Source organism: Cervus elaphus, chromosome 1 (genome assembly GCF_910594005.1).
Source record: "Cervus elaphus chromosome 1, mCerEla1.1, whole genome shotgun sequence".
NCBI lineage: Eukaryota > Metazoa > Chordata > Mammalia > Artiodactyla > Cervidae > Cervus > Cervus elaphus.
This window is the reverse complement of record NC_057815.1, coordinates 61,260,423-61,539,945: the sequence shown is the minus strand read 5'-3', so window position 1 is coordinate 61,539,945 and position 279,523 is coordinate 61,260,423. Positions and strand designations below refer to the sequence as shown.

Here is a 279,523-nt window from a genome sequence, read left to right as displayed (position 1 = left end):
GGGGCTTGAGCAGGAGAATTCTGCAGGGAATAGAAGCAGAGCATGACAGAGTTCCAGCTTTAGTTGACTGAAGTCCCAAGGGTCAGAAAAAGTCAGCAGGAGCATCCTTTAGGTTCCAGTTCATCTAGGAATTGGGTACTCACTCAGAGAAAGGGTTTAAATTCTAAAAAACAGCTCAAGAAAGTGCTTCAGGCTAACATTTACCATTGAAACAGAACTGGAAGTCTTTACAACTGATTTATTACCCTTGCTTTGGTTACTTCTCTTGCTTGAAGTCTGGTGTTTTTTTTTCCCTTAAGATCTTTATTGGAGACTTCCCAGGTGGCTCGGCAGGTAAAGAATCCACCTGTCAATGCAGGAGACATGCAGTCAATCCCTGGGTCAAGAAGATCCCCTGGAGAAGGAAATGGCAAGCCACTCCAGTGTTCTTGCCTGGAGAATCTCTATGGACAGAGGAGCCTGGTGGACTACAGTCCATGGGGTCACAAACAGTTGCACACAACTTAGCACACAGCACAAGCCCTGTTCAGGGGCAGACATTGTGTGAGACTAGAGCAGAAAATGGCTTAGGCCTAAAATGGCTTCTCTTACGTCTAAAAGCTACATCTGATTCTTTCCTTCTGGGGACCCCCTTCCCTACCTGCTTACAAAATGTCTCAGATTGCCATTTATACTTATGACCAACCAGCTGTGAATTCTAGGATTCTATGACCCTCTACTCAGGTTTGATAATTTGCTAGAACAGTTTCCAGAACTCAGCAAAATACCTTCTTACATGTTCTGATTAATACTGAGGGTACAATGGAGGAGTGGCCAAATGAAAGAGACGCACAGGGCAAAGCATGTGAGGGGGACCGCCACAGAACTTCCGTGCCCTCTGCAGGTATACCATCCTCTCAACACCTCGATGTTCACCAACCCAGAAGCGCTCTGAGAGTTTTTATAGAGCTCAACCCCCAGCCCTCTTCCCCAACCTGGAGACTGAGAGTGAGACCAAAACATCTCACTCTGATCACTAGTTCGTCCCAGTGATCAGCCCCATCCTGAGGCTAATTAGGGGCCCCACCTTAATTCACCTATTAACATAAATTCAGGTGTGATTGAAAAGGGCTTGTAAAAATAACAAAAGAGACTCCTATCAGAAAATTCAAAAAGTTTCAGGAGCTCTGTGCCAGAAACTGGACACAAGACCAAATATATTTCCTACTATAATTACTCTATCTGATATGATGCTCATAGAACTTGGGGGTAAGGGTCACTTGGAAAAAAATTCTCAAGACTTCACTGGTGGTACAGTAGATAGGAATCCACCTGCTAATGCAGGGGACACGTGTTCAATCTCTGGTCCAGAAGGATTCCACATGCAGCAGAGCAACTGGGCTAAAGGGCCACAACTACCAAACCTACTCTCTAGAGTCCATGAGCCAAAACTACCGAATCTGTGTGCTGCAACTGCTGAAGCCAGTGGGCCTAGAGCCTGAGCACCACATCAAAGAGTAGCCCCAACTTGCCACAACTAAATAAAGCCCAGCACAACCAAAAATAAAAATAAATGATTTTTTTTTTAAAGAAAAATTTCTCAAAGGCAAGAACTGACAGGAACTCGATAGTTCTGTGGATCTGGAGAAGCACTGAGATACAGTTCAGGTTTTAATCACTATTCTGCCACTTAACTACCCCGTGCCTCAGTTTCCCCATCTGTAAAATGGAGATAATAACAGTATTATACTAACTTTTTACAGTTGTTGCTAGAACTGAGGATTAATCATTATAAAATGCCTGTTTCAGTGCCTGGGACATCCTATAGCACTCGGTAAATGATAGCTTTCACCATGAAGGATACAGGAAGGTGGAAGACCCAAGTTCTAATTCATGTTCCTGGGTGTGTGGTCTTTAATCTGTTCTTAGCCACAGATTGTCGTGTCTTTCTGAGCTACTTCATTTAGTATAATAATCTCTAAATGCATCCATGTTACTGAAAATGAGTCGGACACGACTGAGCGACTGAACTCAACTCAACTCAACTAGCCACTTTACCATCTCTGAGCCTGCGTTTCCTCAAACATATAATGAAGGCATGGGTAAGCCTAGGGTCCCTTCCACTTAGAGAAGTCTGAGATAGGGCGACTAAAGACAGGGCGACTCACGGGTGCAGGGACTAGTGGCAGAACACAGGAAATTGAGGATTGGCACCTTCTGGGCAGAGGGATAACAGACACAGTGTAAGCATCCCTGCCTCACTGTGCTCCCCGCCACCAACACCAGCTCTTGCCCTCTCCGCTTCGAGTTTAAAGCCCGGTGGGCCTGGCAGTTAGCTATTCCAGGAATTTGAGTGAGAGGAGTTGCCTAAGGGGCCTCGGAGGAGCCTCTCAGCATCCACACTAGATGGGCTCCTTCAACGGCTGGGTGGCGACAGCGGCCTCCCGCCGCAGACCGGGCCGGGGTGGGATCGCAGGCGGGAGCCTGGGCAGGTCCCAGGCGCGCCCCGCCCACTCCGCGTCTACTCCGCCTCCCTAGCTGCGCCCTGGCTTCCAGCCACCGCGATCAGCTGCTGCGGAACCCAGAAAGAGGAAGGGGTGGAGCTGCTTTGTGGCTCTTCTCCGAGCAGTCAGCCGACTGCGCGGGGGGGTAATCGGTGTCCCTGGCACCGCCTGGGATCCCGAGAGCCTACTGGGGCCTACCCTAGCCGGGGCCGGGCAGGCGAACCAGCCTGATCTAAGAAGCCGGGCGATGCCCCGCCCTGGAGTGTCTCCCGGCCAGGGCCGCCCCAAGTCGGGCCGGGAGCGGGCATCGGACAGGTCCTTGGGGGCCCCCTGCCTGAGTTTCCTGTGGTTGGCCTTGGCGCTGGCGCTGGCGCTGCCCGACTCCCTGGTCCTCTGGTCCCCTGTGGAGGCCCACCCTCTTCCTGCCCAAGGCCATCCCGCCAAGTTCATTCGCATAGCGCCCCAGCTCCGGGAGGCCTTTGGCTGGTGGAACCTCACCTGCCCAACCTGCAAAGGACTGTTCACCGCCATCGACTTCGGGCTGAGGGTGAGCGCTACAGGGGCTGCTGGGAGACAGGCCAGAAAGGCGTAGCTGGGGGTTAGGGGCTGGGGCTAAGGCCGGTGCTCTGGGGTTTCCAAGAGCACCCCTGACGGAGAGGCTGTCTTCCACAAGACTTTGCTGAATTTACGCTTTGGCTGCACACCACCGCCTCCACCTCCACTGTGACCTTGTGAAGTAAGGAAACAGTGCAAGTTTAATGCTGGGCACTGTGCTAGCCCTTTTATACAGGTTAAATGTCGCCTGCTAGGTGGTTTCATTACTGTTCTCTCTGCTTTACAAATGAATAGAGGCCCCAGAGCTGAAGTCACTTGTAGGAGGGCCAGCAGCTGGTAAGGGCGGGCCTCCCAGTTTGGTGTGCCTGACTGAATCCCTTCCACCTTACACCTAGCACCACCATGCCTAGGGCTAGCTATTACCCAAAAGGGAACCTGAATAAAGGAGTATCCAGAGATGTGGGACTGGTTGGGTCTGGGCTGCCTTGACTGTCCCTCATAGGGTTATGATGAGCGCTGGTTGGTGGGGGGGAGGGGGGGGAGTTTTCCTTGGGAAATCAAGGTCCTATCCTCACATGTGTCCCCAAATCCTAGTCAGTCTGTCATTCTGTCCAGTCCAAATTTCAGGGCCCTCAGCAGACAGTGTCTGAGAAAGTCAGCCGGGCAAGCAAAGGCCTGAACTGCCACTGAGCTTAAAAGGAAGTGCTGGCCTGGTGCTGCTTGAGTCACAGGGCAATGTCTGTGGGAGATAGGTGTGAACTGCTATCTCTTCACCATGGTGGAGTCTGTTCCAGCCCCACCATGGGCATGGAAGCCCAAAGGGTCTTTCATATCCAGGGTTGGCCTGTTCCCTCAACTCTGTCTCTGACTCCTCACCACTGGTTTTCCCATGGCAGACTCAGGGCAGTGTGGCCTGGGTGGGCTCCGTGGCCATCAAGCTGTGCATACTGCTGAAGATCGCGCCACCTGCCGTGTGCCAGTCAGCTGTCCATCTCTTCGAGGACGACATGGTGGAGGTGTGGACACACTCAGTGCTGAGCCCGTCGGAGGCCTGTGGTCTGCTGCTGGGCTCTTCCTGCGGGCACTGGGACATCTTCTCCTCTTGGAACATCTCTCTGCCGGCCGTGCCAAAGCCGCCCCCCCAGCCACCCAAGCCCCCAGCCCCAGGCACCCCTGTCAGCCGCGTCCTCTTCCTCACTGACCTGCACTGGGATCACGACTACCTGGAGGGCACAGACCCCAACTGTGAGAACCCACTGTGTTGCCGCCAGGATTCTGGCCCACCGCCTGCCTCCCAGCCCGGTGCTGGGTACTGGGGCGAGTACAGCAAGTGTGACCTGCCCCTGCGAACCCTGGAGAGCCTGTTGGCTGGGCTGGGCCCCGCCGGCCCTTTTGATATGGTGTACTGGACAGGCGACATCCCTGCTCACAACGTCTGGCAGCAGTCTCGTCAGGACCAGCTGCGGGCGCTGACCACCATCACAGCCCTTGTGAAGAAGTTCCTGGGGCCTGTGCCGGTGTACCCTGCTGTGGGCAACCATGAGAGCACACCCGTCAACGGCTTCCCTCCCCCCTTCATAAAGGGCAACCAGTCTTCCCAATGGCTCTATGAGGCAATGGCCAAGGCGTGGGAGCCCTGGCTGCCGGCTGAAGCCCTTTACACCCTCAGGTATTTGAGACCCACGGAAACCCAGGGAGGGAGGAGAAAGATGCATGAAAGCGAAGGGAGTGGGGAACTGGCATTATGCGTGAGTGCTCTGCCTGAGCCCTCAGCTTGCTTCACTCCCCTCCCAGTCTGACCCCACTTTCCATTTCCACCCTTATCTCTAGGCACCCTCCTTCACAGGGCTAGCAGCTCCCCTTCTGCATGGCAGTCTATGTGTTTGCTCATGTTGGCCCTCTCTAAGATGCCTTCCCCCTTTAACATCCCAATTTTTCCAGCTCACCTAGGTAGGTCTGGGCCCTCTTCTCTCTGGACGACCTTTACTTCCTGTTCTAGCCCACTTTCTGTCTCCTCTGAGCTCCTAGAGCCTCTAGTCCTCTGAGCCACTCTCCGGTCTCACGGGCCCTCTAGTCAGTGCTGTCTGACCTTCAGCCAGAATGTGAGCATGAGAGTAGGGATCATCCTGGGTGCCTCTTTCCTTCACCCAGGTTCCTTGCACAGGACTAGGCACATAGGGCCATATGAATGCATGCTGACCCGTATTCACTTTGTTTCAGAATTGGAGGGTTCTATGCCCTTTCCCCACGCCCTGGCCTCCGCCTCATCTCTCTCAACATGAATTTTTGTTCCCGTGAGAACTTCTGGCTCTTGATCAACTCCACAGATCCTGCTGGACAGCTCCAGTGGCTGGTGGGGGAGCTTCAGGCCGCTGAGGACCGGGGAGACAAAGTGAGAGGGTGGTGGGAACCCAGCAGGTGGGCAGGTGCCGGGGGTGGGAGGGAAGAGCAGGCCCTTCCCAAGCAGACTCCTGTCTGGTGCTGGAGTACTAGCAGGCAGAGAAGCTCTGTTTTTCTGGCACTCACAACAACAGTGGTCCCTGGGGATTCAGCTCAACTGTCACCCTTAGAAAGTCCTTTCACTTGCTCCCCCTCTCTCTGGCCAGGAATGCCAGCCCTTGTTGGAGACATGAACACCTGCTATCCTAGCTAGAGCTGCCTGGACCCCTCTTCTCCTGAAAACCTTCCTTAACCCTCCCCACAGGTGCACATAATTGGCCACATTCCCCCAGGGCACTGCCTGAAGAGCTGGAGCTGGAATTATTACAGAATTGTGGAGAGGTAGGAGGGAGGTGTGTTACAGGCAGGAGTGGTTTTCAAGAGTCTAAAGGTCAGAAATTCCCTCGGGCATCTCACCATCCCCCACTGCCCCATGGGGTGGGGAGGCTACATCCTTGAACTGGATGGACAAAGAAAGCACCCTCTCCTGTCAGATCCTCTTCTCCCCCTCACTAGAATCTTGTGAATGTGATTCGTGTCTTCTGGCCAGGTATGAGAACACCTTGGCTGGTCAGTTCTTCGGTCACACCCACGTGGATGAGTTTGAGGTCTTCTATGACGAAGAGACCCTCAGCCGGCCGCTGTCTGTAGCCTTCCTGGCGCCCAGTGCCACCACCTACATAGGCCTGAATCCTGGTGAGTGAGGCGGAAGCAAACTGTTGGGATGAAAGAGGTGGTTGGGAGAGAGGAAGGCGAGCTGGAGCCAGGGCCCCCCGGGGGACAGGCTGCGCCTCCCTGCTGGAGTGGCCTTGCCGTCTCCGTGTCCAGTCAGCCCTCCCTCCTTGCAGGGTACCGCGTCTACCAAATAGACGGCAACTACTCCGGGAGTTCTCACGTGGTCCTGGACCACGAGACCTACATCCTGAACCTGACGGAGGCCAACGAGCCCGGAGCCACGCCGCACTGGCACCTCCTCTATCGGGCTCGGGAAACCTACGGGCTGCCCAACGCGCTGCCCACCGCCTGGCACGACCTGGTGTACCGCATGCGGAGGGACACACAGCTCTTCCAGACCTTCTGGTTTCTCTACCATAAGGGCCACCCGCCCTCGGAGCCCTGCGGCACGCCCTGCCGCCTCGCCACCCTGTGCGCGCAGCTCTCCGCCCGCGCAGACAGCCCTGCCCTGTGTCGCCACCTGGTGCCGGATGCGAGCCTCCCCGATGTCCAGGGCCTGTGGTCCAGGCCCCTGCTGTGCTAACACCCCGCCTGGGGCCCAGAAGCGGGAGAGTGCTTGTGGAAGGAAAGAAGTGAAAACCCCAGGGGACCACTGCGAGGAGAAGAACGTCTGGTGGAAGGGCCCACCTCTGGGCCCAAGCACACCTCGAAAACAAGACCTCCTTTCCTGGAGCTGGTCAGCAAAATACGGGAGGGGGGTTGGCTGCTCTGAGGCTGCTGTCCTTCTGCGGCCAGGGAGCAGGGGTCTAAGCTGGCACTGACCTGGGCAGAGCGGACAGAAGCTGTCGCTCCAGGCCTGTGCTGGTCAGCCGGGAACCCTGTACTGCTGCTGCTGCCTGGCTGCCAGGCTGTTAAAATAAATACCAGGGACTTGGACTCGAGACCCTGCTGTGACTGTCCCAGTTTCTTTTTTTGAGGTGGGGAGGGCAAGGGAGCCCCAGGAACAAGATCCTAACGGAAGGAGGAGGGTTCTTGGAGTGATGGTGTGTTGCGGGCACAAAAAAGCACACAGCTCAGCAGGGCAGACTTTATTAGTGATATCAGTACAGCAGAGGTGCCCACAGGGCAGAGGGGAGAGGACCCATGCCTGGACCAACCCCCCTCCCTTCTGCCCCAGCAGGATCCTATGAAGATGGGGCCTGGCCTCAACCAGTTCCTCCTGCTCCACCTGAAACGTGGGGATGGAGAGCTGGGGCTGGCCTTGCTTCCTCTTCCTGCTCCTCTTCTCTCAATCCAATATTGTCACTTGCAGAATTAGATCTCCCTTCCCAGCCCCCAGGTGAGGAACCCCAGCTACTGGGGAGGGCAGCTCTTGGGTGGGGGACCTGAAGTCCAATAATAGCCTGCAGGGCCCCTCCCCACCCCACACCCTTGAGTTCCCTGGGGCCCAATGCAAGCAGGTGGAGGGAGCATGGACGGCTTCAGGGGGTGTGGGCCCCCAGCCGTTTAGGCTTGAGGGAGCCCCACAGCGACTGAACGCCCCGGCGGACAGTCCACCCCACACGCCGGGCAACGGACTCGGCTGGGGGCGCTGGGAGGCAGGAGGTGGAGGCTTGGGAGCGGGCGTCCAGACACTTCTGGTAGCGGAGCTGCAGAGGCAGGAGGCGCAGTCACGCCGCAGCCTGCCCCAAGTGGGCTGGGCGCCACCGCTCCACCACCCTCCCCACTTACCATGCACGCAGCCTGCACGGCCTCCGAGAGGCTGGCAGCATTGGGCTCGCACCAGAACATGTGGCAGCAGAAGGAGGCTGGGCCGGCAGCCATGATGAATGCAAACGTGTGGACGTCTCTGCCCACGGCCAGGAAGGACAGGAAGCGCACCCGGCACTCCCCCAGCACTGCCTCCGTCTGCGGGGAGGGGCACCAGTTAGAAAGGGATGGCCGGACCCTCTTCCACTGGGTGCGTCCATCTTCCTGGCGGCCCTTCCCCTCATTGCCGGCCTTCCCCTCCATGGCAGGGCCCTGCCATACCTGCTCCACCCACATCTTTACCTGCTGGTGCAAGATGGTGAGGGTGGCAGGGGCCACGCTGACGTGACTTGGGGTCCACTGCTCACGGCTACTGGAGGACAGGACGGATTCCAGGGCCCCATTTATCACGTCTACCCCTGAAAGATAAGGACATGAACATGGCACTACTAGTGGTGGACAGAGGACACCCCAGCTCTACGCTAGACTGTCCAGCTCTGCCCAGCCAAGCCCGGGGTCTCTGCCCCATCCCCTACTTCACCTGCCCACAGCCCTGGACTAGGTGGCACAGATACCCTTCTTTGGTGCACTCCTCCACGGTTTCAGTGACCTGGCACATTTCTAGTCTTTTCCATCTTGAATCCTAAGCTTGCTTTGCTTCACTGACTCTGTCTCTTCCTCCAGCCTTCTAAGCAGACTGGCCCCCAAAGCTCTATCCTCCCTATACCTTGCTCTCCACATTCACACATTGCAGTGCTTTATACGACTCCTAAATCAGCTCCTATAGGCCAGTTCTCGCCAGTCCTTAAGACCCCAAGATGCAAGCTTTGCTTTTGGCTTTGTTTTATTTTTTTTTTTAAGATTTCCATTTGAGCAATGTTGTCTCAGGTGTTACACCATGTTATGACATTAGTGTGCCCTGTCATACACAATCTCACAACAGATCCCTTTATCACCATTTTACAGCCAAGGAAACTGAAGCTTATATTGAGAAATCAGATAATTGACCTTAGGTCACAACTGAGAAATGAGGATCTGAAGACAGGCAGTCTGATTCCAGAGCCTGGGTTCTTAGCCAGGCCTTTCCCCTGCCCCTTGTCTACAGTCCTAGTCTCAGAACCAGAGGGACTGTCAAAATCTTTCCCCACTCAGTAATTTCTATGATTTATGCAAAAGCCAAGGAATCCAAGGTTCCTGGCTTTTAGATCAATCAACTTGCCCTTGTAACAATGTTTCCGTTACCTCCCAATGTTAACTTCCACTAAACACTTCCACCTATAACATTTCCACCCATGCATCCACACATCCCACTGACGCTGGTACTCAGCAGAGAACCAGGGCAGGAGCACACGGCATGGGGCACAGGTTCTGCTCCCTGCACTGTTCATGAGCTGGCTGTGTCATCTGTGTATGGTTGCAGTGAAGACATTGGAGTGACTGATGCCAATGCAGAAGCACACACGGTGGTCCGCTCTCAGGCCCGCTTGCCTCGTCAGTGCCTCTGGGCTCTCACCAGGAACAGAACACGTGGACCCTTTGAGGGCAGAAAACATGCCTTCCCCCAAAGTCCTCCCTCACCTTGGCCTTGTTCATCTTACCTCTGACTGGATCAAAGCCAAACTTCTCTCCTAGGCATGAAGTCCTCCAAAAACTGGCCTCATCTGACCTGTCAAGCTTCATATTTTACTGCCCCCTGAGCGTCAAATGATTTATGTAGCATTATTAACATCTAATCTTGGCTAATGCCCAGCTAGGCAGATGGGAAATACAAAGTAAAAGAAGAGAATGCCCTCGAGGGACAGACTGTAACTGAGGGAAAGCCTCCCTCCAGAGGGCTCCTCCCCTCTTGACTGTCTGCAAAACTCCCAGTTCTCATGCATCAGGGTTCACGTAGGCCCTCCTGTCTGGGAAGCCTTCCCTGCTGCAGGCAGACAGGGAGCTGCTGAGACAACTCTTGGCACATCTTGTAACTGCTAGGAACTTCTTTACACCAGGCTATGGCCATCTCAAAGACAGAAATCAAGCTTCATTGTTTGTGTCCCCAGTCCTAGCACAGGCCTTATCGACTGAAGGAATTCCAGATGTCTGAGAAAGGCAAATGGGCAAATGTACCCAAACTGGTATAATAACCCAGCAACCCGGAAGCTGTAGAGGGTGATGACACAAGAAGGAGTGGGTGGGTGAGGGCAGCCCGCAGAGGGTTCAGATGTGAATGACACTGATGCCAGTCATATGGAGACCAGACATCAAAGTCAGACTGCCTAATAAGCAGATGGAGCTGTTGGGGTGGCACCTGGCCCCAGAGTAGGGAGGATCACCATGGAGGCAGGGCCAACAGTGGAACTAGGTGACCTGGAAAGAGTCTGTAGTATTTGGTAACAGCTCAGGACTGAAACCTACACCCTGATCCCAGCCCCAAACTCCCAAGCCCCGTTATCCTTGTTCAGTTGCTAAGTCCTTCACTATCTCCCGGAGTTTGCTCAAATTGATGTCCATTGAGTTGGTGATGCTATCCAACCATCTCATCCTCTGTTGCCTCCTTCTCCTGCTGCCCTCAATCTTTCCCAGCATCATGGTCTTTTCTGATGAGTAGGCTCTTTGCTTCATATCTCAACTGTAGCCTTCCAACATACTATATAATTTACTTATTGCCCATCTATTCTGAATAGAATGTCAGCTACTTAAAGGCAGGAATCTTGGTTTAAAAGCAGTTTTGTTCATTAACATATACCAAGAACCTAGACCAGTGCCTGGCACAAATCAAGCACTGGGTAGTCATTTATTGATGGATGGATGATTAACGAGTGAATATTGCAGCTTCAGGAGGGGTCAATGTTAAACTTGCACAGGTTAAAAATGGAGCATAAATAAAGCATGATAAAGTGAGTTTAGGGACTACCGTGTGAAACTCTTGGTTTCTACAGAGCAGACTTACTAAGCTGATGGACAGCAGAGGATCCATCAGGGGCTGCAGACAGTTTCTTTACCGTACTGAGAGGCTACGTGAATGGCAGGTAGATAGGGGAGTGATGCAATAACTGGAAGAGTCATGAACTTGAGGGTGAAAGGGAGGAGGAAGCAGCACAAAGGGGAGGGCGGAGTCACAAGGCCTTCCTGCTCTCCCACGCGCATCTTCTCACCTCCAGCTCCACAGCTGTGGCAGTGCCTCTGAATCCAGTCTACTCCTCTCTGCAAATCCAGGCCTTCCTTCCACCCCAGCTCAATACCCACCCTAAGAAGGGTTCCCTCACTGAATGTAATGGTGCTGATCATCGGTCAGCATGGTGTAAGGGGAAGAGCAGAGAACTGAAGATGACCAGGGTTAGCGTCCTCAGTCCAGCATCTCTTGGGCTCTCACCTGAGCATTCTTTCGTTTGTGTGTTTGTTTATACTTTCACCAAATACTGTTGAGTTCTTCCCGAGTGTCTTTTGGCAGGATACCTGACCATTTCTTGAAGCCATCTCTTTTCCCCTGACCTCACACCTGCTCCTCCCCTGTCCACTAAATGTTGGAGGCACTCACAGCCAGGCCTAGCCTAATATCCCTTCTCACAGTGGCTGCCTGTGTTCCAGGGTCAATCTTCAGACTCATGGCTTTGATTACCTCTCTAACCCAACGATGCCCACATTTGTATCTCTAGCCCAGTCCTCTTCTCTATGAATCCAGCTGCCAATTTGAGTTTGCTACGCACCTTCCCAAAGACACACCAAACTGAGCATGCCTAAAATTGAATTCAAATCTCCAAACCAAAACTGGCCTCTTCCAGTACCTACTACCTTTAGAGAATGGCACCACTATCCAGTTAGTGCCAAAAGCCAGGAAGCCAGGGGTCAACCTTAAGGCCTCTGTCCCTCACCCCACATCCAACCAAGGCATGTTGACTTCAATCATCTAATAACCTTTTGAATCCACACACTCCTCTTCAGCCCCAGTACAGTGCAAGATACTCTCAACACCAGCCACAGCTACTGCAAGGTCCTCCTGAGGCCCCCACATCCGCCTCCACCTGCTGAACATCCTTCTCCATGGTGTCACCAAGGTGCGTGCATGTGTGCTTAGTTGTATCCAACTCTATGACCCCAGGGACTGTAGCCACCAGGCTCCTCAACCCATGGAATTTTCCAGGCCAGAATACTGGAGTGGGTTGCCATTTCCTTCTCCAGGGGATCTTCCCAACCTAGGGATCAAACCTATATCTCCAGCATCTCCCGCCTTGGCTGGAGAGTTCTTTGCCAGCTGAGCCACCAGGGAAGCCCTTACAAAATTAAAATGACTATTCCAAGTGCACTCCAGAAAACTCTCTGATAGCTTCTTAACACTTGAGGATGAAGAACAAATCATAAACATGGCCTATGGGGTCCTGCAGGGTCTGACCGCTGCCGAGCTCCTGGCCTCACCTGGCATCGCTTTTCTCAATGCCTTTGAAACACTAACGTGTCTTTCATGATGGATCTTCACACCCAATCTTCACTCTGCCTGGAATGATCTTTCCCCACTTTATTCCTGTCTCCATCCCATTTGGGCACATTAGATCTTATTTACTTTTTGATCTCAGTTCAAATGTAACTTTCTCAAATCTTTTCTGACTTCCCAGACTAAAGGAAGCTCCTCTGTTACATAGTTCCACAGCATCTTGCTACTTTCTTTCAGCAAAATGACTCAAATTGTAATTATACATTTATTTGTGTGACTGTTTGATTCAATCCTCTTTTTTTCTACCGTAATCTCCTCTAACCTCCATGAAAGCAGGGCTGGGGCCATTGTTCTCTCAGGTAGATGGTAGGCCTCATAGTTATTTGCTAAGTGGATGAACAAGTAAATAACAGGTACTGTGAAAGTACTAGAAATATCAGAGTGAACCTAACAGTCTCTACCCTCAGTTTCCTTAACTATAAAATGGCTATCATCATAATCCAAAACTCAGGACCCTCAAGAACTAAATGACATGTAAGGCAGTACTTTACCAACACAAAGCATGTTGATAAATATGCTCACTGCTTCCTTTCTAGATGATCACAGTCCATAGTTGGTGCTGCAGTACCAAACACAGCTCCTGGCTGCTCCGGCGTTTTAGTCACTGAAGACCTACTTCCCAACCTAACCAAAGCTTTACCAGGGGATTCAAGAATGGGTCTCCCTATATGCCTGGTTCACTGGTTCACACTCAGGGAAGCCAGGACACAGCGTGAAGCTGGGACAGAGGCACAGAAGGTGGGATGCGCTCTGAAGAGCAGGGTGACATCAAGCACGAGGAAGGTCTGGTAAGAGGTACTGGGAGGCGGAGGGTGGGAAGGGCTTTGAGATCAAGGTGGTGGCCCCTGGGTGACAAAGCACACACATACCAACAGGTTTAGCAACAGGCACGTTCCCCAGGTAATAGACTTGGAACTTTTGTACCAATTCATTCTTAGGTGCTGGGAATTCCACTGCAGGAGGAAAGAAGAGGATCAATCACAGGGACAGATCTTGCTTCTCCCAGTCCCCACCACCAGGACATAAGCTGAACACTGACCCAGCCAAGGCCCTACCTCCACCCCTCCCCTGCCTCCCTTTAACCAAAGTCCCTCCACTTATTTGACTCCAAGAATTGAATCTCCACTTTTCTTTTTTCTTTTGGCCACTCTGCATGGCATGAGGGATCTTAGTTCCCTGACCAGGGGTCTCATTCACACCCCCCTCATTACAAGTATTAAGTCTTAACCCCTGGACCACCAGGTTAAGTGCTGAGTCTCCATTTTACTATGGAGACTCTGCCCAGGAACTATTTTTACTCTGCCCAGGAACTTGTGCCTCTTCTTGTGTCCCCCCAACTTTGCCAACAAAACTGAGACAGACGTGGCGGGGTTGTGACACTGACCTTGGAAAGGGACGTCCACAAGTTTCGAGTGGTCCAGGGAGAGTCCGTTTACCAAGCAGCGGGCATTGCGCCTTTCGGCCATGATCTGAGGAAGGGAGGGGATGGGGGAAGGGGGAGGGCGGGTCAGTCAGGGCTTCGTAGCCCCGGAGCCCACCCTCTCCCCACTCAAAGACCCCACCCACGTCCTTGTAGAGCAAAGGTGGCAGCTACTCCAGGGTGCGAAGGGGGCCGTGCCTTAGAGCAGATCTCATGCAGGCTGGTGGCGATGTTCTTGGCGGGTGCCTCACAGCGAAACACGTGGCACTTGAGCATCTGGGTCAGCTTATCGCGAGCTACGTAGGCAAAGTCCCTGTTGGGGTAGGGGCGCCTCAGTGTCTCCCAGTGACTTTCAGTCCAGAGCCTCACTCCCGCCCACCCACGCCCTCTGCATCCATGTGCCCTCGGGTCGCTGTCCTGCGGGCACTGCCCTCTGGCCGGAGGATAGACAAGCGAGCATGCCGAGGTCGGGGAGGGTGGGCGAGCACAGCACGCAGGGAAGGGCGGGGCGGACTAGGGAGACTTGGGCGCTTTGCTGCATCTGGCCCAGGGGTGGGGAGAGGAACAGTCAGGGTAAATTAGGCATAGTACCTCTCTCTGGGTCCGGCAGCACAAGAGAGTCAAACAACAGAGTTAGGGAGGAGAGCCTCGCTCTGACTGCTGGCTGAGCCCCCACCCCGGAGCCCCGGCCCTGCTCCCACCTTCCGCTGTCCCGCCCGACGCCCCACACGCGGATGCTGACGATGGGCTGGGCGTGCAGCAGGGCCTGACTGTGCGGCTCCACCAGCTTCAGCGTCTCATCCTCCAGCTGCAGCAGCAGGTCCTTTCCCTGAAGGCCCAGGAAGCAGATGCTTAGCGGTGCCCCAGCCGGGAAGCTGGCTGATCTTTGCCACTTCCAGCTCGAGGCAGGTGAGCCACTGGTCTGGGGCCCTCGCTTTGGTGTCGGACCAGCTACCCTGCAGGCTTCACTCTAACAAAGCTCACATCTCTCATGTCCAACGTGACTCCTTTTATCAACCCCATCGCTGTTAGATAACCATCTCCCAATCAAGAGTCACACTTCCATCTCACAGACTGTTGCCTGGTGAGTCTACACCTCCCTCCCCAGCCCTGGCAGAGGGGCAGCTTGGTTCTCCCAGCTCTCCCAGTTTCTGCACTTCACCGCCGCCCTGCCACCCTGCCAGCTCACCTCCCCCCAGCCCCCAGACATGGGGTCGTGCAGATTATTTTTGTGGTAGGAGAGCTGACGGATGCAATTGTTGACTGCCACGCTGCTGCGGCCAGGGGCCAGCTCCTCCTCGGTCATCTCCACCCAGCCTAGGGAGCGCACGGCGAAACACTGCCAGACACAAAAGAGGGGTGGGAGATAAAGGGTCTGGTCTAAACCCAGAAGAGCCCCCAGCCAGGACACAGGGCACTCTGCTGAGACCAGAGGAGTTCCCAACTCAGAGCACAGCAGGTGGGAGGACATTAGAGGCTCTACAAACAGGACAGAATGGCAGGAGGGCTGATGGTCTCAGAGGAGACCCCTAGGCAGGAGGCACCTGAGCCCAGCCAGGAAGGACCCCCTGCCAAGCCACAGGGCTGCCTGAGTTATAAACTGAAGTGCCTCCTACTCAGACACAAGGGTCTGTGCTGACACAAGAGCTCAGGGCCTGGGGAGCTGTAAGACCAGAGAGACCCCAGAACCTGACCCGAGGGCTCTCCTGTTCACGGGGGCCCAACTTGGGAAGAGGCATTGCCTTGAACACACCTTGATCCCTGGGTTGGCATTCCGTGGGGGCAGCTTCTCCTCCTCTTGGGGCAATGGCTCCGGGCTGCAGGCAGATGGTAACACTTGGTACAGGCCCCCGAAGAGGGAGCTGTCCCAAGCCCCCTTCCAAGCAGACCCATCCCACTGCCAGCCCACTCACCTGAGGCTCTGAGCTGGGAAAGGCAACATCCCCTCCTCGGGGTCCTTCAGCCCCAAATCCATCGGGGCCTCCTCACTGGGCTCGTCCTGAGGAAGGGGAGAGAGAAATCAGGACCCAAACGATGACCCGTCTCCAGCTCCCCCATCATGAAGGAGGTCCCCTCACTCACTTTCCAAAATTCTCCATCCTCAAAGCGTTCTCCGTGAGTGAAGCCGGTCCAGGTGAGCTAGGAACAGGGATGGGAGCAAGGAGTGGCTGGCTCATCTTGCTCCAGCAGCACCCCCCTCCACCCCAGGTCAGAACCATCAGGCCTGTGGGCTTCACCTGGGACTCCTCTCGGGGGCTGCTCCCCTGTGATGGTGAGGCCCGGCCCGGGGGCTCCCACTGAGTGGTCCCCGTTGGGATGTGCCAGTAGTAGGTCCCTGAGGTGTCCTGGACCCTCATCCATCCAGCCGGCAGGTCGGAATCCGTCTCGAAGGCGTTGGGGTTCCAAAAGGAATCTGCCGGATGGGGGGGGGGGTCTTGGTGAGGGTCTGCCTACCTAACAAGAAAATCGTGGGTGCTATGCCCAGTCCCCTCCTGAGACCCAGTGGTGGAGAAGGGGTGAGGGAAGGGCTCCAGTGCAAGATTCCTGCTTCCACCTAGAGCCTGAAGTCTGGAGTCACAGCATGGGGGGGCCACCAGCAGGGGATGTGACTCAGGTCTCCTCCTGGGCCCTGCTCCTGGCTAATGTGGCCATACAGAGGGAAGGAGGGAGGCGGAGAGAGGGCAAGGAGGTTGAGTGACCCCAAATGACCTGTCATACATATCCATATCTCAAGTGCACACACTTACCAGCGCCTGCACACACATGCACACAGACACACAACATATACAAGCTCTGCTACACACCTGTGTAGCCCCCACAAACACAAGGGTGTGCACACACAGGAGACACCCACACAGATGGCCGGGATTGCGTTCAGGTGCACACACATGTGCAGGGACACACACACACACACACACACACGCCAACTCCATCCACCCACTAATGCAGCCACCATCCACAAAGGCGTGCGCACACACAGATGTATATTCCAGCCCCTGCCACACACGTGTGCAAAGACCACATCCAAGATGCCCCCCAAAACATATGTGGGTACCACACCCACAGTGAATGCACGTTCAGACACGCAACATATGTCAACCTCTGCCACATGTGTGCAGATACCACAGACACCTTGACCCTTGCCACACACACGTGCAGACATTTCATGCACACGTGTACACCACACACCTGTGACATACCCTCCCTGCCCCAAGCAGAGCCACACCATTCCAGCCCCGCAGCCCAGCTCCCGCCTCCACCACGTCCGTGCTCCCGGTCAGCCCCGCCCCACATGGTGCTGTCCCTCACCTGGGCTACTGTCCTGCAGGAGGATTGCCAGGAAAAAGTCCTGGGAGAACATGGCGCTCCTTCCCAGCCCCTCCTGCTCCACCCTGCCTCCTCACAGCCCCTCCAGTCCAGCCAGCTGGGCTCACAGCCTGGTGCTGGGCTGCAGAGAGCAGCTCATCCCGCCCACTTCTCACCAGGGCAGAGCGCCTGCCAGGCAGGATCCTCCCCCACCTGGAGCTCTCCATGGAGGGGCCGGGACCACAAGGGGAGGGAATCCCCTTGGAGTGGGGATGGAGGGTGCGGCTCGTGAGACCCCAGCTGTCCCTGCTCACACCTCTTCTTTCTGATCCTAGATCCCCTCCCCCAATCCTGAATCTCCATCCCACCCCCCCGCAGCAGTCACCTCAGCGCCACAGTCAAGCCCGGCCTTAGGGATGACAGGAGGCTCAACCTCGTGGGAACACCCCGGCCACCTGGGGCCCTGCAAAGCCTAGAGCTCTCTGTGCGAACAGGGTGTGGCTTCCAGGCTCCCAGGGATCCCGCCCCTGCCCAGAATCTGCCAAGCAGTTCAAGTGGGAGAGTGGGCTTCAGGGGCTGGGCCCCAGCAAGCTTGAGGCTGGGCTTGGGGTTTCCCAGAACCAACCCCCCTCACCTGCCAGGGCCCAGCTAGGCTGCAGCGTCTCCTCGGCAACCGCAGCACCAGGACCGGCTGGGAGCGCCCAGACTGCTGACGTGCTTCCCGTTACCAGGGAAACCAGGAATCCTGACTGGTCCAAGAGGCAGCACTGAGGGACAGGCAGTCAGTCCCCAGACCCAGGCTGCTGGGCAACCAGGCGAGGAGGGCTGGAAGTGGGCGTGGCCACACCAAGGTGACTGCGTACCTGATGGGAGAGTCACTCTGGCAAGGCGCCTCACCGCCCTCAGCTTCCAATGAAGTGGCCTCACAGAGGAGGGGCTCTTCTTGCCCATGCAGCCTCCAGGTACCCGTTACTGCCTCCCTCCCCCCAGCCTCCTCTCCCCTCAGGCCCTAGGGAATTAGAATGCCCGCTTTTCCCTGGAGACCCTCCACCATCTTCAGGGCTTTCCCGCCAAACCTTCCAGGAACACCACACCCAGGGCAACTGTGTCCCCCAGAGCCACACCCTTCTTCCTGAAGGGTCTTATACCCCTGAATCTGAGGACCAGGTCACCATCTCCTGACTGAGTCACACACACACCAATCCATCTGCCATCCCTGTCAGTCGGCACCTTCCTGCCTCAAAGAGCTTCATCCTTCCGATCTGTCCTGGAGGGGCCGCTCTCCCCCCGGACCATCTGGGAGGCCCTTCTGGAGCTTGGCACATCTCCCTCTGAGCACAGCCCCACCCCGGTCCTTGCTTCCACAAACACACATTTATTTAGAAATGCACACTTTCACTCCTGCACCAGTTCATTCAGGCGCTCCCCCCACGCACTCAAAGGTTCATGTATCATTCACTCACCCACACAGGCCTCCTTGGCTAAGCCAGATGTAGTCACCTGCTCTCCCTTTCCCCACCCCTACTCACTCCCGAAGTCCAGCTAGGTCACTGCAACAGCCTCCCAAGTTGGCCTCCCTCTTCCTATTTAGCCCTTTCCAATGCACTGAAATGCAGTGGTCATGTATGGATGTGAGAGTTGGACTGTGAAGAAAGCTGAGCGCCGAAAAATTGATGCTTTTGAAATGTGGTGTTGGAGAAGACTCTTGAGAGTCCCTTGGATTGCAAGGAGATCCAACCAGTCCATCCTGAAGGAGATAAGTCCTGGGTGTTCATTGGAAGGACTGATGCTGAAGCTGAAGCTCCAATACTTTGGCCACCTCATGCGAAGAGTTGACTCACCGGAAAAAACCCTGATGCTGGGAGGGATTGTGGGCAGGAGGAGAAGGGGATGACAGAGGATGAGATGGCTGGATGGCATCACCGACTCGATGGGCATGAGTTTGAGTAAACTCTGGGAGTTTGTGATGGACAGGGAGGCCTGGCGTGGTGCGATTCATGGGGTTGCAAAGAGTCGGACACGACTGAGAGACTGAACTGAACTAAACTGAATCTGAACTGCATGCTACAGCCCAAATGATTGTTCCAAAATGCTAACAACCTTCTCCAGTTGAATACTCTAATTGTTTTCTCTTTGCCCCCAGGACAGAACCCAATTCCTCCACCAAGTTTGTAGGACTTTATGAGCCCCTATTTGCCTGCCTCAGCCTTACCTCTGACCACTCCCCACACCCTGGTCTCTCCCCCTGCCTGGGACATGCCCCTTATCCTCTCTGATCCCAGCCTCCATTCCCTCAAACTTCATCTGGCACCACCTACTGGGCATCAGTGTAAAGGTCCCTTCTTAAAACTGACCCACCTCCTGTCTATTACCATGCTCTTCCTGTACCTCCCCAACCCCAGGGCTCAAACTACCTATTTACTTCTGTCAAAATACTAGACTGAGTGCTATGAGGGCAGGAATATCTGTCTTGTAGTATGTATTCTCAGCATTTAGGACAAGACCTGGCACTGAGTATGAACCCAACGCAGGTAGGAAAGTTCATTCATTCATCATTCCCTCATCATTCATCCATCCATCCATTCATTCATATACTTCAGCATTCAATTAACAACCTTGTGGAGATTCTAGGGTGGGAAAGAGAAAATAATGTTTGCTCAGTTCTACCACATTCCTACAGGAGACCAGACTTCCTCTGTGGTCTTCCTGGTCATAGCAACAGTCATAAGAAGAGTAGGCAGTGACGCAGCCTATTCTTAGATTCTCGATCTCCACTGCCTCCAACAGACCTTGATCCTTGCCCATCCTCTCCCACACCAGCTCCCTTGCTGAGGTCACTGCCCACACCCAGCACACTCTTCCCAGCCCTTGAGTAGTTCTGTCCTCCCACTCTCAGAAGGCTCATAGGAGCAACCACCATAGTGACCATCCAGGGACCCCAGAGCAACCAGGATCTCCATTGTTTGGCCCCTGATTGACACCCCCTAAGGCAGAGATTGCAAACAAGCTGCGTGCAGACTGGTGTAAGCCTCAGATAGATTTTGTTTGGCCTGTGTGGTACTTTTTTAAAAAACAAACTTGGTTGCTAACATTTAGAAATTGGGATGTTTCACATCAATATCTAGTTTTCAGTTTCCCTTGAAGAACTGGCTCCACTGAGACGACATTTCCCCACACCTAACCCTATGAGTAACCAGCTGGAGTGGAGTAGCAGCAGTTCCCTATAAAGGGTATCTGGGCAAAGATCACTGACGGTCGCTAACATCCCTCCAAAGACAGGCAATTAGATTTTGTCTTTGGTAGAAGTACTCAATACCACCTGTGAAGTGTCCTTTCAAACAAAATACAAACACAAACAAAAACTCTGAATTTGATGAAGGCTCCAGAACTCACTGCCAGTTTATGGGAAATCCAGGGGAAGTGGAACTTGTTCAAATCCAGAACAGGGAAAACCCAGGGCAACACAACACAGTGGCTTCAATTGAAACAACAAAACTTCGAGCAAAAATAGAAATGGAGGGATAAGGTACAGATCAAAAGAAACTGTGAGACATACCAACCATCAAAAGGTCTGTTCCTATTTGGATACTGATGAAATGAATCAAATTTTAAAAGGGCAGGGAGCACATTCATTAGACAACTGGGAAATGTCAACACTGACTAGATATTCAGTGATATTGAGGAAGTACTGTTAAATTTCTGTGCGCGTGATTTTAGTAGTTTGGATTTTTTTTGACGGGGGTGGGGCGGCGGGCAGGAGCATGCATGTAGGATCTTAGTTCCCAACTAGGGATGGAAACTGTGCCCCCCTGGAATGGAAACACAGAGCCTTAACCACTGCACCACCAGAAGTCCCTGGATTTTTAAAAAGTGTTTCATATTTTAGACATGCACGAGTTGGGAGACTTCTCTGGTGGTCCAGTGGTTAAGAATCCGCCAGCCACTGCAGGGGACACGGGTTCGATCCCTGGTCTGAGAAGATTCCACACACCACAGGGCAACTAGGCCCATGTGCCACAACTACTAAAGCCCGAGCGTCCAAGAGCCCGTGTTCCACAACAAAAGAGGCCACAGCAATGAGAAGACGGAGCACCGTAACAAGACAGTAGCCCCCACTTGCCTCAACTAGAGAACGCCCACCGCAGCAGCTAGGACCAAGTGCAGCCAAAAATCAATCAATCAAGATTTTTTTTTTTTTTTAAAGAAATGCATGAGTGAACATTTACAGATCTATTTGCTTCAAAATAGCCTAGGTTGGGGCCCAGGAGTAGTAGGTGGGGGTATGGATGCAACAAGGGTAGCCATGTGTTGATAATTGTTGAAACCGGGTCATGAGTAATAAGTCAGGTTCATTATTCTGTTATTTTCGTATATGTCTGAAAATGTCCATAGTAAGTTTTTTGAAAGGGGATGGCATGCTGCCCTTCGCTCATCTGAACTGCCTGCTCCCTGCCAAGGTTCTCCAGTCTGGGGTAAGGTGCCTGCTGCCTGGAGTGGGAAGAGTCTTTCCTTACACTACCATCCAGCACAGGCTTGTGGCTGCAGCCCATTATCTCTGCCCTTTGCTCCTCAGCTCTATCTGCATCTCCATGTGACACTAGCAAATGCAGAGACTCAACTTCTTTAAATGGGACCCACTGAAGGATCAATCCTTGGAGTCCTAATATCTATCCCCCCATCCCAACAAAGCATTCTCTTATTCTTCGTTTCCTTTTAGTCAATATCCTCTTCCTGACAAAACATTACTCTTGCAACATCCAGTGTGGTGCTCTGTACATAACACTCCAATCCTTCCAAATAGACCTCTGTGGGGAGCTGCCGCTGTTGAAAACTGCCTGGAGGGCACCTAGGTTTGTCAGGCTGTAGACATCGGTGACAGCATAAGGGCCAAGAGTTCGGGTCTGCACTTAGACCTGGTTTCGATCCCAGTTCTACTGTGACCTCAGACTGTGGGTGACCTTGAAAGTGGAAGTCGCTCGGTCGTGTCCGTCGCTTTGCAACCCATGGACTGTAGCCTGCCAGGCTCCTCTGTCTATGGAATTCTCCAGGCCGTAATACTGGAGTGGGTAGCCATTCCCTTCTCCAGGGAATCTTCCCAACCCAGGGATGGAACCCAGGTCTTCCGCATTGCAGGAGGATTCTTTACCATCTGAACCACCAGGGAAGCCCATGTGTGACCTTGGGAGAGGACTAAATCTCTCCAGGCCCATTTTTTGTCACCTGTACTATGGGCATACTAATGATATCTACCTCCTGTTGGCGTGCAGATTTAATACCATAATACTGAGCAGAGAGCCAGTACTTGGTAAGTGCCTCATAAACAGACCAGTCCATCATTCATCGGGGGTGTGTGACGGAAAGGTCTATCCACTTGTTCAAGCACTCTCAGTATGTAGGGACATTTCTTGCCGGAAAAGCAGGGCATGGCCTGCTGAGGACTGAGGACACGGGCTCGGTGACCCCCACCCAGGCGGACCCCGGCCTCTGTACGGAGGGACCCACCCTCTGCCCTCTCCCCCTCCCACGTTCCCCACGTCAAGCTGCACAAGATACCTGTGTCCTCCGGAGAGCCATAAGAGGGGCTGCCCTGGGATAAGGTGGCCCAGCTCGAGTCCTCGTCGCTGGCTGCGCTGTTCCGCATGCCAAACAGGAGGCTGGCACTCTTGCTGTGCTCTCGGGGGCCGTCTGCCAGGGCCTGGGGCCCAGGGGGCACCTCCGCACTCTCCAGGGGCTCTGGCAGCCCTGGGGGAGAAGATAAGTCCTCCTCCTCTTCCTCCTCCTCTTCCTCATCATCCTCCTCGGCCTCCCCCGCCGCCTTCTCCTCTCCCTCGTCCGGGCCCTGCTCTTGGGTGCTGATGATCAGGCCGGGTCCTCGCGGCCCTCTGTTGGCCGCATTTTGGGCGGAGAGCTCCAGCTCAGAGTACAGGTGCATCAGGCCTTTGGGGCCCAGGGGTGCCATCTCGGGTTCCTGGCTGGCCTCCTCAGCCAGGGTCAAGGTCACATTGCGGTTCTGGTCGCGGTGGGCTGTGGCGGCCCGCCGGAGCTGGTTCTGGCCCTCCTTTAGCCACTTGGCATTGGCGGGGCCCGGCTCAGGCCCACCACCCTCCCCCATGGCGCTGCGCAGATCCTTGGGTCCCACGGCCGTGGCCTGCAGCTTGGCGTTGAGCAGCTGGTTGTGGGCAGCGTGCAGGGGCAGGGGCAGGCTCAGTGCGGGGCCTCCGTGGCTGTTGGCATTAATGGCCGACTGGCTCAGGGATGATGGAACAGACATGGCCTCAGCAGATCCTGCAAGTGGGAAGAGGAGACCACGCTGAGCCTCCAGGTCAGCAGAGCAACACCCCTGCTTCAGCCCCAGGCCTGTGCCCTGCACCTCCTCACCTCCCTGCCCTCAGCAGGCCAGCACATACCACTGTGTCCTGTGAGCTGTCATCCCAGGAGAGTAACTGGGCTCCACCTTGTCCGTCATCCCCACCACACCCACTCCACCACCACCTGCAGCAGCCAGGCCCAGGCCAGGTCCACCCCCTCCCTAAACCCCCAGCCCCGAGCTTCCAGGGCTAGCACAGCCAGCCCCTGCTTTGCCCTCGCTCCCAATGGCAGAGACTCCATAACAATGGCTCTCTGTGCATCCCCACCCCCAACTCATCCAACTGGGGCTTATTGTACCAGGAGTGCGGCTGGTGAGGAGCTAGCTCCTGTGTTCTAGACACTAGACACTGCCTGCTCCCTGCCTCCTGCCACACCGCTACCCACAGCCCCAACACTGTGAGCTCCCCGGGCTCCGTTGCTCTCATCATAAATCACTGGGCCCAAATGGGCCCCAAGTCCACCCCGTACGAGGGACTGGGAAGACAAGAGAGAACGAACTGCAGACCAAGACCCCAAGGGCAAGGTCCTGAGCCCTCAGGTCACAAAACAAGGGCCTCGAGCTCCAATTCATGGCTCCTTCGACCCGTTGAAGCTGCATTTTGGGGACTGTTTCTATAACGTATCTCACCTCGGGTACCAGTTCCTCTGCCAGCACCTATAGTGCTTCTGGGTCACTGCAAGAGCCTTTGATCTGGACCATCAGCCCCTTAGGTCTTTGCCTAAATGTCACCTTTTCAGGGAGGCCTTCCCTGAATACCCTAAAACTGTAGGCCACCATGCCCCCTCCCAGCCGTCCCCAAACTCCCCAGCACCAGTACTGTCTAACAAGCTAATTTATTATTTACTTGGTTTAATGACTGTCTTCTCATGACTCTAATTTGAGTTCCATGGTGGTGAGGAATTTGCCTTTTTTTATTCAATGCAGTATGCCTACAGCTTAGCTCAGTGCTGACACAAAGCAAGAACTCAATAAATACTTGTTGAATCAATGTATGAATCTGCCCTCCCATCTCCTCTGGCCCCATTGAGCATCCCCTCTGCCAGTTTCAGAAAACACACAGTGGTCACGTTACCATGTGTCAGCCACTGCCCACGGTGCCACAACCAAACTCCACTGGCCCTTCTGGTGAGGGGCTCACCTGTTCCTCAGTGACAGTCCACCCCTCCTGGCCCCCTGAACCCCCTCCTGCATCCTCAGAAGCCCTTTGTGGATCACCTTCTCCACCTATCAGGCTTCCCACCCCATCACCCTAATGATTGATCCCACCCTCAGAGCCCCATTCCACCCTCCCTATCTCCCTGACCTTCCACTCGAGGCTTCTCCCTTGCTCTGACCCCCACTATAATGTGCTCACTCCCTGGATGCCCCCCTCACAATTTGTCCTCCCTCACCAAACTACTCAATTTTCTCGCATCCTGACCCTCTTAGATGGCCCCATCACACTCTCCCCCCCTCCCTGATAGCCTCACTCAGAGTTCTCTCTTCCTACCTGACCTCCCCCAACAGGCAGCTGACCCCACTGTTTGCCCCCAATGCATGCCTTCCTCTGTGATTCTCACTGCACAGTTCTTTCTCCTCAATTTCTCACCTGAGAGTTCTCAGCTCCCTGTTCACCCTGAGCTCTTTGTCTCCCTGAACCCACGGCCTCAGTTCTTCCTGCCTCCTTGGCAGAGCCCTCAACCCTGAGCACTGACTGTAGGGGGGTGTTTAGGCTGCCTGGCAAGGCTTGGTCATCTCCTGGGTGCAGTGCCCCGCTTGTGAGGCGGGTGCCATAGCTCACCTCTCCATCATTTCTAGCTCCTCAGACCCTAGCATGATGCCATGCACACATCTGTGAAAGAAATGAGAAATGGTTCCTGTCCACGTGTCTGCCTCCCACTTAACTGACTGCTGGTCTGCTCAGTATGGCTTCCCCTGGGCGATGAAAAATTTCATGGCCACTGGCACCAATGAGAAAAATAAACGGCTCTGCCTCTATCCAGAACTACAGTAATCTTCCAAAAATGGAAACCAGATTGTGTCACCCTCCAGCTCAAAAAATTAGATGGCTCACTGCTGCCTTTAGGATAAAGTCTGCGCTCGTTAGCAGATCACCAAGAGCCTCCTTGAGCCAATCCTTGGGACCCCTCAAACCCCCTCCCCATCCTGCCTCCTCCTCAGCTTATGCCCCAGCCACAGGAAGAATGGTGGACTCTAGAACGTGTCACACCCACCGAACCCGGGCTCTGTTTACACTGATCCCTCGGCTTGGAATCCTGTCTCCCTTTGTGAGGACCTCTGATCAGGTTTCAAAACTGGCTTAGCCAACGCAGCTCCTAAGCAGTAAGTCTTTCCTGGTTGGTCCCCTCTCCCCTCCTCACGTGCCCATTCCCTCCTCTGCATCTCACCATGCCCAGCACCACCGCATTCCAATGGAACATCTGAGACTGTGTCTTACTCAACTTCACACTCCATGACCAAAGAGTGTGTGTCGGGCATCTGCAGGGTGGGCCCCTGGTCAGGATGGAGGGGTAAGAGGAACAAAGAACTAGGTAGCTCAGAACTAACTGGGAATAGATACTGAGACAGGCTTGTGTGGTCACATGGGCCGGGGAAGGAGAATCAGGGAGGGTGCTGGAGAATGCTGAAGGGTCCCTGAGAAGGAAGTAGTATGGGGTCCCAGGCAAGCAAGGTCTGAGATCTAGGGAAAAAGGGGGGAGGTTGGCTTAAACTGACATCCTGGCTCAAAGGCTGTTCCTCTGAGTTTCAGGAGATGAAAGACCCCATGACTGCGCCACGCTCGGAGCATCACAGGGATGACGGGCCCTCCTCTAAAGCAGGAGTGTGTGGAGCCGGGTTTCTCAGCACTCGGCACCGACCTCCTTGGCATCTGGAGGTGTGGTCTAAGAAGGGCACGTGTCCTGTGAGGCTGGGACTCCGAGGAGTCAGGGTGACTTCAGGACAGCCCTGCCCATCTGCTCACGGGGGCAGAAAGCACTGGGGGAGGGAAGCGGGTGTTCTGCTGTGACGGCTGAAGCCTGAGTGCCTGTCCCAAGAAAGCGCCATCACCTTCACTTCATTTCTTAAGGTCAAAGAATGACCAGTTGCTCAGTATCTTCAAGAGGGGGCACAACCCAACCTCTTCCCTCCTACTGGTGCTACTCACACCTGGGACCTCTCCAAGGATGGAAGGAGCCACATGGATTCTGGCTCAAGGCAGGGAGCAGGCAGGCTCCTCAGGGGAGGAAATAAGAGTGGCCACTAAACCTGAACGGGCTGACAGGAGACCACGGGGGTAGGGGGTGAATCCTGCTCAAGGTCAATGGTTTTTTAGCCTGACTGCTTATTGTATGGGTACTACAGGATGCCAAGGTTTACTTTAGCCAAGACATCAGTGAAGACCTGCCTGAGACAAGAACACAGCTCTCCTTGGACCAACCCCTTCACCACCCCTCCCTCTCAGAGGATAACGCCGCCCTCCCCCACTCCTAATTCATTGAGGAAATGGGAGCCATCAGCCAGAGAACATCCTCAGACCCAAAAACGTACTGACTCAGCATCTATTCATTTCTCTCCTTTTCTCCAAAACCAATTGCTTCACCTGTCATTTAAATTCCTTTCATGCCTTTCTAGGAATCTTTTTTTAACCACTGTTGATCCATTTTTTCTTCCATGTAGTCAGTGGTTCCTCAATGAGATCCACTCTCTCCCAACTTAAACACAGAATCTTTCCTGACCTGACACCATGAACTTCGTGAAAGAGCCGTCTTTTCTCACAGTTGCCATTTCCTCACCTGGGTCTCACTCTTCAACTCTTTCCAGTCCTGCTTCCACTCCCAACACACCTCAGTAACAGCTCCTTCCAAGGTCAACATGACCCCAGTGTCATTTACTCCAACAGACACTTGGAGTCCTCATCCTGGTTGTACTTTCAGCAGCATCTGACACCGTGGCCTCTCATCCAGCTTTTGGCCAAGGCTTCCACACACCATATCTCCTGGTTTTCTTCCTACACTCTTGATACTGTCTGATGGTTTCTTACACTCCTTTGCTGGCTCATCTTCCTCTGCTGGAGTTTCTCATGGCTTATTCTCATGCTGTTTTCTCATTCTCACCCAATATTCAATACAAGTATTCATTCATGCCCATAACTTCAGTTGCCCCCTACAAACTGATGATTTCCAAAAGTATACCTCCATTTCGGAACATTCATCTGAGCTCCAGACAGATACATTCAACTTTCTACTCAATATTTCTAGCTGGATGTCTCAAAGGCCTCTCAAACCAACATACTCACTCATGTTTCTCTCCCACACCCTAACTGGTCCTCTTTCAGGATCCTGGCTCATGGAATAACATGACCATCCAACCTGTTCTATAAACCAGAAGTAGGAATTCCATCCTTGACACCACCTTCTCCATCTCTCCCCATATTCAATCTATCCCCAAGTACCGACGATCTTTTATCCAAGAAAAATTTTTGGATTTGATTGACGTTCTACATCTACTATCATCAATAGTCCACACCAAGGACAAAGGCTTTATGATCAAAATTCTTAACATGCCCTAAATTATCCATCTCAGCCTGGCCTCCACCTTCCTTCCACGTTTGGCACTTTGCCATCCAGCATCACTGGTCTTCTTTTGATTCCTTGAAGACATCATGCTCTCTCCTTCCATAAGGTATTTACACACGATTCCCCATCTGCCCAGAACTCCCTTTCCCTACCCTCCCAGCTTAACTCCTACTCACCCTTTACCGCTTAGTTCAAATGTCATGCTCTTAGCCTTCCTCAGTCCTCTCTCGCTACCCTCCAGTACAGTTTAGCTTGTGCTCCTGTGTGTTCTCAAGACACCATTCACCTTTCCCTTCGTGGTATTTATTATATCTGTAATTTTATTCTTATCTGACTTTCCCCTTAGACCATCAGCTCCATGGGAACAAGGGCATAGTGTATTTTGCTCATCATTAATCTTCAGTGCCTAACAATACCTGGTATATACTAGGTGCTCAAAGCACACTTGCTGAATAAATAAATGATTGGATAGATTTTCTTTTAGTAAAGAAAAATTATGTTAGAGTATTAAGGGGAAGTAAGCAAGAGGGTATGTTATCAAGGCAATCAAGGAAAAAAGGGGGTGTGTGGCCTAGATTAAGTTTGGCAGCAGTGGGTGAGATGGAGTGAAATGAATGAATTTGAAAAATACTTAGGTAGGGGATGTGGCAGAACTTGTTGACATAAGATATAGGGTGAGAGACAGAGATTAATCTAGAATGTTGCCCAGGATTCCAGCTTGGGTAGCTGATTGGAAAGTATCCATTTCTGAGAGTTGAAATTTGGAGACTTGAGAGTGAATAAAATATGAGAAGGAAGTGCAGAATGAGAGGAGACAGTCTAGGAAAGAACCAAGAGCGTCACCAGCAACTAAAGAAAGGGGAGGAGGTAGCAAACGAGACTGAGAAGGAGCAGACAAGGCTGCAGGAGAGAAACCCAGAAAATGTTTCAGGAAGAGTCGACCCACACCACTGACACCAAGAAATGGCAAGGAGGTGCAGGAAAAGTGGCCATTAGATTTGGCCACATGGACATCTCCAGTGACCTTGGCTTGAGCAGTTTCCATAGATGCCAGAGACAGAAGATGGAGTGAAGTGGTTTTAAGAATGAATGGGAAGCGAGGAAATAAAGATACCAAAGCGTAGAGGAGGTTCTGGCTTTAAGGAGTGTAGCCAGCTGGGGCTCCGAGGGGCTGGGAAAGCAAGAAACACACAGGCAGGTTCAAAATAGATTGGAAATATCCTCTGAATCGACAATGGGAAAACTGCTTCTAATGAGTGCTCCAGCCAGCGCTAGGCCTCCAGGCTGAGCTGGGGCCAGCCGGCCCCAGGGCACACCCCTCGGTCGCCGAGGGCAACAGAATGCGGCTTGACAGATTTCAGGCCTGGGTCCCTGCAGGAATTCATGCGGCCTGCTGGCCCACCTCGCCCCAGTCCCCTTCCCAGTCCTCGACCACCCCTCCCCCATCCCCTAATTCCCCTCCCCCATCCCCCACCGCCCCCAGCTGTCCGTTCCTTTTTATCGCTCCCTATTCATTCCGGAGGGGCAGCAGGTAAAGGTCGGGGAGGGAACGGCGTGAGGACCTTAGCAGAGTCGGACCTTGGAAGGAGGGGACAGGAGGGCGGTCGGAATACGCGGTGGGAGGGCCGCCCGCAGGGATGGGGCCTGGCCGGGGGGACGCAGGCCGCCGCGAGGTTCGGGCGGCAGGATCCGCGGGCCGCGGGGGACAGGGATCCGACAGCCCAGGTTGGGCGCCGTCAGGGGCAGCTCCTACCTGCGCGGGGAGGCCCCAGGCCCAGGTGGCGGAGGTGGCTCAGGCTGCGGGGCTCGGGCTCGGCGGCAGCTTCTCCATCACAACATCCCCCGCCCAGGAGCGCGCGGGCCGCGGGGCCGCGCCCGGAGCGGCGGAGGCGCGCGCGGGGCAGGGGTGGGGGAGGGGCGCCATCTTGGGCCCCTCGGCGGCCGAGCAGAGGATCCCTCCCTACTGCGCCCTGTGGCCTCGGGGAGCCCCGCGCCCCCAGCCCCCTCGCCGGCCGCCGTCCCTGCGCCCGGGTGGGTCCCCAGGTCCCAGAGGGCGGCCCCAGCATCGGCCGACCCCCGCCCAGCCCGGCACCGCCCTCCGCCAGGGGACCCCGGACTCACCCTGCGCGCCCCGCAGGGCCCTGGCCCCGCACCGCCGCCGGGCGACGCTCAGACGAGGTTGGAGCGGGAGCGGCGGTGGCGGTGCCCGGGCCGCGGCCGCGTGGGGAGGGGCTGGAGGAGGCCGCCTGCTCGGCTCTTGCGGCAACACTCCCTGACGTCCTGGTGGTAAGCGATGAGGACACAGCGTTGGTGATAATAATAGCTCGTATTTATTGACCGCTTTCACGGTGCCAGGCTCTGTGTTAAACCCTTTGTACGCATTCGTGCTCACACCAGCCCTGTGAAGTCGCCGCTCTGATTATCCTCAGTTTGCAGACAAGATGCTGAGGTTCAGAAAGGTAAAGCGACTTGTCTGCGGTCACAGGTAAGTGGGGGAAACAAACTGGAGCCCGGATGTTTCTTCACACCCTACCCCTGCGGCTGGACGTGAGACTGTGACTCCAAGGCCTTGCAGACGTGAAGAACGAATAGCTCCCTGGCAGAAATTCCCAGGAGGGCCAGAAGAAGGGGAGAATGCACATGAGAAGTGTGAAGGAAGGAATGGTGGAGCTCAACACTGCAGACTCCCTGGATAGTGGGGTAGTCCCACTGGTCAGGTCAGTGGCCCAGAGGCCATCAAAGCCAGTGAGAGGGAGTGTCACCATGCAGAAACCCACCCCTGACTCATTCCTCTAAGGCAGAGGTTTAATTTATTGTACCTGCGAACTACTGAGCAACTGACTGAAGATGCCTTTGGGGTGCCTAAAACTAAAAATGTCAAAATCTAAACTCATTGTCTCACCCCCCCCCCCCTTTATTTTTTTGCCTTTTAAGAAGTTTCACTGGGATGAAAAAGAATTCTTTCCAGTACATGTATCTGAGAACACACACACACACACACACACACACACACACGACTAGACGCAGCCCCACTTCATCCATCCCAGTGAGTGGCATCACCATCTACTGCTTGCCTAAGCCAGAAGTCTCAAGATCATATTTGACTACACTTTCACTTGACTTGAGGTGAATATAAATGTTTTTAACGTTTTGTTATGGAGATTTTCAAATATATACAGAAAGATAACAGAATAGTATAATGAACTCTCATATACCCATCATTTGACTTCGGAAATTATCAACTCCTGGCCAAGAGTTTATTATGATTTGACAAACTTCTATATACCAACCACGTACCAAGCCTCAGGCTAGGTCCTAGGGTCCCAAAGATGAATCAGATTTGACTGTCACCCAACTTGGAGGGTATAACATATGACTTTTATCTTTGAAAGATGAGTAAGAGTTACTCAAAAGAAGAAAGATGTCCTCATTCATTTGATAATTCTCTCTCAATAAATAATTATAGTGTGGGAGGCACTGTCCTTGGTGCTAGGAACTTGTCAAGAGACAAGATTCAGTCCCTGCCCTCATGAAGCTTGAATAACAAAGGAAAGTGATACTAAATATATGATTAGAATTGTGATGAGTGTTTTGAAGGAAATCTACAGAATACTATGTGAGTGGACTAAATTTTACCTGGGGACATTTGGAAAGACTTTAACAAGGAAGTGGCACTTAGGTGAGGGGAAAGGGTGAAAAAGAGAGAGGTCATCCAGGAGAAGAGAAAATGATTCTAAGTCAAAGGAGAAGTACAAGAAGGCCAGGATGGGTGTGATAATGTAGAAGAATGGCATGAGGTGAGCTGGAAAGGTAGACAGGTGCCAAATCAAGGAGAACCATGGTGTTAGGCTTAGGGTTTGGGACTTTAATTTAGGACAGTGGGAAATCATCAAAAGGTTTGGGGCAGGGGAGGGACATGTTCATTCACCTTTGCATTTTTTTTTTTTTTTACATCGTTGTCATTGTTCAGGCACTCAGTTGTATCCGATTCTCTGCAACCCCATGGACTGCAGCACACCAGGCTTCCCTGTCCTTCACTATCTCCTGGAGTTTGCTCACATTCATGTCCATTGAGTTGGTGATGCTGTCTAACCATCTCATCCTTTTGCTGCCCGCTTCTTTTGCCTTCAATCTTTCCCAGCCTCAGGTGGCAGAAGTATTGGAGCTTCAGCTTCAGCGTCAATCCTCTTTTTTTAAGAGGTAAATTTTTTAATAGATTTTTTTGATGTGAACCATTTTTAAAGTCTTTATTAAATTTGTTACAATAGTGCTTCTGTTTTATATATATATATATATATGTATATAAGCTGTGAGGCATGTGGGATCTTAACTCCCCAACCAGGGATCAAACCTGCACCCCCTGCATTGGAAGGCAAAGTTGTAACCACTGAACTGCTAGGGAAGTTCCACCCTTGCATTTCAGAAGATCACTTCTGGCTGCTAAGTAGAGAATAGATAGGAAGAGAGCAAAATTGGCAGGATGAGGACCAGCTAGAAAGCAATTGATGTAGTCTAGGAGATGACTATAGTGGTGGGATTAGGGATGGAGAGGATTGCATAATAAATATTCAGGAGAAAGAACTCAACAATTAGTGATTAATTGATTGATTGGCTAAGGTGGAATGAAGGAAAGGATGACTTCCAAATTTCTGCTTGAGCAAATGAAAAAGACCAGAAATAGCACCCATTTACAGACAGCCCACTAGAATACTTGTCTTGCCAATCCCAGTAAGCAGGATGGCTGTAATATCCAGGGATGTCTCTTCAGGTAGTCACAGGTAGATGGTGAAGATGGGGAGAGGCATCTAATTAGTTAAGATGCAAACATACAGTGCAGTTAAGATGTACATATGGGCCTCTCCTTTGGGATCTCCACCCTCTTCACCCTCACACCTAGGAGGTGTACTATCCTTTGTTTATTGAATAAAACTTTGAGCTGTAACCAAGCTGTTAAAAAAAAAAAAAAAAAGATATACATACAGTGCAGTTTGATCCACACACAGTTTTCCTGAAACCCTACTCTTCTACTTCTGCAAAGCCTCCTGATTGGTGGGGAGTCAACCTGTACCCTTCATCCATCCTTTCTATGTTGTATCTCATCCCCCTTCTGATGGTTTCCAGAACAACCAGTAGCTTATGAGCCATCTCAGATACTCTGTGTGCTTTTGACCAATGTTGGTCCCTCTGAGGCAGCAAATTTTTCAAATTATTACCTTGAACTTACCAGGAAAAACTAATTAGAAGCAAATCCACCCAGACTCATTTACCAGGAGTACTGACTTTATGCTGTTTGGTTAAATAGATCAGCCTGGTGAACATCTGTATCACCTATAGGCGACTTGGCAACCAAGTCACCTATAGGGAAGAATAGAGCTTGCAACCCTATTAGCAGCAAAGACACTTTTGGAGCAAAGATGACCTTTTCTACTAATACATGTAAATATTGCTTTGATATTGTAATTTTTCTTGTAGTTGATACAATAAACCCTCTTTCTTCAGATTGGTTGTTATCATTTGGGAAATCCATGAATAAAATCTTACTACATATTATATGCAGTGGATCTCAAAAGTCAATTGCTAGGTCTAGAAAGGACTTCCTCAACACCATTCTTCGACAGGACTGTTCTAGTACATTCCTAGGAAGACCAAGTAGAGAATGAGAAAAGGATGGAGGACTGAACTCTGGGAATGCTAGTATTTGGAAGCCAGCAGAGGAAAAGAAGGCTCGAGGAAAGCGGAGAAGAAACAGAGAATAAGAGAAGATTAGGAGAGATGGGCAGAGGAGCCTGGTGGGCTGCCGTCCATGGGGTTGCGAAGAGTCGGACATGACTGAGTGACTTCACTTTTTCTTTTCACTTTCATGCATTGGAGAAGGAAATGGCAACCCACTCTGGTATTCTTGCCTGAAGAATCCCAGGGACAGAGGAGCCTAGTGGGCTGCCGTCTGTGGGGTCGCACAGAGTCGGACATGACTGAAGCGACTTAGCAGCAGCAATATCATGGAAGAAATCCAAGGGAGGAAAGATTTTCAAGGAGGAAGACGTGATCAACAGCATCAAATGCAGCAAAGATTTCCAGCAGGTCAAGGTCAAAAAATGCATACTTTGAATTTGGCAATATGGAGGTCATGGATCCCTGTATGATCTATATTAGCAGAAAATAGACGCAGAAGCCACAATGCCACAATAGTACTTAAGCAAGTGAAAATGAGGAAGTAGGATAAGTAAGTGCAGACCCCTCTTTAAGAAAGTTGGAAGAAAGAATAGACAGTAGCTGAAAAGTGGTACAAAGTTGAAGATTCTGGTTTTATCTTTTTTTTTCCCTTAAAGATGACAGAGACTTGAATATGGTCTGTGTGCCTGCATATATACTAAGTCGCTTCAGTCGTGTCCAACTCTTTGTGACCCTATGTATTATAGCCTGCCAGGCTCCTCTGTGCATGGGATTCTCCAGGCAAGAATGCTGGAGTGGGTTACCATGCCCTTTTCCAGAGGATCTTCCCAACCCAGGGATCAAGCCTGCATCTCTTATATTTCCTACATTGGCAGCGTTCTTTACCACTAGTGCCACCTAGGTATAAACTACAGAAGGATACCAAGGAGAGAAGATAGATCTGAAAGGAAAGGAAAAAAAATAAAAGATAGATTGAGATCCTGGAGGTGATGAGAGGAGGTGGGATCAAGGGCTCAGATAGAATTGGACACCTGAGCTTTATAGGCTGAAGGGTTGGGGTGAGGATAGAGGGTAGATAGGATAATTAATAAGGTGGGAGCCAGGCAAGAGATTAAGGCATTTCACACCTAGTGATATCAATATTTCTGAAGTCTCTAGCTGAGGAAGGGAAGGAGGATTGGATGGAGAATATGGAAAACCTTATAAGTATTATCCTGTCACAAACGAGTTATTGTTGCCTTTGTTGTTACCAGTGCAGCATCTTTTCCTCCTCTAATTGGTAACAGCACATCAGTTTTCTTTGAGGACCCATCTCCTCCCCAGTCTTAATCTGTGGGGTTCAGATGGGAATCATTTGAACTTGACAACCCATTTCAGTGCTGGGCTGTTATCCAGGATCAAGTCAAAATGATCAATTCAGAGATAGGCACATGACTAATCTGAACCAGTTAAACTCAGTTCCAGGAATTTTCCTTCAACTTTTGGGCTAGCGGTGCTGGTAGAATATAAGCCTGGTCCTTGTCTTGCCACCAAAAGGGATAAGCCTGCCTGAGAATGAAGCCAATGTAAAAAAAACCGAGCTAAAGGATGGAGAGAGACAGATGCTTGATAACTTCCATTTAACACCTTTGTTTACCTTTTCCTGAAGTCACATAAGTTGATCAATATTTTTTGTTTACACCACTTTGAGCCAGGTTTTATAGCTTGCAACCAAGAGTTATGACACATATATGAGGTCAATATTGCCTATTGGTACTCAGCCCTACATCCATTGTTCTGTAATCTCCCTTGTACCAACAAGGCTGGAGATCTGAAAACCACATTTCTCAGGTTCCTTTGTCACTTTGTTCCAGTTAGATTGTGCCAGTGGGAACCCTCGCTTGAAGAAGGTGGGAGGAAGGAAAGAGTCACTCTGCTTTTGGCAGGGCCTCTTCAGGAGGAAATTCAGGAGCAGTGGCTCCACCCTAGCAAACAGGGAGGCTGTTAACAGCAGCATCAGCAATACAGACTCTAGCTGCATTAGCACCCAGTGCAGATTTGTGGGTTCCACCTCCTTGTTCTTTGGGCAATACCTTTTCTGCCTTTTGTTCCTTTAAGTCAAGACCAGTGGTAGTTTCCTGGTCTCTGGGTAACTCTGTTTTCCTTTTTATGCTTCTTCAGACCTCCCTCACAATTTTGTTACAAATTTCTTGCTGTTAAATCCTCCTCTAAGGTTGATGTGTGGCAGAAACCAGCACAACATTGTAAAACAATTATCCTCCAATTAAAAATAAGTAATTTTTTAAATGCAAAAAAAAAAGAATCCTCTTCTACTTGAATATCTAGAGTGCTCTCTCTATCCTTATGAAACAGTGATTGATACATATTTTCCTATTTTGCATACACATATACACCACACACAAGGCTCAGAAAGGCTGAGTTTCTCAAATCTACAGAGTTAGGAAGTGGGCCAACTGGGACTGGAGTTCAAACATGTTTGACTCAAGCTCACACTCTTTCTCTGCCCTAAAGTTGGCTTTTGTTGTTGTTGTTGTTGTTTTCTTTTCCATGGTTAGATTAAATAGAAGTTAAACAGAGAAATAAAGCCATTGTTAAGAAAATTGTTCAGTTGGTCAACCTTGATGTTCAATTTGGATGGGAAAAAAGTCAGAGAGCAGTGGGAGAGAATGAAGAAGGATAAAGGTAGGAGGGCGCTGGAATTTAAGGAATTTCTTCACAGGTGGAGCAGTTGTGAATGAGGACTAGGGTCTGAGTTTGGGTGACTGAAGTAGGGTCTTCAGTAAGTGAGGACATAGTCAGGAGGTTAGTAGATGAGAGCCATAAGGATACTATGGCTCATTTGCTTGATGCCAAAGAAAAGAATTTAACATGCATAGAAAGAGGAAGAAAATAGCATAGGTGTGTATGGGAGTCTTGCCAATCCTGAGCTGCTTCCCTTCCACTGGGACAGCTCCAGGGGAAGGAAGAAGTCCCTGGGGCAGAGCTCGATCTCTTTGTTGGAGAGAAAGAGAGAAGCATATTAACCACGGAGTGTGTAAAGAATATAGAGAAGCTTATTGACCATGGAGTGTGCATTTGAGAGGGCACCGTGGAAAGTTTGGGAAGAAGAGGCACAATGATGAGCAGGAAAAGGGGCCCTGGAGGAGTTTGGCAGTGAAATTCTCACTCTGTCACCCTCCTATCCTGTCTATCAGCAAGTCCTACAGAATGTCTTCTTTTTAATTAAGTAATTTATTTGGCTGCACCAGGTGTTAGTTGGACTTAGTTGCATGCGAACTCTTAGTTGTAGCATGTGGAATCTACCTCCCTGACCAGGGATCGAACTCAGTCCCCCTGCCTTGGGAATGTGGAGTCTCAGCCAGTGGTCCATCAGGGAAATCCCCTAAATGGTTTTTAATCTGCCTGCTTCTCTTCGTCTCCATTGCACCAGTGTCTGGGCCTCCATGATTTATACCTGGACCTCAGCACTGACCTCCTCAGTGACTTTCTCACAGCCACAGCGATCTCCTTTCACCTAGAATCCACTCTGCAACAGTCAGAGTCATCTTTCTAAAATGTAAATCTCATCAAGTATGGGGACTCCTTGGTCTAAAATCCCTCAGTAGGTCTCCATTGCCCCAAAGATAGACAAAATCCAAGCTTCCTAGCCTGACAGGCAAGCCCCCTATGAGCTGAGAAGCCCCTGGCTCCTTCTCCAGCCTCCTCACCTCCAACTAGTCTCTCACTCATCCCCTGTACTCAGCCCTGCTGAGTAGTTGTGGTTCCCACTCCTGGCTCTTCTTTGCTTGTGTTGCCTCTTCTGTCTGTAATGCACCAGGCATGGTAGTGCATAGCAGGCAGTGAATATATATTTGCCAGATGGTGACTGCAGCCATGAAATTAAAAGACGCTTACTCCTTGGAAGGAAAGTTATGACCAACCTAGATAGCATATTAAAAAGCAGAGACATTTCTTTGCCAACAAAGGTCCATCTAGTCAAGGCTATGGTTTTTCCAGTGGTCATGTATGGATGTGAGAGTTGGATTATAAAGAGAGTTGAGCACTGAAGAATTGACACTTTTGAACTGTGGTGTTGGAGAAGACTCTTGAGAGTCCCTTGGACTACAAGGAGATCCAACCAGTGCATCCTAAAGGAGATCAGTCCTGGGTGTTCATTGGAAGGACTGATGCTGAAGCTGAAACTCCAATACTTTGGCCACCTCATGCGAAGAGTTGACTCGTTGGAAAAGACCCTGACGCTGGGAGGGATTGGGGCAGGAGGAGAAGGGGACGACAGAGGATGAGATGGCTGGATGGCATCACCGACTCGATGGGCATGAGTCTGAGTAAACTCCGGGAGTTTGTGATGGACAGGGAGGTCTGGCGTGCTGCGATTCATGGAGTCACAGAGTCAGACACGACTGAGCGACTGAACTAAACTGAACTGAAAGGACTGCATACGTTCTACTCATCTTTTAAAATTCAGCTATAAAGGCTTTCCTAACTTGCTCCCCATCCAGGTATTGCTGGCTCTTATTTCATTGTCATATATTGTCTTCCATCTTAATTTCTGTCTCACTCTATTGCATTTATCTGATGCCTTGTCTGTGTTCCCCCTCAACCTCCCCCACCTGCCCCAACTGTGTAGAGTGGCAGACCTTGGGAGCAGGAACTGTCCATCCCATCTTTTTTTCTACTGCCTGACACAATGCCCTGAGCATAGGAGGTGCCAAGAGGGTGGATGGAAGAATCATGAGTTGACCTTTTCTGAAAGTTCCTTGGACACAAGCTTAGAGGCTTCCCTTCAACAAAGCAGATGGGAGAAGAGAAGAAAGAGGAGACTTAGTCCTCCTTTTTCAGTAGAGGAGGAAGTTAGCCTCCAATACCAGAGTTGCTGGATAACTGTTTATAACACCTCTAGGCATCCTGGCATGATGCAGTGTTGGCCCCAGATGTGGCACATGGACTGGATGAGACCCAGAACTAAGACTCTGGCCTTGTCTTCACCCCTCAGGCTGAAGGAGAAGAAGCCAACCCCATGAGGAGAACCATCCAGACATCTTCAAGGATCAAAGGGAAAACTCAAGACACTTCTTGGAAGTGGATCCTGCCGCCCTGGTGCCTGGCCCCTATCTCTGTTTCCAGTCCTAGCCAAACTCAAGTCCTGGATGGACCATGATCTAATGGGCCTGGGTTCATCACCTGCTTCTCTTCCCAGCCACTGAGCCTGGGAAAGGAACCTGAGGCAGTTCTCCTGAACAACAAGGGCCTGGTGCCTGTTGGGAACCACGCTATGGCCTGGCCTCCCAGTGCCAGGTTTGTCTGTCTTCTCTTCTTAGACTCCAAATCCCCACAGAGGATGGGGCCACCAGGTCAGGAGGGACCATGGACCAGAGTGTGGTTGTCCTTCCAAGGATCCTCTGGAGTGAATCCAAGAGGTGGATTTGAGTCCATACTCATTGTCACAGGGAAGTGTCTAGTATTGTGCCCATTTAATGGAAGAGGTCACTGAGGCTAGCATATGGAAGCTCAGAGTGAGGTCCCCTTGCTAGAGTCTGAGGCTATTTTTGGGGGGCCTAAAACAAGTTTTCAACCTCAGGTGACTTGGAAAGGTAGAGGAAGAAAATGGTCTCACCTCGAGACCCTATAGTCCAGGCCAATCCCCAATCAAATGGTTGTCAGTAAGTTTGGACCCTAAAGTCTTGGTCAGCTTATGACCAGAAAAGAACAAACCACTGTAACCTCCACCCAGATGACACTGCTGGCCTAGATGGTGCAAACACCCAGGGGACTGATAGGTAGCCAACAGGATGCCCATGAGGCTGTGTGACATTCTGAAAATGTGTTCCATAGTGCCAGGTCCCGGAGTCAGTCCTTCTTGCATTTTCCCAGCTTGCTTCAGGCAGGTGAAAACATTCATTTTTCATTCCATTTGTTGTGCCTGACTCACAGCAACCAAGCCTCATCTTCTACTGTGATGCTGCCTGAATCCCCTGGATCTACAGTTTGAGGACTCACAGCCCTTCACGGCAGCGCTGGGCCAGCCCACTTAGTGCAAGCGTAGCCACTTCCAGCCCTATTTTCCTGATGTCATTGGGGCCAAGGTGTGGTCCGTTATTAGCAGGGCAGAGTCCCTGCTCTGCTTCTTACTTGCTGTGCAAACACAGGGGTTCCTTTCTCTACATTTTTTCTCTGTTCCCCTCTCTTTTTTTTCTAATATTGTTTTTCAATTGGAGGATAATTGCTTTACAATGTTGTGTTTTCTGCTGTGCAACAACATGAATCAGTCATAATGATATATATATACCTGTATATATCCCCTCCCTCTGACATCTCCCTCCCCTCTGTTCCCCTGTCTGTGATGATAGTCTGGAGCCAGTTTATGACTGGGATTCAGGAATCACCTGTAAAGAAATGAGGTTTGTCCTTCAGCCCTCCCCTCCCTTACCTCCTGTAGCTTTAAGAGCCTCAAAAAGAGAGGTTAAAAGCTTCTCAACTCAAAGAAGTGAGATTGTTCCACAACCAGGGCCCTTTGATTCAAGTGAAGAAGCACTGTGGCTTTACTGTGAGGAGATGGGGAGGAGGAGCCGGGCCAGACTCGCATCAGGAGTGCTGGGGGGGAGCGCAGCCCAGGAGGCTGTTCATCCTCTGGGCCTGGGGAAGGTCCTTGGTCTTGCTCAGTTCCTCCACGTCTTTGTAGCAGTACAGATTGGGGCCTTGGACAAGGTACAAGCCCAGACCATTGGCGGAACACGAGTGGGGGCCCAGAGACTTCTCCGTACACAGGGCCCCATCGACCTTCGTATGGGGCCAAGGAAGCTCTGTCCATGTGGCTTGAGCTCCTAAATTCAGATCCAACCACCACAGCTTCTGGCCTGGGAAGAGAAACCGGATGTAACATGGCTTCCACGTCACAGGGATCTGCACCTGGCCTTTCTCACGCCCTGATGGAGAAGCACAGAACCAACCACCCCTCAGCACCCGACGCCCCTCACCTGCCATGATGTGGAGCCGAGAAGATCCAGGACAGGTAAAGGCTGCATCCACGGAATGAAGGCTGACCCCGTGAGGGCTCCCGAATTCCTTCTCCAGCTTCTTTGGATAATCTTGTACGAGAGTGTAGCCTGCCCTTGTCAGGAAGATATATACCTGGGTACCCTGGAGGACAAAGGACATTAATCAACACAGAGCAGGGTATTCTCCCCAGTCTCCACCTCAGGCCTCTCTCCCATCACACACCTGGATCAGATAGAGCTTATTATCCCAGAGAAAGGCAGCATCCACTGTTGAGGGACCTTGGGGCCACAGATGCTCAATGAGCCAGCTATGCCACCCGTCCCGGCTGCTGTCCAGACGCCAGTAGTGGTTCTCTGTGGGGTAGCAGAGGGAGCTCTAGTGCTGGTGATAAAAGGTCAGGCCATGCAGAGGCAAGTGACAGATGCAGGGGTGAGTCCCAAGAGGGAGGAGAGAGTGCATCCAGAGGCCAAGAGGGAAGAGGCTAGGTGAGAAAGTAGAGCAAACAAGTGGTTGGAAAAGTTAAGCATTGTGACCTGATGAAACTGGAGGCAGCAGGGGCCTGATGGAAGGGCAAGCTTGGAGAAGAGTGGCCAGGTTGCTAGATCAGGCCAACATTATGAGGTTTGGTGGGGGCTCCTTATGCATCTCAGATGTCCATGTGAGGAGGTGCTACAGTGAGACGGTGGCCAGAAATTAAAAGGGAAGCAGCGTGTGTGACCATCCCAGACTCATTAACTGTCCCTTCCCCCTGGCAACCATAAGTCCATTTTCTATGTCCGTGAGTCTCTTTCTGTTTTGTAAGTAAGTTCATTTGAGTCATTTCTTTTTAGAAATGCTGTATTTAAAATGGATAACCAACAAGGACCTATAACCTAAAACACTGCTATATTTAAAGTAGATAACCAACAAGGACCTATTGTATAGCACATGGAACTCTGCTCAATGTTATGTGGCAGCCTGGATGGGAGGGGAGGTTTGGGGGAGAATGGATACATGGATATGTATGGCTGAGTCCCTTCACTGTTCACCTGAATCTATCACAACATAGAATCTAAACCCCAATACAAAATAAAAAGTTTGAAAAAAAAGGGGAAGACCCCAGCAAGCTCCCCCTGGGTGTTCTCACACGGGCTCTGTTCTCTAATCCCTGGAGATGGCCGGAGACAGAGGGAGTAGCCAGACCAGCCCCCTAATTTTCCTCTCCCCTTTTCATAACAACTTCCTAAAGAAATTGTCTAAACTTTTATTTACCTTTCCTTCCTCAGTCCACTTCACTTACATTCCTGTTTCCCTCTGCCATATTTCTCTCTTCAGGGTTAAGTATCCTCCAACTTGCCAAATCTAATGTCTTCTTCTTACTCTACCTCTTAGCAGCATTTGACTGCTCACAGCTCCCTCCTTTAATTTTTTTTTTTAATTTTGGCTCCTGTTATTCCAGACTCTTCCTTTTTGATGCCTCTTCAGCCTGGCATCTCACATTAGAATCCCCTAGTTTGGGCCTCCACTCTATCTGCCCTCACTCTCTAGGTGATTTTACCTAGTCCAGGGTTTTAAACCACATCTGCATACTGAAGACTTTTGATCTGTTCTCTTCACTTCTGATGGACCTTTTTTTGAGTGTCAGTCTCAAACTCAGCTGCCTACCTGACATGTCCATTTGAGGCTACTAGATACCAATACCCTAATGTGTCCAAACTCATTTCTGCTCCCACCAAACACACACCTTCTGCCCTAGTCTTTTCTAAGCTTAGTAAAAGGAACCACTTGTCACCTAGTTTCCCAGTCCCCCAAAGCTAAGTCATTCTTGAAACCTCTCTTTTCCCTTCCCCACTCTGACCAATATCCAAGGCATTGGTTAATGCTATGGACTCGACTTCCAAAATACATCATGATGACTGCTTACCACCTCTGTGCTGTTATCCCAGTCCAAGTTGTCATAACCTCTAATCCAGACAGCTACGAAAACTCTTCGCCTGATTCCCTGCTTATACAATTACAGCTCTGTGACTTATATTCCACAAGAAACCAGGATGATCTTTTAAAAAACTAAGAACAGATCATGGCCCAGCTCAAGATCCCCTCCTGGCTTCCTTTTACAGTTGAAAATCCTTACCAGGCCCATGATATAATCTTTTTACTTTTTGGTTGGTCCATGCACAGCTTGCAGGATCTTAGTTCTCTGACCAAGGACAGAACCCTGGTCCCTCAGCAGTGAACACATAGAGTCCTAACCACTGGACAGCCAGGGAATTCCCAGACCCATGTGATCTGGCTCCTTTCTCCCTCTTTTCAAGTCACTCATCTGCTCTTTCCCAACGTTTGAGTCACACTGGCCTCCTTTCTTGACTCCTCAAAGTATTTGCTGTTCACCTTCCCTAAAATGCTTCTCCTCCATTGCTTTATGTGGCTAATTTCTCTTTATCACTGAAATCTCAGCTCAAAAGTCATCTCTTCAGGATTTCCCTGGTGGTCTGGTGGCTAAGACTCCATGCTGCCTATGCAGGAACCCAGGTTTAATCGATCCCTGGTCAGGGAACAAGATCTTACATGCTGCAACTAAGGTTGGTGCAGACAAATAATAAAAAGAATAAATATTTTTTAAAAATCATCTCTCAGAGAAGGGGCCCATCATTCTCTTCACCTCTATCCAATTATTCTGTCCTATTTCCTTCACAGCTTTTTGACATTTAACATTTTTTATTTTATATTTTAAAATATCAGCAACTCACAAATCCATTTATACTAGCTTCAAATGGTATTTGGGAATAAGAAATATTCTAATGTTCCCAGGACATTTCACAGCTATTAACACTGCCTGAAAGTATTCTGTTTTATTTTCTCCCTTTTTTTTTTTATCATCTTCTCTCCCTCCAGCAGGCTCTATGCGGGTAATTGTCTTGTCTGCCATGTTGATCACTGTATCCCAGTGGCTAGAACAATACCCAGTGCCTATCAGGTGCTTGATAAATAGCTGATGTTCCCCATGCAGCCACAAGCTCTCTTTGTGTGTATTAACCAGGCAAGTCTCAGTGACCACATGTCCACCTTTCCCTCCTGATGAATCTACCCTGCTCATGGCTCCTATTTTGAGAATCAGAGCTATGCTGCTCTTTGGGCAAAGGAAACAAGTGCTGAACCCCCAGTCCATCAATGGCCAATGCAGAGGCCAACCAGCAGCCACTTTAATGTGGTCTGGAATAAAACTATGGGGCTGGGCCAGTCCCATTCTCTCTCTGGAAAACCAGTAGGAAAAAGAGCAACCGGGGCAGTTATCAGTTGTATCTGAGGCTAAAAGATCATAACCAGAGAGAAAGTTGAGAGGACATGATGGTCCATGTGTGAGCCAAAGTTGGGAAAGCAGAAAGAATGGATTAGAAATCATGAGGTAGAGACAAGAGATTTTTCAATAAGATGGAGGGGAGAACTGGCCCTTTGCTGAATGGCTGGGTCAAAAACGGCTGGTGTTTTTGCCAACATAGTGAGTTCCCACCCTGGCTGGGTATTTTTAACATGACGGTGTTCTCTCAACAGCTATGGAACATCTCTAATACTCTTGATTTAGGATTTCAGCTGCATTCTGTTTATGCGCACATGGCCTTGAGATTCCACGATCTCGCCATGGGTGAGTGTTCTCTCTCTATCTCTGTGGGGTCCCTGTAGCCCTATTTTCTTAGTGTTTCTATCTCCATGTCTTTCTATCGATCTCACTTTGTGTGTGTGTTCTCCCAGTGGTGCCTTGCTGTCACCATAGCTGCGTATTCTCCTGATATGTATGTGTTCTTACTCTGGCACGTATTCTCAGTACAGGTTTACTTGTTCACTGTGGGTGTGTGTTTCATCACAGATCTATGTTCTCATTACAGCATGGGGATATGCTGTTATGTTATATATCCCCCTTGTTATGGGGATATGCTCTGCTTGTGGTTGTGTATTTTTCATTACAGCTTGGTAGTCACATCTGATCAGATTTGTTCAGGGGTTAGGAGTAAGGAAGGATTTTTCACTCTGCTGTATTCTAAACCATGGTTTCACACTTGTATCCTGTCATACGTATGTCTTAGGCAGAGTGTAATGTGGTAGGTCACTCTTTCTCTTAGAGCTGTCCTCAAGTATAGATCAAGACTTATCCTTAGGTAGCATTAGGTGGCTTTTACTAATTAATGGCACAGGTCTGGGGAGATGGGTCTCCCCTGGTCACTCAGGGGAGAAATCTCATCAAGCTAGTGAAGCTATTGCTTAAATATCTAAGGAACTGAACGCTTTTTTGCTGATTCTCAGCAATGGGAACATCTTATTTCCAGGTAATGCTGTGCCCAGAGGCCTGGACATAGGAACCAGGCACCTGGAAAAAGATGGAGCTCCTGGGGATAAGCTTGAGGTAGGGGGGTGGGGAGAGGGTCAGAGACATGCAGGGGCAAAGGGAATATGAGGAGTCATAGGCTCAGGGGGTCCAGAAAGACAGACCCGGCATGGATAGTACTGAGAGGCAGACAGGTGGAAGAAGTTAGAGGCCTGGACAATGAGATAGGTTGGACCATATGCATCTGAGGGAATGAGAGGTGGTGAAAAGGAGCATGCTAGGGTGAAAGGATGGGAGCCGTTCACATGGGGCACAATGATGAAAATGGAGGAAATATCTCAGAGATGAGAGGCACACAGGAAAGAGTTGGGAGGTATGGAGGACAGAGATGGGGGATTGGAGGGCATCTCTTACCACTGAAAGCATAGGTGGCACCATGGTTGTCAGACAGCAATGCAGACAAGACTAGATGTGGGCTACAGCGCTTATCCACATGCTGGGTTGCATTCCTGTGTGCATGGCCTTGGGGGAGAAATAAGCAAGGGAGAACACACGAAAGCAAGAGGTCAGAATGAGGTCTGAGGTGGAAGAAACCACTGGGTGTATTGGGGGTGCAGGTCTTCCCCATATGAAGACAGTTGGGAAGAGCCAGAATGGAAGTGGGGCTGGGGCAAGGGCCAAGGTATCATTCCATAGGTGAGGGTAGGAGCTGGGGTGTATGGCATTTGCAGACTCAGGAAAGGTGGGCATGTCTCCAGAGGTCCCAGGGCTGGGGCTTTCTCACCTCTATTAGGGCAGGGCATAAAGTAATCTCGGACATCCCGAGGATAACTGGAATTCACGTCTCCCTTGACGGGGTCAAAGCGCAGGAATTTGTTACCCCGGAAGCAGTAGTAGCGGTTGAGCCATCGTATGGCCGAAGAGCAGTTCCCAACGGCCGGCCAGGGACGTTTCTTTATGGTTCTTGTAGAGAAGTCCCAGAACCACGTGTGGTTGCCTTTGTTCAATCAACCAACAAGCATTTGGTGAGGCCAGACTGTGCCCTCCCTTGTGCTTGCACTGGGCCCCAGGATGGACCAGATGTGGTCCCCATCACATGGAGATCACAGCCCAGCAGGGAAAGAATTGAGGAAAGTAGTCATATGACAAAATTCAGCAGCAAAGTATACATGATCAGTTCAGCAAGGGCAGTGGGGAGAGTCTGGGAAAACTTCCCAGAGAAAGTGATACTTAAACTAAAATCTGAAGGAGTTACAAAGCAGATAAGAGTGGGAGATGGAAGCCTAAAGCATGAAGCAAATTGGGTGTCTAGGGAATAGCAGAGAGTTTGGGGGACTTCATATTCAAGGGAAGGGATTGAGAGACTAAAGGCTGGAGGGTCAATAGGCTGGAGGGACTTGGAGAACCTTCTATGTAAGGTCATGAAGAACCTTGTCTATGATTCTAAAGAACATAGATTTGTCCTAAGGGTCATGGAGGACAATTGGGCCTTTTTGCAGAATTATATCCAGTTAACTTCCCCAGAATGACTTCCTCTTACTTCCCCAACTTAAACTGTGTAGACCTTAATTAGCTTCTCTATTTCTCTTTCTTGGGAAACCATATCATGGTTCTACCAGCACCACCCTCCCTACCACAACCTCCCTCACCACCACCCCACCACTACTCCACCCTCTCTTATTCCAGCCTGCACTGACCTTGGAAGAAGAAGACACTCTCATTAGCACATTCTCCACGGTGACATTCCACAGCTGCATCCAGTGGGAATGGGATTCCAGGAAACTTCTCTTGGAGCAACTTTGGGTATTCCTGCCCCTCTTCGGGAGGATATACCCAGAATTTGTCCCCCTACACACAAAAGCACACTATTTTTAATATGCACGCCAGACACTGCCACTCTGCTCACACGACACCTTTGATCTATTGCACTTAACATAATATTCTTCTGCAGTCCCCCATACTCTCAATCCATCTGTGGACAACAATGGATGTTGTTGTGCTGACCCTAACCCAGCTAACCCTAACCCTAACCCTAAACCCTAACCCTAACCCTAATTGATCAGCTGTGCTGACCCCTTGCACAAATATACACCTTCAGTTTGTGCAAATCCAATCATTGTTACTACACACACACATCTGACTATGTACAACTAGCACTCCCATGCTACAATTATCTGCAACACAGTTGGTTTTGGCAAACACATCCACAGTCATCCTGCAATCATCCACCCATTCAAACATTCATTTGTTCATTTATTCACTCAAGAAACAGTTGCTGAATGACTACCATATGCCGGGTATTGTGAGAAGCACTGGTCATGAAGGGGTGACAAGACTCTATCTCTGCCTTCAAGGACTTCATTTTTTTTCACTGTATAAAAGCAGAAAGTGAGCCCCTACTGAGTCCTAGCCATGTGAGCCCCAAGGTGGAGGCATGTGAAGTGCATTGGGAATAAAGGAGAGGTGCCTAAGTCAACCTAGAGAATTCCTAGAAGGCTGCACAGAGGAGAGAAGATTTGGGCCAGGTGTTCAAAACTGAGCAGGAATTTTCCAGGTAGACAAGTGTGGAAACTTCCCTGCAAAACACACAGTCACTGAGGGATCCAGAGCAAACTTTTGGCCTACTGATATAGTTACAAAGAAGCCATGGGTGATGCTCTTATATAATTCCTAAGACCACCAGGATACATCCTGGTGAAGGGGACCAAGCCTGAGGTCCCAAATGCCCCACTCCCAGCCCCTCCTCCCTAGCAGAGGGAGTAGCATGTACACAGTATACTCATCTGGCTGGCACACAGTGAATGTGGCCGGGGAAGAGATCAACCTGAAAAGATAAGCAAGGGCCAGGTCTCGTGACCCATGTGCACCTGGCTTACAGGATGCAGCGCGTGGTGGTGCCATTTGCTGAAACAGGGGACTCGGGAGGAGAGGGATTTGTACAGAAGATACTGCGTTCTGCCTGAGGGGCGCTGCATTTGAGGTGTCTACAGAACATCTCAGTTGAAGATGTCAGCCAGGAAATTGCAAAGAAATGTCTGGAGCTCTGGGGAGAGATCCATATCTGGTGTCCACAACGTGGAGAGTCTCAGAGCCATGGCAGTGGTTGAGATCACCCAGGGAGGGTGAATGGAAAGTCTGGGAAGGATCCCCAAGGAACATTCAGGAAGTGGCCCAGGATGAGAAGCTGAGAAGAGCAGGAAAGGAGGCAGGAGGGAAAACAAGGCCAGCAGTGAGGGCCACCCAGCCACGCGGCATCTTTGTGTGAGTCAGGAGAAGGTGCCCAGAAGGAGCAGACACAAGCTGGGCCAGGACATGGGACCTGATGAGCACAGTAGGCTGGATTTCATCCTCCACTCACCCCTTGGCCAGGTACCGTTGTGCGGTGAACAACCTGGCAACCATAGGAAGGAGACCAGATGCGGGGTCATGGAAGCCAAGGAAGAATTTCTAGGAAGGAAAGGATGGTCAACAGCTTGAGGAGTAGCAGAGAGGTGTGGACGCAGATTAGGACTGAAGAAGAGCCACTGGATGTGGTGCTTGTCAGGCCCGCATGCACAAACACACACACACACACACACACACCCCTAGCCTGACCTTTCTCAGGAAAGGAAGGCCCAGGAGGAGGAAACCTGGAACCTGTTGGCAAGGGCCACCTGGGGGAGGGTTTCTTGTGTTGACTCCAGCACTCCTGGCCTGGCCCTGACCTGGGTCTAGTCGTACCTTGATCAGAAGGACACTGTTTTGATCATAGCGGAATGCAGCATCCACGGGACTGGGGGCATCCTTCCACCTCTCTGAGATTAACTGCCGGGCCCAGGCATGACCCTTCCACACAAACTCCCCTGCAAAACACACAGTCATTGAGGGACCCAGAGCAAACTTTGGGCCTACTGAGATAGTTACAAGGAAGCCATGGGTGATGCTCTTAAATAATTCCTAAGACCACCAGGATACATCCTCATGAAAGGGACCAAGTCTGAGGTCCCAAATGCCCCAATCCCAGCCCCTCCTACCTTTTAAAAACAGCATGTTCCCATGCTCATCCAGGGTGCTAGCATCAAAGCCCCAGCCATCTGAGCAGCGTTCTGGGGAGGAGGTGGGAGACAGCAGGTGAAAGACCCGTAAGGGGATACAATGCAGAAGCAGAGAGACAGACGCAGAGAGTCAGGGCCTCACCCGTCACGTCTGGATCCGGCTTGGCCACATTCCCACCTTCAACTCCGTGCCCCAGCTCAGGAGCTCTAGCCCTAGAGAGAAGACACGGAGCTGTCTGGCTCCACAGGAGCGAACCGCTCTCCCTTAGCGCCTCACCCCAGACTTGAAGAAGTGAAGTGAAGTCACTCAGTCGTGTCCGACTCAGCAACCCCATGGACTGTAGCCTACCAGGCTCCTCTGTCCATGGGATTTTCCAGGCAAGGCTACTGGAGTGGGTTGTCATTTCCTTCTCCAGAGGATCTTCCCAACACAGGGATCAAACCCAGGTCTTCTGCATTTTAGGCAGATGCTTTACCGTCTGAGCCACCAGGGAAGTCCCAAGACGCCAGACCTAAAAGTTGGCCCTATCCCACTCTAACCCCAACCCTGGTCCTCCTTCCCCAGCCTCAGCTTCACTCACAGAGGGTGGGCTTTAGCCAAAGACCAGCACAAGCCCAACAGCCACAGTGCAACTGGCGCTCCCTGTGCCCGAGCCATGGTGAGCTGGAGAGGCCCCAGGACAGTGTTGGGCACCTGGCTGAACCCCCTATATAGAGAAGGCAGCAGCACTACCCCCACCTCCAGGCTTGCTGGGAACGAGATCTCTCAAGACTATGCCAATATTGGCTGATTACATCAGTGCAAATAAGGTCAGGGTCTGAACAGAAATCTGAGTCCAAGACTAACTCTTCCCGGCAGGAGGCCCCATCCCCCTTCAGTGACGTTTTTTTTTTTTTTACTTTTTATTTTATATTGGAGTATAGCCAGTTAAAACTTCCCTGATGGCTCAGACGGTAAAGCGGTAAAGCCTACAATGCAGGAGACCCAGGTTCAATCCCTGGGTTGGGAAGATCTCCTGGAGAAGGAAATGGCAACCCACTCCAGTATTCTTGCCTGGAAAATCCCAGGGAGGAAGAGCCTGGTAGGCTACAGTCCATGGGGTCACAAAGAGTCGGACACGACTGAGCGACTTTCACCATAGCCAATTAACAATGTTGTGATCGTTTCATGTCAAGAGCAAAGCCCTTCAGTGACTTTTGAGCAGGCCATTGATGTTCAACTCTTCACCTTGTTGATGGGTCTGGGTACCCATAAAGGGTAAGAAGGGGGTAGATTGATTGAGGACCACCTGGCTGTGGTTGGACTTACCTGAAGAACGCAGGAGGAGAGAAGAGGAAAGTGACATTTTTGTGAACTGTGCCAAGCCCAGCTCTGAGACTCTTAAAGACACTAACACGTACATATACTTAATAACCACATACACATACAAACAAACTTAGAACTACTCAGAGAACAGGTTCTTCCAAGCTCCATCAGGGACCTGTTGGGGGCATTCCCAAGTCTCTTTATCTTTGCCCTTGGCTGGTCAATAATATTTCACCATTGCTGAAAGTCCAAGTTCCACCCTCGCCCCCACCCCCACAGGCTTTGCAAAAATCACCTGGGATGGAAGGGCTGGAGGAGGTGTCTCTTTCAGAGAGACCTACTAGTAATTAGACTTTCTTCATAGTTTCTATCTTAAGGGGAAAGTGCTTTGTTTACCTATCACAGAATAAATAAAACTGTACTGGGGTTTCACAGTATTTATAGCTGATTCTTGCTTAAATGCTGTCTTTTCAATGAAGCTTTTCCTGTCCACCTCATCTAGCTATTTCTGAATCTTGCTGGTTTCCTTTATGTTACTTAATAAAACTTAAAATTATTTTTTTGTTTATGCTTTAGCTTCTGCTTGTTTATGTTTTTTTTTCTTTGCTAGTTTTGATTTGCCTGTCTTATGTACCATTATGTATTTTTTTAATTTTTAAAATGTTTTTTGGCTGTGCCATGTAGTGTGTAGGATCTTAGTTCCCCGACCAGACATTGGAAGGGTAGAGTCTTAACCACTGGACTGCAGGGAAATTCCTGTACCATTATATTTTCTCTACCTAAACTAGTACCGGGCATGTACAGGCATACCTCAAAGATACCTCGAGTTTGTTTCTAGACCCTTGCAATACAGTGAATATTGCAATAAAATGAGTAACACACATTTTTTGGTTTCTCAGTGCAAATAAAAGAGAAGTCACTGCAATGAGAAGCCTGCACACCACCCCTAGAGAGTGGCCCCCATTCACCACAACTAAGGAAAGCCAGTGTGTTACAATGAAGACCCAGAGCAATTAAAAATAAGTAAATTAGCTTTTTTAAAGTTCAGTTTAGTTCAGTCGCTTCGTAGTGTCTGGCTCTTTGCAACCCCATGGACTGCAGCATGCTAGGCTTCCCTGTCCATCACCAACTCCCGAAGCTTGCTCAAACTCATGTCCATCGTGTCGGTGATGCCATCCTCTGGCGTCCCCTTCTCCTCCTGCCTTCAATCTTTCCCAGAATCAGAGTCTTTTCCAATGAGTCAGTTCTTCGCATCAGGTGGCCAAAGAATTGGAGTTTCAGTTATAATGACACTATATTGTAGTCTATTAAGTATGTAATAGCATTAGATCAAAAAAAGTACATATCCTAATTTTTAAAAATAATTTATTTATCTTTGGCTGTGCTGGGTCTTTGTTGCTGTGTGGGTTTTTCTCTAGTGGCAGAGAGTAGGAGCTACTCTCTTGTGGAGCACGGGCCCTAGAGTGTGTGGGCTCAGTAGTTGCGGTTCAAGGGCTCAGTAGTTGCGGGTTGTGGGCTCCAGAGCACAGGCTCAATAGTTGTGGTACAAGGGCTTAGTTGCTCCACAGCATGTGGGATTTTCTCAGACCAGGGTCTGAGAATCGGTGTCTCCTGCATTGGCAGGTAGATTCTTTACCACTGAGCCACCAGGGAAGCCTCTATACCTTAATTTAAAAACACTTGATTGCTAAAAATGCTAGCCATCATCTGAGCCTTCAAGGGGTTGTATCTTTTTGCAATAGTAACATTATAGATTACTGGAACAAATATAATAAAACTGAAAAAGTTTGAAATATTTCAAGAATTACCAAAATGTGACACAGCAACATGAACTGAGCAAATGCTGTTGGAAAAAATGTGCTAAAAGACTTGCTCAACCCAGGGTTGCAAGAAACCTTCAATTCGTAACAACAGCAAAAAAAGTACTATCTGTGAAGTGCAATAAAGCAAAGTGCAATAAACTTGGTATGCATGTAATAGATGTTAAATAAATATTTATTGAATGAAAAACATTAATTTCAAGTACTGAATAGTGTTACTAATGTTGCCAAATTTATGACAGTTTTTCTCCTTCCCAGGTAAGGAGAATATCAGGATTGGCGGTATTTTATTTTGGAGACATACTGCGATCTAGGGGTCATAGGTCTCCATGGCACTGACCTTCATCTTGTGGTCTTGTTTCATTCTCCGGTGTCCAGCCCTACATTCCTCTCCTCCTCTCAGCTCTGCTATCTCTAGTATCTGCTATCTTCAGCACTCACTGGGGTCTACCTGTTTCTATCGGAGACATAGCTGCAGGAGACAAATATGAACAGTCAGCTCTGGGCCAGGCTGCGGTGCCAGGATCCCTGTTCCCCAATCCAGCCTGAAGGGCCCCTGATCCCTCTCAGATGCCCTTGACAGCCCCTTAAATAACCTCAGCAAAGGCCTCAGATCCCTTATCTACTCTGCAAAGCTTCCTCCTGACAGGAAGACAGAGATTTCTGGGAGCCCTGGAACGTGTTACCAGGCCTGTGCCATCAGGTTTCGCGTCCTCTCCTGACTTACCATGAAAACCTGTCATGTTAACACTGTTCCTCCCCTGAGGTTAGCGGACAAAGCCGGACTCCTCAGGCCCTTGGCAGCATGGGTAGCACCTCGACTCCCTCAGCAGATACCCGACACGCATTTCTCCCACTGCAGGGTATCTCTGACCCTTCCTCTGGGGCCCGCTTCCTCCCAGCTGCTGGGCACTGGGGGCTGCTACTCCCAGACTCCCCTTCTCCTTGTCTTCAGCCTCTAAAATCTTATATAACCTTCCTGAGATTAGCCCTCCTTGAGCACCCAGGGACCTTTCATCGCCAACCCCTCAACAGCCATCTCTAGCTCCAGAATTGTGTCCATGTGTCCTACAGGTTTCACTGAGCCTGCCTGGGGAGACTGAAGTGTTCACACTGAGCGGGAACATCCCCCGGAAAAGCCACCATGAGGGTCTTCACTAGTACTGGCAGGGCCCTGTGTGGACCTTCTGGCCCAGGAGCAGCCTCCCCTGTGGCCGAGCAGGGCCCTCTGCTGGGAGACAGCACACAACCCAAGCACATACCAGCTTGGCCTCTTCTTTCCCACACAGCTCTGGTCCCCATCACAGTACCCCTGGGTCTACCTATCATGGAAGACTGATCTGTGGCACTTTTCCACTATTGTTTCCTAATTTGTTTGTCTACTCTAAGGTGGTTTAGATGGCATTATTGGAAGCCTTCCTCTCCTCCCGTCCACCCTCGACCCAACCGCCTCAACCTCCCCGCCCCTCCAACCACTCAGGGACTAGGCCAGCAGAGTCTTCTGCACAGAAGGCAGCTCGCGTGAGAGTTCACCTCCTGAGCAGGGGCTGAGAGGCCACTTGAGAACCCAGGTGTGGATATGTTAGCCATTTCTGCTTTTCCTGAGTTATTCCCAGCACTGTGTCCTGGGCTGTGGACAAAGCGCAAGCCCAAACTTGGGCCTGAGCGCCCCCTGGAGGCCTTGGGGATCAGTGCATGCCCACCCTGCAACCACAGCCCCAGAGATTTCCTCCCTGAAACCAGCTCCCCGCAGTTTTTCCCTTTCACACTTCTCAGCCTCGCTGTGGGGCCCTAGTGCCATGTCCCCTCCCTCTGAAAATCTCCGCTGCCCCGAGCAGGTGTAGGGACCTTGGTCCCTTGCTTGATTTCTTGGGGAATTCAAGCCCAGAATTATCCAACCATCCTACTTACCATGTAGTCTTTCTTCCCAACCCTCCTGACCAACAGCTCTCTGACTTCCCCCTAAGGGAGTGTGAATGTGTGCCTGCAAACATCTTCATGGAGAGAGCTTCCTCTGGTGTCGCCAAGGGCTGCAGTTAAGCTGGACACTGCCCTACTTGTCCCTTGGACTGGCTGTGTGCAGCCTGCTCTGCCACTGAGTTCTCTCATCCCGGTTACTTCTCACTTCCATAAATGTTGCGTGTGCTGAGCATTCCAGGCAGCAGAGATGCGATTCTCTCGTCTCTGGACTTAGAAGAATTGGGATGCAGCTCCAGGTACCCAAAGTGCTCGCTGCTCTCAACCAACTCCTTCAAGATTTTCCCTGTCTATAACGGGCCTTCCTGCACAGTCCATTCTTACTTCCCTCTGAATTTGTGTCTTTGTGTGTGCTCAGTCATATCCAATTTTTGCGACACAATGGACTGTAGCCCGCCAGGCTCCTCTGTCCGTGGGATTTCCAGGCAGGTATACTGGAGTGGGTTGCCATTTCCTCTTCCAGGGGATCTTCCCCACCAAGGGATCAAACACAAGTCTCTTGCATTGGCTGGCAGGTTCTTTACCACTGAGCCACCTCTGGTCCCTCCCTATGAATAATTATAATAATTTGCTTGTATTTATTGGGCACAAGTATGTGCCCGGCATTGTGCTAAACACTTAATTTGATTATATCAAATCATACATGAGACTTCCCTGTAGTCCACAAGGTGTCCCTTTGATCTCTGAAAAGCCCCTACTGTCTTCCAGAGGTCCATGAACAGGCCCTCCCACCCTAGACCCAGGAATTGTGCTCAGTTCAGTTCAGTTCAGTCGCTCAGTCGTCTCCGACTCTTTGCGACCCCATGGACAACAGCATGCCAGGCTTCCCTGTCCATCACCAGCTCCAGGAGATTGCTCAAACTCATGTCTATCGAGTCGGTGATGTCATCCAACCATCTCATCCTCTGTCATCCTCTTCTCCTCCTGCCTTCAATCTTTCCAGTATCAGGGTCTTTTCCAGTGAGTCAGTTCTCCGCTCAGGTGGCCGAAGTTTTGGAACTTCAGCTTCAGCATCAGTCCTTCCAATGAATATTCAGTACTGATCTCCTTTAGGATGGACTGGTTTGATCTCCTTGCAGTCCAAAGGACTCTCAAGAGTCTTCTCTAACACCACAGTTCAAAAGCATCAATTCTTCAGCAGTCAGCTTTCTTTATGGCCCAACTCTCATATTCACATGTGACTACTGGAAAAACCATAGCTTTGACTAGATGGACCTTTGTTGCAAAGTAATGTCTCTGCTTTTCAATACGCTAGGTTTGTCATAACTTTTCTTCCAAGGAGCAAGCGTCTTTTAATTTCATGGCTGAAGCAGTCACCATCTGCAGTGATTTTGGAGCCCAAGAAAATAGTCTGTCACTGTTTTCCATTGTTTCCCCATCTATTTGCCATGAAGTGATGGGACCGGATGCCGTGATCTTAGTTTTCTGAATGTTGAGTTTTAAGCCAGCTTTTTCACTCTCCTCTTTGACTTTCATCAAGAGGCTCTTTAGTTCCTCTTCGCTTTCTGCCATAGAGTGGTGCTACACCAGGGCAAAGTCTTGAGCTTCCCCCGTGACCTCTTCTACCCAACCTTCCCAGGCCCATCACTCCCCAAACATTGCCGAGTGCACATTCTCTGCCAGTTACCATGCTGGGTGCAAGGGGCCCAAGAATGAATGAGGTGCTACCACTTACCAGTTAGGGGTGTGACAGCTCCAGATTCAGGACTGGGCTCTGCTCTAACTTAGCAATAAAGAGAAGCTTCAGCCTTTTGTAGAGGGGAAGAAATCATAGACCCTACTTCCCAAATCACTGAGGGCTGCTGGTAATTATCTTTGGAATTGGCAGCCAAACCTTGGCACAATAGAGCTCAGGAGGGGGTGCTAGGACCCTTGTTCCACTGTAGGGAAAGGGCAGCAGTCTTGGCTTGAAGAGAAGGAGGATGAAGCAGAGCTCAAAGTCTTCGGGGCTGAGTTTTCCAATGCCCAGAGTTTCCCATAGCCTCGGCTCGCCCCAGGTCCCTAACCCAGGCCTGCGCCTCAAGGATTGCTGTCATCCTTACAACTGTTATCCCCACAGCTGCTAGTTGTGTTTGGGTAAGGGTCCTTTCTCAGCCCTAGAGCAGAGAACCAAAGACCTTCCTACTTCTGCAGGAGATGTGGGCCTGGGGACAGGCATTTAGAGGTGGCTGAGTTCCAGGGGCTCTGCCTCTCTGTTCTCTTCCCCTGAAGCTTCAAAACATCAGGGTTCATTTGGAATCTGGGTCCCCTAAGCCAGCTGCTTGCCCCTCTTTTCATCAAGAGCTGGTTGTACCCTCATCTCCTCTTCCAAGCCCCATCCCACATGAAAGCAACAAAACCATCGTGGTGAACACATTTATTTAATATGGGGGGTGGGGTATTGCTGCCTCTGTCAGTGTGTATAGGGTGGTAGGGAGACAACCAGAGGGACTTTCGCCCTGGAGTAAGAGGCTGTTGTGGCCCCAGGCTGGGGGGTGGGGAGCAGACTGAGGAGACGGGGAGGTGTGTAAGGTGGGGCGGGGAGGGTGAAGCTCTGCACACATCCTTGGGACCACGGTCCAGGCCCACCCAGTCACCAAAGCAAGAACCGAATAAATAAAGTGCAACCGTGGGGGGCTGGGAGGGGGGAGAGGGAGGGCCCCGGGCGCACCCACGCCCGCAGCCCACATTCAGTGCTGCCAGGTCTGGCCCACCTCCCGGCCAGACCATCTTGTCCAATCACCCCTATGTCCGTCCCTCCATGAGCCAGGCAGGGCCCCTGTGCAGCTACTGGAGGTATCGATAGGCCTTAAAGCAGTGGTTGCCGGCGTCAGCCACCACCACATGGCCATCCGAGGTCAGTGCCAGGCCCTGGGGGCCATACAGTGGCTCTGCAGATGTGTTGATATAGGACAGGAAGGAGCCAGAGCTGTCGAATACCTGGGGAGGGAGTGGAGATCAGAGGGAGAGGCGAGATCAGGCAGATGAGTGGCATTTGGGGAGGGGGTTGCGCGGGGCCCAGCGGGAAACCTCCGCCTCATGCGACCCCTGGGCCTTCCTCACCTGGATGCGGCTGTTGCCCCAGTCGGCCACGATGATGTTCCCATTGGAGTCCACGGCTACCCCCGTGGGAGCGTTGAACTGCCCGTTGCCCTCGCCGTGGGAGCCGAACTTGAAGAGGAACTCCCCGTCGGCACTGTAAACCTGGCAGAGGAAAGGCCTGGGGGCTGGGGACCCCGCCTCAGGCAGGAGGCAGGGCCTCGGAGGGGGACGGGGTGAAGGCCCAGGGCTGAGGACCCCTGGATCTGCAGCTGGAAACCAGTTTCCTCTCCCTAGGCTTCACATCCACGCATCCCACTGCCTACTGGACACTCCCGCTGACGTCCCTTGGGCAGCTCATCTTCCCCGGGAAGGCAGTTCATTCTCCTTCCCAGTGACTGGCAACACGCTGGTGGCCACAAGTCACTCTCAACTCCGCCTTCTCCTGGGCCTGACCTCCAGTGAATTACCATAAGCCGCTGAGTCTGTGTCAAATCTGTACCCAATGCATACACTGCCACTGCAATGGTACTCAGCTGGATTACTGCAAAAGACTGATCTTTCTGCCTCCAGTCTCTCCCCAGCCAGAGCGCTCTTCCTAAGACACACAAGACTGCATCATGTTCCTGCCTGCAATCCTTCAGTGACTCCCCATAACTCTCAGGAAGAGAGCAAGCCCCTGCAGGGAGTGAGCAAGCCTCGTTTCTCACCTGGCACCACTCCCCCCCCTTCAAACCTCACCTGAACTACCTGAACTACCTGGTAAGAGTTTCCACCTCCTCGGCTTCTCCTGTCCCCGTCTTCTGGTTAATTCCCACTTGTGCTTTAGGTCATTTTCAGTCTCACTAAGTCACGTGCTCCTGCGATGCCCTCACCTAGTCTCCCTGCACTCCTGTAGCACAGCATCTGTCATATCACATTACAATATCCTGGCACCTTTTTCTCAACCCCACTCAACCAAAATCAAGAAGATAGGGACCATATTTGCTTTAACATAGTGATTATTCCCAGCTTCGAGCACAGGTCCTGGGACAATGCAGCCGCGTCACAAATGTTTATTGAGCAAAGGAATGATCTCAGGGGAGAAAGCAGGGAGGTGAGGGAGAAAGGGGTCTTGCAGAGGAGGAAAGGATGCTGGGACAGTGGTCATGGAGGGAGGGAGGACACTGACCTTCACTGAATGGTTATGGAAATCCGTCACTACAATCTCATTCTTGTTGTTCACAGCCACAAAATGGGGCCCTGAAAATACAAAGTGGGCTCTCTGGCAGTAAGCCGGGAGACTGAGCGGAGTGGGGAAGAACATCTGTGATGACAAAGCTGGGCTGTGAGGAGATGGTGGGGTCTCTGGGGTGATGGTGTTAGGGTACAGTGCAGGGACGGGGTCCCCTAGGGCTAGAATATAGGAGAAGGGGTCTTTAGAACTGGGGTATATAGGGGAGTTCTCTGGGGCTGGAGTTTCGGGAACTAGGTCTCTAAATCCTCCTCCAATACCTGCAAAATGGCGGTCAGTGGCCCCGCGGCCCCCAAAACGGCCCACCAGCTTGCCATTGGGCTGGAAGGTGAAGACGCAGCAGGACTTGTTGTCGACCACAATGATATGTCCATTCCGGTCTACAGCCACTCCCTTGGGGCCCATGAGGCGGCCAGCTCCTATCTTGGTCTGGAGGAAGGGGTTACCCGTTAGGGGCTGCCTGGTGGAGAGAGCAGTCCCGGCCTGGTGCCAAAACAGAATCTGAGGCTGAGGATGGATCGGCCAGTCCAGGCCCTGACCACCAGGAGGCACTAGAAAGGTCAGCGCGGCTGGCCACCAAGGTTGCAGAGTAGACTGACCGTAGGCCTCTCACCTTGAACTTGCCCTCAGGGGAGAAGATGCTGACCCAACGGTTGTCATAGTCTGCCACGATAATGTCTCCATTGGTGTCCACGGCCACACCTGTGGGGCGCTGCAGCTGCCCGGGCGAGCGCCCTCGGACCCCGAAGCGGAACTTGAACTGGCCTTCATTGGAGAAAACCTGGAGCAGAGGAGCGAGGGAGGGAGAGGGCAGGAGGGGAGAGACTGTGGGCACAGAGGGAAGGGAGCAGGATCCTGAGGGAGGAGACCCCCCCCCATTCATTCATCACTCAACCAGCACTTCCTGACACCCTGCTGGGGGTACGGGGCAGAATCAGACAGGGCAGACCTTAGGGGACATGCAGCAGAGGTGTGACTGGGATTGTGAGGATGTGAACGGGGTGACAGGTGGTCAGGACAGGCTCCAAGAGCAGGGGCAATCTGTGTTAACAGCCTCATAAGGATGCCAAGAGATGAGCCAGAGTTGGCGAGTAAAGGAGGAGGAAGAAAGGTGTTTAAGCTGAGTCAACAGTATGTAAAAGGCAGAGTGCAATATGTGCAGTACTTGAGTCCAGCATGGGCATTACTTGTCCAGTGTGGCTGGACTGCAATGGGCATTTCCATAAAGAACAGAAGAAGGCTTTATTCTGGATATGATGAGAAGTCACTGAAAAGTTCTGGGCAGGAGAATGACAAGATCTGACTCTGTGCTATAATATGAAATATATTTGGGTGTCTTTTTTTTTTTTGGGTCTTTGTCCCCAGTGCCTGGCACAGAGGTCTTCAAACCCTGAAAGAATTTCCTGATCAGTAGCAGTGTCTTTTGTCATTCACAAGGAGCCCCTTGTGAGTTTATGCTAACGAGGGACTTAGAGTGGGACCCCTAGATAGCTTGGGGATGAGACTGGTCACCAGAAAGACCATCTGATTAAAGGGTCAGAACTTTCAGCTCTGCCCACCAACCTCTGGGAAGGAGAAGGGGTGGGGAGCACACAGTAAGCTCTATAAATCCTCTTGAACAACAAGATTCGATGAGCTTCTGGGTTGGTGCCAGGAAGGTGTGTTCCCCAGTTCCACAGGGACCAAAGCTCCTACACTAGGAGACCTCACCCTATGTACCTCTTCTCTGTCTGTTCACCTATATCTTTTATAATACCCTTTATACTAATAAAGGATCTGACAAACATAATTCATGTTTCTCTAAATTCTGTGAGCTGCTGTGTCTAATTATTTGAACCCAAGGAGTGGGATGTAGGAACTTCCAATTTACAGCTGGTGGGTCAAAGTATAGGTAACAACCTGAACTGTCGATTAGCCTCCGAAGAGGGCCATCTCATGGGGCTGAGCCTTTAACCTGTGGGGTGTGATGCCACCTTCAGGTAGTATCCGAATTGAGTTAAATTCATAGGATCGCTGGTCAGTGTCCATTGAGAATTGGAGAATTGTCTAATAGTGCTGGAAAAAGCCCATGGGAGCTTTTTAAGAAGGAGCACACGAGTGATTTCCCTGACAGTCCAGTGGTTAAGATGCTGTGCTTCCACTGCAGGGGGTGAGAGTCTGATCCCCGACTGGAGAACTAAGATCTCATACACCACATGGTATGGCCAAAAATTTATTTTAAAAGGCGTCAAAAAAAAAAAAAAAAAAGAGCACTCTGGCTGCAGGGAGAAGTCGAGACTGGAAACTGCTGCCTAGACAGAGGTGCTGCAGTGATCCAGGGGAGAACTAATGCTGGCTTGGGCCAGGGCACTTGCTGGAGGGAAGTAGATGGACTCAAGAAACATACGGAGGAAGACTCAACAGGACTTGGTAGCAGACAAGAAAGGGTTAGGTGAGGGTTGGGGGAAGGGACAAGGATTAGCCCCTCCAGGTTATGCGGCTGATAAAGTAATCTGGACAGAATAAACCTTTCAACCTCTCACCCCTGCTTCTACTTCCCCCACCTTAGCAACATGGTCAGGTGTCCCCATCCTTAAAACACTACTTTAATGCTCCTCTTCTCTATAGCTAAGCCTCTTGCTTATTCCTCACAGCCAAAACATCTCTCTCTGCCTAAGTCTCTGTTATAACTCTAGGGACACAAGGTAAATCAGAGCCAAGAGCAGCCTTGCAGAACTCAAGTTATAGGCCTTGGCCTTGCTCTTGATCCAGACTTCTTCCCTCTTTAGTGGACCGAGGTCCCCAAGCCTGTGTCATCGCCATTTTTCAGGCCTGCTGGGATGTTGGAATTGGCCCCACCTATGGACATCACTTCTTCCTGAGATGGACCTTCCATCATGCCCTCCCTGTCTGATCAGAACAGCCGCTGGGTTCTGCCCTGGTCCTGTGCTTGGATAGCACTTGCAGCACAAGAAGACAGGCACTACGGGCTGAAAAGCTGCTGCGAGAGAGGCAGAAGGTACAGCCAGATCAGCAGTGAGGCAACACATCTGCGTCCTTCCCTCCGAGCTTCGCTTCTATCTCAACACTGAGGCTTTACGGGGGTCTTACTCTTCTCGTCCTGTCCTATCCTACCCCTTACAACTGGCCAACTCCAATTCATCTTCCAGTTCTCAGAATTCCCAGGTTACTTCTTCAGAGAAGCTTTTAATGATCAATTCGACTACCTGAATCAATATATACATATAAAGTTAGGTCTCCATGATACACACTTTTTATCTCTTTTCATAACAACTGTCACTTCTGTAACTAAATAACTGCTAAGTAGCCTTGTTCCCGTCTAGGGATGTAAGCCCTAGGTGGGGCATGGACCGTGTCTGTTTTGTTCGCTGCTGCATTGCAGCACTGATATAGCAACTGGCGCACAGCAGACATTCAACAAATGAATGAATCCATCAGCTCTCTCCCAGACCAGAACTGGACACCTCTCCTCGGGTACTGCAGTTGTCTCAAACTCACCACACATGAAAGTGTGAATTCATCAACTTATTCCCATGCCCACTCCTTAACACCAACATCACCTACCCAGGGCACCAAGCGCTGCAATTCTTGATCCCTCCTTCTCCTTTGATATCTGATGGCTCATCAAAACCTGCCATATTTGCTTCCTTATCTCTAGAATCTACCAGTGCCCTAATTTGACCCTTAACATCTCTCTCTTATGCCACAGTAGCAGTAAGCAACTTCAGGACCTGAGTCTACTTGGGTGAGAGACTAAAAACAAAACAAGCAAGTGATTCTAGTAAAGAGTGAAAAGGGCCATGGCAAAAGGCTGAGGGAGCTCAGAGGACAATGTGATTAACATTCTGCCTGAAAGAAATGAGGGTGCTTTCACAAAAGAGCTGATAAAATTTCTGGACTTAGACAATTAATTACACAAGGAGGTAATACAGCCAAATCAAATCCTTCATTCAAAAATCACAAAATGTTTTTTCTCTTCTGTCAGCTGATGTAGATTCAACACAAGGAGATTTGTCTTGGCTGCCACCATAGCCAGCTCCAAAGGAGGAAAAGTTCACAAGGACTCCAATCCTCATGAACCAAGGGGGGAGTCACAGTCCATCTGGAAGCCTGGCCCATACCAGACCTGAGGACCCCAGAGTGAAAGCAGCAGAAACCCAGCTTTAGAACTGAAAGCCAGGCTCCTAGCAGCTATAAGGTGGCTGGGGCGGGCAGGGGCCAGGAGGATTGCTGCAGGGGAAGTATTTGGAGCGAGGAGGGGGCTGCACTAGGCCCTCCCTCTTAAGTTCCCACCTGGAAACAACGGACAGGCACAGTCCCTTGTTGGGGAGACAAAGTGACATGTGTGTCCACCCCAGGAGAAGTTTCCCCAAGCTCAACTTTTCTGCCAAAAAGCACCCTTGGCATACGGAGGAGGAACCGAGTGGGAGGATGGAGGGTACGACAGTAGGCCTCATCCACCTGTTCTACTCCACGCTATGCAGGATGGACCCAAATGCTTCCCTGTGCTGACCTGAGCCTCTCCTTTCCTCTGTGCTTAGCAACAGGGTGGGAATAAAGGCAGGCTAGACAGGCTGGGGAATCCACTCATGCAAAAGTCCCTAGCTCCTTCAGTCTGCTAGGAGGAAAGCAAGGGCCAAGTGCAGCTGAACCTCAGGTGACAGACCTTTGGGAGAGCCCTATCTGTGACGGGGTACTCAGGCAGAGGGTCGGGAAGAAGTTTAAACGCACAGGTGTGAAGTAAGGCTCAAGGACAAGTTTTGCTGTCTGACAAAATGTTTCCAAGAACTGAAAGTTTATAGTAGTCAGAAGCAATCCTTTGCAGTATCAAAATCAAAATCCCATAGCTTCTGCTCCCAAACCACTTACAACGTGACCTCATATACTTCACTCCTAATATAGTCTCCCTCCAGCCCCTCCCTCCAGCTACCTGAACAGCCTCCTGCAGCACCTTCCCACCTCCTGGCTTTTGTTTACAGCCCCCACCTGGACAATGATACTGTTAACAGCAGCTAACGTTAGAAGGTTCACTCAGTGTCAAGCACAGTACATTATGTCAGGCAGCCCTCTGAGGTATTCTTTTCCTAATTTTACACATGAGTTAACCAAAGCTCAGAGGGGTCACATGACTTGTCAGTAAGTGGCAGAACTAGGATTCAAGCCCAGGTGTCTGGTTTCAGACCTTGAGCTTTGAACTGAGCTGCGTCTAGCACGCTGGTGATTGCCACTAGGCTCTGCCCGCTCCTAGGCTCACTACAAGGAATAGAGAGAGAAAACCACATTTTCTAGCTTTCTGGAGACCAGAGTGCAGCAGAGACCATGTCCCCTTGAGTGGTGGATGGTCCACTCAGGTGCGTGAGGCACTAGGAGGGCCAGGGGCAGGACCACCTATGAAATGCATTATGTTCTAGACACTGGAAGGCACCGCTTTCACAAGTTACCCTTGTTTGACCGTCTAGTCAACTGGACATTTGCAGAGACTAGCGTAGATGACACTCAGGCACGTTGAGATAGTAGGGGAGGTGCGGAGCCTGCATCCTGACTACACGGTGGTGGAAAGGGCAGGATGTAAGCCAGCCAAGTAGAGACTCAAGGGGAGGCAGAGGGGAAGGAAGAATGAGCCAGATCTTTGGGGTCCAGGAGCCGGTCTGGCCTGACCACAGCCTGGCAGGTAGAGGCTGCCAGCTCAGTAAACCCTGGTGCCTAACTGTAAAGTTGCTGGTTACTGTTGTGGCCAGTGAGGTTGGGGTGGCAAGTGGCTGGGTGAGAGGTGGTGCTATGATTCATTGTTCATTAAGGAAAGGTACTATCTGCAGGGTTTCACCTTTCCTTCCGGAGATACTGTTTCTTTTTTGAGTAGGCCATAGCCTGAGAACCTCTATTTTGGGGTTAGGGAAGAGCTTACCTGGATACATTGGTTGTTGCTGTCTGCTACCACTATGCGGCCGCTGCTGGCTGCGGATACACCCTGTAAATTGGTGAATTCACCCTTCTCCCTTCCACGACTCCCTGTGGGGAACAGATGAAATGGAAACAAACAGACAAAAATTCTCACTGAGGTCATTTTGAGCCTGTGGCCCCACCCATCCCGCCCCCTGTCCGCCCCGCCCCACCCCTTCTGGCTCAGCCCTCGGCCCCGCTGTACCGACTCGGAAGACTAGCTCATCCTCGATGGGGTTGTCCTTCCGTTTGCCGCCCGTGCTGTACATGGAGCTGGGCCTTCGCACAGCCTTCTGGCGCACGTGACTGCCCGGGCCGCCAGGAGACTTGACGCGGCGCTTGACGTCGTCCGGGGAAGGTGGCAGGTCCCCAGGGCGCAGGGCACGCACGCGGAAGGGGCTACCGCGCACCGGCTGTCCGTAGAGCAGCACCGAGAGGAGCAGCTCGCCTTCCGTACGCGCCGTGTACACCAGCTCGTACGTGCCATTCTTGTGGTCCACCACGGGCACCGGCAGGCGCGTGCCATCCGGGCCCGTGATCTCCGCACGCAGCTCGGCGCTGCCTGTGCGCACCAGCCGCCCATCCTTGTCTTTGGTAGTGACGGTGAGCGAGGCGGGCTGGCCCACCAGCGCCTGGCGCAAGCCCTCGCCCGTGGCCACCGTCTCGTGGGCAGTGGCACTGGTAGTGAGCAGTGCGCCCAGATTGAGCACCGATCTCCGCAGCCCGTCGACCTCGAGGACTAGTTCCAGCTGCGCGTTCTCGTGGGGCCGCTCCGGGAAGGCCTGCGCCGCCAAAGCCGCCAGCCGCTCTCGCATGTGCTTGCGCACCAGCAGCACCTCCGGGGCCGAGCCCAGGCGCAGTGCCTGCTCGGCGAAGCTGCAGCTGCTGCCGATGTGTTCCTGACCCTGACGCAGTGTGTCTAGCTGGGTCTGCAACACCTGGGGAGGGGTTCCGGGAGGTTTGGGTGAGCAAACTGGTGTGGAGGGGGGACGGCTAGGGAGGGGGTGTTTCTTGTGATTCCTGATGAACTTGTACTATGGCATGAAAGAAATACCAGAGGGTGAGTATGGACAAAGGACAGATGCCCGCAGCACCTACTGACCACGTGAGGAGGTGGCAAGCAGAGGCCAGGGGAAGGTGTGCACAGGTGTGGAAAGGCGGGCAAGGCAGCAGGCCGTCTCAGGGTGGACGGAGGTGGGAAACGGTGAGCAGACGCACCTTCTGCTTGGCGCCACAGATGGCCTCCAGGTCGCTGACCAGAGCCTGCTTGCGTTGCTGCAATGCTTGCTCCAGGTCCTCGAAGGCTGAGCTGATCTGGGCCAGGGCCTCTGCCTTGCGCTCCTGCAGCTGCTGGCTGATGCCCCCGACTAAGGCGATAGCTGCGGACAGCTGTGGCAGTCTGGGGAGGGGGAGCATCTCATACTGGGGCTGCTTGAGGGTGCCCGCGCCAACCCATTCCTTCTCCCTGGGGACCCTACCGCTGCCCTGGGCGAATTCCCCTCCCTGCCACCTCCCTGTATCTCCACCCTCCCCAGGGTCTCTCCCTGCCCCTGTGAAAGCACCACCCCAGATGGCTCCGCCAGCCCGCTTCCCGCGAGGCGCCTACCGGCCGCGCACCGCCTCGAGCTGGCGCTGCAGGGCCGCCTTGTGCTGCTCCACCACGTCGCGCAGCAGCACCGTGCCATGCTCCCGGTGCTCGCCGGCGCGGCACTCCCCGCACATGGCCGTCTCACAGGCCTCACAGTAAAACTCCATCGTCTGGCGGCATAAGGGCTCCAGTCAGGCATCCACTAGACACCAGGCTTCTTTGTCCCCTCCCCTCCCCCACCTGCCCTCCTTGCCTCTCACCTTCCAGGTGCGTCCCCTTACCTGGACCACTTTACCCAGAGAAATACCCTCTCACCCACAGCCTCTCAGCCCCCTCCCCCGACCTCTCCTGCCCCTCCACCCCAAGTCCTGGCCTCACTGGGCCTGCTTGGGCCCACCTTGCCTTCATGGTTGGGGCAGGAGAGGGGGCGGCCAGCCACTGCGCTGAGGGGGTGGGGGTCCTCGGGGTCGTGGGCCCCATCAGGTGCCTGCTGCATGGCTTCCATGAGGCTGCTGATGAAGAAGTTGTTCTGCAACGCGGAGACGCCCTGCTCGGGGAGGATGGACGTCTGCCGGCACACGGGACAGGACAGTGTCAGGCTCTGGGCAGGGATGTAGTTCTGGAGGCATCTGGCCAGGGAGGAGGGGGCATCAGAGGAATGCAGGGGTGAGGTGGTGTCAGCACACCCCTCCTCTCACCTGCTAGGGGTGCCAGTCCCTCTCCTCACAGGTGTGCTGTTACATTCATTTGGAAACCACTCTGGTTGGCACACGCATCCTGTCCTGGCAGCAGGGGTAAGAGGCCTCCTCTCACAACTGAGTGGAAACACACCCCTGACGTCTCTCAGAAGGGCAGACGTATCCGCATTCTTCACAGAGTGCACAAACACAGGCTCACCTTTCACAGGTGTTTACAAACCCTTCTCACAGAAAATGTGCAACTGCCTGTCCCCACCCCCTGCCATTAATTCATTAAACATTTATTGACTGCCTACTCTTGCCAAATTTGTGCCAAGCTCTGGGAATACAAAGATAAAGCACAGTGCCTACCTCTAAAACATTTCCAGTTTATAGAGGAAAAAAAGTAACAAAATTAGAGTTTGTAGAAGTAAACAGTGTGATGATTAAAAGCATGGGTCCTGAAGTTAGGCTGCCTGGGTTCAATTCCCAGGTCCATCACCTATTATGCTATGTGACCCCTGACAAGTTACTTAACTTTTTATGTACTAAGGACCCCTCCTTTGTAAGATGGAGACTGGACAGGCTTCACAAAGTACGGAGGATTAAATGTAAAGTGCTGGCAACGCCTGACTCACAGAAAGTGCTATATATTGTAGACTATTAGTATTTGTTGTTGTTCAGTCACTAAGTCGTTCCCGACTCTTTGTGTCCCCATTGACTGTATCACACCAAGCTTCTCTGTCCTCCATTATCTCCCAGAGTTTGCTCATATTCATGTATGGGTATTAGTATTACTGATCATTAATATAAGGAACACAGGGACTTCCCTGGTGGTCCAGTGGTTAATCCCCCTCACTGTAGGGAGTCAGGGTTCAATCCCTAGTAAGGGAACTAAGACCCCATATACTGCAGCTAAACAGGGGCACTACAGCTACTGAACCTGCATGGTCTAAAGCCTGCACGCCACAACTGGAGAAGCCCGTGTGCCAAAGACCCAGCACAGTCAAAACAAATAAATAAACATAAGGAACACAGAACATGTAGTAATAAAGAAATTCACAGAAGGGGCATCTGGCCAAGGGTAGAGCGGGTAGCCAGGAAGGGCAGAAGAGGAGGTGACATACGCAAAATCTTCAGGGACAAATAATTGTTCATTGACCAGAGGAAGCAGGGAGAGGAGGAAGGGGGGTCCAGATACAGAAGGTGACCAGAAACAGCATAGTATGACTAGGACATTATAAGCAGTTCGAGGTGGCTGGAGAAGACTCCAAGGCAAGAAACGGTAAGGGAAGTCTGGAGAGAGGGGCAGGGGCCAGCTCATGGAGGGCTCCTGGGCCACACCAAGGAACTTAGAAGGTATCCCAACAGCAGGAGGGAGTTGCAAGAGCATGACAAAGCCAGGTTTACACTTTATTAAGCTCCTCTTCACTCTCTCTGTGTGGAAGGTGACTGTGAATATGATGAGACAGCAGATAAGGGGTGGTAGCATCTTCCCCTTTAGCACCCAGTTACCATTTATTAGGTGCAATGTGCCACGTACGGTACACTTGATGCTTGTTAACAGACTCAGAAAGGTTAAGTGCTCCAAGATAACAAAGCAAGTGAACACGAGAGGCAGATCCAAGGTAATGCATGTGCTTATGCAAGATACTCTTGTAATAGTCTAGGCAAGAGGTGAGGAAGACCTGGATTTAGGCACGAGCAATGTAGACCAAAGGACAACAGAGGATGAGATGGTTGGATGACATCACCAACTCAATGGACGTGAGTTTGAGCAAGCTCCGGGAGATGGTGAAGGACAGAAAGCCTGGTATGCTGCAGTCCACAGGGTCGCAAAGGTCAGACATGACTGAGCAACAGAACAGTAACAATGTAGACTAAAACGGAACAAATTTAAGAAGTGTTTAAGAAGTGCAGCCAGTGGGAGGTGTTGTCTGATTAGATATGGGGAGTGAAAGATGAGCCTGGGTTGACTCCCAGGATCCTAGCTTAGATGACTAAGTGGATGGTGGTGCCATTCACCACGATGAGAAACACAGAAAGAGGCCTAGTTTACAGGGAGGTTCAGCCTTGGCCTGATTGAGTTTACTGTAACACTGGGACATGCAGGCAGAGGGGATCCGTAGACAGCTGGGGAGAAGGCAGGTTAGAGAGGGAGGCCACCCACCTTCAGATGGCTTCTGTAGCCATGGCAGAGGATGTGATCACCAAGAAGGGGATTACTGTGCCAAGAGCAGGACCCAGCAAATACTGAATGAGGAGAGCAAAGAGGAACGGGCAGAGAAATAGGAGAGATGGTGTCAGGGCAGCCAAGTGAGAGGAGCAATTCCAGAAGCAGGGAATGAGTAGTCAGCAGTGTCAAAAGCAGCTGAGTCAGGGAAGGCAAGGATGGGAAAATGTTGCCAACTGAAGAGTGAATGGGAGGTTGGAAGTTTCAGTAAAAAGGAGGTTGAAGGGTTGGATGGCACCTGGGAAGGACAGAGGGACAAAGGGGAGTTCTTATCTGTAATGGGGGGCTTGAGCATGTTTATAAATTGACGAGCCAGCAGAGGAGGGAGGGAAGAGACTAGAAGACATGGGACAAGGTCTGGGGATGGGAGAGTGGCTCAGGTTGGCTTGAAGAGGAGGAGTGGGTGGATGGAGGAGAGGGAAATGGAGGTGGCTGTACTTGAGCACCAGGGGCCAAAATTAGGATGCCTAACTTGCCTCAGGTATGGTTAACGGCTGAAAACAAATGAGTGGGCGAAGGCTGGTCCAGGAGGACAAGGAGGCTAGGATTCAGCACTGAAGGGAGGAGGGGAGGGGTCTTACTAGAAACAGGCTTATAGCAGCTGTATTTTTTTGTGTGCTAAGTCACTTTAGTCGTCTCCAACTGTTTGAGACTCTATGGACCATAGCCTGCCGGGCTCCTCTGTCCATAGAATTCTCCAGGCAAGAATGCTGGAGTGAGTTGCAGTATCCTCCTCCAGGGCATCTTCCTGACCCAGGGATTGAACCTGTGTCTTTTAAGTCTCCTACATTGGCAGGCAGTCTCTTTACCACTAAAGCCACCGTGTTTGGAGACCACCAATTTGTGGAGGGAAGATCTGACTGGTGCAAAGTTTCCCATATCCTCAATCTCCGCTCTTAATGTTGTCTACACCTCTTGATCTGAATTAATCATCTTATTTATTTAACAAACACTATGTGCCAGGCACAGTTCTAAGTGCTTCACAAATATTAACTTATTTGTGACCTAGTTTCCCCTTCAGTCTTCTCAAGTTGAGGGTGGTTTTGGTCTCATACTCCACATTCCTCGGGGCCAGAAGGTGGGGTTGAGTCCTCCCCACCCCCAACGGGAACATTTCTAAATTCTCCTTCTTCAGCTCCTTGGAAGCTCAGGCCTTCTGTCTACAACACCCCACCTTGCTGTTGTCTCTGCTGACTTAATGGTTGCTTCTCCACTGGCTGAAGTCTTTCTCCTGGCTCACTCGCTTCTTCTATTACTCCCCTCCCACCCCAACACACACTCCTGCCCTTATTCTCAATGACTCTGACATCCACAGAGTAACTCACCCACCATCAAGATTTCTTAGTTCCAGGGACTTCCCTGGTGGTCCAGCAGTTATGACTTTGCATTCCCAATGTAGGGAGCATGAGTTCAATCCCTGGTCAGAGAACTAAGATCACATAATTATGCATGATGTGAGAAACAAAAAAAAAAGATTTCTTAGTTCCTAAGCCTCTTTACCCCCTTACCCCCAGGATTTTTTCCTCTATTTAACCTCAGCTATCTACTCCCATGTTCCCAGTACCAGCTATGTCTCATCAACTCTGAAGTCTGCATTTCAACCATTCCGTTTAGTTTCCCCTGTAGCTCTCTCCCAAGCTCGCTGAATCTGGGGTTTACCCTGCAGAATACCTTTGAACTCATCAAGAACCCCATCCTATGTGTTGCTCATGCTTGGCTTACGATGGCTTCCTAACTGGATTCCTGTTTCCATTCTTGCTTCTGTAGAACCCACTCTTCCACAGCAGCCAGAATGAGCTTTGAAAAACCCAATTTATGTCACATTATTTCCCTGCTAAAGAAAATCCTCCAGGGTTTCCCACTGCCTTTAGAACAAACTTCAAACACTTTCCTAAAACTGCCAAGCTCCCCCATGAACTGTTCTGACTCTTCCCTACCTCACTTCACCCCACTTTCCTCCTTACTCATGCATTCTCCTCCGGTCTCTGAACATGCCCCAATTACTCCTTCCTTAAGGCTTTTGGATGAAACAGTGCAAAGATGATCCCCATGCCTGGAACAACCTGCATATGCCTGTTTCCTGCTCATCCTCAGGTCTCGGATCAAACGTCACTTCCTTGGGGAAGCCTTCCCTGATGACTCTACGTAGACTAGCCCCTGGCCCAACCACCTTCACCTGCTCCCTATTTATTTCCTGGAAAACAGTCCAAACTGTGATTCTCCTATTTGATTATTTGCTTGCCTACTGTCCATCACTTCTCACTAGAGCATAAGTCTTTGAGAGCAGGGACCAAGGGATAAGTGAATGAGTGGTAGTTGGGAGAGAAGGCTCTGCAGTCAAACCTAGATTCAGACCTTGACTATTTAACTTGCTACAGAGCCTTGGACATATTTCTTAATTACTTAAGGACTCTGAACCCTAGTTTCCTCTTCTCTAAAAATGGGGATAATAAAGTATCTGTTGAAAGGATTAAGTAAATCAATACATGTAAATCACTTAGCCAGTCCCTGGCAAATAGTGAGCAATCAATACATGGTAGCTATTGTTATAAATTCTTAGGCACTGATCTTCTTCCAGGAGTGCTCAGTGATCTGGGTGTAGGAGAAGGTGTGGAGACATCTAATTACAGCTCAGATCCAGGATTAGGCTTCTGCCACATGGGTTTGGAAGAGGACAAAGGTTTATGGGCTGCATAGGATTCAGAATGGGTAGAAAAGACAGGGAGTCCAGGAAGGAGTGGGTGATTGGGAGAAGAGGGAGCTGTCAAAGGCATTAGACAGCTACATCCAGTCAAAGCTGGTGTACTGAAAGTGGAGTGATGGGAGCCAAGAGTGGGATGCTGGAGCTTGTGGCCACAGAAGAAGTGGCATTATTTTGGATGATGGCAAGATCCAGGGTGTCTTTGGGAGGGTGTCTGACTGAAGTGGTATGGAGAGCATCCCTGGAGAAACAGTCAAGAACTAAGGGGCATAGGTAGGTAGTGAAGTCAGCCAGGCTGATGTAAGAACAGACAGGAAGGCTGAGACTGTTTCCAGCTGATGAAGAGGAGACAGAGCAGTAGAGCTGGAACCTGAAAGAGCAGGACTGAAAGGGAAGAACATCCCTGGGGCCGAGCCAGGTTCAGTGAAAGGGTTGGGGGGGCGGGGTTGGGTGGAGACAAGACCCAGGGATCTGGTAACTTACCGCAGAGCAAAAAGGGATGCGGCTGGAGAAAGAATACTGTCAAAATACAGATGTGATCATGCATGAAACCCTTCAAAGGCTTCACGTGGCTCTCAGGGTAAGAACAAAATTCCCCAAGAGGTCCGCAAAGCCCCTCTCGGTCTGAGCTCCAACTCTGTCCCAGGCCACTCTCAACTGCACTCGCTATGCTCCAGTCTCACCGGGCTTCCTCTAGAGCCTCTCATCCGATGCAGTTCCTCATGCCACGTGGCCTCCCCGTGTTCTGCCTTCTGCCTGGAAGGCTCTGACCACTCCCTTCACTCAGTTAGCTCCCATCCAGCCTCTGGATCAGACCTCAGGGAAGCCTTCTCAATTCTCTAAATTCTAACAGATCCCATCTGAGCACTTTATTTGCAGCACTCATTCAGGGTGCAATATTACATTTATCTGTATCAATATTACATTTATCTGCAATATTACATTTATCTGTAGTCTGGCTGTATGATGATTTGATGACTATCTTCCTCCTTCACTATACTGTCAGCCCTTTAAGAGCAAGGATCATATCTGTTTTTGCTTATCGCTGCTTTCCCAGCACCCGGGACAGGTCTGGTTGTAGTAGCTGCTCGATAAATAAATATTTGTTGAGTGAATGAATAATAGACAGAAGCCCAGAGGCTGGGAGGGGCTGCCTTTCACTCAGTTCCTCAGGACTACAACGAGGATGGGCAGGGAGGATAAACCTAGCTTTGCACATCCTCTCACTGGTCAGAAATTTCTAGTGCCAGAGCTGGTTGAGAGCCTCAGCTCTGTTTGATTTCTCTGGTGATGTTGAAGGCTGCCTCAGGGTTTGGGCAGGGGCACAGAAGGTCCCGTTCTAGGCAGGAGGCGCGGCCCAGTGTTAGGAAACCACTGGTCCTCTCGCAGGCCCAAACCTTCATCTCCTGTAGGTCGGGGTTCATCTACTCCCCTCCACGTGTGCACACATCTCCCTCACCTCTTACAGGTTTACACACACCACTCCCTTCTCCAGAGGGCGTGCAAGGTCCTTATCCCTCCCCGGTACACACCCCCTCACCTTTCACAGAAGGTGTGCAGACAGGGCAGCACCTTGGGGCACCGGTACCGATCCAGGCAGATGCTGCACACCAGGAACTGCTTGTCCATCGGCTGGACCTCCGGGCCAGGGCTGTCCTCCCTCTTCGCCATGGTGCCCACGGGTGGCTCCTGCCACTCACACCAGCCTGTACCCAGAGAGATGGTCAGCACCAGGGAAGCCAGCACTCCCTTCCTCCCCCTGATCGCCACCACCCACAGTGCCTAAAAAGCACTAGCCCCGTCTCTTCCCTGCCAGGAATGGAGCAAGGTGAAGTAGGTGGATTGGGGGCCCTCCGAGCCTGCTGCTCTGGTCAAAAGCACAGGCATCAGATTAGACGGGACTTCAAACCCAGCTCAGCCTCTTCCCAGCTATGTGACCTTGGACAATTCATATATCCTCTTTGAGCTTCAGTTTCCATAACTTACAGTTATGGGAATACTAATCCCTACTTCAAATGGTTGTTTTGAGGATTCACACTTGTGTCCGTCAAGTGCACGTACAGGGATGTCCATTTTCACTGACACACCCACCTTTATCTCCTTTGCGTTCCCTCAACCCTACCCCAGGAGGCTTCTCTGATAGTGTCTCTCCTCTGGCCACCCACAGCCCTTCCAGCTGTTCTCTGACCCACCTCCCAGCACAAATGCCCAGGGTTGCATTCTTCTCCACATCCAATCAGTATCCAGGTCTCATGGATTCTGCCTCCCAAGTAAGGTATCCCCTTTACTCCAAATGCACAGATACCACCCTCAATTCACGCTGCCACCCATTCTCTCCAACGATACAGCAACAACCTAACTGGTGTCCTGGTCTCCTCGCCCGTTTCTCATCAATCCCCCTTGCAGCCAGAATGAAGCTTCTAAACACAGATTCCATCTTGTCACTAACTCCCTGTTTAAATTCTTTCAATGGTTCTCCATTGTCCAGAGGACAAAGTCCAAACTCCTTAAAATGGCCAACAAGGCTTAGCTTTGTCTGGCCCATACCTCCCTCTACAACCTCACATCTCCTGATTCTGTGAGCAGTCACACTGGTTTCTTTCCAGTTCCTGGAAAACTCATTCTCTTTTGCTTCTGGGCAGTCACACATTCTGTTCCCTCTGCCTGAGATCCTCTTCTAACCCCTACTTTGTCTGACTAATTTCTCGCTTATCTTTCAGGTCTGTGTGTAAATGTCACTTCCTCCACAAGGCCTTCCCTGATTTCCTGAGGTCTGGATGAGGTGCTCCACCTTTGCTCCATTCTGCACCCTGTTATTTCCTCCTTCTTGGCCCTTATACACTACACTGTAATTTTCTTGTTGTTTCTTGGTTTCCTCCACTGTATGCAGAGTTCTTGAAGAGAGGTATTATATTTTATTCATTTTTAATCCTAGCACTTAGCACAGAGTCGGATATCAGGATTGGTTTGTATTTATTGAAGAAATTCAGTAATTCAATAACTATTTACCAAGTGCCTACTTTGTACCAGCACTGGGGATAGAGTGATAAACAGAACAGATGTGGTCACTGTCCTTGTGGTGGGGAGGTGGTGACAGATATTTAAAAAATAAATGAATATATATATATATATATATACACACACACACACACATAACTACTAACTGGGGGAGGGAAGTGCTATACAGAAGAAAAGGATGCTATGAGAAAGTTATAAGGTTTCAGTTGGGTGATTGAAGAAAGCCTTTCCAAGCAGGTGACTTTTAAGCAGAGGATTGAGGGCTAGAAGGTAAATGGCAGGGATGAGGGTAGAGGCATTAGCGAGTGAGGGAGGGAATTTATTCCAGGTTGAAGGAACAGCATGAAGGAAAGTTCTTAGGCAAAAAGGTCATTGAGAACCCAAAAGGACCACATGGTTAGAACAAAGGAATAAAAGACTGGAGATAACTCTGGGAATGAGATGACAAAGGACCTTGATGTTAAGAATCTGGGTTTTATCCCAAATTGGGAGGGAAATGATGCAATTTACAAAAAAATAAAAATAAATTAAAAAGCTATTCTGGTGGCTACAAGGATTGAAGAAGAGCCAGGTGGAAGCAGGAAGACCCCTTGGGAGGCTACCCCAGTTCTTTACGTAGGCTGATGCTGGGTATTAGCAGTGTGTTAGTTGCTCAATTGTGTCTGACTCTTTGTGATCCCGTGAACTGTAGCTCTCCGGGCTCCTCCATCCATGGGATTTTCCAGGCAAGAATACTGGAGTGGGTTACCACTTCCTTCTCCAGGGGATCTTCCTGACCCAGGGATCGAACCCAGTTCTCCCAGTTTGCAGGCAGACTTTTTACCATCTGAGCCACCAGCCTATAAGCAAAATGGTATACTGAGCTGAGAAGTAACCATAAGGTTGAGTCAAAAGGATATCACAATTGACCAGATGTGGAGGGGAAAGGAATAAGGCAATAAGGACTCACAGATTTCTCCCCTGAGCAGATGGTGGACTGTGCCCAGAGACACTGAAGCTGAGGAACTGATTTGGGCCATTCTGTTTTAGCCACGCTATGTTGAGATGTGATAACCCAGGTAGAGTTGTCAAGAAAGGAATAGAATATAGGAGCTCAAGGGAGACATCTGGACTGGTTTTGGACTTGGAAGCACTGGCATATTAATGATACTTAAGGCAATGGTGGGGCTTCCCAGGTGGCTCAGTGGGTATAGAATCTGCCTGCAATGCAGGAGATGCCAGAGACTCGGGTTCGATCCCTGGGTTGGGAAGATCCCCTGAAGAAGGGCATGGCAACCTGCTCCAGTATTCTTTCCTGGAGAATCCCATGGACAGAGGAGCCTGGTGGGCTACAGTCCATAGGGTCGCAAAGAGACACAACTGAAGTGACAGTATGCACGCACGGCAATGATAATGGACGGGACCATCTAGAGACAGAGAGTGAAGAGTGAAGGAGAACCCAGAGGGATGGGAGGAAGATCAAGAGTGTATGCTGCTGCTGCTGCCACTAAGTCACTTCAGTCGTGTCCGATTCTGTTCGACCCCATAGACAGCAGGCCACCAGGCTCCTCCGTCCATGGGTTTTTCCAGGCAGGAGTACTGGAGTGGGTTGCAAGAGTGTATGGGATCAAGGAAATCCAGGAAAGAGGGTGACTCAAGAAAGAAGAAGCAGTGAAAGAAAATAAAGACCGAGAGTATCCAACAGATTTGGATGTGGTGGAAAGGAACGGGCAGAAGCCAAGTCAGAGTGATGGAAGGATGACTGGAGATGAAGAAATTAACACAGTGGATGTAAACCATTTAAGAGAGAAACATGGCCATGAAAGGAGGCAGAAAGATAATCAGACTACTTCAAAACAGACAGTGACGAGGAGCAGGCCATCCCTTTCTGTGCCCAGCTCAATGTAGCATGGGCCTCTCTAAAGACAATCAGTGAATGAAGAATGAGTGAATGCAATGGGGCCAGTCCAGAGCCCTCTCCAGGTTTGTGGAGGGGCAGGAGAGAGGATTGGCTGCATGTGTCTCATGTTTATGTGAGGGTGGGCATGGGTAGGGTGGAAGGCATCCCTGTGAGCATCCTCCCCTGATGTGGGCACTGGGATTCTGAGGTTCCTTCTCCAGATACGATGGGCTCTGAATCTGGAGACTTAATACAAAGACAACAACCCAGCAGGAAGAGGACAGATTGAGGGTTGGCGGAAGGGACAGGGCCAGGGCCAAGCTGATGCTTCTGTTTGGCAAAGGGGAGGGCTGGGAGGAAGAGTAGGAGTGGTCCACCGGGCCCTTCTCGGGCAGCTGGAAGTCAGGCTCCGCCTCTCTCCAAGCCCAAGGGGCTCTCCCAGCCAGTCACACAGGGGCGGGGATTGGGCTCCATCCAGGCACTGACAGCTCCTCCCTCCCTTCCCCTTCCTGCTTCAGTTCCCCACCCAGACGTGCTGGGCACGCAGCTGCTTAGGTCATACCCACTCCCCAGCACCCCCAGCCCCCGCCCTGCCCTAAATCACTAGGCTCCCTTCCTCTCCTAGGCTTCTACTCCACCACTCCCACCTCACTGCCCCCAAGGTTCTATAGGCCGTGGTTTAAATGAACTGTTTATCACAGCAGACACTCAGAAGATCTTGAACTCAGAGCTGAGATTTCACCCTGCTTCCTCAGGCTGCCTACTGCCATCCCTGCATCCCTTATCCTTCCCATCTTTTAATTGAGATTTCCTCTTTCAGTATTTATTCAGCACCTCTGCCAGGTCTGGGGATACAAAGATAAATAGCCACAGCTTAGCCTTCATGGATTTCACAATCTAATAAGTAAGAGTAGGTAGCCATTCCCTTCTCCAGCGGATCTTCCCAACCCAGGGATCAAACCCAGGTCTCCAGCATTGTAGGTGGATTCTTTACTGTCTGAACCTCCAGGGAAGCCCAATAAATAGATTACTACAGTGCAATACGGTGAGGGCTATGATGGGGAAGGACAGATTGCCAAGAGTCACCTAACCTAAATCCTGGGCAGGGGAAGAGGGTACTAAAGGTTGGAGGTCAAGGGAATTCTCTAGAAGAAAAGGCCATTCAAGAGCTCCAGGATGGGTAAGACTTACAGAGAGCATGTCTTTTGCAACAGGAGACTGAATCAAGCACTGTGACGGGGAGGGCTAAGAAATAAGATGGAGTGGTAAGCAGCAGTTAGATCACATGTTTTGTTGGTCTTATTAAGGAATTTAGACTTTACCCTACACTGGTAGGGGGTTAAGCCTTTATCCAAAGAGCAAAGGAAACCTTTTAGAGGCAGAGTGGGGAGGTGGAGAGGGTTTAAGTACAGGGTGAGGGAGAGAGGAGAGTAAATTTTTGACTGCAGTGTGGAAACAAGATGAAGGGTGTTACAAGTTGAAAGTTAAGACACTGCCATGATATTCTAGAGGAGAGATGAGAGTGACCTTGATTAGTGGAGTAGCAAAGGGGAGGTGACAGAAGTGGATTTCATAGCAAGAAATCACAGAACTTGGTGACCAGTTATTAGATATGAAGAATAGAGGGAGAAGAAAGAATTAGAGATGATTCATAGTTTTCTAGCTTGAAAACTCTGAAAGACAAGCAGTTTGAATGGGAGGGTGATAGGCTCAGTGTTTAGCAAAAGGAATCTGAGGTGCCTTCAGGACTTTCGAGTGGAGATCCAGCTGGCAATTGGAAAGATAAGCTGGAGCCTAGGAAAGAGGTCTCGACTGGAGATAATGAATTTGGAGTCCTTGGTGTAGACATGGTGCCTGAAGCCATGGAAGTGAATGACATCATCCAGAGAGGGTATATGAGAAAGGAGAGCCTGTGACTGTGCCCCAAGGAACTTCAACATTTAAGGAAGCAGAGCCTGCAAACAAGCTGAAAAGATGTGGCCAAAGAAGCAGGAGAATCAGGAAAGATATCCTGAAAGCAAAGGGAAAAGAGAGCTTCATGGATAAGAGAATAGTCTTCACTGTGAAATGCTGCAAAGAGTTCCCATGATCTAAAGCCCTAAAGAAGCTGGTATTAACCCCAGGGAGTGTGGTTTCTAAGGACAGGAGGAAAGGAAGCCAGATCCAGGGGACTGAAGAGGAAGTCAATTGTGAGCAAATGAGGGCAGCCAGTGCTGATTCCACTAGATCTCTGACATCTGCAAAGGATGTGTTTCAAGGCTTTTCAGTTTCTCCAAATTCTCAAGCAGCATCTAATTTCCTCTAGGACTTCCCCCTACAACCTCACGGGAGTCCCAGTATACATTACTTACACAGCTGTGAGTAAAGGTGGGTGACCAAGGCTTTGTTAAACAGTGGCTGCAAGAGGCCAGTTACGTTCACTCACTTCTGAAAATGACTTTCTCCTGTTCACTAGCCTCCAAGTGTACTTGATCATTTGAAGCCTCAGCAAAATGACAAATGCTGCAGGTTACTGTCTCTGGGGTTTCTCTGGAACAGTTGAAACCTTGGAGGAGGTAAAGTCCTCAAAGCCAAGGAACCCTTGTAGAAAGATTGGCAAGGAAGGAAAGTGATGAAATCTGCAGTACCACTCTCCTCGCCCCCTAATGCCAGACTGAGCGGTGAATGAACCATTCAATCAGCTGATCAACCTATCAAGCAATCAAATTTCCTGGGCACTCTGGACAAGGTCCTTAAAACAGTTACTGGAGACACAATGCTGAAACAGACACACTCCCTGTCCTTTACAAGTTCTCAGACTAGGGTGGGAATCAGACTTGTAAATATATAACCTACAATGTGATAAGTGTCATGATATTAACATATTCAAACTACAGTGGCAGTAAAGAGGAGGAAGTATCTAACTCTGAAGATAGGGGAGGAGAATAAAGAAAACTTGCAGAAGAAGGGATATATGAACTGGATCTTAGGGTACAAACAGGATAAATACATTGGGAAAACAGTGAGTCAAGGAACAGAAGCATGAAAAATTAAGAAGCATGGACCAGTTGGGCAAGAGAGCAAGACTCAAAAAGGCAGTGGCTGTACTTGATGTTATCACGACCCACTTGATGTGAGTTCTCTACTTGCCTCTCTGGCTGCTCCTTCACTGTCCATTCCTTATCTGTCTAGTTCCTCAGGGCTTTGTTCTAGGGCCTTTTCTCCCCTCACTTTCATACTCTGGGAGATCTCACCATCTCCCATGGTTTCAGTTACCATCCACTTGCCAACAACTCCCAAAGTCTTATCTCCTATGCAGAAAACTTTTTTGAACCCAGACCTGTATATCTAGCTGTACCTAGGACATCTGTACAGGGATGATGCTAGAGACTAGTCTAAAACTGACTTCACTTTCCCCTAACCTATTCATCTTGCTGCATCTCTCATCTCAATAAAAGCCACCACCATCCATCTAGCTACATCAGCCAGAATCCTGGGAGTCATCTCAATTCCTTCTCATCCTTCAATTTTCAGATATACGCTATGACTATATCCTTGCTTCTGTTCCTAAAATGTGTCTTGGTTAAAAGTCAGGAGATTCAAGGGCTAGTCCTGACTCTCACTAACCTCACTAATGCAAGGTAAGACTCTGGACAAGTTCCTACTCCATCCCCTTACTTGCAAATTCTGTGTGGGAGCGGGGGCATATCTTTTTCTTCCCCAAATCTGAGATTCCCAAGGTTCTCTGTCCAGCCAAAGATCTCTACAGATTGTAATATGTGTCCATGATCAAATCCAACCTTGTACAACCTTGAGTATTTGATTTCTGGTTTTCACAGCAAGGCTAGGTGTGTTAGACAGTGGTTGTAGTTGTCTACCTCTCTTGCTGAGTTGAGGTCACCAATGACACTCCTTCTGAACCCCCTCTACCCTAGCCTAGCAAAATGATTTTGCTCTATTTTTCTGAACACAAGTACTATACAAACTATGGGCCTTCGCTCAGGCTTTTCTCTCAGCAAGGATGCCATTGTCCCCTGAGTGGCTGAGGCAGCACCTGGCAGGCAGAGGTGCTCAGTATATGTTGGTGACGAGAGAGCCATGTTTAAATCACTGCAGTTCCCTCTCACCAGACAGAGAGGCAAAATCAAAGGCAATAACAAGACAAGGGAACAAAGTTCCAAGGAAAAAGACCTCCACTCAACATAAAGAAGCTTCCCCATAGCAGAAGGTAGTAAGTGCTCTGTCACTGGAGGCATGCAAGCCAAGGGAGGCAGGGCACCTGTCAGGCCTGCAGCTGATTCCAATTCTGCAGCAAATCACAGCCCTGCTTAGGGATGAATGGGCACTGATGAGCTGGACAGACAGGCAGGGAGAGACCTGTGAAAAAGACCTCTGCACCTGCTCCAGCCTCCCAGATCTCATCTTCCTTCAGGGGCCAGTCCTGGTTTATGCTTTCCACATCAGAGACCCTTGCACAAGAACAAGCTCAGGACCGGCCTTTAGCGGACTGACCTCCCTGGGGTGCAGCCTGCCCCTCCAACCTGCAACCATCTGTCCCTGCAGGATTGCAGCCCATGATCTGAAGCCAAGTCCAGAAGGGAGGAGGCCAGAACCAGGGAGGAGCCTGGGGTCCTCCAGGCGGGGCCCTGGCTGCATGGGAAACAGAAGGGTCCTTTCCTACAAGAAACAACCTCCGGATGAGGCTGCCCGTCCTGAGGCCAGGGCTAGAGGAGGAAAGGGTGTCCTCTATACCCGCCGATGGGCCTCTAGGTGCCTGAGGACGGAGGGGGTAGCAAGGGGTGGAAGTGTCTGCACCAGGGAGAAAGGAACCCTCAGACAAGCTGGGCCACTAGATTCCAGAGCCCCACTCAGCAACCCCACCCGCGCCCCCACCCCCCATCATCCTCGGCCGCACGGTTCGACACCCTCCGCCAACATACACAAGCTCCCAAACCCTGCGCTCTTCCAAGGAACCATCACCCATCCACCCGCGCCTCCCCCCTCAAACATGGACCTCACGTGAGCAGCCACAGCCCGAAGAATCCCCCCACGGCTCTCACGGACAGGGACACGCCTCACGTGGACAGAGACAGGCACAGCTTTTGAAAAGCATCTATGCCCCCACCCACAGCCACTCGGACAGACACATCACCGCTCCGATCCAGACCGGGACCCGGGCAGACAGGAACACAAACGCACCCCTGGGGGCCGCCCGTCGCACTCACCGCGGCCAGGCAGGATGGGAGGGCCAAGACCCGGACTGCGGCCACTCCGAGGAGCCCGCGGCGCTGCCCCTGCTGCCAGCGCCCGTCCGCCCGGCCGTGCCCGCGGCGCCGCCCCACGTCCCGCGCCTCCGCCTGTCCCCGCGCCGGCGCCGCCGCCGCCGCCGGACCCGCCGCACAGGCCGGAGGGAGGGGCCGGGGCGGGGCTGCAGACCAGCCGGGGGAGGGGTCGGCTCGGAGACCGAAGACCCACCCACGCCCCGCCCGCCGCCGCGGAGGCCCCGCCCGCCCCTACCCCACCCGCTCAGATCCCCCGACTCCCCTGAGGTTCCTGCAGGAGGTGCCTTCGCGGTCGGGCTGGGCAACCCTTGAGCCAGATCCCGGATCCCGGATCCCGGATCCTCGATCCCCGCCAGCTGCCTCTGACTCCCGACGGTTCCAGGAAACGGCAGCCTAGTCGGTCTCAGGGACTGGGCGGACGCTCCATTAGGAAAAGACGGCTGGGCAGCAGGGTGTTCAGACTCTGGGAGCGGGTAAGGGCTGCCTCCTGGAGGTGCCCTTCCAGGCTGTCTTGGGGGGCTCCTACGGACTATGCTAGTGTGGTCTCTGCTGAGCGGGGGGAGACAGGGATCACCTGTGCCTCGGCGCGGATCTCTGGGCGACGGAAGAGCCCCAAAGTGGAAGGGCAGTACCCAGAGCTCTGGGAGAAGGGGCTGACGACCGAGAAAGATGGGGCTTGATTTGGCTCAAGGTGCCTGGCTCTCCCTCAGGAGCCCCTCGCGAGGAAATTATGGTTCAGGCCATCTAGCGACTCCCTTCCACCATCCAAGACCAGAGCGATTCTCAGAATCATCGCATTGTGGAAAACCAGTCCCGGTGGAAAATAATAAAAAGTGTAACTGTTAGCAGGGACTGCTTATTATGTGCCAGACACATAAGGCATCAGCTTAAATATATGATCTTCTTTAATACTCATCATCTTAATAGGTAGCTTCTTTCGTTATCCGTGTTTTGCAACGGAAAGAACTGAGGGCCCTCGGCTCCCCAGACAGTAACGCTGATCACTCAGGTAGAAAGGGCTGGAAACAGGGTTTGAGTTCTGCTTGTAGGTCCTGGCTCCAGTCACTAGGAGCCTCAGAACGTTTCATGTTGAAGTATCCCAGTGACCCATAAGCTGGAGGGGGGCCTGTACGTGGACCACCCCACTCAATACTCAAACTTGTCAGATGACTGCACCTTTTGAGGTAGAGGACAATGCTGAATTCTGGAGCATTCCTTGGCCAAGGGATATAGGGCAATGGTACCTGGACCCTGACTAAACAAAAATGCTGTTAGGGAGCTTTCTTGCAACGCACAAGGTTCAGGTTTGGGCTCAACACCTGGGTGCAGCAGGGACCCTGGGAAGTGCCTTGACTTCACCTGCCTCAGTTCTCACACAGATGCTCTGGTGCCCGTGAATGAGCCTCAGGGTTCATGATTGCTCTGTAATTTGGGGCCAGGGCTAGGAGACTACCCTATACAGGGTGACTTGGGTCTGTAGATCACTATTTTAAGCCTCACAGACTTCTTTCCTCAAACCTAAATGTCCCCCATACCATCAAATTTCTGCTGATAAGGCTTCAACAGCTCTCTGTTCAAAGGGCAGTCCTTAGGCAGCCTGAAAACGCTCAGCATGATCTGCTACCTTGCCTCTGTAGCCATCCTCTAGCCATTCCCCCTTCATGTCTGCCAAGCTAATTCCTCCCAATTCCTACTCAGGACCTTCACATACACTGTCATCTTTGCCTAAGATGCTCTTCCCCTTACTCTTTACCTGGCTGTCATTTAGTTACCCTCAGGTCTCAGCTTTCAAGTTGACATCCCCACCTCCATCCATCTAGGCTCCATCCACCATCATCCTCTATGCTTCCATAGCTCCCGGTACTTCTGTATCCTAGTATTTATCACTGTATTGTAGTTGCCTGGTTACTTGCCTCTATCCCCCACTAGGCCATAAGCACTGTGGGCAGGGACCGTGTTTTATTCCCTGATGTCTCCCCAGGGTCTCGCGCAGTGCCTGGCAAATAAAAGCATTCAGTACAGTAAATATTTGCTGTATGAATGAACAGATGATGGAGGTCAGTAGGCCCAACCCCCTCTGGGCCCTGTGTTTTAAGATACACTGTTATCCTGGCAAGAGCCTAAAGGGCAAATAAAGCTTTGGCTCCTATTGGGGCTGGGGGAGGGGACTAGGCTCTCCAGAAACCTGTGACTTCAGCTATCTGGCCCCAGCTCTCCTGAAATGGTAGGATTTTGATGTATGATTAGACTGAGCATTTATTCACCCAGACCACCCTCCTAGAATCCCCCACAAATTGACCTCACTGGGCCTGCTTTTATGAAAGGTTTATTCCTAGTGCTAGGTCCCAATCTTCCAGGGCTCTAAGCACAATTAAACTGGGTGGGCAGGTGAGGGGAGACCCATTCAGATGCACGGCCAAAAATGGGGCTCCCCATATCCCCACCCTTTTGGTCCCAGTCCCCTTCTCTGCAATGGGCACGCATTGAGGAGGGACAAAGGGTACTGGAGGCAACATCATTGGCCCAGGGGAGCCCAAGAAGAGCTGCCATTGGCTGACAGGGCCTTTTGAGGCTCTGCCATTGGTCAGGGGGCACACCCCAGAAACTGGGGATAGGCCTGAGGAGTGATGCCATTGGCCAGGGAGTGGTTTTGTCATAGCCTTTGGCTGTGGAGTGAAAGGAAAAGATCTGGGAATGAAGCCCAGTGGCCAGGAAGATAAAGGACAGGGCTGCAGCTGCTGGGCTTGCAGGCCCCCTGTCAGGCCCCAGCCAGGGAAAGGGAACCCAAGCCAGAGTGCAGGTGGCAAGGGATGTCCCATGTCCAAATCTCCCCCACCCTGGGACTACCCCTCCCGATGTCCTTCTTGATAGCCAGGTTGGGCTGGAGTGGCTCACTGCTCCTCTAGCCAGGAGGGCTTCTCAGCGCCTGGAGGCCGCAGCTTGATGTTGAACTGCTGCAGGGTCTGTTCCAGTTGTTTCTGGTTCCCAGCAAAGTAGGCGGACACGGCGTTGTGGAAGAGCAGCAGCTGCTTGTGCATCACCTTGATCTGGGGGTCCAGCAGGGTCAGCTGAGACTGGACTCAGACACCCTTTCTGAGGGGCTATGAGCCTGAACCCAGACCAGGGGCACATGGACTCTGCTCTGATTCTGCTTTTGGAGTGGGGGCTGAGCTCCACCAAGGGATAAAAAGCCTTGTAATAGGAGAAACCTAACTTGACTGGCTGGGCCAGTGGTTCCGGCACCTAAGCTCAAGGGGTGGTTTTTTCCCAGTTGTGTTCCTGGGGTCAGCAGCCAAATCCTCTAATAGAAAAGGGCCAGGGATTAGAGGGAGGGTGACAGGGAAACGTCCAGGGATTGAGTGGGCTGGGGGATGTTCCCACTCCTTAGCCAGGATGCATTTCCCCATTCAGTGATGGGGAGTTTGAGGGGAAGGTCAGTGGTACAGATGGAAAGGTGGGCTGGGTCAAAGGGGTGGGGTTAGCACCTTGTTTTCTTCCAGGAACTTGAGCTTGATGGCCACATCTCCCCGCAGCTTCTCATATTTGTCCCGATGGGCCTGGAAAGTGGCTTGGGCACTCTCGAGTCGACCACGCGTCCCTGCATCCCGGGGGCCTAGGCTCAGCTCCTCTAAGTCTGTCCGGTAGGCATCATATTCCAGCCTGGGGAGGGGGTGATATGGGCTGGTCTCCACCCCTTTGCCCTCCACACATACTCTCCTACTTTTCTCAATTCTCTTGCCCCTAAAGCTCAAACCTTCACCCATGCCAGCCAACTCCCAGAACCCTAGGCCCTGCCAGTGCCCACACCTGGCAGCCTCATACTGTTTGACAGTCATGAGAGTGTCTTCCATGGTCTTGGTTACCAATGTGTTGATGCTAGAGACAAAGAAGTTCACAGCCCCTAGCAATGTCTCTCCGTTCTTGCACAGCAGCTTCTGCGTCTCTGCGTTGTAGCCAAATTCCTCCTGCGGGCAGAAGGAAGGGACAGGCCTTGAGTAACAGTCACCACCTGACTGGAGCTAAAGGGCCCGTCCTCCCCCTTCTCTCCCGGGAGGAAACAGCCAATGACACTGGAACAAGTCAGGACTGCCTCCAGCAAGGCTCTCTTTGCCAGAAAGTTAGTGGGGCCACCCTGGGGCAGGAATGTGGGAGTGGGGGGGGGTCTCAGATAAGTTCACAGGACTGGAATAGGGAAAGCCAGTGCAGCAGGCAAGGGAGGGGCTCTGATTAGGCTGAGCACAGAAGGCATTCTCGTCAACGCAGAGAAGGGTTACTCGTGAGGCACCTGGTGTGCCGCCTCCCCCACCGCCGCCCACTTCTGGACCTCTGTACAAACCCTTAGGCTGCCTCCACAGGTGAGTGCTGCTGGGGGCGGGGCTGGGCCCACCCTGGAGGGGTTCTCCCTCTGGGCTGCAGGAGGGAGGGAGGGAGGGAGGCTGAGGGGTGACTGCCTGGGAGGGCCTGGGCCCAGTCCCCCCACCCTCTTTGGCCTGACCGAGGCACCTGGAGCTCTGGGGACTTCTGGCTGAGGTCAGCAAAGGCGTCCCCCAGTGCATGCTGGGTCTGCAGCAGGCTGTAGAGGTGGGCTGTCAGTGCCCGGCCCAGCTGCAGGACACTCTCATACTTGCGCTTCGTCTCACGCAGCAGCTCGATCTGCAGCTCCAGCTCCAGGTCCACAGTCCGGGAGCCTCGGCCAAATCGCTCTGATAACAGCTGCTTTGTGCACTAATGGGAAGTGGGGGAGCAGGTCAGAGACCCTAGCACGCTGCCCCCGCAAAAGGCACCTACCCCAGCATCCCCAGGCTTCCGAGTCTCAGCCATAGCTGGGATATTAGGATCTGGAAGATGGGGAAAAGGTACCCAGGACAGTTCGGGGGAAGGGAGAGGTGCTTGAATCCCACCTTATATGTATTGATGCCCCATTTCTTGACGATGTCGAACTTCTCTCCAGCGATGCCCCGAGCCACCTCATCTCCAGGGCCAGCAGGAGTAGCATTGTGAGATGGATGGCGGCCAGACCCTAAAGGACCAAGTTCTCTGACACCAGTCTCTCTCAGATACAATCAGACACCTCTGTGGTTCCTCCCACACTCCCCTCCCAGCACATGAAAATGACTTCCCTGAAGGAGCAGAAGCTAGAGACAATTAGATTCTCTTGGTCACTAGGAGGAACTTATACGTTGTGCCCTGAGACCCAAATCCCAATACACGTTGCCCTCTTCTTAAAGTGAGGGTTGGAAAAGGGGGGAAGAGGGAGTGGCATGTGTACAGGGGTAGAGGAAACAGCAGGAAGTAGGCCCAGCATGGGTGACTGATCATGGATGGTGAGTCAGGCAAACAGAAAACCCGGTTGACAATTCCCATGTTGATTCTAGTCAGTGTGAGATTCACAACTGTTCTTCTAAACGTTAAGAGTCAAATTAAAGCTCTGAGAAGCCTCACAAAGTTCCAAATCAGATTCAGGCTCTAGAGCAGATTAGGGGGAAGGAGAGCTGTGAAACAGAGTTCTTTGCTTGTCTCAGGTACTGACAGCAGTGGAAGGTACAAGTGGGGCTAAACTGCAACTGGGAGCAGAAGGCCAACTCTGGGAGCTGGCTTTGGGCTGAGATTCCATAAGGCTCATACTAGGAGAGGTTCCAAGGATCTCCAAACAAAATGCAAGCCTTCTTAGACATAGTCTATGCTCCCATAATCTAGGGCTTCCCTGGTGGCTCAGACAGCAAAGAGTCTGCCTGCAGTGCGGGAGACCTGGGTTCGATCCCTGGGTCAGGAAGATCCCCTGGAGAAGGAAATGGCAACCCACTCCAGTACTCAAGCTTGGAAAATCCCATGGACAGAGGAGCCTGGCAGGCTACAATCCATGGGGTCTCAAAGAGTCGGACACAACTGAGCAACTTCACTTTGAACTTTGAACTTTTGATGCTCCCTGGAACCATCCCTCTCCCCATCTCTGCTCAAGCACCCTGTCCTGTTCTGATCATTCATACCTGTGGGGATGAGTCCGTCACCAGAGCCCCCATAGCCACCAGACACAATGCTGGTTTCATTGAGGTTGGGTCCTGACACCATCACCTGCTGGAGGTCCTATAGGCCAGAGAAGAGGGGGCTTCAGGAACATAGGGGCAGCTGAAGCATTTTGGGGGTGAAAACAAGCTTGGATTGAAGCATCATAGAAAGAGCACACAAGGGAAGTCTGCACAAAATCAGAACAAAGATTTGTAAAAAGACTGAAGGGAGTTAGGTACGTTAGGGGAAGGTTACTGGAACAGAGGTGAGAGTTCAGGGTTTATGAGTTGAGATTCCTCAATTGAAACAATATGAAGAATCAAACAGAAGCACCTGCTCCAGCCCATCATCCTCAGGAAGCTGCCCAGCTTCACCGTTCCCATGGATGGGGATCTCCATTGTGGCTGCCTTCCCTAGGATCCCGTCCGTCATGGCGAGCGAAGGGACTGGAGTCAAGGTCTCCACCCCAGCGCCCTGTAAAGCCCAACACAGACAGCTCTGGAAACTGGCCAGTACTCCAAAGAGGAAGGTCTCCCCTACCATTTAAGAGGTTGTCCCAGGGCTTCAGGGTTCTGGGGTTTGGCCACCATTCTTCCCTGAACTCTGTGTATTTCTCCCCTCCAAGGTGCATATTTGTACACAGGCAAACCCAGGCCTCAAGTGTGCCTGACCTGAGGTCACGTCCCCATGAACCCCTCACCCTACCAGAACTCCGCTGATTATTCACGCATTCAATCACTCCACATACATTTAATGAGTGCCTACTATGTGTCACACACTATCTCAGACGATGGAGATACAGCAGCAAACAAGAGAGAGAAAGTTTGTGTTCTCAAGAAACTCATCCCCATGCAGGTGTTTCTCCCCATCAGGAGATTAACCCCTTTCCCCGAGCTCAGGTGTCTACTGCCATTCAGTTATGTTCACCACTGTTTGGCTGTTCACGCTCCTTTCGTGTTTCTTCCCCTTTCCAGCAGGTGGTCTTCCCCTCCTCCATCCCATGCACCTCGTCTTCCTCGGGCCCTGCCCCCCGAGGCCTTAGTTGAATCAGTTGGTCTAAGTTCTTGACCTCTAGGAAAAACCTCTTCTTTCCCAGGACATAGGTAGGTGATCCCTTCCAAAGTCAGTTTAGTTTCCCCAGGTGTGTGAGTCTCCGCCCTCCCCCACATACACCTGGGCATCAGGTGTGTCCTCATCCTTCCCCAGGGCTCAGAGGCATCTTGCCCTCTGGTCAGGTTCGTGCATTCAACTTGCACTCGCCCATGCATGTCCCTCTCACCTCGGGCCGGGCCGCTCTTCCCCTCAGGGCGCCAGGCCCGGGCAGCGCGGGGACCTCCGGCTCCAGTTCCCGTCGCGATCCTAGCAGCAGGTCAGGGACTCGGCGGAAGTGACGTCCCCACCCGGGCAGAAGAAGCCGGCCACGTCGCAGATTATGAGGGCGGAAGTGACGTTAACATCTGGGGCAGGGCGATCCTGGAGCCAACCCTTCTGTCCCTGGGGAGCTACGAGACGTCACTTCCGGGGCGTTACCGAGAGGCTGAAAAGGAAATAACCTAGAGCTCACGCTGGTGGCGTGATGGAGCAGCAACAGCAGCAGCAGCAGCAATTGAGAAACGTGAGTGGGAGCTAAGTCGCTTTAGGGCCATGCGTTCAACTAGCATCTTGTCTGCATATCGGGAACCCCAAATAGCCAAGCATCTGAGGGCAGGGAAAGTCGGGCCGTGGCGCGCGGTCCTGGGAAAGCTCGGGCGGCGCGGTCTTGAATTAAAATGTGGCCCCTCTTTGCTGAGTTCCTTGTCCCCCTTCCTCTCAGCTGCGGGACTTCCTTTTGGTCTACAATCGGATGACGGAACTCTGCTTCCAGCGCTGCGTGCCCAGCCTGCACCACCGAGCTCTGGATGCTGAGGAGGTTAGGTGGGGAACTGAGTAGGGGAATTACCCTCGATCCTTAGAGTTAACAGTATACTGCTTCTGTCTTTCGCCGCTTCCCCTACCTCTGGCCCCGGCCTTTCTATGACCCTCGCCCCTAGGCTGGAGTTCCGGCAGGACCTGACAGGACTCCTTTGACTTCTGCTTCCATCCTGTCTTCCTTCTAGGAGGCCTGTCTGCACAGCTGTGCCGGGAAGCTGATCCATTCTAATCACCGCCTCATGGCCGCCTACGTGCAGCTCATGCCTGCCCTGGTACAGCGCCGCATGGCAGACTACGAGGCTGCCTCAGCTGTGCCACATGCAGCTGCTGAACAACCAGAAACCTCTCCATCTAGCAGCTCGCCATCCGCAAACCTCGGGAAAGGAGGCGCTGGATGAAGCCTCAAGTTGAAGGAGCCAGTGGACCTAGGGCTGGGTGCAGCCTGTGTATAGCAAGTGAGGAGTTGTCCGAGAGATGGGTACTGTTGCTCCTTTTCCTGGAGCTAATAAACCCACTTTTCCTCTGTTTGGTTTATATTCTGGGCAAGGAAGTTTCGCCCGCATTGTTGGCACCATCTTTATTATTCTGTCAGTTAGTGCTTCAGCCCTGGAAGCAGAGAAATTGCCTTCTGTATGTAGAAGGAAAGCCTATAACCAGGCATCTGGATAAAGCAAGAGCTGAGGGTACAATTTTAAGACTGGCAATAGCAACAAGTTGGTTGCCCCGATGATAGAAAATGGGAACTCTATCTAGCTGTCCTTAAATCTGTCTGACTTAAATGGCTTGCTTGGAGATATCTTGGAAAACAGATTAAGAATCCACAGGGCGTTTAGGCATTACCTCCTGGGAAGTCAGTAGCCTCAGACAGAGATGAAACCTGTAAGAATTCAGGGCTGTTCTGGAACATCAACCACTTCCTCAAGATGTTACTCACTTAATATTTTCTGTCTTCTTAGGATGAGCAGTTAAATCTTTAAATAAAGAAAATCTGTGTTCTTGTCTTCAGAAGCAGTCAGGAAGGGGAAAACTTGTGAAACCATGTTCTGCAATACACTCAGACTTGAGGGATAAAAACCTAAGGGAGAAGTAGGTGGTGATGCTTATGGAAAGAAAAGGGAAGAAAGTAAAATCTTCAGGACTTCTTGAATGTCACCTTATGTCTCACTTCCTGCCTGTAATCTCCTAATTCCATCTCTTCCTCCACCGCTATGTGTTCCCACTGTGCCTGTTCTGCGATTTCTAATTCCAGCCCCTCTGCTCTTTCCTTATTATTGCCCTCCGTGGAGTTTACTTCTGTATTCAACCATCTGAATGACCTATCACTCCATCACTGAGTTTTCTTGCCATTCTTGTGTCCTTTTTGTGTCATTCTAGCTGTTTTAACTTTTCTTCTGTTCCTCCGTATCAGGTGACCATGTTTTATTTTTAAAATGGAAATAGTTCTTAGACATTGGCTCCCACAGTAGCCATTTTTTAAGTACAACCACCCCCAAAGCAGATATTTTCACCCCTGTATATATCAGGATGTTGAAATTCTCTAGTAACAGACCATGTCTAAAAATGCAGATCTGACTTTAAAATCCATGTTTTCTTTACTCCACCAGGCTGCCTTTCAAAATATCTTTTGAGTACCCATTTTGTATAGGTTCTGATGTAGGTATTACCCTCACTCAACAGGTGAAGAAGCAAGAATTTAGTATGTACCAGAAGCCCACCTTATACACAGTTACCTGTGGAGAAAAGTAGCTCTCTTTATCGGAACAAATCTTGTACAGGTTTATTAAGAACCTTTCTTAACAAAAAAGTTGTTGACTGGAACTTTCCTACTGAGTGGCCTGTTTGCCCAATAAAGTCTCTTGGAAAGTATACATGCAGGTGAAACCACTTGTGAATTTCCCAAGTCCCAAAGATATCGGGAACAGGGACCTGGAGTACTGTGGTGATGGTCGAAAGATTCTTCCACATCAATATTTATATAATAAATGTTGCAATAAACTTCCAATGTGAATTATCTGTGTTCCCATGTCACATAATTGAGTAATTGCTGGAGAAGGGTTAACAACACAGATCTGTCTGACTCTTAAAGCCTATGTTCTTTTTTTGTCCTTTGCTGGGTTCTTAGTTTCCTAACCAGGCAGTGAACCCCTGACCGTAACTACTAGACAACCAAGGAATTACCAAGTCTATATTCTTCGAACTTCCAGTGTGTATTTGTTTGCTCATCTGCAGTCATCCTGTCCCTAGGCATGGAAAAATAAGTGTTTCTCAGTCTGATCCATGAGTTAGTTCCTTAACCTTTCAATCTCTTCTGTGTATAAATATGTTCAGTACTTATGAAAAGAACCTTACTCCTACTATCCATCTTCAATTGTCACTGAAGCCTCCCTCAGGTCTTGGCATAAAAAGTGTTAGCCATTGGTATAATGAAAGCAATGTGACATTTCAAGCACAACACAATGATAAACATTGATAAAGCTTTATCATTTTTTCACAAACATACTTGAGACAGGGTTATTCTTGCCATTGTGGCTTTAGAACTTAACTGCCTGCTCATTTGTCAAGTCTAATTCCTTTGGGCCTATTCAACTCTACCACCCTCTCTTAGAACTTATCCTTAATAACTGCCACTCTCCTACTTTCCTCTAGTTAGACCTTCATCTTCCTATCCATCCCTTGGTACTTTAAATGTTACACAGACAGTCCATTCTGTGTTTCTGTCTCTTAGTTCCTTGGCCCAATCTCCAATGATTTCTGCTCTGTCTTAGCCACGCTTAGTTATATGCTGGCCATTGTCACCACCCTAAACTGCTCCATCTTCAAAACACTATTGCATCTTATTCACTGACTATTCCTTCCACTTTGTTTAATGAACTATTCCTCTACCATTTTTTTTTTTTTTTTCCATTCTAGTCCTTCTTTTCGAATAAGCTGAATTTCCTTTCATCGCTGTTGGACTTTGATAAAAATGAAACATTTGTGCCTGCCTTTGGACATCTAAAAGCTGACCAAGGGGGACTTCCCTGGTGGTCTGGTGGCTAGGACTTGATGTTCCTGATTCAGGGGGCCCAGGTTCAATCCCTGGTTGGAGAGCTAGATCCCACATGCCACAACTGAGAGTTCACATGCCTCAGCTGAAAAATCCCACATAGTGCAGTGAAGATCCAAGATTCTGTGTGCTGCGACTGAGACCCAGCTCAGCCAAATGAAAAGCTCCGGGAAGGGGTCACCCCTCCCCACCCCCTGCCCATACACTCTAACCCCAGCTGTGCTACCTACCACCTATAGGGGATTCTGTCTTCATACTAAAGAGCAGACACACAGAGACTGGGGACAAACTGCAGAGATAATGTTCATGTCAAAAGAATGAGTCTTAAAAAAAAACTGCCCAAGGAAATCACTATAGAGCAAATTTTTATCACTGAATCCATGTGTGCTGTGTGTACTTAGTTGCTCAGTCACATCCAACCCTTTGTGACCCCATGGACGGTGGCCTGCCAGACTCCTCTGTTCATGGGGATTCTCCAGGCAAGAATACCGGAGTGGGTTGCCATGCCCTCCTCCAGGGGATCTTCCCAACCCAGGGATTGAACCCAGGTCTCCCACACTGCACGTGGATTCCTTACTGTCTGAGCCACCAGGGAAGCTCATGGTTAACTTCAAATGGAGTCTCTGCCCCTGTAATCCCAGTAGATCTTTCCAGTCATTTCTCCTGTTCCCTGCAATGACTATTTCAAACCAATATTCTTAACCCTCTTATCTCCACCATTCTGTTCGCTTTCTGCAAGTAACCTCATATTTACTTCACAGGCGAAAATGGAAGCTATCAATTAGGAGCTCTGATAACATCTTGCAACTCATAACTTGGTCACCCATCTCCATCTGCACCATTTTCCTCTTTCCCTCCCATTTAAACAGGACAGGCATCCCTTCTCAAGGCCAGTGCCAATGCCTGGGCCCTGAATCCTAGTCCTTCCTTCTTTGGAGACCTCTGACTTTTCCCCACTTTACTAAATTCTTATCATAAGTGTCTAAACATGCTGAAGGCTCCCATTAAAACAAACAGACCCCTCTTATCTCTCAGGTACCATGTACTTTTTTCCACTTTACAGCTGAACTTCTCAGAACAGTTGGATATTAATACTTAGGTCCCCTCTATTCCCACTCCTCCTCCCACTATTTTGACTTCTGTAACCTTTATTGAGGAAAAGAAAATGGCAACCCACTCCAGTATTCTTACCTGGGAAACCCCATAGACAGAGGAACCTGGTGGGCTACAATCCATGGGGTTGCAAAGAGTCAGACACGACTGAGCACAGAACAGCAGCCTTTATTGAAATAGTTTGTGAGCTCACCCTAGCTCACCAAGTGACCTTCATAGCCCTGAATCCAGTGGCTATTTCCCCAGCTTACTTCATTTCTCAGTGGCATCTGGTACTGTTGACTAGTTCTTCATCAACACTCTCACTGGTATCTGTGATTCCACTCATGGTTTTACTACTACCTGTGGCCACAACTTCTTAGCCTCCTTTGTAGGATTACCTGCCTCCACCCATTAAATCTAAAAGTTTCTCTAGGTCCTGTTCTTTCTCAGTCATTTTTCTGGGATTGTTTCATCCTCATGCTGAGCCCTAGTTACTGATGACTCATATCTCTCCTCTGAGCTACTTGATTGATGTCTCCACTTAGGTGTTTCAAAAACATCCCAATTCAACATGTTTTCTGATAAACTTTTCCTCCTATGCCTGGTACTCAAGCAGTTGCAGAAACTAGAAACCTCACTCATCCCTTCACTCAACTGCCAAAGTCCTATCAGATTAAATTTCTAAAAATCCCTGATTCTGTCTGCTTCTCTTCATCATCACAATCTCTCACCAGGATTATTGCAATTCCTGCTGCTTCTCATACTCACTTTTGCAGCCCTCCAATCTATTCTCCATGCGTTAGCCAGAGGACACAAACTGATGCTTAAGACCTTGCAATAGTTCCCCATTTTTAGAATAAAAACACATTCTGTATGTGACCTACAAGGCCCTGCATGATCCAGCCCCTGCCTACCTCAGCTTAATCTTGTCAGTCACGTTAATCTTGTCAAGTTAATGGGCAGTTAATAACTGTTGAGTTGAGCTGAATTGAAATGAACCACACACCTCACTCTCTGTGTGTTCTAACCACCCTGGCCTTTCAATTCCTCTAACCTGTCATACCTGATTCCTTTGTACCTGTTTTTTCCTGACTTGCAGTGCTTTTGCCTTTGTACCTCTTGTTTCCTGACTTGCAGTGCTTTCCCCCTTTACCCACCTCATTTCTACTCATTCTTGAGTACTTAGTTCAAATACTTTCCTCAGATAACTCATCCCAGACTCCAGTTCCCATAAGTGCTTCTGCTTTTGGCTTGTAGCGCTTGTACACTTGGTAATTATAAACCCCATGAGGTCAGAGTCCATGTCTGTATTGCTCACCATTGTATCCTTATCACCTTGCCTGGCACATAAAAGTGCTTGATAAATATTTGTTGAATGAGTGTCTTTCAGTCTCTTCCTAGCTCAATCAACTATTTATATAATAAGAGAAAGGCTTTTAATCAAAAGGGACAGCAATGAATCTGCTGTCTGGCAAAATTTGACATTTTGCCAATGATTTTGAAGTTCTTTTCATTCAAAATTTCACTTTTTGTATCTTCCTTCCTTAATGAGATAAGTCAACACCCAAAAACCTCTGTCTGCAGCAAATTATTCAGATCTTATTATGTGGGAGGCTGGGAAATGTTATCTTTAATCTTACTAGTCATTTACCCAGTTAAAAGTGGGAGGTTCTGGGGCTTCCCTGGTAGCTCAGTGGTGAAGAATCTGCCTGCCAATGTAGGGGATATGAGTTTGACCCCTGGTCTGGGAATATGCCACATGCCACAGGACAACTAAGCCTGCATGCCACAACTACTGAAGCGTGGGCACCTAGAGCCCATGCTCCACAACAAGAGAAATCGCTGCAATGAGAGGCCTGTGTACTGCAACTAGAGAGTAGCTCCGGCTCACTGCAACTAGAGGAGACCTGAGTGCAGCAACAAAGACCCGGTGCAGCCATAAGAATACATAAATAAATAAAGCTTTTTTTTTTTTTTTTAACTTTGAGGTTCTGTTACTAAGAAAGAAAAGAATGGCTGCTGGGAGGTACTGCCAATCCACTTTCCATACTAACCAAGAGTGATTCTTGTAAAATAGAAATTTAACCATGGTACTCATCTACTTAATGCCTTCCATGACCTTCAGACTCCTCCTCACAGCTGAAGCTTTCTCTGATGGGCTCTGACCTCATCTTTAGCCAGCTTTTGACTCTCTTATCCTTGGTTATAAAAGAATCAATTTACTTGTAGTGTTCAGACACATCCTGCTAACTCTGGTCTCTTTGTTTTTCTGGGTATGCCCCACATTCTTCCATATATTTATAATAATTCACAAATACTTGAGTGACTGCTTTTACCAACATTGTTAGGCCCTGAAGATACAGAGGTGAATGAGAAAGATGCAGTCGTTTTCTTAGAACTTAATGTGGGTATGGTGAAGGTCAATATAGAACAAGTAATCACAACTGTGGTGTATGTCATGAAGAAGAAATAAGCATTGCAATGAGAACAGACAGTAGTACTAACTTAACTGTGTGTGGGATGAAGAACTTCCCCGGGGAAAGTGATTCTAAAGCTGAGACTTGAAAGATAAATTAGAATTAACCAGGCAATAGACAGGGGGAAGTGCTACCCTCTTTCCCACCTTTCCTTTCCTGTTTAGATGCCACCTTTTACTAATTACCCTATTTAAAATTGCAACCCATCCTCTCCTCATATGGCCCTTACTGAACGTTTTTATGTCTCATTCACCATTATGTCCACAGCAGTTGGTAGAGTGCCATAAACAACAACAAAAATATATAGTTTGCACAAATCAGTTATATCACATGCTTATTATCTACCAGGCTCTAATTTAAGCATTTTATATAACAACTCATTTAATTCTCACAACAACACTGTAAAGTAAGTACTATTATTATCTTTGTTTTACACACAGAAAAATGAAACTGTAGAAAAATGTCTCACAACTAGTAATTGGTGGAGTCAAGTTTTCAGTCCAGTCTGACTTCCAGAGTCTGACCTCTTTCTCATTAATAAAGATTGCTGTACATTTATGCATTTGTTCCACAAATATTTTCTGGTCACCTACTTATGGTGCCTAGCACTGGAGAGAGCAGAGAGCAGTCAGAATCTGTCACCATGGAGCTTAGACTTCTAGTCAGGGGAAACAGACAATAAGCAATTAAGTATGTACTGATATGAGATGATAATAAGTGCTATGGAGAAAATTAATGCAGAGTAAGAAGGACAAGGAAGATGGGGATACTGTTGCTATTTTATGCTAGGTAGTCAGAGAAGAACTCACTAATGAGGTCTCTTGAAGCCAAAACTTGAAATGAAGGAACAGGCCTTGGGGACATCTGGAAGAAGAGTGTTCACTGTGCTATAGCCTCTAGTTGTCCCCAGCATCCATTGTCCCCTTCTTTCTTTACTAATTGAACACCTGATTTTAACTCAGATAGATGGTTGCTGAAAATAAAGATCACATTCTGTAGCTTTCCTTGCAGCTAGGGGTGTCCGTGTGATGCATGATGTGTGCATTGCTAGACTGTGCTCTTAAGGGTAAGGGCATGCCTTCTCCTGCTCTTTCCCCCATCTCACTACTTGGGATGGGGCTCAACACACATGCTGGTGAACTCTCTTGGACTTTGAAGACAAGGACCACTTCCATGAAGAAGGCAGAACAACTCAAAGGCTGCCATTTAAGCCCTGGAGTACTTATACTTGGACAGTTCTATGAGAGAAAAAGTAAACTTCTATTCTGTTTAAGCCCTTGTATTTGGGGGGGTCTTTTTGTTATTACAGCATACTTGTAGTAGACAGAATGTTAACATGGTGCCTAAGATTTCGCGCCCCCCTGTGTACACACCATGTATAAGCCCCAGGACTGTGAATATGACAGATTTTGCTTCTCTGATTATGTTGTATTATATGACATACTTGGCTGTAAGAAAAGGAGATTATCTGGATAGGCCAGGCCTAACCACATTTTAAAAGCAGGGAGTTTTTAGGACTTCTCTGGTGGTTCAGTGACTAAGACCACACTCCCAATGCAAGGGGCCCAGGTTTGATCCCTGGTTAGGGAACCAGACCCCACATGCTACAGCAAAGACCTGGCACAGCCAAATAAATAAATAAATATATAAATGGCGGGCAGAAGAGAACATCAGAAAGATTTGAAACATGAGAGGGGTTTGAGGCACTGTGCCTGATTTGAAGATGAAGATACCATATGGCAAGAAAGACCAGTGGCCTCTTGGGTGGAGCTGAGAGTGGCCCCTGATGCCCAGGAGGAATCAGGGACCCCATCCCATAACCACAAGAAACTGAAAAGTGCCAACAACAAGAATGAGCTTGGGGACTTCCCTGGCCATCCAATGGTTAAGACTCTGCACTTCCACACACACACACACACAAAAAAACAAAATGTGCTTGCAGGAGGATTTTCCCCCAGAGACTCCAGACAAGAGCTCAGTCCAACCAACAGCTAGATTTCAAGCTTATGATATCCTGAGCAGAGAACCCAGTCAAGCCGTGCTGAGGGCACTGACATACAGAACTAATACTAATACTAAATTGGTGTTGCTTTCAAGCTGCTTAGTTTGTGGCAGTTGGTCATGCCGCCACAGAAAACTTGTCTGTCTCTTAAATGATCGGTAGGCAGAGATGCACTCTACTAAGGCTCTGGGGTGGGAGCTTGCTGGGTGTGACTCTGTGAATGGGGAGAGGACAGAGTTCACAGAGGTAGTAGCCAGCTGAACAGTAGCAACTTGTAGGACATCCTGAGGGAATGAGATGATAAAGCGTTAGTGAGTTTGAGCAGAGCAGTGACGTCATCTGCCTGTATTTGAAAAAGGTCACTGGCAGGTCTAAAAAGAACAGATTGTATGGGCAAGGGTGGAAGCCAAGAGACCAGTTAGAAGGTAGTGGAATAATCCAGGTGAGAGGTGATAGTGGCCTAGACCAAAGTTTAGCTCTTTGATGCTGTTCAGTCGCTCAGCCATGTCTGATTCTTTGGGACTCCACGGACTGCAGCACGCCAGGCTTCCCTTTCCTTCACCATCTTAGTGACTTAGTGGGTTTGGGTCTAGCTCTTAGTGGTGAGAAATACTTGGATTTTGAATATATTTTGAAATTACAGTTTCACAGAAGTTTTGCTGAGCAACTAGACATGGGATGTGTGCAGGGGTGGGGGTGGGGAACTACCAAGGAAACATTTCATGCAAAGATGGGCACAATAAAGGACAGAAACAGTATGGACCTAACAGAAGCAGAAGATATTAAGAAGAGGTGGCAAGAATACACAGAAGAACTATACAAAAAAGATCTTCATGACCCAGATAACCACGATGGTGTGATCACTCATCTGGAGCCAGACATCCTGGAATCTGAAGTCAACTGAGCCTTAGGAAGCATCACTACAAACAAAGCTAGTGGAGGTGATGGAATCCAGCTGAGCTATTTCAAGTTTTAAAAGATGATGCTGTGAAAGTGCTGCACTCAATATGCCAGCAAATGTGGAAAATTCAGCAGTGGCCGCAGGACTGGAAAAGGTCAGTTTTCATTCCAATCCCAAAGAAAGGCAATGCCAAAGAATGTTCAAACTACTGCAAAATTGTACTTATCTCACACGCTAGTAAAGTAATGCTCAAAATTCTCCAAGCGAGTTAAACCTCACTTGGATCAAGGAGTTTGTCTTACTTGGAATTTTTTATAAGGGTGTGGTAGTCTAGATGGATACAGGCAAGTGCATGTTGAGTGGGGTGGGGTGTCCCAAACACCCCTGTTGTTGGTGCCCACAGCAACTTACAGGCTCAGTAATAGATAAACAAGCATATGGACTACACCTGCCCACGGCACCCTCAGGATTCCTACTTTCCCAAATCTCCCAGGTTCAGTACCTGAACCAAGATCTTCCAGATGTGCAAGCTGGATCTAGAAAACACAGAAGAACAGAGATCAAATTGCCAGCATCTATTGGATCACAGAAAAAGCAAGAGAGTTCCAGAAAAACATCTAATTCTGCCTTATTGACTGTGCCAAAACCTTCGACTGTGTGGATCATAACAAACTGTGGAAAATTCTTCAAGAGATGGGAATACCAGACCACCTTACTTGCCTCCTGAGAAATCTGTATGCAGGTCAAAAAGCAACAGTTAGCAACAGTTAGAACTGGACATGGAACAACAGACTGGTTCCAAAATGGGGAAGGAGTGTGTCAAGGCTGTATATTGTCACCCTGTTTATTTAACTTATGCATAGAGTACATCATATGAAATGCCGGGTTGGATGAAGCACAAGCTGGAATCAAGATTGCTGGGAGAAATATCAATAATCTCAGATACACCGATGACACCACTCTTATGAAAGGAAGTGAAGAGGAACTAAAGAGCCCCTTGATGAAAGTGAAAGAGAAGAATGAAAAAGCTGGCTTAAAACTCAATGTTCAAAAAAATGAAGAACACGATATCCATGATATCCCTTCATGGCAAATAGATGGGGAAACAATGGAAACAATGACAGAGTTTATTTTCTTGGGCTCCCAAATTACTGCAGATGGTGACTACAGCCATGAAATTAAAAGACACTTGCCCCTTGGAAGAAAAGCTATGATCAACCCAGACAGCATATTAAAAAGCAGAGACATTACTTTGCTGACAAAGGTCCATCTAGTCAAAACTACGGTTTTTCCAGTAGTCATGTAAGGGATGTGAGAGCTGGACCATAAAGAAGGCTGAGCGCTGAAGAATTGATGCTTTCGAAATGTGGTATTGGAGAAGACTCTTGAGAGTCCTTTGGACTGCAAGGAGATCAAACCAGTCAATCCTAAGAGAAATCAGCCCTGAATATTCATTGGAAGGACTGATGCTGAAGCTGAAACTCCAATGCTTCCGCCACCTGATGCGAAGAACTGACTCACTGGAAAAGACTGATGCTGGGAAAGATTGAAGGCAGGAGAAGGGGATGACAGAGGATGAGATGGTTGGATGGCATCACTGACTCGATGGAGAGGAGTTTGAGCAAGCTCCAGGAGTTGGTGATGGACAGGGAGGGCCTGCGTGCTGCAGTCCATGGGGTCACAAAGAGTCAGACACGACTGTACAACTGAACTGACTGAACCTTTGACCCAAGCAACTGGAAAAACTGACTTGCTGTTTACTGAGATGCGGAAGAAAACGAAAGAAACAGGCTTATTTGGGGGAGGAGGCAGTTAGGACTCAGGTTTTGGACCTTTTAAGTTTTTAAGTTTGGGATTCTTATCAGATATCCAAAGTGGAGGTGGGACTCTGTCACATGCTGAGTTTCTATTTATTTTAATCATTCAGGCGTTTCCTCCTGCCCTCCCTCCACCCCAACCCCCCCAGATTTTGAGATCCTCTGTGATCAAGGAGTTTGTCTTACTTGGATTTTTTGCTAGGGGTGTGGTGGTCTAGATGGATACACGCGAGTGTGCGTTGGGTGGGTTGGGGTGTCCCAGTGATCCCTGTTGTGGGTGCCCGTAGCAACTTACAGGCTCAGTAATAGATAAACAGGCAATATGGACTACACCCGCTCACGACGCCCGCAGGATTGGTACTTTCCCAAATCAAACAAGTTGTTATTTTCCAGACCTAACCAGCTAGACTGCCTATTCCCAAGGCCTGCGGGCAGAGGGCAGCGGGCAGGTTTGGCCTGGGCCCGCCCCCTCTCCCAGGGCCCCGCCCCTCTCCCAGGACTCCGCCCCTTCCTGGCCCCGCCTGGGCTCTCACCCGAGGCTCCGCCTCACGCGACGTGCTAACTGTTCTAACAGTTGGGAGGGATGGGGCCGCGAGTGAGTCCGCTGCTGGGGATCCCTGCCTTTCGCACCACTGCTCCCAGACACACAGACACACACACATTCTCACCACTGCCCCCCCGCCCCCCGGAGTGTCCCTTTCTCCCACACCCCCTCCCTTCCTCTCCTCTTCCACCTCCTCTTCTTCCTCCCGCCTCCATCCCGCCTAGTACCCTCCTTGGTACCCTCTCCTCTGCTTTCTGTCCTCAACACGTTCTCTTAGTCCACGGGGGAGGGCAGACGGGACCGGGGCTTTGCTGCCTGTCCGTGACGACCTGTTCCTCCCCTTCAGGCGATCGCCAGGCCCCAGCCCCAGTGACTGTTCCCTGATGCTCTGAGGTCCTGAGTGAGTCATTTTTAGGTGCGTCTGCAACTTTACCTTTACCGGTGACCATATGAGTGCGTGCCAGTGTCTGTGTGGGGGTGGCTGTGAATAGAGCGAGCCTGTGCCCGAGACCCAAGTCTAAGTTCATCCGTTTCTCCTACAGGCACTTCCCCATGAAACCTCACCAGCACATCCCGCTCTCTTCCCTTCCCTTGCCTTCTATGCCCCATAGTCCAGGTGAGGGGATGGTGTCAGGGGCAGTGGGAAGAGACTCCTGTGCAGGGAGGGCCCTACCTCCGTCCTGGGTCGGCTTTTCACCGGTCTTAAGGGGAAGCTGTAGGGTGGGTTGAGGGTCTCAGGAAACTGCATCTCTATCCATCTCACGGTCCTAAGTCCCTCCCTTCCCCATTCTCTCAATGCCCTTGACGCTGCCCAGATCCTAAGCCCCCTTCTCTTGCCCTCTCTTGCGCTGCACCAAGCAGGTGAGACCCATCAACCAGGAGCCTGGAACTGGCAGTTGGATCCTGAGCAGTGGGCAGGGGCAGTTCGACGGCAGTTGAATGCCTGGCTCCTCTTGGTCTCAGATGAAGAGGCATCATCTAAAGCCCTTGAATCTCAGTGCTCCGTAGGTGTTTTGGAGGAAGCAGAGCAGCGCGGAGCCTGTCAAGGAAAACAGAGGCAGTCCCTGAAGGCAGTGACTCGGTCCGAGCACCCCACAGCGCTAGAGCTCCTGGTAGCTGAGCTCCAAACCCTGTTCTCAAAAGTGCTACAGGATGGCAGCCCTGCAGCGTGGTACTACCTGCATGCCGTGCTGGGTCTGCTGCCCCCATATCGAGCGCTGCTGGTCGGTCGCCTTGACTTGCTGCCTTTCCTGGAGCGGCTGTACCGCTGGGCACCCTGGGTTCAGGCCCAGCTCCAGCTGGATCTGCTGGACGCCATAGACCAGGCCTTTCCCCGAGACTCCTCGTTGTTAGAGGGCACCTCCCATGTTGACTGCTATCCCCAGAGGAAGAGGTTCCATCATGGGACCCCACCCCCAGCATGCCCTTTTGTGCAGGCCCAGTGGGAAGGGCAGCAAGTCGAGGATGATCTGGCCACATGGCTGCGACCACTGACCCTGCCCGAGCTACAGCACAGCCTGGGTATTGTCGGTGCGGAGGTGGCCATGGAAGAGACCCAGTGGCTAGATGGCCTCAGGCTTCTGCCCTTGGCACTGGCAACCGACATCCCAGTACAGTATGAAGGCAGTGACACTGACAACGCAGAAGAGGAGCGTGTTGGAAGAACAGAGACTAAGTAAGTGAGGAACCTAGTCCAAGGCTTTGAGCAAAGGAAAGAAAAAAACCTCTTCCTTTCTGTCTGCTAATAACCCCAGTGGTCTCAGTGTTAATCCCCTTAGGAAAATGCAGAAATTAATGAAAATCACAAGTCAACCTCGAGGAAGCCAAAGCTTCAGAAAACAGCCTGAGTTTCCAGAGTTTCTAGACTTCTTTCTCATGTAGTGCTTAGTTGTTTTTCTCACTTGTTCCATAATCCCCGAGTCTTGCCTCTGGGCCTACCTACTGCGGGATACTCAATCTGGGTCTCTCCCTCGAGATGCTCCTAGGTGAGTGCCTGTCTGGGGGCCCCTTCCACTCATGTCTATGTGAGCTAAACCAGCTCCAAGGCAGGCTAGAGTTGGCTGCACTGCCAGTTAGGACTTTTCATTCTGATCCTTCCAGAGTCTTGCCCTGCGAGTGAAGGACTGTTGGCCCTTGGAGTGATGATTTTTGCCCCAGTCTGGCTCTTAACTGCTCTGTAAGGATTTCAGAATGCCTACAGAAATGCCCTCTTCTCAGAATTCTCTAACTCTAGTCTTGGAATTTCTCCCTGTCCCCTGGCCAGCTTGTCTGTGACACATTCTAGAAACTCAAGCTGTTTTCTGTTTCATATTCTCTAGGACTGGCTTGCAGGCATTCATACGTTCACTGTCTAGAAAGAAGGCTAGTTTTACCTTCAATCAATCTTGGCATTCTCAATTTTAGCTCTCAGTTTATGGCTGGGCATATAGGTAGACTCTTGGGGCCCTGATGGAAGGTGGCTAGTGCCTTCATTGTGTATGCCTTCAATTGCCCCACCAGATGCTTCTTTTTCAATGATCTGCTCTGTGCCGTGAGTATAAGTCTCCTTTCCCGGGGGAGTAATCTAGATTGAGTGAGAATGGCCTGAGATGCTTGAAAGAAGTCAAGTTCTTGGTCCTCTTTTTGGAGCTGGCAGTAAACCTCTGAGGTCTAGCTAATGTGGCTTAATTTCACCATATTCCCCAGGACTGGCCTCTCAGACATTCATATATTCAAGAAGTATTATTGGATAAACAATATGTATCAGGAACTGCTAGATGCTGAGCATACAGAGGTGATAAGAGCGAGTCAATCTCTTCCCTTAGGTTTTGCTACTGCTGCTAAGCCGCTTCAGTCGTGTCCGACTCTGTGCAACCCCACAGACGGCAGCCCACCAGGCTCCTCTGTCCCTGGGATTCTCCAGGCAAGAGTACTGGAGTGGAGTACTCCATTTCCTTCTCCACCCTGGGGTTTTACAGCTTAGTTAAGGGAGATAGATGTTAAATAAGTTGATTTAAGTAAAATAGCATTACAATTTGCGTTAAATGCTACAAAATCAAAGAACACTGCCTTTTCCCTGGGTCTTTCTCTGGGTGTGTGTGTGCATACACATCAGAATTAGGAGAAAGCACATCAGAGGAGTTTGGGTTTAAATTTGGGTTAACAAAATACCTTGAAGGTCAGGAAGTGAAATAAAGTGGAAAATTTCAAAGAGGAGGGAGCAGTCGGTGTTAAGCTTTACCAAGACAATTAAGAAAAATATGAAAAAAATATTCACTGGATTTAGCAACAAGGAAGAGATTGGTGAGAGCAGTTTCAGTGTAGTTTTGTGATGAGGAAGGCAGACTGTAGTGCATTCAGAAGTGAATGGAAGGGGAAGAAGTGGAAATCATGTTTCATTATTTCATGAAGCTTGGCTTGAAAGAGAAAGAGAGATTAGGACAGCAGATTGAAAGAACAGTGGTGTCTGAGTAGGACTCTCAAAAAATGGAGAGGTGTTTATAGCCCTCAAGACAGTCTTTGAGCAGCTGGTGCTCAATACATATTTGTAGAGTGAATGAATAAACATAGGCTAACAACAGAAGAAGAGGAGATTGAAAATACTTCATGAAGAGGGGAGAAGGGATCCAGAGCACAAATGGAGGAATTAGTCTTGCAGAGGAGAAGGTCACTCCTTCCTCTCAAATTTGGAGGCAAAAGTAGAATGGAAATATGTATAGATAAATGTGTGGGAAGGCAGCTACTTGAGGGAGTTATTTCATGGCTGAGAGCCTCAGTTTTCGCTGGGCAGGGACAGAAGCAAAGAAGGGGACTGGGAGCTCGGCGGGCTGAGTGTGGGGGAGGGGAGGTGGAAGCCTGCAATAGCAGTCAAGGAGACTGCAAGGGGTAGCTGCCTGAAGACTTGTACTAAGACATCAAGCAGAGTGAGCCCACAGATGAGACTGGACTCCAGGAGTCTATACAGGAGATGATATTTCTCTTCTGAGATCTACTGAACCTGCTTAGTACAAGTAGGGCTTTAATTATTGAGGAAATGAAACTTTAGTGCAGTTATACCATTAAGATGTCCTGATCTAATGTCAAAATCACAAACCCTGTTATTGATGTGAACTTCATTTAATTTAATTAATTAATTTATTTATTTATTTTTGACTGTTCTGGGTCTTCATTGCTGCCAATGGGATTTCTTTAGTTGCGGAAACCTGGGGCCGCTCCCCAGTTGTGCTAGGGCTTCTCGTTGCGGTGGCTTCTTTTGTTGCAGAACACAGGCTCAGCAGTTGTGGTGTGAGGGCACAGCTGCTCTGTGGCCTGTGGGATCCTCCAGGACCAAGGATTGAACCCGTGTCGCCTGCATTGGCAGGTGGATTCTCAACCACTAGACCACCAAGGAAGTCCCGATGTGAACTTTAGGATGGCGTTGTAGCCCTGGAGTAAGTTGTTCTGTTGATCTAGATTTGGGTTAATTACTGGCATGAATATGCTTGGACTGGTTAAATCTAAACTGAATTATTCAGAGGGTTTTTGGTTTGTTTTATTTTTTGTGCTCTTGAGTTTACTCATCAAATTTATTAGTCCAGGTAATTGATTTTTGGCTTCTCTAATAATAATTAATTTTAATACCAATTTTATCAGCTGGTATGGTAGAAGGGTAGGAAGACTGATGGTATATTGGTGCAGGCTTGAGGGTGCTGAAGGATGTATAGTTGAATCCCAGCTGGGAAGAGATGGATATGAAGGTGGAGTTTGGGTGATGATGGAGAAAAAATAAGAAAGAAACCCCAGGCGTGGAGATCATGAAGAGTTGGAAAGCAGGTATAATGGGGACAAAGATAGGAGATGGAGAAGGCTAGGAAGGTTGCCAGAGAGGAGATATCTAGGACTATGGGCTTGCAAGGTGATGAGTTGGGACAGCAAAGTATTCCCATGACTTTTACTGAGTATTATGTAATACTGATGTCATAGTAATCACAATCAATCCAGAACGATTACTCATTTATCAGGAAGGGAAGGGTTCTTCACACACAGATCTGAATGACTGCAGCTGCCTGACTATGTCACCTCTTGGACTGTATTTGCTCAGCATGCAAACCTTTGGGTGTAGATGGTTGACAGGCTCTAACAAGGCCACATCAGGTCCTCTCAGGCACCTAATCTAGCTCCTTTGTTCACTGGCAGACAGTAGCCGCCTGACCGCTTTGCTCTGCCTCTTCTCTCCTGACTGCCTCTTCTCTCCTGACTTTGTATCATACAGGTCTCAGCTGGACCTGGAAGTTCCTGAGAAGACCCTCCAAAAAAGAAGCACTGGCTTCTTACCACAGATTTCCCTCCTGGGTAGCCAGATAATGGCCATTATGAAGACAGAGAGATACCTGAAGAAGATCCACTTCCTTTATCTCAACGTGGCTCCCAGCCGCTACTTTACGTGAGAGCCCATGCCCAGATCCCTGACCTGCTCCTCCCGCTCCCTGACTTCCCCCCACACTGTCTTCCCCTCCTCCTCCTCTCCAGACCTGCTATTTTCCTGTCTTTCTCCTCTACCCTCTCATTTCTTCTGTCTCCCAGGTTCCCTCTTTCTTCCCTTCTCAGCCTTCTCTCCACTCTTCACTTCCTCTTGTTCTCCTTTGCTCTCATAGCTTTTCGTGTTAGTCATTCTTTTCTACTTTTTGCTCTGTCTTCTTTATTTTGTCCTAGCATGACAGAAACATTTGGTCATCACCTCAGAAGGGAATTTGATGGTGAACTCTTCTAATTCCAGTGCAAGAATCAGGTGTTCATTTAAATCTTTGTGTTTCACAAGGCATCATTTTCCTTAGACTACGTTCCTTTAACCTTTACCTCTTGGTCCTCGTTTTATCCCTGTGCTATGAAAACAAGTCTTCTAAAAAAAAAAAAAAAAGAAAACAAGTCTTCTTCCATATGACTCAAGAGTCATTCATTCACTTTCTTCCATTAGATCAAAATCTTAGTATTTTTAAAAGCCCTATTCAAGTCTCTTCTCTTCCCAGAAATATCAGTAGTAATTACCATTAATCAAGCTTTTTTAAAATACCTGTGTCGTTTAATCCCCACTTACCAGGTAGGTGCCATTATTATTCCATATATGATATGAGTAGACTGATGCATAGACAGGTTACGTGACTTGTCCAAGACCACATAGTAAGTGGTAGAAACAAGACTGAAACCTGGCCCTGTCTTAACTCAAAAGTCCATAGTCTTGAGCAGTATCTGATATCTACTCCCAGGAATCTATATATCCTGCATACACTGACCTCTTTCTCCTGAACTTCAGTGGGACTAATGATCTGTACCATCCACTGATTTACTGATCAATTCATTTAACAAAAGCTCATGGAGAGCATTGTGCTTGTTATTAAGCAATTGTCTCTTGGCTCTAGTTCTGCTCTTCTCTCTCTGCTTTGTAATGCTGGGGCTGGGACTCTGTAAACTTCCTTTCTCTTTTTTCAGGTAGCTTCCTGTTAGTTTAATAGGGGATGCTAGAAGGAGACTGGATAGCAGGATAAAAGGAGAAGGGACTTTGTCCTTCCTCTGCTTTCCCTTCATATCATTGCCCCAGAAATGGTCATTCACTCTGCCAGCAGCAGGCACTTTCTGAAGTAGCCTCTTCCTGATCCTGGCACTGCAAGAGGGATCAACGCCAGTTGGGGTAGCACTTTCCCATCAGAGTTCTGAATCTCTACAAGGCCCCTCCTCCGAACTCCTTATTTACTAGTAGCAGCCAGGTGGCATTCCTTAGAAATCCAAGTCCCTGTGCTACCAGCCCCGCCTCCAAATCCATGGCTTCTGAGAACCCAAACTTCTTTCCTTTGTTCCTCTAGTCTTAGGGCTGGCATCCATTTCCTGTAGCTGTTGTCTCTGCTCTACCTTAGTTTTTTTCCTTTTTGCTTTTCAGGTGTCCTCTGACACCTTTTCTAAAAAACACATTTTCTTTATTGAATTCACTTTGTTGAAATGCTGAAGGCAATTTCTGTTTTTCTGACTGGACTCTGATATAGTACTTGGCATCATGAGTGGTCTCAGGAAACGATCCTCAACTATGGGATTCTGATATTGGTTTGGTAATGTCCTTGGCCTTGGAAAGTACTAGGCTTTTTGCTAATGGGAAATAGCATGCTAGTAATCCATGACCTGTGGTGACATCACAACTAGATTGTCACTGTAGCTGAAGATGATGAACTACCTACTGACATCTAGTGGCTGCTACACTTGACTGTCCAGCAGTAGTGATGTAATGGCAGCAATGTGGGGTGGGAGCCCGGCTGACAATGGTGGAGAGCCTATAGAAAGAAAATGACAAGCTTAGGGCTTTCAACTATCAGCTCAGTCATAGTCAGAGAAGCAACATAATCAAAGATAATTAGGCACAGAGAGAAACAAGAAACCATGAGCAAGAGAACTAAAAAAGCAGTGAATAATTACAGGGCCCACATCTGCCCAGAAAGGAACACAGTGAAGTGAGTTTTTCACTTGTTGCTGCTTTTCTCCAGAGATTCCAGTAGAGGCAGTGGTGTGTCAGTTTTACTATATGCTCCTGAAAGATAGAAGAAAGAAAGCTGAGCTTTCTTCAGACTCAGAAAACTAAAGAGCAGAAGTGGGTTTAAAGCAGATTTGGTTTTAAAACAAAAGAGCTGGGGGCCCACACCAAGGAGGGAGGTGTTTTCTGGTTCAACCTGTGTTGTAACCAGAGTCCCATCTGGAAGCCCAGGGGATTCAATTTGTGGGTTCTCTGATGATTTTCATGTTTTATCTGGGTACTTTGCCCAGTTTTTCTAGTTGTTCTCAAGGGGAATGTTGGTCCATATTTCTAGTGCACCATCAGTAAAACTGGAAACCTGGCGTTTTTTGTTTCACTTTGAGGTTTTCTTTCAGTGTATTTGCAATTATCAAAGTTTGCTTGTATTTTTCCTAGCTTGCTATGCTTACAAGGATCTCAGTTCCCAGGCCAGGGATTGAACCTGGGCCACAGCAGTGAAAACCAGAAATCCTAATCTCTAGGCTACCAGGGAACCTCCTGTCCTAGATATTGATTTATACTTCTGTTCAGTTCAGTTCAGTCGTTCAGTCATGTCTGACTCTTTGAGACCCCATGAATCGCAGCACGCCAGGCCTCCCTGTCCATCACCAACTCCCGGAGTTTACTCAAACTCATGCCCATCCAGCCATCTCATCCTCTGTCGTCCCCTTCTCCTCCTGCCCCCAGTCCCTCCCAGCATCAGGGTCTTTTCCAATGAGCCAACTCCTCACATGAGGTGGCCAAAGTATTGGAGTTTCAGCTTCAGCATCAGTCCTTCCAATGAACACCCAGGGCTGATCTCCTTTAGGATGGACTGGTTGATTTATACTCAGGGAAGAATATATTCCTTCACTTCCTTAGGATCTTTGCTCAGCTCTCCCTGACTCCTGCCCTGTGCAGGAAGAATAGCCTCCATTAAGAAGGCCACAGGGGAAGGAGCATCCCCTTGGGAAGTCAGGCCTCAGTTAGGATAGGTAGCTATCCTGCGGGATGCTGCATAACCCAGTGGTTAAGAGAGGGGGGCTTCAGTCAGGTAGATTTGATTTTTAAATCCTGGGCTTCCAGGTGGGATGCATGAGACAAGTGCTCGGGCCTGATGCACTGGGAAGACCCAGAGGAATCGGGTGGAGAGGGAGGTGGGAGGGGGGATCGGGATGGGGAATACATGTAACTCCATGGCTGATTCATGTCAATGTATGACAAAACCCACTGAAATGTTGTGAAGTAATTAGCCTCCAACTAATAAAAAAAAAATATCAAAACAACAACAAAATAATAAAATAAAATAAATCCTGGGCTTCCCTGGTGGCTCAGTGGTAAAGAGTCTGCCTGCCAATGCAGGAGATGCAGGTTCAATCCCTGGGTGGGGAAGATCCCCTGGAGAAGGAAATAGCAAACCACTCCAGTAGTCTTGCCTGGGAAATCCCATTGACAGAGGAGCTTGGTGGGCCACAGTCCATGGTGTCGCATAAGAGTTGGACACAACTTAGCAGCTAAACAACAAAAATTCTTTCCTTAACTGCCTTGTGCAAACTTATGACTTCTCTTTGTTCAGTTTTCTCATCTATAATTTGGGGATAATAGTATACTTGAGAAGATCTAGTCACTTTGTCAGAAATGAAATAAAGTTTTTATATGATTTGACTTACTGAGTTTATACTGATACTTATGTATATGCCCTTGAGTCATTTGCTTAATAATGTATGGGGGGAGTGATGGGAGAGAGACAGAGAGAGAGAGAGAGAGAGACAGAGAGAGAGAGGAGGGTGGTTTTACATTTTAGGCATTATATGCATTGGATTTGGGACACACAGCTTTTAAAGGGCTAAAAAATTTTTTTAGTGCTTAAAAATATTACTGACTCCAAGTTATGAAAAGAAAACTGCAGGATAAAAATTAATAAATGCCTTATTAAATGTGCCCAAGCATGGCATTATGGCAACTATTTTACCTCAACTAGATATAGCACATAATTTATATGTTATATACTTACATATAGAGTGTATTTAATGTGGGATATGGGAGCATTTTCCTGAAATAAGACAACTTACTAGGATTATAAGATGGCTCTGGAGGAATTTATCTGGTTCACTAGATGGCAGTTTTCCTCTTTATTGGCCTGTGTCTAGTGTTCTAGTTACCCTTGCTTTCCCCCATTCTCAGTTACTCCAAACAGCCTTCCCTGATTATCTCTGCATGTTATTTCAGCATGTTGGATATACATATTTTATCATTTCTAAGATGTACATTTCTTTTCACATTTCAACATTTCTGAAATTGTCATGCATCTTACAAATTGGTGACGTATCATATTGACAGCATTTTTTCTTTTAGTGTTTCATGAAAGAATGCTGCAGCTTACAATTGATAGCATCTTAGAGTTGATGGGATGTATGTTCTCTGCGTCTGGAGATATGAACTTCTTGGAACTGGCTAAGAGCCTTTTTCTTTCTTCCCACCTGTTTTTGGCTTCCTTTTTCTTCTTAATATCGCATCTTTCTGGTTTGAAGATCATTCTGCTCTCTTTCCCCTCTTCCCACTGTCTTCTGCCTTCCTTTCTGCCTCCTTGTTCTCCCTTTCTGTCCTTCTTTTGTCCCTCCCTGGAGTCTGCACAAACTCCCAAGGCCCCCACTGATCTGTGCTCTGGTTTAAAGGCCTTACAGCCTGATGGTGGTGCCACCCAACAAGGTGAACCCTGAGCACTACATCTTCTCTCCCTTCGGGATCCTGCACGTGCATCCCGTGGAGGGCAGTGAGGCAATGACGCTGGGAACCTGGCATCACCACTCTGTCCTCTGGCAACAGCTCCAACTCATACCGTTCTTCAAGTATTGCCTCTTACGCAAGGCCTTAGCCAGGTAGGTGATGGTGGGTATGGGGTTTGGGAAGAGGCATCACAAAGAGCCACAGTACACATCACTTCCCTCTGGTTTGTAGCTGGAAGAAGGGTGTGAAGCTGCAGAGGTTGCACCAGCATCGGTCTTTCCTAGAGAAACACCTGCTCCTGGCTGTCCCCCACTTTGGAGCTGGGCTGCTTCATATCAACAGGTGAGGTCTTCAAGGCACAACTTCTATGGACTTTTTTTTTTTTTACTTCTATGGACTTAAAAAAAAATTTATTTGTTTGGCTTCTCTGGGTCTTAGTTGAGGCATATGGGATCTAGTTCCCTGACTATGGATTGAATCCAACCCCACTGCATTAGGAACACAGAGTTCTTAGCCGCTGGACCACCAGGGAAGTCTCTGCAGTGGACTTCTGAAAATTATTTTACAAGCAGTAACCTACACAATCATTTTAGAAGATTTGGAAAATACAAAAAGAGCACAAATGAAAAACTCTTCAGTCTCACCATCTATAGATAACCATGACATTTTGTCACATATTCTTAGAGTCTTTTTTCCCATCATATTAACAAATGCAATCATACTTCACATAATTGTTATGTAACCAGTTTTTTCCTCTGAAAAATATATTCTGAACAGATCTATGTATTAATAAATTTTCATATCAACTTTCTCCAGATTGTCCAGTTATTAAATATCAAATCTGAGGATGTAATGTAGGTATTTGAAACTCTGCTCTTACCATGGTATTACTTGAATTCTCTTTTTATTTTTTAAGAAAAACTTAGTTTCTCCTGTTTTCAGTTCTTTCTTACTTTCTCTGCACACTCCTCAACTATTGCAGTTATCTTCTGTAATAGGAGTTGCAAGCTCAGAGGCCTGCAGGGCCCAAGGAAGAGCTGTGGAAGAAACACAGTGGGCTGGATTCAAGACATTAGGGAGCATGGGACTGCAGTAAGCTTGGGGATTGCACCTAAAAAGGACAGTCACTATTCAGTTCCAATCGATTCTTACCATTAGGAATATGGATCCAACATGTCAGCCACATTATTTTTTTCAGGATGACCTAGGAATCCACATTTTATTGTAAAATCTCTTAATTTTATCTAGTTATCTTTTAATTTTTATTAAAACACCAAAAAGTTTTATTAAAACACTGTGCTGGCCAACTCTTAGTGGTACATACAAAAACCCTTTCATTCTGAATTTGGCCCATGTGCTACCAGTTCATAACCTCAGCTCTAGATTTTCTCCAGTTGAGCTTAGTCATCATGGCATAATTGGCTGCACAGATCCGAATTTAAGTCCTAAACACTAGCAAGAGACCTTACTCTTTGAGCCCCAGTTTCCTGATCTGAAAACAAAAGAAGATTTTTGCTACTCACAGCTGTTAAAAAAAAAAAAAGTCACAGCCATAACCAACTCTTTGCAACCCTTTGGACTGTAGCCTGCCAGGCTCCTCTGTCCATGGGATTTTCCAGGCAAGAATACTAGAGTAAGTTTCCATTTCCTTCTCCAGGGGAGCTTCCTGACCCAGGGATCAAACCAGCATCTCCCAAGTCTCCTGCTTTGCAGGCAGATTCTTTACTTGATGGCTTCCCTGATAGCTCAGTTGGTAAAGAATCTGCCTGCAGTGCAGGAGACCCCAGTTCTATTCCTGGGCTGAGAAGATCTGCTAGAGAAGGGATAGGCTACCCACTCCAGTATTCTTGGGCTTCCCTTGTGGCTCAGCTGGTAAAGAATCTGCCTGCAGTGAGGCAGGACTGGGTTCGATCCCTAGGTTGGAAAGATCCCCTGGAGAAGGGAAAGGCTACCCACTCCAGTATTCTGGTCTGGAGAAGTCCATGGGGTTGCAAAGAGTCAGACATTACTGAGTGACTTTCACTTTAACTTACTTTCACTATCTTTACTCAACGAACCAGCAGTGAGAATTAAATGAGATAGTGAATATAAAGTACCATGTTCAGTGCCTCAGTAGGAACTGAGTAAATGATACCCATGTGATCATCCTCTGTTTATCAGGGAGCCCATTTTTTCAAGGATATTTTGAAATGTAGATTTTTCAGGGTGGTTGTGGGGGGAATAGATAACAGAAGTGGGTTTCTTCAGGGATGGTCAACCCATAGGGAAGTTGGAGGTTCCTCACCTTTGATTCTAAAACCTGCCTGTCCATCTAGACTGTAAAGACCCATGGCTTTCCTTATTCCAAGGAAGAAGCCTCTGCAGTCTCTCCTCTAGTCAGACCCTAGGATCTCTTTGACCTTCTTTCTTGGCAGAAAGGGTTACCCAGTGTAAACATTTGTGCATACCCCAAACCTTTGCCAAAGAATTCCACAGCCAGCAACACCCTGGGCTTAACCTCTTCCAAAGAACCCTCAAGAGGAGGCTGTCACTGTCGGTCTCTGGGAACATTATGCTGTCTCTAAGCCTTTGCTTATTCTGGGGTGAGCTGGGCTAGGAATAAGTCAAAAGAGTCCAAGGAAGGAGGGCAGAGTCACCAGCTCTGACCAGTTTAGCCCTGATTCCAGACTTCTGCAGGAGCTGCACTCTGTGTCCTGGCTGCCCCACGAAGCAGATCAGTGCTACGAGCTGCTGGACCTGCGGCGGGCTCTAGCCAAGGAGAACCACAAGGCCCTGCGGCTGCTCCATCGCTGCCTGCGTCTCTGCACGTCCATCCTTCATCTGGTAAGAGGCTCCCATTTATGGTGAGATTTCTCTCCACGCTGAACACACCAGGGTTTCAGCTATCTCTTGGCTTAAGCTTCCCTGTATGTTCTGGACTCTGCAGTGGGCTCAGAGTCTTTGTCCTGTTTACCAGCAGCAGCCTGTACTCTAAGTGAATGGATTAGTAACAAATAGGCAGAGACTTAGATTCAGTCTTTTCCTAAAGGCTTGAGCGGAGTCAAGAAGGAACATTCGTGCCAGGAGCAGTTAGAGAATTTGAAAGTTGGGATCCTGATCTTAGGTGTTTCTGGGCTTCAGAACCTCTCTTGAGCTTTTGATAGGCCTCCGTGGCTGATAGAAGCATCCAGTCATGGGGTCCTTCCTTCTTGTGCTGACTTGACGTCTGTGGTACACACCCCCGTGCGTGCCTGCTCAGCCTCTCAGTCGTGTCCGACCCTTTGGGACTCTTATGAACTGTAGCCCACCAGGCTTCTCTGTCCAGGGGATTTTCTAGGCAAGAATACTGAAGGAGGTTGACATTTCCTACTCCAGGGGATCTTCCGGACCCAGGGATTGAACCCACATCTCCTGCATTGCAGGCGGATTCAGCATGTCTGCTTTAAATCTATAGATCAATTTGGGGGAGAATTGATATCCTAACAATATTTAGTTTCCTAATCCATGATATGAATCTATTGATTTATTTTGATTTCTTTAATTACTTTTGACAGGATTTTGGAGGTTTCCTGTAGATGTCTTGAACATATTTATCATTAGATTTGTTCATTAGATTTATTGCTAGATACTAGACATTTTTTGTTGCTATTATAAATGGTATTTTAAAGCATTGCTGTTTTCTGATAGTTGCTATACCATACACAAAAATTAATTCATGGTGGTTAAAAGTAAATGCAAAAAGAAAATTTAAAAAGCTTTCAGTTTCATCCATCTCATTAGAACTGATTCAAATGAATTCTTTTTAATGGCTGAGTAATATTCCATGGTGTAATGTACCACAGCTTCCTTATCCATTCATCTGCTGATGGGCATCTAGGTTGCTTCCATGTCCTGGCTATTATAAACAGTGCTGCAATGAACATTGGGGTGCATGTGTCTCTTATGAGATGGATGAAACTGGAGCCCATTATACAGAGTGAAGTAAGTCAGAAAGATAAAGAACATTACAGCATACTAACACATATATATGGAATTTAGAAAGATGGTAATGATAACCCTATATGCAAAACAGATAAAGAGACACAGATGTACAGAACAGACTTTTGGACTCTGTGGGAGAAGGCGAGGGTGGGATATTTCGAGAGAACAGCATCGAAACATGTGTATTATCTATAGTGAAACAGATCACCAGCCCAGGTGGGATGCGTGAGACAAGTGCTCCGGCCTGGTGCACTGGGAAGACCCAGAGGAATCGGGTGGAGAGGGAGGTGGGAGGGGGGATTGGGATGGGGAATACATGTAACTCCATGGCTGATTCATGTCAATGTATGACAAAAACCCACTTCAATATTGTAAAATAATTAGCCTCCAACTAATAAAAATAAATGAAAAAAAAAAAGCTTTCAGAAGGTAACATGAGATAATATTTTTATCATCCCAGGGTTTCTTAAAACAGAAAAATTAAAAGCCATAAAAAACAACATGTCTATATGAGATCCAACCAGTCCATCCTAAAGGAGATCAGTCCTGGGTGTTCATTGGAAGGACTGATGCTGAAGCTGAAACTCCAATACTTTGGCCACCTCATGCAAAGAGTTGACTCATTGGAAAAGACCCTGATGCTGGGAGGGACTGGGGGCAGGAGGAGAAGGGGATGACAGAGGATGAGATGGCTGGAAGGCATCACCAACTCGATGAACATGATATTGGGTAAACTCCGGGAGTTAGTGATGGACAGGGAGGCCTGGCATGCTGCGATTCATGGGGTTGCAAAGAGTCGGACACGACTGAGCGACTGAACTGAACTGAACTGATATTAAAATTAACTTTTTAAAAATCACCATTGAAAAAATGAAAGGACAAGCAAATGTAACACTTGCCACTTCCTGTGCTGCTATGTGGAGTGGAATGGAACCAGTCCCTGTTGGCAGTCACCCCAAAGGTGGGGTGCAAGGGCAGTAAGGCAGAATCAGTGATCATCACAGCTGGCAACTGAACTGTTACAGAACCAAGCTTATAATCTGTGCTAAATAAAAGCATGCTGCTGTCCATTAAAATGTAGCATTATTGAATCACTCAGATAGATTAGAAACAAATAATGATATTATATGTGAGTGTTTTAGGCACTCATCAATTTTTAAGGAAGTTTCCATCAACTCCTAGTTTGTTAAGAGGTTTTTTCATGAATGGGTATTGAATTTTGTCCAATGATTTTTTTTTTCTTCTTCTATTTAGATGATCATGTAATTTTTCTCCTTCAGTCTGTTAATATGGTAAATTGTCAGTGTTAGACTACCTTTGCATTACTGGTACAAACCCATTTCCTTCCTTCCTTCCTCCTTCCCTCCTTGAGTAGTTGAGGCATGGGCTTAACTGTTCCTTGGCATGTGAGATCTTACTTCCCTGACCAGGGCTCAAACCTGCATCCCTGAATTGTAAGGCAAATTCTTAATCACTGGACCTCCAGGGAAGTTCCCTAACCAGCACTCCTGATTTCTTGTTTCCTGCTGTTTTTTTTTCACAGCTCTCATAATTTTTGCATACAATATAAATTTACTATTTATTATGTTTATTGTAGGTATTCCAACAAGATGGTAGGAATTTTTATCTGTTTCATTAACTAGTATGTTTCTATTACTTATTGTAGTGTATGACATACAGTAGGTGCCCAGTGAATATTTGTTGACTGAATGAATGCCAAGTTGAGTTTGTATCTATATCTTTCTCCCAAGCAGAATAAAACCTTGGCATGCTTCTAATTTTCTTTTTCTCCTCTCCCTACCCTCCACCCTTCTCATTATGCTTTTTTGGATATCTCCTGGAATTTTAGTCCTACATTGTTACAAACATTTTTGGTTTATGGCTTCTCATTTAGAATTAACAATATATTTCACAATTTTTTGGTTTTATTTTTTTTGCTCATTACAACTTCTTGTAGGCCACTTTATCTTCTTATATTCATTTTCTTCTGTCAGAAATTAACTCTTTTTTTTTTCCAGAGAGAATCTATGGATGGTAAATTTTTAGAGTCTTTGTATATCTAAAAATGTCTTTATTCATCTTCAAACTTCAGTGATACTGTGGCTAGATATGGAATTCTAAGTTTTTAAAAGTTCTCCTTAGAACTTTAAAGATATTGCCCCTAGTGGTAAGGTTTTAAAAATGTATACTGATTATGTTCTGTTGTAGTTATTATTGTTGTTGTTAGTTTATTTTTTTTAAAGAATCTCCATTTTCTCTCTATTTTTATTATTTATTTTTTTTGAAGTGTAGTTGATTTACAGTGTTTCTTTACGAACTGAGCTATCAGAGAAGCCCCATTAAAAATCTCGTTAGAACTTTTTTTTTTTTTTCTGTTAGAACTTTAAAGATAATGCCCCTCATTTCAGTTCAGTCGCTCAGTCGTGTCTGACTCTTTGCGACCCCATGGACTGCAACACACCAGGCTTCCCTGACCATCACCAGTTCCCGGAGCTTACACAAACTCATGTCCATCAAGTCAGTGATGCCATCCAACCATCTCATCCTCTGTCGTCCTCTTCTCCTTCTGCCTTCAATCTTTCCCAGCATCAGGGTCTTTTCTAGTGAGTCAGTTCTTCGCATCAGGTGGTCAAAGTATTAGAGTTTCAGCTTCAGCATCAGTGCTTCCAATGAATATTCAGGACTGATTTCCTTTAGGATGGACTGGTTTGATCTCCTTGCAGTCCAAAGGACTCTCAAGAGTCTTCTCCAACACCACAATTCAAAAGTATCAATTCTTCAGCACTCAGCTTTCTTTATGGTCCAACTCTCATATCCATACATGACCACTGGAAAAACCATGGCTTTGACTATACAGGCCGTCATTGGCAAAATAATGTCTCTGCTTTTTTTTTTTTTGTCTCTGCTTTTTAATATGCTGTCTGGGTTGATCATAGCTTTTCTTTCAAGGAGCAAGAGTCTTTTAATTTCATGGCTGTAGTCACCATCTGTAGTGATTTTGGAGCCCTGAAAAATAAAGTCTGTCACTGTTTCCATTGTTTCCCCATCTATTTGCCATGAAGTGATTGGATCAGATGCCATGATCTTAGTTTTCTGAATGTTGATTTTTAAGTCAACTTTTTCACTCTCCTCTTTCACTTTTATCAAGAGGCTCTTTGGTTCTTCTTCACTTTCTGCCATAAGGGTGGTGTCATATCTGAGGTTATTGATATTTCTGCATATCTGCATATCTGAGGTTATTGATATTTCTCCTGGCAATCTTGATTCCAACTTGTGTTTCATCCAACCTGGCATTTCACATGATGTACTCTGTGCATAAGTTAAATAAGCAGGGTGAAAATATGCAGCCTTGATGTACTTCTTTCCCAATTTGGAACCAGTCTGTTGTTCCATGTCCAGTTCTAACTGTTGCTTCTTGACCTGCATACAGATTTCTCAGGAGGCAAGTAAGGTGGTCTGGTATTCCCATCTCTTTCAGAATTTTCCACAGTTTGTTGTGGAAAATCCACACAGTCAAAGGCTTTGGTGTAGTCAATAAAGCAGAAGTAGATTTTTTTTCTGGAACTCTCTTGCTTTTTTGATGATCCAACAGATGTTGGCAATTTGATCTCTCGTTCCTCTGCCTCTTCTAAATCCAGCTTGAACATCTGGATGTTCACGGTTCACGTACTGTTGAAGATTGGCTTGGAGAATTTTGAGTATTACTTTGCTAGCTAGAGTGAGATGAGTCCTATTGCGTGGTAGTTTGAATATTCTTTGGCATTGCCTTTCTTTGGGATTGGAATGAAAACTGACCTTTTCCAGTCTTGTGGCCACTGCTGAGTCTCCCACATTTGCTGGCATATTGAGTGCAGAATTTTCACAGCATCATCTTTTAGAATTTGAAATAGCTCAACTGGAATTCCATCACCTCACTAGCTTTGTTCGTAGTGATGCTTCCTAAGGCCCACTTGACTTCACATTCCAGTATGTCTGGCTCTAGGTGAGTGATCACACCATCGTGGTTATCTGGGTCATGAAGATCTTTTTTGTACAGTTCTTCTGTGTATTCTTGCCACCTCTTCTTAATATCTTCTGCTTGCATTAAGTTCATACGTTTCAGTCCTTTATTGTGCCCATCTTTGCATGAAATATTCCTTTAGTATCTCTGATTTTTTGAAGAGATCTCTAGTCCTTCCCATTCTATTGTTTTCTTCTATGTCTTTGCATTGATATAATGTCCCTAGTGGTAAGGTTTTAAATAGATTATACTCTATTGTAGTAATTGTTGTTGTTAGTGTTTTTTAGAATCTCCTTTTCTCTCTAATTTTATTATTTGTTTAATTTTTATTGACGTGTAGTTAATTCAATGTTGTGCCAATCTCTGCTGTACAGTCAAGTGACTCAGTTTTACACATACACATACACACATGTATATACATTCTTTTTTAAATATTATTTTCCATTATAGTTTATCCCAGGATATTGAATATAGTTCCCTGTGGTATACAGTAGGACCTTGTTGTTCATGGTTTTATCCTAGGTGTCACTCAGTAAGTCCTCTCAATGTGAGATGATACCTTCTCTTGACAAACACTTACAATGGAACTAACCATGCCAGGCTCTGTGTTAAGCAGTTAGGGTTAAGTTAACAGAAGCAAATAGGAGTAAATTCCTTGGAGAATTTACAGTGTAGTGGACGAGTCACACGAATTGATAATGGTGCACTGGACTAAGGACTATGTATAGGAACCAGTGGGTATTGAGGGCATTGCTAGAGCATGGAAGAGGACACCTCGCCAAGTATCCAAGGCAAGTTTGTATACGACACGCCTAACTTAGGTTTCAACTGCCTTATGTCTGGGTCTCAGAAGACTAGGATCTGAGCTCAGAGTGAGCAGAATATAATTCATAGCTACCTCATAGTTCTCACCACAAGCTCTGTTGAGCATCGAAAAGGATAGGAGAGCCGCAGGGACAAAAGCGTCCATCTGGCCAAACGTACCTTCCTGGTGTCTCCCCTCTGTTCCTCATCAGGACAGGCCAGAGAGGTGGCAACTGTCAGCACTCTTGTAGGCTGAGGAACTTCCCAGTTGTGAGATGAACCCACAAAGAGGCTCCCAGGCTTTTATCTCACATTTTCTGCCCCCCACTAGAAAGTCTATGTCAGTAGCCAGAGAGAGTTTCTGCTGTCACAGAAGGCTATGTTATGCTGGTCAGCATGCCATATCAACCAGGTCTAGTGACTGGACACCATAACCTGGAATAATTACTGAACCTTATTTGTTGAATATCTTTTTTCTTCTTTGTCTAATCTATGCATGACAAATCTCTCTATTTACACACACACAAACTTTCTATTTGAGTCCCCCCCTCCAATCCTGGGGGCATTGGAGGAGACCCTGGTTTGATTCCTGAGTTGGGAAGATCCGCTCGAGAAGGGATAGGTTACCCACTCCAGTATTCTTGGGCTTCCCTGGTGGCTCAGATGGTAAAGAATCCACCTGCAATGCAGAAGACCTGGGTTCGATCCCTGGTTTGGGAAGAGCCTCTGGAGAAGGAAATATCTACCACTCTGGCTTAGAGAATTCCAAGACTGCGCAACTTTCACTTCACTGGGGACATTTGGCAGACAGACCTGGCCTATCAAATCAACTCATTGTAGCCTCTCAATATATGTTCTCCGTTTCACATCTTCTCTGGTCACTTAAAGATTTCCAGAGCCAATCTCTACAAAGAAGCAGCCCTCCATCTGCATATCTAGGGTTGAGGTTTTATACTCTGAGACCCAAGAGCTTTGCAACAGACCAGTGGGTGGCCAGTATGGTCTCCATCCCCCTTTCTCCAGTGAAGTTTCCCCTCTCCTGACAGATCCACGGGGATACATACCACATGCAACAGGGCCTGCAGAAGCGACTGAAAAACTGCAAGAGGATCAGGACAGACCAGACCTCTGTGTACCTACAGAAGGTGCAGTGCCAGCAGCTGGAGCAGAGGCTAAAGCAGGCGGAGGCCTGGTTGCTGCAGATGGGACAGCTGGCCCGCTTGGTAGACTATATGATCTGCCAGAACCTCGTGTCCATCATAGAGGAGAAGATAACCTCTTTTGTGGCCAACATCCTGCAAGTGAGGTGGTGGGTAGTACATGGGGAGGCGGGCAGGCAGTCAGGGGCCAACTGGCGGGAAACAAGTACTGACCTGTAAGCCCCACAACCTCTCCTGATCTTTCTTTACAGGCTCCAAGGCAGAAACCCTTTCTCTCAGCACAGCTGGTCTTTGACAGTCATGGTCAGCTGTCTCATGAGCCCTGTATTGAAAATATGATCCAGATTTTAACTGCGGGCCTAAGTTCAATGAAGGCCTCTGCCCTTAAGGTATTCTGGCTTGTGGGCAGGGAGCTGGCTGGAGGAATTCCCTACAGGGCATACCCTGTTTCTATCCTCTAGAATCAGAAGCTCTCAGCCTGGTCCAAACCCTCATTGTTTGCTCTTTCTGCCCCTTCTTTGCACATTGGCATGAAGGTAATGCAGTCTACAGACCTGAAGACCTTCTGGGATTCCCTGTATATTGAAGGTATTTAAGGAGCCCTAGGCAGTGGGGAGGAAGGGTGGAAGGAGGGAGAAGGGCACGTGCGGTGTCCTAATGGCCATAGAGTCAGGCACTGGACGTGGACAGAGCAGCTCTAACCTGGGTCTGAACATGTGTTGAGGGGTAGGAGGGTAGAGGCATGTTTTTGCTCCTCGTGCATGTGCCAGTGGAATTTTGTGATGAGTGGGTGCATTGTATGTGAGAGAAGAGAGTCAAAGATAACTTAAAAGTTTTTGACTGGACAACCTGGAAGAATGGAGTTTCCGTTGACTTAAGTTGGAAGACTGCATGAGGAGCAATTTGGAGGGGAGTGGGTGGAGATCAGAGCCCACTTTGGGCTGTAAAAAGTTTTAGGTGCATGGTAGACATCTAGGTAGACATGTGGATGAGGCAGTTGTTTAAATGGGATTGGGATTCAGGGAGAGATCTGAGTTAGACACAAATTCCAGAGAAAATAGATGGTATTTAAAACCATGAAACTGGGTAAGTTCTAGAAAGTGAGTCCTGATGGGGAAGGGAAGAGATCTGAGGACGGGCCCTTGGGAGGGGGCACCATGGTGTTTACATGTTTGGTGTATGAATCTAATTTATGAACATTTTGCTGCCTCGTCTCCCTTTTTGTGCAAAGCTTAACACAAATACCGAAGTTGGCAATTAACCAGTTTCTGAGAATTAAGGTGAAGGCCGGGTTCAAGGATATTCCTTAAGACAGGCACTGAGGACTGGCTTGCTCAGCGTCCTTCCCCACTTCCTCCTCTGTTCTGCATTTCTGAAACTGCATTTCTCAGACCTCCTCGAGGCTGGGAATCATAGGTTATTTAGAGCTATATGTGACTTCAGTTCAGAATTGAGGTTAAGTAGGGGAGAGAGGCAGGACGCATGCCATCTGTTCTGGTGGGGCTCGTAATCATTTATCATCATGTATTTATGTCGCTGGTGGCATGACGATGACATCCCCATTTGCCAGGCAGCACAAATCTCTAGACACTTGGCCTAGAGTGTTTTTGTTTTTCAGTTCTTGCAGTCATTCACAACTCACGTAATTTTATGAAATAATTGCTTATACTGGGCTTATACTGGGGTACTGATACTGGGCTTCCCTGAATTGGGAAGATCCTCTGGAGAAGGGAATGGCTACCCCATCCAGTATTCTTGCCTGGAGAATCCATGGACAGAGGTGCCTGGCAGGCTACAGTCAATGGGGTCACAAAGAGCTGGACACGAATGAGCGACTAATGCTTTCACTGCAAATGCTAGCTAGAGTAAATTTTGCTGTCTGTGTCTGAACTCTAACAGATTCCCTGGCACTGTGTTTATGATATAGATGTATGTGTAAACTCACTCATGAACAGAGAATGTGTAAGGTGTGTAATGTGTATGTCCACACTCAGGGAAGAGGGAGAGGTTGTATGTGGTCCCTGGAGGGCACTCATGGACAATCATGGTATGTCCCCCACTAGACGAAGATGATGAGGACTATGCAGACTCAGACTTCATGATGCCCAAGTTCCAGGGCCAGCCCAGCGATGCTGTGGACATCTTCTGTGGCCCGAATATAGGATTGGTGTGGCCCTGGAAGTCTCGCACAGTTACTGAAGCCCTGGAGGTCCATGGGCACCGGCTTCGGGGCCAGTATTTGCCTCTTGATTATAAGCAGCTGCAAGAAGACCTGGACAACAGCTCCCAAATCCGGCAGGCACTGGCTATCCAACAGGCCCTGCTGGAGGTGAGGACAGAGGTTTAAGAAATGGGATGGTGGCCACCAGTTCCTGTCATAGCCGCCCACCTCTACCCTAAGCCCCTCATCTGCCTCTAGGACATGCTGCAGGAGGTGCAGGAATTCTGCAGGGACTATCACTGGATGACAGGCGTTTATGAATTCCTGCAAGCCTGGGGGTGTCAAAAGCTGGAGTCTATGAAAGGTTATCCCATCAAGAACTACGTAATGCTGGTGACCCGCCTGAACGCTTGGCAAGCCCAAGTCTCCAGGATACCCATGGAGTTGATCACAAGAGGCAGGCTGCTGCTGCTGAGCTGCCGTGACATACAGGCAGAAATGGGTGAGTGCTGCTTAGCCTCCCTTCTTGTTTTTTTAAAATTTTATTTATTTATTTATTTGTGGCTGCACTGGGCCTTCGTTGCTGCACGTGGCCTTTCCCTGCTTGCAGCGAATGGGGGCTACTCTCGAGTTGCGGTAGCCCTCTTGAGTAGGGGCTTCTCACTGCAGTGGCTTCTCTTGTTGTGGAGCACAGGTTCTAGCCATGCGGGCTTCAGTAGTTGCAGGGTGCATGTGTGCTCAGTTGCTAAGTCATATCTGATTCTTTGTAACCTTATGATCTGTATTCTGCCCACCTCCTCTGTCCATGGGATTTCCCAGGCAAGCATACTGGAGTGGGTTGCCATTTCCTCCTCCAGAGGATCTTCCTGACCCAGGGATCAAACCTGCATCTCCTGTCTCCTGGATTGTCAAGAGGCTTCTTTAACTACTGAGCCTCCTGCGAAGCCCGGTAGTTGCATCCTCACTAGTTGTGGCATGTGGTACAGTGACCCCATGGCATGTGGAATCCAGGGATGGAAGCTGTGTCCCCTGCACTGGCAGGGGTTTCCTGGTGGCAGGACCACCAGCGAAGTCCTATCCTCCCTTCTGTCTTTCACCTTCTGTACCTCATCCACACGGCCCTCCTCACGCCTTCAGTGTCTCCCAGAGACCTTTGGTGCAGGAACTAGAAGAGCCTCCCAAAGCCCCAGGTCCCATCCTTCCTTTTGCCAGCTGTCCACTACAGGGGATGGCCTCTCCATCTGTTTTGGCCCAGCTCATCCCCCATACTTCTCAGGAAAGGTGTCTCTGTCACCTGACATTTTCTGTTCTTATGGTGTGGAAGCAGTCAGACCAAATGTGACTGAGGAAAATCTTAGCTTGCTCCTTAGGCTAGGAGAACTCAGTCTCTTTACTGAGATTCTCAGGAATCAAGGGTGCCCTCTCTCCACATGTAGCAGTCAAAGTTGACACCACGATTTACATGTATAAAAAGTTACTCTCTTTAACTGATCTTGGCTTGTTATGTAACCTTAAATTCTGCTGATGGTGAAAGAACAGACAGTTGGCCCTCCATATCTGCATGTTCTATGTCTGTGGGTAAAATTCCAGAAAGTCCCAAAAAAGCAAAACTTGAACCAACAACTGTTTATGTAGCATTTACACTGTATTTACAACTATTTACATAACATTTACATCATTTTAGCTGTTATAAGGAAACTAGAGATGATTTAAGGGGCTTCGCACATGGCACTAGTGGTAAAGAATCTGTCTACCAATGAAGACATAAGACATAAGAGACACAGGCTCAATCCCTGGATTGGGAAGATCTCCTGGGGGAGGGCATGACAACCCAATCCAGTATTCTTGCCTGGAGAGTCCCATGGACAGAGGAGCCTGATGGGCTACAGTCCATAGGGTCACACAGAGTCGGACATGACTGAAGTGACTTAACTTAGCACACAGCACAGAGATGATTTAAAGTATGCAGGGGGACATGTATAGGTTATATGCAAATACTATGCCACTTTATTTATTTATTTTTCATTTATTTTTATTAGTTGGAGGCTAATTACTTTACAGTATTGTAGTGGTTTTTGCCATACATTGACATGAATCAGCCATGGATTTACATGTGTTCCCCATCCGAACCCCCTCCCACCTCCCTCCCCATCCCATCCCTCTGGGTCATCCCAGTGCACCAGCCCTGAGCACTTGTCTCATGCATCCAACCTGGTCTGGCGATCTGTTTCACACTTGATAATATACATGTTTCGATGCTATTCTCTCAGATCATCCCACCCTCGCCTTCTCCCATAGAGTCCAAAAGTCTGTTCTATACATCTGTGTCTTTTTCTGTCTTGCATATCGGTTATCGTTACCATCTTTCTAAATTCCATATATATGCATTAGTATACTGTGTTGGTGTTTATCTTTCTGGCTTACTTCACTCTGTATAATGGGCTCCAGTTTCATCCATCTCATTAGAACTGATTCAAATGTATTCTTTTTAATGGCTGAGTAATTCCATTGTGTATATGTACCATAGCTTTCTTATCCATTCGTCTGCTGATGGACATCTAGGTTGCTTCCATGTCCTGGCTATTATAAACAGTGCTGCGATGAACATTGGGGTGCACGTGTCTCTTTCAGATCTGGTTTCCTCGGTGTGTATGCCCAGGAGTGCCTTTATAAGGGAACTGAGCATGTGTGGATTTTGGTATCCTCAGGGGTCCTAGAACCAATTCCCCTAGGGACAACTGTATTCCAATCGAAAGTGAACACATTTTTTTTTTCATTTAAAGTAGGACTTTTGGTCTAATTCAGTCTATCTGAGGTAATAGATCAATTCAAAATTCATACTACAGTTCTGGGTGGTTCTGTTTCTCAAGCGTCCTCAGCTCATTTTCCTCCCCAGGGCGGCACCTGGTGTTGGAGACGACTTCGGGGCCGTGTGCTCTTCTTGGCTGGCTTCTGTTGACTTCCCTGAGGTCTCTGCCCTCCTTCTGACCTTTGCTTCCAGCGCAGCTGCGTCCTGAGCTGGGGTAGCTGGCATGTGTTCTCTCGGCTGGTAGGAGCCCAGAGTGTCTGCCCTTGCTGACCTGGCTCTGCATTGGCTCCTGCTGCCACCACATGTCCTTGGGGTTTTAGTGAACCCTTCATCCAGTCTTTGTCCTAGGCTGGCCACCCCCATAGCTTCTGCTGAAGGGGGCCCCTTGCCTCTCAACCCAGGAACACCATCCGGGCCTGCTGGCTATCAACTCTCCACTGTCCCCTGTGTCCACTGCCGTCTGGGAGCTGTGGGATCTTGGGAACATTATATTTGCTCCTCTTTCTGCCACATCACATCACACCCTGGTTTCTGCTCTGCTGTGACTGTCTCATGTCACACGAGTGTAAGGGCACCCTGCAAGAGGGTCATCTCCCCAGAGCAATTACCTGGCAAGTGGAGCTCAGGCCCACTGTGCCATCTATTCCCGCTCAGCCCATCTCAGTTTCCCGCTTCAGGTGTCTACCTACCCACACGAGGCCAAGGCCCAGTTGTTGGTCTCCCTGGATCTCTGAGAAGTCTGGTTTAAGACGTAGCCTCGTTCCTCTTTTCTCTTCTTCCCTTCCTATGGGCAGCGTGTCTCACACTACTGTTTGCAGGCTAAGTGCCTCCACCCAGGAGATGGCTATGGAGAAACACAGAACACAGTAGATTGGGAAGCTGGTTCCTCTAGGAAATTGAGAGGTTGATCTATTTTGTGACCTAACACCCCCAGATGGCAGTGTCTGCCTCCTGCAGAGACTAGTTACTTTGAGACCCATGCCCTCTAGGCCTGCTTGGTTTATGAAGGTGGGAGGCCTTGAAGCTGGGCCTCAAAGTGCTTGCTTGCCTAGCTCTCCCTGCCTTTGCCCCTCCACAGATGAAAGCACAGGCCTCCTTAGGTATCTCCAAGGTGACAGAACTCCCTACTCCTATCCCCACCCTCCCTCCTAAATGTTCAGAGGGTTCAGGCTGGCCAGGCAGAAGCAGGAGGGCCTGTGAGTGGCCTGCTTTCTTTCTGACCCTGGTTGCTGCGGGCTTTGCTCCACTCTTGCTCAGGAAGTTGGTGTTCTTTCTAATTTGTTGACTTCTTTGTCCTTACTCAACGGTCAGCTGACCTCTCTAAGAGGAACAGATGGAGAGAGAAAAGCGCTGGGTTCAGAACTGTGGTTCTGTTTTTACTGGTTTGCGTGACTTCATATCACTGAGCTTCAGTTTCTTTATTTGTAACATGGACATAATGTAGCCACTCACTGGGTTATGGGAAGGAGGATTAAATGAGATACTATTTGCAATATTCCTAGCATTGAGTATGGCATGCAGCAAATGCTTAATTTTTTTTTTTTTCATATCACCTTGTTCCCTTCTGTCCACTTTCATCCTTCTAGTTTTATGTATTTATCCTGCCACTTTGCTCCTCTTCTATCTGAGCTCCCTTTAATAGAGAATGATAGAGTTGGCCTCAACAGAAATTTGAGTTCGTACTTTTCTCACCCATCTCCCTAACTCCACCACATCCAACCTGTCACCAAATCCTTTCCATTCTTCTGCCTCCTAAGTGTCTCTCAAATGTATTTCCCCCTCCATCTCCAACTTGCAACCCGGAGGAACCCTGGTATTTTATCAGTCCACTGCTCCTTCTTACCACACGGTGTCACTGTTGAGCTCTTGGTCTTCACCAGCCTGGTGCTGCTGATCAGAAAGCAGCACCATTGCAATGGTCTAGCTACTGTCAGAGGCCAGTGGGACAGTTTGGAAAAGGATAAGTTGACATCTTTGTGTTCTGCTCAACCTTTGGTACCCCTTGGAGGTTCCCATGTCTTGGTTTTCTCAGTTTCAGCTCTTGGTGCCAATTCCTATTGGTTACTTTCTTCAAAGCCCTATTGGATCCATTCCTTGTATGTCTCAATTATATGCCCCTGGAACTCACTATCCTACTTTCCAGTTGCAGAGATGCTCATGAAATTTGAGTCAATTTACTTTTAACCCTTCAAAGCATAAAATATAACAAGATGGAGCCAGGCTTCCAGAGTTTGAATCCTTGCTTTACCATATGAGCCATCATATTGCTATTATTCCTGTCCTTGGCGACAGTAGACTTGTTCATATCGCCAAAGCCAGCTTCCAAGATTATCTTTCGGCCACAAGTCCACCTGACAGCTTCTTTCCTTTAATCCTTAAAAAACAAAAGGCCAAGTGCACACTCTTCTTAGGCCTTCTTCTGCTAGAGCAGATGCAGTAAGACTCCTCAGAAACTGTTTATCTGTGGTGGGCATTCTGCTTCTCATGGCCATGGCGTCCCCTTGCCTTTGCACATGCTTTCATCCACTGGGTGTGCCCCTGGGAGCCTTGAGCACATAGTACAGTCAGCTCCAGGGCCCCCTTCCCTGAGGACGCCTTCCGCAGACTCGTCAGGCTTCCTCCCTCTTCACTGAGCCAGGTTGAGGGCTGGCTGAAGAGCATTTATTGCACTGATGTGTGATTGTCCATTTGTATGTTTGTCTCTGCTGCCATATTGTGAGCTTCTGTGGGTGAGAACCTTCCTGTCTCACTCGTTGCCCTTGTCTGCTGGTGCCCAGCACAGGCCCCGGTGAGCTGCCGCTAATGACACCAGGCAGGGGCTCAGTACGTGTTCAGTGGCGGAGGGAAGCAGTTCGTGCTCTGGTTTCCCCTTCAACCTGCTCTCACTCCAGCCTCCCCTGGATGCTCCCTCGGCACTGCAGCCCCTCACGCCTCACTCTCTCCTGTCTTCAGAATCCAAGCTGGTAAACATCAGGAAGGACATTCTTGAACAGGTACAGAATGAATGCCAGAGCCGCAGTCAGCAGCTAATAACAGAGCTCACAGGCTTCATGAAGGCCTTCCAAACCATCAACTCAGACATCCACTCCATCGCATGGTGCTCCCAGAAGGTAGGCGCTCCCCATCCTTCCTCCCCAGCTTATCCAGGGCCATCCCGCTCACGTGCCAAGCACACTCCCAGAGCTCCCAATGGGGCTCGATACCCTTAAACTGCATTCACCTGTGTGACCTGCCCTGGCCAGTTCTCACCCTGTTCACATGGCCCTCAGTATCCTCATGAAATGGGGAGGCCCTGGTGTGATGAGAGAGCGACAGTCCTGCCTTCAGAGACAGAGTTCTGCTCTCTATATGCTTAAGTAGAGATCCATTGCCCTGTCGTCAGGGCAATGACTTGATGGGGGAGGAGCTGTGCTGTCTTTAGGGAGACCTCGGTCAGATGGGGATCTGATCCCGGACTGCCCTGATCTCGGTGGGTTAAAAGACAACTGCTGGGACCTGGAGCCTCTAGCAGGAGGGGGTGCCCCTCAGGATGGGTGCAGAGAGGTGCGCAGGGCTGTGTGGGTGCTGGCCTCACGCTGTCATCCCTGCAGCTGAATGAGGCCAACGAGCGGTACGCTGAGCTGGAGGAGCAAATGGAATACACGCGGTCCCTCTATGAGCTCATCCGCAACCACTTTGGCCTCTTCAGTGCTGAGAATGAGGCACTGGACATCTCGGTGAGAAGGCATCTCCTCTGCCCCTCCCGCTGCTCCTCCCCACTCCCCACCACCACCACCTCTGCTTGACCGCCCTCTGCCTACCCTCAGCTTATGGACACATGGGAGTCATTCCAGTATGAGAAAAGCCAGGCCTCAGAGTTCCTGCTCAGCAAGCAGCATACCATCGTGCCTAAGCTGCAGCAGCTGATGGCCGCGGCACTGGCGGAGCTGGAGGGCCTGATTGAGAAGGCCCTGTCTGGTCCGTTCATGGACCCTGCACAGGAGCAGAGAAGCACCGAACGCCAGCTCATCTCCCTGGAGCGTCAGTACCAGAACACAGTCAGCAGTCTCTCTGACCTGCACCATGCCTACACCACCTTCACTGGTACCCAGGGTTCCCGCCCCCTCGGCCACCACCACCCTTGGGTGGTGGATCCTGGGTGGCATGATCCTGGGTGGTGTGATCCTGGGTTGTGTCCTGGGTGATCCTAAGCAAGTCTTAGGGATCACATGCCTTCATTTTAGTCTCTTTTATATGCAAAGATTGCAGGACAAAATCTCAATCCATTGGGTATGTCAAGTGTGGTGCTTAGGGTGGGATAAGCGTTGTGCTTAGATGGGAGCTCATGGTCTGGAGGAGAAGGCAAATAGGTGAGTGTTCCATCAGAATGTGATGGGGTCGGAGGGCTAAAACCCTGTGCAGAGAAATGTAAATGTGTTCTCGTCGTAGTCCTTAGCCTTTGTGTAGCCCTGTTCAACTCAGGCCTACAGCAGGCAGCAGGTCCCAGATGAGAACGGGTGTGGACGCTCCATGGCCACTGCTTCCAGCCAGTGAGGTGGAGAGAGGTGGCTGCTGAGGGCTCCCCTGGCCCCGAGGAGGAAACCCGGACAGAACTCTTGGTCTTGGCCCTTCTGTGCAGCGTGCGACTAGGCTGGTTCCCTCCTGCACGGGAAGGACTTTGTAGGCTGCAGGTTATTTTCTCAGGTGCAGTCACTTCTGTTGCTCACTTGTATCCCTTGCAAGGGCACGTTGCCTCTGAGTTGACTCTTAGCCAACTGTTACCATCTCTGACTGTGAGGTCCCCAATCCCAGGGAGGAGACACTCTGGGACCATCCTAAAACAAGGGACTTTTCCTTTGGTTAAGTACTGGGGGGCCCTCATCCCGTGCTCTAGCTGATGTAGACCACAGACCTTGGCCTTTCCTGCTAGTGGTTGGGATGTTTGTGGAAAAGTAGAGCAGGGGACTCTGGCCTTGTGGGGTCTCACCCGGAAAACTGCACAGCATTGGTTTTATTTCCTTTTTCCACCCCTGTTTCTTCACCAAACTCCCGGTTTTTATTATTAATACAACAATCTAGGATCTTAGATCTAGACCGTTAGTGCTACTGTTTATTTTCCATTCTGTGTCTTTTATTTTACTTGCTACCTTTGACATGTGCTTTGTTCTATAACCGTGTTAACAACTATTTTGACATCTAAGGTTGAATGGTTTTTGTTTACCCACTTCCAGTTTTAAAAATACCACACCTTTTAGTTTTTTTCACTTCTTCTTTGGATGGCTGCAGTAACTCTTTGAGTAATTGTTTTTTTCTAAGAAGGGAGTTGGAGGTGTTAGAATTTCTAAGCTACTTATGACTAAGAATGACTGTATAATGTCATTATATCACAGCTTGGCTAAACATTGGATTCTGAAGTCAAAAAATTGGCTCCTCTGTCCTTGGGATTAAGAGGAGTTAAGAATGTCAGGGAGGGTGGAAAGCAGTTCTTAATGGGGGGACACTGCCTAGGTCTCATTCAGAAACTGACGTTTGATCAAGGACTCGAAGGTGGTGAGGGAGTGAGCCAAGTCCAGAAAGAATGAGCTGCCAGTCAAAGGCCCTCAGCAAGAGGGAGCAGGGCTGGTGTATCTGAGCAATAGTGAAGGGTGCTGTGGCTGAAGTGGCATAAGTGAGACGAACTCGAATCAATAGAGGAGGACGCCTTCCCTTTCTTCCCTATCACGTTTTCCTAGAGTTTCTTTCCCTGGACTACCTCTCCCTTGGTTTATTGTACTGAACAGTTTTGGACACCATCCCCACCCCCACCTCGTCCCCTGCACTTTCAGGACCCTCCCTTCTGTCATTCTGGGATCTTGATTGATCATGCCCCCCCGGCCCCCGGGCCTATCCCACAGGGGACGAGAGTCCTGTGCCCTTGCCGGTCTGTGGGACCCGCCCCATCGTGCAGCAGCAGCACATCTGGCACCTGTACCGAGTCATCTCGGAAAACATCAGTGAATGGAAGTGCATGGCTTTTGCCAAGGTGCTGACGCCCTCCTTGGAGCCCCTCCGCGGGGGTGAAGCATCTCCGGGGGTGGGGGTGGGAGGGTCTCCAGCTGCCGGTGTGCCTCTCCCCCTACAGTTCAATCTGGCTCTGGCCCAGGAGAAGACAGACGGCTGGCTGACAGAGGCGGCCCGGGTGAGCGCGACCTTGGGGCTGCATAGCCCAGTTCTGCAGCACTGCATGCGCATGCTGGAGGAGTTTCGCAGCCTCCTTCCCCTGCTGACCAAGCTGGGCAGCCTCCAGGTGCAGAATCTCAACTGCCAAGCACTCCTGCGAGGTGGGTTTGGATAGAGTCAGAGGGCTGGGGGAGGGAAGGACATAGGGTCAGAACAATGGGACAACTCACTTCTCTATGGCTTTTTTGGGGAAGCATCTTTCTTCCCTGGGCTGCCCTGACCTTTCCCCATGGACCACAGCCTCCTTCCCCTCACTGAGACAAACATGTTTAACCTCCCACGCTACCCCGTGGATCCTCTCTGCTGCCCAGGGCTGGACTTAGGCTGGAGTCTTAGTTCTGGACTCTGAATTGTGCTCTGGACCTTGGATTCTGGGCTCCTGCCTCTATGTCATACTTTGAGATGTGCTGTCTGGGCTGGGCTAGGCTGGGCTCGGCTGGGCTCTGCCAAAGACGGAGTATTGCTTTGACTTGCTGTCCCTCCACCTCCAGCCTTAGGGCTAAGCAGTCTCTCCAGCATAGAGCACCTAACAGTGGGCCAGCTGCTCTCTTGTCCGCTGCTGGAATTTACAGATCGAATCAATCAGGTGAACCCTCCCCCACAACCCCACTGAGGAGGGGTTCAAGCCCAAGGCCTGTTTGCTAAGCTCTAGTAGAGCCAGTTAAGACCCAGCAGCCCCTTGAGACAAGGGGGACAGCAGATATTGGTCTGTGGGGAGGGGATTGAGATTGCTAGCCTGCCTGGGGAGTATGGGGATCTGATGGGTGGTTCCAGACTCTCCATGACTGAGAGTATGTCCCTCCTCTACAGGGGAAGGAAGTGGGCGGCAGCCCCAAAGTGGTGGGCACACAGGATGGCAGATGTCCCCCAGTACTTACCCTGTCCCCAAAGAGCATGAGTTGATTGAGGTCTTGTCTGCTCAGCCAGAGCTTTGCAAAAGAGTGGGTTTCAGGGCAGCAGCCCTAGGTCACAGTGTGATGCTCGCGGCTTGCCTTTGAAGCCAATGACCCTGCTCTCCCTCTCTGAGACCCGCACTCTCCTGAGCCCTGGCCCTCAAGTCCAAGCTCCAGGGCTATCCCCTGAGCCATCCCCCAGTCTCGGCTCCTAAGTTCCGGCTCTTCCAGCTCTGGAGGACTGAAAACATACGGAATCATGCCCACGAGGCGCTCCTGCGGCTGCGGCGGGCCTGGGAAGCACGCCAGCTGCGACTGCTCAACTTCATCCTGCACGTGCCCTACGAGTCCCCAGTCTCTGAGCGCTCCAAGAGGCAAGCGTCCCGCAGCCCCCAGTGGCTGGTAGTGGGCAAGGACAGCGGCACCTTCATCCTCTCAGGTGAGGCCCAGCCCTTAGGGCCCAGAGACAGCAGGACAGGGTGAGGGCCATATTCATCCACCAAGCTCTGCCAGACCTGGCTTCTCTAGCCAGGGCCCCTGCCCTCCTGGACGGCCTGAGCCATTCATCTGTTCTGAGACGTATCTTCCATGCAGCTCCCACACAGTCTTAATCTTCTTGGGAGCCCCTCACTCCCTCTCTCCTGCCCAATGTCTGGCTTCTTCAGCAAAGGTCTCCCCTATTTATGGTCACATCTCCCCAGTGTTCAACGCTGTGTTCTCTAGACTGCACCAGCTCATTCATTCCTTTGCCCTTCCCTCAACAAACTCACCTGCCTCTTTTGAGCCAAATTCAGGAGACTCTTGAGATTATTAGACCAAAGTCCTGTCTCTTGTGAACTCCCAGACAGGGACAAGAGAACAAAGATGGGTGTGAGATGGAGCAGTGAAAAAGTGGAAGTGAAAGTCGTTCAGTCGTGTCTGACTCTTTGCGACCCCATGGAGTGTACAGTCCATGGAATTCTCCAGGCCAGAATTCTGGAGTGGGTAGCTGGTCCCTTCTCCAGGGGATCTTCCCAACCCAGGGCTCGAACCTAGGTCTCCTGCTTGGCAGGCAGATTCTTTACCACTGAGCCATCAGAAGGAGGAGCAACTTGAAATGAGCAGGAGACTGAGAGAAATCTTCCATTTCCTTAGGAAAAGGCCTCACGCTGACTTCTGAAGGAGTGCGGGTTTGCTAAACATGCAAGGGCAGAAGGGCTTGCCGGACAGAGGGAGCAGTGTATGTCCAGGCACCCAAAATGGTAGAATTAGGGAACTGCCAGGAAAGGAGAAATCCTCTTATCCAGTCTAATTAAAACCCAGCCAGAGGATTCAAAAAGTTCATTGAATAGGGCAGTCAATCATAAAATATGCATACATGGCCTAAGATTTTTATTTTAGCTTAAATCATATAATGTACATTTATTTACTAACCTTTTAATCTAAGGACAAGAGCTTTTCTTTGATTTGCAGCCAACTGATAAGAGGTTCCTCACTGCCTTTGTAGTATTAATACGTTGTCTGCTATTTCCACTTTCCATTTCTGAAAGTTGAGAAGTGACACGAAGACACTTATGAAGCTATCTGAGTCCAGAATTTTTCTAGAGTTTTATTATAATTTCACAGTTTTAAAAAATTGACTTGTCTATACCTAATTTGGGCTTCCCAGGTGGTGCTAGTGGTAAAACAAAATCCGCCTGCAGTGTAGGAGACGTAAAGAGATGTGGGTTCAATCCCTGAGTTGGGAAGATCTTCTAGAGGAGGGCATGGCAACCCACTGCAGTATTCTTGTCTGGAGAATCCCTTGGACAGAGGAGCCTGGCAGGCTACAGTCCATAGGGTTGCAAAGAGCTGGACAAGACTAAAGCAACAGCATGCATACCTAATTTAACATCATGCCTTTATTTTTTAATAGTTTACCTTTACTTCTGAAGGCTTCAATAGTTTTTATAGAACCAGCAACTCTTTCCCCACCCACATTTCATTGATTAACATAATACTAGATTAAATTCTATAATTAAAATATAACTCACATAATAAACAGAACTCATATAAACAGTTTTGCAAACACACTGACTGTTGGTGAGCGTATGGTTCAACTAGTGGAAGAAAAAATGTTTGTATCTTCCAGAGAATAGTTTGAGATCTGTGCATTTCAGTGTGTTTTGGGTATCAGTCGCCTGTGCCCTTGCCTCATCTGATTGCTAGCTCAGCTCAAGTCCACTCTTCCTTAGATTACAGCAGCCTGCAGGACTCTATCCATGAAAGCCTTCAGGTGTTGTTCAAGATCCTGGCCATCCAGAAGTCAGGAAACTTAAACAGAATTGCTCTGGAGTGGGTGACCATCATGCATGGCCTGAGTGAGTGCAGGCCTCTAGCTGGGCTGATAGGTGGGACCTGACGGGAGATGACCCAGAAGGCTGGGGAGAGAGCTGCTGGGTGGGGGAAGACAGAGTGAGCACCACCTTCAGAGCCACTTCTTGGGCTAAAGTGACCAGGTCTTTATTCACGTTGCAGGTTTTCTCTCCTTCGTGCAAGGTCCCGGGGTCCTACTAAGCAGTTTTTTTTGGGGTAGGGCATCCCAAGAGGGCAGGAGGAGGCTGGTCCCTCTTGCAGAAGCTAGAACCCTAGTCTCCCTCCATTGTTCCCCTGACTGCCCTCACAGGTGCCCTGCTGCAGGTGTGGGTGACTTTCCAGCAGAAGTGGATCTTCCTAAATAAAGTTCTGTATGAGATGAAGATCCAGTTTCCCAGTCCTGAGCTGGTAGGGAAGTGGATGTGGCAGGGTGGATCAGTGCTGCCGAACAGCAGGGCTCTGGGTCGGGGTGGGGGGGCTGCTCTCACCCTCGCCCTCTCTCACCACAGAGCACCCGTTTCGAGGCCATGGATGAGCAGTATCGGACCCTGATGCAGATCTCTGTAGCTGACCCCCTGGTTCTGTCACTCATAGTGCCCAGTGCCAAGCGGAACCCTCTCTTCCAAGGCCAGCAGCTGCAACAACTGCTGCAGGAGGGTTCCATGGACCTGAAGGGCATCATTATGGAGCTGGAGAGCGTGCTCTATGCCGTGCGTGCCCACTTCCCCCGCCTCTTCTTCCTCAGCGACAGTGAGCTCGTGGCCCTGCTGGCTGCCCCACTGGAGTCCTGCGAGGCCCAGCTGTGGGCACGACGCTGCTTTCCTCATGTGCACGCCGTGAGCTTCGAGTCCAGCGAAACTGCAAAAGACACGGATGACCCGGAGTCAAGCCCAAGCATACAGACTCAGGTGGAGGCGCTCGCGGTCTTCGGGGGGGGTGGGGAGGAGGTGAAGCTGCAGGGGTCCCTTCCTCTGCATCCTGATCTCCCCAAGTGGCTGGCCTCCCTGGAGGAGAGTCTGCGTTTGGTACTGGTGCACAAGCTGCAGGACTGCGTGGCTGCCCGTCTTGCTCTGGGCCCGTCCCTGGACAAGGCCTTCAAGCAGGAAAACCAGTTGCCCCAGGAAACCCAGTTACCCCTGAAGATGTATGTCCAGCACTGGCTGGACTTAGTCCAGGCCTTCCCGTGGCAGTGTGTGCTGGTGGCGGAGGAGGTGGTATGGCGGGCCAGCATGGAGGAGGCTCTGCTTGAAGGGAGGACCCTGGCCATGGTTCCCATGCATGTGCGCAAGCTAGAGGTACTGGTGCATTTTCTTCGGGCCCAGAGGTACTCTCAGAGTGAGCAGCCCCTGCCCTCTGTCCGCCAGACCAGCCTGCTAAGTGCCCTGCTGGCCATGGCGGTAACCCACCGGGACATAGCCCAGCTGCTGCAAGAGCACCAGGTCAGTGGACTGACAGACTTCCACTGGGTCCGCCAACTCAAGTATCACCTGGGTTCCCCTCATACTGCACCCCAAAGCCCCCTGCAGGGTCTCAAGACTGTTGTGTCTACTGAGACCTTTCCGGCCCCAGCTGCATGCTGGATAGATGTGCTGGGTCGGTCTTTCCTATACAATTATGAGTACCTGGGTCCCCGACTGGGGTCCCTACCCAGCCTGCTGCCCGAGCGGCCAGCCCTCGCGCTGTTATTAGCCCTGGAAGAGGTGGCCTGCGGGACCCTACTGGGCCCCCGTGGTGTGGGCAAGGCAGCCATAGTAAAGAGCCTGGCCCAGGCCCTGGGGCGCCAGCTGGTGGTGATGCCCTGCTTGCCACAGATGGAGGCCCGCAGCCTGAGCAACTACCTGAACGGTGCCCTGCAGGGAGGAGCCTGGTTGCTGTTAGAAGCAGCTCAGCACTTGCCCCTCGGCTTGCTCTCTGCCCTGGGCCAGCGCTTGGCCAAACTGCACCACCTCTATGCCCCGCTGTACCAGGAAGCTTCCCGAAGTACCAGCACCGTCGACCCCACCCACCCCTGGCTCCTCGGCAGCAGGTTCTTTGAGAGACATCACGTGGACATGCGCCTTGGCTACGGCTGCCTCCTGACGCTGCGGGCCCTGAGCCCTGCCATCCCCACCAACCTGCGCCAACTGCTGCGGCCCGTGGCGCTGACCCTGCCCGACCTGCAGCAAGTTGCAGAGCTGACCCTGCTGGGTGTAGGGATCCGGGATGCCCCCCGCATCGCGACCCGCCTATCCAAGTTCTTTTCCCTAGAGCGTGAGCTGGTGTCTGGGCCCCTGCCCTGCCGCCTACCCCTCCTCAGGAAAGTGCTAGAAGACACGATACAGGCTCTGAACGTGACCAAGGAGGACCCCGAGCCCGAGCAGTCCCGCAGCCTAGCCACCGTGGAGGAGGCCACCCTGCTGCGCACCCTGCTGCGCTCCCCACTGTTCAGCCTCCTGGAGGGGGCCCACCTGCAGGATCTCCAGAAGCTGCTCTGTGGGCTCTTTCCCACCGCCTCCCAGGTGCTGGCAGAGCCTGCAACCCCCAGGCTGAGGAAGTCACTGCTGGTGGAGGAGTTACGGCAGGGAGGCCTGCATCCCAGTCCTGATATTTTGGGGTCCCTGGATCAACTAAGCCAGGCCCTGGACCAGGCCTCAGGCATTTTGCTCCTGGGCCCGGCAGGCAGTGGCAAGACCACATGTTGGCACAGCTTATTTAAGATCCAGAATCGGCTGGCGGCCATGGAGGACCCCACAACCCAGAGCTGCCAGCCTGTGGAAATTACTCACCTGTATCCAGGCGTCCTCAGCCCTCAGGAGTTCCTGGGATGGCTGGAGGGCCCCTGCTGGCACAGTGGTGTCTTCCCCAGGCTGCTGTGTGAAGCCAGTCGGTGTAGGACCGTGGGCCCAAGGGGGCAGGTACGGGAATCAGTGGGGATTCATCACTGGATAATATGTGATGGAGCTTCCAGTTCTTCCTGGCTGGACCCTATCACTTGCCTCCTAGGTGACCCCCCACAGCTTAGCCTCCCCAATGGTCAGCAAATAGCACGACCCCCAGGTACTTTTCTTCTGATGGAAGTGGGAGATACCACAGGCATGGCCCCCACAGTGGTGGGCCGTTGTGCCCTGGTGTGGTGTGGCGGGGAGCAGACTTGGCAGGGTATACTGAGCGTCCTGATGGCAGCCTTGCCCCGTGAGTACCGCCTGCAGCCCCAGACTGTCACTGAACTCAGCCACCTGGCTGAAGGGTTGGTGCCCGCCACGTTCCAGTTCCTCACCTGCCAGGGTGTTAGCTCTCTGCTGCAGGTACATGGACAGCGGCCCATTTGCCCAGGTGTGGCTGAAGTCACCAGCCTGGCCCGCATCTTGCGTTGTCTGCTCAACGCACACCTGCGCATAGATGAGGAGGAGAAGGCACATATCCCAGGTGAAGGCAGGACTGATTTGAGAGCTGTGTGGAGGATAGTGGGGATATAAGCTGGAGCTTTTGGCCCAGGTTCTTAGGTGGACTTGGGTCTTGGGACTGAAGGTGAGAAGTAACAGCCAACCTCTACTGTCTTTCCCCACCCCCTCCTCTTTTTTCCTCCTGGGGCTCCTTTCCTGGCCATGGTGACCTTCACAGAGGACCTCAGCTATAATGATTCAAAGTGTATAGTGGCTCGAAGCATCAAGGCCTCAAAAACCAGTTCTCTGCACCAGAACCAGACTGACAGTGATGCCGTGCCTAGTAAGCACAGGGAGCACTTGCTGGCCATCAGCAGCTTTCTTTTTGCTGTGATCTGGGGCTTTGGAGCCCACCTTCCCTCCAGGTATCTACAGGGGTGGAGGGGGGAGATGGAGAGGGCAGAAATGGAACGACCCATGGGTGTCCAAACCCTGGCACCATTGTTGGAGAAGGGTGGGGTGTGTGAGTGTATGGAACTGAGTGTAACGGAACTGTTGTAACCATATGACACTCTCACCTGTATGTTCATTTGAGCAGGCTCTGGCCCCTCTATGACACCTTCCTGAAGGATTCTATTAGTTGCCTCTCCAACTACTCTGAGCTGCCACCCTCAGACTTGGTGTTTGATCTACATGTGTGCCCCGAAGATGGGACACTGGTTCCCTTCACTGGCCAATACCTGGGCAGCCGCATCAAGGGAACTCAGGGCACCTTCTCCCCTTCTCCCCAGGTGTGAGGACAGTGGGGCCGAAGCTGGCGTTGGGGCTCAAAGAGATATCTTGGGGTGTACATGTCCTCGGCATAGCTAAGGGCTGCCTGCTCCCATTCCTTGAACCATTTTTAAAATCACAAGAATACATGAAGTGTTCTGCAAATACAGCTTTGACATAAGCCTGCCATAAGACCTCCTAAGGCTAGATTACTGTGCTAGCCAGGAGCTGCCACAGTAAGCCCTGCTCCCGTCCTGCAGACCGAGCGGCTCTTGTACGTGGTGGACCTGCTTCTGTCAGAGGGACACCCTGTGCTGCTGGCTGGAGAGGCAGCAACAGGGAAGACAACCTTCGTGGAAGCGCTGGTGGAGCCACAGCACCCTTACATAAACAGCCCCATTCACCCCGCCATCAGTACCACCCACCTTCGCCTCCTGCTGAGCCGGGCGGTCCAGGGCCAATCACAAGCCAGCCCATGGATTGGGCGGCACCTGGATTCTAAAGGTTTTCTCCTCTTCCTGCTGGAGGATCTCCACCTGGCTGCTTCCGGTGAGGAGTCGGGAGGGAAGGAGTCATCGTCCTTTCTCTTGACTGTAAAATCCTTAGCTATATTTATCAACTCTGAGACCTACACCTACAGACCAGACTTGAGTGTTCCACTCTCAATATCTTCTCAGTCTACATATGCTCACCGAATAATCTCGTCCCTTGCATCCCTTGCAGTATTGACCACATTGACATTTAGAGAACATTATATCCACTGACTGCAAAATGTACTTTCTTTTCAAGTGCACATGGAACATCCACCAAGATAGACTTTATGCATAAAATCAGTCTCAACAAATTTCAAAGGATTAACTTTTACAGAATATTTTCTCTGACTGTAGCAATAAAAACCAGTAAGATACTAGAAATCCCCCAATTTTTGAAATTAAACTGCCCACTTCTAGATAACTCATGCATAAATGAAGAAACTCAAAGGGAAATTAGAAACTATTTTGAACTGAATAATAATGAAAACACATCAAAATTTGTGGAATGTAGTTAAAGCAGTGCTCAGAGAGTTTACAGCTTGAAATGCCTGATTAGAAAAGAAGAAAAACTTGAAATCAGTGATCTATATTTTCAGCTTAAGAATCTAGGAAAAGAAAAAAACAAAAAACAAAACAAAAAAAAAAAAGAATCTAGGAAAAGAAGAGAAAGTTAAAATAATTAGAAGGAGATAAATAATAAAGATCAGACCAGCAATCAATGAAATAGAATAAAAAGCACAAACAATAGAAAATATCAGCAAAGCAAAAATTTAAAAAGGTAAATAAAATGAATCCCCAAGTAACACAAATCAAGAAATAAAATAGGAGAAAATATAAATTATCAATATCAGGAATGAAAGAGGTTTTATTTTAAAGATATTAAAAAGAATAACAAGGGAATATTGTAGAAACTTTTTTTTTAGAAAAACTTATAGTAATAAATTTAGTGATTCAGATGAAACAGATAGATGCCTTGAAAAACACACCTTATCAAAATATGACTCAAGAAGAAAAAGAATAAGAAAGGAATAGCCCTATAGATCTATTAAAAATTTGAATTCATAATAATAAACATTCCCAGTCCTGGGTGGTTATTGCACAGTTCAATTATATCCAATATTTAAGGAAAAAAATGGAAACCTACAATTTTTCAGAAAATGGAGTAAATACTTTTCAACTCATTTGATAAGGCCACCAAACCCTAATACCAAGTTCTGAAAGATATTTCAAGAAAATAAATTATAGGCCATGATCTTTCATAAATATAAATGCAAAACAAATCCTCATGAGATATTAAGTAAAATTCAGCAACACATTATCATCAAGTGGGGGTATATCTCAAGAATGTAAGTTGACTCAACATTCAAAAATCAATTGGTGTAATGCATGACATTAGAATAACAGAGAAAAGTATAAGATCATCCTAGTAGATAAAGAAAAAGCATTTGATAAAATTCAACACTATTTATGGCAACTCTCAGCAAACTAGGAATAGAAAGGAATTTTCTCAATTTGATGAAGGGCATCTATTGAAATCTATAGCTAGTTACATACTTGATTGTGAAATATTGAACATTTTTTCCATAAGGTCAGTCACAAGGCAAGAGTGTCCGCTCTCACTACTTCTTTTCAATAGTGAACAGAGACTGCTATCAATACAATAAGAGAAAGAAGGAAAAGCCTTTAAAATTAGAAAAGACAAAGTAATACTATTTCTACTAGCATATACATGATTTACTACATGGAGAGTCCTAAGGATCTACCAAAAGCAAAAACAAAACTACAAAACTATTAGAATAAATAAGTGAATTTAGCAGGCTCACAGCCTACAAAGTCAATCTATTGAAATCATTATTATTTCTATATCCTAATGATACACAATCAGAAATAAAAAATTTAAGTATCATTTAAAATATCATGTACAAGCTTAAAGTATTTAGGAATAAACTTAGTGAAAGATACACACTGAAAATTACTAAATACTGCTGAGATAAAAGAGAATCAAGTAAATGTAGAAATATATCACGTTCTTAGATCAGATGAATCAACAGTGTTAAGGTGCTTATTCTCCCCAAATTGATCCATGGATTCAATGCAGTCCCAGTCTAAACTAGGAAGTCTTGGTTTTTTTGTTTGTTTTTGTTTTATATTTTTATTTTATTTTATTTTTTTTTTGAAACTGACAGACTCTTTCTGAGACTTAGATGGAAATGCGAAAGACCTAGAAGGGCCAAAACAACTTTGAAAAATGAGAAAGTTGGAGGGCTTAAACTAGTGATTTTAAGACTTACTGTGCACAGTTACAGTAATGGAGTAATAGATACCAATATTGATGTAAGGACATGGATACAGCCTAATGAAACAGAATCATGAATCTGATATATGGTCATTTATGGTCATTTGGTTTTCAACAAGTGTTGAAAGATTGCAACAAGTGTTCCAAGATAATTCACTGTGGGAAAGTACAGTTCTTGGGGTAGAAACAGCTGTATGTATGTGTGAAGAAAAAAAAAAAAAAAGAATCTTGAATCCTACCTCACAACATTCACAAAAATCAATTATAAATAGATTATAGACAAGTATAAAAATTAAAACTATAAATCTTAAAAAAATATTGTGTGAAGTTGGCTAGAAGCAATGATTTCTTAGGATACAACTATATTTCACCAAAATTTAAAACCTATGCCCTTCAAGAGACACTTAAGAAAATGAAAAAAAAATCCATAGAAAAAATTCATGATACATATATTTAACAAAGCTCTGTACCTTGAAAACATAAAAAAGCTCTTATAACTCAGTAAGAAAAACTCCATTTAAAAAATGGACAAAAAACTTTGAATAGACACTTTACAAAAGAAAAATATATGAGTGATGAATAGCACATGAAAATGTGTTTGATACAGTTATGCATCAGTGAACTCCAAATGTAAAACCTGTGAGACAGTACTTCACACCTACTAGAAAGAGTTTAAGTAGAAAGACTGATAGTAATTGTGAAATATGGAGCAACTGAAACCCTCACACTTTGCTGGTAGGAGCAAATGATACAACTATAGGGGAAAAAAAGTGTGACAGTTTCTTCCCTATTAAATGTATGTTTACTATATGACCCAGCAGTTCTGCTCACAGGTATTTACCGAAGTGAAATGAAAGCACGTGTATGTTCTCAAATAAAGTTGCACATGTATGTTCATAGCAGCATTATTCTGAATAGTCAAAACCTCAAAACAACATAAAAGTACATCAATGCCAGTGGATCAACAAACTGTGATATTTTCATAATGGAATATCACTCAGCAATGAAACAGAACACATTACTGATAGACACAAAATATAGATGAATCTCAGAATCATGCTGAGTGAAAGACGCCAGACGTGGTAAACCACATACTGTATGATTCCCTTTGTATGAAGTTCTAGAATAGGCAAAGCTAATCCATAATGATAGACATCAGATCAGATAGAAATTCCTGGGACAGTGTGATAGGGGATTGACTGGAGCGGGGCAGAAGGAACATTTCTGGGGTGATGAAAGTGTCCTAAATATCACTGGGGTCGTGGTTCCATGGGCATATACATTTGTCAGAACTCACTGAACTATCTACAATGTGTACATTTTATTTTATAGAAATAATTTCTCAATAAAGTTGACTTTATAAAAGCCTGCATGAGATATAACTCCATTATCTTTGACTGTGGTGACTACACTTTTCCCTCTACTATGGTCAGATCAGGTTTCCAAACCTTTCTGTTCACTAACCTTCAGTTAATGAATATGTCATTGGTCTTAGAGGTAAGATTTGGGGAAGAAGAAAAAAAAAAATCACTCACTTCTAGGGAGAGAGAACAATGTCCTCAGACCTGACCCAGTCCCAACACCCCAGATGCATAAACTTCCCCAGAACCCCATGTGCGCCAGGAGCAGACCCACAGAGGCAGGGAGAGGAGGAGCAGGGTGACACTGTCGTTCGGCCTCACGCGGGTGTTCTCTGTTCATGGCCCCCAGACCCAGAGAAGAGCTGTCAGCCACTGTTGGAGACTCTGCGTCAGGCCATAGACGGCACGGTGTATACCCACAGCCCCTTGGAGCTGCAGACGCTGCAGCCTGGAGTCAACTTCCTGGCCACTGCCACGGTGCCAGGCTTCTGCGAGCGGCCGCTGTGCCCGCGCCTCTCTCGGCTCTTCACAGTGCTGGCCCTGGGCAGCATGACCCAGGCCATGCTGCTGAGCAGGCACGTGCCCAGCATGCAGGCCTGGCTCGAGCGCTTCCCCTCTGTGGAGCGGGAGAGTGTTCTAGCAAGAGCCCTGGTTCGGGCCTCATTGGAGGCCTGGGAGGCAGTGGGCAACTGCTTTATGCCCTCACCCCTCCGCCCACACTACCGCTTCTCCATGCACTCGGTGAGCCAGCTTCTGGGCAGCCTGCAGCTGCTGCCCATCAGGATGGGCTCCCGGGGTTTTGTGGACTGTCTCAACCATCAGGAGCACCTGCGCCGGGTGTCCGGCTTACGTGGCACCCGCCTGATGATCATGATGGCCACGCGCAACATCATGCGCCTCTGGTTGCATGAGGCACAGAGAACGTTTTGTGACCGGCTGGACAGCCCCAAGGAACGCTCCTTCTGTGCCAGACTACTCCTAGAGGTAGCTCAGAATGTCTTCTGCTGTGGGCCGGCACCCCAGAGCCTGGGCAAGGGTTATGAGGAGGAGGAGGAGGAGGAAGAGAAGGTGCCTGAAGTGGAATCCGAAGAGGAGCTGGCTCAGTGGGAGGACCTGAGCAACAGCGGGAGTGAGACGGAGGAGGAGGAGGCCCCGTACGACCTTCCGGTCACCACAGGCTCTCCGTGCAATGATCCAGCACCACCCGTAGCACCAGTAAGGAAGATGACCATGGGAGGCATGAGTCAGAAGATAAGCCAGGAGGAAGGCACAAGGATCTCCAGCTACAAACTCCAGCCGAATAAATCTAAGAACTTGTGTCAGAAGGCAGCCCAAGAAGACATGGTCTCACCCTTGTTGCTCCCAATGCTGCTACTCCGGCCCCAGGAGAAGCCCTCAGACCTGGTCTTCAGTCAGGAACTGATACTAGAGTCCAACTCTGAGAGCTCCAACTTGTACCTGGAACGCCAGTGGGTGAGCCTGGAGGAGCAGCTGGCCACCTCAGCCGCTCAGCTGCGGCTGAGCCCCCACCTCGCCCGGTGCCACTCGATGGCGCAGCACGTGGCCCGCCTGGTCCGGGTGCTGGCCAGGCCCCGGCAGCACGGCCTCCTGCGCGCAGGGGCTCAGGGGACCGGGCGCTGTACTGCCATCACGCTGGCTGCCGGCATCTGTCAGACCCGCCTCTTCCGTCTGCCGTGTGGATCAGAGGAGGCCATTCTCGGGTGTCTAAGGGAGGTCAGCTGGCATGCTGGCATATTAGGCCAGCCGGTGGCCCTGCTGGTGCCCAAGGGTGTGGACCATACTACCCTTCATCGCCTGCTGGCCCTGGCAACCTCAGGCAGTTTTCCTGACCTATACACAGAGGCAGATCTGGAAAACATCGAAGGACATCTCCCCAGGGACAGCCTTATTGCCAAGCAGAACATCAAGAAGGAAATACTGCTGCAGAGGTGAGGCCAAGACCCCCAAGCCAGGGGTCGCTCTGCTCTGGCTCCACCCTGGCCGAAGGCCAAAGGCCCCCACAAAACTTAAGGGCTACTGAGGGAGCACAGAGGAGCAGGGTTGAGGGGGCAGGTTGGGGTGGGGACCTGGGTGGGCAAACAGGGACGGAGGGGAGGACAGTGTCAGAGCTCCTGCCCCACAGGTTCTGCCACCAGGTACGCAGCCACCTGCACATGTTCATCCTGATTGGAGATGACCAGGCCCACGATCAGCTACCCTCCACCCTCTTCCTGAGGCTCCTTCAGCTGGCCATCGCCAGCACTGACCGCTATGAACCCTGGGACCAAGACTCCCTGGTCGCTGTGGCCCAGCATCACCTGAAGGGTGTTCAGAGCCCACCCCTTGATGACGGTGAGCCCTCTTTACCTGTCCTCACCCCCCATCTAGACCAGCTTCTGAAGAGGACTGCTACTTGGGTCAGTCTCTCTCTATAACCTGGTTGAGCTTCCCTTCACCTTTTCCGCCCTCCTTCCTGAGCGAGGAGAGAGGGTCCCTTTCCTTTCTTCCCCTACAAGCTCACAAGTCTAGGCTAAAGCCATGCCTGTTGCAGACCCCTTGAGGTTCCCAGACATCCAGGCCTCAGTTTCCAGCGTGGCCAAGGCCATGGCTCTCATCCACCTTTCGGCTGCCAGCTACCAGGGGCACCTGTGCCCTGAATTGCCACTCGTCACCCCCAAGACCTTCCTGGACTTCCTGGACACCTTTGTACTGCAGCAGCAGTGGATGACCCTGCACATTAAGAACAGGGCCCAGCGGTGAGTGACCCCCATCCCCTCCCCTGTATCTCCTTCCACTCCCTCAGGTCCACTCACTGGCACACGGTGTCTTCAGGATACAGAATGCCCTGCGAAATCTGAAGATGCTGATTGAGAAGCACAGTGCCCACACCACCCTGGTCTTCAACTTGGAGGAGCAGCTGAAAGGCTCCCATAAGGTAAGGGGGAGAGGAGTTTGAGGCATGAACAGTAGGTCAAAGCAGGAGCCCAAACAATGACTTTGCAGAAACCAACCAGACTGAACCTTAGTTCTGGTCTCCTGAGAGCCCCACTTCCCCCAGGGTCTGTCTCTAATCCCTGCTGCCTCCTCCTCTAGAGCTCAGGCTCAAAGTTCCCTGTGGCACATCTGAGATCAGGCTGATTCCTCTAAATGCATGAAACCCAAGTGTCTGCTTCTGGTTGTCCCTAGTACCTTGACTGTGTGAAGTTCAGTATGCTCCCCAAGCTCTGCAGAGATTCCCATTGGGGATGGGGCAGGATTACCATCCTCATGGTCCCTTCTCACTTTAATCCTCTTCTCCTGGATTATCTATTGCTCACTGCTGGTTGGCACACCTCTTGTAGCTGTCCTCTCTTCCCATACCCCTTTGATCCTGCAGTGTACCCTTCCACAATACACCAAACATACAAATTTATATACTCTATATACAAAAATGTACACTGTTAGGTATGGTGGGGAAATGCAGATGGGTGATGGCAGTGGGAGCAATTTACATTTTAGAACAGAACCATAAATAGGTTTAAATGGTTTACTAAATCTCAGTGTCCTGTTTTCCCGTCACCTTCCTCTACAGGGCATTTCCTAGTGACAGAGTTTTCTCTCCCTGTCCCATCTCCCCAGCACTGCTCCCAATGCTATTCAGTCACCCTATTTTTCCTTTAGAGCTTCCCAAAGACAATGCTCATGTAACAAGAGATTTTTTCCCAGTCCTTACTCTAAATCTTGTTGCTTTCTTATACAGAACAATTTCCTTCTTTGAATAAACAAACCGCTCATATCTAGCTAAAATTGGTAGCAGTGGCATCATTACATGTTCTGTAGTCAAACACTCTCAGTTAAAAATGCTTTCCCAAAATAGACATTTTTTTTGGTTTTGTTTCGTTTTTAATAAGAGGAATTCTGATATTGCATTTTTTTCCCCTTTCCTGCTTACACAAAACTTTGATGGAGGTTCAGGAGTAACTACAGTGAGATAGTTACTAGTGATCAGTTCACAAGTAGATAATATGGCTTACTTTCTCCCAGTGTTTCAGGTCTTCCGGCTCCCCATGCCTAACCCTCTTCTTCAGATGGGTGTCCTCAGGGTTATCCTTTGGTGCTGGACAACCCCAGGGGCATGGCTTATGCAGTATCTACACACATGGTTTTCACTGAGTCCTGTGGAGTCACCATAGTACTGTTGCCCTCCTACCATTTGCCCTGGAGGATCACTAGCTTAGATTAAAAATTAAGACTCGGTTGAGATGCAAAAAATTAAGTTCATTGATGAACAGGAGTCCTCTTTCCCATGATTTCCAAATTCCAGTTTTCTGTCTCGGGTCTTGCTTTTTCCCCAAATGATTAATACCAGGGATTTTTGATATGGTTTAGGGGAACTATTATTCTCTAATCCCTGGATCAGAACATAAGAAGCCCAAAAACCGGATAAGAGATGTTCATAGTCTCAGGGGCATTCACTTAACAGCCATAACTGTGTGTACTTGTTTCAGAGTTGCCCACCAGAGGAAATGGCACCACCCTCCACTTAGTCACTTAAGCTGAACCCCAGGAGTCATCTTGGACCCCTCCATCTCTCTTCCCTTTCATAGTCAGTTGGTTCATTTATTTATAACTGTGCTCAGCAAAGCTTAATTGAATTCCATATTTTTTGTGTGAGCACTCATTAATACTTTTGTCCATGTCTACATCTATGCTGGCTTCTTCCCTCATGGCTCAGTTGGTAAAGAATCCGCCTGCAATGCAGGAGACATTTATGCTTACATCTAGGTAGACAGAATTCTCACCTCCACTTTTCTAAGGAGGCCCTTCTTTCTTCCATTTTACAGATGAAAAAATTCAGATCCAGAGAGGTTAGGATGAGGATTAAATGAGGCCTTTACATGTAAAGTACTTCAAAGTGCTGGCACATAGCTAGAGCCCAATAAATGTCATCATGTATTGATAGTAGATGGCCTCCTGATAAAGATAAGGCACTCTCCTTGTCCTTCATGGTGCCTAGTTTGCTGGAAGATATAGGCTCGTGCAAGTAATTACAAAACAATGCATTATGACAGAGCAAGTCCAGGATGCTCTGAAGTATCAAGAAAGACTTCCTAAAATTTTATAAGTGTTATGTTGAATTGGTTCATAGTGCTTTTCAGGTCTACTGTATCCTTATACTTCTCTGTATATTTATTCTATTAATTTTTGAGAGCTTGATGTTGAACTCCAACTAAAAATCTTAATTTATCTACTTGAAAAATAATTGAAATATACAGTAGAACTATATGTACCATTGTTCTGTATTTTCCAAGTTTCTAGTAAATGTGTTATCATCTTTTCATAATTAAAAAAAAATAAAAAAGAAGTAAAAAAACTTCCTAGAGAGAGCATAGTACCACACTGTGTAGCACGGAGGCATTGGTAAGCACCAAAAGCATTCCTTAAATATGTAAACACAAGAATGAAGTACATCAAGGTTGATACCTGAAGGTCAGGTGAGATTTGGTATGAAAGGGGGGGTGGGAAGAATGTCGCAGGCTGAAGTAACAGCAGGTGCAAAGGCCCAGAGGCAAGAGTGTGTGTGCCAGGTTGGAGGAACTGAAAGTCAGGAATGGCTGGAGAGCACACTGCTGGGAGAGGAAAAGCAAATGAGGTTGGAAAGATGAACAGAAGCCTCCTGGTCACGGAGGTATTGTAAACCAAATGCAACAGTGGCAAGTGTTAAGAGACATGATGATATGATATTTGTCTTTGAGAAAACCAAATAGCCTTGCAGCATGAAAAGCAGATTAGAGGAGGGGGAGTAGGAGTTATTAGGAAGCCAGTGCAAAAGGTCAGGAGTGAGAGAGCATGGGTGTGAGTCATGGTTTTGGGGATGGAAGTAAACATGAGAGACATATTGGAGATAAAACAGGCCGAACGTGAGTGGCGGCGGCGGTGGCGGAAATGTTATTCTGTGCTTCTGGTTTTGTGAAGCCGCAGCCAACTGGATTCCTGGAAGATTCTGTGTTTAATGCATCTTTAAAGCCCTCACTCTTGTTTTAAGGGCAGGCATTTTCCAAACAGGTTTGTTTTGCATTCTGTGTGGTGAACAGATGGGAGGTTTTTCTTTTCAGCTGATTGCACTGAGATAGACAGCCTGGAGGGTCTCCTGAAACACGGACCCTGAAACTGCCTTTTCGAAATGAATCCAGGCAAATATATGACTCAGAAGCTGTTCTGAGGGATGATGTTGGGCCCTGTTCCGTCCGTTCTCTCTTGTCTTACAAAAATAAAAACAATACAACTACAAAAAAAAAAACACAAAACAAAACAAAACAGAAAGGCCTTTCTTGAAGATGGGTTTGATTTTGGGGACTAGAAGAGGTGGAGTCAGGGTAACCATCAGGTTTCTTCCTTGGGAAACTTGGATGTATTTTGCCACAGATCTCTGAGAAAAGAATACATGAAGAGATGAATAGGATTTCAAGAGATCTGAGGAGCCATAACCAAATACATTCATTTCTGGATATGTGGAGTCTGAGGGGTCTGTGAGACACTGAAGAGGAAATTCCCACTAAGCAGATGGATATGGAGGTGTGGGTCTTGGGGAAGAATCTGGCTAGATATAAGGATTTGGAGTTGTTAAAATATAAGTGATAATCAGAGCCATGAGTTTAGGGAGGTACACAAAAAGATGATAAGATAAGGTGGCCCTGAAAAGTTTTTGAGAAATATTTAAGGGATAGCAGAGGAAGAGAATGAGGAAGAGCAGTCACAGAAGCCAAAGAAGAACATGGTCTCATGAAAGTCAAGGGAGGAGAATGTTTCAACAGGGAGGAGCTTCTATGACAAATGCCACTAGCGGGTCAAGTAAGATAGATTATCACCCAGTGGTTAAGCATGGAGGCTTTGGATTCAGATTGCCTAGGCCTGTATGGTAGGTCAGAAGCACCCAACCCCCTCAGTGAGGCTGCCTGAGTAGATGTATAACTCACAGACTGCAGAATGACAGTTTCAGAGCTCAGCACGTATCTGTAGCCTACTTGGAATTCAACTTGGTCACCCTAACAGTCAACTTGGTCACACAACTGTCAGGAGTATGCCTGACTCCAAGCCCAGGTGGGGTCTTCCCTTGGGGTAGTCCCACCTGGCTCACGATCTAGAGCTGCAGAGCCTAAACTCTGTTCACAGAGCCTTGGCAGACTGAATCATCAGCTAGACCAAATCAAGATTCTGTACAAGCGGCAGCTGACAGAGTGTCGGCAGCAGGAGAACCTCATTGAGAACCTGACCAAGCAGCGGGATGCCCTGAAGGCTCAGTATGAGGCTTTCCTAGAGCAGGTGAGCTCTTCCTACCACCTGCCCTGCACTGATCCCCTCTCAGAAGGGGACAACCTCTCATAGGATGCCCAGAGAAGAGGATGGGTTGACTTATCATGGAGTCTCCTGGGGCAGAGGTAATAGGATGGCTTGGGGTGTGGTCTCTTGGAGACCCTAGGAGAAGATGATTCCTCCTGGAAATACCTTGAAGGAAGAGAGGAAATTCTGGGAGCTCACTTCAGCTGCACGTCTCTCCTCGTTTAGATGGGCAAGGCATTTCTGGGGCCCCTGAGCCAGCTGCAGGTGACTGACTTTGAGGAGATACGAAGTTATCGAGCACCAGCAGAGTCTGTGGTCCGGGTGACCGATGCTCTGTGTGAGCTCTTCCACCGTGAGACAGGCTGGGCCAGCGCCAAGCAGCTGCTATGCTCTGAGGATTTTTATCAGGTAAGAAATGTGGGGCTCCATGGAGGAGGAGAGATGGAGGCGTGAAGCGGCAACTTGGCAGAGCGAGGCTGTTGGGGCAGGGTCAGAGCATCCATGTCTTCCCCCACCCCTCTTAAACACACACTCCCTCAGGAGCTGGTGTTCTTCCCCAAGGAGAAGATGACAGACGCAGAGATGATCAAATTAAACCTGGCTCTGAAAGCTCCAGGCATGAGTGACGCAGACTTGCGGACAGTGAGCATACCTGTAGCAAACCTGGCAGCCTGGCTCTGGGCCGTTCTGTGCTACGGGCTGGCACAGCGCCGAGGACTGCCCACGGGCCTGCTGCTGCGGCAGGTGGAGATGACACTGGCTCGGGAGCAGGCCCGCCTGGGCCAGTACCAGTTCCAGGCCCAGGAGCTTCTAGAGCACAGTTTGGCCCTCTCCAAGAATCTGGAAAATGCCCAAAATTCTCACAAGCGTGTGGTCGAGAATCTGGGGCAGGCTCAGTGTGGCCAACATCACAAGTGGCCGGTTGAGGCTGCCCTGCTCACGCCTATGCATTCCTGGACTACGGAGCTCCAGGTAACCAGCTCCTTCTAGATTGCCCCCTAAAGCTCATTTCTGCACTGCAGACCACTCCTCTGCCCCTCCCCATGCCCTCACTGCCTCCCTCTGTCCCACTCTGCCCTCCTTGCACGCTTCCCCCCACACCCTGCCTCCCTCCCTCTCTGCCAGACCGTCTACCTCTGCCCTCCCCACCGGCCTACACACCGTCTGGTCTTCCCTTCCACACCAGAAGTTGAAGGGTCACTCCTCCACGGTGCTCGGAGATGCCCTCCTGTGTTCAGCTGCCATCAACTACCTGGGTCCCTTCCCACCAGTGCGACGCCAGGAGCTGTTCGACAAGTGGCTGGCTCTCTGCAGGGGCTGTCAGGAGCCACTGGGCCCAGATGACGTGGCGCAGGCACTGAAGCGGATGCAGAAATCTGTCACCACGTTGCCAAAGAATCCCCTGCTCTCCACACGCTCTCCCTTCAGCCTTGTGTCCTTGTTGAGCTCCGAATCGGAACAGTTCCAGTGGGACCGAGATATGAAGCCCCAGGCAAAGTCAGCCCGCCTGGCAGCGCTGCTTTTGCGAAGTCGCACTCACTACTTCAGTTGCCGTTGGCCCCTGCTGCTTGACCCCGGCAACGAGGCCCTCATCTGGCTGAAGCCGCTGCCTCTGGAAGAGGCTGGACGCTTGGCCACCGGTCCCACCAACGGCACAGGTAAATCCAGGGATAGTAAACACAACACTTCTTGGTATCTGAGCTGCTCAACACTCTCAGCCACATGCACTCTTCCCTTTCACAATGAAGACACTAAATATTCATGGCCAGGGTATCTCAGCTTTCTTCAGCCAATGTGATATTAATAAATCAGGTCACATGTATATTTTTGGGCCCATGCTGCAATGATTGTGAATCTATGTGGCTGACCGTAATTTCCACTTCCTGGTCTGCTCAGCACTATTAGAACCTGGGACTATGACTCAGAGCTTTCCTATTCAAATTTATCAGGAATTCTGGGGAAATATTTCCATTGGTTCTGCTTGGATCAGGGACCCATCTGGGTAGAGCATCAGAAGGAGCATTTCCCAGGGGAAGGAAGGAAGACTGTTTATTTCCCAGAGGAAGGGGCTGAGGGTTGTACTGGTGAAAATAATAGACTTCTAGAACAGGTGTATAATAAAGTGGTCTGTAACCGGGGCTCTATAAGCAGACTACATGGGTCAAATATTTGCACTTTGCTAGCTGTGTGACCTAAGGCAAGGTATTTAATCTCTCTAAAGCCTAAGTTTAAAAAATACTAAAAAGCAGAGACATTACTTTGCCAACAAAGGTCCATCTAGTCAAGGCTATGGTTTTTTCAGTAGTCATGTATGGATGTGAGAGTTGGTCTATAAAGAAAGCTGAGCATCGAAGAATTGATGCTTTTGAACTGTGGTGTTGGAGAAGACTCTTGAGAGTCCCTTGGACTGCAAGGAGATCCAACCAGTTCATCCTAAAGGAGATCAGTCCTGAGTGTTCATTGGAAGGACTGATGTTGAAGCTGAAACTCCAATACTTTGGCCACCTGATTCGAAGAGCTGACCCCTGATGCTAGGAAAGATTGAAGGCAGGAGGAGAAGGTGATGACAGAGGATGAGATGGTTGGATGGCATCACTGACTCAATGGAGATGACTTTGGGTAAACTCTGGGAGTTGGTGATGGACAGGGAGACCTGGTGTGCCACAGTCCATGGGGTCGCAAAGAGTCGGACACAACTTGAGCGACTGAACTGAACTGAAAGCCTAAGTTTGTTTGCTAATAAAAATCAGGGTCTTATGGCCATCTCATAAAATGTTGTGAGAATTAAGATATTCATGAAAAAAGAGTTCACATAGTGCCTGATGTATAATAAGTTCTCAAAAACATTAGTCATTATTTGCTGTTGTTGCTGTTTAGTTGCTGAGTCATGTCCGACTCTTGGTGACCCCATGGACTACAGCATGCCAGGCTTCTCTGTCCTTCACTCTCTCCCAGAGTTGGCTCAAATTCATGTCCGTTGAGTCAGTAGTCATTATTACTACCAGTGTCTTACTGCTGTTAATACTACAGTCCATCCCTTGGTTGTCCAGTATATGACTTTCTGTTGTGCTCATACACCATTACAAAAACATCCACTATACAGCTAGCACACGTGGAGCCAGAAATTAATTTACCCCCTCTCTAATAAGAGACACCCTAAAGGAACATCTAGCTGCCATATCCAATTCTGAGTCCTGAAACTCTGAATAATCTCTTGATCAGATCTGGATATGGCTTTTCATGGTGGTTCTGTAAACTATCCTAGATTAAGTGAATCTCACCTTAAGAATACACCTGATAAGCAAAGAGAAGCAAAATCAAATCAAGATAACTAATAAACTTCTGTTTAGAAACTTGGAAAGGGTGAGAAATACACATTATATTGGTCTACAGCATATACTGTGCAATGCCAGACAGAAGGTAAAAGATTAGCATCATTTCACTGGCTAATTGAATTCACTGGAGTGAGTTCCTGGACAGCCGGTTCAGCTGCCCTGAGTTCTGATAAACAGTATAATTTTCCTTGCCCATTGTCCCCCAGAAGTATCTGTGAGAGGACGGTCAGGCAAGAGTACCCTGTTGGTAGCTGTTATACCGTAAATGTCCACTTCCTATTGGAATGGGTATGGGGGCTTAGGATGTGCTGTAAAATTAAGCAAACACTTATTACCAGATGGGGGAATTTCTGGCTAATCCCCTAAAATCTCTCTTTTCCCCTCCAGATTTCATTTGTAAAGACTCTATTAACTGATGCCAGAACTCTTGCTATATTCTTATTGTTGAATTTAAGCCCCAACTTCTGGCTTCTGTCTCTTAACATTGGTTCTGGGGACTCCACCTATTCCACTAGGCCTTAGTGTAACTGTCATTCACCTAAACCTTGGCCTTCACCTCAGGGCTGTAGTAAGAAAATAGTATTAGGGGGGAGCTTAGGCTGAGGCTCCTGGCCATGGAATGCAGCCCCTACTTGGAAGTATGTGGATCAAAAGGGGAAGAGAGACTACTCTTGTCAGGCAGGGAATGCAGGGAGAGAAGTGCTTGTGATGAATCTGGAGGCATCCCTGATTTTCCAATAGCCTGTGATTTCCTATTCCATGTGATATGATGTACAGAATCATTTTTTATGTCAGCAAGGTGCATGAGTATCTGATCATGTGTGATCTAACACTGCTTGATATGAGAAAAAAGGAATTCCCTTTAAGTTCTTTCTGGAGATTGTTTCACTAAGAAGAGGTATAGCCAGCTTGCTCCAGCATCTTCTACTAAGTCCACTAAAGTTCAGTGAGCCCAGGGGCCAAGTCCCATGAGATAAGCCAGCTTTTTAGCTACACATAGCCTAGCCACCTTACTGGTAAGGATAAGAAAAATCCTCACTGCCGCTTACTACCTGTAACAAAAATCCCACTCACCATGGCTTAAACAAATGGACTTATTTTATTGGATAAGTCCTTCTTATCCAATAAAAAGGACTGGGATAAGCAGGTATAGGGCTTCAGTGTTGCCTCCAAGCACCCAGAATCTTCTAGCTTTCTGGCCTATGACCCTTGGTATAGTCATTTATCACATTGTTGTGGGTTGGATGGTGCCTACCCAAAAGATGTATCCTCATCCTAACCTCCAGAACCTATGAATGTGATGTTTTTTGGAAAAGGAATCTTTGTAGATATAATTGAGTTAAGGGTTTGCAATGAGGCCATCCTAGATTTCCAGGGTTGGCCTAAATCCAGTGATAAGTGTCCTTATAAGAGATAGAAGATAAGGCATAGGTGCACAGAGGAAGGCCTGTGAAGGGAAAGACAGAGGAGTTATGTAGCCACGAGCCAAGGAGCTCCTAGAACCACCAGAAGCTGGAAGAGGCAAGAAAGAAATCTTCCTTAAAGCCTTCAGAAGGAGTGCAATCTCGCCAACACCTTGATTTTGGATTTCTGGTCTCAAGGCCACTAAGAGAATAAATTTCTATTGTTTTAAAGTCACCGTATTTGCTATCAAATGCTACTATCCCTCCAAGAGTCATGTCAGAGGTGCTCCTAGCCAATATCTGTCCCTTTTATCAGAAAAATAAAAGATCTTCCAGAAATCTGGATAGCCAGATGTACAAATAGCATATATCACTTATATGTGGAATCTAAAAAAATGATACAAATGAATTTATTTACAAAACAGACATACTTATAGAAAATAACATTATGGTTACTAAAGGGAAAGGAGGGGGAGGATAAATTAGGAGTTTGGAATTAGCAGATATTAATGTATACTGCTATAGATAGAAGACATAAACAACAAGGACCTACTTATAGCACAGGGAACTATATTCAATATCTGTAATAACCTATAGTGGATAAAATCTGAAAAAGAATATGCATATATATATTTGAATCATTTTGCTGTGTACCTGAACCTAACAGCTCTATAAACCAACTGTACTTCAATAAAACAACAAAAACAAACAAACAAAACCCATAAAATGGTAAGCCTGGAAGAACACCCAAGTCCCCGCTGAGCACTGCAACTCGTGATTTGAGTCTCCATTTTAGCCCGGTATAACTCTGAGCAGAGCGTCTGGTCAGGTTTCTAACCTACCAAACTGAGAGATAATAAATGGGTGTTGTTTTTAGCTGTTAAGTTTGTGGTAATTTGTTAAGCAATAGGAAACAAACACATCAGATTGTGGGTCTGGCAACCTCTACTTGCCCATTTCTTAAACACTTAATTTTTTTAAGAACTTAAAATTCTTAAATTTCCCAACATAAAACAAAACAAAAAACTATTCATCTTTTCCAGCTTCTGCAGTAGAGGAGGCAAAAGAGAAGGGGATTGCAGATAGATGTTGGTTAACCAACCACCTGTGTCCACAGCACTGCCCATGTTTGTGGCCAAGGCCACAGTTTATGGACTTTCTTTTACAAATTGATAATTCCAGGCACTGATCTCTATGCTAGTGGTGACTCTTCTAGTTGTTAGTGACAGGATTAGCTCAGGCAAAAAGGGAAATGCACTGACTCATCTAGCCAACCTACAGATAGGCAGAAATGGAGCTAGTTTCAGGGGTGACTAGAACCCCTCCCTGGAATTTTCTAGTTACTGGGAGCTACCCTCTACTGAGTGCTTGCCAGGTGCCAGTGGAGCGCTTTCTGTGCGTTGTTTCACGTCATCGTCACAGGAACCCTATGTGGTGTCGGTAATGCACTAATATCAACCCATTTTGCAGATGAGGAAATTGAGTCGTAGAGAGTTTAAGTGACTTTCCTAAGGTGTCTTCCTGCAGACCAGACCTTCCTTCATGAGCTGGAGTCCTTGGGTGAATAGGGCTCCCCAGGAGCCCGATTCCCTCCCTGAAAAGAGTGCCTCTTCATCTTCCTGCCACAGGGAAGGGCTTTAAGAGAAATCAAAAAGGAGAGTCTAAAGAGGAGAACATGGGAGATGAAGATGATGATAGTGATGAGTGTGATAAAACAAAGGAGCAGAAGGCAGAAGAAAGGAGAATCAAGGAGACGAAGGAGGAAAAGGAAGGGCAGCAGGAGCAACAGGAGAAAGAACAGCAGGATGAGGAGGAAACTCAGTCCCCGCCCCCTCCCGAGCTCCAAGTCTTCTCAGGCGCCAGCCCAGAGCTGGGGCGTAAGCTCCAGGAGGCAGCTGCCCGTGGTGAGAATGCATGCCTTCTGCCCAAGGTCTCCTGCATCCTCCCCTACTCAGTGGCCCCACAGGCCTCTCAAACCCCAGTCTGACCTCTGCCCCTACCTTCACCCTAGGCACTAATCCTCTGGAAGAAACCTGGGTTGGAGCCAGACTTCATGCATGGGGGCACCCAGGTGCTGGCATGGTGGGTAAGGTGTCCTTGTCTCCCCCATGCAGGCCTGCCCGTGCTACTGACCAACACGGAGCTGGGCCTAGACTGCCCAGAACTGCAATGGCTACTTCAGCGGGAACAGCTGAGCCCACCCCAGGTGCAGCCTGGCTTCTGCCTCTATCTGAGTACTACTGTCCCCCTCAATGCCTTGGAAAAAGGTGAGGCCCAGTGGGTGAGTTGCCAGCACACCTCTGTGGACACACCAGGGCCCGAGCTTCACTCAATCTGACCTAGAGCGGGCTCAGGACCATAGCCGGTAGCCACACTCCCTGGGCCCTGCACCCCTGGCTCTGCCGAAGGGAAGGGGTTAAGCATTTCTCCCGCATGACTCCAAGTGCTAGGCTGTGAATTGCTGAAAGGGCTGAATGTGCTGGACCTGGGCGTGAACACGGAAATCCTAGAAGAACGGATGCTGTGGGAAATCTTGTGCACGGAGCGTCCTGAGCTCGAGACCCACTGGTGGGACCTGACCGTCAGATTCCTGGACTCCTGGGAAGCTGCAGGGGATGTTGAGGTGCTTGGGGATTCAGTCTGTGGGTTGGGATGGGCCCCAGTATGGGGGTAGAGATGAATGTCGCTGACCGGGGAACTACTTGGAGAAGGACCAGATCCATGCAATAATGTGACTGTTTGTAGGAGCGGCTGCTGACGATGCTACTGCTCCAGGGCCCAAGGCGTCAGAAACCAGCCAAGTTCCTGCGAGATGTGGTGAGGGCCCAGGCGGAGCTGTGTCAGCTGCAGGCCCATTTAGAGGACCTAGAAGAGCTGAAGCTGAAGGAGGTGGCACTGTGGGCACCCTATCGGCGTGTGGCCTGGCACGGCATGACCATCATAAAGGCTCTTAACTCACTGCAGAACCTTCTACCACTTTTCCGTATGAGTCCAGAGGATTGTCTGGCTGCCACCAAGCGGGCTCTGAACAGCATAAAGGGTGAGATTCACCGGCGGGAGGAAGTAACCTGCCGTCTGCTGCAGCTGAAGAGGCAGCTGACCCACCAGCTCCTAGGCAGCACTGTGGCGACACTGGGCCTGACCCGAGTACCCTTGGTGGCCGTCTTGGGTGCTTTGGCTCTGTTGCGAGTGGCAAGGAAGGCGCCGGAGCTGGAGAGGCTGGCCCTCTGGCCTGGACTGGCAGTCTCTCCCAGCACAGGCTGTGAAAAACCAGCCCCAGGTGTGGCTCGACCGGCCTGGCTAGGGCTGAGAACCTGGCAGGAATGTGAGATGTTAGAGGTGCTGCCCCCATTTGCCGGGCTGTGCGCATCCCTGGCGGGCCATGCCAGTGTTTGGCAGGCTTACCTGTCGCTCTCATCCAGCGTGCTGGGCCCTGCACCAGGGCCGGGGGCTCACCCACTGAGCCTCCTCCAGAAGCTGATCCTGTGGCGTGTGCTGCGACCTGAGTGCCTGGTCAGCACCCTGGCCACCTTCACCACCAGCCTCCTGGGCCGGCCCCTGGATGAAAACCTGAGTGCCCACACCATCCCCTTTGAACATACTCAGTCTACTCAGCCCATACTGATCTTGTTGCCACCACCTGGTCATCCCACTGCCACCCTGCATCACCTGACCGTGATCCAGAAACTGGCTGCCAGACATAAGCAGGTTTGAGCCCTAGCCTCTTGGCCACAGAGTGACGGGGATTTTAGGGTTGGGGTGGGTGGTGGGCCCACCCCCTCCAGCATTCTCATGGATCTTTCTGGATTACTCAGGGACTTTCTGGGTTATATGTGGCATTACTCTGGGTCCTTTGGGTCATCCTAGGATCTCTGAGTTACTCTGCCATTTTGTTGTTGGTCTCCAGGGGAAGAAGCATCTGAAGGTGATAGCTCTGGGCTCTGAAACCTGGGATCCAGTCTCCATCGTGATCAGCTCTCTCCATAAGGCTATGCTCAGGGGGGAATGGCTGGTGCTGGAGAACTGTCATCTTATGCCTCACTGGCCAAAAGAGCTGCTGCAGCCCTTGCTGGGACTGTTGGATGGAGCCAAAGGTGGGTTTGCTGTTTAGAGATGGCTTCTAGGACTTTATCCTGCACTTGGGCCTGAGCCTGAACTTGGGCCTCATGGTCTATCCCCTCATCCCCTTTGTATGACCCCTTAGCCTCAAGTCTGATCCCTGTCCAGCAATTGATCTCAGCCCCATGTCTGACCCCTAGAGGTCTCGGACCTGGAGTTAGACCTGCTTTTTGCTCAACAAGAAGATGGGAATGTGGCTGCTGTCCATAGGGATTTCCGTCTTTGGCTTACTGTGTCTGCAGAAGCTACTGCTTCCTTACCAGGTGAGGAAGGAGCTTCCCCATAGGCTCTTGGATTGGAGCCCAGAGGATAACTGCACTGTGCTGATCCAGCACTTTCCTTCCTCCCCAGCCGTGCTCACTCAGCACTCCATGCCTGTTTTCTGGGACCAGTCCCTGGAGCTGGGCCATGTCCTGGTCGACAATATGGAGCTAGTCCAGCAAGGATTCTCTGTGCAACCCCCAAGCAGGGTGCTGCCTCTGCTTCTCCTACATGGCCTCCTGCTACACCGGCAGCTCTATGGAATGAAGCTGCAGGCTCACAGGGGGCACTGGTGAGGGACCCCCCCACCCATCCTGCTCTGTCAGTCTCTCAGCAAACACTGAATATTTTTCACATGCTGGGATTCATCTCTGGGGAGCTCCAAAATATGAGGGCAAGGAGAAGTCAAGGAAGCCTTCTCCAAGGACTTGGGAATCTTGCTTCGAATTGAGTCCCGACAGCAGGGGCAGATGAGGAGGAGAGGAGGCCTTTCTGAGCAGAGGGGACTGAGCTTGGCAGGAGCGAGAAGGCTTCAGTGTGGTTGAGGTGGACATGCTGGGGGTTGGTGGGAGAGGAGAGGCTTGTGGGACTGATTGGATCCTGAGGGCAGTGGGAAGCCACTAAAGAGCTTTAAATAGAAGAAACATGATCCCATTTGTCTGTTGGAAAGATCAGTCCGGCAGCAGTGTGGAGAATGGACCAGATGGGGCGGGCTGGAGGCAAGCAGAATAGTTTTGGGAGGCTCTGGCAGTATCGAGAAATGAGATCGTGGTATAAGTGGTTGGGACTAGAGTAGTCACAGTGGGGAGAGAGTAAATATGGGGTGAGGAAGAAGGAAGAGTCAAGGATGGGTCTCAGATTTCAGCACTGGACAACTGGGTGGCTGGTGTGGGGGGAAATGATGATTTCAGTTGAAAGGAAATTTGAGGTGCCAAGTGGCAATGCCTAGTAAGCCTCATGGGTCTGGAGCTCAGGAGAGAAGTTTGGGCTGGAGAGAAAGATGTGAGAATGCTCAGCATATAGACAGTTTTGAAACCCGACTTCCTGCTCTCCACCCTCAGGAGTCAAGTGACCCTGATCCACGTCCTGCAGATCCAAGACCAGCTGTGGGCCAGCCTTAGCAATCCTAGTGTTGCCATGAGAGAGCTGGCAGGTGAGACGACTCCTGTCCCCCCTCCTAGGAGAGCCCAGAAGGGAGTGGCCTGGGGGAGCACTGAGATGGGAGATAATCTACTACTTCCGTTTGGGAGGTGGTGGAAATGGGAGGGGCTGAAACTGAGGGGCTCTGACCTCACCCTCAGCTTCGGTTTTCTACGGGGGTCCTGTGGGAGATGACAAGGACAGGGAGGTCCTGATTAGCCTCACGCGAGCCTGCCTGAGCTCCAGCAGCGGGAATGAAGCCCAGCCACACACACCTCAGTATCTGCTGGCCACTCTGATGCCCAGCCCAGGTGAGCTGCAGTCAGGTACCTGTGTTGGGGCGGGAAGCAGCACAGTAAAGCCACCTTGCTCAAGGGTAGATAACAAAGGTACCAATAAAGGTATAGAAAGGAGGATATTCACACAGTTATGGGATAATGATGGGTTCAAGTGTCAGAGGAAGGCCTACTCCTTGGTTTTGGGGTGGAAAGAGATGGTCTTTGTCTCTCACCCCTCCTCTCCAACCCCTAAGAACTAGAGCTGGATGCTCTGGAGGAGTGCAAGGCTGAGATGCACCTACTGCCCTCACCGCCTGAACCCCGGATCTGCGGACTGAGTGTTGGCTCCCAGACCTGGCTGTTGCGACGCCAGAGCCGCGCCATCCTGAGTGCGCTGCAGCGGTGTTCACCTACTTGGGTGCCCGCGGCCCGCGGGACCTCGCGGCGTGCCGAAAGGCGGCTGCGGCAACGCCTAGCGCAAGCCAAGCGGAGGCTGGAGTCACTGCAGGCTCAGCTGACCGAGACCACGCGCCAAGAGGAGTCTGGCGTGGGGTTTGGGGAGCTGGGGCTGAGTGCGCCGCTGCCGCTGGAGGGCTTCCTCAAGATGGAGGTGCTGGAACTGAGCCAGCTGGTGGGCGCGCTGCAGAGGGACCTGGATTGCCTGCTGCAGCAGCTGAAGGGCGCGCCTCCGTGTGCCGCCCGGCGCTGTGCCGCGGTGGCTCAGGCTCTCTGGACTGGCCGCCTACCCCCGCCTTGGCGACCCCACGCGCCTGCCGGGCCGCAGCCGCCCTGGCACTGGCTGCGGCAGCTGTCGCGCCGTGGGCAGCTGTTGGTTCGCTACCTGGGTGTGGGAACCCAAGTACCAGAGCGCATCTTTCACCTGTCAGCCTTTTGCCACCCGCGCCGCCTGCTGTTGTCCCTGCGTTGGGAAGCTACCTTTACTGTGGTCGCCCCGACAAGTTTCCTAGCTTGCAAAGTCTCCAGCTCCAGTCAGCTCCCCCACAAACGTCAGGAGCTGATCAGTCCTCTGCACTTCCAGGTATCTTCGTGCTGCCCCTTCGTTTCCAGTTCCGCTCCTTCAAATCCCTGGTTACACCTCGCAGTGTAGCTAAGCCCCTCACCTTAGCTTCTCTTGGTTCTGCTTCCTCAGTAGCTCACCTGCTTCTCTGATCCGACTCCACCGGGACCCCTTAGTTTCTTAGCCTTGCCTGACCAGTTTCTGGCGCCCCCAGGTGGCGAACAGCCCACATCCCACGGTTCCAGAGATGGGGCTGCTGCTGATTGGACTACAGCTTCACAACGCTAAGTGGGACCCGGTAGCAGGGGCCTTGCAGGACAGCTCCTCCAGTCAATCCAGCCCTCTGCCTCCAGTCAGCGTCAGTGCCCAGGCCCTAGGGGCCAATGACCTGCCACCCCGAGGCGGCCTGGCAGTGTACTCCTGTCCTGTGTACTTGGAAGGGCCCCTGGGCACCACTAGGCTGCACAGGAGGAAGGTCCTGATGCACCTGCCCCTGCCCACCAAGCTCAGCCCCGCCACCTGCATCCAGCGGAGAGTCCACGTGTGCAGCCCTCCGTTGTCCTGAGCCCTCGGCCAAAATAAAGTTGGACTGATTTGATGAAACGTTTCTGAGACTTATAAGGGATGTAGATGTGTGCACACAGAGAAAGTGACACTCTGAGGGGAAAACTGTGTGTACATCTGAGAAAGAGGAGGTCTATTCACACTGAAGGTAGAAGAGGGTGTGTGCCTGGCACTTGGGGAGAGGCAAGTGTGGGGACACTGTGGGGAGATGGACCTGGGGTTAGTCCTGTCTCCAAGGGGCTAGGCAGATCTCAGGATGGCTAACACATAGGACTTTGAATCCCTGCCCAGCTCACAATTGTGCTCTCAGCTCCATGCTAAACCCACAAGGGATATTTTTAAAGGGAGAACATTAGAACTCAATATCATTTCCTCAGGCAGTTAGTAGTGCCTCGGAATGCCCCAATTCTGCCCAGCTAGTCATCCCCGCAAGATGGATTCTCAGCACACACACGAAGAAACAAAAGCAAAATAAGACACAAGGTCCTATGTTCTTTCAATGGTCATTTATAAGCCCTCCTCTGAATGAGGTGCTCTTCCAGGCACTGATGAGGTTGTTCTAATGCTGGGAGACAATAAAAAGGCCAACATATAAATGAGTTAAATTTGATGATTTTTAAGTGCTATAAAGAAAACAAAACAGGCTGATGTGTTGGAGTGTGACTGGAGGGGAGCAGTTAATCTAGTTTGGATGGTCAAGGGAGGCTTGCTGAATATTTGAGAGGGAGCTATTTGAAGATCTAGGAGTAGGTCTGCTAGATCTAGGAGGAGAAAATCTAGGAGTACCTATCTTTCAGATAGAGCCTTCAGCAGATGCGAAGAGCTTGAGGCAAGAACAACCTGGGGTGTTCAAGGAACAGAACATGCAGCTATAACACGTGAGTGAGGGGCAGAGTGAGCCAAAAGTATGGAAAGGTATAAACCGGAGCAGATCGTGATGATGAGCTTGTATTTTTAAAAGTGTAAGGAGGAATCTACTGGAGAGTACTAGAAGGGAAATTATCTTTTTCAAAGATCATTCTGGCTGTTCTATGGTGGGTGGATGTGTATGTGTGCTCAGTTGCTCAGTTGTGTTTGACTCTTTGCGACCCATCGACTATAGCCCACAAGGCACCTCTGTCCATGGAATTTTCCAGGCAAGAATACTGGAGTGGGTTGCCATTTTCTACTCCAGGGGATCTTCCTGACCCAGGGACCAAACCCCGTGTCTCTTGCATCTCCTGCAGTGGCAGGTGGATTCTTTACCACTGTGCCACATGGGAAACCCATGGTGGGTGGATGAATGGAAGGAAATCCAGAGTAACAAGGGGGAAGATTTGTTTGAAGGTTATTGAAGTAAATCAAGTGAGAGATGATGGAGTTTGGACTACGGTCATAACCATGGAGATGGAGAATTGATGAATTTAGGAAATATTCTGGAGGCAAAGCCAGCAGAACTTACTGACAAGATGGAATGTGAGGGAAAACGGCAAATCTAGGATGACTTGAGCAACTAGGTGGATCATGGTGTCATTAAGTGAGATGAGAAATTTGAGAGAAATTGGAGGTAGAGAATCAGGAATTCTGCTTTGATACGTTCAGTTATTACTAGTTTCGTGATTGCTTCCTACCCCAGCTCCAACCTCTTGGATAAAAGTTGGGTTAGAATGTAGCAGACAACACCAGTTAAAAGCCAACACCAGCTCCTCTCCTTGCCCCCAGGCACCAGAATTTACTAGGTACAAATTAATTCCCTTGCTGTATGATTAGGTACGAGCTATGTGGTGGGAGGAAATGCAGAGATGTATACTGAGCATCAGTGCACAGGCTCTTCAGCTACCCCCACTTGCTAGTGACTGCAGTGCAACTGATGTCCTTTAACAAAGGCTGAGCAAAGAGGCAAAAGCTCCCTCTTTCTTCAGAAACTCTTCCCTTTTCTTTTCTATAACCGGGGGCATGGCTATTCCTTCAGGTGAGGAGATTAGCAGAATATTAAAGAAGTCCTTTTGGATAAATGAACTCTCTGTCCATATGTACTATTGTCCATATGTACCATATGTCCATCAATACTATTTTCCCCATTGGGAACAGGGAACAATAGTGATACACAAGTAAAACCATCTGCAATGGGTTAGACCAGAAAATTTTCTATAAATCCACATCATTCTCTAGACCAAAATGTATTCTTTTTTTAAACCTAGAATTTCTTTTTTTTAAATTCATCTTTACTGATGCATAATTGACTGAAATTCACTTTTGAATTATGCACAGCAAATTGTTATTAAACTTAGACAATCAGAGGTTATAAGTACCAACTTAGACAAGTATAGGTTATAAGTAGCAAGTGACAGTGTAGCCCAAATACAATGACTGAGTGTAAAAATATTCCAGATTCAACAATTTCACAGTTGAAATTGTCTATCAGATAAATTAAAATCTCAGGGGAATTCCCTGGTGGTCCAGTGAATAAGACTGTGTTTTCACTGATGAGGCCCAGGTTTGATCCCTGGTCAGGGAACTAAGATCCCACATGTCCTATGGTATGGCAAAAAAAAACCAAAACCAAACTTAAAACTTAAAAAAAAAAAAACTCATTAGGGAAGTAAAGTCTCAAACAATGAAAGGAAGGAAGAAGTAAGACATGTGACAAAGGGAAGAGATATGTCCCATCCTGTCCTGAAAGATCAGGTGGCGGGGTGAGGGGTAGGGGATGAAGAAGTGGAGTCAAGGGAAGAAGGAATATGATAAACATGATCTGGGACTTTAGAAGTAAACTGAGGTACTGAGGGCAAAGAGGCTTTTCCTCTTTCCCCTGCTTATGATTTTAGAAGGGAACTACTCTGCAACACTGACCTACTGTGACCACAAGAGCAATAAGAAGGCAGAGTGGCATGGACAGGAAGAAGTGTCCCTTGATTCCTGCATAGTGTAGAAACTGAATAGAGATCTGTTAAGCTTGAGGGAATATGAGGCAGAGAATCACTGGGGTCTGCAGCAGCAAACAAGAGTTGTTGAGAGGAGGCCAAGTTGGCAGGGAGGGGCAAAAGGCCCCAACAGCTGAAAAAGACAAGACCACAAATTCATGAGCTTTAGAAGCAAATTCTGGCAGGACGCCCAGGTGTGGAATTAGGCCAACCCTACCCAGAGGATTCCAGCGTGTGCATGTCCAAGAGTCAGTATTAGGCCAGGGACCCATTTCTTCTGACATCAAAATGCCACACAAGCCCTCCTTGCAACACCCAGCTGCCACTTTGGAGAGGAACAAAGGTATAATGCTCAGAATTTTAGAATGTATTTCAAAGTGAACAAATGAAAATTTATTTCTAGCCTCTTCTGGGAGGATGGGAGTGAGACTTGTGAGGAAAATCAGATCAGTAATTGAGAAAGGAGCTAAATTTTATCTGCATATCCAAATTTGTGAGGAAATTTGTGATCTGGCTCTGTACTGTATATGAATTAATAATCCAAAGACCAAAAATTTCATTGACTAGTGCTCTGCAGCTCACCTGAAACATTTATATTTTTCTCAGCTTTTCAATTTGAAAATCCTTATTCAGAAATAGCATATATATGGGGAATGTTTGAAACAGAAAAAAAGAAAGTGCCAGTCCATTCATTAATGCCTAAGAAGCCCTGGTAGCTGTAAGTTAGGTACTATAATATTATTATTCCATACCACAGGTCAAGAAACTGAGATACAGATTCAGTCAGTTATTCAACGTCACAAAGTCGGAGCCAGTTTGTTTTTTACCTTTATTATTTATATTTCTTTCTTTAAGAAGATTTAGTCTGTAGTATTACAACCAAATAATATCTGGGTCTGATTTTGAGTAAAGTGTACTCTTACTCAGTTTTCAAGTTCTCACTCTACTTGACATACTTTTCTCACTTGGGGAGAGAAAATTGGACCCATTTTAGACCATATGACTATGAGCCTGTGCTTGAGAGCCATGCAAGGAATGGTATTTTGAATGAGTACTTTTAAAAACTTCAAGATGACAAATCCTCTTGCATGGAACCTCAGACAGCATTACCTTACACTGAAATTTTTTCTGCATGGAAGAATAGAGTAAGCATCCAGCACAGTCGCCATCAGTCGCCATCAGCATCAGTACTGGGTATTCATTGGAAGGACTGATGCTCCAATACTTTGGCCACCTGATGCGAAGAACTGACTCATTAGAAAAGACCCTGATGCTGGAAAAGATTGAAGGCAGGAGGAGAAGGGGAGGACAGAGGATGAGATGGTTGGATGGCATCACCGACTCGATGGACATGAGTTTGGGCAAGCTCCAGGAGTTGGTGATGGACAGGGAAGCCTGGTGTGCTGCAGTCCACGGGGTCACAAAGAGTCGGATACAACTGAGCGACTGAACTGAACTGAAGTCACCATCAACCCTGAGGATCTGAACCATTGATTAGAAGGAGATTCGAGTGTCCCCACTGAATACAGCTTTCTCCAGATGTATGTGAATCGGGTGAAGGAGGCCCCTCTTTGGTCGTGGATGAACAGTTAGCCCATCCCTGGGCAGTATGAGTCTGATGGAAGACTGGTTGGTGCCAGCACTAGATGTAGAGACATGGGTCTCTTGTGTGTTTACTCCTTTTAGAGTGAACAGATTAACCCCTTCTGGGGAGCAGATCCTACATGCCTTACGCCAGGTACTGGAATAGTCACTTTCAAATTGCTTATCTCCTTTAATCTTTTTAACAATCCTGCAAGTCAACCCCCCCACCAATACCTTCTTTTGCACTTTTATAAACTGAAATATTGCTGATGTACAATGTTATGTAAATTACAGGTATATAATATAGTGACTCACAGTTTTTAAAGGTTACTCCCTTTATAGTTATTATAAAATATTCAGAGCCAGTTATGGAATCCAGGCATTTGTCTCCAGAATCCATTCTCTCTGCGGCACTCTTATTGCTTTTAATGTAAGAAATGTTGAGTAGACAGTGGAAAACAAGAGTCCTTATGTATTGTTGGTAGAAGGGTATATTGGTGTATTCTGGGGAGCAATTTGGCAGCACTTAGTGAAATTAATTAAATATAGTATGTCCTAGTAATTTTGCTTCTGGGTTTGTCTTAGGCTCACACAAAAGGAATTAGGAAGTGTACTATCCTACTCTGCTTACTAAAAGAGTTTGTGTCAGATGGGTATTATTTAAGTGGTTGATATAATTTCACGGTAAAGCCATCTGGGCCTGGAGATTTTATTTTGTTTTGCTGAGGAAGTTTTAATAACAAAGTCGATTTCTTTAGTAGATATAAGGCTATCAGGCTTTTGACCCCTGAGTTTTCACAGTTATTTATATATTCTAGATATTTAGTCAGATATGTGGTTTGCAAATATTTTCTCTTGGTCTGTAGCTTCCTATCTTAATAGGGTCTTCCACAAAGTGAAGGTTTTACATTTTTGTGAAATCTCAGTGTATCAGTTTTTTTCTTTTATGAATTATGCTTTTGATGCCAAGTTTAAAACTCTTTGCCTCACCTTAGATATCAGAGACTTTCTTCTGTGTTTCTTTCTATGAGTTTTATCACTATATATCATTTTATCATTTTACATTTAAGTCCATGATCCATTTTGAGATAATTTTTGTACAAGGTGTGAGACTAGGTCAAGACAGATTAAGATTTATGTATGTATGTATATATTTATTTTTGCCTGTGGATGTTCAAGTTCTCCAGCTCCATTTGTTGAAAAGACTATCTTTCCCCCATTGAACTGTGTTTGCACTTTAGTCAAAATCAGCTGGGTGTGGTTGTATTGGTTTGTTTCTGGGTTCTCCATTCTATTGATTTTGTATCTATACTCCCCTCCACTAATACCACACAGTCTTGATTACTGTAGCTATGTAGTAAGTCTTGAAATTGGGTAAACTGATTCCTCCTACTTTGTTCTTTTTCAAAACTGTCTACCTATTCTAGTTCTTTTGCCTTTCCATACAAATTTTAGAATCATCTTATCTATGTCTACAAAAAGTCATGCTGGGATTTTGATAGGAATTGTGTTTAAAGCTCTATACCCACATGGATACATAACTGATGCCTTTACTGCTTTTGCAATCCAAGAACATGGTGTCTTTCCATTTATTTGCTTGCATGCATAGAGTGGCTTTGGTTGTGTCCAACACATTACAGCCCCATGGATTGTCCTTTGTCCATGGGATTGTCCCCACTCAAGGATCAAACCAGCATCTCTGACGTCTCTTGCACTGGCAGGCAGGTTCTTTACTGCTAGTGCCACCTGGAAGCCCATTTTTTCAGATCTTTGATTTCTTTCATCACCACTGTACAGTGTTTAGCATAGAAATCCTGCTACTGCTAAGTCACTTCAGTCGTGTCCAACTCTGTGCGACCCCATAGACGGCAGCCCACCAGGCTCCCCCATGTCTGGGATTCTCCAGGCAAGACCACTGGAGTGGGTTGCCATTTCCTTCTCCAGCGCATGAAAGCTAAAAGCGAAAGTAAAGTTGCTCAGTCATGTCTGACTCTTAGCGACCTCATGGACTACAACCTACCAGGCTCCTCTGTCCATGGGATTTTTCCAGGCAAGAGTATTGGAGTGGGGTGCCATTGCCTTCTCCAATAGAAATCCTACAAATGTATTATTTATAGTTAAGTACTTAAATTCTTTTCAAGCAAATGTAAATGGTATTTTAAATTTTAGTGTCTACATGTGTATTTCTAGTGTATAGAAATGCAATTAATTTTTGTGTGTTAATCACTCAGTCGTGTCCGACTCTGTGACCCCATGGGCTACAGCCCGTCAGGTTCTTCTGTACATGGAATTCTCCAGGCAAGAATACTGGAATAGGTTGCCATTTCCTCCTCCAGGGGATCTTCCCCACCCAGGGATCGAACCCCAGTCTCCTGCATTGCAGGTAGATTCTTAACTGTCTAAGCCACCAGGAAACGGTATAGACATGCAGTTAACTTTTGTGGTCTACCTTTTATCTTATGATGCTCAACTCACTTATTCTAGGAATTTTTTGTAGATTCCTTGGGATTGTCTATGAATAAGAATGGTAAAAGTGGAGACCCTTGCATTTTTTTCAGTTTTAGGGGAGAAACATTAAGGTTTTTTTTTTTTAACCCATTAAGTATGTTAGCAGATTTTTAAAAAATAGATGCTCTTTATGAAGTTGAACAAGTTTCCCTCTGTAGTTTTCTGAGATTATGAATGGTTGTTGAATTTTGTCAAATCCTTGTTTATCATCAGTTGATGTAATCCTGTAATTTTTCATTAGCCTTTAAATATGGTGGATTACATTGACTGATTTTCTACTATTGAACCAGCCCTTGCATTCCTGAAATAAACTCTTCTGGGCCATGGTATATATTTTCATATTTTGCTGGATTCTATTTGCTAACATTTTGTTAAGAATTTTTACATTTATATTAATCAGGATTTTGGTCTGTGTTTACATTCTCTTTTTCTGGTTTTGGTATCAGAGCAATAGCTTCTTAAAATGAATTGGGAAGTGTTTCCTTCTATTTTCTGAAAAAGATTATGAAGAATCAGTGTTATTTCCTCTTGAAACATTTGGTCGAATTCCCTAGTGAGACAATCAAGGCCTGGAGATTTTTTTCTTGGGAGTTTTAGAATTACAAATTTAATTTCATTAATCGTTACAGGGCTATTTATTTCATACTGCATGAATTGTATTCTGGTGTCCTTAGGGGGAGGAAAATTGTTCCATTTCAATGAAGTTGTTAAATAAACCTCCAGAGAGTTGTTTGCAGCATTCCTTTATTATCTTTATGTATCTGTCTACACAGTCTGTAGTGGTATTTATTGCTTCATTCCTGATATTGATAATTTGTGTCTTTTCTCTGTTAGTCCTGCTAGAAGTTTGTAATTTTACTGATGTTTTCCATTTGGTTCTTTCTTGTAGTTTCTATGTTTCTGGCAAGGTTCCCCATCTGTGTATTCACTGAGGCCTTAATTTCCTTAAATTTCTTAGACATATTTTCATTTCATTATTTGGACACATTAATAACAGCTACTTTGAACTATGTGACAGCTAAATCCAATATCAGAGCCCACTAGAGTCAGTTTCTATTGAGTTTCTTTTACCTGAAGTATAAGTTACTGCTTATATAATTTCATATTTTTATAATTATAATTGGGCTATAATTTCCTGTTTATTTGCACGTCTTATAATTTGGGGAGAAAACTGGATATTATAGATAATATGCCGTAGAAACAGAAACTACAAGAACCAAATGGAAATTCGCATTCTGTTATGTTCTGACAATTTGTTGTTGGTGTTGTTATAGAAGAACTTTTGGGATGGGGGGTGGGCTCAAAATGCAAATTTCGTATTTCCTGGAATATGTATGCAACAGTTGATATACCTGCTTACTTTTTTTTGGCTTCCAGCAGCTGCTTTTTCAGCCTAGCCTCAAAGCATCTCACCTGCATTTACACAATTTAGTCACTTGTCAAAGATTTGGACAGACTTACGGGCACATCTCCTCTATAGTTCTTTTGCTTCTGGGACTTTCCTTTTAAATTTCCAGCTTTTCTCCATTGCCAAACCCTGTCTTGTGACACGTTAGCTGTCATCCCAAGTTGGACGTGGATTGAAGAATGCACTCAGGCAAAAAAGCAGCAAATTTGCAAACCTTTCCCCAGTGTATTTCTATCATTCAAAGGTAGACTCCTCACTGGATTCTGCCAGCTATTTCTGCTAGGTCCCCCTGAGTCTCCACTGTGCATGTGTAATTTAGTGGTCATCCAAGGATTTGGGCTGAGTTTATGTCCATATTTTGATTTCACCCCTTATACCACTCTCTCTCTTCCAAGATTTCCAGGCTCTTACATTTCCACCAGTTTTACCAGCCCTGAACTCTGTCCTCTGCTATTCTGAGCAAGTAAGGCTGTGGTTTTCTGCTTTTGGAACTTGGGGATAGGGTGGGGCTGGAAAATGGGGTGGGGAAGGAAAACCTTCAGACAGAAAGACCACAAAGATCACAATTCTTACCCATTGCAGCTAAAGTCTTTCATGGTTAAATTCTCCTCTGCTTTCTGCCTGCTCTTGTTCACTTTCCAGGGCCTTCGAATAGTTGGTTTTTGTTTGTATTTTGTTCAGTTTTTAGAGTTGTTAATTGTGGGATAACTGGCCTAACCAATTAACTTGAAATCTGGAACAAAGACCCATATTACATTTAAGAGAACATTTATAAGAAAATTCTTCCCCAAATTGTTTGTAGTCACAAGGACTTGGATAATCTAAAGGTCTTTAGAGGAATGGCTAAGCTAAATGTTCTAAACAGATACACACTGGAACACTAAACAGATGTTGGATGCAAGTATGTTCTATCAGGGATACAGTATTAAGACAGAGAAGTCCCTGCTCTCTTGGAAGTGCAGGGAAATACACAATGACTATATAAATAAATAAATATGTAATCTAAAAGGTGATGGTAAGTTCCTTGAAGAAACACTAAGCATGGTTAAGGCAGCAGAAAGTACTGGGAGAAAATATAAGAAGTATTGGCTAGAGAGAAAGATAATCTGATAGACTGACATTTGAACAGAGACCTGAATACAGTGTGGAAGTGGGCCATAAAGATATCTGTGGAAATAATATTCCAGGTAGATGAAATAGTACAACGGCAAGGGCATACCTAGAATATTCAATAAATAGCAAAATGGACAGTGTGGCTGGAAGGGTGTGTGTAAAAGGGGTGAGTGTTCAAGAGATATTTGGAATCCAAACAAGATAGGGCCTTTTTAGCTATAGTAAGAACTCTGGGCTATAAGTCATTAGAACATTTGAAGAAGGTGTTAAAAGTGAGTTATAGTACACAGAGCAACATGAGAAGAACTTAAAAACACTGCATTGTGTGGGAAAAGGAAGATTTATAGGAAGATATCATTTATGTTCACTCATGAGCACAGATTAAAAAGCCCTATACAAAATATTATCAAACTGATTTCACCAATATGTAAAACAGGTAAAACCAATGAAGCTGATTTTATTCCAAAAACTTAAGGTTGATTTCACATATAAAATAAATAAATCTTTTACTTGCTACACTGACAGAATTTTTAAAAATATATGACCATCTCAATTCAGAAGCAGCATTTGACAAAATTCCAAATTCAATTCATAATACAAGTAATAGCAAGTAGAGCATATTATTAACCTGACGACCATTAATCAGAATCTCACTTCAAATATCACACCCAGTGATGAAACACCAAAAGTAGTTCTTTCAAGTCTGAGAATGATTCAAAGATTTCTACCAACATCACTTGAACATAGTGATGGACCTCCTGGAGTACATCATGGATAAGAATAAATGATACAGAATTAGAAAGCATGAAATAAACTGATATGATAATTACACATTATGAGGATAATATTTGCAGAAAATAAAAAGAATGCAGATAAATTACTAGAATAAGTGAGGTTACTTTGCAAGGGTGCTGCTCCCTGGTCAACATACAAAAAATTGGTTGTATTTCAGCCACGTGGCACTAGTGGTAAAGAACACTCCTGCCAAAGCAGGAGATGTAAGAGATGTGGGTTTGATCCTTGGGTCAGGAAGATCCCCTGAAGAAGGAAGTGGCAACCCACTCCAGTATTCCTGCCTGAAGAATCCCATGGACAGAGGAGCCTGGTGCGCAGTCCATGGGGATGCAAAGAGTTGGACATGACTGAGCAACCAAACAGCTCAACTAGTAAGACTATAAAGAAAAGCAAGGAAATCAATGTCATGGAAGCCTGGATGGTGACAATTCTGTAATGCTGAGAGAAGAAAGCTGCTCACGTTTGGGAGGCGACATAAAAGAGGCTGTTGGGTGTGGCCAGCACTTGGTTTCTCAGTCTAGGTGGTGCCTACCTGGTCGCTGGCCTTGTGATAAAACATTAGGCTTAACATTTTTCTTTACTTTTCTTTATGGCCTGTTTTGTTTACTTTTCTGATGTGTTCGATTAAAAGGGATTTTAAAGAAAGATCACTAGTCACTGGCTGAAAAAGATAGAAATTTATTTCTCACTCATGAGACATCCAAAACAGATGCTCCAAATTGGTGGGTGGCTCTCCTCTAAGTGATGTTCAGGCTCCTTCCATCTTCTGGCTCTTTCAAGGTGTAGCTTTCAAGGTTGTATGCTCAAAGGCCAAATTGGAAATAACATGGGGGACCATGCATAGGAAAATTTAAGGACCCAGGTCGTAGGAGTAGCACACCTTAGTTCTACTATCATCCACTTGATCACACTTAAGAATAAGGGAAGCTGGGAAAGAGTCCAGCTGATTTCCCACAAAGAAGAAAACGGCTGTGAGGATCAGCTGGCAGTCTCTGCAAAAACACACATATACCAAAACCACCATCTATTTTGCCAAGGATACACAGGCGTCCAGGGGAACACAACAAATATGTTGTGAAGCTATTAAGAGGAACTGAAGTATGAATCAGGAATAAAGGAAACAACAAAGAACAGGAGAGGGGCCTTTCATGAACCAGTCCTAACAGGATTGGTTAAGAGGATAAACTCAATTCTCAGCATCACTCTATGTACCGACAAGAGTGAGGAAAAAAGTCAAGTAGCAATGGTGCCAGCAATGCCATCCTAACCATGATGACTCTAAAGTTGACCTTAGTTTTTGCAGCTGTTCATCCTACCCTGGCTCCTGTCTGCTCTCTAAGCCTCACTCCCTGGACTTTCCATTAGTTCTCTGAGTAACTTATTGATATCCTTCCAATAATTTTTCCTCTTAACCATCAAAGCCAAGCTTGTACAAAGTAGATTTATTTTACCTATTGAACCTCCAGTACTAAGTTGAACTTTAGCCATTACAGTACGCATCCTTTTGTCCTTGGCTTCGATGCAAATGATGCTGCAGAAAGCCAACATCTAAACCTGCCTCTGGCAACAGACAAGTAGTAGGAACATGATACTTACCTCCCAAATCTCAGAGTGCATATAATTGGGGGAACTTATTTTGTACTCAGAACCCTAAACTGCAAGGGTTTTAATTTATTGAGATGGAAAAGAATTTGGGGCAACCAGGAGAATGGATAAGCTTACTATGGTGGATGCTTATTAGGAGATACTTCAGGGCTGACAGAAACAATCTAGATGTATGAGCAGCTATTAATGCATGGAATGCTCTGGTTATTTATCTATTTTCTTTTGGCTCCTGCACTCTCTGTATCTCCCTCTGCACCCCCCACATACACACTCTGGAGTTGTGTTGCTGCAGCTGTGACTCTGCAAACTGTATTTCCCAGAATCCACTGCCAGATGGTTCCATCAGGTTCTGCCAAAGAGATGCCATAAAGGGAAACTGAAAGTGAAACACAGGGGGGAGGGTCTTCATTCCTGTTTTCCAGCTGCTGTTACAGTACTTCAGCTGCAGACAGTTGGCTCTGGCTACCAGCTTCTTCTGCACTCCGCAGCAGCTTTGCTACACTTCTGAGATACCAGCAGCAGATCGGTTTCCGGCGTGACGGCCAGAGAAGAGTCAGACCGTGCGCCCCCACCCTCAAGGCCATGTCCTTCCTCAGAAGTCCAAGCACCAGCTTATGTGGAGGGAGCCTCCCCCACAAAAGTCTGAGTACTGACCAGTCAAAAGGGGCCACTTCTCTGAGCTCCTGGTTTCTGATAATCATATCATTTCTTCCGCTTGGTTTTCCCAGGCCTTTGCACATTATCTGATTTCTCCAGTTCTCAATTTTTAATTATATCAAGCATTTTCTTTTGACTTGGCTTTTGTCACTAGGAATCAATTCTCTGCATTAAATGTCCTCTATTTGAAACATTTAGTGTGGTTTCTATTTTCCTGACTGAGCCCTGATAGATACATGGATGGATATTAAATTTTTTTAAAAATACTTGCACAATAAGAGGATATTAAATAAAGGCCCTAGATGTATCTATATAGTCACTAAGTCATGTCCGATAACCCCATGGACAATAGCCCACCTGGCTCCTCTGTCCATGAGATTTTCCAGGCAGGAATACTGGAGTGGGTTGCCATTTCCTTCTCCAGGGGATCCTTACCCAGGAATCAAACATGCAGCTCCTGCCACATCTCCCGCATTGCAGGTGGATGCTTTAACGAAGAGCCACTGGGGAAGCCCAACATAAGATTTACTCTTAGATAATAAAGCTTATCTAGAGCTCACTAACCCTCCTACTGTACATGAAGTTAGAAACATCAGCTTCATTGATGGGAATTTGGAGGAATACAGAGAACGTCCCCCGAAAGGCAAAGAAAAGTGCTGTTCCCTCTATCCTCAATCAGGTGAGCAGGGCTCTAAGAGGACCACTTGGAGTCATTTTGTATTCCCATGACAGGGAGAGACCTTATTCAACATTACATTCTCTAGCAGGAGGCTTGCTGCAGTCAGAAACTTATAGCCCCAGTTCCAACAAGGCCACTGGGGTGGAGGCTTGTTGGGAGAAAGTAACCCAAGACATTTGTGAGGGTCTGGGACCACAGAGAGAATGGAGAGGTCAGAGTCAGGCTAGCTGGGGCAGGGCGAGGGGAGGGGAGTTAGCTGCTAGTCGGGCTGTACTTCTGCCCTTTGGCAGGACAAACATGCGGAAGTCTCCTGGGGGCTCCCAGAAAGGTAACCACTCTTAAGATGTTTGCTGAGACCTCTCTCGGGAGGACTGCTGGTCAGGGTGAGGTTCTTTAGCACTAGGAGGCAATGGATACACTGTCAGGGTCAGAAGCTGAGGGGTGTGGGCTGAGTATCGTAAGGAGGGAACCAGAGCCAGTTAGTGCAAAAGTCCCCAAGGGGCAGGGGGTGGCTCCAAAGAACCCCAACACCTCACACACTGAACCAACATTTACATGCCTGTCTTAGTAGAACACACTGATAAAGCCAAACTAAACCAAAAGTTCAGCCCTTTTCCCTCTAATATACCCTTCCCTATCCCAATCCTAGAAGTGACGGAGGAAGTAAAGAACGAGTGAAATGAACAGAACCGTGAAGGTTTCCCCACCCCCACTGAGCTGGACGGAGAAAGGCTTTGAACTGGAGGAGCTGCTGACAAGTCACTGAGATGTGGGAAGGGGTGGGGAAGACAAATGTAATTAAAACGTTAGTATTTCAGACTGATCTCAGTCATGTTCCAGGGAATAATGGAACATATTTACACCAGAGTATTAACAATGTAGAAGGACCCTTGAAGCAAGACCAAAAAGACAGGGGCTGTGGCAATCTGTGAGATTCCTGAGAAGGCTAAGGAAGTAGGGTGTTTCCAATTAATTAAATCACAAGGTGTCTCTTGTGACCATGAGAATCAAGAGACCGAGAGAACCACACAGACCTAACTGCTAAGATCCTTGAATTCCTGAGCCAATGCCAACAACCAAGAGGTTTCTAATTTTATGAGATGAAAAATCTAACTTGAGATATTCTTTAGGGGGATTTTTTTTGGGGGGGGAGGGGGCTCACAATCAAAATGTAACTGATAAAATCAATCTCTCAATTTCCTCATGTGAGCATTTTTTCCCCAATTAGGAGTTCAATTCATAGGACAAGGGATAGTGTAAACTAGCATCTGGTAAAATAATTAAATGTCTGAAGCACCCTGAAGGAAACACGGGTTTCCTTGTTTTGTGATCAAGACTAAGGTGGACAGGATGTCCAGAGAAGATATATTAGCCAAGGCATATAATGCTAACGACTGTAACAGTCCCCAAACTCACTAAATTAATGCAAAAGAGGTTATTCCTTGTCAAAACCAATGTGGATGTTCTTGGTCAAGCAATTTTCCTCTAAGCCTGGGCTCAAACATCCAGAGGTCTATTCTCTGACTCCATCTTCAAAACATCTGCTTCAGAACATCTGTCTTAAAAGGCAGATGAAGGGGTGGAGAATACCCTTCTCCACCCAAAGAGAAGGTTCACCCACTCTTTAACTGCCCTGTCTGGTAGTGAAACATCACTTCTACTTACTTTCCATTGGGAAGGACTATGCACACAGCCTCACCTTGAGGCAAGAAGCTGGGAAATGTAATTTAACTGTGTGTCTTGGAAAAGGACATTCTGGTGAGATCTAGCCTGTTTTTTTCCTACAGAAAATGGGATGCTAGTATGAAGATCTGGAAGATGAAAATGAACTCACCGGGAAAAAGTGCCCTGGGAAGACAAAGTGGCAATTTTAAAGACCCAGAAGTAGAAATGGCTTGGAACGCTTGAGGAATGAAAAGAAAGCCTGTGCGGCTAGAGTTTTTCATGTGGAAGGAGTGGATTAAGATGCAGTTGGAGAGGGAGGCCTGGGCAAGACCACTTAAGCCCTGGAAAGGAGTCTGCCTTTTGTTCTCAGAGCAGTGAGAATCCATTGAAGAGTTTTAAGCAGAGAAGTGACATATCTGACTTACATTTTAAAAAGGCTCACCTTGGCTGTGCGGCAAATGAATTGCTCTGGGAACAGGAGTGGAAGCAACTGGACTGGTAATGTGGTGACTGTAGAAGTCCGAACCAGGTGGCCAGCCTGGGAAGTCACTGGGGATGGAGGACAACCTAGTTAGAGGTCTCTGTGAAAATCTGTAAAGGCCTTTGTGCAATTATGTAAGTGATTGAGTGACTGGAGCTGAGCTGTGTCTCCGCCAAGATCACGTTGTTTCTTTGGGAACTATGTTCCCTTAGGACTGTGTTACAAGAACAAAAGCTGGAGCGTACCAGTGACTGCAGGGATAATCAACCTCTAAAACGGATGCTGAGGAAGCATGAGTCCAGACTGCTATCCAAACCCAACTTTATTCTTGTCTCCCACCACCCCTCCGACCTTTCTTCATTCAGAGAAAAGCTGTGGCAAGCCTGTGACTTACGGCTCATTCTCAGTTCACATATTCTTAGGATCAGTATAAGACACAAACCCAATCTCAAGTGACTACAACATCTAATCCTACGTAACAATAAGTAACCTGCACCTCTTCTGGCTTTAGCTGTTTTCACCTCTCAGCTCTGTCCCACTCAAGTCAAGAAGCCTGCACTGGAGAAGGGGGTGGGGGATGATCTCTAGGCTCTCTTCTCACCTCCTTTGCACCTAATAGCTGCTGACTGCTCTGGGCCCAACTGCAGAGAAGGAAGGGAATAAGACAGCTTTTGCCTAGTTGGATATTTCTGGGTCCCATGGGCCTCACAGATTTAAAGGGGGCATCTTGCTGTCCTTTTTCTGCAGTCCCCTTTACCCTGGTGGGTGCAGCTTTATTCTGGGTGGTATCCTACAATTCCCTCCTTAGTCCAGATGGCACTCCTAACCTCTCTGTGCTTCCTTACCTCTTCAGTGGTCCTACTGGACAGCACTCTAGACCACCCGATGCTTCCCCTGCTACAAGGTGCACAGCATACACTCCTGCATGGTTCGCCTCAGCAAATTCTAGAACACAGACCAATGCAAAAGCAGCAGCACGCCCCTGGCTCCACCACTGAAAGTGAGCCTCTGCTTGCCCTCTGCCTTTCCAGGGCAGGAGTCAGACTCCAGGTGTACCATTTCTTGGCGTTAGGAATAAATACCTCAAGCTTCCTGAATGCTCCCAAGGCAGTCTCCAGTTAAGACTCTTTCCCACTCCCATTTACCTCTTACTATGACTGCCACTCCTTCATCCTATTCTCAAATTGTTCCTTAAAGTGATCTCATTGTTCCTTAAACAGCTGGTATGCTGCTTTTTCTTAAGGGAGCATACACTGTTCTTTCTTCAGTCTAGGCTCTCAGTATCAGACATTAGACATTGAAGCCCAGGTTTGAACGAGAGATGGTCCTGAAGCTGATAATGGAGCAGTGATGACCCAGACTCAGAAGCCCTGCTTTCAGAATTGATGGAAAAGCAGGTGGAGGCTGGCCTGAGATAGGGGGAGTCATGGGCCTGAGGCAGACCTAGCAAGATGTTTATTCAGGTGGCTGGAGCCAGAACAGGCAAAGAAAAAATCCAAATTTTAAGTAAGGGAAGGAAAGCAAAACAGGGAGGAAGGCAGACCCCAGCTGTCCTGTTGAGCATGATAACAAAACAGGAAAAATGAATAAAGATCTAGGAATATACCTAACAGCTGGGAGGAAGCAGAGCTAGGATGCTATAAAAGGTGATGTATGTTCTATAACGAGGCAGACGTCCTCAGACTTGACAGCTTGCCTCCCGGTGATCCCAAGAGGTTCCCACCCCATGAAGCTGCCACAACAGTCGTTTCCCCTATAATCCCCAGAGAATCCCGTTAAGTTGGAGATGACTGTCAGGGTATTGTCTTGGCTGCCTGGCAGCCAGCTCCACTCACCAGCCTCACATCATCCCCCAGATGGAAGTCTTTCTAGTAGGCTGTGTGACCCTCTGTCCTTCTGAATTTGTGCTATCCGGCCTCTCCTACTCTGTCTGCAGATTTCCTGAATCTGCTCCCTTCTTCAAGACACTGGCACTGTTCCATACTAACTTCTATCATCATCTTGGAGAACTTCAAAGTCCATGCAGACCCACTCCCAATATCTGAGCCCCCCCATGCAATAATCAACCTCCAGGCAACCTCCTGTGCACTCCTCTCTGGCACTCACTCCTATAACTACACTCTTAAACTTGGCCACTGCCTGGGGTTGCTTTGCTTCCAGTATGAACTATTCAGACATTCCAGTTTCTGACCACAGCCTCCCATCTTTCTAGGTTACTTTTAAAATTACCCCCAGTGCAACTACCTACTCCTGTCTTCACTCCACTCAGTTGTTCTACAAAGTTCATAGCCCAGCATAGACATCACTAACTTGTGAATGGTCTGAAACGCCTTTGCTTGATTTCATTTCAATTGTTTTGTAAGGTTTCAACTCTGGATGATCCCTTAGTACTCATTTTTCCTACAGTTACACCTAGATTCCTGAGCAGGCAGAGATAACCACACCATTGGGCCGACTGGTATAACTATATATTCATGAATAATACCACTATAAATTTAAACCCCTCAACATTATGCAGAAATCCTCTCCCTGCCACAATCTGACCTTTCTCTCGTTTTAACAGACCTTTCAAGAGCATCCAACAGCACTAAAACCTTCCCATTCCTTCCACATTAAGAAATCCACTCTCCTGGTTTTACTCCATCTCTGGCCCCACCTTCTCTTGTCAGCTTTACTGGTTCATTTTCCTTTACTTATCCATTAAATGCTCCTCAGAGTTCTCTTCCAAGCCATTTTCTCTTCTCGTTATCTTACTCTGGATATCTTATCTATTACGATGACTTGAATTACCTCCCCTGGCTGCTGAGTTTATGTCCCGCTTCCAAATGAACATCTAGGTACCAAAATCCCAACATTTTGAATGGCATCAACAGCGCAGTTGCTTAAGCCAGAAACCCAAGATCTGCTTCAGATTCCTTTCTCTCACCAAGCCTCAATGTCCCACCAGTTCTACCAACTGAAGTTCTCCCACCTGCCCACTCCTTGCACCATCACTAGTGACCTCATCATGTGGCCAAACCTGGGTTCCTGCAATACCCCTGCTTCTCACTGGTCCACGAACCCTGTCATCTTTATCACCTCCTTGGATAGATCTCAAGTGACCAGCTCTGGAAATACAAAGATAAATATGAGCTGAGAAGACTGCAGCCTAATGCACAAAACAATTGCCACACAGTATTTAAATGTTGCAGTTGACCTCTTCCTGTAGTGCTTTGAGAATGCAGATAAAGAAATTAGTTCTGCTTTGGGAGCAATGGAGTAGGAAACAACTAGGCTGTCTGGAAGGATGAGTAAGACTCGGCTAGTCAGATGAGTATTCAGCAGTGAGAAGCACGTGAAAAGGTACTGAACAGTGTCTGCTGGATGGTTCGCAGCCCAGCTTCCAAACACGCCCTCTGGCCTGCACAACCTGCCTCAAAACACCCCCTTACTGGAGGCACTCAACTGGTGCAAAGTCCTGGATCCTGTGTGCCAGTGGTTCCTCTCAGTTCTTGCTCTTGGAAATAAGTCTTTACCGTCTGAGCCACCAGGGGAGCCCTTAGAAATAGGTAGAACGGACTGTATCTTTATACCTGGGGCCATGGCAGATGCCTTTGAGGCCAAGGACTTGTCATCCCAGTCATCTTCTCCCAGAACTAGTCGTCTCTGCCCATAGTTTGGCCTAGGATGTGCTGATCTGGGCCCACTGCAAGGCAGAAAACAACAGACACACTCTTCTGCCAATCCTCACCCCAAATGGCATCAATCAGTTGTGATTTATGGAGACCCAGCTCCCACATCACCCCCACTCAAAAAACTGCTCACAGTCTATTAAGAATCTCTAAAACTCTCATAAAATAAGGCTGTTGAAAGGCCTATCTTGAGCTCTCCCGGAGTCTTCCTCAATCAACAAATTCATCCTTTACTCTTCAACCCCTAATCCTGCTTAGGGTAGGTCTTTAGAAACAGTAAGGCTTGCAACACACAACAGCCACAGCAACAGTTATTGAGCACCTCCTATGTGCCCTGTCTTGGCCACAGATTTCCTCATTAACCCATACAACAATTCTATGAGACAGTTATTCTATCATTTACCAAATGAGTAGCTGAACATTCAAAGAGTAAAAGGCTCTCGGCAGTCAACAGCAGGCCTACCTGATTCCAATATCTGTGCTCTCAGCCAGACAGACACCAGGGCCCAACAGATGCTAGGAGGGTCAGGGCCATTCAGCTCCAAAGACAGAGATGACAATCAGGGGGAAGAAGTGCTCAGCATAGGGACAATCAAATTATCTTGACCGAGAAGTCCAGGTGATGTTGGTGGACGAGAGCCAAGTTGCCTCCGCTGATATGAGGGCTGCTGCACTTGCTCTAGAGCCGAGCTGCCCTAGAGCCAAGAAGCAATGCCTGCCTGCGGCCTTCAAGGCCTGGGCAGACCAAAGCTGTAGAAGCTTTGGGTGAGCAGACGGATCTGGTGTGCAGACAGGAAAATCAGAACAGAGAGTGGAGATGCTAGGACAGAAAGCTCATATGGCTTCTGAGAGATGGAAACAGACACCAAACCCAGAGATACCTTGAATTCCAAACCATGTAGTTTCCATGACACTGAGGGGATCCATAATTCCCACATACTCCTGTGTTCTCACAATGAACTCCTTACTTTTTAGCTAGCCCAAACAACTTTATGCTTCCTAGAACCAAGAAGCCTTCATCACAGCAGGGTTGAGCCAAGAGTTTCATTACATTTTGTTCCTGAGATGGAGTAAGGGTGGTACCAGGCCCCAGGTCCCAGCCTGGCTGGATACAGTCTTCAGAGTACTGAGTCTGGAGTTCAAGATTTGCCTCCCCATTCAAGGGGGGCTCCAAAGGTCACCTGCGCTTATAGAGACAAGGCTGAAGCTTCAGGCCTGAGAGCTGAGTCTTGGGCCCTACCCGAGGGGGCCCGGTCTTTTCAAAGTCAAACAAGAAGAAGTGGCTGTTGGTCAGATCCTAGGGACAGAAAAGACCCAGTGAGCTATAAGTCCTCACCCCAGCTCTTCAAATCACCACCATCCAGGCCCCACCCCTGCTCAGAAAGCTTCCCGGCTCTCTCCCACTACTCAAGCCTTCAAGGAGCAAATATCTGTGTCTGACAATGACCTCCTTCCTGAACACCGTTATAAGCCTGAAGGGTTACACATGTGACAAAAAGAGGACAGACTTCCTGGGGCCCTCACCTTGGAGATGACCTTGAAGCCCAGCTTGGTGACAGCCCCCAGAAAAGTCTGAACATCTTCAAAGCGGCTGCTGACCTCAGCCACTTTCAGGAGACCCCTGAGAAGGACGGAAAGTTCTGGGTGAGTACACCGACACGCGCATGTGCACATAGTCATGCATCTGTGTCTTGGGAGCACCCACCCTGGCTTCAGCACTCGATTTGCCTCCTCCAGGAAGTCTCTGATGTTGGTTCCCATCAGTGAAAGGCAGAACACAGCCACATCTACAGATTCATCCTCCAGAGGCACCTGTGGAGAGTGAGACTGTTGAACAAAGCACACATTATGGGAAGGAGAAAGCCAGTACTGAACGCTAGGGGTAGACACAAGGATGCAGGGTGGGCAGAGTGTGTTTACATGGAAGGAGAGAGGGGCTTACCTGGGCCATGTCACACACAGTGACCCGGGGGTCCAGAGAGGCCAAGTCAAAGCAGTGTACAGGGTTCCGGATGCTTGAAGCCAGGCGGCAGTCCCCACAGCCAAAGTCAGCCACCACCAGGGATGCAGGCCTGGGAATGGAAGGAAGGAAGAGCTCACTGGTCTGGTCTGAGCCTGGGACTGACACGCCTAGCTTCTCACAGCGCCCAATTTTCACTAACCGCTGGCGAAGATCCCTGGCGATGCGGTCTACTGGCTGCAGTGGCCACTTCTTGACTTGGTTTTGGAAGCCACGGTGGTAGAGGAGAAAGGCCTCAGGGTCTTCCTGGAAGAGGCGCTGCGCAGCACTGCTGGGCCCTGAGTATAGCTGTTCATTGAGGTAGCGGAACCGGGCACCATCCAGACGCTGGGCCATGCGGGCTCGAAGAGCCTCTGCCCGGGTTCCATGGCTGTCTGGACTGGGGGCAGAAGGCACCTCTGCCTCCTCTGCAGAGGCTGGGGCTGGGGATGGGGCCTGCTCTGGTGGCTGAGATGGCCGAAACTTGTTCTTCTGTCTACGCTTGTTCTTCTGCCGGTTCCGCCATTGCTTGCGACTCAAGGTATGGGGAGGATTAGAGGAAGGGATCTCACAGGTTGGCTTGGTGGGGTCACTTGTAGCACGAGAATTCCAAGCTTTAGAATCTGAAGAAAGAGAGATGGAAAGGCATACTGGGGAGCAAGATGACCTGAATTCAGACGTTTAGCATGTCATCCTGGCCATACCCCTGTCCCCAAGACAGAAACTGTGGCCTATGTGAAAGTACTTCTTATTCCATAACCCCAAACCTACTGGTGGCGGAGGAACTCTGTTATATGTAGTATCAGCTGATCCCCACACCCCCAGCCCTCATATACATCCCACATATACTACCTGTTTGGTCAACATTGTCCAGGGGCTGGGCAAGATTTGAAGGGATCTGTTTCCGGCATTTCCTCTTTTTTTTCTCTTCTTCAGCCAAGTCACTGCCAAGAAGAGCCCCTTTGTGGCACTTCTTCCTTTCCACTTCCTCTTCCTTGGAGTCACTGCTAGGTGGGCCCTGTTTGTGACGTTTCTTCTTCCTTTTCTCCTCTACTTCACTAGACGCACCAGCAAACGAGCCCCTTTTCAGGCGTTTCTTCTTTGTTTCCACTACCTCCTCCTCCTCAGAGTCACTGCCAGGCAGGCTAGGGGGCTGCTGGGGAACAGATGCTACCTCCAGGGCCCGTAATGTGGCCAAGAGCTGGCGGCGGTTGGAGCCCTGAGGGAAAACAAGGGATGAAAGCAGGGGCGAGGAGAATGGATGGGGCCTAGGGAGTAAGAAAAGAGATGGGGACCTCATTCAGATGCTGGTTAGAGGCTTCTGGATTATTCCCAATCAACTTACCTAGCTTATCACGAAGACTGCCAGGGCCTGAAGAACTTTCAAAATCGCCATCCCAACCTTTGGGAGGCTGGAGAGCAGAGAAACCACCCACCTCACTTTCTTCACTGTATAGATGAGGTGATGGGGTTCCCAGAAAAACATTGTAGGGCCACAAGCTACAGGACCGAGGCTAGTGACCAGGCGTTCCAACCCTCAATTTCAGGTTTCTACCTCTAGCTAATACCTTTTTATAAAAAGTAGGAAGAGTTTTGAAAATAAAAGTGACATGATCACACATGGGTGTATTAAAGATGCCTCTAGTTGTAAAGAACTGAAAGGAAAAAAAAAAAAAAAACACTGAAGGGGACAAGCTGCAGACATAGGCCTGTGGTGGGGATTACAGCCATGGGTCGAGGGGTTGAAGGGGAGGGAATAAAAAGACAGATTTCATGTCACAGGCTGACTGAAGGACAGAAAGAGCCTGAGCAAGTGCAGCAGCCCTCACATCGGCAGAGGCTTAAAGGAGGTCTGCTGTCTGGGAGGCCCTTCTGGACTGAAGTCCTACTGGATGGGTTACTCATCCTGGAGATTCTCAGTACTCCCTCAGCACCAGCTCCCTTTGAACAGTAGTACTATTGACAGCCCTCATTGTCATTCACTCTTGCTCTTTCCAATCTCCACAGGGCAACCAGTGACCCTTTCAAAACGCAAATCTGAAGAAATCATTCCCCTGCTAAAACACTCCATTGGCTTCTATCTTTAACATGTGCAAATATTCTAACGTAGGCCTCCAATTTCTACCACACTGCCTCTCATTCTGTGTCATGCTCCCTTGCGCTCGGGTCTCTCCACATGCCTTTCCTCCCAAGAAACCTTCACTAATTTCTACTCACCAATTCTCTCAGTTCCAACGTCACTTTCTTTTGGAAGTTCCGGATTTGGGGAGGCTTCAGGCGGCCCCCCTCCCCCTAATTACACACGCGGCGCGCCCCAGCTCCGGAATCCAGCAGAGTCTGTTCTGAGTACCCCTGCGGGGCCACTCACCTTGATTTGAGAGGCTGCCGTGGGCCGAAGCCCTAAGGCTACAGACCCGAAGTCCGCGACTACAGGGGCCTCCTCGGCCCACTCCGGCTCCTCGAACATGGGGCTGGGAAGCGCAAGGTTGCGGGATCCACGCGCTTCTCCACGTGCAGACCGCGTCTCTAGGAATCAGGCCGCTTAGAGACACCGGAACAGGGCAGGAAACCAAAGAGTGAGAGCTGAAGTGGCTAGAGCAGCCGGCGCAGTGCCGAAGACCATCGAGTTTAGACACCGGTGGGCTAGAAGGGCAAGGAAGGCGGGAGGGAGGGGCTGGGAGAAGGAGGCCCGCGCTGGCCTGAGAGGGCCAGGGGCGGGGCCGAGCGGCGGGCGCGGCCGGACGGGAGTTCCCCGGAGAAGGCTCCTCTAGCCCGAGTCCCGGTGAGTGTGGGGGCACCCGTGCCCCCTCCCCAAGGCTCGACCTCTACCAGGCAGTCACCCCTCACTCCACCTACTCGGTTCCGAGTGGGGAACGAGGGCCATCCCCGGCTAGGACCTCCGATCGCCTCCTCCAGGCTATACGGCGCCTAAACTCCCTCCCCCCACCCCAACCCTCTCCAGCTCTGTTCGCGGGTAGGGTCTCTGTGCTTGCTCTCGTGACATCCCTTCGGGAGACACTACCTCCTAATCAACGCCTACTTCGCCCGATCCGCCTTTCCCTCGCGCTCAAGGGACACAGTCCAGGATCATCCCGCTGCCTCCCTAACTCCTTTCAGACATCCAGTAGCTGGGGACGCAGAGCCCAGACCCCCAGCCCAACACCACACTTCTCTCCTGTAGGGGACAAAGCCTGGGGCTCACCCACCCCCCTAGATCCTTCTACAGTTCCCACACTTTCCCAATCTAGGGGACTCTGTGCTGGGACGCTGCTATGGACGACATTTTCACTCAGTGCCGGGAGGGCAACGCGGTTGCGGTCCGCCTGTGGCTGGACAACACGGAGAACGACCTCAACCAGGGGTGAGCTGGGGTGGCTGGGGGGCGAGAGGAAGGGCAAAGACATGCTCCTCTCCGCGATGTGGGGTGCTTACTTCTGGTGTGGGTGGCTAACTTTCCTATTCAGTATGATGAGGGTTAGCACAGCCTGTCAGCGGGGCAGAGGGTCTCCACACCGGAAGCTGTTGTTTGAGCTGAATCTTGACTGAATAAGAATTTCACAAGCAGAGACTGCAGAGAACTTTTCTAACCTCAGTGAACCTCATGGGCAAAAGCTAGAGGGCAAGACACGGGAGCAGAGAGTGCCAGAAACTGTCCGGAGCTCCATATGGCTAGAGGAGAGAAAATCGCTGGGCTTCTGTGGGCTAAAGCTCTAAGCACAAGTGTAGAATGACAGAAGTTAAGACTGGAGAGGTCTGCAAGGGTCAGTCAGATCATGCAAAAGTATTTAGGCTATAATAATGTTTTTATTGCAAGGGCAAGGGTTTAGAGCCATGTAATGGTACGATGAGATTGTCCATTTGTTAAATGTCATCTTGGATCCTTTCTGAAGAGCAAGTGGTGATGTGAAGAGAGGCAACTAACTGCCTAGCCCATCTCAAGTGATGATGGCTTAGACTAGAATTGGGGCAGGCAAAAAAGAAAAAGTGATCAAATTCCTGAAATCTTTCGAATAAAGAATTGGTGAGACTTGGTGTGGAAAGTGAGGAAGGTCAAAGATGATCAGGGTTCTGGCTTGGGTAGATGGTGGTTCCTTTTATTTAGATGGACAAGGCTGAAGGGTGGTGAGTTCCACTCTGGACACATTTAAGTGACAATAAAGTGGAAATGTGGAGTAGGCTGCTGGATTTCAGGAGAGAGATCTGACTTGGAGACAAAGATTTGGGCAATATTAGCATGAAGATGGGCTTCCCAGGTGGCTCAGCAGTAAAGAATCTACTTGCCAGTGCAGGACCCGCAGGAGATGCGGGTTCAACCCCTGGGTCTGGAAGATTCCCTGGAGCAGGAAATGGCAACCCACTCCAGTATTCTTGCCTGAGAAATCCCATGGACAGAAGAGCCTTGCAGGCTGGTCCATGGGGTTGCAAAGTCAGACATGACTGAGTGTGTACACACACTCACAGTCTGGCAGGCTGGTCCATGAGGTTGCAAAGTCAGACATGACTGAGCATGTACAAACACACACACGCGCACACACACAGAGACACACACACATAGCATGTAGATGGCACCTGAAGAGGTGGATATGAAACGGGATGAGAAACCTACAAGACCAAAAAGGAGCAACTAGAGGTTGAAGAAGAAACAGGAAAATATGCTAGTAAGGCTTAAAGAAGTGAATGTTTCAATGAAAGGAGAGTGGTCAGTGGTACTCTAGACTGCTAAGAGGTCAAAGAACTTGAGTGCTAAAGTGTACCATTGAATTTACAATTAATTATATATTTAATGATTTCTGTGAGAGCTGTTTCAGAGGAAAACAAGCGAAAAAACCAGACTATACTTGGTTCCTTCATTTAAGGAGCTATACTGAACATGTACTGGGTGCTAGAAGTCCAGAATCAGACATAATGTTTGCCCTCAAGGCAGTGGTCTCCTGGGCAGGTTGAATGGAAGGTATAGAAAGGGAACGTAGACAAGCTCTTTAAGGTTGACTGAGACAGGAAAGCAAGAAAAGCAGTAGTGATGCTGATTCAGGATGGTGGAACTTTTTTTAAGGTGAGGAGAAAATAGATTTTAGGTTTGAGAGTTAAGGATCACCTGTCACTTTCATCCAGGCTTTATGGGTCCCCATTAGACTCAATGCTATTTCTCTATAATTCACACTTGTTCCATTTTTTATATAATTCTTCAAATGGTGCTCTGATAAAGAGAGAGCACAGCTACTATTTTGTTGGTGGCATCATAAAGGGTAGGTAACTTTTTCCAATGAAGCTGGCATCTAGGAAGACTGCTGCCAAAAGGTGTATTAGTGAAAGTGGTATTATGAGTGGTATTAGTGAAAGTGGTGCAGGTATGAGTGGATAGGCTTCGGGGCCCCAATTGGCTATATGCTGGATATGAAGTAAGGGTCAATTTCCTGCTGGTCTCTTTGGGATTAAAGTTCAGGCTCTGAGGTGATGGGAGCCTGGCAGTGGACAGAACCCTTGTGCCCATACTTTTGCTCTCAGGCTCTGGCCTTCTCTGGGGCCATAGACTGCTAGAGACTGATAAACTGGGGCACAAATTAAAGAGCTGGGATGCAAAACTGACTGATAAGTAAGGGGTGGTGATTGCTTTAGGAAGAGGGAGGAGACTATCTCCCAGGAAAGCTTTTGGCTATCTTTGTGAACAGATGAAGGCAGCTGTAGAGGGAAATCAGTAAGTTAAACCCACCACCCACTTTGGCTTTGGGGACATCTGGATGGTCTAGGGTGATCATACCCCTGCTCAGCTTTAGGCCCCGCCTAGAGCCCCCACACGGGAAGTGACCGCAGCACTAAGGCATCCGGAGGCTGACGGCCCAGGCCACGGAACGCCCCCTTGCTCCGCCCCTTGGATCTGCGGCCCAGGACTGGAGGGAATTTCCTTTTATGGCCCCAGGCTGTCAGGCAGGCCTAGCTTCCACCCAATTGTGGGTTTTTTGTTGTTGTTTGTACATTTCTTTAACTTTATAAAATAGAGTTCTTGGGAAAAGAAAAAAGTTAGGTACAGCTTTCTTTTTAATTAAGTCATTCTTATTTTCTTGTTTTCTGTATCTAGGGTTGCTTGAGTAGAAGAATCCTGTCTTATGTGGCGGTATCTGCCTCATGAATGACTTACCCAAAGCATTTCTCCTTTTCATTATAAACCCCTCCAAACCATCATTTTAATTCCATTCCCTTTTTAGATTTTAATTTCAGTATCAGAACCAAAGCCAATCAGTAAGCTTACTTCCTCTTCCATAAACTGTGGCTTTTCTTCTCAAAGCTTCCCTTCCTTCCTATTAACATGCACTGAACAGCTGCTGTCAATTCTCAAGAAGCTTGTCTAATAGACAAGACAGCCCATTTAACAGATTTTTACAATCCAGGGTGACAAGTACTGTATGTAGTAAGGCAGTGTACATGATGTGGTGAAAACAGAAAGAACCAACAGATGTTGCCAAAGGGGTGCAGAGACCAGATGAAGAATGTTACCATTTAATGAGATAGAGCATGCTAGGGAAGAAAGGCTAGAGAGAGATGAAGACAGTGAATCATATGGATTTGTTGGGATTTCAGGTAGTGGTTGGCTGGGTTTGAAACTCAGGGGAAGGTCTGGACTGGACAGCTTTAGGAGTTGCTGGCATGAATGAGAATCAAAGTTCTAGAGGTAAGGCTTCCCAGGGAGAGTATGCAGAGTGAATATTAAGTTTTTCTGTGTCAAAGCCTTTGCCCACATCCCACTTCCAAATCAATGACCCTTGCGCCTTCCTCAAAGGGACGATCATGGCTTCTCCCCCTTGCACTGGGCCTGCCGAGAAGGCCGATCTGCTGTGGTCGAGATGCTGATCATGCGGGGGGCACGAATCAATGTGATGAACCGTGGGGATGATACCCCTCTGCACCTAGCAGCCAGTCATGGGCACCGTGATATTGTACAGAAGGTATGTATGAACCCCTTGATGCACATGCCTGGAAGTAAGACACAGGCACTATAACATAATGTACAAAGTATGTGTACTCATCTCCCTCCTTGCATGCCTCAGTATACTTCTCTCATTTGGGACTGACTACCTTCTACCTCTTTGTTTGGCCATGGGGACCAGCTGCTGCAGTACAAAGCTGACATCAATGCAGTGAATGAGCATGGGAATGTGCCCCTACACTATGCCTGTTTCTGGGGCCAAGATCAGGTGGCAGAGGTGAGTACTCAGGCCCTGAGCTCTGGGATGGGTGGGAAGGAAGTCTGAGCTCGAGTGGGAGACTCTGGAACCCTCAACCCATCCTGTGAGTACTGTCCTGGGTACAACATTCACAAGGTTTGTACTGCATCTGCATTCATGGTTAGTTGGGAATGCCCTCATCACAGCCATCTCTTAATTCCAGGACCTTGTGGCGAATGGGGCCCTTGTCAGCATCTGTAACAAGTATGGAGAGATGCCTGTGGACAAAGCCAAGGCACCCCTGAGAGAGCTGCTCCGAGGTCTGTCCCCACCCACTGCTTGTGTCATCTTGTCCTCGCCTATCTCTTTCCACACAACAGCTGAGGTCGACTTTGTCTTTCTTCCCCAGAGCGGGCAGAGAAGATGGGCCAGAATCTGAACCGTATTCCATACAAGGACACATTCTGGAAGGGGACTACCCGCACTCGGCCCCGTGAGTCAGCTGTGAGGGGAGGGGTGGTGAGAGAATAGTCCTGGACTCCTGGGGCTGGGAAAGAGGGAAGCTGGGTACCTGACTTGCCCACACTCTCAGGAAATGGGACTCTGAACAAACACTCCGGCATTGACTTCAAACAGCTCAACTTCCTGGCGAAGCTCAACGAGAATCACTCTGGAGAGGTAACTCCCCACCCCACCCCACCCCACCCCACCATATTACCTGTTGTGCACCTGTTTTAAGTTTCTCCTCCAGTTAGTGGGCAAGAAAACAGTGGCCTTAGTTAAAGCCTTCTAACCCTTATCTGTCCCTTAGCTATGGAAGGGCCGCTGGCAGGGCAATGACATTGTCGTGAAGATGCTGAAGGTTCGAGACTGGAGTACAAGGAAAAGCAGGGACTTCAATGAGGAGTGTCCCCGGCTCAGGTGGGGCAAGGCCTAAACTGGAAGCCTTGATTTCAAGGAACCCTGTCCAGCACCCAGACGGAGATCTTTTATGCTGGATCTCAGCCAGGGACATTCTCTCCCTCTTCCAGGATTTTCTCACATCCCAACGTGCTCCCAGTGCTCGGTGCCTGTCAGTCTCCGCCTGCTCCTCACCCCACTCTCATCACACACTGGATGCCATACGGATCCCTGTACAACGTGCTGCATGAAGGCACCAGTGAGTAGGGGGTGCCAAATCTCATTGTAGCAGGCTGTGGGGAAGGAAAGTCTGTGAGCCTCTCCAAATGATTTAACTTTTGCCTTCTCACTTAGATTTCGTTGTGGACCAGAGTCAGGCTGTGAAGTTTGCATTGGACATGGCAAGGGGCATGGCCTTCCTACACACACTAGAGCCCCTCATCCCACGACATGCACTCAACAGCCGTAGTGTAATGGTGAGATTACAACTTCACTCCCGGCCCACACCCCAGAGGTCCTTTCCCTAGAATAGGACTTACCTTCTTCCACACAACTATTTTCTCTTCCTCAGATTGATGAGGACATGACTGCTCGAATCAGTATGGCCGACGTCAAGTTCTCCTTCCAGTGCCCCGGGCGCATGTATGCACCTGCCTGGGTGGCTCCTGAAGGTGAGTGATGGCATTATGATGTGAGGCAGAGAAGGGGCAGCTCAGTAGTAATGGAAGGGAACAGAGACAGGACAAGCAGCTGGAACAGATAAGTCCTGTCCCTCCAGCTCTGCAAAAGAAGCCTGAAGACACAAACAGACGCTCAGCAGATATGTGGAGTTTTGCAGTGCTTCTGTGGGAACTGGTGACACGGGAGGTACCCTTTGCTGACCTCTCCAACATGGAAATTGGAATGAAGGTGAGAGCATAACTGGATATACTTGTGTTGGGGGAACTGTGGTGGTAGTGACAATAATTGTAGTGGGGCTGGACTCCTGCCACATTGATTCAAATATACAGAATCCTGTCCTGAGGGCTAGACGTCTCTCCTCTCATGAGACTCAAGTTCTGAGACTTCACTTTGTTTTTCCTTGTGTTTGCAGGTGGCATTGGAAGGCCTTCGGCCTACCATCCCACCAGGCATTTCCCCCCACGTATGTAAACTCATGAAGATCTGCATGAATGAAGACCCTGCTAAGCGGCCCAAGTTTGACATGATTGTGCCTATCCTGGAGAAGATGCAGGACAAGTAGAGCTGGAAAGTCCTTGTCTGAACTCCAGAGGTGTCAGGACACGGTTAGGGGAGTGCACCTCCCCAAAGCAGCAGGCCTCTGGTTGCCTCCCCTGCCACTAGTCATGGTACTACCCCAGCCATGGGGCCCATCCCCTGCCCCGATCCCTACCACTGTGGCCCCAAAAGGGAATGGGCTCAAAGCTTTGTCACTTGCCACACGGTGTCTCCCAGCATGGGAGGGATCAGCCCTGCCTGTCACAATAAAGTTTATTATGAAAACAGGCTGGTGTGGGGACAAGAGAACAGACAAGTACATTTAGATTGGGTGGCTCAGGTGAAGTAGTGCGGCTTCTTCACATTGATGCCATACTCGCTGAGGGCAGGGGTCAAGTCCTCCATGGTTAGAGTGTACTTGCGGTCCTGAGGGAAGAGGGAAGAGCACCAGCTGAACACAGGAATTCCAGATTTCAATCCCAGGCGGGTGTCCCTGAGTAGGTCTTTCACCTCCCCTAAGGCTTAATTTCCCTCAAAGGGGTTTCAGGATAATTTAAGCCTCTGCTGCTGTAGGAGGTAATTACTGAATCAATGCGCCTCCCCTCACACCTTGCTCTTGCTTCGGGAGCTGCCAGAGGCTGTGCCCTTCATTTTGCAGTGCTGTAGGGCATCGTTGGCAATATCTGAGATGAATTTCTGGGCAGCTAGGGAGATGAGCCGAATTCTAGAGAAAAAAAAAATGGTATGAGAAGGGTATAGACAACAAACTCCACACAAGCACCCAACACTCTAACCTGCCCTGAATTTACTCACATGCGTGGGTCGGAGGCCTCAAAGCCAGCACGGTTCAGGTAGTAACCAGTCACTGCATCAGGGATCTGAGAAATCAATTAGACGACTAAGCGTTAACCCTGTGTACTGCGGGGCTGAGAGTGGGGGTAAGGGAAATGGAGGGCAGGCCTGGCTACCAGGAAGCTCCCAGTTTGGGTGGGCAGAAGGGAAAAATCATAAAAGCTAGGAAGGGAAATAAACACAAGAGGACGCTGCAAATCCAGGTGGTGCGGCAGAAGTTGGCATGACAGCGAGTCAGGAGCCTTGTTCACGCGGGAAGCCCACCGTAGGCGTGTAATCCTCCAGCTGCATCAGGAAGTCCACTAGAGGCGTGCTGGACACCACCGGCTTCACCTCTCCGTTGGCCGCGCTTGGCAGCACGTAAACCCCGTTAGACATGGCCCCCTCCGGGGGCGCCGCGCCGCCAGTCGTCACCGGAGCTGAAGGAAAACCAGCAAACTGAGACACGGAGGTGGGAGGCTCGAGGGCCCCGCTAGGTCTGCCTTACCCTCTGCCCTCACCCGCCGCTGGGCCCAGCCCAAAGCGCGGCCCTCACCCGCCCCGCGCCGCTCGGCAGGCTCCCCGGCCCGCGCCGCCACGGCTCCAGTGCCCCCTGCTGCGGCTCCAGCCCCAGGCCCCCCTGCTGTCCCCGCGGGGCTGGCCTTGTTCTCCGCGGCGGTGCCGGCGGGCAGCGCGGCGGGGGCCGAGACCGCGGGCGCCGGGCCCGGGGCCGAGGCGGCGGAGGCCGGCGCCGCCTCGGGGTCCGCGCCGGAGCCGCTGCAGCTCATCGGGCCGGTGGCAGAGGCGGCGAACAGAGCCGCTTCCGCTTCCGTTCACGTTACGCACACACTAGGGGTGACGTCACGCGCCCCCGACTCGTCCCTCCCTCGCCACGTTCGCTCCTCCCTTAGGCCTCCTTCCTTTATTCCCCGCCCATGCAGCGGCTACATGACAAAGCCCGGAGGGCGGAGACCAAGTGTTGCGGAACTGCGCTAGAGCGGACATTTCGCGTGCGGATCCGCGGTTCTCCAGTGTGGATCCGCTGGGGTGGGAACACTTCAATGTCGAGGGTTCAGTGTCTGTGGGTTTGGGCCCCTCACCCAGCCTGACGCCTAAAATCCTTGCTTTGAGGCTTATCGCCCCGACACCTCTCGACTGTTGGTCGCCTGCCAGTTTGCATCTTTTCTAGTTCCTTTATCCAGCCTTTTAAGGGTTTGTAGTGGAGTTGGATAGCCTCTTTCCCCGCCAGCTGCCCAAAGTGAAGGTAACCGGACAGCTGACACAGTGCTGCTGCAGATGGGGAGAGAGGCACAGTCCACCATCCGTATAGGTGGTGAGGGGTTGGTAGGATTGGTTCCAGGACTCCCCCCACTCCCGTCCCCAACCCATGTATGCCAAGTTATAATATCCAATGCGATGTAAATAGTTTGCTGGTGCATGGTAAATTCAAGTTTCGTTTTTATAATTGGAATTTAAAAAAATATATCTTCAGTTCATGGTTGGGTGAATCTGGATGCAGAACCCGAGGATACAGAGGAATGGCTGTCTTTCAGTCTTAATAAACAACTTATGTAAAATCACGGCTAGCGAAAGAGTAGGGTTTTCAACGCAGCAAAAATTTATTTAATTTTTATTTGTCAGTCCTGAGCTAGGGTCTGCAAATACAAAGTTAAATAGGACAAGGTTCTAGTCCTCCAGGCACCAGTGGTCTTGGAAAGGGAGGCAGTTAAACTGGCCATTTCACCAATATATGGGAGTTAAAATAATGGAGGTAGACACAGGGTGTGCAGTGCAAGGGAGGAAGGGAACTAATAGTTGCTGCCTACATTAGTGTGTTAGGCATTCCATTAATTTTCTTCCACTTAATGATTTCCTAAATATTAGAGGCAGGTATCAATATCCTCACTTAACAGATGAGGAAAAAGTCTCAGAGAGTTGAACTTACTTGCCCCAGGCTCTCTCTAGTCTATATCAGAGCCAAGAATCTAGGATTTTTCTGTCATACCCACATCAACTAGCTTCAGGGAGCCAAAGGTTCACAGGAGGAGGTGAGCTGAGTCTTGAAAGAATTCTGGACCTCAACCAGGCACAAGGAGCCAGGGGGTAATGTTAGGGCAAAGAATATCTTGAGCAACAGTGAATGAAAGTCCATGAGTGGTGGTGGGGGGGGGGGCGGCAGTGGGGAGACAGGGAAGGATAAACAATTTGTTAATCAGAAACAAAGAGCAAGTAAGGAGACAGGTTTGTAAATCATGATAAAAAGCCTGACCTATATCCAGTAATCTTTGAAGGGTCTTAATCAAGTAGATGACCTCATGAGATTTGCATCTTACTCTGGTAGTTGGTTTGGGGGCTTCCCTTGTGGCTCAGTGGTAAAGAACCCGTCTGCCAATGCAAGATACCCATGTTCCATCCCTGGGTCAGGAAGAACCCTGGAGAAGAAAGTGGCAAGCCACTCTGTACTCTTGCTTGGGAAGTCCCACGGACAGAGGAGCCTGGTGGGCTATAGTCTATGGGGTCACAAAAGAGTCACACACAACTTAGCGAATAAACAAGTGGTAGATGGTTTAGGGAAAGGCAGGATGTAAGGACACTTCTTGCAAGGGCCTCAATTCAAAGGAGAGGGAATATGGCTCACAGCTAATACAGTAGCAGTGGAGCTGGAGAGAAGTAGATGAATTCAAGATACACTTCGGAAATATAATTGGAAGAACTTTTGGTTTGTTACAGATGTATTTAAGAGAGAGAGAGTCAATAGGACTTGTTGACAAGGTGATGATGGGAGGAGGTGAAGGAAATGGGAACCTTGGATGACACTTTAGGTTTCTGGCTCAGTTGGAAGTGTCAAGCATAGTGTCATTTATAAATAAGAAACAAAAAGCAGTTTGGGATTGGGAAGAAGGGAGATGAAATATTGAGAATTACACATCTTGCTTTTGAGGTATCAATCACTGTAGGATGGAAAGTCTGATTTAGTGAGATAGTGATGGCTGTGGACGCCAGTTATTGATTTGTTCCATCGGACAATGAGTCAAGTGAGAAGAGCAAAAGACAAAGGATAGAGCAATGATACTACATGGATTAGGTATGATTAGCATTTACACAGTTGTACCAGTGCAAATCCTGTATGCAGCTCAAATAAAAATAGAATTGTATTGGAAGGATGAAAGAATGGGTGGTGGGGATTTTGAGTGATTGGGACAATGCAGAAGAATAATCATAAGCTAATAGGAAGTCAATAATGGCTAAATCTGGGGGGGGGGGGATTCAATAAACAGCAATATAAGCATGTTATTTAGAGATAAACCAGTAGATAGTATAGAATCAGGGCTTCCTAGGTGGCACTAGTGGTGGAAAACATGCCAGCCAATGCAGATTTAAGAGATGCAGGTTTGATCCCTGGGTCAGGGAGATCCCCTGGAGGAGGGCCTGGCAACCCACTCCAGTATTCTTGCCTGGAGAACTCTAGACAAAGGAGCTTGGCAGGCTACAGTCCATGGGGTCACAAAGAGTTGGACACAACTGAAGCGACTTAGCACGCACCAAAGAATCAACAGAAACAGTTGAAATGATTGCTTCAAGTAGTAGGAAATGGTGGTAGATACACAAGGGGAGGCTATTATTTTTTTGGCAATAAGACTTAAAGAACTATTTGACAATGTGCCCATATACTTTGATAAAATAAAAACCAAGAGTTATAAAATTTTGGTTAAAAACCAAGAGCAACAAAATACAACAACGTTTAATGAGGAAGCAGAGAAAGAGAAAGAGGGAAAAGGGAATGAAGGAAGAAGAGGGAGTGGTCAGAGAAGAAGTTAAGCCCTGGAAGCGAAGAAAGAAGAGGCAGTAGGCTTCTATGACAGAGAGCTCACAAAACAAAGGTTGGGAGTATTTCTCAGGGAAGGAAAGAGTGAAACAATAAGAGTAGAGGTCTCATGACAATGAATTGAGGGGTGAGGATGCAGTGAAATAGTGTACACAGACAGGGTAGAAAACATGTTGGAAAAGCCTGGTTGAAAAGAAAAGAAATGGAGCAGGGAGCCCCGGGGGGTGGGGGTGGGAGTGGTTGTATGCAGGGGATGCTCCCAAACAGTGCTGGTTGTGGCACCTGTTGAGGAACCTGGGGCAGGGGCAGGGGGACCTGAGTATGATGGAACAGGTAGGGTTGGGAGTCAAGTCAAGCTCACAGCATTTCTGGGTTAGGGAGATAATCTGTCTGTGGTAGTCAACGGTTGAGGGTTCAGCAGGGCTTCCAACACTGCAGAATAAGGGACCAAGCTACCTGCTGTGGGGCAGAGGACAGGCCCACCCTTCTAGCAGGAGAGGGTCAAGGGTTCATTAGTGTCTTCAGCAGAGCTGGGAAGTTGGGTGTTCCCCAGCCTGTCACAGGATCCCAGCCAGGGCCAGAGCAGAAACCTTGACCCTCCACCTCTTCATCCAGACAGGACTCGTGGCAGCCACGGGTTACCTAGGGAGAGGGTGGGCATCAGATCTGGACATGCTGATATTAACAGACTACAGCCCCTTACCCTGTATTCACATTCCGGAGGCTATCCCACAGAATTGCCCTCAAGTTCATCTTAGCACTCAACATACTCTTATGAGTATGAATGTTGTTATTTCATATGAAAATGGCCACAGCCCTCCCTTCCAGACTCACATCAAAGAGTCCTGCCCCACGCTGCTGGTAGAGCCTTGGGTTGAGAAAACCGAGAGGGGGTAGGCCTCTGAGGATTCTGTGTTCATTTATCAGGGATAGGAGTCCCCCAAACACTGGCGTAGAGGCCTGCAAGGGTGAGGGTACAAGTAGAGGTTAGGGATTCAGAGTGGTTGGACTTTTTGGGAGGGATGGGTAGGAGGTCTCTGAGGAGTCAGGGGTTCTGGGTGCAAGGGTTCTGGGTTCTTGGGGTTGGAAGGTAGGGGTATTCCCCTGGATAGAGGTTTGGAGCCGGACTGATTCTCACCGAGGTACCAGACACCCATGGAATGGGCACGTGGTTGCTGACCACCCAGTAGCCATCAGAGAGTGCAGCTACGTCTGGGTAGGCGCGGCCACTGGCATTGAAGTAACTGGATGGTGGCAAGTGGGGACTGGAGCTCAGGTACCGGGTTACAGCTTCCTCCTGAAAGACACTGTTGAGTAAGTACCATCTGCTGAACTGAGGATTCCACCCGTCTCTCCTCCACCAACACAAACACACACATACCTGGTACGAAGGCCGTGGGAACACGTTGCTGAAGCCGCCACCACTGATGTAGTCAACGACCTCATTCGTGACTCGGAAAGGGTTCTGGAAGGATGTGCCTCCCACTGTGGTGACATAGGGACTGAGGGCAGAAGACAGCACTCAGAATGTAGCAGTCCTAAGAAACCTCCAAAATGCACAGGGCTGGGTGAGTGTGGCCTGGGTCTTGCTGGAGGGACTGGGAAAGCACTCTGGTGAAGTATGTACATGGGGAAGACTGAGAGGTTTGTGGCCCTCAAGGCATGGTCTGAGGTGACTGTGCACACACATCCACCAAATCTCCCACTAAAATGCCTGGGGACCGAGGAAGCAGAACACTGGGAGCTGTGTCCTACGCAGGAGATTTGGGGCCTGGCACCTTCAGGAAGAAGAGGGGGTGCAGGAACCAGAGCAGAGACTGAAAATACTGCATGATCATGATCACAGCAGGTACAACTGAGTGCTGACCCACAAGAGCACCTGGTGGGGTCAAGGCAAAGGTTCTAGGCCATGAGGTCACAAGTAAGGGGTGGGCTTGGGTGCTTACCTGGAGGCAGGGAAGCTGGGACGGAACTGGTGTCTGCCAGAGACAGACCAACACCCGGCCCCACTGTCACCTGGGAGAGAGACCAGGTTTAGCATTCAGTTTCATTGGTTAGAGCTTGGAATGTGGGTTCAGATGTCAGAGAGGAAATTCAAGTGTTAGTTATTACTGCAAGAGGTCAGAGTTGAGGTCAGGTCAGTGGCCCATGTTCAGTTCAGATTATGAGTTAGAGATCAGGTCCAGGAGTTACTGTGGGGTCAAAGTTCTCATCTTGAGTGGGCGTGGGTGGTGGTGGGGTCTAAGTTTAGAGTAGGAGGTCACCTGAGGCAAAGAGCAGGGTCAGACCCCGAGCAGCCGCCTTCATGAGCTCAGTGTTGACCCGCTGGATATAGGTGCTGCTGAGGGAGTCCTCGTCATCGCCGTAGCTCACGGTGTGCACATAAGGCAGAGCTGACTCATTACTGAGCAGCAGAAGCCACTGCAGGAAAGGCTCCTGTGACTCATGCCGGCCTGGATGTTTTTTGGAAAAGGGGGCACAAGGGCAATCATTTGGAAAATCGTCAGGATCTCCCTCTAGCTCATGGAATTCCCTTGAGGGAGGAAAGATCACTACTCCCCCCAGTTCTGTCCCCACCAGTCAGTCCCCTAGGCAGTACCAGGGCTACTGTAGACCCAGGTAGAGATGTTGGCGCCAGCACTCATGAGGTACTCCACATCTAGGCTGGCCTCAATCCCGGCCCGGCCCCGGCCCTGTTGTCCAACCACACGGGCTACCGATGCCTGGTGTGCAAAGTCCCCACCGAAGAGGCGCATGAACTCAGCAAGGTCTGAATCATGGAAATACTGCTCCAGGAACTACAGAGGGAGTCAGAGGAGATTCATGGGTCAGAAGACATAGACCCAAGGGTCAGGTCAGGGGATGCTGTCCCAGATCACAGGATGAGAGCCCAGCAGAGTCAGCCCCAGGCTGTTCAGGCACCTTGAGGAGGCTGTGAGGATGCTGAGGCTCCTTGCATGGCTCACCTGAGCACAGGCTTGACTGTTGTTGGTTGTGCCAGAGCCCACATCTTGTGCCGTCAAGTTGTAACGCTTACGGATCACTGATGGGGTCACTCCCAGATGCAGGCCAACAGTCCCGGGCACCTGTGGCTCAGGGCGTTGCCTCAGGGTTGATGTAGGGGGAAAACGATGTAGCCCCCCCACTGTGGGGAGGAGTCAGGCTTGAGGAAGAGACCTTTTGGACTCCAACCCTCATTTTACCACTGTGATCCCACCCCCGCTCGCACCCCCTGTGGCACCTAAACTTCTCCCATCCCTGGCTCTGCCCCTCCAACCTCCACCAGCCCCACTGGGTGTTACCAAAGTCCACATGCGGGGCCAAGGCCTTTGGGAGCCGGTAGGGATGTGGGGACCTCACAGCATGGGTCTCTGCAGGTCCTCCCATATAGTGATAAAACTCAGTCCCAGAGAGCAGCAGCTCTGCCTGTCTGGAGGTCAGTTCAGAAAACACAGGTCAGAAAGCATGGAGCAGAGCAGAAGAGGCTGCCTAAGCATCACCGGGTAGTTAGTTGTTATCTCCCCATGCATTTTCACCCACAGCACCTGCAAACTCTCGGTTCCCTCCCCCTGACAGGGAGACAAATCTCCCTGATGGGGTGATCAATACCCTCTATGAGGCAATTATCCCCTCTCACCGGACACTCAGCCAGCAAGTCAGAAAGTCCTGTGTGGTCACTGAGTGGCAGTTCCGGGCTCCAGCCGCCAGAAGCCATTTCTGGACCGTGTGGAGGGTCAATGGTGATGGCCGGACCAGTTCAGCCACATCCTCTAGGGTCAGGTACTTGCCTGCAGGGGTTCAGTAGAATTGCCTTTGTTCATTGCTTTTCCAAATTGCTCTTTTTGGACTTCAACCAGGAGACACTGGGACTTCCTAGGGAAATTGGAGCAGGGGCTTGGGGGATGCGTGGGAAGCTTCTAGTAAAAAGGCAGGCCATACAGGTGTAGGCTCAACTTGGGGGAATATGGATTTATCCTAAAGGAGAGTAGGTTGCAAATACTGTATGATCATGAACAACAATGAGATTAATAAATTAAAAATGTTTTTTGGGGGGTCGGGGGGTATGCCACACCATTTGTAGAATCTTAGTTACCCAGCCAGTGATAGAATCCAGGCCACAGCAGTAAGAGCACTGAGTCCTAACCACTGGACTGCCAGTGGAATTTAAAAAAAAAAAAATGTTCATTTTAAGTTTATTTCCAATAAAAGTTTTCAAAACTTTCAGGACCAGTTATAAGATGATATCTAATTTAGCTTACATCTTCATACTTACTGATTTTAAGCTAAACATGATGGTGAGTCACTGTTCTGCATGGATCATGCACACACCTCCTGGGTGAACCTTAGATTGCCCCCTCACACGCTCACCACTCCCACTCCTTCCCCACCCCAAAGGGCTTCCTCGGAGGAAGCACACGGTCCAGCTTGACCATTGGAGCAAAACACCAACTCTTGGAGCAGAGTGTGAAGTAAAGGGAATGGATTTGAGGGGAAGAGACGGCAGTCCAGCGAGGGGGGTGGGCAGCAGTCCAGGTGAGAGAGTACAGTCAACTGAGTTGGTGGCAACAAGGAACAATGAGAGAGTGGACTGTTTCAGAGCTGGAACTGACAGCTTTAGTGTTTGAGTGGAGGAGTAAATGAGAGTGAATTTAGCAGGGGTTGGAGGTGAAATCTGAGGTAGTGAGCTAAACTTACAGGTACTGGATGCTACGTCCCCATTTGTGTGGCAGCGGGTAAGCAGTAGAGTCATAATTTAAATTCAGGTTTGATCACCAAGCCTGTGCTCTTAACCATACCCACTTTCAGTTTTTTAGCCTGATGAACACAGATGGAAAGTTTTGGAGGGAAGAATGTGAATTAGTTTTGGACAGTCTACTTCCCATTCACTTTTCTATTCAGAAACTCTTCAGTGAGGGCCATTGCCATTCATCTGTCCTATACCACCCCCTCCGCAGGCCCCAAGAGCATGCCCTTGACATGACCTGCACCATTCCATGCTCAGCCCAGCCCCGTGTCCCTCCACCACATCCCACATCCTGCCCTGCGGTCCCGTCAGGCACCATAGCGTGGAGAGCCAGGATCCGACACAGCCTGCACCAGCTCGGACAGTCTCTTCACGTTCTGCTGTCTCAGGGCAAACGTAAGACTCAGCTCTTCCTCAGGGTCCGCACGGCCCAGGGACACCCAGCCAGGGGGCAGCCTGCAGGGTCAGGGGTCACACAGCCTTCATTATTATTATTATTATTATTATTATTTTTAGCCTTCATTATTAAAGTGGGGACGGGAAGGTTCAGCATTAGACCTAGATTTGGGGGAAGATTCCGGAAGCAGATTTGAATCACAGGAGGTGGATGATCAGACTGAGCCTGGGACTACGGAGAGGGGTATCAGGAGCTGGTAAGCCGGTAAGGGAGGCTGGAACCAGGATAATAGGTGCAGGACAAGCCATGGGGAAGGGGCGGTCAGTGCTAAGTCAACTCACCTCCTCTGCTGGTCGGGCTCCGGGCTGTAACTGCATTTGCCAGCGACGAAGAGGGCAAAGAGCCCTAGGAGGCTGCAGGGACAGCACATGGGTTTCAGCAGGAGCTGGACTGTTGCCGTTCCCACCCTCCAACATAAACTCCCCCCAACGTGATTCCCTTCTCCCGGAGCCCCCCAGTTTCTCACCAGGATCGGGGTCCCATTCTGCCTTTCGGCTCGTCCACTGTCATGTGACAGATCACATGAACCCTGTTGTCCTCCACCACCTCCTCCGCCTAGGAACTAGTGACGTGCTGGCTCCGCCCTCCAATGGGTGGTCCTGAATGCTGGAGAAGGGGTGGGGCGGCCACTCGGACGCTCCCTCTGTGGACTGTCAAACACTGGGTGAGCCCAGGGCTCATCACAGCGTAGGCGGCGCTTAAGAAAGGGGCTCTGGAGGCCCACAGACCCAGAGATCCAGGTCCTTACAAGACGTATGATTTTAGGAAAGTCACAGCTTTTTGGAGCCTTGGTTTCTTTATGTAGAATATGGAGACTGTTAGGTTAAACGTGCTCTGCCTCAGCGGATTGCACTGAAAATTTACAGAGATAAAGCAAGCAACCCCCTCGGAGAGCCTCACGTGGCAGAAGCTCAACAAATGTGAGCTGTTATTATATATGAATATATTACAGTCTATATAATGACCCCACGAAAAACAAGTAAACCACTTGGCTGCTCTTGTATCCACCCCCACCTCTTTGAAGACCCTCAAGCCTAGAGCTGGTCATCTCCAAGTTCTCCCCAGTCAGCCAATTCCTCTCTGGATTGCTGCCACAAGCAAGCTCCTGCTGTCTGCCTTCGTCTGGCCTCCTGCCCATGTTAGAGGGAAAGGTCAACTGCAGAGGGATGTGACAGACTCAAACTAGGCTTGGGTTCCCAGTGCCTTCCCCACTCACCCCACCCTAGACACCCCTCTGTCCATCCCACTCTGCCTCCTGAGGTGTCTACAAGGTGTCAGGAGCCTTTCCATCACTGCCCCGTCCCTATGCGCCCAGAGAACAGATCCGGACACTGGATACAAACTGCAGTTTATTAAGGCTCCAGAGTGAGAATTGGCACTTGATTCTGGGCAGGGGCAGGGGTGTCAGTGGAACCCAAAGGAGCTGGGCCCGAACAAAGTTGCAGGGGCTGCCCCCACTCCCCTACCCCCCAATAAATAAAGTCTCAGCTCCATCTCAGGGTGCTGGCACAGGGCAAGAAGCCCTCACTGAGGGGAACCCCGGGGCTGCTGCCTCCTTCCTCATCTCTCTCCCTGCGTCGGACCTGGCCACAGGTCAGTGCCCAACCTGGCCTCACGGTACTGGGGCTCTGCCAGGGCCGGGACAAGACGTGAGACCCGCCCCTGCTGGAGGACTCTGGGGTGGGGAGCTGGCCTCCCTAGTGGCCAATCATGGTCCGAGGCTGCCCGGGCAGGCTCAGATGGGGCCTGCATTGGGGACACTGTGCGCATCCCAGGTCGGGGCCCATTCCGGGCCACACCTAGATATGGAGCTCGGTGTCGTCTGGTGGCTCCAGGCCAGACTCTGCGCTCAGAGCTGAGGCTGAGGGGCCCTGGGCCACCCCGAAAGGTGAGACGACGGGTGAGCGAGCGGCCAGAGGAGACAGTGAAGGTGAGAAGCTGGGGGACATGGCCGCCGAGGACAGGGAACCTTCATGACTGATGGGGGAGCGGTGAGAGGCTGGTGGGAAGACGGCCCGGGTTGCGGCCGTGCTGGCTGGCTTGGGGGGCACAGACTTGGCTCCTGGGTGGGCCACGGCAGTGATGAGGGGCGGTGGGTCAATGCGGGGCGCCGGGGGACACGGCCGAGCTTCATCCTTGAGCCGGGCGATCTCTGTGAAGACGCTGGCCAGCGGCTGGAACTGAGGGCACCAGCTCAGCAGGTAGTCCCAGTTGTAGCTGCCACGGAGCTCTTCCTCACCGGCCACAATGGCCGTCAGCGCTCCCGCCACACAGGGCTTGCCATCTGCTGGAAAGCCATAGTCCCCGGTAGGGGCGGGGCTTAGGCCACAGCCCCCCAGGAAGGTGGTGGCAGCGGCTGGGGGGCCGTCTTCCCGGTACAGAGTGGCTCCTGCACCTGGCAGCAGCAGCCCTGCCTTACGGCCCTTATACCAGGTGTCAGGGGCAGGTGGCTCGCAGGAGGTGTCACTCAGTCCATCTGCATCCTGCTGGATGCCGGAGTCAGGGCCGCGGGCAGCCAAGGAGGAGGCCACACTGGCCACGCGGGGGAACTCGTTGATCATGCGGATCTCGTCATCTTCCGCAGCCTCCGCTGAGCCTCGGCCGCTTGAGTGTGAAGGGTCCAGGGAGCCACCGCGGGGGTAGGGTCCTCCAGCTCCTGGCCCACCATAGCTGGGGAGAGTCTGGTGATACAGGTGCTCTGAAGGCGGTGGGCTGGGTGGCTCTCGGCCCAGCTTCTGCAGCGAGCCGCTGGCCAGGGGTGCTGCCTGGGACATCGGGCCAGGTGCCGCCTCAGCTTTGCGGCTCCGGGCCCGCACCAGTCCCAGGACGAGGGCTGCCAGGGCAAGCACCACCACGACTCCCAGAGAGGCTGCCACAGCCCCCACCAAGAGCAGGTTGAGGTCAGGGGCCAGGCCCAGTGCGGTGTGGGTGATGTCCACAGTCACAGGCACCGTGGCGCTCCGAGAACCAGGCAGAGGCCCCCGTGCCACCACCTCCAGCCTCAGCTCTCGCGGCGCCTCACGTCGGGTCCGGCCCCCACCCCCGGAGGTGCCTGTTCCGCTGCCTGGTGCCTGGCTGTCCACCCGCAGGTACAGGGCACCTGTAGTCTGGTTGATACCAAAATAGGGGGACGAGGCGGCCAGCGAGTACAGCACCAGGCCGTCAGCACCTCCATCCTCGTCTGTGGCCTGCACGTGACCCAGGCTGTGGCCACGCCGCGCACCTTCTGGCACCTGGAAGTGGAAAGCTGGAGCCAGGAACACTGGGTCATACTCATCCTCACCAGTCACCAGCACCGACACGGTGACTGAGGCGGACAGGTTCCCAGCATCCGTAGCGCCCACCAGCAGCTGGAAGCTGCCAGTGTGCTCGTAGTCAAAGGCCACTCGTGCCCGCAACTCCCCAGTTGAGCTGTTCAGCGCAAACGCCTCGCGGCCCTCGGGCCCCGGCCCAGCCTCCAGCAGGCTGTAGTGGAGCCTTCCGAAAGCCCCGGCATCCCCATCGATTGCATGCAGGGTGGTCACGAGAGTGCCTGGAGGCTGGTTCTCAGCCAGGCTGGTGCTGAGCAAGCTCAGAGGGAAGGCGGGGCCGTGGTCATTCACGTCCTGGACCTCGATGGTCACTGGTGCCAGAGCAAAGTGTGCCCCGGCAGGGTCGGCAGCCTGCACGACAAGCTGATGTCGAGCCTGGGTCTCACAGTCCAAGGGGCGGGCCAGTCGCAAGTCCCCAGAGCTCTCATCCAGCTCAAAGAGCCCCAGAGGGTCGCCTGAGCTGAGGGTGAAGCGCACAAGGCCATGGGGGCCTGGATCCGCGTCGGAGGCCTCCACGTGCAGCAGCTCGGCTCCCACAGGCGTGTCCTCAGGCACTGCCACACGGTAGGCCGCTCGGGTGAAGACAGGTGGGTTGTCGTTGACGTCCAGCACAGTGACGGTGACTGGCACAGCCGAACTTCGAGGTGGCTGCCCCCGGTCAGTTGCTGCCACAGTTAGGTTGTACTGGGTGAGGCTTTCAAAGTCTAGAGGCTCAAGTAACACCAGGCAGCCCAGGGCCCGGGGGCCTAGTCCATCACCCTCCCCAGCCTCTGCCAGCCGGGGTTCCAGCTGGAAGACTCGGCCCCGGTTGCCACTGACAATGCTGTAGTCCACGGCGGCGTGGCTGCGGCTGCCGTCGGCGTCTGTGGCCTCCAGGGTGAGCAGGGTGGAGCCGGGCGGCAGATCCTCAGTCACAGCCACACGGTAGTGTGGTAGCGTGAAGCTCGGGGCGTGGTCGTTCTGATCCTGCAGCTGCACGTGCACTGTGGCGCGGGCGGCCCGACCCGGCACTCCGTGGTCTCGGGCTTCCAGCACCACGTCCACCATGCCTGGCCCTTCGTGGCCCAAGGCCACTGTCCCCACTGTTGTGAACAGGGTCCCTGAGATGAAAAGGGAATGAAGAGAAACATGCCATCAGCAGAGACCGTGGGTGAGTAGAATGACCCTCTAGGGACGGGGAAATGGCCTTGGAAGTCAGACTCCAGGGAGTGGCCTGTGTGCTGGAGATTATGGAATGGGCTCCAGGATTCAGGGAATGGCTTCTAGACATGCAGTCAGGACAGTGCTTAAAACAGAGACAAAGGGGGACTTCCCTGGTGGCCCAGTGGGTAAGAATCCTCCTGCCAATGCAGGGGACACGGATGGGTTTGATCCCTGGTCCGAGAAGATCCCACAGGCAACCAAAGCCTGTATGCCACAGCTACTGAGCCTGCATGATGCAACTACTGAAGCCTGTGTGCCTGGAGCCCATGCTCCGCAATGAAAGAAGCCACCACAATGAGAAGCCCATGCACTGCAATGAAAAGTAGCCCCTGCCCACTGCCACTACACAAAAGCCTGCAAGCAACAGTGAAGACCCAGCACGGCCAAAAATAATAAATTAATTAATGTAAAAAAAAGATACAAAAGGGGGAAAATGTCCTCTCTAGGTCAGAGATCTAGGAGTTAGGAGTTCAGGGAAGAAATTCTAGGGATGAGGTCAAAATATGGCCCAAGACAGTCAAGGAAAAGGGGTAGACACCAAGAAGGACACACCGTTGTTGGGGTCAATGCTGAAGCCCTCAGCAGGGGAAGCCAGGTGGTAGGAGACGTGACCGTTGGCACCCGAGTCCCGGTCAGTGGCCGAGACAGAGAGAATGGCACTGCCCGGCGGTGTGTGCTCAAGCAGCATCACCTGAGGTATAAGACAAGGGTTTACGGCTGAGCTTCTCAGCTGCCTTGCTGCTCACTCAGCCTGTGTTCTGTAGCTTGGTCCCATGAGCTCTGCGTGGCACCCGTTCCAGCTTGGAACCCCTAATTGAATTGCCCTCCTTCCCCCATTTCTGGGCCCTGAATGCAGAACCTGGACACAGTTCTGAGGACTTAGAAGGCTGGTTTGAGATGGGACCTTTATATCCCCCAAGCTCTGTCCCCAAGTCAGTTCCAACATACAGCCCACGCCAGCTCCTTCTAGCTTTGTCACTTCGCTCCATCATGAACAACCCTGGGCCCAGAGGTGGGAGGCGGGCACCTGGTACAGAGTCTGTGAGAAGGCAGGTGCGTTGTCATTGACATCATCCACGAGCACTGTGAGGTTGGCCCGGCCCTCGTGAGGCCCGTCGTGTGCCAGGAGCTGCAGGTGGTAGCGGTCGCGCTGCTCAAAATCCAAGGGGCCGGTGAGGGAGAGGCGGCCTCCATAGCGGCCGACACTGAAGGGATCCTGGGGCCCAGAAGGGCTCAGAACATACCACAGCACTGGTCCTGAGTCCACATCATTCCCCGTTACCTGTGCGATCTCCGAGCCCAACAGTGCATCTGCAATACGTGGCACGAGTGTGTTTGTTATAGTCACAGACAGTCCTGGAGCCCCATGGTGGGGAATAATGCTTCCCTTCCACCCTTTATACCTCTCACTTGACCCAGTCCTCACCTTCTGACACTCGGAGCTCCCAGGGCTGGGGGATGGTGGGGCGATTGTCATTGGTGTCGATGACCATCACCGTCAGGGTAGCTGAGCCCACCAGGGCTGGGCTTCCTCTGTCTGTGGCCATCAGCACCAGCCTGAACACAGAGCACAATCAGGGGGTGGGGTCTGGGATAAGCGATAACCCCGGGCAGTGACAGGAGGGCTCAGGACAGGTGGCAGGGGTGGAAGCAGGGAACTCAGGATGTGGCCTAGGGATTGAAGGGGATTTAATGCAGGACTCGAAATTGCATGGACCCAGGAAGGAGTCTCAGGGTCTACAGAGCCAAGCTTCACCGTGTTTCGGCCCAGATCTCACGGTCCAGGATAGCTGTGGTGGTGATAGTGCCCGTGGCTGGGTCTACATGGAACAATCCCCGGGCTGGCTGGGATGCGGCCAGACTGTAGGAGATCTGTCCACTGGGGCCTTGGTCCAGGTCATCTGCTTCCACCTGGTGGGAGTAGGAGGCTGCTGGCACTGGGCTGGTGGCAGACAAAGTCTGCCCAGCCCTGCCCCCATCTTCCGATCACACCCCACACCTGCAGCAGGGGTCCCTCCAAGGGCCTGGACTCTGGCAGGAAGGCCACGTAGTGGGGCTGCAGGAAGCGGGGCGCGTTGTCATTGGCATCTTGCAGGGTTAGGGTCAGCACGGAGAAGGCATAGGCTCCTCCACTCTCCGCCTGCAGCACCAGTCGCAGCCGTGGGTTTGTTTCAAAATCCAGCCCCTCTGCTGAGCGGACTGTGATGGCTCCTGGGGGAAGGCAGAATGGATCACTGACAGACCTCTTGCTTGCCCTAGCGCCTCTGTCTCTGAGGCCCACCACTCCAGGGCAGCCCCTCCTCAACCGGAGTCTCCTGAGGCCCAAAGAGGAGCTCCCCCAGGAACCTGTCCCCCAGAGCCCCCTGCTCCTGCCCTTACCTGTACTAGGCTGGATGGAGAATGTCCCTTTCTCATTCCCACTGAGAATGCTGTATGTGATGGGTCCACTTGAACCCCCTGCATGGGTAGCCTTGGGGGAGACAACAGGAGTCCCTAAAGAGAGGAGGGCATTGGTTGAAGTGTGAGCACTAGACTGAGGGAGTTTGGGGAGCATTTTCAGTGAGCAACCCCAGCCCATCCAGGGATACAAAGCAGGGAGACATGGTTAGGGACCCACCTGGGGGTGCATTCTCACGGAGCATGGCTTCACTACTGGCCCGGGGAAAGCGGGGTCCATGCTCAGACTCCCCCTGCAGCCCAACAATGACCACACCAGTGGCAGAGCGAGCTGGACGGCCAAGGTCAGTTGCCACAATGAAGAGGACACGCTCTCGGGGGCTCAGAGATACAGGGGAGCGGGACACACGGATTTCCCCAGTGTAAGAGTCCACGGTGGTGCCAGGAGGTGGTGTGCCTGCCAGCCGGTACAGGATGGAGGCATTGGCACCAGCATCACGGTCTTCAGCTCGCAAAGTGGCCAGAGGCAGAGTTGGAGTGCTGAGGACAGGGCCTGGGCGGGGCAGGCGCAGCCTCAGGGGACTGGTGGGGAAGGTGGGCGTGTGGTCGTTGACATCACGCACTGTGATGGTGACGGGCACCGTGGTGCTTAGGGGCCCAGCAGCTGCACTGTCCACTGCATTCACTGTAAAGGCATAGCTGGGACACTGCTCTCTGTCAAGGGTGGTGGCTGTGCGCAGTTCCCCGGAGCTGGGCTCTAGCAGGAAGGCTCCTGCTGCACCTGTACCCAGGTAGTAGGTCACACGACCATTGGCCCCAGCATCAGGATCATGAGCCTGCAGCTGCAGCAGCAGGGTCCCTGCAGGTGCATCCTCGGGCACCTCCACAGAGTAGGCGGGCACAGGGAAGGCTGGGGCATGGTCATTGGCATCCAGCACTGTCACTGTCACAAGCAGCGTAGCGCTGAGAGCTGGCTGGCCTCCATCCCGGGCTTCTATCTGCAGCTGGAATGTCGGCTCCACCTCCCGGTCTAGTGGCCTCATGGTGCCAAACTCCCCAGAAGCTAGGTCCAGGACAAAGGCTCCTGAGGGGTCCCCATCTGCAGAGAAGGGCATGCACACAGAAACATACATGTGTCAGCCCATGGGAGAGGGGGGATTTACAGGCAACAGAGAAGAAAGGGAGAGAGAGGGAGAGAGAGAGGGAGAAGGGCAGGAGAGGGAAGGTGGAATAAAGGCAGAGAAACAAAGAGAAACATAGAAGGTAAAGAAAGAGACTATAAAGTAGTTTTTCTCAAAGTGTGGTCTGGGGGCCCCAAGGATCCCCCTGAGACCCTTTTGGGAGTACATGAGATCAGAACTATTTTCATAGCAATACTAAGACATTATATGACTTTTCCATTCTCATCAACTCACAAATGCAGACTGGAGTCCAGATGCTACATGACATGTGATGATGTCATAACTTGGATGGTTAATGGAATGTGTGCTTATGTAATGTTGTGATTTCCAGAATATCCCAGGTAGAAAGTTTAAAGCATAAATGTGTTTTCATAGATTCACTCCCTTTTTGTTAGCTGTGTTCAGTCATACCTGCTTTAATCTTTGCAACTTCATTACTGTCCAACAAAATGGACAGTAAATCTCCTTGGGCCTATGCAGAAATACAACAAGTAGTATGCTTCATTGGCTTGTTTTGCAATGATATTTAAAAATGTTCTGTTTTAATATCAAATGCAGTAAATAATGATATGTATTTATTATATATTTTATACATTCAATTATTATATATTTTATTACATCAATAAATGCTGATATCATATAAGGCAAAGTTCTTAACAGTTCTTAAAAATTAAGATATAAGGGTTCCTCCGTCCTACACTGTTGGTGGGAATGTAAACTGGTACAGCCACTATGGAGAACAGTTATCGAGGGTCCTTTAAAAACTAAAAATAGAGATACTATATGATCCTTCAATCCTATTTCTGGGCACATATCTGGAGAAAATATAGTCCAAAAGGATACACGCACCCCTCAATGTTCATTGCAGCACTGTTTACAGTAGCCAAGACATGGAAGTAACCTAAATTTCCATCCACAGATGAATGGGTAAAGAAGAGGTGGTACATATATACAATAGAACATTATTCAGCCATTAAAAATGAAATAACGCCATTTGCAGCAACATGGATGGATCTAGAGGTTGTCGTACTGAATGAAGAAAGTCAGACAGGGAAGAGAAATATATATCACTTATATGTGGAATCTAAGAAGAAATGATACAAATTAATTTATTTACAAAACAGAAACAGATTCACAGACTTAGAGACCTTAAAGGGGAAGCGTGGGGAGAAGGGACAGTTAGGGAGTTTGCAATTGACATGTACATGCTATTGTATTTAAAATGGATAACCAACAAGGACCAACTGTATAGCACAAGGAACTCTACTCAACATTATGTAATAACCTAAATGGGAAAAGAAATTTGAAAAAGAATACATTACATGTATATGATAACTGAATCACTTTGCTGTACACCTAAAACTATCACAACATTGTTAATCAACTGTACTCCAGTATAAAATAAAAAGTTAAAAAAAATAATGTTAAGGTTCCTGAGATGAAAAGATTTGAGAACAACTAATCTACAGGGAGAGACAATCAAGAAAGAAAAGATACAGGAAGATAAAAAGAGACAAAGAGGGAGATCAAGTACTGGAGGGGCATAGAAAGAGATGCCTGGAGACCCCGAAACATAAAGAGAAGGAAAAGGGGACCCAGGCACACTGGGTCTGGGACACAGGCCAACAAGAAGTAGCCCTGGGCAAGTAGGTGCGGGAAGGTTCTCACCCAGGATGCGGTACTGCAGCTGCCCGTTGGCTCCCACATCTGGGTCAGAGGCCCGCAGCGTGGTAAGGGTCTGGGGGTCCTGGCCCTCGGGCACCTCCAGGGAAAGATGAGCACTCCCAAAGGTTGGGGCATGGTCATTCTCATCCTCCACAGCCACTCGCACTGTGACATGGGTCAACAGTGGAGGTGAGCCCCCGTCCCGGGCATATACTGTTGGGAAGCAAAGTCAATGAGATTTATCCTGCTCCCATGGAGGAATCCACACCACATGTGTTCACTAGGTGCACACAAAAATCAGACTATGTCCACCTTTTCACACCCCTTGTGCACACAGGCACGCATACACATATGTGCTGGTGTAACAGGAAAGGCACTAAATGAGGTAACAAGAGATCGCGGTTCAAGTCCCAGCTCTGCCACTTCCAAGCTGTGTTAGCCTGAGCTAACCTCTTTGGTACTCAGTATCCATATATGCCTCTGTTAAATGGCTACAGTGTAATCTGAGGGAATCCTAGAAGGCACAGCTGTGACATTATGTATTTGAGAGTTAGTGTAATCACAGTGGTGACAGCCTAGAAGTCAGTTTACCTTGTACTCTGACAAACTCCCCCAAAGGATTAAAAATACAAGCTGTGCTGTAAGAGGTAGAAGTTTCCTGAAGGTACTTTGGGGGTCCTGCCTATGTAACACTGGTGTTTATGCCATCTCCGGCTTTGGGGAGCCTGTCAGTGTATACCTGTCAGGTTGATCTCCTCCTGCTCCTCCCGATCCAGGGCCCGCAGAGTGGTAAGGACCCCAGTGTCTGGGTCCAGGGAGAAGTTTTCGCCAGAGATGCCTCCATAAGTCACTTGCCCATTGGTCCCTGAGGAGAGCCAGCGTGAGGGAAGATCACAGGGTGAATATACCCTTTCTTGACCCGGTCTCTCCTTTTTCCAGCTCATCCCTCCACGCTTACCCAGATCTGGGTCGGTTGCCTGCAGAGTGAGCAGAGATGTTCCAGGCGGGCTGTTCTCCCTCAAGAGGACGCTGTACTCCTGTTGTTGGAAAGCGGGTGCCTCGTCGTTGACGTCGGCGACACTGACAGTCAGAAGCTGCGTGGCCGAGCGCGGGGGCGAGCCGTGGTCGGAGGCCACCACAGTCAGCAGGTACTCGGCTCGCTGTTCGCGGTCCAGAGACCGCACCACGGACAGCGCTCCTAGGTGAGCGGTAGGGCAGGTTGGAAGGAAACACTCGCTCTGTATTAGCATCCTCCTCGTCCCCGTCCCTCCCAGCGGTCCAACTCACCGGTGCTGGGGTGTAGCCGGAAACAGCCGTCTGCGCCAGCTGCCAGGCGATAAGACACCCGTGCGGCCTCGCCCAGGTCGGGGTCCCGGGCTACTACGTGCAGCGCCGTGGGCCCGGGCGGCTGATCCTCAGGGAGGCGCACACGTGACGGTGAGGCAAAGACTGGAGCGTTGTCATTCTCATCCGTGACAAAGACGCGCGCGGAAACACGTGCTGTGCGGCGGCGGCTGGCGTTGGCGGGCCGGTCAGTGGCTTCCACGAGCAGCAGCAGAGCGGGAGTGGTCTCCCGATCCAGGCCTCGCGGGGCGCTTAGCGCCCCGGTGCGCGCGTCCAGGCGAAGCGCGGGCGCAGGCGGCTCCTGGCGCAGCAGGCGGTAGCGCACATCGCTGTTGGGGCCGGGGCCGTCGGCGTCGGAGGCGCGGAAAGTGTACAAGGTCGCGCCCGGCTCGGGGTTCTCCGGGAGCGCCAGCGCCAGCGGGTCGCGCGCGAAGGCCGGCGCATGCTCGTTCTCGTCCTGCACGCGCACCTGCACTCGCAGCAGCCGCGCGCCCGCACCTCCCGGCCCCTCGGCGCGCACCGTGAGCGTGCGCCAAGCCGGACCCGCCTCGAAGTCCAGGGGCCGCGCCAGGTACAAGCGCCCCGAGGCCGCGTCCAGCGCAAAGGTGCCCTCTGGGTCGGCGCCGCCCACCAGTGTGTAAGTAAGGGCGCCCACCCCCGCCTGCTCCGGCGGCCCCACGGAGCCCAACAGGGAGCCGGGCCGGAGCCCCTCGGCTGCTGTCACGGTCAGCACGACAGGCACAGGCGCCACCGGGTCTGGCTCTGAGGGTTCCGGTGGAGGCTCAGCCGAGCGAGTGGAGGGAAGCACCTGTTGTGGACCCGGGAAGGAGGACGCAATCAGGGGGACCCAAGTAAAAGGGAATCTGGGCTGGCCTGCTGAGTAGCAGGGGGGGCGATCAGAGTAGCCTGTCTAGAGGAGAGGGCACAAGGGCTTAGGAAGATGGCGCTCTGGGAGGGGGTGCCCACGTTGGTGGCCAAGGAGACCTGGACAGATTGGAGAAAGGGCAGCCATACCTGCACGAGCAGCTGGAGGCTGGAGCTCCGAGGGGGGCTGCCTTGGTCATGAGCGCTCAATGTCAGCACGTAGTGTGGCCGCTCTGCTCGGATCAGGGGTGCTGCGGTGAGCAGCTCTCCCGAGTGAGGGTGCAGAGAGAAGAGCTCTGAGCCAGGACCTGGGGACGGGCAGAGCAAGGGTGAGGGCTTCCATTCCAGAGCTGGGCATTATCATGAGGACAGGCCATCCACTACCATCACCCTTCTCTCCACTCCCCATATACCAGTTAGCATGTACAGGATGGTTCCATTCTCCCCCTCATCTGGATCCTTGGCCTGCAGGGTGGTCACCAATGTTCCTGGAGGCACACCATCTGGTACCTGTGGGCACACACAACTCATCTACAGTTGTCTCCCTCCGCTCTTGAGACAACCTAGGATACAGTCCCCTAACCTCTGTGCAGACAGAGCCCCCTTTCTACCCTCACACCTGTTCCAAGATGCTGTTTCTTTTACCTCCATCTAGCGGACACCCACACACTCTTACTTCTTCCAGGCAGGGTCCCAGCGTCACTAACCTGTATGGGGAGGCCTCCACCCGCAGCCCCTGCGGCCTGCAGGAAGGTGGGGCTGTTGTCATTGAGGTCAAGCACTGCGATGTGCACGGTACCCGTGGTGCTGCGCGGTGGGCTCCCCGCATCCTGAACCTGAACCAGAAGCTGGTAGCTGCTCTGCCGCTCGCGGTCCAGAGTTTGGAGTGTGGTCACCTCTCCTGCAAGTGCAGGACAGACAGACAGCATGGATGGGGTAGCCAGAGATGAAGAGCCTGGGGTCTGTGAGAGGCTGGGGTTGGGACAGTGTGGAAAGGAATGCCCGGGGAAAACTCCGGGCTCATTCCTGGTCCCCATGACCAGGCTCCGGGGATCGTGTCTGGGTGTTCACATTCTGAGGATGAGGCTATGGGATCCCAGATTTTGGGTCCCAGTGCTCACCAGTCTGGGGGTGGATGCGGAAGGCCTTGCTGTCTTCTGACAGCTGTCGCAGGCTGTAGGTCAGACGTCCGTTGAGTCCTGAGTCTCTGTCAGTGGCAAAGACCCGACCCACGCTGGTCCCTGGGGGCTGGTTTTCAGCCACAGCCAGGAAGGTGGGCTCCTCAGACAAGCGGGGACTGTGGTCGTTCTGGTTGAGGATGCTGACCCTTACGGTGGCTGTGGCTGTCTGCTGCCCTAACTCAGCTTTGGATCCAGACACTGCCATTACTTTCAGTGTATACAACTCCTGGGCTTCATGGTCCAGTGCTGCCCGCACCCACAGCCATCCACTCTGTGGTTCCAGGCCAAAGGGGCTACCTGGCCCATCTGCTGCAAGGTGGTAGGTGACAGGGCCCCCATCTGGTGCTCGAGCCTGCACTTGCAGGACTTGAGTTCCAGGGGTGGTGCCTGAGGGCAGGTCTACACGGTAGGTAGGGCTGTCGAAGTGGGGAGCCAGCCCACGGGTCCCCAAGTCCTGTACCACCACCCGCAGTCGAAATTGGCTGGTGCGAGGTGGGGAGCCTCCATCCCGGGCTTCCAGCTCCAGTTCATGGGCTGGCCCCCCCGGAGGTCCCAGAGGTCCCATAAGCCGTATGTGGCCTGTGGTGGGGTCCACAGTGAAGGCCCCACCACCCCCAGCAAGCAGGGTAAAGGTGACTCGACTGTTAACGCCCGAGTCGGGGTCCAGAGCCCGCAGTGTATAGATGAGGGTCCCTGGGGCAGTACTCGATGGCAGCAGCACCGTGTCTTCAGGCGCAGGGAAGGCAGGGGAGTTGTCGTTCACGTCGTCCAGCAGCACGCGCACCCGAGCTACAGCGAAAGCTGGTGGCACCCCACTGCCTGCCCGCACCTCCAGCTCCAGCACTGGTCCCAGCAGCTCCCGGTCCAGAGGGCGAAGCGTCTGTAACAGCCCAGTGGCCCCATCTAGGGAGAAGAGTCCTCGGGGATCCCCCCCCGACAGGGCGAGGGTCACAGGCCCCAAGCGACCTAGGGAAGAGAGAGCAGTGAGAAAAGAGATGAGGACACCTTCTAAGTTGGAGCCCAGACTCTGATCCCCAAAAGAGCTAGGTAGTGTCCACATCTGGGCCTTTCAAAGTAATAGGGGAGAGGCAGGTGTTGGCAGAGAAGCTGAGTGGCACTAGGGTGATATTCATGTACCTGGGGATGAAGCAGAGTGCCTGCACCATGCCCAAGGAGGCGGCGGGGACTAGAACCAGAGTGTTTTGTATTGGGACTATCAGTGGTGTGATACCCGAGGGTTACATTGGGGTGTCTGGGTACGGCACCACGTGGGTATAGTGATAAGGGATACCTGGTGGGTTGTGTGCCTGGACTACGCCCACACTGGTGCCTGGTGCCACATCCTCTGGCACAGAAAAGACATACTGAAGCTGCTCAAACACTGGTGGTACAGGAGTTCCAGCCACAATGCTGATGTTGACTCGGGCACTGGGCTCTGCCTGCAGGCCACCTCCATCCCGAGCCCCGATCTCCAGCTGCACCATGGAACTGGCCCGTCTGGCCAAGGGCCAGGCTACCGTCAATAGCCCTGGAGGAGGGACAGAAGCGGAGATGCATAAGGAAACAGAATAGCATTGCAAGGGTTGGGGTGGAGGGCAGGTGGGGAGGCAAGCCCTGGGAATGGGAGGATCCTCACCTGAGTGCTCGTCCAAGGCAAAGAGCGGGGGGCTGTTGCCAGCCAGGATGTGGTAGGAGAGTCGCCCATGGGGTCCCTGGTCAGGGTCGTGGGCACGTACCCTCAGCACAGCTGTGCCTGGTGCACTCTGGGCGCTCAGACTGGCAGCATACTCCCGAGGATAAAACTGAGGTGGGTTGTCATTCTCGTCTGACACAAACACCTTCACATATACCATAGACTTGAGGCCTCCCTAGTGAGACACGCAGCCATTCAGTCAGGTGGGTCTTGATTGGCTATGCTGAGGGCCCTCCCCCGAACCTGCCCACAGTCTGCCCACTCACCCCATCCACAGCTGTCACCGTGAAGTCAAAGCTTGAGGGCCCCTGATCGCGGTCCAGGGTCCGGGTCGTGCACACGTCACCACTGTGGGCATCGATGCGGAACGGGGGAGGCCCTGAGGTCCCAAGTCCGGCACCCAAGGAATAGGAGAGGAGGCCAAATGGGCCACTGTCTGCATCTGTGGCTGTCACCTGGGGAGAGGCTGGGGTGAGTAATGCCCATCTTTTTGGCCAGAAGAGCCATAGTTAAGTAGTAGTTAGAAGGAGCAGACCCTTGGCCAGTTGGTGCGCAGTCTTAGGATGGTGGATACACAGAAGGGACTAGTAGGTAATGGGCTAAACTCTAAACCCAGCTTAGATCTCACAACTTGTGTTAGGTTCCTATAAGCCTCTGATCACATTTTTGTCAACTGATCGATATATAACTTTGTTTTATGTGTGTTTCTGTTTAAAAGAACCTTATTAATATATATTGTTGGTTGACTGACACTGAACTAAGGGCCAATGGCACAACTCATATCTAAGTGAAACTGACATGTATTTTGTCTATAAGGCACAGCACAGCCCTCTTGCTTTTAAGAACACAGACAGCACTTCAGCGCTACAGTTGGGGGCCATTTTAAACAGCAAAATCACCAAACGGAAAGCACAAAAATGTGAAAAATGTAGCACCAAATAGACCACGAAAAGGACCCTTGTTTACAACATAAGAGCTGAAACACGAAGGCAGGGCATTGCCTTGTTTGACCTCAGCCAGAATGTGCTCATCAAGAGACTTGAATTTTCCATCCTTCTGCACATGTTTGGAAATGACAGTGAAATCTCCATGAGTGTGGATTCAAGGGTTACAAAGAAATTTTAGACAGTTGGCGAATTCACAAATACAGAATCTGCAGATGGATGAGGACCAACTGTATTTAAAAGGAAAGTGCTAAGGGCAGTGACAGCAAGTTCCAGGTGGGTCACAGCAAGTTAATAAACATCACCAAGTCTCAGAATCACTTCAAGCAGAGAACTGGCTGACCTACAGAGTTATTCAGACTGCTGTTATAGGCCTGCTCTTTATTGAGTTTGGTCATTAAGTGGGATCTGATTGATTGCTGGGCTGATGAGGGTCTGCTCTATGCATTTATGGATGTGGCTTATGCACCCTTCACATCCCTTCATCTCTGGAGCCAATCTCACTGGAAATGAGAGACAGAGAACTGCAGGTCTATAGGACAATATTGAAGTCATTAAGTTCCAGGTCCCCAAACTAAGAAAGTAAGAAATAGGGAAAGGCTTTCTTGGTGACTTCTCAGAGATCTCCCAGACTGGCTCAGGTAGGGTTTATGATTGGACACCAAAGTCAGGAGCCTCTGAACATTTCAGAGTCAGATCAGTGGGAAATGCCATTCCAGAAGCTTCGGAGCTTAAGACAGGGCCAGGCGCACAGTAGGTACTCTATGTAAATTTGTTCATTGAGTAAACAGACATTTGGATTGCCCTCCCTTACAACAAAAACTTCTTTCAAAGCAAGTTTTATAAATTGGGTGCACATTAGGCCCTCAATAGTGGGTTAGCTGGTGCAGACTGCTATAGCTGTGACAAAGTATTCTTTGTGGCTATGAGGGCTCAGGGTCGTGATATGCTGTGAAAAGGAAGCTGGAGAGTTCCCCTTTCTTAGCCAGAAAATGTTGCTCAGAGAGAAGCCGAGCCAAGGACTTCTGATTGCTGCCCAGGCCCTTGACAGAGTGATTTGTGCCATTGTTTACCCTCCCGAGAGACACTAAGACCTTGCCATGCCGAGCCCTGGAAACAGCTCCTGCTCCAGCACTTTACTGTGGCCATGGGCCCGGATATCCCAGGAGACAGACTTCCCCCCACATCCATCTGGTGGGCAGCAGCACAGCTGCGGCACCATCTCCAGAAGCTGTTAAAGACCTCTGCCCTCTGACTCGCTGCAGGAAGAAAGCAATAAATAGTGGTCAAGGAGGTTGTCAGGAAGTGACCCCAAAAGGCACAGGGGCCAGTGACTGGAAATGACCAAGGCAGAAGTGAGTTTTCTGGCCTGTGCAGTCCCTGCTCAGAGGTTTCACTGCAAAGGCACAGCCTCCATTGTCAGCAGGCTCTCAGCCCCTCTTCACAGTCCAACCTTGGTCAGCTCCCTCTCCAGCTCTGCCCGAAAGCTGTAACTAACCTCACCTCTCTCCTCTTGTTTCCACGCCCCCCACCGCCCCCACCCCAGCTCTCATCAAGTGCACTAGTGCAAGGAGGAAATAAAGACCTTCGTGTGTGAACTCTCTAAAATTCCTACTAGACCACAAACTTACTGCATCTGCTGCATGCTGACTTCCTTCCCAGGAGTCTCTCCTGCTTCTCCTCCCACTGCCTCCCCACTGCCCAGCCTTCCTCCACCTCCCCTTACTCTGTCTGTTATACTGTTGTTCCCTGGAGCCTTTCCTTGGCATCTTCTTCTTCTACACACTGAGTGCCTTCTCTTCCACTGCTGTGGCTCTGATGATGATCTGTACTTTGACCCAGACCACTCCTCTGTGCTCCCAACTTGTACATCCAGATGCCTGCTCAACATCTCCACTTGGATGTCCCACAGGCACCTTAAATCCAACCTGTCCTAAACTAAACTCATGATCATTCCAACCTCTCTCTAATGATTCTTCCATCTACGCAGCTGCTCGAGCCAGAAATCTGTTCTTCCCTTTTCCTCTGCCGACATATCAATCAACTGGGGACCAAGTAAATCCTCATTATCCTTCTTATTTGTCTATTCCTCTCCATTACCACTATCGCTGTTCTGACTCAGGCCTAAGTCGTCTTTCCTGTGGGCTACTCTAGTTCCCTTTTGATAGCTGTCCGACCCTCCAGTCTTGTCCTCTACACCAGAACTTCTTAACCTCCACATGACTGACATTTGGGACCAAATATTTCTTTGTTGTGGTGCTGACATGTGCATTTTAGAATGCTTGGCAGAATATCTATCTACTAAATGGGCTTCCCAGTTGGCTCAGTGGCAAAGAATCTGCCTGTTAATGCAGGAGATGCAGGAGATGTGGGTTCGATCCCTGAGTCAGGAAGATCCCCTGGAGGAGGAAATGCAACCCACTCCAGTAATCTTGCCTAGAAAATCCCATGGACAGAGGAGCCTGGCAGGCTGCAGTCCATGGGGTCACAAAGAGTCAGACACAACTGAGTGACTGAGCTCGCAGGCACGCTATCCACTAGGTACTGATCGATCCCACCAGTTGTGATGACAAAAATGTCTCTGCTACTGCTAAGTCACGTCAGTCGTGTCCGACTCTGAGATGTTGACAAATGTCCCCTCCAGAGGGCAAAATCACCAGCTGTTGTCAACCACTGCTCTGCACTAACAAAAGCATCTTTTGAGAGAAAAAATATGATCAAATTATTCCTCTACTCAAAAAGCTTCAATGTCTTCTAAAGAAAAATGCTAAGACTCCTTGGCTTGGCTTCACTCCTCGCTTTCTGGCCTCCTGCAGTCTCATCTCCCACTCTTCCATCTCACACCTTAAACTCCAGAGACACCAGGCCACTTGTAGGCCCTTGAACAAGTCAGACAGGTCAGGCTCTTACTCTTCTCTCTGCATGTCACCTCTGTATGGAACCCTTCCCTTATCTGGTTCCCTCATCAGCTCCTTCTTATCCTCTGTCTCAGCTCAAAGGTCCTTTCCTTTGGGAAAACGTTCAAACTGCCCATCTGTAACTTGTATATATCTCCATATGGAAGTTTCTTTTATCACAGTAAAACTGTTTCTTTGCATATGAATCTCCCCTCTAAACTGTAAACTCCATGAATTAGGTAGCAGTTACTCAATCATTACTGTATTCTGTATCCCTAATGACAGATATTCAAATGAATATTGAATGAATCAAATATTAAGACTTCTTGTAAAGGTTATGAACACCCAGTGGTCATTTTCACCCCTGCTTCCCTGTGATTACTACTAGTAAAAAGTCCAGGAAACCACCTGGAGAGATGCCCTCTTGCTTCAGGCACTAGTGAGGAGGGAAGTTAGAAGCCACAGCCCATTGGTCTTGGGCCAAGAGGGAGAGTAAACACATGGGAGAGTGGGTGGAAGCTGGACAGCAGCAGGCAGGCAAGCACCCAGCGTCTGGCCAAACGGGAGGTCAGCCAGGCCCAGGCACTGGCCTGAAAGTCTAGGCAAACAGGAGCTCCTAGAAGATGCTCAGGGGTCTTCTGAGACATAAACATTTCCTCCTAAGAGACCTCCCTGCCTCCAGTCTCCTCTCCTGCATCCAGAATTCTGTGCGAGAGCCAAAGCAATCTTTCCAGAAGACATATCAGATTTGCCTAGAACCTCTCGTTGGTTCCCTGTGATTTTTAAAATAGTCAAAGCTGATGATCTGGTCCCTGTCTACTCTCTTGTCTCCCCATAATGCTCTCTCATCAGCACAGTTGAGGTCAACCTGAACAATGCTGCCCATGAACACATATCATGATGTCCTGCAGCTTTTTCTGTGGGCTTGGAGTTCCTGTCCATATACCCCACATTATCCCCTTGGCAAAGTCTCACTGCTTCTGCAAAGGTCTGCCTCTAGGCTTCCATAGCGCTTCATATGCCACCTGAAACATCACTAGCTACTGGTGTATCCACTTGCCTAGACTAGGACCTGCCTGGGAACAAGACTGTCTCCTTTCTTTGTTCTCAGGACCCAGCACAGTGCCAGGCCTACAGTGCTAAGTTAAGTTTTCAATGTATTACTTACCATTGATCTAATCTATTTTCACCCTTAAAGCAAGTTAGCTTCCAAAAAACAAACATAAAACATGGGATTTCCCTGGTGGTTCAGTGGTTAAGACTCCATGCTTCCACTGCACGGGACATGGGTTCAATCCCTGGTTGGGGAACTAAGAGCCCACATGCCATGTGGCACAGCCAAATAAAACCCAACAACAACAACAAAAACAAACAAAAAACCAAACAAAAACAATCTGTAGTGAGGCAGGAAAGATGAGAGGAACAGGATTTTTAGGGCAGTGAAACTACTCTCTATGTGTTATACTGTATGTCATTATATATGTCCATTATACATACACAATATACTTTTATCCAAACCCATAGAAGGTACAACACCAAGAGTGAACTCTAATGTAAGCTATGGACTTGAATGATAATGATGGTTACGTAGATTCATCTGTTGCAGTAAATGTACCACTCTGGTGGGGGATGCTAATAGTGTGTGAGTCGGGGCAGGTTCATATGGAAAATCAACACCTTCCATGTAATAGTGCTATGAATCAAAAACTGGCTCCCAAACATAAAATCTTAAACGAAAACAAAACAATCTGATCCTGCCTTTTCTGGACCAAAGAAGTTCAGTGACCCTCTCTGCTTTTCAGGTAAAGTCCTAACCCCTTACAGCTTGGTTTCCAAGGACTTCTGCAATCTGACTTTGGCCTGCCTTTCCAGATGCATGCCTCCCCACCCATCTCCTTCAGGCTTGACTTTCAGGAAGTCTGTGGCTCCCTCAGCCTATCCAGGGCTCCTGCCTCTTCCTCTGAGAGGTCTTCCTGGACACTGGGAATCTCACTGAATACTTCCTGTTATCTCTCATCCCTGTGCCTGATCCCAAGTCGCATTAGGGCTCAGCTCCAAGGGCATGGATGGGTGTATCTGCCAGGACAGTCCAGCACTGGACTAGGGTTGGAGGGCTCTGTAAATGCTGGCATCTTCCCTGGGGAACAAGAGCCACATGGGTGTGCAGAATCTCCATCTCTGCCCTGCAGAACAGCTTTGAAACTTTAAAGAGCCCCCTCTCACTTCCTCACACCACAAGACACATTTCTCTATATCCAGTCTTAATTCTCTCAACCCCAAGATCACCTGGCCCAGCTCCTGCACCCTACTTTCTCATCTTCTCAGTAACCCTCACCCTCTGCACAGACTGTGTGGCTCACTGAATAAGACTGAATCCTCTGGCAAATGTCACCATCAACAGCTAGCACCTGCAAGGCTTGGTTCCTGCTCTGAGGTCCCCTGCGACCCTCTGATCCACTCCTGCCCACAGCACCACTCCGCTGTGTGTTGGAGGGCTCACCCACCTGCAGGAAGCAGGTTCCTGGCTGAGTGCCCTCAGGCAGCGAGGCGTTGTAGAAAGTCCTCTGGAACTGCGGCTCGTTATCATTCACATCTTGCAAAACCACGCTCACTGTGGCGGAGGAGGAGAGAGGGGGCAAGCCCCCATCCGTGGCCACCACGATTAGCTGTGGCTGAGGTTCCAACTCATAGTCCAGCAAAGCAGCCGTAGTGACAATGCCTGAGGTGGGGTCTATGGAGAACCAGCGGGTGTGGACGCCTGGGGCCAGGCTGTAGGTGACCTGACCATTGGTGCCCTGGTCAGGATCCCGGGCCGTCACCCGCACCACGAAGCTGCCAGGCAGGGCAACCTCAGGCAGAGGCTCGGGTCGGTAGAGCTGGCGGTCAAAAGTAGGCGCATTGTCGTTGACATCAGTGACGTGTAGCACAAAGGCAGCCTCGGCCCGCAGTGGGGGTGAGCCAGAGTCCGTGGCGGTAACTCGCAAGTTGTAGGCGTCGCGCTCCTCTCGATCCAGCCGCCGAGCCACACACACCAGGTAGATGACGCTGTCCTGGGTGCTGAGCGCAAAGTGGCCCTCTCCACCCTCCAGGGACACATTGACATGCGCAAAGTCACCATCATCTGGGTCTGACACAGAGATTCGAGCAACAAGCTGGCCCGGGGGGGCAGCCTCAGATACACGGGGGGAGCCGTCTGCACTCAGGAAGATGACAGTCATGGAGGGCTGATTGTCATTGGCGTCTCGCACATGCACGGTCACAAAGGCCGAGCCCAGTTCAGGGTGAGCCCCTCCATCCCGAGCCTGCACCACCAGTTCGTGGACTCGACGTTGCTCAAAGTCCAGCGGCCGCTCCAGGCGCAGCAGCCCCGTGTGCGCGTCAATGGAGAAGGGTCCGTCACCCTCGCTCTGCCTCCGGTTGATCTCGTAAGTTACAGCCCCATTGGCACCTGCATCGGCATCAGAGGCATACACCTGCAAGACAGGACTGCCGGGGGCCAGGCTTTCGGACACCGCAGCATGGTAGCGGCTCTGATTGAAAGCTGGGGCGTGGTCATTGATGTCTAGCAGTGCCACGTCCAGCAGGGCCTGGGCCCTCCGAGGGGGTGAACCACCGTCGTAGGCCTCCAGTTGCAGCATGTAGTGTGAGCGGTTCTCTCGGTCCAGCTCTCCAGTAACTACCAGCTCAGGCACTGGGGCCCCATCCGAACCAGGGCGTGTCTCCAGCCGGAAGGTCTCTCCAGCCCCATCACCAGACAGGGCATAGCCCTGGGTTCCCAGGCGGCCAGCGTCCGCATCACGAGCGGGCTCCAGTGGGTAGCGAGTGCCAAGCGCTGTATGCTCAGGTATCTGCAGGACAGCCCGAGCCTGTGGGAAGGCCGGAGCGTGGTCATTAATGTCAGCCACTCGCACGGTAACTTCCACAGTGGCGCCGTCGGGAGTGACTGCAGTGAAGCGGTAGCGATCCCTCCGCTCGCGGTCCAGGACACGGGCTGTACGGACCACCCCACTGTGTTCATCGATGGCCAGGTCCGTGCCCACCCCGCTGCCCTCCTGGGCGGAGATGAAGTACATGGGAGGTGCTGCTGTGCCCGCTGGAAGCCCTGCACTGATGTCCCCAATCAGCGTGCCCGCTGGCTGCTCCTCATCAATCTGCAGGTCCAAGCTCCCAGCCTGACCCCAGGCACCTGGCGCCCCCGCCCCCAGGAGCAGCAGCATCAGCAGTGATAGCAGGGGGAGGGGCCTGGGGATCTGCATGCCCCGGCATGAAGGTGCAATGCCCCGCTCCTTCTGCATGGCAGGGCCAGTCCAGCTGAGCCTTGGGATCCAGCTCCAGGCCAGGCTCCAGGAGCAGCTTGAGTTCAGGTTTTGGATCAGGTCCAACTTGGACCCTGGCTCCAGCTCACGCTCTCTGACCTGGGAGGAAATCAGAAGGAAAAAAGTCATGATGGGGGAGGAATCAACAGTTCAGGGAGGCTGGGGTCCAGGCCACGCCAGGACTGAAGTGGGTTCAGCACCCCGCAGGGCCCTCATGCTGCCTCACACCATCTTGGGCCCAGAAAGCTCCTCAGGATCCACTGCAACCTTTAGCTGACAGGTCCTAGCCCACCCCGATGCCTGCCCCCATCCCGTCCCCCAGCAGGTTGTTTTATTCCTATTGTTCAGGTCTCAATGCCTTCAGATTCCCTGCCTTCCATCTCTAGACTTGAACATGTGGCCAGTTCTTTCTCATTTTTCCTCTCATTCAGGACTAATACCTCAATAACCATGTGCTTGGCAATGTCATCTGAACCTCAACCTTTTCCTCTCTGCCAGTCTTCTATTAACATTTAAATATGCTGACGTCTCTCTCTCCCTTCCTCTCTCTGTCTCCTTTCCCTCTCCCCCATACCCACACACACACACACACACACACACACACACACACACACACACACACACACACACACACACACACACCCCTTTGGCTCTACTTCCCTCTCTACTCCATTCAACAAGAGATTGAGGACCTGCTATGTGGAGAGGCTGAAGACATACCAGTGAATAAAGAAATCAGTCCAGGAACTGGACAAGTAATTAGCAGTGTGATGTGGGCCTCAAAGGAGAGGTGCAGGGAGCTGTGAGAACAGGGAGGGGCTGATCACAGTCAGGAGTCAGCGAGTGCTTCCCCGAGGAAACAGCGTTCAAGTCAGGATCTACTTAATGCAGGTGTTAGCTAGACAACAGTGGGCAGAGAAGGGGAACAGAGAAATGAGAAAAGACTCAGAAGAGGGAACAGAAAGGGAGGCTTATAGTCTACTGTCTAGAAAGGGCTGAGAGTGTCTGGGTGTGGGTAGGGCATGTGTGTGAGGTGTAGTGTGCCAAGGCAGAAGAGATGAAATGGGGCAGGGACTCAGAGGCCATACTGATGATTTGAACTTTATGCTGAGGGCAAATGGAAGCCATAAAAGTATTCTAAGAGAGGGTACTGCAATATGACTAACATCTTGTGAAAATCACCATTGCTGCACCTTTGTAAACACAGGCTCACACAGATGGGGAAGTTATCTTAGGACACCCCTCACCACACACCAGGCCATTGTGTGGCTCTGATGGAGAACTGGATGAGTGTCAGCTATGAACATGGGGAGAAGTGGATAGCTCTGGTTTAGCAGGTAGAATGGCCAGGGCTTGATGGTGGCTTGAAGGCAGAGGATGAGGGAGTGGGAAGGGTCAAGGATGATGGGCAAATTTCTGGCCCGAACCATCAGCTGAACAAAGGCATCCTTAACTGGCCAAAGAGAGAGAAAGAAATCCAGGGAAGGGTGGTGCCAACAATGCTAAGGGAGACAGCGTTTCAAATACTGCTGATATTCAAGGAGAAGGAAGCCTGAAGTCCCGAGAAGGCCTTTAGTGACTGGGTGACAGCAGCTTCAGTGGAGAAAGGTTTGTTCACTTGCCCCAGTTTCTCACTTCTCACACCCTCCTCCATCTATGCTTCCTCTCCCGTGACACTGCTTTCACTAAGCTTCCAACCATCGCTACACTCTGCATCCCATGGACGCTTTTTCATCTTCTTGTTGCATCATTCTGGAATACTGAGTCACCGATCACTGGCTTCTTGAAGCCTAGCCCTCTTGGCTTCATATGGTGACACCCACCTCTTGCTTCCATTGAACCTCTATATCCACTTTTCAGTCTCCTGGGCAAGTTCTTCCTCTGCCCTTAAAACTGGTGCCCCTCAGGACTCAGTCCAGGGCTGCACGTTTTCCCACTTTTCACACTGCCTCCGTGGTCTTGTCCCCTCCCACGCCTTCAATTAAAAATGTTATCAGTCATTTTGTTTTCTTTGTTGTTTAGATGCTCAGTTGTGTCTGACTCATTGTGACCCCATGGACTGCAGCACTCCAGGCTTCCTTGTGCTTCACTATCTCCTGGAGTTTGCTCAAACTCATGTCCATTGAGTTGGTTATGCTATCTAACTATCTTATCCTCCTGCCCTGAATCTTTCCCAGCATCAGGATCTTTTCCAATGAGTTGGCTCTTTGCCTCAAATGGCCAAAGTATTGGAGCTTCAGCTTTAGTGTTGATCACTTTATGTCTATTTGCTGATGACTTTGCAATCTCCAGCTCTGGAGAGTGCTGAAGACACATAACCCCCCAGAAAACGGACTCCCTTACAAGGTATTCCTAACCTTCACCTCAACCTGATTTTCCTCCTCCCTTCCCTTTCCTGTGAACAGCATCACCACTCAGAAACTCTCCTTGGTTTCCTTGCTCTTCTTCAAAACCTGACTATCTCAGTGAGACACGTCTCAAGCCTGCCCTTTCCTGTTTTCACACTGCTGCTGTCCAGGTCCAAGCACTGTCATCCCTCCTTTCGATTCCTTCCACAGCCCTTTATCCTCCCTGTGCCTCCTGGATTGGACCCCTTAACCCACGTCCTCCTGACTGGAGCTATCCTCACAACTGTCACCAAACCACCCCTGACAAAAGATTTCCACTGGTTCAACGTTACTGATGGCAGAAAACTGCTGCCCACTCTGGACAAAAAAAAAAAAAAAAAAAAGCAGATGCGTACACCCAAACTGTGCCTACAGTTTTAAAGGTTCATGGACACTAGGTATAGAATGTCTATTCACAAGACAAAGCCCAACCCCTTAATATACCTTCCTGACCTGAGCCCCACCATATCTCCACTATGCCTCACATTCACTTTGCCCCACCGCACCCGGCGTTCCTACACTAAACCCCTCACCTGTTCCCCCAGCAACATCTTGCCTTGTATGAACTATGCTCTCGTCCTGAGATATCCTTTAAAGGTCCTGTCCAACTGGCCATCTCCTCTCGAACTTCAAGATGCTGTCTTCTGAGGATGTTTCTGTGATATCTCTGTGACCTCCCTGCAGTGCCCACTGTGTACCCCACTGGGCTCTCACTGCTTTGGATGCACACTGCCACAGACTGCATAGCAGCCCTGTTTTGCTCATGTGTATGCCCGATTCTCCTCTCCTTCCACACTGAATCAGAAGATCCCCAAGGGCAGCAGCTTGAGGGTCTCAGTCCCAGGTTCTCCAGCATTTGGTAGCGATATCGTGAGAGCAGGCAGTGCAGAATGAATGGCCAGAATCTCATAACTGCACACTACCGCCTTCACCTACTGACAGAAGGGGAAATGTCCCTGGACATGCCAACTCTGTCACACACAGACACGCATGAGCCTGTGCCCCTGAGGCACCATGGTCAGAAGTGTGGCCACAGAAGTGGCTACTGAGGTTTGTCCTTTGGTCTTTCTAGACTTGCTCTGCTCTAGGACTTCCTGTCCTCCCCAGGGATAAGAACTTCTGACCCTCTACTTATACTTCCAACCCCATCTCTCCCATCTGTGTGAGCCAATGAAGAGAGCTGGGACCCTGAAGTTTGAGTGCAGTCTGAATGTTATTTTCCTAATCCATATAATGGCCATGGTAATGCCTAGTATCTGCGGTTTTGTGAAAATCACAGGTGATGGAAATGGGAGCCCAGAATTGGGCACTTTGCAGGTGCTCTTGCCTAGGTTCCCAGCACCATCCCTGATGAGGCTCCTTATCCTGGCTTCAGAGTTGTAGGGTTCACTAAAACCCCTCTTCCCAGAGCTCAAGTCTGCAAAGCCTAAGGAGCTGCCACATGGAGTAACAGATCAGAGGAATTCAGAACAAGAAGGGCAGAGTGAACACAGGCCTGACCAGAGAAGGGAGAGGCTCGGTGTACAGACGTGGTGCAGCAGCCAGGGTTGGGGATCTAGGCCTAGAGACTGGGGTAAGGGTCAAGGGTTAGGAACGGGTCCTATTCATTTAATCAGTCAGTGCAGAGAAAGCAGGGTGGGCAGAGAAGATAACGGACAGTGAGGTCAGTGTCTTCTTACATTCTGTATTAGGGTTCTCTGCACCCAGAGACAGAATGTCAGCTCTTTGAGGGCCAGGACTGTATCTTAACCACAATTTTGTGTAGCACAGGGCATGGCACATGATCAGCACGTTTTCTGAATGAAAAGATGCATGAATGGTGTGAGGTAACTCTCAGGTGAGTGATCAGCCTTGAGGAGGCATCCAGGCCAAGGCAGATGTCCCTTCTCCCAAGTCGTGCAGACCTTGGTGCCCTCCTGGTGCCATCCTGGGTCCCTGTCCAATGCACACTCCCGCATACACCCTCACAGTGGACGCACAAAGGTGCCTCCTCATGAAGTCACAGGCCCACACATAGCCAGGCACAGAGATGCACAGATTTGAGTACAGGCAGACCGGCACACTCCATACACACTCACACTCACACAGACAGAGGCTACTCTTACATATAGAGAGATGCCCTTCCTCACACATACAGAGAGCAGGTTATCACTCACACACACGCGTTCATTCACCTGGAACCTTCCTCCCCACCTAACACATGCAGGCACAAGTACAGACACACAGGCATGCTTTTGTCCACACAGACACATACACACAGAAAGACACTTTCCCACAGGCCTCACGTAGACAAGCACGCACACACACTCCCACACACCCTTCCTCTCACGGACACAGACAGACCACATTCACCCCTGCGCAGACTCCCGCTGGCAGACCCACCCACACGCCGGCACGCTCTCACACACGCTGCCGGGGCACTCGTGGTCAGCTCTGCGGCTGCAGCTGTGACCTTGAGGTCCCTGGGGCCTGTCTGGACTGTGCCTCATCACTTCCTGCTCCAGGGCTTCCAGCTCCAAACTCGAACTCCAGACTCTCTCCCGAGACTGTCTCATCCTCTCTCCAACTCTCTTCTCAGCACCATCTCCCCATCTGTCCAGGGTTTCTCACTGCTTCTTCCCCAAGACTTGCTCCTCCTCCCTGTTCCTGTCTCTTTCCCTCTCCAGGTCTGTCCCACCCCTTCCCCCAGATCCGGTCTAAACCATCCATCTTGTCTATTTTCCCATTCTGTCCTGCCTCCTACCCAGATCTGTCTTCTTTCTCCCGCTAGACTGGTCACACTGCTCCCCCCACCCAGATCTCCTTGCTACATGCCCTCGCCCCGTCCCGGGCCTGTTACTCTGTCCTCTGGCTCCATCCTACTCTCCCCCTCTAGCCCCACATCTGGGCCTCTGGAACCACAGCTGGTTCTCATTAGGAGGGGGAGGGGCGAGACTGTTCATTGGGGCCTGCAATGTGATGTCAATCCACACCCCCCCACCCCTAACGCACACACACAGCCTGTGTGTCTATAGGACCTGGGAGCAGGGGGAACATGGGAGAGGAAAGAGGTGGGCTGAGGGGGAGTCGCAGGGGGACCATAAGGGAAGGGTGCTCCAGGAGGAAGCAGAGGAGTGGCCTGAGGTGCTGAGGGGAAGCTGGGGGAGCTGGCACCTCGCAGGCCTCCTCCCTCAACTTCCTGTCCCAGGGCCAGGAAGGGGCAGGGACCAGAAAGACAACAGAGTGAGGAGGGGGCTACAAAAGGCAGACTGGCCCAGAAGTGGAGGAAGAAGAGGGTTGCCTTGGGCGAAGGGAGGTGAAGGAACAGGGCCAGGCATAAAGGAGAAAGGAAGAGAGGCGAGAGTTCTCACAGGGGATGACTGGGAGCAAGACTGGGGGAGAGTGAGTGTGTGTCGGCAAAGGAAAGAGTGAGGAGTTCACACAGAAAGGGGAGGTAAGTCAGAGACGGGAACAGCTGGGCTGGAGTGAGGGGGGAGCATAAATAAAGGAAAGAGTTAGGGCTGGGGAGAGGGTGTGGGGAGCAGAAAAGAGGAAAGGAGGAGTGAGGACAGGAGGAAGAGGAGAAGGCTGACAAGCTGGCTTCCCTGGATGTCCCCTGGACAACCTCATGGATGGGCAGCTGGGCAGTGCCCGGGCCTGGCTCTGTCTCTCCCGAGGACTGGTTCCCATTAGGCACCTCAGGGAGAGGCCGGGACGGATGTGAGCACAGAAGGCAGAAGGAAAATTTCTTTTCTGAGCTGTTAGTGTGCTGGCAATTCATAGACGGTGCCTTATTTAATCATCTTAATCATCCTAACAGCCTGGGTCAGGGAGGTGTCCCACCTTTCAGCGAGGAAACTGGGGCTGGGAGTTAAACAACTGTCCTGAGTTAACACAGCCTTTTTTTTTTTTTTTAATAAAGCATTTATTTATTTAATGATTACTAATCTAATTGCGGACTGTACCCACTCCAGTTGCATGGTTTCTCCCTTCTCTTGAAAAGTTACTCTTCAGAATTATGTTTTTATCATTTCTAGTATGTCTTTATCACTTCACTGGCTTTAAAGTTATCCATTTTATTTCTCTATTTCTTGTGGTTATCTTTAAAGTTTTAGCATCTAGACTTAGCTTACCAAAACCTAAAGTGATTATTTTTGTCCTCCTTCTGACATAGCCTTGATCTTATCCCAGGAGTATGCACTCCACGCTGCCTGAGATTCATGGAGAAGGGAAAGATGGAGGGAGGCAGAAATTACAGGGGAGCTGAAGGGAGAGACCTAGCAAGACAGTGGAGACCTGGAGAAGAGAACCCACGGGAGGAGGGGCACCAAGGACAGGGTGTTTGTAGCCCAGGTCAGTGGCAGTGGGACAGAGTAGACAGAAGAAAAATGTGAGGAGGTGAGGTTGACAAGACTTGGCCACCTACCCTTCAGGAAGGGTGAGGGAACAGAAGGGCTCTAGGTTGACTCCCATTAATGCTGGTCTGATTACCAATGTGGGGCCATTAGGATACCACAGAGGAGAGCCATTTTGGGGGTGCCTGTTGGGGTCTTCTCATGGGGATGTCCCTCACACAGTTAGATTTGCAGGTCTGGAGCTGAGGATAGAGGTCTGTTTGGAGATATGGATTTGGACCTGCTAAGGAGTAACTGAGACTCTTGGGTGCGGAGACCCATCAGCTAGGATGTGTGGAGAGAAAAAAGAGACTAAGACAGAACCCTGGGGAAGAGTACATTCAAGGGGCAGCCAAGGAGAACTTAATTCTTCTTGGAGAGGAATGAGGAGGCCATATCTCAGAAGTTAAGGAGAGAGCATTTCAAAAAGGTCAGTAGTGTCCAATGCTGCTGAGAGGCCAAGTAAGATGAAGACTGAGAAGTGACCATTGGTTTTAGCAGTAATAAGGTCATAGTGATCTTGGGGAGAATCATTTCAGGAGACTCCTAAGGGAGCAAGCCTCTTGCAGTGGGAAACGACAGGGAATGAATGAACTAGCCATAGACAAGATGTCAGCATAGAGTCATCCATCAACATGTGCTTACTGCACACCTAGAAAAGAAAGGCAATGTGTCATGGTGAGGAAGGACAGGACAGTGCTGAAGACTGGACTTGGGCCAAACCAACTCTGGGATTTCTCTCCAGTTTCTCACTTGCTAGTTATGTAACCTTTGGTGAGCCATTTAAATGTTCAGTGCTTCCATTTGCTCGTTTATAAAATAGGAACAGTAATAACACTATAGTGTATTTGCAGTTAGAATAGTGTGTGGCATAGAGTAGGCATTTTATAAGTGCACAAGCTACGGTGGTTAGGAAGATGGGCTCTGCTGAGTCAAATTCAGACTCTGCTGCTTATGGTGTAATCCTGGGAAAATTGTTTAATCTTTCTAGGCCTGAGTTTTCTCTTTTGTAAAATGGGGATCAAAGTGCCTGTTTTATATAGTTGATAGGGGAGTTAAATGAAAGAATGCCACGAAAAACTTAGCATGGTGGCTGGCACACAGTGAAGGCTCAATGAATGTCAGCTACCATTGTGTGCCAGATGCTCACAATAACCCTGGGATAAGTGTTATTCTACAGGTGAGGAGACAAAAGCTCAGAGCAGGTAGCAGAGAAGCATCTGCAACACAGCTCCAACAGACTCCAAAGTTAGTGCTTTCTCATCTACAGTATTGCTTCTCTGCTGGAGGACATGGAGCAGCCTGATAAAGGGTCATGGAAATGGCCAGGCAACCGAACAGGGAAGGTGCCTGAGACCTGTGGGTAGGAGAGTAATTCCAGCGTGCACATAAGGTGGATCAGAGGTGATCAGTGACAAGGCAGTTATAGGTCCAGGTTGAGGGTCAGGTGGGCGTGAGGTCAGGTAGTGAGAGGGGAAGTGACCAGAGGAGGCTTGGAGGTTTCTAGAAGGCAAAGGGAAAAACAGGAGGGATGGGTCCAGGGCACGCATGTGCAATAATTCATTGATATATTTACTCAATTAGTATCTATTTCAATAGATACTTGACCTACAATGTGCCAAACACCATTTAGTTCAGTTTAGTTCAGTTCAGTCGCTCAGTCACTCATGTCCGACTCTTTGCGAACCCATGAATCGCAGCACGCAAGGCCTCCCTGTCCATCACCAACTCCCGGAGCTTACTCAAACTCATGTCCATCGAGTCGGCAGTGCCATCCAGCCATCTCATCCTCTGTCGTCCCCTTCTCCTCCTGTCCCCAATCCCTCCCAGCATGAGGGTTTTTTCCAATGAGTCAACTCTTCGCATGAGGTGGCCAAAGTACTGGAGTTTCAGCTTCAGCATCAATCCTTCCACTGAATACCCAGGACTGATCTCCTCAAACACCATTCTAAGCAGTAAAGACACATCAGTGACCTGGACAGATCACATCCCTGCCTTCATGTTGTTCACATGGCTTGGGCATTGGTCAGGGGCTGGCAGGGCAGGGTGAGGGATCTAGGGGTGGTGGGATGAGCAGCAAGAGCCTGGTCTTAAGGTCTAACTCTCATATGTAGGGTCCAGGGTACACAGGAGGCTGGTGAGGCAGCAGAGAAGTTGGAGATGTAGAGGGAAGAATGAGTTTGGGGAAATGAGATGTTGAGAAGAAGAGTAGTAGAGGGGCTGAGATTGTGGAAGTAAAACAAACTAAATTAAGAGTTGAACATTTAATAGCCATTTTCTTTCTCAATCCTCAAAACAACTCTACTGTTACCTCCATATTCAACTGAGGAAAGAGAAGCTCAGAGAAGCTAAGGTGATCCAGGTGATAAATGGTGTGACTGGAAGGTGTGAGGTACAGCCCTCCTTTCTTTCCTCCCTTTCCTCCTTCCTCACCAAGCATATGAGAGTGTGTTCCAGGCTCTGAGAAGAAAAAGCTCCCTCCATTGAGCAGCTTAGACAGAAAAACATAAACAACAGGCCTGGGGGTTCTAGGTGGACTGCTAGGAAGAGATGCCCTCTCAACAGGGGACAGAGGAACTGAGAAGCCCCTCCTAAGTGGTAGAGGCTGAAATGCCCAGCAGTAAGAGGATTACCTGGAAACACAGACACCAGAGCTGAAGGGAGGGGCAGGCAGCAGGAAACCAGGAAGGCGAAGGGATCCGATAGCTTGAACCCAGCAGAGGGGCTTTTGCTTGCAGGTGCCAGGGCATCAGAAAGTCTGATCTTACTTCTGTTACTACCAACAGGCAGAAAAAAAGAGGAAGAGGGCAACCTGGAAACCTGATAAGGGGAAGGGTCTGGGTGCCAGGAACAGGAGGGCACAGAGTGGTACGTGCGAGGGGGCTGTTAGCAGAAGGAGCAGCCCGTGACACCTCCTAGGAAGGGGGCCTGGTGGAGTAGAACAGATGGAGCAGCCCTGTAGCCCTGTGGCCTGATAGCATGTCAGAGCTTCCTCGGCTTCCACTCCCTCCAAGAACCCTAACAACCACGTGGCCCCATAGATTTGGATCTGCACATTTCTGACGTTTATTAAATATTTGGCAGCTGAATGAAAGAGAAATAAAGTACAGATCAGGGGCAAGGAAGAGGATCCAGGAAAAGAGAAGCCCAGGTGAAAGAGAGAGAAGAGGAGAGCCGTAGGGGAAGGAAGGACAACTTGTCGGGGAGGGGACTGGAAATGTCTCTGCTGGGTACGTGGGCATGTGTGGAAATGACTCTATTGTGTGGGCAGCTGAGACCAGGAGTCAGTCTTCTGAAGAGTGAATGAGAGTGAGCGAGGCGCTGTGAGGTGCCTCATTCATTCATTTGTTCATTGCCAAGCGTCTATAGAGGAACCTGGGGGATGTGAAGATGAATAACATGTAACATTGCCATTAAGGACGTCCCAGCTCAGGGAGAGAGAGAAAAAGTGAAGAGGCAATGACAACAGTGAGACAAGAGGATTCCAAGCTGGTCTGGTGGTCAGGAAAGGGAGCGTTTGAGAAGAGAGCTGAGGATGGGAAGGGGTCAGCCAGGAGACAAAGGGAGTAAAGGGCTTTTCAGGCACAGAGCTGTGTGTCTGAAGGGCCAGAAGCATGGAAGAATGCAGCGTCTTTGGAGAACGACAAGGAATTCAGCATGGCCGGGACTTGCAATGTGAGGGAACTATGGAAACAGGACAGGCTATGAGGCTGGGGAGGCTGGGGGGAGCCAGATAGTGACAGATCTCTGAAGCCTCCTTAATGTAGAAATCTCACCCAAGATAGTGCAAGGATACTAAAGAACGCTACGCAGGGAATGCTATGTCTGGATTTGCTTAGGGAAAAGATTGTATTGGAAGAGGGAGGAGTAGACGTCTAGGGAGATAAGTTAGGAGACTTTTGCTGTAAGTCATGTGAAAAGATGGTGAGATGAAGGCACTAGCTGAGCCCATGGATAAAAGGGGATGGCATGTCAGAGAAAGCTGGGAAGGAAGGAGAACCAACAGGTTCTAGGTTAGAGGACATGTAGAGGAGGGAGTGGCTACAGTTAATTTCTGGCTTTGTAGCTTGTTAACTGAGTGGAGATGGTGGTTTTGGGGAGGAAGGAATGATGCGATCAGGTCTGGGACATGTTAGCGGACTCTATAGTCTGGGCTCAATAGTAAAAATCCAAAAGGAAGCAAGTCTGCAGGTCTGGGGGTCTGAAGAGAGATCTGGAAGAAAAAGTTATTTGGGAGTCATCAGCTTATTCAGATGATAATTAAAGCCCTGGAAGTGAATGAGATAGATCACCCAGAGGGGTGTATACAGTGAGATGATAAGAAGGTCCAAGTCAGAACTCTAATAAATCGTAACACTTAGGGGTCGCCCAATCACACATAGCGTGCATGCGTGCTCAGTCGCTCAGTCGTGTCCAACTCTTTGCGACCCCATGGACTGTAGCCTGCCGGGCTCCTCCGTCCATGGGATCTTCCAGGCAAGAATACTGAAGCGGTTTGCCATTTTCTCCTCCAGGGGGTCTTCCTGACTCAGGGATCAAACCCGTATCTTCTGTGTCTCCTGTATTGGCAGGCGGGTTCTTTACCACTAGTGCCGCCTGGGAAGCCCTAGGTGCCACCCAAAGGAGTCCCCAAAGTAGACAGAGAAGGAACAGTCAGGAGGTGTTTTGAGAGAGGGATGCACAGATCCCACCCTATTGTATCATCATCTGTTTATTTGCCTGTCTCCTTTGCAGAGGGTAGGAACAGTGTCTTCTATCATCATATTCTCACCGCCTAGCAGTGTGCTTGGGACATGAGAGCTCATCAAATGTTGACAGAATAAAATAGCGGTTCAAAAGGCATTAGACATGAATGATTCAAAGTGGAAATAACAGTCAACAATGTTGGACCCTGCCAAGAGGTCAAGCAGTTGAGGACTTTTGAAAAAAGCCCCTAGATTTGGCAAATGAGAAGTCATGTTCTCTTAGGGAGAGCAGTTACATAGATGGGGCAGGAATAAATGGGAGGTCAGGAGGTGGGAACAGTTCAGTGCAGAAGAGCTTTTCACAAAACAAGGCAGTGAAGCAAAGCGAGAGAGCGTCTTAGCTAGTCAGGTATTTCAGAGTGCAGGAAAGTAGGAGAGCCTCCAGGCTCTTCATGTGCTCACAGGAGGAACAAGAGTGCACAGGGAGAATCTAGACACATGAATAAGACTCGAGAGTAATTCGTCGAGTGAGGTCTCCCCTGAGGCCGAAGTGGATGGGATCTCCAACAGCTGAGGGAATTCAAACTGGATGGCCTCAACTTTCTGAGTGGCTGACAGACCAAGTCTGTCTGTCATGTCCACTCTTCCTTCCTTCCTCCCTCTCCTTCAGCCTCCGTATCCATCCTGTCACTGAGTCCTTCTGACCCCACTGCTTAAAGAATTCCTGAAGCTACCGACTACCTCAATCTCTGCCGCCATTCTTCCAGTTCAGCCCAGCATTGCCCCCTCCTGAGTCCCTACAGCAGCCAACTATCCCCTTCCTTCCAGATGCCTCCCTCTAATCTCCACACTGCTGTCAGAGTGGTCTCTTTAAGACAGATCTGATCATATCACACCACAGCTTCAAATGATTCGGTGACTTTCAATTATCCCTGGGTTCGTTAAGCACTCATGTGACTTACAAGAAGTACATGACCTAACTAACCCTTCCTCACCTCTCCCAGACTCTCTGACCCACCCTCACATCATGCTACCAGTGCCAGGCTCATTGGACTGCCTTCCCCCTCAGACATACAATACTTTCTTAACGTGGGTTTTCCGGTGCTGCTCCCTAGGTTTGGCATACTCTCCACACACTCCACCTCACCGTCGCCTCTCCTCTGCTTGGTAGCCTCCTACTTATCTATCAAGCATAAGCTTCAACGTCACTTCCTTCCAAAAACCTCTTCCAGTTCCCCTTCAAGGGCTCAGGTTGGCCTGCTATGTGCTGCCATGTCACAGTGCTCACCCCATGGCCTGTAAGCTCCATAAGGGCAAGGACCATGTCTATTTTGTTCACCCTTGTAATGCTATCGCCTATCACACTGCTTGGCACAGAGTAGGTGCTTAATAGGTGTTCGCAGAATAAATGATCCAGTGGGTTGACTAACTAATCTGCTGAAAAAAATGAGGGATGCAAGGTTAAGGGATGTAAAAAACTAGAAAATATTTCATCTATTTGTTTATTTATGGAGGGCCCAGTTGAGGGTGCAATTTATAGAAGCATGAATTTATAGAAGCATCACTTGGTGTGGTTGGGAAATCATTCCAGCTGGGTTGAGACTTTGTGGGACGGGTGGTCTAAAGACAATGACAACGGAACAGAGTGGTCAAAGAGTGGGTGAAGTGATGGTCTTGGACATATACACTGGAAGGAGAGTATAAAGCCAGAGAGGAGAAGATTAAGAAAAAGCAAAAAGGTTAAGGGCAAGGGATCACTGTGAGGTTGAAGGGTAAGTGGAATGGGAGTGAGGGCATCAGGGAGCTCAAAGGACTCAGGAGGCTGTGGGCAGAGTGGAATGTAGGTGCAGAATTTCTGAGACAGACCAGTTCCACTGAGTGGTCCTGGGAGAGGAGATGGTAATAGGAGCTGAAGAACTCAAGAAACTGTGAGGCTACACTTGGAGGGACACTTAGAACCATGGCAGGATACGGGGGGAGGGAAAAACTGATCCAAATCCCCGAGTTTTCAAGGAACCAGAGGGTAACCCTGAGAGGTCTATGGGTGAGAAGAAGCCTTGGTGTGAGCATCATAAGTTAATGGGAGTTTATTCAGCAGTTGGGACCGCTCAGTCTGTGGCGTGTGCAGGACACCTAAAAGTGTTTCTTATGGGATGTTGGTAAGAGTGACTGTAACACAGCTTCCCGTTAGTGTCCGGTCTCTGAGACACCTGCTATGTACAGACAGCCCTGAAGTACAACCTAGATGCTGGTGGGCTGTGACAGGCTCCCCATGGATGCGTGTTGCTCCGTCAGTGTCTCAGGAAAGGTGCTGGCAGCAACCGTGTCTCCCATGCTGTGTGCTGGCTTTGACAGAGGTCCTGCGGGAATGTGTTGGCTGCACCATTTCTGCTGTGGGTGCGCACTGTTCTCAGAGCACCTTCTGTAAATGTGTGTTGGCTCTGACAGTGCTTCCGGGGGGTGTGTGGTGGCTGCGAAGGCATCTCTTGTGGATGTGTGCTGCCTGTGACTGTGTCCCCTGTGGGTATTTGAGGAGTTGACATTAGCAACAATATTTTTCTGGCCTATGACCCCGTGGCTGCGGGCCCAGCCCACGCCACACTGAGTTCATTGTGCTCCTGGACCTCCCCTTCCCCACCCCCTCCACGTGGGCCGAGGCTGGTGGTGACCTCCCTCTGTCCCCTGTGCGGGATTCTGATCTAGGCATCCTGGACACAAACTCAACACATTTCTGGGTGACAGGCCTCCAGCTTGGGCTTGGCCTGTCTCTTCTGTTTCTCTTTACTTCTCCCCCCTCAGCTTCTTTGTCTCCGTTTGTCTGTCACACACCCATCCTCCACATTCTGACACATGGCTCCCACAGAGGCGGGCAACACACATACACACACACACGCACACACACACACACTCTCCCTTACAAGGACTCGCTCACCAGACACACACTCACTCTGACCCACACCCCATCGTAGTGACACGCACGTACACACGGCCAGACACATACACGCAGACACACAACTCCCCAGTGACACGCACTGACTCACACTCGGCGATGCACTCGGCGCTCACACTCACACTCGGAGGAGCACACACACACCCTGCCCACACCCCCGGCACACTCACGCCGCCGCACACCCGACGCGATGACACACGCAGCACAAAGACCCCCAGCCCTGCCCCCACGCTCACGTTCACGCCAGCCCTCGTCCCGCAGGCCCAGGCCCCCCCTCCCCCATTGTCTCCGGCTCAGAACAAAGCCCCCGGCTCCGTCGCCGCCACCGCCGCCCGGGAGAGGCCGGCGGGCCGGCGGGCGCGGCCGGACGGGCCGGGCGGCCGCGGGCACTGACCTCCGCGCGGCGCGGGCTCTCTCGCCCGGTCCTGGGGCGCCGTCCGGCGCGGTCAGCCCCCCGGGCAGCGCCCGCCCGCGCGGGGCCTGGGGCTGCGCATCGTCCGCCGCCACTGTCTCTCAGTCCGCGAGCAGCTCCGGGCGACTGGCCGTCGGTCCGCGCGCCCCCGCCCGTCGATCGGTCCGTCCGCCGCCGCCGCCGGGGCGCCGCCTCCTCCACAGCCGCCCCGCGGAGGATGCGAGATTCGCCGCCGCGGCCCCGCGCCCCCCCCCCTCCCCTCCCCCGCCCTCCGCGCGGTAACCCGAACCCCCGCCCCTCCGCCCGCGAGCCCCCGCCTCCGCCCCCACCCGCGCTCCGCGCCGCGGCCCCCCCAGCCTGTCCTCCCTCCGCCCCTCGACTTCCCGGCCCCATCCCCGGCCGGATCCGGCCCCAGCGCCGCGCCGTCCCCGCGTCCCCGGTCCCTTCCCTTCTCCCGGTCCAAGCGCCCGGTCCCCTTTCCCCGTCCCGTTCTCCGCATCCCCTCTCCGCGTCCCCTTCTCCTTCTCGTCCTGCTCTTCCATCTTCTTTCCCGCCCCCTATTCCCCCACCGTCCGCTCTTCTCCCTCACTGTTCTAGTCTCCTCCCCTCCGAACCCTTTTCTCCCCGTTCCCTCTCCCTTCTTCCCATCGTCTTCTTCTCGTCCCATCTCCCCATTCTTTCCTCTCCAGCCTCCTATCTTCCATCCCTTCTCCTGGATCCTCTCTCCTCACCTCTTCTCCACACCAGTTCTCCCCGTGTCCTTTGCCTGCCCTTCTCCTTTCCCGTCTCCCCACCTCTTTTTCCCCAACCCCTTCTCCTTGTCCCTTTCTCCGTGTTTCCTCCCCACATCCCCTTACCTCCCAATTTCCTCTGTCATCTCTCTTTCCCCATCCTCTTCTTCCTTGTGAATCTCTCCATTCGCTCCTGATCACTTCTGTTTATCCCATGCTCTTTATTCCTTTTCCCTTTTTCGTCGCCTAGTTCTCCCTTCCTCACTTCCTCTTTTATCCCAAAGTTGAGGCTCCAGATGGAAGGGACTGGAACGAGGAGATTTAGGGTGGGTGTTCTCACTCAGGGTATATACTTCTCAGAAAAGGAAAGGGAGATGGAAACTGGGCAGGGAGGTAGGAAGGGTCTTGAGGGGCCAACTGGGAGAGAAAATGAAAATAAGTCCATCAGATGGAGGCGGACAGTGTTAAAGAACTAAAAAAGTTTTGATCCCTCTTCTCTGTCTTTCCTTATGACTGAGTGTAGGCTGTGAGTCTAAAGGTATTCTGGACCTTGAGACTTGTGCAAATGGTACAAAGAAATCAGGAACTTCTGGGGAGAGAAAACAGTTTCAATTCAAGCAGAAGGGAGTGTGATTTTTTCAAGAGGAGTGAAGACGCTGGAATCCTTGATAGCATCCAGGTTTCTGGCTTGGGCAGCTGGGTTTGGTGGTGACATTCACTGCGTTGGACAAAAGGAGGAGGAGTAGCTTGCAGAAGGCTGATTTTAGGAAGATGATGACTTTTGATTTGGGCTGCTGACTTTGAAGTGCCTGTTGGCTAGGTAGGTCTGTAGCTTAGAAGAGCGGTCTGGGATGGACATAAATATTTGGGAATCATCTGCAAATACCATATAAGCTTGAATATAGGGTGAGGTTTTTGCTGTTTTGTTTTTCCAAAATCATACCAAAGGAAAGAGGGAGTAACCTTATACTTGAGTCCTTACAAAGTCTCTCATATTACAGGGTTTGCTCTCATTTACTTTATTTTGAACAACAAACCACTGGATAGGGCAGTATGGTATGGTGACTAAGCTTGTGGACTCTGGAGCCAGACTGCCTGACTTGGGGTCCAGACCCTGCCATTTACAAGCTGTGTGGCTTTTAGAAATTCACTTAACCTGTCTTTGACTCAGTTTTCTCATCTACAAAGCCAGACTTAGGGTTAAATTATTAAATAAATGTAAATATACTTGGCACATAGTAAGTGGTCCATAAACGCTATCTATTTTTACTGTTCGGGCAAGACCCATTAACCTGAAATGTCCTCAGTAATAGTTGACTGTGTAAGTCACTTGCCACAGAATCGATAGTCCCAGCTTTGATAACTATTCCTGGTAATACAGTCTCACAACTGCATGTGTTGGATGTTTCTAAGGATGTTTTATAAACAGTGCTTTAAAAAGCAGTACTGTAGTATTTGGGAGGGGTTCTAGGCTGCTGGAAATGTTCTCTCTCTTGGCCTGAGTGATGCTATATAGATGTTTTACTCTGTGACTATTCATTAAGCCAAACACTTACGGCTTAGACCATTTTCTATATATTATACTTCAGTACAGAACAAATCTAAAAAGTTATTTTTAAGAGGCAAAAAAAAAAATAAATAAAAGGCAAAAAAATTAAGTGACTTTTAGAAGTCATGAATATACTCTTGCAGGATGCAAGCCAAACATTAACTGCCTTAGCGTGATGCAAATGGGACCTGTAACTTGGGATAAAGTTTCCAATGACTGCATTACATATGGATTCAAACTGTGCTGTGTCCTCACCCAAATTCTGCACTTAGACTGAAGAGAAGGTCATCTGTTTTGGAAAATAGATAAGATGGCTGAAAAAGTGACCCTAATAATGAGGAAGATACTGCTTTGGATAATTCATGTTAAAAGATGCATTAAATTATTTATTGAATTATGAATATGGAAAGAAAGGCATGTTTATAAATCAATGTATTATTTATAAATATTTATATTTCACGATGATCCTGTGCTGTGCCCAGTTGCTCAGTTGTGTCTGACTCTTTGTGACCCCATGGACTGTAGCCTGCCAGGCTCCTCTGCCCATGCAATTTTCCAGGCAAGAATACTGGAGTGGGGTGCCATTTCTTACTCCAGGAGATCTTCTTTACCCAGGGACTGAACCTGCATCTCTTGTGTCTCCTGCATTGGCAGTATTCTGTACCATTAGCATCATCTGGGAAGCCCTTTGTGATGATACATGAATTTAAATATATGTATAATAAAGTCCATTAACTGATAGAAGTAGAATTTTGGTTGTTTCAGCCTCATCCCTCAAGGTACATGTTTTCAGTTTGGTCAAAAAGCTTTCTGGGTTTTCTCACTGGGAAAACGAGAAACCATCTTAGGCAAGGAGTGCTGATCAGGGTTGAATGACACAGAAGAATCCAGGGAGGCAAGGACTGAAAAGTATCCATTGGACTTGGCCAGAGGGAGAGCATTGATGACCTTGGAGACAAGGTAGGGGGAGTGGCAGGGGTGGAAATTAGTTAGCAGTCAGTAAAGGAGTTGGGTAAGGGATGAGGAACTGAAGACATGCAGTACAGCCTGTTCTTTAAAAAGGCTAGACTTAAAATAAATAATAAGGCTAGACTACAGGAAGGAGAGAGATCTATTGCAGGGGGCAAGGGACAGGTGTTTTAGGGGGCCAGAGAGTTTTTCAAATCAGAGAACCTAAATTCTCTTATCTCTCTTTATTGAAGATATGTATTAATGGCCACTATGTGCCAGCTTTATGCTTAGGATATATTGTTAGGCTATGACTAAGGAGTATTCAGAAGCTGTGAAGACAGATCTGTACATTGGCACTGGGTAGTGTAATGATAGAGGAAAGCATGGGATTGCAGGCATAGTTCAGTTCAGGTGCTCAGTTGTGTCCAATTCTTTGCGACCCCATGGACTGCAACATGCCAGGCCTCCCTGTCCATCAGCAACTCCTGGAGATTACTCACACTCTTGTCCATTGAGTCGGTGATGCCATCCAACATCTCGTCCTCTGTCGTCCCCGTCTTCTCTCACCTTCATTCTTTCCCAGCAACAGGGTCTTTTCAAATGAGTCAGTTCTTTGCATCAGGTGGCCAAAGTATTGGAGTTTCAGCTTCAGCATCAGTCCTTCCAATGAACACCCAGGACTGATCTTTAGGATGGACTGGTTGGATCTCCTTGCAGTCCAAGGGACTCTCAAGAATCTTCTCCAACACCACAGTTCTAAAGCATCAATTCTTCGGTGCTCAGCTTTCCTTATAGTCCAACTCTCACATCGATACATGACTACTGGAAAAACCATAGTCTTGACTAGATGGACCTTTGTTGGCAAAACCTGGCTTGTAGTGAGGATCTAAACTAAGTTAGTAGTAGGATTAGAAAAGAAGAGTAAGATATGAGAGAAGTTTTAGAGACTACAATTCTTTTTAAAGTTTTTAACTTTTTATTTTGTATAAAAATATACATATATATAAAATATACACATATATAAAGTCAGTATAGTTGATTAACAGTGTTGTGATAGTTTCAGATGAGCAATGAAGGGACTCAGCTATACATATACGTGTATACATTCTCCCTCAAACCCTCCTCCCATCCAAACTGCCACATAACCTTGAGCAGAGTTCCATGTGCTGTACAAAAGGTCCTTGTTGGTTATCCATTTTAAATATAGTAGTGTGTACATGACCATCTCAGACTCCCTAACTATTCCTTCCCCCCAGCAACCATAAATTAGTTTTCTAAGTCTGTGAGAAAATCTTTATTTACTTATTTGGCTGCACCCAGTCTTAGTTGCAGCACCCAGGATCTTTGCTGCAGCATGTGGGATGTAGTTCTCTGACTAGGGATCAAACCCAGGCACCCGGCGTTGGGAGCTCAGAGTCTTAGCCACTTGACCACTAGTGAAGTCCCTAGGGACTACGTTCCTGATGGCTGACTAGAAGTGAGGAGTGGTGGTGCAGGAAGAGTATAAGATGACTTACACCTTCCTGGTCTGTACATTAGTGATGTTACTCACTATGTTTGGGAAGAAAAGGATGAGCATGTTGGAGAGGAGAGAGATATGATAATGAATTTGGTTTTGGACATGATGACTTTAACATGTATGTGAGATATCCCAATGAAGATGTGTAGGAGGTGGTTGAGTATAAAATTTGGAACTCAGGTAAGCTGAGGAAAGATATTTTGGAGACACCAGTCTGTCAGTCTATAGTGGTTAAGTGGACCCATGAGAATGGATGTGGTCACCTGCAGAGAATCTATAGTGAAAAGAGTGTCTGGGCAGCATTAAGGGTGGATAACAAAAGAAGAGCCATGAAAGGGGTTGGGGAGAAGTGGTCAACAAGATAAGAACTGAGCAAGAGAGTAGTGTCCAATGTGCCAACATAAAAGCCAAGGAAGGAAACAGCTTCTAGAATGAGAGTTGTCAGCAGAGAAAAATTACGACACTTAGATGAGGTCTCATAGGTCTCCATTAGATCTGAACTTAAGGTGTAGCTGATGATCTTAATGATTCAAAGACAGCAGAGGAAGAATGAAGCCAGAGGCATCACACCTCCTGATTTCAAACTGTATTACAAAGCTGTAATCAAAACAGTATGATATCTGTATAAAAGCAGACATATAGATCAATGGAACAGAATAGAGAACCCACAAGTAAACTCATACATTTAATTAATTTTCAACAAAGGTACCAAAAATACACAATGGGGAAAGGATAGTGTCTTTAATATTAGTGCTGGGAAAACTGGATGTCTATGGGCAAAAGAATGAAACCAGAACCTTATCTGATACCATACTCAAAAAATCAATTCAAAGTGGGACTAGATTTGAACATTAGGACCTGGAATGATAAAATTCCTAGGAGAACTTTAACCTTGGGGGTAAGCTGCTTGACATTGATCTTGGCAATGACTTTTTTGGATTTGACACTAAAAGCAAAGGGAGCAAAAGGAAAAATTAACAGGTGGGGCTGCATCAAACTGAGAATCTTCTGAACACCAAAGCAGACCATCAACAAAATGAGAAAGCAACCTATGGAAGGGGAGAAAATATTGGCAAACCACATATAACCACTAAGGGGTTAATATCCAAAATATATAAGGAACTCATACAATTCAAGAGCAAAAAAACCAAACAACCCAACTTAAAAATAAGAGAAGGATCTTAATAGATCTTTTCCAGAGAAAAAATATATGACCAATAGGCATGTGAAAACATGCTCAACATCACTAACCAGGAAAGTGTGGATCAAAACCACAATGAGATATCACCTCAAACCTGTTAGGATTGCTGTTATCAAAAAACAAGACATAAATTGCTGGCAAAGATGTGGAGGAACAGTGAACCCTTGTATACTGCTAGTGGTGATGTAAACTGGTACAACCTTCATGGAAAACATAATGGTAGTTCCTCAAGAAATTAAAAATAGAACCACCATATGATCCAGCAATTCTGCTATATCCAAAGGAAATGAAATTACTATCTGGAAAAGATATCTGCACCTCATGTCCATTGTGGCATTATTCAGAAAAGCCAAGATGTGGAAACAACCTAAGTTTCCACTGATGGGCAAATGAATAAATAATATTCATTTATGCTGAATATGGGCTTCTTTGGTAGCTCAGCTGGTAAAGAATCCGCCTGCAATGTAGGAGACCCCGGTTCAATTCTTGGGTAGGAAAGATCCCCTGGAGAAGAGATAGGCTACCCACTCCAGTATTCTTGGGTTTTCCTGGTGGCTCAGATGGTAAAGAATCTGACTGTAATGCGGGAGACCTGGGTTTGATCCCTGGGTTGGAAAGATCTCCTGGAGGAGGGCATGGGAACCCATCCAGTATTCTTGCCCGGAGAATCCCCATGGACAGAGGAGCCTGGTGTGCAACAGCTTATGGGGTCACAAAGAGTTGGACAGGACTGAGCCACTAAGCATAGTATATGCTGAATATAAGAAAGAATATATAAAGATTCCTTCCAGAATAAAGAAGGAATGCTAGTGAGACAGCAGGATGAAGAACTACTACTGCCCAGTGAGTGCAGCAGGGAATGAAAGGATAGTAACATGAGGCTGAGAGGAGGAGTGGGGAAAAGAAGGACTGAGGAACAGTTGCTGGGAAGTAAGCAGCAGGATCACGTTTAACACCGCAGGTAAGAAGCTAATGGAGGGAGGGGCAATGGCTAGTGGAGAAAGGTCCCAAAGGAGAGAGGAAGGTATGAGGAATTAACCATGGTTACTGGAGGGAACTGGTTTTTAACCTTGAGAGGTACCTCTTCCTTCAAGACTAAAAGGGAAGGTGGGTGAGGATGCAGATAAGTGCATGTATACGGTTATGATGGCAGGAGGGGAGGAGGGTTGACATGGGAATTTCAGGCCATTGTACCTGGTGATCCCATTCTCTCTGGAGAGGAGTTGGTGTTTGTGAAACATGGAATACGAGGGAGGCAGAATGTTAGGGATTTTGAGGAAAGTGTTAAAGGAGGGGAGACACTGTTAAGAGGAGTGATGGCTGTTGGCCTTATAGGCTCAAAGGACCATGGAGTTGAGGATGCTAGCAAGAGAAAAAAAGATACAAGCACAGTTACACTTAAGTCTCTAATGAAGAAGAGAGGTCATTTCATGACAACACTGAGGAGGGTGAGGTTGAATAACAAGGTGGTATGATTCTCAAAGACTGGGTGGAGGTATAGAGAAGTGCTTGTGTGTGTTTGGGCCTTTGAAAGCTCCGAGAATGGAGACAACTTCCCTCTCCATAGACATGTGGAAGAATGTGAAGAAATGATGTACTTAAACAAAGCCAGCTCTCTTCGAGGAACTGGAGACTCAGAGGTAAATAATGGGGCTGAGAATTTTGGGATTTCAGAACAGAAAAAATTGGGAGAAGAGCCAAGATAGAAAGGGCTAACTCTGGGAAGCAGTGAAAGGGTAAATTAACCAGGGGCAAGGAAGGACAGATGAGTGTGTGGAAGACCACATGGGAAAGGAAGGATGACCCCAAAGGCCTGCCTTGTAAACGATGATCCTGAATGACAGGCCGGGAGGCTATCAATTCTTGCTGACTCTGTTAATCATTTGTTCCTTCTTAGTGAGGGAGGAGGCACTGGGTAGCATCAGTGCTTAGCTGTAGACTGCTCTGAGACTAAGCCCCCGCTCAAAGGCTCATGAGAAAGCCACAATTATTAGCGCTCTTCAGTAGAGCCCAGCCCTGGAGAAAGTGAGCAAGAGTATTAAAAAATGGCCAGAGTCCAGCACTGCTTGAGTTGGGATCTTCCAAGAGTAAGTATGTTTTTTAGGCTCTGAAGGATTTCAATTCCCTGTAGAGACTCTAGGGAAGAAAAAAGGAGACTCTTGATTCTCTCCCACAGAGCAGGAGCCAGAGAAGGCAGAACCAGATGGAATCTAGAACACAGGTGGAGGGATTAAATGTGGAGAAGAGGAAGGACACTCGTCCTCTGGGACAGGAAGTAAGGAGAGCCAGTTCTCTAAATTTCAGTTCACAGAGTGATCAATTTGCTGAAATTCACCAATTTTGCCAATTTACCAAAATTTTGTTTAATTATGTGTAAAGTTTACAACCATTTGCATGGATGTATGGATTTTAACTAGTTTTGAAGATTACAAAGTGTCAGTTGACTAATTTGAAGTGTAGTTTAGCTCAGTTTTAGTTTTAATTTCTTTGCAGCTGTTTCACTGAAGTCATTTTTGCCAGGGCTGGCCTGGCCAAAGTTCAGTGTAGTCTAAATTTTTCCTTACTCTGAATCTACCACTTTTGAGAACGAGAATTTCTTGTGTATTTTGTTCTGTAACTATTGTAAAATGAATCAAATATCAAATATAAACAATCTTGGGGGGGTTTCTGTCTTTCAACATTTTCAAACTAATAATTTGTTTTTTTAAAATCCTTTTTTGTACATTTATAATTTTAATAGATATATAGATATGGGCTGAAATATGGCCATATAGTATTTCCTTACTTACTGGTAAATGGTATTAATAGTTACTACAGTAAGTGATAAAATTAATTATATAAATTTATTAGTTCAAGATAATTATTCTAAGATCTCATGAAGACCATTAATAAATGGACCTCCTGCCACAGTGACACTGAGGAAACATTTGGAGAATTTATGCTGGTCCCATTCATGTGACTATAGGAAGACTGTACTTTAGGAATACCTCTGCTTATCCTTATCCTTGATTATGTAGTTGTTACTACTTCTAAATAAAGTTTTTACTCTGATTTTATTTTTTATTTAAGTAACAGTTTTATTGGGATACAATTTCATAAAGTTCATCCTTTCAAAGTGTACAGTTCACAGTCGCATTTAATATATTCACAGAGTTGTGTATCCATCAACGACAATCAAATTCTAGAATGTTTTCTTTGTTCCAAAAGAAACCCCATTTCCAACAAGCAATTACTCCCCATTTCCTTCTCCCTTCAATAATTACTTTCTGTTGCTGGAGATTTGCTTATTTCGGATATTTCATTTAAATAGAATCATATAGTAAGTAGCCTTTTGTGTCTGGCTTCTTTCACTTAGCTTATTTTTGAGGTTCATATGTGTTGTAGCATGCATCAGTATTTCATTCTCTTCTGTGGCAGAATAATATTCCATCGTAGGAATATATCACATTCTGATTATTCATTCACTAGTTGATGGACATTTGGATTTTTTGCCCCTTTTGGCTGTTATGAGTAATGCTGTTGTGAACATCTGCATACAACTTTTGTATGCACCCTTTCAGTTCCCTTGGGTATATACCTAGGAGTGGAATTGCTGGTATGATATATTGTTAACTGCATTTTGTAAACTATGTTTACCATTTTGAGGAAATGGGCCAAATTTTTCTATAGCAACTTCACCATTTTACCTTTCTACCAGGAATGTATGCTGGTTCCAATATATCTTCATCCTTGCCAACACACTTATTGTTCATCTTTTGTATTGTAATCATCTTAGTGGGTATGAAGTGGTATCTCAAAGGTTTTGATTTGCACTTCGTTAGTGACTAACATACAGGAATATCCTAATGACTAATGTACAGACATCTGTTGGATCATAGAAAAAGCAAACGAATTCCAGAAAAACATCTACTTCAGCTTCATTGATTACACCAAAGTGTTTGACTGTGTAGATCACAATAAACTGTGGAAAATTCTTCAAGAGATGGGAATACCAGACCACCTTACCTGCCTCCTGAGCAATCTGTATGTAGGTTAAGAAGCAACAGTTAGAACTGGACATGGAACAACAGACTGGTTCCAAATTGGGAAAGGAGTATCTCAAAGCTGTATATTGTTACCCTGCTTATTTAACTTCTATGCAGAGTACATCATGCGAAATGCTGGGCTGGATGAAGCACAAGCTGGAATCAAGATTACCGGGAGAAATATCCATAACCTCAGATATGCAGATGACACCACCCTTATGGCAGAAAGTGAAGAGGAACTGAAGAGCCTCTTGATGAAAGTGAAAGAGGAGAGTGAAAAAGTTGGCTTAAAGCTCAACATTCAGAAAACTAACATCATGGCATCCTAGTCAATCACTTCATGGCAAATAGATGGGGAAACAATGGAAACAGTGAAAGACTCTATTTGGGGGGCTCCAAAATCACTGCAGATAGTGATTGCAGCCATGAAATTAAAAGACACTTGCTCCTTGGAAGAAAAGCTATGACCAACCTAGACGGCATATTAAAAAGCAGAGATATTGCCTTGCCAACAAAGGTCGATCTAGTCAAAGCTATGGTTTTTCCAGTAGTCATGTATGGGTGTGAGAGGTGGACTATAAAGAAAGCTGAGGGCTGAAGAATTGATGCTTTTGAACTGTGGTGTTGGAGAAGACTCTTGAGAGTCCCTTGGACTGCAAGGAGATCCAACCAGTCCATCCTAAAGGAAATCAATCCTGAATATTCATTGGAAGGACTGATGCTGAAGTTGAAACTCCAATACTTTGGCCACCTGATGTGAAGAACTCATTGGAAAAGACCCTGATGCTGGGAAAGATTGAAGGCAGGAGGAGAAGGGGATGACTGAGGATAAGATGGTTGGAGGGCATCACTGACTCAATGGACATTAGTTTGCGCAAGCTCTGGGAGTTGGTGATGGACAGGGAAGCTTGTCATGCTGCAGTCCATGGGGTCACAAAGAGTCGGACAGGACTGAGTGACTGAACTGAACTGAATGACTAATGATGTTCAGCCTCTTTTTATATGCTTATTGGCCATTGTATATTTTCTTCTCTGGTTTCTTTCAGGATTTTTTTCTGTCTTTGATTTCCTGTGGTTTGAATAATCTGTAGTTTAAATATTCTGCAGTATTGTACACTGCAGATTTTTAGGTGCAGATTTTAGGTGTAGATTTTTTCAGTGTCCATTTTGATGTCTTCTGAACTTTCTGGATTTGTGGTTTGGTGTCGTCCAATAATTTCAGAGAATTCTCAGTGATTATTACTTCAAGTATTTTTTCTGTTTCTATTTCCTCCTCCATATTCCCATTACATATATTGTTATTGTCCCACAGTTCTTGTCTTCCACAGTCCACAGTTTTTGGATATTCTGTTCCTTAGATAATTATCTAATTTTCTTTTTAAAAAAACTTTAATTGAATGATTCTTTAAATTCTGTAGTGCTTTACGGTTTTCAGTTTCACACATATGATTTCATATAATCACATTTTATAACCCTTTTGTTCCCCACCCCTATGCTGCCCCTTCTCCTTCTTATTTTCCTTTTGTTGTTTGTGTTTTTGGCATCCTATCTAAGACATCAGCATCTAATCCAAGGTCAAGATTTACTATTTTTAAAAAGCTTTATAATTTTAGCTTTTACATTTAGGCCTATGATCCATTTGAATTAATTTTTGTATGTGGGTGAGGTAGTGGCAACTTTTTTTACATGTAGATAGCTAGTCTTATCATTATTTGTTGAAAAGACTTGTTTTTTATTTTCTTGTCATCCTTGTCAAGAAAAAATTGACTATAAATGTGAGGTTTTATTTCTGACCTCTCAATTCTATTCTCATCTACATGTCTGTCCTTATGCCAGTACCACATAGTCTTGCTGACTTTGTATAAGTTTTAAAATGAGGAATTATAAGCCCTCCCATTTTGTTCTTTTTCAAGAGTATTTTGTGTGGCTACTCTGAGTCCCTTGAATTTCCGTATAAATTTTAGTATTTCTGCAAATAAAAAAACGCAGCATAACTTTCATGGGATGGTGTTGAATCTCTCAATCAATTTGGGGAGTATTTGCATCTTAACAATATTAAGTCTTTGCATCCATGAACATGTGTTATCTTTACATTATTTAGGCGTTTTACATTTTATCTCAATAATCTTTTGTAGTTTTCAGTGTGTAAACTTCTTTTGTTAAATTTATCCCTAAACATTTTATTCTTTTTGATATTATTGTAAATGAAATTGTTTTATTTTTTGGATTGCTCCTTGCTAGTGTTGTAGAAATGCAATTGGTTTTTATTTACTGATTGATTTCAGAATGGTAACTGACCTTGTATTTCTAGGGTAAAACTAACTTGGTTCTGGTTTATAATTCTTTATATTGTTGGATACAGCTTGCTAGTATTCTGTTGAAAAAGTTTGCATCTATGTTCATAAGGGATATTGATCTTTTCTTGTGATCTCTTTTTCTGGATTTAGTTCATGGTAATAATGGCTTCACAGAATGAGTTAAAAAGTGCCATTTTTAACTTTTTTTAATTCCTAGATTTTTTTAAAAAATCAGCTTGATCAAATGAGTATTATCTATTTGTTTTGGGCATCTGAATCCTAAGTTTCTGATGTGAGTATCACACACAATAGTGACATTCAATACAATTTGATTGAAATGTGGTACACAATAGACCTAAAGAGAAGACTTTGGTAAACTAAACTAAGTCAACCTGAAATTAATTGAAAACTAAAAAAAAGAAAAATAAGTGAATCTACAAAGTATTAAACCTTTCCATGCAACACAATTTCCATAAAATTTATAAACTACTGATAGAAACAAATTTTCGGTGAATTGATAACTTTACCAGATTAGATTATGGTGCTCAAAACCAACAATTTTTAAACTTGATAACTTTGGAAAACTTGATGAATTGACCCTTTGGGAGCTTGGTCAATGGGTGACCTGTCTTCAGTAAACAGACTTTCAGCTAACTGCCCAATTCCTGGGTATAGATAAAGATCAGGAGGGTAGAGAATTGAGAAGACCAAGTTTATAGCCTTTTCTTTTTTTTGAGAAGTAGGAGGAGGTGAGGTTAAGTGCTTATAACAAGAGATGAAGATGATACAAAAGAGTTTAAGAGAAGTGTAGAACACTTGAGGGGTCAAGAGATGGTAGGATTGAGCAATTACGAACACAACAATAGTTGTGTTCAGGACCAAATTTTGTTGATCCCATTGTCAGCGGTTGTGTAATACATTTTAGTTCCGAGCAGCTTAGTGATGACTGCACAGGAGTAACCTGGTAATTCATAAGTGGGTGGGAGAGAAAGATATGGGGCTGAGTAGGAGCTACCATGAGAACAGATGAAGTGTTGGATCATGATATCCAGACTAAAGAAAGAAAGGCCTGATACACACAGGCAGAAAAGAGTTCAGGAGATTATAGAGTTTCTGGAGTTTGAAAATTTGATATATGTGCAAAGGGAATGAGAGACCCAGAGGCCAGAAGCTGGGTTTAGAGAATGAGATTCTGGAGCGTAAAGCTTTCGGGGTAAAGTAGATCTGGTCACGAAAGGGTCAAAGGCCTGGTAAACAGAATGGGCTGGAGAGATGGGCTTCAGGAGGAGAGAACAATGAAGAACTATGGGGCCGGCCCCTTGAATGGAGCATCCCAGGTTGGGATGGTAAGACTCTATGCCTAAGACTTGAATGAATGTGTGAATGATCAGGAGCTGTCTTCTCCCACCTTCACCCCCAATTGGCTTGTGCAATGAATGGCCCAGTAAGTTATAAAAAAAGATGGATGTGGGGAAGTGGTTCTTAGTATTATAAAACCCTTTCAGAGTTTGGACTATCCTGTACTTGCTCCTATCTCTGCTAGCTCAATGTTGATTTCTCAGTCATGTCTGGAATTCCTGATATTTTGTCTATCTTCTCTAGCCCATCCTGCTAAATCTGATTCATTTTGTGACTAGCTCTGGGTTACACACTGCATGTTTTCTCCTCAAAGGCATACATGTTCAAAGTGCAGGCTTGCCAACTGATTTCCTGTGCACCGGGCCAGCAGGTGCTTTCGACATCCACTAGCAGTTAAGGCCAAGAACATCAGGAGGAGGTGGTACAACCAATGTCTTGAGTTCTCAAGAAAAGAGGCTTTACATAAAGGTGGTGGAAGCCACAGTAGGGAATGAGAAAGATCTCCTCCAGCCCCTTTGCCCTCAACACAAGATTTTGTACTTTTCCCTTAAATTTGTCTAAATCCTTAATTGTCTATCTCCATAACTAAGACCTGGCAAAAGTACTCATTATAAAATTGTCTTAGTCTATTTGGGCTATTATTACAAAAATATCACAAGCTGGGTTATTTATAAACAATAGAAATTTATTTCTCATCGTTCTGAAGGATGGGAAATCCAAGATCGAGGTACTGGCATGGTTAAATTCTAGTAAGGACCCTCATCCAGTTCCATAGCTGGCATCTTCCCATTGTGCCCTCTTTGTAAGAACAATATTCCCATTTGTGAGGCTTCTGCCCTCAGGACCTAACCACCTTCCAAAGGCCCCACCTCCCAATACCATCCAATTGGGCTTAGGAGTTCTTTCTTAAATTTTTTTTTACTTATTTATTTGCACTGGTCTTTGTGACATTCAGGGTCTTCGATCTTCATTGTGGCATGCAGGATCTTTGACTGGGGCATCGTTTTTAGTTGTGGCATGAGAGCTCTTAGTTGCAGCATGTGACCTAGTTCCCTGATCAAACCCGAGCCCCCTACACTGGGAGTGTGAAATCTTAGTTACTGGACCACCAAGGAAGTCCCTGGGCATTAGGATTTCAACATATAAATTTGGGGGGGGGGCACATAAACATTCAGACCATAGCAAAAAATGAATTCATTGATCTTCAAAATTTACTGTTTAAATCTCCTTTCCCCTCAAGTTGCTGCTGTATCTCTATCTCCCCCGACTCCTTAAGTCTTTACTGAATTTGTTACAATACTGCTTGTTTTATGTTTCGGTTTTTGACGGTAAGGCATGTTGGATCTTAGCTCTATGATCAGGAATTGAAACTGCACTCCCCTCCCACCTGCCCCCCGGCATTGAAAGGCAAAGTCTTAACCATGGGACTGCCAGGGCAGTCCCTGTCCTCCCTTTTCACTGTCACTGAACTTTTCTAGTTGTTTTCATGGTTTCTGCTTTTGCCCCTCTCAAGAGACTGCTCCATTAGAGGTCACCAGTGAATATTTTCAAGCCGGATGGCCAAAGATACTCATTATAATAACTACTATTTGGAGCCTGGCCAACATCAGGTTCCAAGAATACAAAAATTATCTAGTGTCTGTCCCCAGAAGCTCAGAATCTGAAGATGTTTCTGACCCCACATCCCCTGGATTTTGAGACACCAGTGTTCTAGCTGTAGTTCTTTTCACCCTCCTCAGAGGGCTTCTTTTTCTCTGTCTGGCCTTTGAATGTTGACTCTATCCTTTTCCTTTTACTCTATATTTTTTGTCTGGGAAATCTCATCCAGTCCAGTTGCTTCAGTTTCCACATATGTGTGTGATTCTCACATGTGTATTGCTATCTTATATATATCCTCTGAACTCCAGAACAACTCTTCACAAGACAGCTCTGTAACATGAATATATTTACAGCAAAGCTCATCTCAGATCTGCTTCTCCTCTGCTGTCTTCATTCGCTGTGAATGGAATTACTTCACCCAACTGTCCAAGCAGGAATGTGGTATCATGCTTGCCTCTTAACTTCTTCCTCTACCTCATGACGCACATGTGATATCTAGTCTATTCTATCTCCTCTATACCTGTTTCATCTGTTGGCTTCTCGCCATTCCCTCTGCTTCTGTCCTAGTCTAGTCTTCCCTCAACTCCCCTTGGATCCCTTAACTAGCCTCTTATTCGATTTCCTTGCTTCAAGTCTTGTCCCCGAACCCAACTTCCGGTCTGATGCAAGAATGATCATTCTGAATTGTAAATCTGATCCCTTTTCTATTCATTTAAAAATCCTTCAGGGGCTTCCCCTAGCCTTCAGGATAAAATCCAAGCACTTTATCATGTCTTACAGGGCCCTTTGTAACCTGATCTTGCCTGGCTTTCTCGCTTCATTTCCTCCACTTCATCCTCAAAACTAAATCCCAGATGTACCAAATTATTTACTTGGAATTTCTCAACCACTCCATTCTGTTTCATAATTCAGCACACTTCCACCTGCAGATCTTGCTGCCTGGAATGCTCTCCTAGGGGACCTTTCTACCCAACACTTGATGAATGCCTACTCAAGTCTTCAAGATTCAGCCCTAGCATTGTTTCCTCTGAAAAGTTCCTTACTGATCTCCTCCTTTCTTAGTACTCCAGTATGCCTTGTGCACACCACTTTATTCGCTATCCATCTTACTATCTTGTGCTTATTCATGATTTGTCCCTCCAAATGGCCTGTTGGGCCCTGGAGGAGTCATCCCTGTATTCTCTATACTAGCACCGTGCTTTGAATGAAGAAGGACTATGTTTGCTAAATTCATTTGGTAATTGATTTTTGAGTCTCTCCTATGTACAAGGAAGACACTGTACTGGGTACTGTGATGAATTTTGCAGGTTCCCTTTCCTCTCTGAAAGGCAATTTCTCAGTCTCCTTCATAGATTCTGTATCCTGTCTGTCCCCTAATGTCTGACCTCAGTCTCCTTTCCTTCTGCATATATACCCTGAGTCATCCCATCCATTTCCTTAGCTTTAACTGCCAAGAACTCTCAAATCTCTCTTCCCAGGGAAGAATTCTTTCCTAAACTCCACACGCTCCCAGGCATCTCAAACTCAGCACATACAAAACTGAACTATTTTTCTTTTCCTTTGTTCCATATGGGATAAAAGGAAAGGTTAATTGTAGGAAACCTTCTGACACCAGCTTAAGAAAAAGCAGTCAGAAATTAAGTCAGGACAATGGGATTGAATTTTCAGTTACATCTCTAGGTATAGCTTTCGCATTTTCATCTTCTTGAAGTGAAGAACAGTAAAACTTTAACACTTTGGCTTTTCATGCTGGGCCACACAGTGGTGTGCCAAAGTATACGTGAAGCCACAGTGTAAACAAAGTTCATCTTCCTACAGCATCAATTTTGATAGAATTTGTATGTGTGTGTGCAATGTACAATACTTGTAAGAACTAAAACCATTATTTTTATATTAAACATATATATTGTGGAACAGAATGCAAAATGTCACATAAGTTGAAACTCCTTTCCTCAAAATAAAAACACAGACCATTTAGGAATCAAACCTAGACCTCCCACATTGCAGGCAGATTCTTTACCATCTGAGCCACCAGGGAAACCCTTTTTATTATTAGAACAGCTCAAATTTAACTACTGAATTCATGTCCCTGAGTCAGAGCTACAATATGCCCCCACATTTAAGGGCACAGAGGAAAACTTCATGGGTACGGACATTATCCAGTAGTGAACAATGGGGAATCAGCGTTGCAGGAAGTTCATTTTCAGATGAAGTAAGAGGAAACTGGGGAAGGGAGGAGTTAGGAAACTCAAAATGCAGAACTTGGCTGAAGAACTTAGTACAATATATTGACTCAGTTGAGACATTTATAGATGCCTATTTTCCCCATGTTCTCTACTGGGTAGTCCAACAAGAGTTCATTAGGCACCTCCCCTACCCTCTAGGAATTCATCAGCTAGTGATGGGTGTTGAACAACGTAACTGTGCCATTGCTACAACGAAGGGTGTACCACAAGAAACTGGACCACTGGCAAAGTCCCTAACTTAGTTTGCAGAATTCAGTGAATACTTCTTAGAGGAGGCAACAGATCAGCTTCTGGCTACATCTTGGAAAATGTATAGGTATTTTCTGTCTGTAGGTAGGTAAGAAATATTTCAGGAAATTGAAATATGAAATGTGTGGGAAATCAGAGTTAGACACAAGTTTATATTCTTGATTGTCACTATGAACACCTAAGTCCCTGGAGAGGAAGAAGCCCGTTTCTTCAGCTTTGGTATCTTCAGCGGTGTAGCTCAGCACTGTCCCTGCATACAGTACCACGTTTATGGTTTTGTAAAGCTGAGCCAGAGAGCTGATTATGACAAAGACAACATGTAGCTGACGCCTCCTCATTTAAAAAACATACATTGAATTCAGGTTTAATTGTAGGAACAGAGTTATCCAGAAGGGTGAATCCCAGTTCCTGGCTTTGGGTGCTCAGTTGAGTGAAGGAGTCAGTCAAGCAGACAGGCAACTATAGTACAGTGTGAGAATGCTTTGAAAGCCATGCCTCAGGGCTCTTACTGCACCCAAGAATAGACCTATTCCCATATGGAAGGTGATGTGAAGTTGGCCTCAAAAAACTGAGTAGAGATTTGAATGACATGTAGGAGGTAACCTGAAAGAGGGCAAGCACTACACTAGAGGCACCATCATGCAGAAAGGTATGATACATTTGGAGAGTAACAAGTTAACTATAGGATTAAGGTAGGAGACAAGCCTGAGAGGTGACTGAGGCCAGGTCATAGAAGGCCTTTGTGCCAGGATACAAGCTTGGATTTTATCCAGCAAAGCTAATGCTGAATCACTGTAATGCTGGCTTAAATCAGGTTTTTCAGAGCTAGGTTGTAAAACATAACTGAGTTGTAAAATCAACTTGGTGGCTTGGGACCCTCATTTTAAAAAAGTAAACTAGACGAGAGTAGACAGTATCAGTGCACATATTTATAAATAATATTTTGTGTGATGCTTTTGTTTCAACAATATATATGTATACACATCAATACTGTGTTCTGATGTAAATGTATTTTGATCTGCGGGTCATAGTAAAAATAATTTTGGAGAAACACTAAAGATTCAACACTACAAAACATTGTATCAGATTACTTTTGGTAGCAATTCATAGAAAAAACTCAGGCACAAATGGGAATAATCATTAAAGATTCTTATTATATAGTATCTTTTAGTTGTTCTGACCTACCATTTTCAGTATCATCTTCAGCCTTGAGCCAGTTCCCTGTTTATCAGAATAATATGTGATCTTAGTCTTACAGAGCCTGGATTCTCACTGCCTCAAATTATTTAAGACCTCTCTATCTCTGAATCCATCAATAGCCAGGGGGTGGAAGTACCATGACTGCCTTTAGACTAATCTGGGGGGTTTGTTTGGGAATCAACCCACTGCAGGAAACTGTAACGCAAGGTGGTAAACTCAGTGCATTATGGAAATACCGTAGTGGCACCTAGGGTCACTAAGTAATAAACTTCAGTCTGGAGATGGTCAGAGCAGTCACCCAAGAGATGTCACAAGTGTGTGTACAAGTCAGGGAGGTAAAAGGCAGAGAGTTCTCTGGGTGGTAGATGAACAAAATGTATTATGGAAAGCCACGCACAGGAAGTGCTAAGTGTGTCCGACTCTTTGTGATCCTATGGACGGTAGCCCGCCAGGCTCCTCTGTCCATGGGGATTCTCCAGGCAAGAATACTGGCATGGGTTGCCATGCCCTCCTCCAGGGCATCTTCCCAACCCAGGGATCCAACCTGTGTCTCTTATGTCTCCTGCATTGGCAGGCAGGTTTTTTACCACTAGTCCCATCTGGGAAGCCCAAGTATAGGGAAACCTCCAAGACTCTGGAACATAAAATTAGAGACAAGAGAAGTTGGAGCAATGAGCAGATGCCTACTCACTGAGGAGAATCACAGTAAGGAATGTGGACTCCTTCCCTATTGGAAAAGAAGAGCAGAGAATTAAGACAGCAGATCCCTATCACTATGGCTGCAGTGTGGAGGGAAGTAAATCAGGGGGCTGTGGGAGTAGTCCAGGAGAGAGGTCTGGGATTTCAGACTAGGGAGGTGTGTTTACAGATTTGAGAAACACTATGGAAATAAATTTCACATGATGTGCTAATTTTACTGCAGAAAATGAGTGTAACATAAGTCTCTGACTTTCATAGTAGTTTCCTTTGGATACTGGGCTTACACTGCCATTGATCTATTGAGACTAGAGTAAATTTGTTACGTTTTGAGGAGAATGGGCATAACTTGTGAAGCTGGAGCCTGAACAGAGAATCTTTGCAAACAGGAGGGAATTTTTAGTATACTTGGGCCTCTCTTGGGAGTTTGGAGTTTATTAAACAGGTGCCAGCATGGATCTGGGGTCATACTCCACCTATTTAGGTGAAGACTTGCCATTTATAGGCTTGATTAGTGAAACTGCTACATTGTTATTTCCCTGGTGTTATCACAGTGTTTGTGTTCAGTCCAGTCCAACTCTGCGACCCCATGGACTGCAGCCCATGAGACTGTCCATGGAATTTTCCAGGCAAGAATACTGGAGTGGGTTGCCATTTCCTACTCCAGAGGATTTTCCCAACCCAGGGACTGAACTCTTGTCTCTTGCATTGGCAGGGGAGTTCTTTACCATTGCACCAATCCCCAAGCCTTTAGTAAATGCTTTAGGATTCACGTACTCTATCTATTATATAGGCTAAAACAGTAAAGGGGAAGTAGTGTCTCTTGAGACCACTGTGGCACTGGACATGGCCCATCAGGCTGTGAGCTCCTTGATGGCAAAGGTTGTTTCTTCTCAATTCTATATCCTAGTATGTAGCCCAGGGCCCGACATATGGCCAACACTTGTTAACTAGTATATCCCTAGTGCCTAAAATGATGCTGAGTACTAGCAGATGCCAAATAAAACACTTGAGGAACTACTGAAAGCCCCAAAGGAAGGTATATTTCTGGGGCCTAAGAGGAAAAGATTTGAGAGTCCAGTCATAACCCACCTGTTACCAATACCTAAAGATGTGGTTTTAATTTTAAGGAAAGTACTTTCTCAAGGAGTCAAGACTGACTCCAAGATATCTGGCTGAGGGCAATGAGTTAGTGCCAAAAAGACAGAAAGGGGGCAAGTTTTTTTGGAGAAGCATTCAGTTAAATGTTTAGTCAATAAATGTTCTAAGTGCCTACTATGTGTCACTCAAAATATAACATCAGAAAGAGCTTTTTTATAATAGTGTAGAAGACCAACTGGAGTAGAGTAAAAGAGATGAGACCTCTGTTCGGGGCAGATCAGTTTCTCAGACTTAGGCACCTGTCCTGAAACAGGACCAGAGTAGCTGTCACCTAGGCTAGTATCTGTCTGCTAGACTGGTGAGCTCTCTACCCGCAACGTTATTATCTCAAACAGTGTATGGGTTTGGTGGGCCAAATACCCTCTGAAGGTCTGCCCTAAGATAAAAATCTTTTTTCCACTGTACTAGCAATCTGGGATATGCTAGGCCCTGCAATCCCGTGTTCGTGCAGGGATGATAGCTCCAAGACTTCCCATGACTATTTCCCAAGTGAAGCTTCTGAGTGTGAGGGATGGGCAGCCTGGCTGGGCCCAGTCTGGCTTCACTGTTCCTAGTGCACATAAAGGAACTTCCTACCTCTCACATCCCCTGACCATTCTGAAGCCGGATTTCCTTCTTCCAAGTTCCCAGAGAGGCCCAGATTTGACAACAATGAAAACTTCCAGGAAATTCCCACGGATTTAACTTCCTAATTTTCCTTCCACTTCAACCTTCTCCTTCACCCCTCCATTCCCACTCCAAGAGGAAGGAGCTTATCCTGCAGTCAACATCCTCTGCTAAATGCTTCCCCTCTCCTCACCAGGTTGGTGATCCTCTACTCTTAAGTCCATTCAGGGTTTGAGGGGAGCACTTGAGGGTAACATGTGATCCTGTTCACAAACAGAGGAATGGAACCTTGAAGGTTCCTAGGGTACCAGATTACTAGGGAAAGTTCACTTCTAGATGTTCACCCTACCACCCTTGTCAGGAAGTAATCTTTAAGAAACCCCAGAGGCTCAGTCTTTATGCTAGATACCAAAACTCAATCACCTATGGGGGCCAGTTTGGAATTACAGAATACATGCCCCATATAACCAGGCATTAAGAAAAACAAAACTGTGTTAATTCAACACAACCCAGATTAAGAGCCAGAAACATGCCATGAATTTACTATCTCACACAGATGGATGTGGAGTTCTCATTCTCCAGAAATCCAAAGGGGGGAAACCATCAGTTTACATACATACAATGAATTTTTACCTGTTGTGCAAAGAAAAGGTTATCTGGCTCTCAGAGAGTTCTGGGCTCCAGACTCCAATCAGACAGTCCATTTTACAACTCACACTCCAGTTCTTAGAGCTTAAAAGAGCTCCCAAGGCCTGTGATCATGGGCAATGATGAGGGCCACATGCCCTTTGGCTCCAGTTAAACCTCTGGTGTTTGAGCTAGGCGGGAACTGTGGGTGCTTGCTTCCTGGTCCTGCCGCAGCCCCTGAAGCAGCTGGTTTAGGAGTGTAAGGTTGCTGTCTCTGCGTGGCAGGGGCAGGGGTGGGAGACAGTTCCCTTTGTACTCAATGACTGCCATTTTGGCCCGATCCTGCTGATTCCGATTTGGGATCTGCAGCATTCTTGTGTAGCCCCCATTCTGACCTTGGTACCGAGGGGCCAGTACTTGAAACAGCTTTGGGATCAAGTCTTTCTCCTAGAGGGGGAGAGTTTTCCAGGAGAGAGCAGAGTCAGGCACCATTACCAAGACATTAACTTTCAGCATCCCCAAAGGTAGGGTCCAAACACACACCCACCCACATCCCTTCCCTCACCCTCTGACTTGGTATTATAAAGTGATCAATTACAGGCAGTTGTGTAGACTGAGATTCACGTTGAACTCAACGTAGGAAGTATCTCTAACTTAGTTCACATTTGTCCGTAAATGCGTGTCTTAATTCCGCCCAGTTCCCTTTCCTCTAAAAACTCCCTCCCACTTAGGGAGCAAAGAATAAGAGCTGGGAAGTGGACAGGATGCACTCACCGTGAGCCAGAAATCAGCCATGCGCATGGCTCGTTCGTTGGTGTCTCCCAGCTTCCCGTAGTCGATGAGCTGTGAGGACACAACATCACTGACCAAAATCCAAGCAAGAAAGGAGGCGTCAATCTTAATCCTCTAATGCCAGACTGCAACCTAATTCATTCCATACACTAGTAAAGCACGTCGCTAATTCAGGCTACCTCTAACCACGCAGTCCTAATTAGTTCTCCATTTGAGGGGCCCCAGGAGTATACCAGGGCGGTCCCAATTCTTCCCCAACTCCAGCCGGATCTCGCCCCCTGAGGCCAGACCTACGAGAGGAACAAGAGGGTCACGCCCCTTACCTTCTCGGCGTAGCCCCTCAGCTCGTCCACGCGTGCCCATGACGCCTCGATGCGTTCGTGTCGCACCAGTCCCGTAAGCAAGTTCTGCAACAGGTGGATGCGGGACTCGGGACCAAGGCCTAGGCGGCGGTATACGCGGCCGTGGGAGATCGCGACGGCGAACGACAGCCGCATGTTCCCAGCTTCTCCCAGCCCCTGTGAGGCCGGAACTGGAAACTCAGAGACGCGGCCGAGAGGCGGAGCTTCGAGGACACACGCGCCTGACGTAGCTGCGTGGTGGACGTGTTTGCGCATGTGTATCAGAGCCTGCCTCGTTGGCAGCCTTGGGGAGGGCGGGGACGGGGCGTTGACCTCGTCCGGAGGAGGAGAGACGGGCGGAGTTTGGTCTAGCGAGCGCTGCTGGTTTGCTTGGGAACCAGGCGCCCCCTAGTGTGGAGTGAGCAGGTCGACGGTTTCTCTGGTGCTGCGACAGTCGTCATGTGACCCCGCGCTGGGAATCTCCGCCAGGAGCTGGCTGGGAGAGTGAGTACCTGAGGGGAAAGAGACTGGCGGTGTTCAGTCCTCAGGCCGGCAGACCCGCTCTTCCTGAGGCGCGGGGCGTCTGACACGCTGAGCGTGTCGTTTTGAAAAGAAAATTGTTTTCAGTAGTAATGGCGAAATGAATGGAATAACAATGATAGGAAAGAAACGGAGATGGTGAAAATTTTCTTTCCTTGAAGTTGTTGACTGGAAAAAAAAAGTACAACGGGAAAGTTGAGAGTTGTTTTATCTAGCAGACAAAACTGAGGACTTGATCCCAGGACAAAGTAGCTAAGATAAGTCCGAGAGGCTATGGTGGCAGAGGGGGTTGTAGAAGGGGTTTGGGATGGGTGGGGGCCAGAAAATATAAGAGATTTTGCAGGGAAGACCGGGTAGTTGGAGCATCAAAAGATTACTCTTAAAGAAAGCCAGATATCTCAAGGAATTTAGTGCTTTTCTATGTATGAGAAGATGCAAGAGTCTAGGCTCACTGAGATCCTTGTTTTGATATGCACCCCAGCTATTTGGGGCTAGTATCCTGTTTTCTCATCGGAGTCTCCTCAGGTTGCTTCATTCAGTGAGTGGCTGCAGTGTCTGATGATTCACTGGGGAGGGTTATGTTTCTGTCCTGAGTTTCCTTGAGGTTTACTGTGGTGGAGTGGAGGTGGCTGCAGTGGCTGATGGCTGCAACATCATTTGTTTACTGATGTGGCAGGTAACATTTTTAATTCACAAAGCGCATATAACCATCCTAGTTCAAGAAAAATTACTGTGCTCAAAAGAAAAGTAATGATTTAATGTTTTTAAATTCAGTTCAGTTCAGTCGCTCAGTCGTGTCCGACTATTTGCAACATCATGGACCACAGCACACCAGGCTTTCCTGTCCATCACCAACTCCCAGAGTTTACCCAAACTCGTGTCCATCAAGTTGGTGATGCCGTCCAACCATCTCATCCTCTGTCGTCGCCTTCTCCTCCTGCCCTCAGTCTTTCCCAGCATCAGTGTCTTTCCATATGAGTCAGCTCTTCGTATTATTTTTTTTAAAATTACATCACTGTGTTTTTTATTTTAAAAGGGGAAAACATATGTATGCATTTATGTGTTAAAGAAATGAACAATAACATTGTAGTTTCTGGTTTTGAGCCTTTGTGTCAGCTGATTTGCAATGACTTAATCAAAATTGTTCCTTGTTTTGTATTCAGATGTGTCCCCCGGAAAAAAAATATATGCTAAGTCTTACCCCACCCCCACAGCTCCTGTATCTCCTTCACCCAATACCTCAGGATGTGACTTTCTTTGAAAATAGAGTCCTTGCAGATGTAATTGGTTAAGATGAGGTCATACTGGACTAACTCAGTTCAGTTGCTCAGTCGTGTCCCACTCTTTGCGACCCCATGGACTGCAGCTGGACTAGGGTGGATGCCTCATCCAAAATGGCTGGTGTCCTTGTAAAAAGAACACTTGTGAAGAGACAGAGACACACAAGGAGAATGCCATGTCACCAGGAAGGCAGAGATCAGAGTTGTCTAATGCAAGACAAGGATTTCTGGCAAACATAAGAAACTTAGGAGCAAGTGAAACTGTCAAGTGTCCTGTTGGGAGGCTCTGAAGAGTTGTGATCCTTTATGTCTCAGTGCAGAAAGAATTCAGCAAGAGGCAGAAAGAATTCAGCGAGAGAAAAAAATGAAAGATAAGAACTGGCTTATTAGAATAGGATGCTTGTGAGACTTATAAGCAGGCAGACACGAGGTTGCTACATCCCAAAAACTTACTGGGCTACAGTTTTATAATCAAAAAGTGAGGAGGAGGAGAAGACTTCCTTGTCATTCTTGAGTAGAGGTCATGCTTCCATTGTTTGTTCCTCCTCCAAGCTGGGCAGGGAAGTTTTCTTGTCCTTACATGGTCAAGCTAGGTTCACAAATTATTGTTTTTTATGTGTGCACAGAGCATGTCCTAACTTACTGAGTTCATTGGTCAGGATGTGGGGCTCATGCTACCATTGTTTTTTTGTTTGGGGTCATGTCTCTTGCTTCTGTTATGTGGTTTTGTTGCTAAGCAAGCCTGCTTGGTTTTGTGGTTAAGCAAACCTGCTTTCTTGAGTAATCATTAACTTACCGAGGTCTCCCATATATTTTCTACTTGCAATCCCCTAGTGGGATTAACTATTTAATCACCTACTTCTTTGCTTTACTCTATCCCTGTCACAAGATATGGAATATTCTTCCCTAGATACTTCAGAGAATACTTGGCCTAGCTGACAAGTTGATTTTGGACTTCTTAACTATAAGATAGTAAATTTCTGCCCAGTTTGTGACATTTTGTTACAGAAGCCCTAGACACATATTCATGTTTGTTAGAAAGCATATTTATATTTGTCATTCTGTTTTCCTCTTAGATAACCAGAGAACACTTCTTGTTAATTTTAATTTTGAAAAATTTCTTTAGTCTGAAGCAACAATTATGCAAATAGGAAAAGTCTTAAACATATGGACATGTTGGCAGAAAATTATACAAACCACAGTTCACAATAAATTCCAGAAATTGCAATATTCTCTATGTCTCATTTATTTGGGATTAATTCTTGCAGCTTTCAGTTATCTCCGCATTTCACTATAACATCATCATCAGAAAATTCATCCTAAATTTCTACTGGTAAAAATTGGGTAGATTTTCTTCTTTGCAAAATTCAGAGAAATTGCACTTTGACACTGGTATTATTTGATCCATTGCTTTAAAAAAGGAATATCCACATGGTGAAAATGTACAGCATCAAACATTGTCCTTATTCATTTAGGTTGGTGCAAATGTAATTGTGGTTTCAGATCACAAATTTTAAATCATTATAACTAGGCTCAAACACATCTTTATTAATCAAAATATGAACCAATACAATCAACACATTTTTGCCAATGAGGGATAAGTTTATTTATTCCTGTAGTGTAAAAATCTGTGCTTCGGGATTGGTCAAACTCCTGGAAAGCATTTTCCGCCTCCTGCTGGTTGTGGAAGCGTTTTCCCTGCAGAAAGTTTTCGAGATGCTTGAAGAAGTGATAGTTGGTTGACGAGAGGTCAGGTGAATATGATGGATGAGGCAAAACTTCACAGCCCAATTCATTCAACTTCTGAAGCATTGGTTGTGCAACATGTGGTCAGGTATTGTCATGGAGAAGAATTGGGCTCTTTCTGTTGACCAGTGCCGGCTGCATGTGTTGCAGTTTTTGGTGCAACTCATCTGTTTCCTGGAAGGACTGATGCTGAAGCTCCTGATGCAAAGAGCCAACTCATTAGAAAAGACCCTAATGTTGGGAAAGATTGAAGGCAAGAGGAGAAGGGGACGCCAGAGGACGAGATGGTTGGATGGCATCACCGACTCTATGGACATGAGTCTGAGCAAGCTCCAGGAGATGAAGGACAGGGAAACCTGGCATGCTGCAGTCCATGTGGTCTCAAAGAGTCAAACATGACTGAGTGACTGAACAACAAATCAATTTGCTGTGCATACTTCTCAGATGTAATGGTTTCACTGGGATTCAGAAAGCTATAGTGGATCAGAATGACAGTAGACCATAAAACAGTGACCATGGCCTTTTCTTGGTGCAAGTTTGGCTTTGGGAAGTGCTTTGGACTTCTTCTTGGTCCAAGTACAGAGCTGGTCATTGCCACTTGTCATATAAAATCCATTTTTCATCACACATCACAATCTGATTGAGAAATGGTTTGTTGTTATTGCACAGAATAAGAGAAGATGACACTTCAAAACATCGATTTTTTGTTTTCTGGTTAGCTCATGAGGCACCCACGTACCGACTTTTTTCACCTTTCCAATTTGCTTCAAATCCCAAATGACTATAGAATGGTCCGCGTTGAGTTCATTGGCAACTTCTTGTGTAGTTGTAAGAAGATCCGCTTTGATGATGGCTCGCAGCTGGTCATTGTCAGCCTCTGATGACTGGGCAATACACTCCTCATCTTCCATGCTCTCATCTCCTTTGCAAAACTTCTTAAACCACCACTGCTCTATACATTTATTAGCAGTTACTGGGCCAAATGCGTTGTTGATGTTGCGAGTTGTCTCCTCTGCTTTACGACCCATTTTGAATTCAAATAAGAAAATCAATCGAATTTGCTTTTTGTCTAAAATCTTTTCTGTAGTCTAAAATAAGTATAAAATAGACAGCTGCTGCTGCTAAGTCACTTCAGTTGTGTCCGACTCTATGCGACCCCATAGACGGCAGCCCACCAGGCTTCGCCATCCCTGGGATTCTCCAGGCAAGAACACTGGAGTGGGTTGCCATTTCCTTCTCCAATGCATGAAAGTGAAAAGTGAAAGTGAAGTCGTTCAGTCGTGTCCAACTCTTAGCTACCCCATGGACTGCAGCCCACCAGGCTCCTCCGTCCATGGGATTTTCCAGGCAAGAGTACTGGAGTGGGTTGCCATTGCCTTCTCCAAAAATAGACAGCAAGTAATGTCATTAGCAAAAAACCATAAAGCAAGAAATGCACATTAAAATGATAGCTAACATAACCACATTTATTTAAGAGTGTATTCCCATATCAAATGGTAAATTTCAACAATGCAAACCCACAATTACTTTTGCACCAACTTAATATTTTTTGTCTGTATGAGACTGTCATCTCTTGTTTGTTCTCCTGGCAGTACTCATATTTTGATTCTTTTTATCTATGTCACTTTCCTTACATTATGTTGGTGCATAGTTAATGGTTTTTATACAATTTTGTGGATTGATGTTCAGGGAACAGTTTTAAAGCTTGGTGTCTTACTGGTGTCCAAGGCATAATCTGACTGTTTGCAGATACTTTTGTGTCTGATTAACCTTATTTGAAACTTCATCTCAAAACAAAAAATGACTCAGGAAAGAAAAATCTTACATAACTAGGGTTATTTTAAATTTACAGTTTTAGAAGCAGGGCTGTGTTCTACCACAAGGATTGGAGGCACAAAATGTGCCTGATGTGAGCTCTGGGAGATTGTGGCGGACAGAGAAGTCTGGGTGCTGCAATGCATGGGGTTGCAAAGAGTAGGGCATAACTTACCAATTGAACAGCAACAGCAGTCGTTTGTTTAGCACTTCAGTTCAGTTCAGTCACTCAGTTGTGTCCAACTCTTTGCGATCCCATGAATCACAGCACACCAGGCCTCTCTGTCCATCACCAACTCCCAGAGTCTACCCAAACCCATGTCCATCGAGTTGGTGATTCCATCCAGCCATCTCATCCTCTGTCATCCCCTTCTCCTCCTGCCCCCAATCCTTCCCAGCATTAGGGTCTTTTCCAGTGATTCAACTCTTCACACGAGGTGGCCAAAGTATTGGAGTTTCAGCTTCAGCATCAGTCCTTCCAATGAACACCCCAGACTGATCTCCTTTAGGATGGACTGGTTGGATCTTCTTGCAGTCCAAGGGACTCTCAAGAGTCTTCTACAACACCACAGTTCAAAAGCATGAATTTTTTGGCGCTCAGCTTTCTTCACAGTCCAACTCTCACATCCATACATGACTACTGGAAAAACCACAGCCTTGACTAGATGGACCTTTGTTGGCAAAGTAATGTCTCTGCTTTTAAATATGCTATCTAGGTTGGTCATAACTTTCCTTCCAAGGAGAAAGTGTGTTTTAATTTCATGGCTGCAATCACCATCTGTGGTGATTTTGGAGCCCCCAGAAAGAAAGTCTGACACTGTTTCCACTGTTTCCCTGTCTATTTCCCATGAAGTGATGGGACAACTTAGAGGAACAAAAGATTTTTCTTCGAGAGTTATTGTATCACTAACATTGTTTAGCATAGTCATGCAATGTGATGAAAATCAGATTGACTTTCTTTCAGTTTTATTACTATTTTTAAATTCTTTACAGTTGATTCACCTGCTTATGCTTACACTGGGCCAGGCTATGTCTACCTCCCAACCCTTGCTACTCAGTGTCTTTGAGAGATTTTGAAAATAGAATTGCTTTGGTGTCAGAAGTGTTGTAAATAGAAAAACAGGCCTTTTCCTCTACTCTGAATGACTGCATCCTATTATGTGATACCTGCATGAAGCAATGTCCTGCAGCCTGTACAGGGATCAAGTGTTCAATAGGGGATTTGGTGATGATGGTGAAAAGGAACTGTCGATTGGATTCCAAGCCAATGTTTGATTCTATGCCTAGAATCCTGAATGCTGTGAAGTATCATAGGGACTACCTCCTTTTGGATTTTCTTTTTCCTTTTAGGTGAGGGTCTTGACACCTTTCTGGATCAATCCAGTGCTCTAGGAAGGATTGGACAAAGACAGAGCTCGTCTCTGTTATCAGATGGAATTGTGATCATATTGGGCTTAGTTAAAATGAGTTTCCCAAGTTTAAATCATTGGAATATTGAAGAATATAATTAATCAAAACATACCAAATAAAAACAAGAAATCTTGTAAGCAGTTGAATTTATGAAAATAAGTCACTAATCTATATGTACCTAAAGTTGAAGTGGTCCAGGGCTATAGAGGGACATGGAGTTGGATAGAAATCAGCATAACCCTCTCTGGTGACACTTCCCTCTGGAAATGATGACTATTGATAATTGCAGCTTGGCTTATTCTTCTCATGTGTGTACTTTCCCTTCTTTACTTCATTTCCTTGTATCGTGAGATAAACTGCCTGCTGCTGAAATTATAAGGTCCTTTAAGGTCAGAGAAAGACTGTGATTCGTGTATCTTATCTCCTCTCCCTGCCTACCTCCAACCTAGTTCTGTGCTGCTCTTACCGACCCCTGCAAAGTCTTTCAATATAAGTTTGTAAAAAAGAGAACTTGGATTTTTGTTTGTTTGTGTCCCTTGATGATTTCACTTTTACTTATATCAATTGTTTATCTTCCCCTTTCTCTTTCAGCTGATAAATATTTGTTGAGAATTTACATATGGCTATGTACATTGCTTGTTAGCTCCCTTCCATCACAGTTCAGTCGCTCAGTCATGTCTGACTCTTCGCAATCCTATAGACTTCAGCACGCAAGGCTTCCCTGTCCATCACCAACTCCTGGAGCCTACTCAAACTCATGTCCATTGAGTCAGTGATGCCATCCAACCATCTCATCCTCTGTCGTTCCCTTCTCCTCCCGCCTTCAATCTTTCCCAGCATCAGGGTCTTTTCAAATGAATTACATTTTCACATCAGGTGGCCAAAGTATTGGCGTTTCAGCTTCAGCGTCAGTCCTTCCAATGAATTTTCAGGACTGATTTCCTTTAGGATTGACTGGTTTGATCTCCCTGCAGTCCAAGGGAGTCTCAAGAGTCTTCTCCAACACCACAGTTCAAAAGCATCAATTCTTTGGTGCTCAGCTTTCTTTATAGTCCAACTCTCCATTCATCACACTTCAACACCAGGCATCTCACTAATTGTACCTCTCACAGTACTCCCCTTTCTCTGTGAACTTTTGCTATTGAGTCTAAATTATTAAAAAGATTTCTTTTGTGCATTTCTTATGAATCTGAACTCACACATGTCACTGACTGTAGTATTTGCAGTGTATCTGACTTCCTTTTTGCTTTGGGTCTGTCTCTTACCCTAGCTGGCATATTTCTTCATCACTGGGAGTTGGAAATTTCTTTTATAGTCCATGGAATTCTCTAGGCCAGAGTACTGGAGTGGGTAGCCTTTCCCTTCTCCAGGGGATCTTCCCAACCCAGAGATTGAACCCAGGTCTCCTGCATAGCAGGTGGATTCTTTACCAACTGAGCCACAAGGGAAGCCCAAGAATACTGGAGTGGGTAGCCTATCCCTTCTTCAGGGGATCTTCCTGACCCAGGAATCAAACCGGGGGCTCTTGCATTGCAGAGGGATTCTTTACCAACTGAGCTGTCAGGGAAACCCACACTTTTATTCCCTACCCACTATCTTAGAAACCCTTAAGCCATATAAAAGTTGGACAGTAGACCCATCGGAGGAGATAATAGCTATAAACTTCATCCATTTGAAAGAAACCTTGCTGATTATCCAGCCCACCTGTTCTTAACTTTTTCTGTGCCTTTTGACCAAGACTGATGAATTCTGTGCTTCTGAAAAATAGTTTTTTTAATGTAAAATGAATTTAAAAATATTATAAAGGAACCAATTGTTAATATATTGAAACACCTCAAAATACTTATAAAACTCTCCAAATTGCTTTACAACCCATTTTGAATTCGAATAAGAAAATTGATAGAGTTTGCTTTTTGTCTAATATAATTTCCGTAGTCTAAAATAAATATAAAATACACAGAAAGTAATGTCATTAGCAAAATAACATAAAGTGAGAAATGCACTTTAAAATGATGTGCAATATAACCACATTTATTTAAGAAGGTATTCCAATATCTAAAACCAAAGTTTTTAGATTGCAAAGTTGAGCGATGCAAAACCACATTTATTAATGGTTTCTCTTTATTTACTGATTTCGTTTATTTTGTCTCTCTTTTTTTCCCTTGATGTGTTTCACTAGAGGTTTATCAATTTTATCTCATCAAAGAACTAGCTGAGTTTCATTGATCTTTTCACTTGTTTTTCAGTATCTATTTCAATTATTTCTTCTCCAAGCTTATTATTTTTCTTTTATGAACTTCAGGTTTTGTTTGCACTTTTTAATTCTCATTCCTCTAGGTATAAGGTCAGTTTGTTTATTTGAGACTGCTTTGTTTGTTTGTTTTCTTTAGTTAGGCCTATATTACTATACACCTCCCTGTTAGAGCCTCATTTGTTCTGTCTCATAGGTTTTGGAGCATTGTTTTCATTTTCAATTGTTTTGAGGTTGTTTTTTAAATTTTATCTTTGATTTCTTCAAGGAACCATTTGTTGTTTAGTAGCATGTTGTTTAGACCCCAAGTTTATGGTTTTTCTAGTTTTTTTTTTTTGTTGTTGTTATATTCTTGTTTTATTCTGTTGTGGTTAGACAAGATAGTTGATATAATTTTAGTTTTCTTAAATATACTAAGACTTGTTTTGTGGAGTTGCATATGATTTATTATTAAGAATGTTCCTTGGGCACTTGAAAAGAATATTCTGTTTTATTTGAATGAAATATTTTTTGTGTATCTAATAAGTCAACCTGGTCAAATGCATTGTTTAAGGCCCATATTTCTTTATTGATTTACTGCCTAGATCATCTGTCCAGGGATTTAAGTGGGCTTTTAAATGCCTGTACTTTTATTGTATTACTGTTCATTTCTACCTTTATGCCTGTTAATATTTGCTTTGTGTGCTTAGGGGGCACCTGTATTGGGTGAACTGATAGTTACAAGTTTGGACATAATAGCTGGATCCCTAAGAAATCAATTGACATTCAAATTTCAATTTTATGTACTATTTTTGGTAGAGAAGTCATTATGCAACACATATATCTGATAAAGTGCCTACATGCAGAATATGGAAAGAACTATAAAATCACCACAAAATGAATATGGATGAAAGACTTGAGCAGGCAGTTTATATAAGTGAATATTCAAATAGTCACAAGGAATGAAGGAAGTCCAGTCTTAGTAGTAATCAGGGAAATGCAAACTATAGTGAATTATTAGTACTACATAGTCCAGAGTGGCTAACATTTAAAAGAGTGATAATAGTGTTAATAAACATAAGAAGCAACGGAAACACTCATATATTGCTAGTAAGGTTATAAATTTGTACAGATACTTTAAAAATTGGCTGGTATTCTCTCCTAAAGTTGAAGAGATATCTAGATATGTAGATAAACTATGACCCAAAAATTATTCTCCGGGTATATACCTAATGGAAATGTGTGAGTAAATGCAACAAAAGACATGTGCAAGAATTCTTAGAGCAGCAGTATTTAAATAAACACGAGCTGAAGAAAATTCAAATGTTTGTCAGTAGTATAATGGATAAATGAATTGTGATATATAATGGAATATTATACAGTGATGAAAAACCCAACTGTAGCTCCATTGAGTAACAGATAAATTGCCCAAACATTGTTGGGTGAATGGAAGTCAGACACAAAACAACTACACTGAATCATTCAATTTGCCTGTTCAAAAACAGAACTCATCTGTAGTGTTGAACCTCTGGAATAGAGAGGGTATAGTTACTAGAAGAGGACATGTTGTGGAATAATTCCATGAGCTGTACATGTGTAATTTATGTTATTGTTTGTTTGTTTGTTTTGGTAGTATAACTCGTGTCTTTCAGTTAAAAATAGGTTTAAAAAAATAACATCTTTTATAGCCTCCTGACTCTCCAAGAGTTATGTCTCTTTCATTCTGTGAGTAGGAGTGATATAATGAATAAAGGACTCACCCAAAAATAGATATCCATTTTTAATCCCCAGAACCTGTGAATATATTGCTTTACATGGCAAAAAGAATTTTTCAGACGTGACTAAGATATTGAGATTGGGAGATTATTAGGGGTTATCCGGTTGTGATGAGTGTAATCAGAAGGGTCCTCATGAGAGGAAGGTGTGAGGATCAGAGGTAGAGTGACGTTGCATGGGGACAATTGACTGGTCACTGACAGCTTTGAAGATGGAAGGAGATTCTGAGCCTAGGAAGAAGGGCAGCCTCTAGATGCTGGAAAAGGCAAGAAAACAAACTTTCCTTTAGAGCCTCCAAAAGGAATGCAGCTTTGCCAATAATTTGTGTTTAGCCCGATAAAACCCAATTTTGGACATATCACCTCTAGAACTATAAGAGGAATAACCTGTTGTTTTAAGTCACCAAATCTGTGGCAATTTGTTACAGTAGCAATAGGAAACTAATAGTGGTAGTTCATAGACAGTGTACTCTGACATTGTATCTGTCAGAGTACACTGTCCATAATAGGTGCTCTGTAAATTGTACAGAATGTATGACCAAGCTTCAAAAGTGTCATTCCTCAGTATGGTAAGGGGATTTTTGAAATAAATAAGGATGTTGAGAATTCAAGACCAGTATCATGTGATGTGACCAGGCAGTTTCTACCAGTCTGTTTCCCTCTAATCTTCAGACTTCCTTAAATGTGAAAGGCTTAAGAGTCTGGAGGTGAAGGAAAGAGCACAGGGTTTGTAGTTATCAGGCACAACAAAATTGGAGATGGGGATGCAGATGAATATGGCATGATTAGGACTTTCCCTTAGTCTGTGAAAGGCATTCGTTGTCAAGAGGGAGATTAGAATATTTTACAAAAGAAATGTGCAAAGAAATAAGATGGAGGTAATAATGCTTTTGACATCCCAAATGGATTTTATTGTTGTAGTTCAACCACTCAGTTGTGCCCAATTCTTTGCAATCCCATGGACTGCAGTACACCAGACTTCCCTGTCCTTCCCCATCTCCAAGAGCTTGCTCAAACTCATGTCCATTGAGTTGATGATGCCATCCAACCATCTTGTCCTCTGTCATCCCCTTCTCATCCTGCTGACAGTCTTTCCCAGCATCACAGTCTTTTCCAATGAGTCCATTCTTTGCATCAGGTAGCCAAAGAATTGGAGCTTCCAATGAATCATCAGTCCTTCCAATGAATATTGAGGATTGATTTCCTTTTGGATTGACTGGTTTGATCTCCTTGAAGTCCAAGGGACTCTCAAGAGTTTTCTCCAACACCACAGTTCAAAAGCATCAATTCTTCAGCACTCATCCTTCTTTATGGTCCAACTCTCACATCCCTACATGACTATTGGAAAAACCATAGTTTTGACTATAGGACCTTTGGTGGCAAAGAAGTGTCTCTGATTTTTAATATGCTGTTTAGGCTTGTCATAGCTTTTCTTCCAAGGAGCAAGCATCTTTTAATTTCATGGCTGCAGTCACCATCCATAGTGATTTTGGAGCCCAAGAAAATAAAGTCTGTCACTGTTTCCATTGTTTCCTCATCTATTTGCCATGAAGTGATGGAGCTGAATGCCACGATCTTCATTTTTTGAATGTTGAGTTTTAAGCCAGCTTTATCGTTCCTCTTTCACCTTCATCAAGAGGCTCTTTAGTTCCTTTTCACTTTTTGCCCTAAGAGTGGTGTCATCTACTTTTCTGATGTTATTGATATTTCTCCCAGCAATCTTGATTCCAGCTTGGCTTCATCCAGCCCAGCATTTCCCATAATTAGAGTCCCTTGGATTGCAAGGAGATCCAACCAGTCCATCCTGAAGGAAATCAGTCCTGAATGTTCATTGGAAGGACTGATGTTGAAACTGAAACTCCAGTACTTTGGCTACCTGATGCAAAGAGCTGACTCACTTGAAAAGACCCTGATGCTGGGAAAGATTGAAGGCAGGAGGAGAAGGGGACGGCAGAGGATGAGGTGGTTGGATGGTATCACTGACTTGATGGACATGAGTTTGAGTGGACTCCAAGAGTTGGTGATGGACAAGGAGGCCTGGTGTGCTGCAGTCCATGGGGTTGCAAAGAGTCGTACATGACTGAGCGACTGAACTCAACTGAACTGAACTGAACCCTGCATATAAGTTAAATAAGCAGGGTGACAGTATACACCTTTGATGTACTCCTTCCCAATTTTGAACCAGTCCATTGTTCCATGCCCCGTTCTAACTGTTTCTTCTTGACCTGCGCACAGGTTTCTCAGGAGGCAGGTAAGGAGGTCTGGTATTCCCATATCTTGAATAATTTTCCACAGTTTGTTGTGACGCAAAGAGTTAAAGGCTTTAGCATAGTCAATGAAGCAGAAGTAGATGTTTTTCTAGAATTCCCTTGCTTTTTCTCTGATCCAGTGGATGTTGACAATTTGATCTCTGGTTCTTCTGCCTTTTCTAAATCCATCTTGAACATCTGGTAGTCATTGGTTCACGTACTGTTGAAGCGTAGCTGGGAAAATTTTGAGCATTTCTTTGCTAGTGAGTGAGATGAGTCCTATTGTGTGGTAGTTTGAGCATTCTTTGGCATTGCCTTTCTTCAGGATTGGAATGAAAACTGACCTTTTCCAGTCCTGTGGCCACTGCTGAGTTTTCCACATTTGCTGGCACATTGAGTGCAGCACTTTAACAGCATCATCTTTTAGGGTTTGAAGTAGCTCAGCTGAAATTCCATCACTTCCACTAGCTTTGTTCTAAGGTCTGCTTGACTTAGCACTCCAGGATGTCTGGTTGTAGGTGCGTGATCACACCATCGTGGTTATCTGGATCATTAAGATCTTTTATGTACAGTACTTCTGTGTATTCTTGGCACCTCTCATTAATATCTTCTGCTTCTGTTAGGTCTATACCGTTTCTGTCCTATGTTGTGCCCATCTTTGCATGAAATGTTCCCTTGGTATCTTCTAATTTTCTTAAAGAGATCTCTAGTCTTTCCCATTCTATTGTTTTACTCTATTTCTTTGCTGTGATCACTTAGGAAGGCTTTCTCATCTCTCCTTGCTATTCTTTGGAACGCTGCCTTCAGAGGGATGTATCTTTCCTTTTCTCCTTTGCCTTTAGCTGCTCTTCTTTTCTCAACTGTTTGTAAGGCCTCCTCAGATGTCTGTTTTGCCTTTTTGCATTTCTTTTTCTTGGTGATGGTTTTGATCACTGCTTCTTGTACAGTGTTACAAACCTCCATCCATAGTTCTTAAAGCACTCTATCTATCAGATCTAATCCCTTGAATCTATTTGTCACTTCCACAGTACAATTGTAAGGGATTTGATTTAGGTCATACCTGAATTGCTTAGTGGTGTTTCCTACTTTCTTCAATATAAGTCTAGTTATAATTACTAAGATCTGTTCTCAACCATAGAACGCTTCTGACACCAAAAATCTGGGTTTTTACTACCAAATAGTTCTCTAATTCTGTGCAGTACCAGCTGGGTGTCCTGCAATTTCACTCAGTTCTGACAGTAACTACCTGGAATTAGTTTAGACTTCCCTTGTTAAGGGCTCAGCCCCACAAGACTGCTCTCCCACTTCAGATAACAATTGCAACTATTGGGCCCCTAGTTACCCACAATTTATCTGACTTGTCTTAAAATTTGGGATTCCCATGACCCTCTGTTCTAGTTTGATAATTTGCTATGACTACACATGGAAATCAGGAACTTTTCTTATTTACTAGTGAAATAAGTGAAAGTGAAAGTCACTCAGTCATGTCTGACTCTTTGCGACCCTGTGGACTGTAGTCTACCAGACTCTTCTGTCCATGGGATT

General features: G+C 48.6%; 14 protein-coding genes and 1 long non-coding RNA gene across 30 annotated transcripts; 5 read left to right on the top strand and 10 right to left on the bottom strand.

The window, feature by feature from the left end:
- The first annotated feature begins 2,547 nt into the window (after positions 1-2,547).
- SMPD1 (sphingomyelin phosphodiesterase 1) lies at positions 2,548-7,093 on the top strand. The gene is made up of 6 exons (XM_043905405.1): positions 2,548-3,030; positions 3,935-4,707; positions 5,259-5,430; positions 5,743-5,819; positions 6,028-6,173; positions 6,326-7,093. Exons 1-6 carry the CDS (start codon positions 2,731-2,733, stop codon positions 6,733-6,735), a joined length of 1,878 nt encoding a protein of 625 aa, XP_043761340.1. The 5' UTR covers positions 2,548-2,730; the 3' UTR covers positions 6,736-7,093.
- Positions 7,094-7,225: 132 nt separating this feature from the next.
- Positions 7,226-30,325, bottom strand: APBB1 (amyloid beta precursor protein binding family B member 1). Of its 6 annotated transcripts, none has more exons than XM_043905365.1 (15): positions 30,149-30,325; positions 22,655-23,386; positions 16,033-16,208; positions 15,878-15,934; positions 15,709-15,794; positions 15,549-15,612; positions 14,985-15,134; positions 14,497-14,624; positions 14,387-14,392; positions 13,994-14,108; positions 13,760-13,844; positions 13,245-13,328; positions 8,205-8,320; positions 7,884-8,060; positions 7,226-7,801 (listed from the first exon to the last, which is right to left on the bottom strand). In XM_043905365.1, the coding sequence occupies exons 2-15, from the start codon at positions 23,370-23,372 to the stop codon at positions 7,634-7,636; spliced, it is 2,130 nt and encodes a 709-aa protein (XP_043761300.1). In that variant the 5' UTR covers positions 23,373-23,386; positions 30,149-30,325; the 3' UTR covers positions 7,226-7,633. The 6 variants fall into 6 exon arrangements, with proteins under 6 accessions (XP_043761300.1, XP_043761282.1, XP_043761309.1 ...); XM_043905347.1 differs by lacking the exon at positions 30,149-30,325 and adding an exon at positions 29,781-30,075; XM_043905374.1 differs by lacking the exon at positions 14,387-14,392.
- Positions 30,326-32,166: 1,841 nt separating this feature from the next.
- On the top strand, positions 32,167-40,094 carry LOC122695443. The gene is made up of 3 exons (XR_006341373.1): positions 32,167-32,227; positions 38,694-38,995; positions 39,632-40,094. It is a non-coding gene; the product is annotated as an uncharacterized LOC122695443 (long non-coding RNA).
- A 116-nt stretch (positions 40,095-40,210) lies between these two features.
- On the bottom strand, positions 40,211-49,769 carry HPX (hemopexin). The gene is made up of 10 exons (XM_043905326.1): positions 49,612-49,769; positions 49,173-49,243; positions 49,010-49,081; positions 48,717-48,838; positions 46,694-46,844; positions 45,781-45,993; positions 45,411-45,518; positions 40,919-41,049; positions 40,675-40,837; positions 40,211-40,554 (listed from the first exon to the last, which is right to left on the bottom strand). Exons 1-10 carry the CDS (start codon positions 49,686-49,688, stop codon positions 40,283-40,285), a joined length of 1,380 nt encoding a protein of 459 aa, XP_043761261.1. The 5' UTR covers positions 49,689-49,769; the 3' UTR covers positions 40,211-40,282.
- A 6,705-nt stretch (positions 49,770-56,474) lies between these two features.
- Positions 56,475-81,811, bottom strand: TRIM3 (tripartite motif containing 3). 2 transcript variants are annotated; one of them, XM_043905305.1, is made up of 12 exons: positions 81,626-81,811; positions 73,065-73,230; positions 66,311-66,542; positions 65,932-66,083; positions 65,544-65,724; positions 64,531-65,263; positions 64,291-64,394; positions 58,999-59,166; positions 58,646-58,814; positions 58,323-58,393; positions 57,176-57,316; positions 56,475-57,052 (listed from the first exon to the last, which is right to left on the bottom strand). In XM_043905305.1, exons 2-12 carry the CDS (start codon positions 73,193-73,195, stop codon positions 56,900-56,902), a joined length of 2,235 nt encoding a protein of 744 aa, XP_043761240.1. In that variant the 5' UTR covers positions 73,196-73,230; positions 81,626-81,811; the 3' UTR covers positions 56,475-56,899. The 2 variants fall into 2 exon arrangements, with proteins under 2 accessions (XP_043761240.1, XP_043761247.1); XM_043905312.1 differs by lacking the exons at positions 73,065-73,230; positions 81,626-81,811 and having other exon boundaries at positions 66,316-66,542.
- A 2,180-nt stretch (positions 81,812-83,991) lies between these two features.
- ARFIP2 (ADP ribosylation factor interacting protein 2) lies at positions 83,992-89,110 on the bottom strand. The gene is made up of 8 exons (XM_043905276.1): positions 88,968-89,110; positions 88,022-88,162; positions 87,670-87,766; positions 86,584-86,702; positions 86,186-86,407; positions 85,490-85,647; positions 85,168-85,342; positions 83,992-84,729 (listed from the first exon to the last, which is right to left on the bottom strand). The coding sequence occupies exons 2-8, from the start codon at positions 88,118-88,120 to the stop codon at positions 84,574-84,576; spliced, it is 1,026 nt and encodes a 341-aa protein (XP_043761211.1). The 5' UTR covers positions 88,121-88,162; positions 88,968-89,110; the 3' UTR covers positions 83,992-84,573.
- A 46-nt stretch (positions 89,111-89,156) lies between these two features.
- Positions 89,157-90,124, top strand: TIMM10B (translocase of inner mitochondrial membrane 10B). Its single transcript, XM_043905290.1, has 3 exons — positions 89,157-89,303; positions 89,502-89,597; positions 89,785-90,124. Exons 1-3 carry the CDS (start codon positions 89,265-89,267, stop codon positions 89,995-89,997), a joined length of 348 nt encoding a protein of 115 aa, XP_043761225.1. The 5' UTR covers positions 89,157-89,264; the 3' UTR covers positions 89,998-90,124.
- Positions 90,125-101,515: 11,391 nt separating this feature from the next.
- Positions 101,516-164,049, top strand: DNHD1 (dynein heavy chain domain 1). The gene is given in 44 exon segments (XM_043905264.1): positions 101,516-101,532; positions 101,828-101,896; positions 102,024-102,097; positions 102,343-103,156; positions 106,712-106,882; positions 111,646-111,849; positions 111,929-112,039; positions 114,364-114,520; positions 121,508-121,762; positions 121,873-122,010; positions 122,158-122,209; positions 123,685-123,950; positions 124,041-124,284; positions 129,544-129,701; positions 130,182-130,674; positions 132,465-132,592; positions 132,692-132,890; positions 133,281-133,375; positions 133,914-134,121; positions 135,896-136,021; positions 136,327-136,424; positions 136,526-139,421; positions 139,617-139,803; positions 139,977-140,169; positions 140,410-140,698; positions 144,689-146,288; positions 146,483-146,691; positions 146,891-147,095; positions 147,172-147,274; positions 151,492-151,641; positions 151,885-152,067; positions 152,200-152,631; positions 152,846-153,317; positions 158,026-158,301; positions 158,512-158,664; positions 158,842-159,020; positions 159,143-160,105; positions 160,305-160,491; positions 160,657-160,779; positions 160,868-161,069; positions 161,839-161,930; positions 162,079-162,228; positions 162,450-163,234; positions 163,428-164,049. Coding segments are annotated over 42 exon segments (14,361 nt in total). The 5' UTR covers positions 101,516-101,532; positions 101,828-101,896; positions 102,024-102,033; the 3' UTR covers positions 163,779-164,049.
- On the bottom strand, positions 136,859-187,485 carry RRP8 (ribosomal RNA processing 8). Of its 10 annotated transcripts, XR_006341367.1 has the most exons (10): positions 187,214-187,478; positions 185,698-186,064; positions 185,009-185,468; positions 184,789-184,918; positions 184,552-184,658; positions 184,371-184,467; positions 179,137-179,243; positions 140,575-140,689; positions 139,273-139,384; positions 136,859-136,874 (listed from the first exon to the last, which is right to left on the bottom strand). XR_006341367.1 is itself a non-coding variant. In XM_043905170.1 (7 exons), exons 1-7 carry the CDS (start codon positions 187,310-187,312, stop codon positions 175,902-175,904), a joined length of 1,428 nt encoding a protein of 475 aa, XP_043761105.1. In that variant the 5' UTR covers positions 187,313-187,482; the 3' UTR covers positions 173,722-175,901. The 10 variants fall into 10 exon arrangements, 4 of the variants coding, with proteins under 4 accessions (XP_043761105.1, XP_043761136.1, XP_043761149.1 ...); XR_006341362.1 differs by lacking the exons at positions 136,859-136,874; positions 139,273-139,384; positions 179,137-179,243 and adding an exon at positions 142,237-150,748 and having other exon boundaries at positions 140,306-140,692; positions 187,214-187,485; XR_006341368.1 differs by lacking the exons at positions 136,859-136,874; positions 139,273-139,384; positions 140,575-140,689 and adding an exon at positions 175,958-176,069.
- On the top strand, positions 187,485-194,411 carry ILK (integrin linked kinase). Its single transcript, XM_043905235.1, has 13 exons — positions 187,485-187,627; positions 188,094-188,206; positions 191,621-191,786; positions 191,949-192,044; positions 192,229-192,325; positions 192,415-192,498; positions 192,598-192,683; positions 192,817-192,926; positions 193,037-193,164; positions 193,260-193,381; positions 193,477-193,576; positions 193,684-193,814; positions 193,999-194,411. The coding sequence occupies exons 2-13, from the start codon at positions 188,118-188,120 to the stop codon at positions 194,146-194,148; spliced, it is 1,359 nt and encodes a 452-aa protein (XP_043761170.1). The 5' UTR covers positions 187,485-187,627; positions 188,094-188,117; the 3' UTR covers positions 194,149-194,411.
- Positions 194,379-195,782, bottom strand: TAF10 (TATA-box binding protein associated factor 10). Its single transcript, XM_043905250.1, has 5 exons — positions 195,511-195,782; positions 195,240-195,394; positions 194,937-195,001; positions 194,733-194,847; positions 194,379-194,549 (listed from the first exon to the last, which is right to left on the bottom strand). The coding sequence occupies exons 1-5, from the start codon at positions 195,740-195,742 to the stop codon at positions 194,460-194,462; spliced, it is 657 nt and encodes a 218-aa protein (XP_043761185.1). The 5' UTR covers positions 195,743-195,782; the 3' UTR covers positions 194,379-194,459.
- A 767-nt stretch (positions 195,783-196,549) lies between these two features.
- TPP1 (tripeptidyl peptidase 1) lies at positions 196,550-204,573 on the bottom strand. The gene is made up of 13 exons (XM_043905157.1): positions 204,448-204,573; positions 204,263-204,334; positions 203,841-203,980; positions 202,418-202,568; positions 202,083-202,210; positions 201,747-201,925; positions 201,380-201,578; positions 201,045-201,233; positions 200,727-200,796; positions 200,162-200,282; positions 199,919-200,077; positions 199,615-199,740; positions 196,550-199,422 (listed from the first exon to the last, which is right to left on the bottom strand). Exons 1-13 carry the CDS (start codon positions 204,489-204,491, stop codon positions 199,282-199,284), a joined length of 1,719 nt encoding a protein of 572 aa, XP_043761092.1. The 5' UTR covers positions 204,492-204,573; the 3' UTR covers positions 196,550-199,281.
- Positions 204,574-205,312: 739 nt separating this feature from the next.
- On the bottom strand, positions 205,313-242,054 carry DCHS1 (dachsous cadherin-related 1). The gene is made up of 21 exons (XM_043905145.1): positions 241,767-242,054; positions 225,166-227,076; positions 219,087-219,275; positions 218,764-218,995; positions 218,419-218,655; positions 217,068-218,093; positions 216,654-216,847; positions 216,360-216,456; positions 216,097-216,254; positions 215,026-215,890; positions 214,697-214,936; positions 214,478-214,603; positions 213,742-213,951; positions 211,113-211,991; positions 210,875-210,988; positions 210,495-210,706; positions 210,252-210,406; positions 209,922-210,052; positions 209,523-209,806; positions 209,048-209,186; positions 205,313-208,392 (listed from the first exon to the last, which is right to left on the bottom strand). Exons 2-21 carry the CDS (start codon positions 226,954-226,956, stop codon positions 205,781-205,783), a joined length of 9,891 nt encoding a protein of 3,296 aa, XP_043761080.1. The 5' UTR covers positions 226,957-227,076; positions 241,767-242,054; the 3' UTR covers positions 205,313-205,780.
- Positions 242,055-263,687: 21,633 nt separating this feature from the next.
- Positions 263,688-265,186, bottom strand: MRPL17 (mitochondrial ribosomal protein L17). Its single transcript, XM_043904903.1, has 3 exons — positions 264,916-265,186; positions 264,575-264,643; positions 263,688-264,247 (listed from the first exon to the last, which is right to left on the bottom strand). Exons 1-3 carry the CDS (start codon positions 265,087-265,089, stop codon positions 263,972-263,974), a joined length of 519 nt encoding a protein of 172 aa, XP_043760838.1. The 5' UTR covers positions 265,090-265,186; the 3' UTR covers positions 263,688-263,971.
- Positions 265,187-268,890: 3,704 nt separating this feature from the next.
- Positions 268,891-269,571, bottom strand: LOC122695286 (histone-lysine N-methyltransferase SETMAR-like). Its single transcript, XM_043904992.1, has one exon. The coding sequence runs from the start codon at positions 269,525-269,527 to the stop codon at positions 269,129-269,131; it is 399 nt and encodes a 132-aa protein (XP_043760927.1). The 5' UTR covers positions 269,528-269,571; the 3' UTR covers positions 268,891-269,128.
- Positions 269,572-279,523: the final 9,952 nt, after the last annotated feature.

Coding starts and splice junctions, on each gene's coding strand:
- DCHS1 (XM_043905145.1), bottom strand. CDS start 226,956: ATGCAGAAGGAGCGGGGCATTGCACCTTCATGCCGGGGCATGCAGATC. Junction 216,848..217,067: donor CCGCATCCACCCCCAGACTG/GTGAGCACTGGG, acceptor CTGCACTTGCAG/GAGAGGTGACCACACTCCAA. Junction 215,891..216,096: donor GCCTCCAGCTGCTCGTGCAG/GTATGGCTGCCC, acceptor GGTCCACAACAG/GTGCTTCCCTCCACTCGCTC.
- TIMM10B (XM_043905290.1), top strand. CDS start 89,265: ATGGAGCAGCAACAGCAGCAGCAGCAGCAATTGAGAAAC. Junction 89,304..89,501: donor AGCAGCAGCAATTGAGAAAC/GTGAGTGGGAGC, acceptor CCTTCCTCTCAG/CTGCGGGACTTCCTTTTGGT. Junction 89,598..89,784: donor GAGCTCTGGATGCTGAGGAG/GTTAGGTGGGGA, acceptor TCTTCCTTCTAG/GAGGCCTGTCTGCACAGCTG.
- TPP1 (XM_043905157.1), bottom strand. CDS start 204,491: ATGACAGTGGACGAGCCGAAAGGCAGAATGGGACCCCGATCCTG. Junction 203,981..204,262: donor GAGCCCGACCAGCAGAGGAG/GTGAGTTGACTT, acceptor CTGACCCTGCAG/GCTGCCCCCTGGCTGGGTGT. Junction 200,797..201,044: donor GACCCTGCTCTTTGCCTCAG/GTGACCTCCTAC, acceptor TCTCTCTCCCAG/GTGACAGTGGGGCCGGGTGT.
- RRP8 (XM_043905170.1), bottom strand. CDS start 187,312: ATGTTCGAGGAGCCGGAGTGGGCCGAGGAGGCCCCTGTAGTCGCGGAC. Junction 186,065..187,213: donor CGGCAGCCTCTCAAATCAAG/GTGAGTGGCCCC, acceptor GTTTTCCCTCAG/GGCTCCAACCGCCGCCAGCT. Junction 176,070..184,370: donor GCTTCAAGGTCATCTCCAAG/GTGAGGGCCCCA, acceptor TTTCACTTTCAG/TTTCCCTTTATGGCATCTCT.
- HPX (XM_043905326.1), bottom strand. CDS start 49,688: ATGGCTCGGGCACAGGGAGCGCCAGTTGCACTGTGGCTGTTGGGCTTG. Junction 49,082..49,172: donor GCCGGATCCAGACGTGACGG/GTGAGGCCCTGA, acceptor CCTCCTCCCCAG/AACGCTGCTCAGATGGCTGG. Junction 45,994..46,693: donor GAGTGTCTTCTTCTTCCAAG/GTCAGTGCAGGC, acceptor GATTGAACAAAG/GCAACCACACGTGGTTCTGG.
- APBB1 (XM_043905365.1), bottom strand. CDS start 23,372: ATGTCTGTTCCATCATCCCTGAGCCAGTCGGCCATTAATGCCAACAGC. Junction 16,209..22,654: donor TGGCTCTCCGGAGGACACAG/GTATCTTGTGCA, acceptor CCCATCCGGCAG/ATTCCTTTTGGAACCCCAAC. Junction 14,625..14,984: donor TGTCTGGGGGCTGGGGGGAG/GTGAGCTGGCAG, acceptor CTGGGCCTTCAG/GGAAAGGACCTGCTGCTGCA.
- ILK (XM_043905235.1), top strand. CDS start 188,118: ATGGACGACATTTTCACTCAGTGCCGGGAGGGCAACGCGGTTGCGGTC. Junction 193,382..193,476: donor TCAACAGCCGTAGTGTAATG/GTGAGATTACAA, acceptor TCTCTTCCTCAG/ATTGATGAGGACATGACTGC. Junction 193,815..193,998: donor ACATGGAAATTGGAATGAAG/GTGAGAGCATAA, acceptor TTGTGTTTGCAG/GTGGCATTGGAAGGCCTTCG.
- ARFIP2 (XM_043905276.1), bottom strand. CDS start 88,120: ATGACGGACGGGATCCTAGGGAAGGCAGCCACAATGGAGATCCCCATC. Junction 86,703..87,669: donor TGACGGACTCATCCCCACAG/GTATGAATGATC, acceptor TTGGTCCTTTAG/GGTCTGGCCGCCATCCATCT. Junction 85,648..86,185: donor AGAAGTCCCCAGAGCTCCAG/GTGCCTCGGTCA, acceptor TTCTGCCCGCAG/GAGGAATTTGGCTACAACGC.
- TAF10 (XM_043905250.1), bottom strand. CDS start 195,742: ATGAGCTGCAGCGGCTCCGGCGCGGACCCCGAGGCGGCGCCGGCCTCC. Junction 195,395..195,510: donor TGCCGAGCGGCGCGGGGCGG/GTGAGGGCCGCG, acceptor GTTTTCCTTCAG/CTCCGGTGACGACTGGCGGC. Junction 194,848..194,936: donor GAGGCCTCCGACCCACGCAT/GTGAGTAAATTC, acceptor TTTTTTCTCTAG/AATTCGGCTCATCTCCCTAG.
- SMPD1 (XM_043905405.1), top strand. CDS start 2,731: ATGCCCCGCCCTGGAGTGTCTCCCGGCCAGGGCCGCCCCAAGTCGGGC. Junction 3,031..3,934: donor CCATCGACTTCGGGCTGAGG/GTGAGCGCTACA, acceptor TTCCCATGGCAG/ACTCAGGGCAGTGTGGCCTG. Junction 5,431..5,742: donor CTGAGGACCGGGGAGACAAA/GTGAGAGGGTGG, acceptor CCCTCCCCACAG/GTGCACATAATTGGCCACAT.
- TRIM3 (XM_043905305.1), bottom strand. CDS start 73,195: ATGGCGAAGAGGGAGGACAGCCCTGGCCCGGAGGTCCAGCCGATGGAC. Junction 66,084..66,310: donor GCCCCAACCATGAAGGCAAG/GTGGGCCCAAGC, acceptor TTATGCCGCCAG/ACGATGGAGTTTTACTGTGA. Junction 64,395..64,530: donor TGAGCTAGTCTTCCGAGTCG/GTACAGCGGGGC, acceptor TGTTCCCCACAG/GGAGTCGTGGAAGGGAGAAG.
- MRPL17 (XM_043904903.1), bottom strand. CDS start 265,089: ATGCGGCTGTCGTTCGCCGTCGCGATCTCCCACGGCCGCGTATACCGC. Junction 264,644..264,915: donor TGAGGGGCTACGCCGAGAAG/GTAAGGGGCGTG, acceptor GTGTCCTCACAG/CTCATCGACTACGGGAAGCT. Junction 264,248..264,574: donor TGGCTGATTTCTGGCTCACG/GTGAGTGCATCC, acceptor CTCCCCCTCTAG/GAGAAAGACTTGATCCCAAA.
- LOC122695286 (XM_043904992.1), bottom strand. CDS start 269,527: ATGGGTCGTAAAGCAGAGGAGACAACTCGCAACATCAACAACGCATTT.